Below are 288,358 nucleotides of genomic sequence, written 5' to 3' on the forward strand. Positions count from 1 at the left end.
GAAGAAGAATTGTGTGTAACCGTCACTCCTTCATAGGAGGATACTAAGTTGAGGCCTAACACAATCATCAAATCTCTTCCTAATAGATTAATTGGGCAACAGGGAGACAACAGAAAACCATGTTCAAACTTTATGGGATGTTGTTGATGTTTGTCAAACTGAGCCTCGCATTTGAGAGGTTTTGTGAAGTTTTCTTTTACAGTGGCACCACTGGCACCTTGAGAGAATATAAAGCGACCACTCATCTCAGGAGATGTGGGCAAATCTGAAGTCCTAACCACAGAATAACCTGCACCAGAGTCAACCATGAAATTAAGTTTGTGACCGTTAACACACAGTTCGAGTTGTGGCATTTTCTTAAAAGCATCACTATTGTACTTAACATAAGTACCACAAAGTTGTGTGTGATCTGGTGTGTGTGTGTGCGCGGTTAATTTAGCAAGCGTTTCTTCATTGCTGTAGCTTGTTTGTATGTGTTCGGTTAGTTTGGCAAGCGAATACTTCATTGCTTTAGTGTCTGTGTGTGTGTGTGATTCACTTTCCTTTCTTTGATCCTCGGCGGGTTGATTGGTCGTCTCCTCCCCGTCTGCCATCTCCTCCCTTTCTCTATTTCAGTCGGCAGTGAAAGTTCTTGTCTCTCCCTCCTCTCGCCGGTGGGGGCAGTTCTTCGCCCAGTGTCCTTTTTCTCTGCAGATCATACACTCATCTTTGGGAATTTGAAATTGTCGATAGAAGCCTCTCCCACGACCACGTCCACGCCCGCGCCCCCCTCTTCCTGGTTCATTGAAGTTGGCTCTGCTATCAGCGTTATCTTTGCTACTTGGCCTTGACAAGGCTGAAACAGCCTGCATCATGGTTAGCTGTGCTTTCTGGAGCTGTTGATCCTTTTTTAGTTTTTCTCTGTCTTTGGTTTCTTTGTGTTGGCGTTCAGCATGTTCAGCATGACGTCTGATTTCTGTCAAGCGAGCATCCTCAAGCCCGATGCAGGTGTTTCCTACGTTTGCCCGTAGTGGGGGGAACAGACCATTCAGGAAGGCCTGTTTCAGATGTGTTTCATAAGCCCCTGGCTCATTGCCAAGGTCGTCCGGTATGGGGATGCCGCTGTGTTGATTAAACAGGACAGTCAGACGTGTGAGGAAATCTCCTACGGTTTCGCCTGGTTGTTGTTTGCACCCCGTTATTTTGGACATGTCAATTTTATTGGGGAAGGCGGTCTTCAGGGCGTTGAGGAGTGTGTTGAGAGCGTTGACATATGCTGCATTACCCGCATCCTCCCAGTCTGGCGAAGTCAGACGGAGGTCACCTCCACAGTGCTGACGTATTTTTGCAAAGTCAGTGGGGCCTAATTTCTTCATTAGAAGTCGTCTGATTTCAGACACTGTTGCCATGAATTCACGGCAAAATGTTTCAAACTGGAGGGCAAATGCTGTGCCAGAGTTCCGTGGGTCTGGGAGGTGATTCAGTGCTTCGGTCATGTCTGCGTCAGTCCAGGGGCGGTAGACGAGGGCTGGGCCGGTTGGTCCCATGACATTTATCATAGGAGCAGTTATCACTTCTCCCTGCTGTTGACGAGTTCTATTTGCAATGGGAGAGAAGGAATCGGAGCCCAGAGATGAGGAAGAGTAGACGTTATCATTCAGTCCTCCAGCTGCCCCGTCTCCATAGACTGGCAGAGCGGTTGGTGGAGGCTGGGATGGGCCTGAGAGTTGATCGGTGGAGTCTGGTATCTGCACATCATATGGAGGGGGGTTTTGTCGTTGGGGAGGAGGGAGGCAGGCGTCGAGGAGAGGCCCTTTAAACCCTGAAAGGGGAGGATAAAGTGATGTTTATGATTTCTTTTCAACTTTCTTTTCAACATTCTCAGTTTCCTTCATGTCAACCTTAGCCATCTGTTTAAACGTTTTTTTCCTGTCCTTACACTCTGCCTCTTTTTCCCACATTTCAAGACACTTTTTATTGTCTTCAATGTCTTTCAACATTGCGACTTTGACCTTTTTCTTGCTTTTTAACTCTTCCTCTCTCTTGAGGAGTTTCTCTCTTAAAAGTTAAATTTTTTCGACACTGAATGACCCGTTATGAGGAAAACCAAAGTCTCTGGACCATACTGGAAGATATGTCACACTTTCCCATCCGTGCCTTGCAGCCATGGCAATAGGACCCTCTGGGTTTTGGGGTCCTTGACTCCCCTTGTTAGCCATCCTGTCTGGTCTATGAAATTGGCTTATCAACAATTTTCATAACCTTATTAATTAGCTGTGTGAAAATGGACTCATCAACAGTTTTCACAACACTCTAATTTAAGACGTGGACGTTTCCACGAATCCTTGTTTCTTTCTCTGGCAAAAAGGAAAAATGCCACAAGAATGATTGCCACAAAATGGGTCAGATTAACAATAATAATCCACAATAATCCAGAGACAATGACTAATACACCTGTTCCAAATAAAACCCTTAAATGTTTAATTTCTTATGTTTGATTTCGTATTTGAGAAATCACCTTAACAGTCACAAAAATCAGAATTTCAACATCTCACCAGATTTAAGATGACCAAAGAGAGGTCTTTGGATCCCTGTGAAGAAGGTCCAGAGCCCCAGTTTTTTTCGGTCCTCTCTTCTCTTCAGTGTTGGAGGTAGAGGCAGAAGATTTTCTCTCCTGGGTGATCAGCCACCGAAGACTTCTCGGGTCCAGACGATCTTTCAAGGGATCCTGTTCGTGACGCCAAAAATGTGATGGAAATTCATCTTGAGATTTGAAATAATGAAATTCTCAGACCGGAGTTGCTTTTGAGTCTTTATAATAATAAGCTCTGCAGAGTTTACACAAAGAGCACGGGTGCTCAAAATGGAACAACTGACTGTAAGTTCACAGAAGCCAGAACTTATACAAAGAGGCGTTTCATAAGACATGATATGAAAAAAAAGAAGAAATGAAAGACACGAGATCATCCTCTATCTTATCTGCTGTGTCCTTCCGTCCCCGGTACCAGTTAGATGAAAAACCTCACCCTACCGTCCCTGGTACCAATTAAAGAAAATCATCACCAAATAAGGGTTCCATCCTGTCAGGTAGACAGTATCACAGCAGTGAGATACTTAGTAAGGGGATTTCCAATACCTTAGACACTGGTCAGTGATATTTTCCATTACACTAAAAATCCCATCTAAAAGTTCTTCAACTCCAGTTAATGACATGCATGTTGCTGAATGTTCAAGTTAAATCTTGGGTTTCTTCTCAAAAACCGATCCAGTAAAGAGAATGAGAGACAGAATACAATTAAAGAGCTGTTGAGTATCTATCCAATACAGGTCAAAATTGTTTCTGGGGTAGAATCACATGTTAGAAATTGCATGAGGACTTTGGCTAGGGCAATGTTCAAAGGGAATAGATTTTTGAATAAAGACATTACATATAACATAAAAAATAAATTACACATAAGAAAACCCTTTCTTTTGCAGACAGTGTCACACTCACATTGCTTATCTAATGTAAGTGTTATAATCTTTATTAATTATAGATGAACAGGACATTTGGACAAATGAAGGAGCCTCTCTGACCTGATGTTGGTAAATTCATTATAGCTGAAAAAAATATCTAGTTGTAAATGGGTATATAATTAAAGTTAAGTTAAAGTTAAAGTAGAGGAACTGGTTGTTGTGTCACTGGAAATTAAATTTTAAACCATTACCTCAATTTCAACACAGGTTATTCTTTTCATTGATACAGAGTGCAGACTCAGGCCTCTTCCATGTTAAACTCATATTCGGGTTTATGTCAAACATCTTAATACATACTCTTTTTCTCCACTGCAATTATTGCTGTACAAAGTGTGCAACCAAAACACAACTCTCCCTGTCCCTGCAACCCAAGTAGATAATTACAGGTTTGTTCTCCAAATTAAAATCTTGAGGGACAGTGTTTAAAGAGTCGCTCCCTCGAGGATTGAAAAAGCTGACGCAGCTGCTCTGTCTGTGACCCTTGCAGCCAGTTTGATGAGATTCATACTGCAGTTTATACGAGCTACGGCTTATTTTTGATCTTCTCACCTAGTCAATCCAATACCCAGAATGCTCTGTTCTAAGTGTTGCTTTATCTTTTACAGGTATGCTCAGTAAAGGAAAGCAATTAATGTAGCAAAATAGACCAGTGGGAGTGAATCAGATGTTGTCTGACTTTTTCAGGAAAATTGACCCAGTAAAGCACCAAGATGAAAGTCTTCAGCTGTGATCAGATGCTTGTCCACTTAACGCACTTTTGGAGTTTTTAATGTGTTGGCTGGAAATAGTTTTTTGTGGTGTTATGTTGGTATACTTTACAGGGGTATTCCCATCTGTTCCAAGCATCAAAATAGTTTTGAAGGATTAATGGAGATTTTTTTATACACAATCACAGATTTTTCATCTTGCTTTTAAGCCATTAAAGACCCACAACTGGGAATTAGATTTAACAGTTGCTTTTTATACGGCAAATAAAGATGTCCATGCATGCTGGTGATGACAATGGATAAACCACTGGACTAGACACTCGATTATCATTCAAGGATATCTTGCAGAACAGCATTTCCAGTCTAGACAAAGTAATTATAAACTCCAAACCAAGGTTATCCTAAAGTCAGTGGCAAGTCATTTTTGCTCGACAATCACTGGCAGCCTTTGCAAACAAAATGTCTTATCCTGGCTTCATCTGAAAGACATGGAGATAATTATCAAGGGGGGCCTCAGCGGAATTCATTAGAAGTCCCTTGAGACAATGTGGCTATTATGTCAAAACCCCTGTCAGCTATTTTTATCATATCTGCTGCAGATCTAGTTGTCAGTGAATTCATAGGGAGGTAATTACCTCACACAAAAAAAATAAGGTGGAAACGGGCAGACAGTGGGAGGGGAGGTTTGCCACAATCCAACACCCTAGGGTGGTCTGGCAACAGGAAGAGAAACGGGAGACAAGGAAATGTATGATTACTTTGTCATCCCGAAGAGAACTGTTGTGGAAACCTAAATGTCAGCAGGAGCTATGAGTTTGATTAACCAGGTTCCCCGGAACAAAGCTGGAGGCAAACTGTGCCGCTGCATTTCAGGTTGTTACACAACTGAAATAATTCATTACCATCTCTGGTGCAGAAAGTTGAATCTAGTTGGAGTTTTTCTCTCAGTTGCCTAATTAATGGAGTGGATTTGGTTGTTTTTTCTGGTGGACTGGTGACCTGCCTGTAAAACATATTTGTATATTATTAGAGCTTATTACAAAAGCCCATGGTATATTGACTCCAATTAAAGTTTCACAAGTAGAGCTTAGTGTAAGTCTTTAACCTCTATGACCCATTCATTCTCAATCCTTTCTCCCTTTCCCCACCACTTTCAATTAGCTGACAGTGGGTGTAATCCAATTAGATTGGACCACAATCTCAATCAGCCAATCATGTTGTTGGTGTCAGACTTTAAATCTGCTCTCCTTTCTTTTATTGTTGTCTTTCACGTCGATTCGCTGAAGACCCCCTCCTATCCAATCACTTCCAGCCTGCGCAATAAATGACCTGGTCCGGCCCACCTGAGTCCAGTTATCTTATTCAGATCCTCAATAATAACCATCTCATTAAACAACCACCAGTGTCAAGACCCAGGGGGGTTTCCTCTACCATGTAGTCACACCCCCTTTCAACCTTGATGACATCACAAGGCGTCTAAGTGCCAAATGAAATATAATTTTCGTCTTATTGTTCAATGCAATAATCTTTGTTAATTTTTCCAATGACTGTCCCCCAGTTTTGTGTAATTTTCCCCATTGTACATCTCAGGCCACCTGTCTATTACCAGATTACGATGTGTCTCTCTCTCTTTCTTGCAGACCGCCTGTCTGTTCCATTGCCTGTACCTGTCTGTCTGTAAGCCCTTGTCATCTTGTGTATCCGAGTAACTTCTCGGCACCTGCCTGTACAGACTTCATCCTTCTGCCACTTACACACAACAGTGACTGACAGCAGTGCAACCTTCACTAACATCTGTGGAGTGACCGACACTTACTATAGACCTGCAGGACATTTTTCTACAGTTTGTACCACCATAGTAGTTTGAAAGACATCCTTTTGAAAGGATGTTCTTTTAAACACTGCACAGTAAAGGACTGAAGGACTGAATATAATGGCCTTTGCGTCAGTAGGGGAGCAGTCAGCACTCGTCTCTACTCATTTTCATAGCACGCAGGAGTTGGTAATTCAGGCTTTTTTCATCCCATCCCCTCCATCACTAGTCAGTTGCGACAGCCTTTTAATTAACCTTAGTGACATGGAATGATCACATTCATCATGTTGACATTCACTATTCACACAAGTGTTATTTGAAACCAAAATAAGAGAGGCTCTCATCTACTGCTGCATGTCTACATGTAGGGAAAGAATGTGCTAATGTTTACTAACTAAACATCCCCATGAAACAAGCTTCAGAGATATTCTGTATCCTGCATGGAATGATTTCCTGCACACATGATTTCATTGTCCAGGCACATCTCTATTATGAAGATGTCTATAATGATGATCACATGGTCCTCACAAGAAATTGTAATATTTACACAGGCAGCTCTGATGTGGGAGTCGGAATCTCATTCACCGAATGCTTGGAAGTAATTTATTGCACCAGAGCACAAGCGAATGGTTAATCGATAGGATCATAGTAAAATATATTTGCTTGATGCACTTTCTCATCAATATTAAGCAAAGAATTTGATGTACGTCCCGATATACCCAGTGTAATCCCTTCACTCCCAAGACAAATATGTGTGTGTCAATTTAATCAAGTGGTCACAGAATAATCTCATCATAAACAGCCTCAGCTGCTCGTCCTCTAGAGTGAAAGATGCGCTCCGATCTAATGCCCAATCACAGCATCTCGTTCTGGCTCAACGCCAGGTAAGATAGTACCCAAGCGTGCCAGACAGACAGACACCCTTGCCGGCAAAGGCCCACCCGGTGTTAATTCAGTGCAGCGACCAGCCTGGCAGGCAGACTGTTGGGTGATTGATGATGTTGCTGGGTTTTATTACTTTTATTTGTGTTTTTGGCAAGGGGATGCCTGAACAGTTTTTTTCCCTCTTAACTTGTCAGACAAAACCAATCATGGTGACAAGGATTTACAGACCTGAGTTTCATCCTGTCTCCATCTCTTAACTCCTTATCATTTGTGTATTAGGAGACGCAACAGTGAAAAGAGAGGTGCCTCGGAGAATACTGTACAGCCAGAGCGACAGTTTGAGTAACTTCGTGGTGCAGATTGGAGACACAGTTTTCCAAGCACTTAGAGTGTTGTGTTGAGAAGCCCAGGAGTTAATGGGCTCACACACACTAAAGACACCTTTCGACCTTTTGAGGAAATGCCTGCAGGGGCCTGCAGAAGGCTCTTTCTTAAGTATTCCCTTGCCTTAGTAGTAAGACTTTATTTAACCTTCCTATTCAGCTTTAATAGGCTGTATATAAACATTGAATAAATGTTTATAACAGAGTTGTAAGTAAATATTATGACTGATTAAGTGTTCTCCTGACAGGCTTATTCTCATAAAAAGCATCAATGTCTAGTGTAAGAACAACTAATGAATGGATGATAACACAATTTAACACAGCGCTAATCATATGCAATTATAAGATATATCAATAATTAAATCTTCACCAGTTTACATGAGTCTTTACCGAGCACCAATTATACGCCATCTTTATCAAAACATTAAGTGACATAAATGTATTCACATGAGTGTTGAGTGCCTTGAGCTTCTGATATATTTTTGGTGTTCATCAGTAGTGGAAGAAGTACTCACATCATTAAAGTCATATCAATGTGTAGAAATATTGTAACACTGCACATTTCATTGAAGTGGTCTTTAAATATTCACCCCCTCCCTTTGAATCTGATGCGGTGAGACATGGGTTCACTTGGGGCGAGTAATGCAACATTTCATCCAATCGATGTTCTGTTCTGTGGGTTATGACGCTCTCATCAGTTCTGTAGATAACAAGCAGAAACAAAAGGATTATGCACTCACTCACTGACAGATAAATAAGATATTGCCCGTTTCTTTGGTGTTTATTTTTAGAGCGGAGGAGTCGACAGATTGCTTACTTCACAAGAGAACCAGCGCCCCGAGGGTAGAGCGCCTCCACTCTCACATAGAAGGCACTTTAAAGCAAAAGCAGTCACTGTCAGATTCCCCCGCAGTGTGTCACTGCTCATCCAGCTGGACTGGCAGGGGACGATAGACATCCAGAACTCCAGACCTAGACATGAATTATACATTCTGATTCACTCTTAAGATGAGATGAGGATCTGCTGATTGAGTCCCACTGTCCTTTAATGAAAGAGTGACATCATGGGGCAAGGGCAGAAAAGGAAAAGGTTGCTGAATTCCCAAAAATTCAAGATTTGGTCGACAGATGTAAGTGGGTTAATATTATTTAAAAAATAGCCAGAAAGAGTTTATGGCACTGCAATGGAAATATAAATAAATATAACCTCCTTGGTGGTTAGAAAGATTTTCGCAAAAACTCTGCAAAAAATCAGGTATACTCGAAGGACTGACATCTATGAGTGTTGTATAGCACACTCTATACCGATACAACTTAAGTAGAGATGAGACAGGAGACCGTGATGGAAAAGACGTGCGTACTTTACTGTGAGTTTCACAGGACAGAAAATAACCAGCATGCAATGCAGGTAAACAGTGGGGCATTACGGATGCCCTGAGGGAACAAACTTAACTGGATATCAATACACAACATTCCTCCCCCTTTACTTTTAATTCCCCATAAGTAAAAGTAATATTCACTGTATTGATTATTCTTTTATAACAGTCCCAAACCTTAAAGAAACTATCTTTTTAATATAACAGTCCCATTTTACTTTAACAATGTTTACAAAATAACACTCAATATATAAATAGATACATTTATAAATTAATATAATAACATTTCCTGAACTAGGGAAAGAGGGTAGACTGCCTCATTTCCCAGACTTAACCCTGGGGTGTATTCTGCCCCACTGTTGGAGGTTAGTCTCTAAACTACATGTTCAACCTGTCAGGGGGTCGCCGTTCTCTTGTGGGGTAATGACGACGTACGGGTAAGTCGACAGTCCCACTGTCTCTGAGTCTGAGTGGTGATGGTGTATGCCCAGACTGGGGTGCATCAGTACCCTGAGTAGGCACACCCACTGGTTCAGGTGAGTAGGGAACACTTTCCCTGTTTTCAGGTGGCTGCAGTGGATGTTCAGATGATGGCTCAAAACCATGGAATGGCTCCAGTAGCTGTTCTGGGTTTGCCATTTGACCTGAGTCATCACTGAGGTTGGTTCCTGGCAACAGTTGATCCACGTGTCTCCTCCAGATGATGTTATCTGGTGTTAAAACTGTGTAGGACACAGGGCCTGTTTGTGCGACAACTGTTGCTTGTATCCACTTTGGACCTTTGCAGTAGTTCCGAGCAAGAACTCTCTCACCAGCTCTGAAGCTTCTGTCTTTCGCTTTGCTCCGTCTCTCCACCTGTGCTCTCTGTTGTGTCTGTACGACCTGCTTAGTCTTCAGTGGTCTCAGAAGGTCAAGTCGTGTGCGAAGCTGTCTTTTCATCATGGCTGACGCGGGGGCCACTTTGGTTGTAGCATGGGGGATGTTTCTGTAGGTCAACAGGAAGGCGCTTAGGCGCTTGTTGAGCGTTCCGTTTCCTTGTGATGATTTTAGAGCTTGCTTCATCGTCTGCACAAATCTTTCCGCTAGGCCATTTGTGGCGGGATGATAGGGAGCTGACTTGATGTGCTGAATTCCGTTTGCTTCCATGAATGACTGGAACTCTTCAGATACCAGTTGGGGGCCGTTATCGCTAACGAGTTGCATAGGTAATCCAAAGCGACTGAAGATGGACCGTAGCTCCTCGATGGTTCTATCTGATGAAGTGCTCTTCATTATGGCGACCTCTGGCCATTTGCTGTGTGCGTCAACTACGACTAAGAACATACAATCCTCCAGTGGACCTGCAAAATCTATGTGAATTCTCTGCCAAGGCTCCTCTGGGAAGTCCCATGGGTGTAGTGGCGCTAGCTGAGGCATGTTTCTCATCTTTTGACATGCAGAACATGACCTGACCCTGTCTTCGATAGCTGCGTCTTAGCCTGGCCACCAAAAGTAGCTGCGCTATCTCCTTCATTCGCACCATGCCACAGTGCCCTGAATGGAATTCCTCAAGCACCTGCTTTCTCAGTGGCGACGGAATGATAACTCGAAAACCCCATAACAAGCATCCAGCCTGCACTGTGAGCTCGTTCCTCCTCACCAGGTAAGGCTTTAGGCTGTCTGACAGCTCTCTTTCTCTCCCATGAGTGATGATGTCCATGACCTCAGACATCGCTGGGTCAGTGCGGGTGAACTTCTTCACGTGGGCTGAGGTAACTGGGGCGTTGCTCACTTCCTTGAAGTAGAAGATTTTAGCCTCGGAGTACTTCGTGTGTGAGACAGGTAAGGGAAGCCTTGAGAGGCCGTCTGCATTAGAGTGCTGCTCAGCTCTTCTGTACTTGATGTCATACTGGTGAGCAGACAATAGTAATGCCCATCGCTGCATGCGGCTGGCTGCTAGCGATGGAATTCCAGTGTGGGGACCAAAGATGGAGGTGAGTGGTCTATGGTCTGTGAGCAGCGTGAATCGTTTTCCGAACAGAAACTGATGGAATTTCTTAACTCCGAAGATTATAGAGAGTGCTTCGCGCTCTATCTGTGCATAATTGCTCTCTGCTTTGCTTAAAGTCTGTGATGCGAAAGCAATTGCCCTTTCTTCACCTGATGGCATTATGTGTGAGATCACAGCACCAACACCATAAGGCGATGCGTCACACGCTAACTGTAATGGCAAGTCGGGGTTAAAGTGTGTGAGGGCTTCTGAATGGACTAAGGCTCTTTTAGCTTCCTTAAAAGCTTCCTCACATCTGTCTGACCACTTCCACTGTGTGGTTTTGTTCAACAGTTCATGCAGTGGTTTTAACATGTTTGATAGGTTCGGCACAAACTTTGCATAGTACGTCAGTAGTCCCAAGAATGATCGCAGCTGACTCACATTTTGTGGGGATGGAGCTTCCTCGACAGCTTTTACCTTAGATGGTGCCTTGTGCAGCCCAGCACCGTCGATAATGTGGCCCAGGTACTCAACGGAAGACTGGAAAAACTCACATTTGTCCGTCCGGACCCGCAGTCCGTACTCCTCCAGTCTCTTAAGTGCAGCGTCAAGGTTTGTCAGGTGCTCCTGTTCGTCTTTACCAGTGATGAGAAGGTCATCGAGGTAGCACTGGACACCGGTGAGCCCACTCAGTATCTGGTCCATAGCTCTCTGGAACAAAGCCGGGGCTGAGGTGATCCCAAAGGGAAGCCTCCGGTACCTGAACAGTCCTTTGTGAGTCACTATTGTCAACAGTTCTTGTGATTCTTCGTCAACATGCATTTGAAGATAGGCCTGACATAAGTCTATCTTACTGAATTTCTGTCCTCCAGCTAAACCAGCAAACAGATCATCAATGAGGGGTAATGGATACTGTTCAGCTGTCAGGACAGGGTTAACAGTGACTTTGAAGTCACCACAAAGTCTGATGGATCCGTCTTTCTTCATGACTGGAACAACTGGTGTAGCCCATTCACTAACACTTACTGGGTCCAGTACTTCACTCTTGACTAGTTTGTCTAGTTCAGCTTCAACTTTTGGCTTTATGGCATATGGAACAGGCCTGGCTTTGAAGCATTTGGGCTTACTGTTTGGTTTCACTGTCAATTTAACTGTTATGTCCTTCATACTACCAAGTTCTCCTTTGAATATTTCAGCATGTTTCCTCAATATTCCTTGTAGGTTTATGTCCTCAACTTTTGCAACCATATGAATTTCCTGCCAGTTTAATTTGATCTTTTCCAGCCATGTGCGTCCTAGCAAAGCTGGCTGACTGCCCTTCACAATGTAGAGTGGTAGCTTTACCTTCTGTTTGTTGAGCTTCACTGTTACAGTCACGATTCCTCTCACTGGTACAGTCTCACCAGTGTACGTTTTCAGGGTGATCTTCGTTGGCTGTGGTGTGAGGTGATGTAGTTTCTCCTTGTATACAACCTCAGACACCAAAGATACAGCTGCTTCTGTGTCCACTTGCATTCGTACTGCTTTTCCGTCCAGTAGCGGTGTAACCCAGTATCCATGCCCATCATCTGAGAAAGACAAAACATGCACAGACTCTTCCCCTTCCGATGGGGTGTCACTTTGGTCTTCCTCTGTGTGTTCCAGTTCGTGCACTTTCTTTTTGTACTTCCTGAAGTCACTTTTCCTTTGTTCAGTATTTTTGTTTGACTGTCCATTTTTGCTTTTACACACACGCTCAATGTGACCCTTTTTGCCACAACTTCTGCAGTCTAAGTCTTTGCACCAACACTCCTCTGCTTGGTGACCTGGTTTCCCACAGCGATAGCATGGCTTGCCACCTACTGTTTTGTATCTGAAATCCGTTGACACCTTATGCACTTGGGTTGATGCACTTAGCTGCTGAGCATCTTTGTTTGCCATTTCCATTGAAGTACTCACTTCTATTGCCTTCTGCAATGTTAAGTCACTCTCAGTCAATAGACGTTTCTGGATTGTCCCACTGCGCATGCCACACACTAACCTATCACGTATAGTGTCATTTAGAGAACGTCCAAAGTCACAGTGTTCTGATAATTGTTTCAGTACAGCCACAAACTGTGAGATTGACTCCCCCTCCTCTTGATTTCTCTTGTGGAACCTGAACCGCTCAGCAATGATCAGTGGTTTAGGAGAATAATGTGCTCTTAAAGTAGCGACTATTTCATCATAACTTCTGTTACCAGGCTTTTCAGGTGTTACTAGGCTGCGCAGTAGGTTGAACGTTTTTCCTCCCATGACAGTCAAAAACGTTGGCACAATCACGTCGGCTTTGATGCTATTTGCTAACAAAAAGTACTCAAAACGTTCTGTGTATGAACTCCATTGTTCTACAGATTCATCAAATGGTCCTATATTTCCAATCAGTGCAGCCATCGTGTCACTGTTACTCACTGCCCTTATATTTCAACCTTCGCGAAGAATCTCTTTTCTCCCGTGGCGCACTTTTCCTCTCCTGCTGACGTGCCGTTAAAAGCCAATGAGCCGTTGGAGGCTTACCAGCCGTTGGAAGCTAACGGCGACGAGCCGTTGGAAACTTACGAGCCGTTGAAAGCTTCGAAGCTTCACTCTTCACCAGCTACCTCCTCGTCTTCTCCGTGTCTTCTCCGTAACTTCTCCGTATTAAACTCGTACTTTTCACCGAAAATAATAAAACAAACGTGAGAACGTTTCTTCCTCGTCGCCAGTTTTGTTGTATAGCACACTCTATACCGATACAACTTAAGTAGAGATGAGACAGGAGACCGTGATGGAAAAGACGTGCGTACTTTACTGTGAGTTTCACAGGACAGAAAATAACCAGCATGCAATGCAGGTAAACAGTGGGGCATTACGGATGCCCTGAGGGAACAAACTTAACTGGATATCAATACACAACAATGAGTATGTGCAATTTGGTGCAGCTTGATTTAATGGAGACTGTTGGCAGAGGTAAAGACTCAATTGAGTGCAATTCTAGTTTAAATAAGCTGGTGTTTTTACTGTTAAATGCTCTTAAGACAAAAGAATGAAAAAAAATTCTTGTTTTCATAATCAATGCGTTCTTTGCCTCCTTTTTTTCAAAATTCCTATATTAAAAATGGGCAATGGTTCTGATGCAAATTCAACTCGTGTCTTCTCTTGATGAGAGGTTTCACCATCAAAACCTCTCAGGAAACAACCTGATGAATGTATGCTCTAAAAAGAAAAAAAGATAAAGGTTTCCATGTGTTTCATTTCTCAGTAAACAGGATGGATGTCTTAATCATACCCTGAGTCGGCGACAGTCACTCAAGCACTTGCGACAACCACTACCCACACAAACCTTCATGCCCCCAAGCATTCTTCTTGCACACGCCAAAACACATGCGCCCACAACCCCTACATTACATACCAGTAGATAATTTGCCAACAGAATGTCTTTGAGCGAAAGGATGACTGATATATTCATCTAGTGACACTCATTATCGTTCACTAATTGCCAGGTATAGGACAAATTATATCTCCCCTGCAGTAATTGTTTGGAGTGTGTCTCAAGCGATCACAGTGTCATACAGTATTTCTCTGTCTTCTTTGTGAACGTCATCTCACAGTCTCCCACCAGTAATGAAATGCGGCAGATGAGACAATTTGCAACAGAGTTGTACTTCGAGGGCAAAGCCACAGCCACCATATTTCAACTCTTTAGTGTTTTGTACCTATAATCAAGCCACGTTTTCCTCAGCTACCTAGCTTGATGCTGCTGAGAAGCTGAAGAGCTGGGAGCTTGATTGTAAAGAATTGCAGGTCTGTTCTGGGAGTGTGCTTTTCCCCCCTCTGTTGGTGATTGCCTGGCAAAACCTAAGAGAAATGAGAAATACAAGCTGAAGTGTAGTTCTACTTGATGACTTCTGGTGCTTCAGGTTGTGCTCTTTTTAAAGAGACCAGCGCTGTCGAGCCTTAATCTCTCCCCAAAAGGAGAAATCATCATTATCTCAACTTGTTTGTCTGCTGAAACGCAAGGGCTGCTTGTTCTTCAAATGGGCCTGTGATCCAGCTATCACATCCAGCAACAAGTCTTAGTGTCTCCATGACAGGAAACTGATCATATTCCCACTGCTGAATGCAGATTGGAAGCCTTACTCCCTGCAACCCTTGCAAATCATCAGAGAGGGAGTTTGATTTACAGGGGAGGTAGCCACAAAAGCATCATGGCAGATGCTTAGACAGTATCAGCATCGCAGAGTGCCTGCAGCTACAAAACGCACAAATAAGAACCACATGGTGAGCACCAACGCCATCTAGGCACACAAGCATGAACCAATCATATCAATCAGCACAGATGGCAACATTGCTTAGTCTTGACGCATACTCCACAAAGCTGACCATCGGCACAAAATATGGGCAGGGAATATTGAGGCACAACAGCATGAAATACAGCACTGACTGCAGGAATAGAGATCTATATCCCCCCCCCCCACACACAGAACTGCCAGCAATAGCAGCATTACTTTAGTGATGAGCTGACATTCAATTTAAGTCGTGATGTCAGCTTTAAACTAGCAATTACATCATGGGATTACTTAATCCCAGGAACAGGGTTATACAACCTGTTTCATTTGGCTAAAAAGTGGCAGTACTACATTTTAACTCACATTCAAAGAGAGATTAACTTTAAATGTGTAACTTTATTTATTCAGATCAAGAACTGTAGAAGAGTTTGGCCTCAAGACCCCGTTATTTTCATTAGAGAAATAGTTGGACATTTTGGAAAATGTTCTCATTTGCTTAGTGTTAATGCCACTTTCATGTCTATCCATTGAATACTAAGCTAGCGCTAGCACAGCTCAACTCTATCCAAAGTAACAAAATTAGACTACTGCGCTCCTCGGGACCATAACCCTCCCAGTCCACCAGGTATTGAAAACCTCCAGGATGCTGGAGACAGTGAATGCTGGATGGTTGTCAATGAAAAATCTCCGTTTGGAGGGGTATAGAGCCTTACCCCTCGGCCCTACCCCACCGTCCCAACAGGTTTTGTTTGGAAGCGAATCACATAATATGAGCCAAAGACAACACAAAAAACAAATTTATGCTACGCCCTCTTCCTCCGGATCTCTCCTTGGTCAAGTGCCATACCAGCATTTTGTGAACAAGTATAATATTGACTGTAACCATCTACTTTATCCTGCGAATGGTGGCACTGACTGGATTTATCTTGCAGCAGCAATCGATTTGCCTGAAGGGACTTGTGGCTGGAAAACAACTAATGGGCCATTGACAGGACTGTGGTTAAGGACAACATGAAAAGGAGCAGAGGTAATTGGAAGGTGTCTGATGAGAGATTATCTCCCTCTGAGCTGGCAATTTTAGGCAGACAGCCTTTAGAGAATGGAACTGTTGGAAGAGCCCATGCCTGTCCTGCTGTTCTTTGAGGCAAGTTGTACCAAACAACTTGCCCACAGCCTGGGGTCAGGCTGTGGGGTTGCAGCAGTGGGGCAAACCTGCACAGGTGGGAGAGGCACAGGAGCAAAGGAATAAGTGGCAAGCATATTGCCCCCATGCATCAGAACACAAAATTCGGCCTCTTTAGTTGATGTTGTGCCATCATGTGTTGATTGGTTGACCTCAAACAACTGCAAAGCCGAGCTCTGCATTACCACACCATCACCCAGGATCAGCTGCATGATCTTGCTAGAGTCCAAGAGCACAATTATCCTATTTTATGAGGCTCTTATGGATTCAACAGTGGATTACGTTCAAAGCAAGAAAAAAACTGTTACATGCAAAAAACACATTTTTGTGAAAAAACATAATTACCACAGCACAAGGACCAACTTCTCCTTCATGGCAAGGGGGGAATGGGAGGGGCTTGAAAACATAATGGTCACATGACCACAAATGTGCCCCGTTGCCTAGATACAGTGGGTGTCTCACATTAGCCGATGTCTCACATTACCCCGCTCTCCCCTACTGATAATAAAAACATTAGCATGTCAATAGCATTTGTAAACTAGCAAATTCCAACACATGTCAGCTATAAAGTAATATGCCAAAGTAGTAAACAGTTTGGTTACACACAAGTTTATATTACTTATTGTGTAACGATAAACATGCCTTGTGTCATAAAAGGTGTAACACCCGAACACAACACAGATCTCAATCATTTGATAATATCTGTTAATGAAGTGTTATAATATAATGCATACATCATGATCTTGTATAAGGATAATAATGCTGGGCTTCAAGAAGTGTAAGGTATAGTAAACCTGAGATGATGTTTTGTTCTTTGAGGAAAACTAAATGAGCAGGGTATGGAAACCAAAGATACACAGGCAACATAAGAAAAAAAAATTCTGTGTAATAAATACATTTTTGCTTCTGAGCTCACTTCCTGACTAAATAAAATAACAATTCTGACATTTTACCTCTATGAGATCAATTAAAAAGGGTCAGAGTTCAACAGATCCAACCCACAACAACACCTGCTACATTCGGAGGAACACAACACCAGGTTAGATAGAAAAGACAGAAAGGGGTTATTTTCACCAGTTTATGGGATGTGTAGTGCCTTCACTCTAAAAAGTGATGTAGTCTTATACCTGTGCCCTTTTACTGTTTTCCTTTTTTTGTTGTTCAGAATCAAATGTGGGGCGGTGTGGCCTAGTGGTTAGAGTGATGGTTCTCCAACAAGAAGGATGCCGGTTCAAACCCCACTCTCTCCCATCTGCATACCGAAGTGTCCTTGGCAAGATACTGAACCCCTAAATGGCCCCTCATGAATGTTGAGTGTACTAATTGTAAGTTGCTTTGGACAAAAGCGTCAGCTAAATGACATGTAATGTAATATAATTATGGGGAGAGCGTGGCCTAGGGGATAGAGCGGGTGCTCTGCAACAAGAAGGTTGCCGGTTCGAATCCCACTCTGTCCCATCTGTATGCCTAAGTGTCCTTGGCAAGATACTGAACCCCTAAATGGCCCCTCAAAAATGTTGAGTGTTCTAAAAATGTAAGTCGCTTTGGATAAAAGCGTAAGCTAAATGACATGTAATGTAATAAAATGTTTTATGGTCACAGTTCATCACGTAGCTGGTCAGCCAGCATTGTTTATGAAGTTTTTCTGAAATATTAGGTATTGTCTGGGGGGGCAGTAACAAGCTTGGCTGGAATGGAACCCTTACACTGAGTCTCCCTCTGCCCAATTACCAGTGAAACCTATGAGATGCATCTTTATTCCAACCGCCTCACTCAACGTCAAATAATTTCTCCTCAGTATCAAATATATCAATTTCCATTCCAATCTTTAAATCATATGTAGTAAGGGCATTGTGCTTGCTAGTGATTTAAAAATAAAGAGCAGATCCTGCAGTTGAGTTAGTAGCATTAACTAAATCCAATATTGGATTGCAAGTCACATTCACCCATACACACATTCAAAATGCAGCGGGAAAACTCTTTAATTTGTATAATAAGGATTTGAGGTATAGCTTACAAGAACAGATTTGGGCTGAGAAATAAAACTAACCATGACCTATGCTGCTCAGTAAGTGGTGACTTCATTTTGATGAGTTATATGTAACTTGTAAATATTGCAATTTACAGTTGTGTAACTTGCCCTACACTTACAGTGTTAGTGTGTAAGTGTAACAATATTCTCAAAAGTATAAAAACATTAAGACATCATTAAGAATATTAAATAACCATGCAATTGCAAGGGAGAACTGCAGGGTGTATAAATCCCACTTGGACCTATTAAACACTCCTACACAAACATAGTTAAACAAGCTTGAGAGCAGTTACAACTTTTTTTTTCACCCAACTGATCCAAACCCAATTCTGAGGAAATAGCAGCTTGTTGAGAATATTTTTACCCAATCGAGATGCCCATTACAAGCTGATTAATTAAAAACATGCTTCTAATTCCCAGAGACTATGTTTTGATCGGTCAACAGGACTATTCACGAGTGTTTGAGGGAAGAGGTCTTAAATTGTCAACTTGTCCTTGTCCCAGCCAATGGCGGGATTAAGCAGGGGGATCAGGGAGTGTGTCTCTGCATGAATCAAAGCCTTGTTCAAATACAGACACATTGTTCTGATTTTAAATGAGACAAGAAAGGTTTAGCTACTTTGATAGTATAATAAATGTCCCTGTTTTGTAGTTTTCCAAGGACCTTGTGGAAAGAGCCACAGCTGGTGCAAATGTAATATTTTGTTTAGTTTGAAAATATGACTTCTTAGATGAACAAGAAAAATAGAAGACTGCAGCATCTAAATTAAAGATTGCTTTGATTCAGACACGTTTTGTAAGACTCGCCTTCATTACCTGAATACCTAATTCGATTTGCAATCAATAAAGTTTCATCATGCTCATTATTGTGTTCCACTTTAACTGTCTCACACGTCGAAGAATGCTCTTACACCGACAAAATGAAATACCACTGCTGCATTTAAATAAAGTGCAAATGCCAGGGTCAACTATAAATCCTTCACCACAGTATATATAAACATTTGATCATTAACTTGTAGTATGTTGGTTTGGTCATCGCGTGTGCTGTTTCTCTATTGAGTTACAGTTTCCTTACATCTATTTGAACATTCTTTAGTTTTACCCTCTGTAGTGTACCCGACTCACCCACAAGTTAAGAGCAGTTTTTGTGTGACCATTGGACTGAATAATTAAATATAGCTGGAAGTTGCTAACTGATGTTGCTGTCATCAAAATATATAATTTCTTGTGTAAGTGGTGTTTTTCGCCATCCTGTAAACACAAGTTACTGACCATGAAAACATGAAACATTAAAAGTCACGTTGCGTTCAGTGACCAATTGACTTCTAATGACCTTAATTGGTCAGCATATATTTAGTGCTGCACCGTTTGACTGTGTCACGACATGAGGTGATACAAATTTAAACTTGCATTCTTTTCTTAGGCTTTTACTTCATCCTCTAAAAGCAAATGGACTATAGCCTATTAATCAATTAACTACCACTTTCATGGGCATTACATGTAATTGCATTTAAATTGGGTTCAATTCTATTTGATGGACACCCTATCCACCTGACCCATATATAGTTAAATTAATCAAATTTAAGTAGTATGACCTAATTCGACACATTTCCTCTGTGAGTGAATCAATAACTAGCTAAATGACCTTCCTTCTGCTGTCTGGACATCCACATGCATATTTTATTTACCTGTATGGTTTTGTTGATGGTACACTTCATACAGCAGAATTGTGATTAAAACCAGAGTGTTATTACTCGTTCTGTATTGATCCTGGGCAATGTAGCCTCACTGAATAACTTAGTTAGCATTCTTAGAAAGTGTGAATCAGTAGAAAAAAGGTGTTGTGGAGAAAGGTAATCGTATAGAGACAGCAGTCTCTGCTGCTCCACCTAGGTCCTCACTTATTTATAAATTCTCTGAGGAGTAAAGGTAGAGAACTGTCATCAGTTTAGCCATTTTTTTCAATTAGTGCTGCCACCTACTAAACAACCTTCGTCTGTCTGTGATAATTGACTTGTATTGATCCCCAGGTTTGTTCCCTCACATTTGATTGCCAGTAGCCCGATATCAGTTGTGCAACCAGTTACTAGTCCTGCTCCATTGTTCTCTACATGCCAGCTCTGAAACTACATTCAGTCAGGTTCCTTAGGATGGACAGTTTTACCAGTAAAAGGCTGCTAATAAGGTTAGACTATGCATACTTCACACTGGTCTCAGAAATGTCAAATAGTAAGGTTACTTCACAGGAATAAAAAATGGGCTGAGGGGTGTTTCACCAGAGGTATAAGGAGAAAATGCAGGTCAGCACAGAAACTATAGCTGCGCAACATTTTTTTTCTTGTAAAAGATTGTCCTCTTACCAGGATTAAGCAGGTATTTAATATAGATTAAAAGATGAATGGAATCATGTGATCTTAAGTATGTTTACCAGCAGGTACTTGTTATTGTTGAGCAGTAGCAGCAGCTTTGCTAAATCACGTCACAGGATCACAATTTCCATCACGCCCTTGACTCATGACTGTTGGAGCAATGTGATGTTGTGTTGTTTGGTGTTCACAAAATGAAGTGAGCACGTATGTGTCAGGTTCTGTCAGTTTAGTTTGTGTATTTCTGTCTCTGTGTTTTCTGTTTCCTGTTTTATTTTGTAGTCTCTGTTCCTTGTGGGTGGTTTCTGTCTTCACTTCCTGTCTTGGTGATTGTGTTTCTAAGTCATGTGTTGCACCTGTGGCCAATTACCCCTGCCTTCCCTGTGTGTATTTAAGCCTCTGTCTTTCCCCTTGTCCTCTGTCGGGTTGTCTGTTTTTCAAGCCTTGTTCCATGTTGCGGTTCTTGCTGTGTTCCATGTTGCTGTTTTTCCTGAGTCTAGTAAGCTTCCTTGTGTTTTTGTCTTGTTCTAGTTCATGTCTTTTCAGTGTTTCAATTCCTTTAGTGTTTGTTTTGCGTTTTGTTAAGTTAAAGTCTCTTTTTGTATTAAATACACCTTTTGTTATATACCTCTGCTACTGGGTCCATCTCCTTTCCTCAAGTCGTGACAGTATGCTTGTTTCAGTCGCATTAATGGTATTTATGTTAGGCAACAGCTTCACCTCCAAATTATGCATCAGTGCTCTTATGTTTCTAATAAATCGTGTAGGCATTTGTAATGCTCCTTTACACAACTTGGCAAGTAATCAGAGTCATCCATGTAGAAAAACACATAGTTGTCAAACATGGACAACACAAAGGACAGACAGGAAAATAGCTTTAGTTTTATTTTGTGAAAAAACGATATCACAAAGAACTCATTATGGCGACACGGGGCATTGGAGGACCTTCTTCACTCACCCCTCTGTCTCATGCGAATTAGATAATTATCATTTCTGAGATTGATTTTAGAGAAAATGTTTGATCCTTGTAACAGTTCAGAGGTTGTAGAGCCATGTTGTTGATTGTGACACCATTGACACCCCTGATAGTTGATGTTTGGCCGCAGAGTAAAGCTTACTAAAGGGGCAGATGGGGGACGCTCAAGGTTCTGGTTCATGGCCTATTTCTACTGGGTGGACAGAAGGAAGAGACATCCTTTGGTAAAAGAAGCCCTAGTGTAAAAAAAAAAACAATGACGAACCATGATGTCAGGTCACTGACAATTTTTTTTTTTAATGCAAAATAACTGATAAACCATGTGACTAGATGTTGAGCCCAGCATCACAATGAGTAGGATACGAGCTAGATGTTTCTGTCTGGAGTTGGTTAACACAAACAGGGAATATTTTCTGATTTAAAATGATCAGGTCATTACAAACATACATTCTAATGTTGCACAATGCCTCCGAAATGTGTAGGTAGGTAACATTTTGGTAAGGCATTTATGAGATCAAATATTTACTGTTTTGTTTGTTCTAAAAAAAAAAAAAATTTAAATCAAATTATTAATAAAACTAGGTTTAATAATATGTTTTATTTGTCTACAAATGAAATTGATTGCTTTCTTTGTGATTCATATTCATCTTTTTTTATACTGGAAAATACAAATCAAGATTAATTTGTTTATTTCCTTGCAATTTTTGCAAATGTTATAATAGTAGCATTGTCTTAACTATCTCCCCAATCATAAGCAGGTCCCACAAGTAAGACAAAAAATATATTCATTTTTATTTATATTTAAGAGGACCCGACATCTTGGTCTGTCAGCTATTTTTACAAGCCTGATGGAAACCATTAAGCAGTACCTCTGCTGCAGAAAAAAATGGGACGTCTGTGTGTTTTGCATACTTACAGTAGGTAGATCTCACAAGCAGCGCCTCTGAGCAATATAGTGCTGTAAATGGCAAAGTCATTTAATGGCAGAAAGATGTTTTTGCAAACTTTAGTCTGCAAAACATAAGTATTACTGTCATGAACAAGTATCCTTGTGAGCCTTTGTCTGTCTCCAAGCAGAGGGAGATCAATGTAGAGTTACTAATTGGCTTTTATTTTTTGATGTCTTCCTCTGACATTTAGCCGTTTAGCAGAGCTGCAGTGATAGATGTATCTGTGTCACTTGTTCAGCAGTGTTGTCAGTGAACACATGGGTGAAAAAAGTATTTAAATAATTAAATAAATGAATGCTAAATATGAAAATAGGCATCTTTCCTTAGTTCCTTGGTGAGTGCTCATTTGAAGTTCTTATTCATTAAAAGAAGACTGGTTGAGCCGGCGTAGAAATCAATTACAATAATTTTGAGCCTCTGCTTTTCTTTTGTCCAAGAACAGAAATACTACTAATGAGCTGCTAGGATTCCATCTGCCTCCAGTCTAGGCTAGGTTTGCACTCTTAACTCTCAATTTCAGTTTTTTTTGCTGCCTCTCTCTTACATATGCATTCTCACACAAATGCATGCGCACAAAAGTTCAGCGCTGCCAGGACTCAAAGCCGTTTAGCAGCCAGCTCCAACGCAGTCAAACTCTAGTAATTAAAAGCAGAAGGGTCTAATCAGGGTTTTTGACTTTGGAAGTGAACACAAAGATGGTGTAAGTTATACCACATCACCCCCTCCACCTTAAAAATTATAAAATGCTGAGGGGGTCCCACTTATCTACTTTCTCATTAATTAAAACCAATCATCAAGTTTAATTTACCCTGCTTTTTCGTGAAATAGACATGCTCAGTATTCTAGGTACGCCTCCCTGCAGTAAAAGTGGGCAGAAAACGTCTCCAACCTTAGAGGACATCCTTAGTAAGGCTGTCCATTCAGTTCTGCCAAATCGATACTCTCGATATCCCCAAGCATCACAAAAAAGATGAATGTTTGGGGGGGAAATAGTTCACCTCTTCAACTATGCTGGGGGAAAATGGTTAGTATTCTATGTGATAGATTATAGGCTCTATCATCTTCCCCTTGAAAGGCAGGCACGCAGCGTGGTAGGGATGCCACAGTATTAGATAAAGGATTCTAGCTGTCTGCAGTGGGAGCTCTAATTTGAATACACTTTTACACTTAAATGTGAAAGCGAGTGAAGTCTCTGAGTTGGCCAATGAGCCGATTGGTAATGCATTTATTGCTGCTAAGGGAATATGGAACATCTAGCCCTATTGTTATGCATCAAGATTAGGGTTGCAAAGGGGCGGAAACTTTCCGGAAAATTTCCCTGGGAATATTAAGCTCAGGAATTAAAAAAAAAAAAATACAAAAATTAAACGCTGAGCAAGAAAAACATCATTCAAAACTCTATTTTAAAGATGTATGGACCAGCATACTATGGTCTATGGTCAGCAGCCAGCAAGATCATGATCCAAAATGAGCCTGATAATAATGAATTACAATTGTCCAGTCTAGATGTAAAAAAGGCATGGACTAGTTTTTCTGCATCTTTTTGCGAAAGGACATTTTTGAGATATTACGCAAGTGGGAAAAAAAGGGTCCTAGAAATTTGTTTTAAGTGACAATTAAAGGCAAAATCAGGATCGAAGATCACTTCCAAAGTCCTGACTGTTTGATTGGAAGCAAGGGCAATGTTGTCTAGCGCAGCTATATCATGAGATAATGTATCTCTAAGGTGTTTAGGGCCAAGTATTATAACCTCTGTTTTATCTGAGTTTAATAAGAAAAAAATGCGGGTCATCCAGGTTTTTATGTCCTGGAGACATGCTTGAAGTTTAGTGAATTGATTACTTTGTTCAGGTTTTATTGACAAGTATAAATGGGTGTCATCTGCATAGCAGTGGAAATTTACCGAGTGTGTCCTGATACTGTTTCCTAGTGGAAGAATATATAATAAGAATAAAATTGGGCCGAGCATAGAGCCCTGCGGAACACCATGGTTAACTTTGGTGCGCACAAATGACTCATCATTAATTTGCACGAATTGGGAGCGATCAGAAAAATAAGATTTAAACCAGTTTAGAGTGGCTCCATTAATGATAATTAACTGTTTTTGTAATAAAATTTGATGGTCACTTGTGTCGAATGCTGCACTAAGATCTAACAGAACGAGGACAAACACAAATCCCTGATCTGACGCTATTCGAAGGTTATTAGTGACTTTAGCCAAGGCTGTCTCTGTACTGTAATTGGCTCTGAACCCAGACTGAAAGTCCACATATATATTATTTTCCTGGAGAAACTCATAAAGCTGATTGACTACAAATTTTTCTAAGATTTTAGACATGAAGGAGAGATTAGATATTGGTCTGTAATTGGCTAAAACCTTTGGGTCTTGGGTGTTTTTTTTTCATCAGCCCTTTTGTTTGTTTTTGGAATGAAACTCAAATTAAGTCACTTTAAATCATTTCTATAACAATGTACGTAATGGCAACATGATACAATATGACTGAAAACATGAAAACAATGTGACCATGACACTGGTTCCCGATTATGAACCTACACTGAAATATATTTATTAAACAAGTCACTTTCCTTTGCTTCACACAGTTTTATAATGAGTATCAGCTCATCGTTTAACTGCCCAGCCCGACACTATACTGTCAGTTTGCTCTCTCTACTGACTGCTGCTGAGAACAGCAGGCAGCTGAAAAGTCTCTAAAAAGCCACCGTATACTCTCTGCCCACCACAAACATCAGACAGACACAGCTATAAACAGAGATGAGCACTTAGCAGCTAAAGAGACACATATCTCCCTCACAAGTTGATAGAGACTAGAAACAGAGCTAACAACATCAGACTTACTAATTGGTAGGCGGTCAGAAAGTACAGAGGTACTGGAGGGCAAGCAAAGAGACATGTAGCCTATTTTAAACTTAACGGCACACTGTGGCTCCGGGAAGTAGCGGGTTGTCCTCTATCCAGAAGGTCGGTGGTTTCAGTCCCAGTCCTCCCCATTCCACATGCCAAAGTCTCCTTGGGCAAGATTCTGAGACCCAAATTGCCCCCGTCGGCACTGCCATTCTGCCATTTTTACAAAATAGAATGCCAAGCTAGACATAACTAACTAGTAGAAGATATATCATGATGAATAGTCAAGCTGCTGTCTTCACATCCTTATACATCTGTCTGACCTCAAACTTTTAATAACTCATAACTGTAAATCAAAAAAAGTAAAAGAAAATTTAATTAAATGCATCCTCAGATTACAATAAACAAAACAAGGAGGAGGAGTTCCTTGGACAAATGGCTGGGATCAGTGATTGGTCGAATGCATCTTTCATGCTGCTAATTCAACTGAATCACACAGAGAACACATTTAGTCTAAAAAAAACATTGGCTGGTAGACTCTTTTTGGAGAGAACGTAACGACCATCGGGCTGATCCACAATACTTATAACTTCAATGCTTATAACCGTCACCTGACATTTAAACCAGTTGAACATGTCGTAGAGACTGGGAGAGGGCATTTGTATTTGTGTCAAATGGGGTATTGCGGATCGATTGGTACCATTTTCGAGCTTGTACGACCTTGGGAAGGGGTTGGGGTTAGGGTTAGGTTTTTGGAGTTATCTCGATGACTCCCCCCGCTTCATCCAACGACTGGGCGGTTTGGAATAGGGAGCCAAAGGCAATGCACTGGCCCACGCACGTCATCAATACTCCCCCTTCTTCACATATCCCCTTTACCGAATTGGTTTTAAACCGTAGTTTTAGTGTAATAGCTTTCTTATTCGTTTTTTAATGTAAGTTTAGGTTTGGTCTTTAGATGAAAGTGCTTTTTTAAATGCTTTTTCTAAATCTATATATTAGGTGACACATCATCAGTAGTGTACCTCAGGGTCATTGGATGTTTCGGCCATTACCACCAGACACCCTCTCCCAAGGAAGGCCCCGCTGAGGTTGATCAAACCCCAGGGTGTGTCCCACTAAGTTTATAGTAATCTAAGTCTTAGGTAATTTAGAAAGGATTATTAATTTCGTTTTTAGGGATCAACCGATTTCGGGTTAGGGTTTCTAACTGATGTTTTTTAGGGTTAGTTTTTTTAGGTCCAGAGGTTGATGGTTTAGGGTTTTAAATGGTTAGTTTAAGGGTTAGGTTTAGGGTTAAGTGGTTAGGTTTTTAGGCGTAGGATTGAACGGGTAGGGTTAGGATTAAGGTCATGTATAGGCCTAAGGTTGAACGGTTAGTTTTTAGGGTTAGGTTTAGGGCTAGGGTTAAGTGGTTAGGTTTAGGCGTAGGGTTGAGTGGTTAGGGTTAGGATTTTAGGGTCATGTCTAGGCATAGGGTTAGGTTTTCAGGTATTAGGTTAGGTTTAGGGCTAGGGTTAAGTGGTTAGGTTTAGGTGTAGGGTTGAATGGTTAGGGTTAGGATTAAATCCAGATAAGTAGAATTAAATTAGTCAAGCTTAGGTAAAAGTATCTGGTTAGGGTTAGTTGTAGAGCTTAATTAGTTTAGGGTTAGGTTTTTTAGGAAAATGACAATTTGAAGGAGTCCAATTTGTTTGTTTTTTTTTGGAGAAAAGATTCTGTTTGAGCGTGTGTAGTGCAGAAATGTATCGTTGTATGGGTGAGGCTATACCCCATAGAAGACTGGGCAAAGTTTAAGGTCTTGATGCCCTAGACCACCACACCCCACATGCTGTCCTAGAGTCGGACCTGGGGGGGGGGCCGCATACTTACCACCTGCTCAGCACAGACTATTCGTTATCACCGCAAGGTATCCCTAGTCTGGCCAGTCAGGTTCTGAGAATCGGGCTTGTCTTCCTCTGGAAGGAGGCTTGTTTAGGTTTTTAAGTTTTACAGTTTCACAAAAACAGAATACCATAGGAAGCTCCCACAAAACAACCAGAACCAGCCATGACAAGCATTGCCTTCCCAGTTATCATGAGGGTTTGGAGGAAACAAGGAATTTTTCGCCAGAGCTCTGCCTCCTTGACTCGCCATAGCTTCCATTAAGATGTCACCCTCAGAGACAACCAGAACCAGCCATGACAAGCATTGCCTTCCTAGTCACTCTGAGGGCTGAAAAAATCAAGTTTTTTGCGCCAGACCTCTGCCTACTTGACCTTTCCAGACACCCTGGATTCTATTTGAGATCTCTGTGTTCCAAATACACCGCACAACTACAGAAATCTCTGAGACATACCTGTGTTCCTATTACAACGCACAACTACAGGATATGCTCATACAAGTCAGACAATAGAACGCTATTTCTGGAAGACTCACCATAGGATATGGCCTTGCAAACAGTATTGGATTTTAAGGATTTTTTGTCAGGGAGGCCATTGTCCTGATGATCTGTTAAAGTCATGGTTTCGTTTTTGTGGAGGAATCCCCCATCAGCCCCCCCGTATTTATTTATGCAAATTAGCGAATCTTTTTAACGTTCTAAAACCCGTTTTTAATACTATAAATGAGAGTTTTGTTAGGTTCTGTAGTCAGTACCAAGTCACTGTGCTTGTTTGTAAAGTTTTTTGATACTGTTTTAACCCAGCAATTGTGTTATTATCGCGGAAACCGTTACATTCGTTTTTTTAAAAATACTTCCTGGTTGGAGTTTTTAACTTCCTGTATGAGGTTATGATCCTGAAATATGAAAAATTCAAGAAAAAAAGTGTATTTAAAGAAAAGGGGTGGCCTATTTTAAATAAATTTTTCTATATTTTTCAAAAATAAAACATGAATACTTTTTAATTTTTTTATCGTTATGTGTGTACAAACCCGCTATCTTCATTGTTGGGGTGGGTATATTTATTCTTGTAAGACAGACAATTTCCAAATGATTATGTGTATACAGATTGGGAGGTGCCCATAATAAAACACCTTTCTGAATATTACTTAAAAATTGGTAAGTTATAATTGCAATATGAAAAAATTTTCTTTCAAGGGAAGCAGGGTCAGGGAGAGAAGCCTGTCCGGGCTAAACCCTCCCCCGCCGGTCCGGGCTGTACACCCTGCCTCCCCCTACTTTCTCATCTCTATGAGAGAAGAGAGGAGAGGAAGAAGGATCAAAATCTAGTGTCCATTTTCTCTGTTTGTTTGGATCTGAAATTATTGTCTCACTTTCAATATTAAAGGATACATTTTTAAGAGTTTAAAATTAATGATATTTAAACCAAGTGTACCCAAAGAAAAGGGGTGGCCTATTTTAAATAAATGTTTTTATATTTTTCTAAAATATTTTTTTATTGTTATGTGTGTATAAACCCGCTATCTTCATTGTTGGGGTGGGTATATTTATTCTTGTAAGACAGACAATTTCCAAACGATTATTTGTATACAGATTGGGAGGTGCCCATAATAAAACACCTTTCTGAATATTACTTAAAAAATTGGTAAGTTATAATTGCAATATGAAAAAAAAATGTTTTCAAGGGAAGCAGGGTCAGGGAGAGAAGCTTGTCCGGGCTAAACTCTCCCCTGCCGGTCCGGGCTGTACACCCTGCCTCCCCCTACTTTCTCATCTCTATGAGAGGAGAGAGGAGAGGAAGAAGGATCAAAATCTAGTGTCCATTTTCTCTGTTTGTTTGGATCTGAAATTATTGTCTTACTTTCAATATTAAAGGATACTTTTTTAAGAGTTTAAAATTAATGATATTTAAACCAAGTGTACCCAAAGAAAAGGGGTGGCCTATTTTAAATAAAAAATTTTATATTTTTCTAAAATAAAAAAATGAATATATTTTTTTATTGTTATGTGTGTATAAACCCGCTATCTTCATTGTTGGGGTGGGTATATTTATTCTTGTAAGACAGACAATTTCCAAACGATTATGTGTATACAGATTTGGAGGTGCCCATAATAAAACACCTTTCTGAATATTACTTAAAAAATTGGTAAGTTATAATTGCAATATGAAAAAAAAAAATTTCAAGGGAAGCAGGGTCAGGGAGAGAAGCCTGTCCGGGCTAAACCCTCCCCCGCCGGTCCGGGCTGTACACCCTGCCTCCCCCTACTTTCTCATCTCTATGAGAAGAGAGAGGAGAGGAAGAAGGATCAAAATCTAATGTCCATTTTCTCTGTTTGTTTGGATCTGAAATTATTGTCTTTCTTTCAATATAAAAGGGTACATTTTTAAGAGTTTAAAATGAATGATATTTTAAGGGAAGTAGAATCAGGGAGAGAAGCCTGTCCGGGCCAAACCCTCCTCCACCGGTCCGGGCTGTACTTATTTTCTTTCTTTTTATGCTCTTTTTCCAAAGTAGGCACAGAGTTTGAGCCGTTGTGAGATTCTGCTGTATGGAGACTATTTGATTGTCTGTAGTATTTATCGATGGTATAAATGACAGGCCCTTTTTTAAAAAAAAAGTTGTCGTTGATACGGTGTTAGGTCCTGGTTGGTTGACAGGTTAATCACGTCTTTATCCAACTGTTCAAACACCCTCCTGTGTGACTAATATTAGCCCCTGGGTAGCAATCCACTTGGATTCTAGAGTCCTTGATTAGTGGCAGTTTTGGCCATATTAGAGTCTCCCATGATGATGGTTGGTTGGCTTGGAGTTAAGCTCCAGTTGAGTATCTTACTGCCACCGTGTTCATGCCTGTTGTAAAGATGGTTGTTGGTTTGGTCGGATTGGTCTGATGTTAGTATGGGTGGGTTTACTGCATTAGCTTGCGTCTGTTGAATCATCGGGGTTTTATCCATTTCGATGTTTTCGGTTTCAACTTGCATCTGTTGGATCACCGGGGTTGTATCTATTTCGGTGTTAGGGTTAGGGTTAGGGATAAAAGCACATTGGAGAAGGAGATATTCTTGAATAACTTTTTTTCTGAAGGTCGTAGAGACTTGGAAAGTGGTTTCTATTGAACTAATGTGGGTCCTGCGGATCGATTGCTGCCATTCCCGAGCTCCTACGACCTTGGGAAGGGGTCGAACGAGCAAATGCCCCAGAACCTGAGGAGATATTCTTGAATAACTTGTTTGTGAAGGTCGTAGAGACTTGGAAAGGGCGTCTGTCTCTACCAAACGGGGTATTGCGGATCGATTGGTACCATTTTCGAGCTTGTACGACCTTGGGAAGGGGTCGAACGCCCAAATCCCCCAAAGTGGGAGGGGCTAGTTAGGAATGAGTGATTTCTGGTGGAATTTGTGTCGATCTTACCTGCATTCTTACCTTTCAGGTTGAATGAAGAGGGGCCTGATGTGTGTCCAGACCACTGGCTGCTTGGCCCCCCTGAAGAGCTCCTGTGCCCCATACACCGCACGGCCCAAGGAGATGCTTCACTCTCATTCTTCCAAGCGACTGATTTTGGATTTCTCCATGATTTGTCTAATGAGCTGCTGTTTGATCTGTGGGGCACTTGTATTGTGTGTGAGTTCACCTTGGTTATGGTTTTTCCTGAATTTAGGGTTTTGAATTTGATGTGATAGGGTTAGGGTTAGGGATTAGGGATAAAAGCACATTGGAGAAGGAGATATTCTTGAATAACTTTTTTTCTGAAAGTCGTAGAGACTTGGAAAGTGGTTTCTATTGAACTAATGTGGGTCCTGCGGATCGATTGGTGCCATTCCCGAGCTCCTACGACCTTCGGAAGGGGTCGAACGAGCAAATGCCCCAGAACCTGAGGAGATATTCTTGAATAACTTTTTTGTGAAGGTCGTAGAGACTTGGAAAGGGCGTCTGTCTCTACCAAACGGGGTACTGCGGATCGATTGGTCGAACGCCCAAATCCCCCAAATTGGGAGGGGCTAGTTAGGAATGAGTGATTTCTGGTGGAATTTGTGTCGATCTTACCTGCATTCTTACCTTTCAGGTTGAATGAAGAGGGGCCTGATGTTTGTCCAGACCACTGGCTGCTTGGCCCCCCATGATTGGGTTAGGGTTAGGGTTTAGGTTGCTAAGCTACAGTAAGCTTCCCCTTTTAGAGGGCATAAAGGTCTGGAACTTCCCCTGTGGAGAATTGAATGGTTGACATCAGCTGTTTCTGCTGAATGAAAAAGATTAGTGCAGTGCATAGGTCTCAAGGTGCTGTACGTTTAAAATTTGACATACCGAACAAGTGGAAAGTTTGATTCGCACTCCCCCAAGTCCATCAAGGGCTGTTTACGCCTGATGCTTTTAATATATCAGCTGCGTGGAGGTGCAGTGGGAGGATTTTTGTAGGTGTAGGGGAGGTGTAGATTTATGGCTTATGCCCGCCACATTCACTTCTTTCTAGGCCTGAGATTAACCAAGTCTTAATGTAACAGCTCAGACATGACTGCATCAGTATGAAATCAATATATCATACTATCTCATAATATCTCATGTGAAATTGAGTTTTGGGAGCACAGAGGCAAGGTGTGGAAGGCTGAGGTACTGGAGACTTTACACACTGTTAATACACGGCATGGTTAGCGTGCCAATATGATAACATAATAAACCGTCCTTTTCGGTGATGCTTCCGAATGAGGCTTCTTATTTAAAGGCTTTTCAAGTTGTGACTAATAGCTTTATTAATTTAAACAAATCCTTTTTTTTGTCTATTTAATTACTTTAATCCAGCATCAATTTTGTTGTCTGTACAGCTAAACCATGTGTGCTTGAGGATGTGAGACCGCACAAGCCAATCAACAAACTAACCCTTTTGAACTGGATTTACACAAAAACTGTGTTGACTTCAAATACACGGAGAGAGCATAACAAATTAATATTTTGCACTCTACAGAACCTTTGGATAACTGACCTGTTCTGATAAGACGTTCACCCTGTATTTTCCAACAAGGCTTTGGGCAGAGTGGATCCTGGCTGTCCTCTAATCTTCCCTGGTAACACTATCTACACACTGCAAACATGTTGGAATTTGTTTCAGCTCAGGGAAGTACGTGGCAGGACTAGGATGGATCAGTGTGTTGCACAGATACACAGTGATCAGTGCTGTCTGGAGTTTATTTGCCATGTCCTTTTTTATCAGCCTTGTGACTTCTTGATGCACCCTCACAGAAAATACCTTCACCACCAATGCTCATGACTTTGCTAATTGGTCGTCTGATTGTGTTTCAACAACAAATGTGGTTTAGCAAAAGTCAATGCAGATGATTTGATTATTTGGATTATGAAACCCCAATTAGATAGAAGACTTTGAATAGAGTCCCAAAGATACAAAGATGTGACTCTTCTGTTTAGCCAAACTGGACTGTGGATAATCGGAGTGCACTATTATTGTGGTCTTTTCATTTCTTAGCTAAACCAATAAGAGGTAGCGATGTGTTCAGCATGTCAATTTTTGGAACCTTTGAGCTGTGAACTTTTCTTGTGCACCTTTTCTTGTGGCCAGACTCTTTTTCGGGGTGGTATTTTGCAGTGTTGTTTTGTGACTGACTGTATATCATCATCACCTGTTAGATTATTATATATGACCATTTGACTTGTCTGCATATAAGACATTAATACATAAATGTTGCCTAAAGATACCTAAATAACGCTACCTCCCATTTGTGTGTTTCACAAAAAATCCCTTCGTAGTCTGCCCACTCTCAACATCAATATCTACAGGCAAAAGTATGCTTTTCAACATTTTACAAATCTCAATTTGTAATAGATATTGATTTATTATAACCTCTAGGTCCTAGGCTGAATCTTGCTATGACTAAGAATCTACAGCCAGAGTTATGTGGGGCTTCAAGGTAAACGCAAGGCCTGTTCACTAAGATGCATGCTAATATATCGGCTACAGTGTTGACCATTCTCACCATCTTAGTTTAATACATTAGCAAATAATTGTGGGTCAAATGTGGTTTACCCTCCTGCACTCACTTTAGTTGAGCTTACAATGGTTTACTCACATATACAATTGCCAAGCAGATACATAACGACACATGGCTTGTTTGTTTCATTCAGCTTACTTATTTTTTTGGATCAGTTGGCACTGATTTTTATTTGTAGCATGCACATTTAGTTATCTTCTGTTCAGCCGAACTTTAGTTTGCCGTATATTCTAATTATCCTTTGTTTGAGTTACCAGTGAGGGTGCTTGTAGTGTTCTCGTGCAGTGTGTTGTAACTCTGACTTAACACCGAGTTAAACCGTAGCCAATGAAGACAGAGTCGTAGTAAGGTTGACCATTTACTGTCACAATTCCTCATTAACAGACGGTGAAAACTGCAAATAAAAGAATACAAAAATACTGAATGTACATTTGACTAAACAGCATGTTGTACATAGTTGTAAATAATAATATAAACTGTCTAACACTGTATGAAGACATTCTGATGCCAATTGCATTGATTTTAGTTTGTACACAATTGCTAACCAAAACGTTTTTAACAACACATCAAACATTATTTTTAACTAAATCCACTAATATATTATCTTAAACATGTCTTGCATTGATTAAACAAACTTACGGCATTGCCTCTTAGATGCTTTCATGTGGATTCTAGCGGATTACAATCAGAAGATGCACATGTCTGCCATTCCTTCTACAGAGGTAAGATTTTTAACAGGAAATGACGTCACAGGAAGTGACTAAACCGGAAGTGACCTAATCGCAACCCTAAAAACGGCAAAATAATATGAATTTATACATTGGCTTATTTTAACCGTAAAGTAATTATTCACATCCGTTTTTACATATACATATTTAAGAAATCAATGTAAGAATATTAAATGAGTGCCAGGAGAGACAACACACTCCCCGTCTGACCTATGTGAGGTCACTTAGAACTTGTACCGGTCTTGAACACTGTCTTTAGATCAGTCTTCAGGAAGGAGCAGAACAATCTCTGCAGTCGGCCGGAGAAAGGTTTTAACATTGCCTTGGTCAGTTGTTTTCACTTCGACCTTCCTTACATTCCCATCTTTCCCAGGGAATGTGGCATTGACTCTGGCCATAGGCCAGTTGTTGCGAGCGGCCTGCTTGTCCCTGAGCAGAACCAGATCTCCAACCTGAAGATTTCTGCGGGGCACTGTCCACTTCTGTCTGTGCTGCAAGGAAGGTAAGTATTCTCGGCTCCAGCGGGTCCAGAACTGGTTTGCGAGGGCCTGGACTTGTCTCCATTGCTTTGTGTACAGATCCTTGTCGGAAAAGTCTCCAGGAGGAGGTGTAACTCCCGACTTCTGTGTAAGGATCATGGACGGAGAAAGTATGAAAGGTTTCTCGGGATCTGTAGACACAGGTAAGAGTGGGCGTGCATTCATAATCGCCGTGACTTCCGCCATTAGTGTGCAAAGCACTTCATGGGTCAAGCAAATGTTTTGCTGTTGGAGCATTGAGTCGAGGATTCTTCTGGCAACGCCAATCATACGCTCCCAGGAACCTCCCATATGAGAGGCGTGCGGGGGGTTGAATTCCCAGCTACATCCTTGTTCGCTGAGGTACCTTTGTACTGATTTGTCCATCCCAAGCTCCTTGCTTGCTCCAACGAAATTGGTGCCGCAATCAGATCTTAGCTGTTTAGCTGGGCCTCTGAGTGCGAAGAAACGTCTGAGGGCATTTATACAACTGGATGTGTCCATAGATTTGATTACTTCGATGTGAACAGCTCTGGAACTCATACAACTGAACATGATGGCCCAACGCTTGCTCTCTGCCTGTCCTCCTCTGGTGCGTCTGATTGTAACAGACCAGGGCCCAAATACATCGAGGCCCACATATGCAAAAGGAGGGCAGATTTCAAGACGTTCTGAAGGCAGGTCTGCCATCTTTTGTTCCTCCTGCTTCCCGCGTAGCTTGCGACAGGTTACGCATTTGTGGATTACTGAGTTAATGAGCTTCTTGCCTCCCAAGAGCCACAGTCCTGCTGCCCTAATCGCTCCTTCCGTCAGGTGACGGCCTTGGTGTCTCACCTGCTCATGGTGATGCCGTGTGAGCAGTAGGGAAATGTGGCTTCCTTTGGGCAGAACTATTGGGTTCTTCTCTGCGGTAGCAAGATGAGAGTGCTTTAGTCGCCCTCCAACGCAGATGAGGTCATCCTCCAAGATTGGGTTGAGTGTCCTCAGAGGACTGTTCTTTGGTATGGTTTTGTTGGCATGGAGAATTGCCAGTTCTTTTGCCAGGACTGTTTTCTGAGCTGCTTTAAAGATAACTTTCCTTGCTTGTGCCATTTCGTCTAGAGTCTGAGGTAAGTTACATTTATGCCAGCCTTTGCACCTGCTGTCTTGGTTTGAATGTTTGCAGGATCTTGCCATGTGCACGAGGAATGCAATTCCTCTTACCAGTGAAGTAAAGGTGGAGAAGCGCTCGAAACGACCAGAGGTGAGTATCGATTCCTCCAGGTAAGTAGCTGAAGTTTGTACCTGTGGTCGGATGTCGGAGTCTTTTTCAGGGTCGATTAACCTGAATCTCTCAGCTGTCTGCGTTTTCTCCGCTGGTGGCTGACGCAGGAAAGAAGGTCCAGTGAACCAAGAGGTCTGTGCCAGGCGGGATGCGGGTAAAGACCTTGATGCGTAGTCGGCAGGGTTCTCTTCTGTACATACGTAGTGCCATTGCTCGGGCTTTGAGGACTGCCGGATTCGTTGGACTCTGTTGTGGACATATGTGTAGAATCGCTTTGTTTCGTTGCAAATATAGCCAAGCACTACTCTGCTGTCCGTGTAAAACGTAATGGCATCTAACTTCAGGTCCAGCTCATCTTTGATAAGATCTGCCATTTCTGCTGCCAAGACAGCGCCACACAGCTCAAGCCTTGGTATTGTCGGTTCTGACAGGGGTGCCAGCTTGGCCTTACCCATAACGAAACTTACTTCGGTCTTCCCATCTTTCTGCACCATCTTCAAGTAGGCCACAGCACCGATGGCTTTGATTGATGCGTCCGAGAACACACACAATTCCCTGTGGACAGCTTTCGTGAGGGAGGTTGTCGTGTATGTGCGCTGAACATGAAGCTGTTTCAGGTCTTGGAGGGAATCTTTCCAACCTGCCCATCTGCTTGATTTATCTTCTGGGAGGGGTGTATCCCAGTCAGACAGTTCGGATGTAAGCTCCCTAAGGAGGGCTCTTCCCTGGATAGTGACGGGTGCCAGTAGACCCAGGGGATCAAAAATGCTGTTGACTGTGGAGAGGACTCCACGTCGAGTGAATGGTTTATCCACGTTTGATGCTGAGTAAGTGAACGTGTCGGACGTGATCTCCCAGAGCAGACCTAAGCTCCGTTGTGTGGGTTCAGTTTCTCCACTCAAATCTAGGTCTTTGACGACTGGAGCGCAATCTTCGGGCGGAAAAGCCTCTGTGACTACTAGGCTGTTTGATACGAACTTATGTAAGCGTAGGTTTGATTCGGCGAGAGAGGCCTGTGTTCGTTGAAGAAGATTGATGGCCTCGGTTTCAGACGGTAATGATATTAGGCCATCATCCACATAGAAATGTCTTTCCACAAACTCGACAGTATCAGCTCCATGCTCTCGTGCACCCTCTCTTATGGCTCTTCGCAGCCCATAAGTGGCAACAGCAGGAGACGGTGAGTTGCCAAAGACGTGGACGTTCATCCGGTACTCAACAACTTCCTTGTTCACGTCACTGTCTTTATACCACAAAAACCGGAGGAAGTTGCGATGGTCTTCGTGCACTAAGAAACAATGAAACATCTGTTGGATGTCTGCGAGGATTGCAACTCTCTTTTTCCGGAAACGTAAAAGAACCCCAATGAGGGAGTTGTTGAGATTGGGTCCAGTGAGGAGCACGTCGTTGAGGGAGACACCGGAGTACTGGGCACTGGAGTCAAAGACAACTCTGATCTGATTGGGTTTCTGAGGGTGATAAACTCCAAACGTTGGGAGATACCAGCACTCCTCCTCTTCTCTCAGCGGTGGTGCTTCCTCGGCATGTCCATTGGCAAAGACCTTCTTCATGAATGTCACGTACTGTTCTTGCATCTCCGGTTTTCTTTTCAAGGTTCGTTGCAGGGATGCAAACCGATTGAGTGCCTGCTCTTTGTTATTTGGTAAAGGCCGTCGTACTTCTCTGAAGGGCAATGGGGCGACCCAACTGTTAGCGTCGTCTCTGTAGACGTTTGTGTCCATTATCTTCATGAAGATGGTGTCTTCCACTGATGGAGCAGGTTTGTTGTCGTTCTCAGTACGGTTGAACACTGTCTGTCCCAGCATTCTCTCGGGTGCTGTTCCAGAGCTTTGATGTGTCTCCTTGACGTGCATGAAGCTTGTACAGGGTTGAAAGATTGAGTGGCGACCGCTGTCCAGCACATTCGTCTTGAACTTGTTGACTGTTGGTTTATGTAAATTACCCAAGCACACTTCCCCTATCACTACCCAGCCCAAGTCCAGACGTTGGGCAAAGGGGGCGTTATGTGGTCCGTTGACCTGCTGCCTTACCTTGTGTGCCCTGAGAACATCTCTTCCTAGCAGCAGTAGTATTTCTGCCTCTGGGTCCAGTTCAGGGATGTGCTCTGCAATGTGGCGGAGATGAGGCTGATGAAAAACAGCGTTTGGTGTTGGAATCTCAGACCGATTATTCGGGATCTCATGACACTCAATGAGTGGTGGGAGAGAAATGAGAACTGTGCCGTACAGTGACTCGATTTCGAATCCTTCTGCCTTCTTGCCGGATGCTTCTATGATGCCAGAGCAAGTTCTGAGATGGTACAGGAATGGTTCGCTCTTCACACTGAACCGCTCAAAGAACTCTGGTCTTGCTAATGAGCGATTGCTCTGGTCATCCAGGATTACATAGGCTTTGATGGCCATGTCCTTTGAACCCTTGGGGTAAAGCTTTGCGAGACAGATTTTTGAGCATGAACGGCTCCACTGGCCTGGACCGCAAACTTCTGTGCATGTTGCTCCAACGACAGCCATGTCGGGATGATCTCCCTCCCCGCCGTACTCTTGTGACGGTGGAGGAGCCTTGACAGTTTGAGGAGGTGGGCCAGGGTGCATGGCTGTATCATGACCGGTGCTGTTGCATTCAAAGCACATCACAGGGGACCTGCAGTCTTTGGCAAGATGGGAGTTGGAGGCACAGCACTTGAAACATATTCCTTTCTCTTTGAGGAAGGCCTTTCTATCATCGAGGAGTTTGTTCCTGAATGTTCTACACCTTTTAAGGGGATGGGGTTTGTTATGTAATGGGCAGTTATTGTTAGGGTCGTTGTTGGTAGTGGAAATATTCGTTGTGTGAACCGAGATGGGTTCGTTGTTGATTGTTGAAATATCCGTTGTGTGAACTGAGATTGGTTCGTTGGTGTTCAAGTTCCGTGAAAATGGTTTGTCAGGTTTGGTGGGTGTTGTTGTGCTGCCTTGATAATTAAAGCTAGGGTCGTTGCGCTTTTTTGCCTCGTAGCTAATAAAGTTGCAAAAGTACTCGAAGGGAGGGAAGCGACGGTTGTTTCCTTCTTTGTACCGTGACCCTGCAGACACCCACTTCTCCTGAAGCCCGTAAGGAAGTTTGTCTACGATTGGTCCAATGCCGCGTGAGGTGTCCAGGTAGGACAAGCCGGCCAGATATCCATCTTCTTTAGCACCTTGGATCTCCGTAAGTAGATCTCCAAGTTCACGTAACTTCAAATGATCCTTGGCTGAAATCTTTGGAAAGTTGTCTAAGCGCTGAAACATTGACTTTTCAATGACTTCGGGGGCGGCATAGGATTCACACAACCGTTCCCATGCTTTGTCTAGAGCCAGATTGGGGTTGTTGACATGCACCGATCGTATGCGTTTAACCTGTTCGCTAGATTCTTTTCCCAGCCATTTGGTCATGAGGTCCAACTCTTGGGTTGCTGTGAGGTTAACTTCACTGGCTGCACTGGAGAAAGAGGAGTACCATGCCCGATAATTCTCTGGCTTTTACATTACATTACATTACATTACATTACATTTCATTTAGCTGACGCTTTTATCCAAAGCGACTTACAATAAGTGCATTCAAACCCGAGGGTACATACCAAGGACGACAAGAATCAAGAAAATACAATTTCTTCAAATAAGGCAAAACTACAAAGTGCTATAAGTAAGTGCCATCTAAGTGCTAGTAAAGTGTTAGTTTCAAAAAGTTGTTAGTGTTTTTTTTTTTTTTTTTTTTTATTTATTCAAGGTAAAGTCGGAAGAGGTATGTTTTTAGTTTTCGGCGGAAGATGTGTAGACTTTCTGATGTCCGGATGTCAATGGGGAGCTCATTCCACCATTTAGGAGCCAGGACGGAAAACAGTCGTGTTTTTGATGATTGTTTAGCTCGCAGTGAGGGAGCAACGAGCTGATTGGCCGAAGCAGAGCGGAGTGAACGGGGTGGGGTGTAGCGTTTGACCATGTCCTGGATGTAGACTGGACCGGATCCGTTCACAGCATGGTACGCAAGTACTAGTGTTTTGAACCGGATGCGAGCAGCCACTGGTAACCAGTGAAGGGAGCGGAGGAGAGGAGTAGTGTGAGTGAATTTAGGTTGGTTAAAAACCAGTCGAGCTGCTGCATTCTGGATGAGCTGCAAAGGTCGGATGGCAGTAGCAGGTAGACCTGCCAGGAGCGAGTTACAGTAATCTAGACGTGAGATGATCAAAGCCTGGACCAGAACCTGCACCGCCTTCTGAGTGAGAAGGGGGCGTATTCTCCTGATGTTGTACAGCATGAATCTACAGGACCGTGTTGTTGCAGAAATGTTGGCAGTAAGGGAGAGTTGGCTGTCATCGAACTGGTACAGCCCTGAAGTCACAAGGTCTCGTCGTGCCAAATACTGTGCCAAAGGCTCCCCTAAAGGGTACATGGGTGTGCCAGTTTGAGGGGAATGTAGCGGAGTATACGACGGAGCATGAGCGTGCATGGTGGGGTTAGCTCTACTAACCTTAGCCTTTGTCTCAGCTTTAGTTGGGTCATGTAAATGTGGTGGCGATGGTTGTTTACTGTCAGCATTTTCCTTGCTGACAGGTTGTGGTTGATAGTCGTCTTCCTCCGCTGGATGCCATGTCATGAAAGTGTCATGTGACTTTGCCTTAATTGAGGGAGCAACGGGTAATAGTGAGGAAGGAGAACGGTTCTTAAGGTCGATCTGGGATTGAACGTATTCACTGGTGCATTTAATTTTCATCTTTTCAGATTCAGATTTCCCGTCTTCGACAACAGACTGCATCGCCTCTGCGTCTTCCAAAACTTGAGCTGTCACCATGGCTGCGTCAGCTTCTCTATGAAGGGTTAACACTTCCAACTCTGTGTCTATTCTTGTAGTTTCCAATTTATTTTGAGCATCTCTAGTTGCTCTTTCTGCCTCTCTAGCAGCTTTTTCCATTTTTAGCTTAGCCTCCTGGCTAGCATATAAAGCTCTCACCTTTGCAGCTTCTGCTTCAGCCCGGGCGCGGGCTGCGCTTACTGATGATGCTGATGTTTTGATGCTCTTAGCACTGCCGACAGACGATCTGTTGCTTGCCATGGTGAACACTTCAAAACATCCAATGCTGCCTTTTCACTGTAGTCTTCTCGTGCAGTGTGTTGTAACTCTGACTTAACACCGAGTTAAACCGTAGCCAATGAAGACAGAGTCGTAGTAAGGTTGACCATTTACTGTCACAATTCCTCATTAACAGACGGTGAAAACTGCAAATAAAAGAATACAAAAATACTGAATGTACATTTGACTAAACAGCATGTTGTACATAGTTGTAAATAATAATATAAACTGTCTAACACTGTATGAAGACATTCTGATGCCAATTGCATTGATTTTAGTTTGTACACAATTGCTAACCAAAACGTTTTTAACAACACATCAAACATTATTTTTAACTAAATCCACTCTAATATATTATCTTAAACATGTCTTGCATTGATTAAAAAAACTTACAGCATTGCCTCTTAGATGCTTTCATGTGGATTCTAGCGGATTACAATCAGAAGATGCACATGTCTGCCATTCCTTCTACAGAGGTAAGATTTTTAACAGGAAATGACGTCACAGGAAGTGACTAAACCGGAAGTGACATAATCGCAAACCTAAAACGGCAAAATAATATGAATTTATACATTGGCTTATTTTAACCGTAAAGTAATTATTCACATCCGTTTTTACATATACATATTTAAGAAATCAATGTAAGAATATTAAATGAGTGCCAGGAGAGACAACACAGTGCTGCTCAAGCAAAAGGATGCTCTTCTTCTTCTTCTTCTTCTTCTTTTTTGGTAGACTAGATGCTGCAATGGTGTATTGCTGCCCTCTTCTGTATGTTATCAGTGCTCCTTTGATTATTCATGTGTTAATATTGTCCAGTACTGTGTAGTCAGTTTCTTTATTTTGGTCCAGTCATTCAGGTGTATTAGATTCCGCAGGGTAAAAACTGTTTATCCCGTTGCTCCCAGGTCTCTGAATAGTTTTCTCCTTTGGGCTGAATACTTCTTAGATCGGATGAGGATATATTTTGTTGTGTCTGAGTCTCTGCACTCTCATTTGCCATCTGGTTGTTTTTCAATCAGAGCCAGCTCAGTCCCCAGCCCAAGCCTCAACCGAGTTATGACCGCTAAATTCTTCCTTTTGCATGCAAAATAGTTTATCGCTTCTTTTCTTCTTCCTATGTATTCTGCCACATTTTTTTTGACGATTTCTTTAAGATTGACGAGTATTCTGATAATCTGTGTCAAAGAGTAATTTCTATTCTTTCCCTTTGAGTATTCTTTGATAACAAATCTGCTACCTCATTCCCCTCGAAACCTATGTGTGCAGGTACCCAAATACAATCCACCTCACACCCTGCTTTGTGAATTCTATATAATGTTAATAAATCTGGATGTAGAAATGTATTTGATTTATCTTATTGTAGTTAAAGCTTCTGCTAAGTCACCACAATGACTGAATTATCCGGTTTATATTCCTTTACCCGCTAGAAGGTCTGTAATCCCGAGTGCGTTTCTAATTCTTAACTCTGCTATGTTGCCTCCTAACGAAAAGAAAAAAAGCAAGAGGCACATCACTAGATGCAAGGCGAATAAAGCCTGCACACAATACCACTCCGTGCCACAGGCAGGACAACCGCTCTACCCCTGAGCCCCTGGCTAAGGATGTGGTCCAGAGAATAAGATTGATATGCTACACGCAATAGTCTCAAAATAACCTTTTATATGAATTTCATTACCCTTCATGAAGAGTTGCAAAGCCTCAGCAGCTTTGTTACTTAGTAGTTTTCAAAATAGCTATTCCCATATAAACACATAAACACACACAGCCATCAGCAAAAGCCATCCATAGATCACCAGAACATCACTTCCTCTGTGATAGATGATGACCCCCACCTCCTCCCCACTCTGTCGTTGTCCTCCTAATTCCTATTTTTAAGCATCCATTACCTCTTCTCCCCAAACAACATCCTGCATTCCTCTGAAGGCCCCTGACACTGACGATTGATCATGGATCAACCTTCCAAATACAAGGAGCATGTTGTACAGTACGGCTGTAAGACCTGTTTCCTGTATCTCCACCCTCCTTTGTGAACACAAGTGCAGGACAGGGTAGGCATTCTGTACACATGGACAACTCAAGCGTCCAATTTAAAAGGGCGGTCTGGGATTTGAGTCTGCAGCAAGAGGCCCATAATTGGCATCCTTCTTGTCTTATTAAAGGAGAAAGCACTGGGATGGATCCCCTAAGCCAGATCTTGGCCTTTATTCGAGTTGTGTGCAGGCTGAACCACACAGACCACTAAAGGCATTACTCATCACAGATCTTTTGTTCTCAAGCAGCAAATTAAAGTAATTAACTGCTGTTAATGAAACTTTAAAGGTTTCAGTGTAACTCAGGCAATGATTACACAGCTCGCAGAGAGTCTAATTGTGACGAGTGAATACCGCCTAGTAGTAAGTAAACAGAATTTCTGCCTTTTACAGAAACAAGAAAGTTTTATATTGAAAAAGATTTTTCTGCATTTATTACAGAATTATAGCTATGGCTCAAATGGTTATATTGTTTGTTTTATGGTAGAAATTCAAGCATTTTGTTTTTTTGCTCAACTACTTTCCATAAAAGCATTCTTTTCATTCAAGTTCAGCTTTGAAGCCTCCAATGCAGCAGTGTTTCATGATGCCCCTGGACAAAGACAGGGTTGACAGATTCACTGCTCCTCTGGTTCAGTAAAGCACGTTGATTTAACAAGTATGTGCCATTGGAAGCAAGAGGACTTAATCCTCTAGGGGATGCAACAAAATACAGTTAAAAAAGTGTTCTCGCTTCTTCTGACTGCTTAGTGATTCTCTTTACCTCCCTGCTTTGTTCACAGTCATGCTGGCATTGAACAGGACCAGTCAAGATCTTCCGCCCCCACTAAGCTTGCAGCTACAAGCAGTCCCACAGCCACCACAGCCCCACCTCTGCTACCAGTCTTGGCTGTGCTTGCAGCTTTTTTCCCTTCGTGAGCTCTATTTAGAATACGCTGACATCTGAACAAATCTGACAATTAGCAGTTTGCTGTTTTAGTAAGTGTGCTGCAGCATCAGTGAGTTAATATTTCCTTCACCAGCTGACTAAGAGGATGGAGACCCTGAAAAGGCTCTAGAGACCATTTGATGGAGATGGCACATGCACAATTATCATGCTATTCTGACAATTAGCTCTTAGAGTAAATAGTTGGGCTGTTAACACTTAGGTACTCTACACATCTCCCACCCTGTTATGCAGACAAATGTCTTGCACCAACACTAGTTTCATTCTAAAGCGGAAAAGTACCGCAAATTTGTCAACATGCATTTTATTCTTTTGCCCATTACCATATAGGATATTCTCTTCATCTTAGGTCACTGTGTGAAAACCATAATTTGCATAACTCTGGCATTTAGACCTGCAAATGACTACTGGCAAAGACATTCAATTATCTGGCCCAGCCGCTGAATGTGCTCAATGTGAGCTAGAAGAAGACCCTGTTCTGGTAGGGATAAAACATCCAACAATGCATCTAATGGCTGGGTGTGTTTCCTGCATGTCTCGATATGGTCTCTCTTCAGAGAAATGCTGTTTCTGACACCCTGAATATAAGAAATAATTTAGATTGTTCTTGCTCACTTGCTCAGTTTATTGCAGTATCGTGGTAAATGAAAAGTTCAGTAGCCCAGGTTTGAAAAGTGAGTATTTATGACAGACATAAGTCAGGCTAAACACATTTAATAGATGATGATGATGATGATGATGATTACTATGTATTTATTAGATCAGATGCAGTTTGTGGCAATGTTTGAGAATGTGGCACTTTTTAAAACTAAATTTGTATCGAGGGAATATTGTTTTCAATTTCTTTTCTTTTTTCCACACATAATTAAAGGCATTTTGTTTTATACAATTTCCTTTTGCACACAACACATGCACACTTGTCTGAGCACTGGTTATTGTACAAGTATGTCCTGCTACCAATATTCTATGGGATTTTGAAGTTATGAGTCTATCATGTGTTGGGACATTGTTTCTGTGCAAACCACAGGCCTCCTTCGGTCAAAGCTTTAATCAAGCACGCCGCATGTTCTGGAATGCACTCAATCCCCCAAGGTGCAACATGTTTTCTTTGTCTCGAGAAAGCCAAAGAACTCAGTCTCCCAGGATGTAACAGGTTCCAGGGGTCTGGACAACTTCTCCCAGAGGTGTGAAAAAGCCACAAATGCTCAACTCCTATTGGGTACTCTGGCCACATGACCTGTGGGTCACCGTGCCAATATAAGGGGACTTCTTCCTCTTTCTCCAATCCCTCTGAGGGCAGAAGGCTGCTCCAGCTCTTTCCAAAACTCTTCAAGGAGTGAGGCTGCCGGCTTCTCATCCTGCATCGGTGAGAGGGAGAAACCTGATTGCTCCAGCACATCTTCTCTTCCCACCAACAACCGGAGGTCAGAGGTGCAGCTTTCCAACTCATCTTCTCAAGGAAACCTCCTCTCATATCAAGCTTCTATAAACTCCTCGCAGCGACTAGCTGTCCTGCAGGTAAGGACTTCGAACCAGCATCTGAGCACACGGCTCGACAGAATCGCGAATGCAGAACTTCACGACCACAAAGCCAGGAGACGTCACAGAATTGCGAACTGGACTGCAACTTCTTTCCTTTTTCCCTCGGACTGGTAACATAATCTGGGCTTAATAATTATACTACGCTAAGCAAGACAGTTTATTATCAACTAAAGTTATGATATAATATTAATATTTTAAATATAAATGTTTATATTTTATTTTATTTATGGCAAACCATTCTATGGTATCACTTTTTAAGCACTATTGCACACCACATGCTATTAATAGTGAAATGTTGTCTTGATGCCTATTGAGATGTTGCAGTGCCAAAAAATGCCTCATGCCTTGAGAACCATTAGAAGTTGTGGTTGTAAGAAAACACGTTGAGTAAAAGTACATTCATTTGATGCAATAAATTAGGTTTATTGCAATGACCCAGTCATTAAGCCTTTCAAACACACAGTTATTTAATTAATATTGAATACATAAATCCTATTCTAATAAATTTGAATCAAACTGTATTTATAGATTATAAATATATAATTTTTTTGGTTATGTTATTATTTATGTTATTATTTATGATGAATATGTGTCCTCCAAATGGATAGAAATTTGATATGCAATTAAAATACATAAGTCTTAAATAACCCTAGGCCTAAACTTGGCCATAGATTCCTTGATCAGATATGACATGAAAAGCAATTGATTATAAACTGACAATAATGATTTCTAACTAAATTGTGGCTGGTCATTCAGCACAGGATGTAGAATGATTGCATATTCTTGCACATGGCCAATGGCTTTCTGTTTGGTTATTACAACTGCCTGGTGCAGTGACCTTTTCTCTGCTGTCAAACTAGCATATATATATATATATATATGCCGTAACTTAATAGAAATTGTTCCGTGCGTGTGTGCATATACAGTATGTGTATCCAAAAGTAAATAGGCCTAGATATATATATTCTTATAGAAATATACACATGAGGAAGGTTGCCATGACTGTTACCTGATTTCGGCATCACAGGCTGTAGCCTGGAACCATTTTCAATCGCTATTTTCACAGGTACATTACTTCGCAACTGAACATCAACTAGCAGTGAATGAATGCATCCAGCCACACTGGCTGTGTGACGTTATATAATTAAATTAAATTTGTATAGTGCCAATAATTAAAATTATCTGAAGGCATTTTTACATAGAAGGTCAAGACCTTAACAATTATAGAGAAACCCAACAGTTCACAAAACGAGCAGCACTTTGGCAACTGTGGAGAGAAAAAAACTCCCTCGTTAACTAAAAGAAATCTCCAGCAGAACCAGACTCATTTGGGGCAACATCTGCCGCGACCGGATGGGTTGAGCTGAGGACATTGGGAGAGAGAGGAGAGAGAGACCAGGAACAGAGGTCCCAAGAGAGAGAACAGGAAGAGTTTGTTTTTGTCTTTGATTTGTGGTGAGATACTGGATCATTAAAGCATTTGAGAACGTCAAAAGTAAAAAATATTTTAACAACTCAGACATTTGAAAAAAACTAAATTGCTTTTTAAGAAGCGAAACATTTCAAAACACTGGTTTAGTCTTAACAATGAGATTTAACAGCTTATCGTATGAAATCGTCATTATAACTGGAACTAAAGCTGTCAAATGAATGTACTTGAGTATAAAATACAATAATTATCTCCGAAATGTATCAGAGTGGGAATTAAGTTCACACCGGACGCGGAGGCGAGGCGTTAAGGCCTTTGTATGCTTCTCCGATTTCGTTGCGGACGGACGGACGGACGGACGGACGGACGGATCGGACAGACACTATTGGATTTATAGTTCTACGAGTCTTTTTGTTCCAAAAACAATTCACCGCCAGAACAGTAGTTGGCGCAACGGAAGTCGAGCTTAGAGAAGCCTACCTCATGAGGTATATAGAAGAAGTCCACGCTGGTTTATTTATGTCCCCCCGGTTCCTCACACACACACAGTGAACGATGACAACTAACAGAAAAAGGCTGTTGATGACGCGACAGTTTTTGCTGAAATAAAGTGACATCCAGCGGGTCAAAATGATTATGTTATCGTGTCTTAGCGCAGCGGTAGCCCGGTCTTGTTTCCAAACTGCGTTGCTAATTCAACAGCTGCAACAGCTTGAAGCTACACGGAGGCAGCTAGCCTTCCCCCCAGCTTCCACACACAGTCAGCATGGACACCCGATACTAACTACTACCAAGTGTTTGCTTCTAACCTGACGGTGTTTGAGAAACAGTGTCATGAGAGCAGTGGGATTAAAGTCAGCGGGTTTTTGCGCTGTTACCACGGAGCTAGCATGGTGGCTAGCCCGCTAGCCCCGTTATGAAAATTCGTTATAACCGAATGTGACCGTACACACATGCCGAAAGTGCTCTAACCAGCCACAGTCAGCCGGACAACGCTGCTGGCTTAACACACTTGTCACATTAATCATAGAGTCGTAGTTGTGATTTAGGTTTATTGTGATTTAGGGAATGAAACAGGAAGTTTGAGGTCCGGAAATGATGTCGTCCCGAAATGCTGGCGTTAGCGGACCAATCACAGCCAAGGGCTATCCGTTGGCTCTCCGCCATGCTGTCGTGTAGTTAGAAAAATCAGAGCTGCAGGAAAAGCTCTCCAAGGAGTTCCGGAGAGGGCGCTCCACGGCAAAGAAGGCGGTCCTATCTCTCTGTGTCCGTCAAGTGCATGAACTAGATGATATTGTCTTAACTAGGGAACAAAAATGGCTTGTTTACTTTATTGATAAGCCTGTTAATACAATAACCAGAATCTAGGGTCAAGATATTATGATATATACACGTTTGGATAAACTTGTTTTTCCATACATGATTTTTTTAAAAGCACTTAATGTATTTCCTTGGTCTAAATATTCCACTTTCTTCCTCGTATTAGTTGATTTAGATGTCCATCTTCCTGTAAATATCAAATAACATAAACATGTTCCATTTTAAATGATTTGCTAAGAAGTTACAGTTTTTCTTTTTTTCCCCCGTTGGCTGTTGGTGGTTACTCAAATAACCATAGCTCTGTTATCTTTATCTAAGTTCAGGATGGAAAGAAATTAATAAAGACCTTCTTAAAAATGTATGTAGTGTCTCTAATGATGCGTTTACACCAAACACGAAGAAAACAACTTCACACAATGACATTGCATCCAAAGTCATTGCAAGGAGAAGGGCGACGCTAACACGCAACAAAAATATTTGAAAGCAGCATAACATAATTAATTTGATATGAATGTGGATGGTACAATTTTACAACAGTAGGTTTTGCTGTGACTCCAGATCCAGTAGAACTCAAGCCGTGAAGGACAGAGGAGGGGTCATTGGGTTCATCACACCAGGATAAACTGTTCTGTATATTGTCCTGCAGCTCTCCGGGGCTATGTGGAAGAGCAGCTGCTAGCCCAGGTACTTCTAGAATTGGAATATTTTAACACAAACATTGTCATCAAAGTGCAAAGAATACTCAGTGTCTATGCTAATATGATAAACCTACTAGACTTGCTCTAATTTGCTATGATATTAAGGAAGTTGTTATTTGTAGTTGTATAGAGATTTCGACAGACATTCATCACTTTCAGGTCTTGCTTTGTTGGCATTGTTTGGCTACTTGTAGGCCGTCATCATTGACCAATTTCAATTTTTGTTAGTTTTTAATTTGTTGTATTTGGATAAACTTCACAACAGATTGTGATAGACAAAAAAATAAAAGATATCCAACATCCAAGATTTGAGAGTCAGTCTTGTTCAGCTTATTAATCAATGAAAAGAGATTCTTTTGTGTCTGAAAGATAACAAACAAAAAGGCAACATAATATCCAGTGAAATTGATGACCAGTCTCCGGCATCCTCCACAATAATACAACTTAATATGCATGAGGACTGTGAAAACCTAGGAAAAGGTTAGCAAAGTAACAAAGTTGTTTTTCAGTTCATATAGCAATATATCAATTTTACCCAACCCTCTAACTATCATTCATAGGCAGTATATAAACATGGATGTATATAAACATGGACAGTTAATGTTTTAAGTGGATATAAGAGCTTATTGATGTAATTGTCAGATACTATTCCTGTGGATACTCATAATTGGATGCTCATGTTTAAATACAACATGATTGACAATGCAATGAAGCTCAATAGCCCCATTTTCAAGCACAGATTTCCATGTCATTGGTACTTTAAAGCCACTAACTGACAAATATGGAGCGATTAAAAAATCTAATACAATTAAAATCCTCAAAAATCAATGAAGTTTTGTCATTCATTCAACTAAATGAGTGTAATTAAATCAGTCTGCACTGTTAATGAACCAACCAGCATGTGAACAATTTAGTAGTGCACATTTGGGAATTTAAATTTGTCCACCAGCTTTTTCTACAGGATGCTGGCAAGCCACATCAATGCTGCATACAGAGGGAGACGGCTGCTGCAGGAAGTGGAGATGCAACACTTGGCCCCAGATTTTGATCTAGAGGACTTGTGTCAGAAGCAGTGACATAAATGATGCATCTCCTCAGACCCATCAATAACACCCAAAGAGGGACTAATGGAGGTATAAAACCGGACAGATAGGACGTTTCTCTTGAAGCTTTCATAAATCAGCCACTCAGAATTACCTATATAAAACTGAACAGCACTGACGGGCTGCATAAATTACAAACAGACTCTTAGGAAGCATTACTGTTATTGTAATTATCATGCACCTTAAGCACATGTATTAAATGTCCTGGTAAAATGCATGAGGTTTTACTGCAGAGGGCTGATCACACAGTGAATAGTATTAGGTGGTTAATCAACTGCATTTTGTTCATTCTTTGCTGAAGTTATTTATCACCTGAGTCAACACTGTATGTGTTTGTGTCTAGTAATGTGTGTGGGTTTTTGTGCTCTTTGACCTTCAACTGGTATTAACTCTGCACCTGAGCTAAATATCAGTAGAGTTCATTCCTTTCGGGATCCTGCTGCCATTTAACACAGAGGGTGATATTAGCACCAACCTCCACAGTCTAACCAGAAAATTACCTTTCTAAGATTACCCTGCCTTTCTACTGTAAACCTCATGTTGCCTATATCGCCTCAAGTCATCAATTTTGCTCCACTTGCACTGTGTTGGCAGATAAGAAAAGAACAGGAAAGACTTCATAGCATTCAAGCATTACTCCGACATAGAATGTGATACCACCAGAGTAATGGAAATTTGAAATGTGTTATAAGGCTATATACACATAATGTATTGCGCCTTTTTAATTGTAGTATTTCAGGATTGGACTTAATTGAAATGCTTTCGACTCTTTCTTTTTGTTTATTTGTTTAAATATCTTTGATTGGATTTACAAATCAGTTATGACTAGGAAATAGAAAAAGATTGTCCTCATTATTCTGCTGGTAAAAACAGTGAAGAATTTGAAAAGTTACAAATCACCACTGGACATGAAAAACATTAGTTGAAAGTTGTCTGTGTTTCTTTTGGGCATTTGACCTACCATTGCATTTTAAGAAGTTTAAGATTTTATAAAAAGTTACAGAAAATACTAGCCTGACGTTGTCAGACTCACAATTCTAGTCAGAATGTGAGTCTGAGACCGCTCCATTGGGCTGTGATTATGGGGCGTGTTTCAACTGACCAGGAAATTAAATTACTCTTCGCTCAATTGGATAGACCTACAACCAATCAGAGCAGCAATCATTTCGGTGTTGAGTTTTTTGCACTATTTTTTGCGCTTGACGCGAGTGTATCGCACCAGGAAACACACTGAAAAACAATTTTAAACTATATTGATGACATATTTTATATGATATAAATGATCAAATCAATCTGATTGGCCCGGTCGGGCATAATTTCTCCCCAACGGAGCGACTCCAGACCGAACTTCCCGACCTCAAATGTTGTGGGCGGGGCTAAATTCGTCTGTTATCCAGGCTAAGAAAATACAGTTCTCAAATGTAAAATTGTTGGTGGTACTAGTGTGTTTGCGTTGCCTGGGCATTCAGAGTGAAATAGGTACTTCACTTCACATCTGAACATCAACCAGAGGAGAATGCGCCTGTGATGCATTAACTGCTGGCTGATGCGTGTCGGTTGCGGAACGTTTTACTTTTCACTCAGAGCCCCTGTTATCAGATTACAGAGTCCACACTGCCTTTGTGAGTGAGTGAGCAGTGCTTCTCAGTCGCGGCCGTGTTATGTTGTTGTTGTGAACGCTGTTGTGACCGTCTGAGTAGAGAATCTCCTGCTGCGTTGTTTATTTGTGAAGAACAAACTCCAGGCAGAGTCTGGACCCCCGTTGTGTTCACATATTCTGACATGAGAGAAAAAAGCTCTTACTTTTAACAATCGCTGTTGCTCTTTCATAGTATTTTCTGTTACTAAGCAGCCAACTGCAGTGTAAACAATCTGCTGTCACAAGATAAACGTTTTCAGGGGCAAATTCAAAAAGTTGCTGATGTTTCTGGGCTGAAATATTTAAATTGAATTACATCTGACACCGTCAGATACAGGTGAGTTCATGGTAGTTCAAGTTTGAAAGTCAGAGTACTCCTTTGTCTGATTATAATATTATTTTATTAAGCTACTGTATATGACATCATTAGATAACTTAAACTGAGGCTGTGTAAGCACTAAGCAGCAAGTGAAGCTTCAGTAAAATACATTACAAACAGTTTTATGTACAGGGATGTTAAATTGCGAGGGCTCATTTCTCTCTGGAGCATAGAGAACTTCAGACATTTGAAAAAACTAAGTTTCTTTTTCAGAAGCAAAATAATTTCAAAACCACTGGTTCTGTCTCTAACAATAGTTTTTAACAGCTTGTTATATCATCGATGGTTTAAAACCTTAATTTGAAAAGGAACTTAAGCTGTCAAATAAATATAATGGAGTATAAAATACAATAATTCCGTCTGTATCAGAGTAGAAGTATAAAATACTAAAGTACAAGTGCTCACATGTGAAATAAAAAACAAATATTTTTGATTTACAGTGTTTATCACATTGTCTAGTGTAAACCGTCCAGCCCTGGATATTTTACTGTGCAGCTGACGCTCGCACCTTGTTTGCTAGCCTTGAAAGATCAGTGTTTTTTACCTCTGCAGAAAAGGTGGGGCTTGTTATTGAACATGCTGGAAATACTGCATGGCCCGCAGCCACTTAGCATCACATATTCTCCATGGTCATCAGAGACACTATTGTGTTGTCACCAAAGGGCTGCTATTGTGAAGCTGCTTCAGAAAGTTACCACCACACCACCTGTTAAGTCCCTGTTGACTTTTCAGCTATGCTGGCAGGACTCTATTTGCTGAAATGCTGTTCTTCAACAAATATCTGATGGATACATTCATTTAGGTTCAGATTGGTATTGTCTCCAGAGGATGAAGAATACCAACTTTTTAATCACCTGATTACCGCCCCACACCAGGGAATATATGTATTCAGACAGAAATTAACCAAATACAATTTGAAAACAACTTATATTGAATGCTCATGGGAACTTACGGCCTACCATGTAAACTATTATTATTTAATAAATAAAATTTTTAAACAGGATTTTTTGTCCTAGGATGTTGGAGGAGCCCTGCAGCTCCCCTTATTAACCAGCTTGAGGTCAGAAGTTTCTTCAGCTATTGCTCAATCAGGATCCGGCTTTTTTTGCCATTATATCCCACTGTGGCTCATGCATCTCAGTGCAGCATTTATAGAAGCATGGCTCATTTCCCAAAGCAGCAGGTGTGAAAAAAAAACTTTACGGATGAGCACACCACCTGCAACCCTCTTCAATATATCAAGGTTTTTGAAAAAATGCTCTCTATAGAGCATGCCACCATGTATCTCTTCTATACATGGTATAGAAGAGACTATTTTGCCCTAACCTTTAAGAGGCAGGGGTGAAATACGTATGCACTCATGACAGCCTGGCTAAGAAGTTTGTCCAACTCTGTAACAAGGTCTGTCCATGCCTCAGCAATTGGAGAGGCAGCTGTTCTCAGTCAGACAGAATGCAAGCCATGGCTTTTTACACCAAGGAATTAGGAGTGATAGGCTGAGGACAGCGAAGAGAAGGAAAGGGAAAAGAGATGTAATTAGGGAGCAAGATAGAGAGGATGGGGTGACAGAGGAGGGTGAAGAAAGGAGAGATGGAAGGAGAAAAAAGCCATGAAGAAACAAAAAAGGGGGAAACAGAAGAGGAGGGAGGCCAAGAGAGACAAACAGACAGTTGGAGCTGAAAATCATTTAGCGCTAAGCTAAATGCCAACTAAGAATAGACTTTAAATCAATCAGGCCCAGCTATCTTGCTGGAGAATTAATATGCCCCCTGGAAAGCATTGTCCTCCGCTTAAAGGTTCTAGGAGTGCATATGTTTTTTGAAACCGCTCAGAAATTATTGAAAACCCGGAGAGACCATGCTCATGTAGACAGATCACTTTCATGTGATCTGTCTACAGATGAAAGTGCTCTATGATGTGTTCCAAACAACCTCTGATAAGAGAGTGATGATCAAATGAATTTAAATACCGCAGCCACCAAAAGAGCTTTTTGACAAAAGGATAGAACAGGAGAAAAGTACAAGAAAAGCCAACTTGTATCCTCATGAGTGGAGCACTTTCTTTGATGCGAGCTCTCCACCACAGGTTATCAGCCTTCTCTGGTGGTTTGACAGCTCGGTTTGGTACCTCTACATCTAAGTCTGATCTCCTGTAAGCAAACAGTGACTAAGTGAAAAATGCGGACCCTCTAGGTATCTGTGCTCGTAACAAAGACTACATTTGAGCAACAGAAGGGAAAACAGGTTATGTTTAACTTCGAGTGTAGCTGTGTTTACGCCCTGTCCTAATTCCTCTTCCTTGGCCCTACCCCTATATGAAGTACCCTTTGCAGAGAGTGTCCGCCTCCAAACCGAACCACAAGGGAGTGGGCCAATAAATCTTCCCTTAGAAATAGGGACTCCACTCACTACCTCATCAGCAGCCAACCAATGTTATAACAGTGACAAACAATATCAACTAAGAATATTTTATTAACAATGGTTATCAGCAAAAATTATAAAAGTTAAACTTCTGACAATAATAAGACACACAGGACACAATTCATCAAACTTCATGTAATGGACACAGGAGTAATGGACATTACTCGTTACTCTGCCTCTGTTCACAGTTTTCTTTGATAGTGGTTTTCCTGAAACGCTTGTCACAGCGAATAAATATTTTTCAAAAAATGTCATGGTTATTTTGGAAGATTTCATACAGACAACTGCTGCAGCACTTTACCTGCAGCAGTTGCCAGGTTGATTGCTTCACCCATTGTGAAGCATTCGGAAATTTCCGTCTACCCCCTTTGTTTTTAGGGGGTCCTAAATAGACTTGGTTTGAAGAAGTGTATGAAGGGCTATATGGCCACTAACCCTACATCACCTTGAGGAATGGGACAACGTTTCATCTCGGCCATGCACAATACGTCGGGGGAGGGCCAAGTGGTAGGGCTAAGGGGTGAATGGGGACAGGGCATCAGTTACCCCCCTGTTTTATGTGCAAAGCGATGCCAGTTGAGCTTAAAACAGCATTTTGCATAAAGGTTGTGTGATAACGAGTTAATTTACTCAGTGTCAGGATGCAGGTAAAAACATTTTCACTTAACATTTTCATGCTTTTAGGAATGTGACAAATTGCTGCCTAATTATCTAAGATATTTTTCCACCCAATGAAACATTCATCATAGAGCGAGAGGTTTTTAAAGATAATGGCCTTTGAAGGCGATATTCTTTCTGCCTGCTTCGAAGCATATACACAAGATTTCTCAAGCTGTTGTCACCATGTGCTTTGCAAAGCCCATTTGGCCATTGATGATATAATGGATGTCACATGAAACTCAGCCCTGCAAAAATCTTGTGTCCCCATTTATCACTCTTAATCATTTCCTGCCGATTTCTCAAGACCACATTTATTGAATGCATTTATCTTTCTCCTGTTGAGACAATGGACAAAGATGGATAGCCCCAGCCTCCAGATTAAGGACTTCCCAAGCCAGACTGAACACGGCTGACCAGCCTTAATCTTTCTAAAGTCTAACCCCTGCCTCATCTCAAGCACATTTTTTCGAACCATGGACTCATGTGAACATGCATAGAAACACTCCACAAGGATTGGGGTCAAGACAGGGTTATTGTTCAGAATTAAATCTTGGTAACATTTTAAAACTAAAACACTCACTTTTCCACTTGTTCAGTCATTTCTTATTCATGTATTTATTTAAAAACCTTAAAAGATTGAGGGAGAACATTAATTGTTAATGGTACAAAAGTACAGACATACACAGAATACAGACACAGCTAAAATCGAATGGCCATTCAACTAGAATACATGGCTATATACCTTTCAAAATGGTACTACTAACCACGTTGAAATTAAATGTAAAACAACATATATATAGCATAACAAATAAAATATCCTTATAATCAATTACAGTGACTCCTCCTCACTTACATGGTGTAATTACATCTAGTTCCTGAGTAAATTATATTCTGCTTTTGTACATTTTCCCTTTTATTATGTACTTGACCAAACTCCTGTGGTCTGCCTTCCTGCACTTTGTGATTTTGACTAGTTTCCCTGATGGTTAGGTCTCTGCATACCAAGGCCGGGTCAGAAATCACCCATTGATCACTATATAGTCCACAATATGATGAGGTCACGATTTTTTAGTTTTTTTGTAATTTTGAATATACTGTAATGCTTGCCACTATGCATCATGTGATAAATGCATCGTATGCATTGTGGGGTTGGAGAGACGAGAGGAGAGAGGTCAGTAGGAACATCCTAACCCGTCATACCAATGTAAATACAAGCAGAGCAGAGCACCCCAGCACAAACTGAGTTCAACAAGGTTATTTATACATTTAAACATGGGCATTTAATACGCTTTTTAGATGCATTTAAATCAGTCAACGCTGCTTCAGAGAACATTTTTATCTCCTACTGCAAATTTTTGGAAGAAAAGGAATAATGAAATGAGTCAGACTCTGTGTGCACGGTATCTGTCCAGACATCTTTTACTGGACGACATATTAAAACATATATTATGATGGGATTTGGTTTGCAGAGACCTTTAGTTCCAATATGTGCATTTAGTATGTGTGTTTATCGTTGTCCCTGGTTCGTCAAGTCAGTTCTATGAGTGGTTAAGCATTTTCAGTGTTTTTCCTTGGGCGTGTATGACCAAACTTCTTTTTGGCCTTGCCTTTTGCCTCTGTGTTTTTTAGAAACCTTTGGCTGATCTGACGCTTCAGATCTGTAATATGTAAAAATAGTACGAGTTTAGAATTGGCCACCGAGCTGTAGATTATGTCTCTTTGGACTAATGCAGCTCACTTCAATTTGGCGAACAGCAGATTAATATGTTGTTATTCAAACAGCAAATTTATCATTTCTCTACATATTGTTGGATTGCACACTCACTGCACAGTTAAGGACCAGTTTCAAGTTGTGAAGGAGGAAGTTAAATTCACAGAGTCACTCTTTGTAATAACTTTTTGGATTTGGTGTACTTGACTTTCCTTGCCAGGACCTGGTTAATCACTAAACAGGGATGAGGACAACCAGCTCTTATGACTTTGAGGTTGACCTCCACCCAAAAATAGTTATAGATTAGATTAACTAATCAATAAGTTAATCTAATCAATAACTTTCCCCCCCCCAGAAAAGTCAGGTGTCTGAGTGTGTCGTCTGCACCACAAAATCACTAACAACCTTTTATTTACAGCCCATGTTGGTGTTTGTTCTCTTTAATATATTCTGGACTTGAGTTTTGCGTTTGATACTGTGAATCACTTTCTAATGTTTTTGGTTTACTCTGTAAACTGGGTTGATATTCATGGAAACCAAGACTGGTTTAGATGCTATTTATCGAAATGGAACTTTCTCATATCTCATTAATGCCAGATTTTCTATGGCCCCTCTAATTTGAAGAGTTCCCCAGTTCTCCATCCATGCCCCCTTATTTGTCTGTATATGCTGCAACTGGTAAGTATCATAAATAAACTCCAGATCCTTAACACTTTTTTGCAGACACAAAAATGTATGATCCAATAAGAACCACTGAAGAGAGCAATTTTAAACTTCATGTATATTGTTTGTCAGAAATAAAGTGATGGATTTACCAAAACCTTCTTCAGTTAAAGCAACACTATGCAACTTGTTCTACTTTAAAATAGCAGCTTCAAAATGACCATGATGGTACCCTATATTAGAATAAAGAGGACAGTTTATCTTGTCATTCCCAGCAATTGGAACGTGTGTTCTTGCACTATGTAACTTCAGTGAGTGGATATCTCTTGAAACAATTTTTAACATGTGAATTTTTTTTTTTAACACAAATAAAAAATGCCGCAGGAGAGGTCATGTATTTTTTTTGGACAGCACATTGACACTGGCATTAGACCTTGTCACCAAAATTGTATTCTCTTTTCAAGTTGACATCGGCATTGATGTCTTCTATGTGTAAACAACAACATGTTCAGTCGCTCACCCTGATAATGTCCATACCATTTACTCAGGGGCTGGCAGAAAAACTCCAAGGGGAGTGGACAAGAGCAACTGACTCATCTCTGGATGATTCAGTAGAAAGTCCGGAGTTCAGTGCATGTCTGACAGCAGCACGATTATCAGGGCCAAGCATAATGTTGAAATGTAGATCAGGCAAATAGACTTAGAATTTATGAAAAAACTGTATTTATTTCCAATATTTAACTAGGAATCTTTAAGAATATCAGTAATTCTGTGCAGAGTTTGGTGTATATGTTACAGTGGCAGCTCTTCTAGTTGAGGAAGTCCAGGTGAATTAATCACTCATCAATCATCAGAATTAGAATCATCTTAAATCTCTCTTTCAGTGCCTGCAAATATCAAACCTGCAGCCAAAAACCTGGATGACATTGACTTTCCATTTGAAACGAGCATTGTTAAACCTTTGTTTTTAATCATTTAAGGAAGATGCATGTCTTTTCTCTCTTTGCATGATCTTTAGAGGGTCATTAATTTCTCACTTCATCTTGGTTCAATTATTTGAATTCGCTATATTCTTGTATGAGCCTAAAAACAATCTCACACTTTCAGGTATTTCCAAAATGCAACTGCATGGCAATTAATAGATTCAAGAAGAAAATGTCACATCAGTCCAATTCTAACTTCTCTCCACTAGTTACCACTCAGTTTTAGAACTCAAGATTCAAAATTTAAGTGATGACCTTTAAAGCACGCCTTATTTCAACTCCTAGTTAGAGTTGATGCTGTTCCCATATGGTTAGAGCACACTCATCCTCAGGCAGGGCTTTGCTGGCTGTGATCATTTTTTTTTTTTTAAGCTTTTCATTACCTTTAGCAGACTTATTGCCAGCACAATAAACTTTAATATTATGTTATTATCTAAATTGGGGTGGATTTTTATAATTCAAATTTATTTCAAATCTTACTACCTTAATCAACTGATTTTAATTTCCTTAAATCTAGAATGGTTACAACACTTTGTAACTTGCAATATAAATATGGTTATTATTAGTATTTGAAGTAGTAATGTGATTATGGACCAAAGATCATGCCGGTGGATGGCAAATAAGAGATCATGATTGCAGGCACCGTGATTGTTACGCCCCTAAAATAGGGGAAAAGTGCAGGAATGAAACGGACACGTTGTTCGCTGGCTTCAGGTCCATGGATAATGTATTAAGAAGTATAGACACATTGCAATTTCAGAATTTACAACAAATCTCAAACACATCAGGAAATGGGAAGATGAAATATACAAAATATAAAAATATTGTGGCATCCATACAACACACACAGTGGCGCAGGCGTTGTCTGCGTGGCCACCCAGCAAGCATGGCGCATCGGGCCAGCTCTTTCATGTTTAAACTCTCTAAAACTAACTATCAAAACCACCTGTAAAAGTCCATGGATAATGAACGAGCCAGCCCCTCTGCTGTCCAAACCCGGAACCCCAGTGTGAAAACAACCCAAAGGCCAAAGCAACAGATCGCAGACGTCACTGATAATTAAACCCCTGCAAACACTTGCAAACAATATTAGAAAATAACACATCCAGTACATGATCATGGCTGATCATGGGCTATGACTACAAGACAGCTTGATATACAAGATGCCTGCTCACATATTCTACCATTACTGACAATAACTCCATTTCAATTGCCATTGCAGCTCCCTTCATCTCTATTAGACATTGTATTATGTATAAATACTTTAAAACATCGAAATACTTTCATTATTCTAAAAACCTGTTTCTTCTAATCAGTGTTGTAAATATTGTCATTGTGCTGATGTTCTCAGCGCCATGAGGTATCTAATGTGCTTCAGTTCGCCCAGGGATAGCGATCCCTCACATGTGGCCCTCTCTGAGGTTTTTTTTACGTTTTTCCCCTCAGTGAACAGGGTTTGTTCTGGTAGTTTGTTGTTGCAGTTATTAGACAACTGACTTCAAAGTTTGGTGTCCAGGTTGGAAACCTTTTGCTCTTCAAAACAGAACCAACTGAAAACAAATGTGTTCTTTTCACATATAGTAAATGTTATATATCAAAAGTATCAAGAGACCTGGTAATATTATAAGACATCACAGTAAAATTGGACTGCAGTTTGGATAATACTGGATAAGATAATTAAAATCTTTGAAACTGGCCTCAGATATTTATACTTTTATATTTTAATTTTACATTTTAGATAATTTCTTTTCTGTTTTGTTTTTTCCTTCATATTATACAGTAACACAGGTCTTGATCCTTATCAAACAAAGTAAGAAGCGTTTTTACTTGGCACATCAGAAGTCATTGCCAAACCATCAAACTGACGACCCTCTGCGCACTATTTTTAGGATGACTAAGTGCAAAATGCGACAGAAGGTTTGCGGGTAAGACATTTTAGATGACTTAAACTGAACTATTACATAATATAACTTCTGTGGAGATCTACTTTCCTGTTTTGCCTGTAGGACCAATTCTATATGTAATCAACTAGCTCATGAAAATTGCAAAGGGGGTGAATAATTAAAGTAGCTGTGTTAAAAATTATCTGTTGTAGAGTGTCATAATGGTAGTTGTCAGAAGGGACATAGTAAATTAGAAAAAATAAATCCAGGTAAAACATTTTTTTTTGTCGCTCCTTTATAGGGTTCACATTACATATTCCTCTCTTTCCAATATTTCTTTATTGTTACTTGAAGGCATGCTTAAATAGAGATGAGGACATACCCTTGGCTTACAATGGGAACATATCTTAGCTACGGCATTATACATTTTAATCTCATGTATGCAAGTACCTAGTTCTGCACCAGGAATGAAATGCTAAATGTGGCAAGATTGACTCAAAGTACAATAAACAGCAGTTTGAGGTTAGACCATTTGGCCTTGCACGCTGTTCAAAAACTCCAGTGAAGGACATGATATTGAACTAAGCTATTCAGCCTTATGGCAGACCAGCAGTGATTTGATTTGATTAAATGCAACTGTGAAATCCAAGCTCACCAGGGTGTACTCCAGTCAAGCCCTTCATGAAAAAAACACACAATTTGAATACATATTACTTTGTCTGGGGGAGAATAAAGAAGTTATTTGTGATGATGTATTAAGTCTGGATATTGTTGTGTCACATGTTAAATGAGCGAATAATGAAGGGTGTTAAAGCAGCTTATGTAATCGGCAAAATGTGTGTGAGCAGATTTAAAAACCAGTGAAATATTCTGAAATTAAGGGTTGATTAAAGGACAATTTATTTGTATTGTGTTTGAGCAACACGGGTCAAGTTATTATAGCTTGTTTCATCTTTATACAGTCTGATGGACCTGAACTATTCTACTGAATCAAATTCCTAACCCATTAAAAGTCTCCTCCTGCCAGTGTAATAATGCTGAAGATTAGTTACTTTAATCTTGAGACACTGGTTTTTCCTTGCTGTATCTACAGTAACCGTTCCGATTGATGCAACTTCAATTACTTTCTGATACCCTGGACATTTAGCAAACGTACACTGAAAAGTTGAACTGTCACTTGAACACCTGGTTATGGCCAAACAAAGAAAAACCTTATTCATGCTCAATTAACAACACAAATTGCTTAAAATGCAACACAACTAGAACACAATTCTGCTCAATGTAACTGGTTCACTTCATTTGACCTGGTGTTGTAGTTAAATACTGTAAAATATAATGTAGCAGTATCCATAGATGCAATGGTGTTATAGATAATATTAGCAGCAGTGATAACAGCTCTGATTAATTACAATAATACTGATATTAATTATGATAATAGTTGCCCTCAAGGCTTTCGTCCCTTTCAAATTTTTCACAAAGGCACATATAGTATGTCACCTAATGCACTTTAATGACCAGATATGCTTTTCTGCAACACACTAAATATATTCAATGATTATGATTGTAATTACTAAGACTTCCTATGACAAATAACTTTGCTCTTTGTTTTAATTCCTTTCAAGTTAAAGTGTGATGCAATTTAGAACTGCTTTGTATTACCTGCACAATAAAGTAGATTTATTATGAGGAGTCATTCAGGACTGTAAATTCTGTGTCTGTCTAATTAATACATTATCCTTTCATATAATCACGTCTGTAAATAGTATATATATATATATATATATACATATATATGAGAGTGTCAATATATACTTTAAGGAAGACTATATGTAGCCAAGAACATAATGTGTCCTCATAATTAACAACTGAAATGCTTCATGAATTAAATATTGAGAAATATATAGGTCTGTCAGTTGTACATGACAGCTCACTCCACTTTAATATTTGCAGCTGATGTTAAATGAGCGTTATCATATTTGCTTGGGGTGAAATTGGTTAGAATCCCACCTGGAGAATGACTGAAGACAGCTCCACAGATAAGGTCCATGTGTCCTTCAGCAAACGTATTGCTCCAGTGAAACTGCTCAGCAGCAGCGAGCTTGAGATGCTTGGTACTTGGCAGCCTGTGTAAAAGTGTGTAACTCTGCGGAACTGATTGTGAAGCACACAATGTTTAAAGAAAGAAAAACACGCAGTCAGCAGAGAGCTCAACAAAACACAACTGAAAGACTCAGAATCAAATCATACAACAATGATATCCTCACCACTCTAAACAAGTGGTTAATAACTTTGAATGTTAACCACGTCACTGTGTCATTGAGAGGTCTGGAGGAAAAGTCTCAGCAGACAGTACACACCGCTCAGATCCAGTCTCTGAGCCAGGAGTTGTAAATGCCATCACATTAATGATGCCTCCAGGGTATAGACAGTCCCCTGCAACCCTGTGCAGCATGTTTGTGAAACACAGGGCGGTCACAACCCGGCTGTCATGTGCTCCTGACTGCCCTGGTGTCACATCCTGGCTTTTTAATAACCTCGTAGCCCCAGTATCACTTTAATTACTTTGCTGTAATGAACTCAAGGAACGACTCCTCTTTATTAATTCAGCCCCAAAGAAAACCTACTTAGACGGTGGATATTTTTCATCTTTTAACCACATCTGCCCACTGTGATTGGTTTGACTTGTATGGCTACAAGACACCTTAAATGTGTGTGACGTATTCTATTTGAACAATGGCCCTTTTGTGATGTATGACTCATTAAAAATTGTTTTTATTGAAAGACGCTTTTGAAATTGAATATGAAATGTGTATGTGTGTGGGGGGTATTTTATACAGTATTTATGTCATTATCATTTTTCACCCGAAATGATTGTAATATACAGTACTATGAACCTGAAATGAAAACATTATACATGTAAATTGGGCCCAGTTGTCTGTATTTAACATTCAAATCCATTATGTGGCGAACATCAATATGAAAGGTCTGCCAGCAATCTTCTTTTCATGATAATGCAAGTCTACAAACATTGTTCCATATTTATTCATTTTTACCCGAGGTCATTCATTTTCCCCGAAGTTTCAAACAATAACTGTTCTGTTTAATCTTTCATGCCCATTTGCCCTCTGGTGTACACACATTCATCATAATCTGTGGCTCAAAAGGGACATTTAAAGTAATGCGTGAAGTATAATGATACAAATACAACATATGTTATGTTCTAATATAAAATAAATAGAAAGAATCGATCTAATTGTGAATGTCGGCTTGAAATATTTTAATTCACAAACCCAATGTGTTTGTGTGTTTGTTGACATGTGTTTGAAATGTTGTATTTGTTACTGTTTTAAAGTGAAAAAATGAAATTGTACCTAATTTCTTGAAATTATTTCATGAACAGCATCTCCCTGTGAATGTTGAAAGCATTGAATGGCTAATGGTCTTGCTCTCTCTCTCTCTCTCTGTCTCTCTCTATATATATATGACAATGTAGTGTTAACATCCTTTTTTGAATTTAGATGCATTTCCTTTGAATGGGCACTCTCTCAGCTTCACTTCCTTCTTACTGTAACATTTGGCCAATGGCAATCACTTCCTTCCCGAGCCCTGTTCAGAGCTCTTGACTATACAAAAAGGATGCGTGGACCATGCAGCCAGTGTGCTGATATATCCCATTCTAATAGGAATGACAGATTGACTGGTTTGCTTGCTAAAGCCTTTTTATAAAACCATAGATTGCTGAGCAGAGCCGCTGCCAAAACCTCAGCTCTCCCCTATAAATCCAGGGGCCGACACAGTGTCTATTTAGTCATAAATATGCATGGTGGACTCAATTACTCAGTGTGTTATATGTACAGCCATCCTGGCCATAGTTTACATTGAGCCCCTTTCAGAAACAAGCCCGTTATTTATTTGACTCAGGTGAAGGAATCCAAGGTGTCACCAGTTTTGATTTGTATTTGTATGGCTTCAGGGCAGGAATGGCTGGCACAATTTTGGTGATTGAAAACAATTTATTGAATTTCATAGTACAACACAGAACATTGTGTACTTCAATTGTATCTTATTTTTCCCTTTTTCCCACTGTCCTCCCAGTGAGTTCACAAGGAAAGCATTTATATAGAAATCCACAGGAGCATCTGTCCCTTGGTAGAACAGATGTGTCCTAATATCCAGTCCAGCATACTTCCAGTAATTATGGGCAGTATATTGAAAACAGCTAATGTGATTAATGTTCAAGTTTTCTCAGCAGATTCCTATTTATGAATGAGCCAGGGAGTTGTCTTTGAGCTGTACCCCCCCCCCCCCCGCCCTCCACCAGACCTCCCCCAGACCACCACCCTCTATCCAAGTAGATGCAAAACATGTTTGCGGTTTCTGTGTATTTTAAAGAGGTTGTTTCCAACCCGTACATCAATTTAAAGGCCTTAATTGCCAATTACATTTAGGCAAACATCGTCATCTTCATTGTTTTCTCCCTGAACTGTCAAATCTCCAGACACAATTCATCCACCCAGCATGATTCTGAAGCGTTTTCTCGTCATTATTCAGTGATATCTCCTATAAGGGAACAGATGCTGTTAGCTGGTGAGAAGGGAGACGGACTGCTGATTAAGCATGCTCGAACTGAACTAAAAGACCACCCGCCGTCCTACAATTATTCTACGGCCTCTGCCTCAAATTACAGCTTAATTTAACTTTTCACAGTCATTGCATTGCAAACTGTTCTGCGGGTCAAAGTTGACTGGGTGGCGAGGGGAGCTGCAATTTAAAGACATCATTAGCTCGGCTCATCTCATAATTATCTTCTTAGACTGGTGGCTTTGCTCAGATGTGAGGTCAATCAGAAATATACTTATTTGCATGGAGGTGCATGTCAGTAGGTGGCGCATGTGTAATTTAGTCCTGGAGCAATAAATTTGTTACTGCCAACTGAAGTGTATACACCAAAAGATATGTTGCTACAAAAATTTACAAATTGTCATCATTATTTTTGCCAGGAGACAGAGACTCATGTTCACTGGGACAAAATTAAGATTATGTAATTTGTGAGAAAACCCACTTCTAACAGAAGAAAAGTTGAATTCACAGTCAGTATACATCCATATATATATATGTCATTACATTATTGATACACTAAAATGACATCATAATACCAACGTGACAGTGTGAAGGGAGCTGCAGTGATGAATCTCACCAATTCAAGCTAATCTTTTAACAATCTGACCTGTGACTTGACCTTTTTCATTCACTCTATACTACCTGCTCAGAACCAACCACAAGACAGACACTATCATCTACTAGCTGCTGAGCATTGTGGAGTATTTGCTAGCCCAGCTCTACAGCAGTGCAACAGCATACATTGATATTTAGAGCCCTGAGTTGAAATTTCAATAATAAATGTGCCATCACTTAATTGTAACTGGTAAGTGGGAAGTCACAGCAACCGGCAGGTCTGCAGTGTCATGTCAGGGCAGCGGTGCTTGGCTGACTTGAACCGCGGCTGGACAACTTGAGTCAATTATCGTTTGCTAATTATCCAAATATCGTTACCTGGATATTTAAAAACGGTGCACAAGGCTGAATTTAAACACAAACAGACGGCTTCTAAAACCCTCAGCTGCCATGAGCCTTCGCCTATCAAGATCCTGGAAACCAATGATAGCTCACTCCAGCAAGATGTTTCCTCAGCTCCTTGCACTCGGGAGCAATGCACGTTGAAACCCTTGTGACTAAAGATGCTAGTTTAACAAACGGATGTTGACTTCTTACCCCTAGGAGCGGTATATGGACCCCGACTCGCCCGGAAACTAGACGCCGGACGGGATGTAGTAAGCAGATCAATCACAAGCCTTGCAGGCTGCGTGAGGCTCGCGTCGCTTTGTCGTATAGTTAGAAAAATTGGCGGACGCACGCAACACGCCAGAAGGCACGAAAGGGGCGTGTTGCATGTCTTGCGTGCATGCGTGTGTGCGTACAACCCGACTATAATTAGGCCTTTAGTAGTTCAGCTAAAGTCTGAAACTCACTCCTGTATCCTTCCAGTCTTTTCAAATACAGTCTAGTTTTCAAATATAGTCGGTCAGAAAAGGGATATTAAACAAGCCAAATACATGGAAACACCAGAGGCAAACCACACTATGGTGCTGCCTATAATCATGTACATGTCAGGCCTGATTACATTATAAAGTGCAAATGCTTGTTTGACTTTGATATTTGAGATTCAAGAAACATTACATTTTCATAAAGGCAAAACGTTGGTATTACCAAAAATATACATACATTTATGTGTATTTGTATAAATCGATTGGTAAAGTAGCTGTAAATGTATAAAACATGTTACAAGCACTATTTGTTGAGGACAACAAGCACTTTCACTCTCAGTAATTATGTTCCTGAGTTTGTGAGTATTTGGGAGATAAGAACCAGATTCTTCTGGTTGGTTGAGAGCAAATAAAGAGCAAAAAGTAAGTGATTATGGCAACAAGCTTCACACAAAAAAACAAAACATCTTATCAAGTTATTTGACGGATGCATTTGCCAATTTAAACATTTAATCATTATAGATGCTTAAATGCTTAGTAGAGCTGTGACAGCGCAATGTATAGCACGTTTCTGATAATTTGACTCTGTGACATATTTCTCATGACCCATTGTTATTTTATGTTGTTAATGTAAAATTGTTTAATTAGGTCATCTTAAAAGCAACTATTCAAAGGATCTTGTAATATAATATGAAATTCTGTTTGTCAGTACCCTTGACTTACCATTTATTGCAACAGTTCCTGTTGTGGAGCATTGGTTGGACAGATTTCTTTAAACACACCAGGCTGAAGTGTATGAGTTAGAGCCTGTGTGTTCTCATGCTATGGAGGGCTTTTGTATCTTCAAGGACCTCAAGCTTAATCAAACACTGAATTTCAAATAAATATTAAGTGATGATGGCTATTTCAAATGATGTCCTCGTCTGAGGCAGCAATCGGTAAAAAAGAGTGATCAGTCTGTTCTCACAAAAGCATGGGACCTTCTGGAGTGATGTGATTTTCCACATATTCATGAATAAGTCATCTAGAGCACAACCGCTGAGATAAACAAATCAGTGCGGTGAGCTCAAACTCCAATTAGAGAATTGTAACAGATTGTTTATGTTTAGTCTACTGACTCCTGATAGAAGGCAAAGCTGCGCTTCGCTTTCCCTCTGAAGGTCGAAGGCACTTTGAACATCCAGCACAGTAGCCTGAAAATGAGATTCATTAATAATTATCGTTGCCTCGCTCCAAGCACACTGGTAATGTTCCTGAGCAGCAAATATTAATATTTCAGCCCCGGTATGCAAGCTTTTAAAGCAGTCAGTCATTTGGCCCTTAAAATAGATGAAGATGTATCTCGTACCTCCTCTTACCTGGCTTTTGAAAACTCTCCCCCTTCAGCCTCAACCCACGACCATCATTATGGTTGATGTTGATATGAGAACTCAAGGTTTTAGCAAGAAAATGCGGTGGCAGCCTTGAAAATGTGCTGCAACCACTCTGCCGTATTCTACTCGACGAAATGAATAGAAGATGAGTATAAGTAATTGGCTTCTAATTCTTTCAGAACGAAACACAATGAAGAAGTAGCAGGTGGATTCAATGTCTGCTCTAAATCTTAGAGGCAGCAGATTATATGACCACTCACCAGCGGTTTATGGAAGAAGCATTTTGCACCGGCAGGAATTTCTTGGAGATCAGAGCAGATCTGAGAAGAGTCTGAACGCTGCTGGAGAGAGCTGGCTTTGTCTGTGAAATATGCACATTTCCTACAATGAATGAAGCCATTGTGTGGTGAAACGCCTTCGTCAATAGACAGAGAAATCTTTTTTCTTTCCTTGTTATTAACTGACAATAGCACTTTCAACCAGCAGCAAGATGCCTCAGTGGACTACGAGGTAGGATTACAGGAACAAGTTGTTGTTTGGCTGAAAAAGTGCCATTGGAAGCTGGGCAGTGGGGCATACACCGCTCTCAGAAAAAGTCCAGTGTGAGGAGAATGCATATGAGCTAGTCTTTGCTGCAATCTCTATAGAGAATAAGTGAACTTGGACTCTCTGTGAAGTGTTGGGCAGGAAGATTGCTGCCCTGCTAAAGACAGTGTCAAGGTTACTGTTTGTGTCGCTGGAGATGACAAGATTACTCAGCAGCATCCAGTTTCCTTTGGGAGATCCCTCACTTCTATAACTTTGGGGTGGCATAGCCATCTTAAAATGGATTATCCAATTACTGCTTTTCAAACGCCTCGACAATACTGAGCAGGGATGTGGTCCGGCTCAGCCAATTTGGGACACTGCTTGAAATTCAATTCATGAGCTGGAAATGGAATCCTGACTAACCACTGGTCTTTTTCTGTCGGCTGTTTTTTTTTTCTTTTCTACCCTGTGAAGGATTGGCTTTGATTTAGGCTGCAGTTAGCGTCTCAGAAACTCATATTGTTATGGGTGGACGGTTTTGCAATTAATGGCAGCCTGAGACACAAACATGCCAAAAAGTGTTAGAGATAGAAGAATGCTGAACCCAGATTTTGAACCCAGTTTCATGAGCCCAAGGCAAACTGATTGCTCCTGACCCTATGTCTGCTCTCTGCTGTGAATGAATACAAATAAAGTTTATGTTACTGGGAACATATTTGTCTGGAGTAACCTTTCATTTGAGTCGAACACAGGGAAAAAGGAGGCATTCACTTAATTCCCCCTCCTCTCCTTCTACCTTGCTCTATGTTCTTGTTTTGACTTCCTTCCTCTTTTCAACTCCTGCTTGTTCATCTAAAACCCTTAAAACACAAGCTTTGCTTTTACATTTAAAGGCCTTTTTTTTCTGTCTCCACCTCTTTTGTGAGGATCCCAAATGTTTTGGCCGGAACAAAAGTCCATCACACTTTGTTCCACAACTCTTGTTGGTGTTAGTGCTGAAAAGCTTTTACTGTGCTGAGGGTTACCCTGGGACGCGAGCAAGACGGGGAGCAATGTTGTAAAAGAGATTGTCAGAGTCAATGTCATGGATGGATCGAACAACTGAAATAAAATGCGGTATAGTGGCTTTAGAGGAGGGTGTTTTTTTTTTAGATTTACCGTTTATCTTAATAACCAGACAAGCTACAGATGGTAAAATTCCTTTTTTAAAAGTCCATAAACATGTTTTTCAAGCATGCAAGTATATGTATGGGAAATAAATACCAACTGTGAGGCACAAGATGCCTCAGAGAAGGATTTAAATCATCCGCTCTTAACTGCGCTGCACTGTTCAAGGCCAAAGGGCGTGTTTTTTGGCTTCACTTTCTGGCCTCACTCACAAGAACACTTTCCTTTGATTTCTGAAGCTTTATCACCTCGGTGTGTATTTGTAGTCCACAGGGGTTCGACGAATCTGACAACTCAGGCCTGCATATTGCCGTCTGCAACATCATCAGAAAATCCATTTCTGCTATTGGCAGGGCATTGATTCCCTGTGAATGGATGGCGAGTCTAGGTGGGGACGGAGATGACATTGACACACATACACACTCGCCGGAGAATTGGTTGATAAGTGTCTGCGAGCCATGTGGGCCTTGTTCATTGCAGCGCCATTAATCCAATACAACATGTCTGCTTAATGCTGTGTGCGACGCAGAGAGGCAACACTTATCATCTTTAACGCCTCTGGTTGGACACGACTGGGGAGGATCTCTCCCCCAAAAAAGGCAAACATATTCATGCTTCACTTTAATAATGTAAATTAAAGGGTTGATTCATCCCAATCACAAACCTATTTTATCTGCAAATACTTTTGAAGTATCTACATGCAGCTGCAACAGCACAGTTTGAGGCAAGACACGGTAGATTCAAGAACTTAGTAAATCTCAGTCCAAACCAAATAGGGTTAAAATAAGGGAAAGATTAAGTTGAGGAGTTACATAAAATATGGTTATGGAAACCCAATATTTTTTTTTAAACTTCACACCTGTAAAGTTTCATTACTGTGTCTTGCGCAGCAATGACGTTATCACAGTGACAAGATCTGTCCACAGACACACATATAAACCCCAAAGTACTCAACACCACCTCTGTGCTATTACACACAACGGTCGGTTTATATACAGGACCACATTTTGTCTTGACACACTCATTACACACATTACACACTCACATGCACATGGACAGACACCCAAACACACACAACACACAGGGTGCAAACAATACCAGCCAGTGTTATGTCTGGTAACCACAGAGGGAGAATGGAAGAGGCAGAATGAGCAGCACTGGGCTGTAATCACCACTGATGGGTCATTCTCAGAATATGCCTGTCTTGAAACCAAAGTGTTTCTCCTAAACACACTTGTTTAGAATACATAATGCAACATGTGCTAGAACAGGGGTGTCTAAACTACGGCCCACGGGCCAACTGCGGCCCGCCATCCATTTTTAATTGGGCCGCATCAATCAATGCCGGTTGTACCCTCTGGGTTGATGCACTTAAGGCCGGGGCATGCTTTTGCATTTTCAGAGACATGCAAGAACCTTGCGTGCGTTGCCCAATTTTTGTAACTATATGACAAAGCTACACAAGCCTCACGCAGCCCGCAAGGCTGTGATTGGTCCGCTAACTACATCCTTTCCAGAGTCACATTTTCGGTTTCATGCCTCATAATACCGGCAGAACCACGGAAGATTTAGAAGAACGAATATGAACCAAATAGAAGAGCGTTTGGCATAAGAGGTCCGAAAGTATGACCGCTTGTATAACCCGTCATAGACGGAATACAAGGACACGCAGATGGCCTGCAATTCCTGGAAGGACAATCTCGGCTAACGTCGGTTTGCAGGTTGACGAAGGTACGAAGCTGTGGAGAAAGATCAGGGACAAATTTGTCCTCCAGAAAAAGTAATAAAGTGATAAAAACACAAAGCCTAACCCTAACCCTCTAAGGTCGTCTTCGACAAAAAACGTTACTCCACCTAGTGTTCTGGCGGTGAATTGCTTTGCAACACGCGCAACCCTTGAAGAACCATAAATTAAAACGAGTCCATCGACACCACTGCCTGAAAAGTTGCAGACGCAGTTGCAGAACCATGTGCCGGCCTTGTAAGTAAAAGTGTCAGCTAAATGAAATGTAATGTAATATAATGGACTATGGCCCACTGTATTATACTTCTCAGCACTGACTTGCCAGCTGTCCCTCAGAACACAGCTCCCTCCCTCAGAATGCCACGACGCTGCCACGCCTGAGCAACGCGGTTGAGTCGCACTGTCAACAGTCCGCTCCAGGGCAGGGGGGCGTGGCGGCGAGAGGGGCCCAGTCCTTTGGATTTTTTTCTGTATGTAACCCTCGGGACAAAAAGTTTGGACAACCCTGTGCTAGAAGGACATCACAGCGAAATTAAACATTGCTCTTGGTTGTATTTGACACTAAACATATCCCTTTACTCTTCCATCTTAATTTGTTGTCGCCTATGGATGTTTTTTCCTTGTGGTGAAATGAATCACCTCTCAAGGCACATCTGCCCATCTCATTCCCTCATGGCATCGTGCTCTGCTGTGAACTAGAAAGCAGCCAGCTGCTGTAGTAGTCTGTGACCATTTGTATATCCCTTTGTGCTGCTCAGTGCTCATCAGCAATCACCATAACCTCGGGTTTAGAGACACGGAGAGTTTCAGGGCCAATATCAAAGAGACACTCGTTCATCGCCTGAGACACTGTGAATTCTCACAGAAACATTATACAATTATTAATCATTGAAATATCCATTATTCAGTCCAGTCGGCAGGTTTTCCAGTAGCCTACAGGTGATTCTCCAGCTTGCCCCTCAGCTCAGTGAAGTAAAAGGCATCATGATATCGTTCTGTAGAGATCAATTGCAAAATGCATGCATATATAGATGTGGTAAAATCTCATGTCCCAATGTAAGCTAATGAATTCTTTATTTGCTGTTTTATAAGTCATAGAATCTTCTATCCCTGACACTGCACTTAATTGGAAACATGTTAGAGGCCCAACAGAACTGAATCCAAACGGGTTCGTCCGAGTAAAAATAATTCAGTATTATTTTCAAAATTTGGTGATTACATCTCCTTGGAGGGAGGCTGCTGATACAATCTGCCACAGGAGGAAAAACTACAAGACATAGCTTCCCAGAAAGAATGTAGCTGTGAGGGGAAACAAACGAGCAGCAGAGTAAAAATGAATTGTATTACTGACTGCTTTAATTACAAGCGACCATACGGTGGAACGTAACAAATACGGAGAAAGACAGTCGCAGTATTATCCTCCATCGCTCACTCCGGATGCTCAGCTCCTCCCCCTACGCGCGGGGCTTCATTTGATCAAATCCTTCAACTTGGACCACTTAGGCTCAGCTGCACTTTTTTACAACACTGCATTTGGGCAGCGCCACAACTCACGCAGCAGTTCCTCTTCCACAGCGCAGCAACAATTAACACACAGCGGCGAGGCAGAGAGAGGAGTGGGGGAAAAAAGGACTTCTTGCCTGCGCCGCATCTTTCTGTGCCGCCAGCCATGGAGACGGGATCCACATTTTGCCCAAAGTGGCACAGCGCGCTTTGGCTTTTGCTTTTGATGATGCTCAGCTTTTTCCACGCAGCCAAAGCTGAGATAACGTGCAGATCCTGTCAGCCTGGAAATAAGTGGCTTGCACAGGAATTACTGTTGAATATCGACACGAGTGCATCCTCGGCGGGGTTGAAGGAAGAAGTTTTGGGACGCGGAGCCGGGGCTGCGGGTGGAGAGGGTCGGCGGCCCCGTTGCGCGGCGGGGTCCGCTGACTGCGCTCCGGATGAGGCGGAGTACACGGTGCCAAGGCTGGGACGGCATACACGCAGCCTGCGCGCAAACGGTGACATTGGTGAGAGCGAGTTTGCGAAGACTAAAGTTTCATACGTGAAAATGAGTGGCCAGCGGAGATCCAGCGACGGGGTCGGTCTCACCTCAGCCGTCTCACCCACAAGGCGCACCAGAAGGAACAGTGGTAAAGATGAAGCCAGGTCCCCCCACTCAGCCCAGAGGCAGGACCCGGGAGAGGGCACCGGTTCGGCGGTGGCACGCAGAGTGACGCGCTCCGAATTGCGCAGGAGCGGAGATGAGCGGAGAGCCGCTGGTCCGAGGCAGGAGGAGCTAAAACTTAATAGTTCTACGTTCGCCTTGACCGGGGACTCATCTCACAACCAGGCAATGGTGCACTGGTCCGGCCAGAACAGCAGTGTAAGTAATTCATTATGTCCACTTTAACCATGCGCCAATCCACTGAGGCAGGGAAACGTGCGCTCATGTTGGCTGTCAGGAACACATTACTCAGGAGAGGAGCCAGATCTCTGCCTGATGCGCTGGGAAAGGTGTGTGAGAGTTTGTGTGTAGGCGTTGGTGTGTGTGTGTGTGTGTGTGAGAGAGAGAGAGCGAGAGAGATACAACCAAGAAGAGAGGAACAATCTCCCTCTTGTTTAATTGAAGTTACTTCCCAGCTCATATCGCTTCCATCTTTGTCTTCCACAAGGGTTGAAAACGGGGGTTTCAATATGATCATGAATTATAGTGGCATACTAACAGTCAGTGGGTTTACTCAACCGGTTACTATTCAATCCTCACTGTTGAGATCAGGCCTACCCCTGCACTTTTGGTTGGGTTGAGTGCTTTTCTTTGTCAAGAGCGAGAGACTGATCTCCAGTGTTGAAGAGAGAGAGAGAGAGAGAGAGAGAGAGAGAGAGAGAGAGAGAGAGAGAGAGAGAGAGAGGCTTTATCAGAGGAGCTTGCTCATGATGGGGCAGCTGCATTGATGTCAGGATAAAGCATGTTGAGCACGGAGCATTTCTGACCAGCAGGCAGGATTTTCAAGTAGCGCCGTAGGTTGTGGGAGAGGTTAAGCAATCTCAGCCCTCCTCCCTCCTTTTTGTGAGGCCACGTTTCCTGAGCCACGGGCCTAAAGCACCTGCAAAGTTTAGAGCTGAAGAGTGGCCTCTCTTTGCTCGCTGTCTTCGGATCCTTTCATGTGAAGGCAGGAATGAGCAGATCAGGGTTTTGTCCGTGTGGCGGCAGTCCTCAGGGGGAGGAAGGTATTTACAGGTGCTCCAGCCTTCAGAGCAGGCAATCAATTGTTCTATTATTCGTTTTGTATGTGAGTTTAACGGAGAACATTTCCTTTCTGAGGGACCAGCAGCTGCTTGGCTCGCCCGTGTAGCCACAGAAACTGGCCAGCACAGTAAAACCTGACATCTAATGATTTGGGATCAGTAAAAGTTTAAGAAGTAAAGAAGGACTTAATAAATAACACTCACATTTCTAAAAGAGAGATATTCTAAATGAAATTATATGCAGATAATAATATAATAATATAATGTGTAATTGTTATTTTGAATTTGATTAAATTGGCTATATTTCCTTTTAATTTATTGATTTAGCTAAATATCAATAAATAGTGGATCCAATGCTAATAATGTCTCCTATAAGCCGGCCTTTTTTGTTGAACCATATTTTAAGAATACCAAGATAATTAATTCACAATGATGTAGAACGGCACAAATCCTGACAACAAATTTCAGTATTTGTTGCATAAGACATTTCTGTTTCAGTGCTAATGTTATCGGTAACGGTACAGAAAAACAAAACTTGAGACTCCGCAGCCTCACTGTACACGCACATGGTCTAGACTCTCTTTCAATGAGCTTCAGAAGCACTCAGCACCGAGCCTTTGTCCAGGTGATGATGAAGTCAGAAGTGTCCTTCACCTGAGTTCAGCCCCTTTGAGTGAACGTCCTAAGTTGCACCACAACTTAGGGAATTTATTAAAATGTCGTTCACCTCAGTATAAATAAGAACACAACATGAGAGGAAAGAACTTTGTGTGAGTTCCGGCTTTATTCGTTAGAATGCCCATTTGTTTCAAAATTTTTTTATTTTTGTTTGTGTTGCAGCCCCTGTCTCCTTGGAGTATGAGGTGTATCAACAGGGTAGCTGGCAATGATGGTTGATGTGTCATGCTGCACAGTGTCGTCCATGGTACAACATTGTATTGCTTGTTTTACCAGCTGGCTTTTATTCTGCGGCATCTTTGTTTGTTCTTCAGAGACGACAAATTCTGGACGCAGAAGAAGAAAAAAAAGCTCTTGTCCTGTTTTGCTTCCGAGCAGAAAAACAGTACCCATACAAACACAATTTATGTATCCCCGCAGATAATGAAATCCTTTAGATTATTGCTTTAAACTTTAATTAACACTGGGAAAAGCTTAACTGAAAAAAAAAGGCTGGGGCTCAATTCAAATGGATTCATCTGCTGTGAAGACCGATGTCTCCACACCGATGTCTTCAACATTTGTCCTAAAACCAGGCTTCCACAAAACCATGTCCTGACCGCTGCACCACTGCACTGCTCAGTGTTACAACTAGTGTTGTCACGATACCAACATTATGACTTCGATACTATACCTGCCAAAATATCACGATACCCGATACTTTTTCGATACGATACCACAAATATGATACGATACTGGTTTATCTGATAGTAATAAATTAAACATCTGTAAGGTTACCTTTTTTACCAGCTTGTTCCTGCCCTGCTTTTTGGACACTTAACAAATGGCATTCCTATTAGTATTAGCCTACAGGCCCACATGAGTGAAATTATAGGTTATTTTGCATGTATAGCGGTTACTTAATTGAGTTTAATTTTGACAATGAACTGAGCTACGTTCTTGCAGCCAAATTGAAAGCTAGATCAACGTCTTAAACGAGAATACATGCAATAGGGCAAGAACACATTCAAGTGATTGGGGTGTAATGTTTCGAAGTGCGCAAAAACGAACACGTGCAACGTGAGGGAACGTCACGTTAATTTGTCAAATCAGCATCGTATCAGGCCAGCATGATAAAACCAGGAGCCGTGACAAATTAACGTTCCCTCACGTTACCATTCAACATATGAACACTGTACAGGGAGCCGCTGCAGAGGGGCTGAAGAGCCGCGGATTGCGGCCCCTGGCTCCCGAGAAAGAATGACTTTTTTTACTGCTCCGCCATTAAAGACATGTGGACGTCAAAGCATTAGTTGCGCCGCACATTCACCCTCCCGTTCGTGCGCCCCACTTGTTATGTCTCCGCCCGGTCGCGCCAGATAATTTCCAGATTTCACTCCGCGCATCTTTCTTTTCAATAAGCCGAGGACGGTCGGCAAGATCCATGTCTCCCCTGAGATCAATCGCTGTGAGTGAGGGCTGCCAGCTCTCACACATGCAGGCAGCCCTCACTCACAGCCCCTCGCAGTCTGCATGCAGAGTGACAGGGAGCGGAACAGCGAGTGCGCTCTGATTGCTGCTATTTCAATGAAGTACCGGTACTAAAAATATGCAAAACCGTATCGTTTTTAACGTAAGGGTACCGCGGTACCTTTCTAGTACCGGTACACCGTGCAACACTAGTTACAACCACACCACTTAGCCCTGTCTGTAACAAAACCAATTACAGTCAAACACATATCAGTGGCTCCCATGCCTTGCACTTCCCTTCTGCCTGAAATTCCATTCCGTGCTTCAGGTGCTGACAAACTATTGTAGTTTGTGACAAAAAGTGACCTTACAGTGGATGGCAAGAAAATAAATACACCTGGAAATGTCAAAGATTCTGGCAAGGATTTTCCATTTATCATTGTTTTTTTTTTCCTAGCTGCCATTTTGTGTCCGCCCTCAAAACAAAGCAGACCATCATCAGCGTTTATCAGCCCTGTTTGTTTTTTGCCATGTGAAAGATGCTGCTTTTGTATACACAAAACAATTTGCCCTTATTCTTTCAGTTGACGCAAAAAACTTACTCGAGACGTGCAAGGATCTGGCATTAAAAATGTAGAGTTGTTGCTATAAGTGGGAACAGACGTCCTCAGTCTTTATAATCTGAGCTGCTGCATAAATAAACACATGCGTAAACAATATGGCACGGAGCTAGTGAAAAAAGATACAGAGAAGGGCTCTGCTGCTTGCAAAAATGTAACCTTTAAGGCATTTACAAGGCTCGTCTGTTAAGCATCCCACATTACTGGAAGCCTGTATGTCAGATTTGATTGGAGGTTATAATAAGGACTCATGCAGAATTGCCGCAAGAGTCATATAAGCATTGTAGGCCAAGAGCAAATAGAGAAAAAACATGTATCATTAGTACAAATACACGTGCAGCAGTTGAATGGACTGTACTTAATTTAGTAAATGATGGAAACATGTGATTAATATAACAAAGGATGCAGGATGTTGATGTGGAGACTCAGGTCAGGTTGCACTCATTCCTTATGCTGTTTAATTGTGCCGGCATATTAATCTGGACTGAAATAATAGCTGCACTGTAAAAAATGGCTTTGTGTTGCCTCCACCCTCGAAGGTTCTGAGTTGAAACTTAATTTTGGTTTAGAGTTTTTCCATGATCTGATCATGACCTCAGTTTTGTACCACTTAAAGCACTGACCCAAAACTTAACCTTCTCTCTATACTTACCCGGGAAGAAAATGTGACCCTGTGTCTACAGTATTTCATCAAACTGTGTTATTTTTATTTATTCCAAGATATACTTGGTGATTTGGTTAGAATCTATTTTTTGGCTAATCCACTTTCTCGCAACCTTTCCTTTGTGGTCGTCTGCTGTTTCTACACTCTTACATTACGACACTGTTGTGATGGAGAGGAGTTAAAGTTATTTAAGTCATATGACAAATTTTTTCCTTTTTTTTTTTTTGACAGAAGTAATGTAATGTTTAATCCCAAATGGAACTACTCTGGTCAAATACAAACACTGTGTGTTTGGCTGGCATGTGATGGGTTTGATTAAGATATGTTGCCAATCCACAGCACTGGACATGCTGTCACTCACCTTGTCCCATTTTTCTCCGATCTACCGGTTGAGGCAGGTGGCCGACCATATTGAGTCGGGTTTTTGAGTTTTTTCCTGGAGAGGGAGTTTTTTTCTTTTCATAGTTGTCAGTGCTGCTCGATGTGGGAACTGTTTGTTTTTGTACAATTTTGCAAGGTCTCGACCTTACTATGTAACTTTCCTGTGTTTTAATTTTGTTGCTATACAAATAAAACCCAATCGAATTTTGTTTTGACTAGAAACCCACCATTAAAAATATATTTTATATAAATAACCATAGCGCCACTGTTCCTACGGTTGCCTCACAACAAGAGGGATCTGGGTTTGAATCTACCGGTCTGGACTGCTCTCTGTGGAATTTGCAGATTCTCCCTAAACATTTGCCTGTGTTGGTTAGGTCAATTAGAGACTCTTATTGCATGTGGGAATGTGATGATGGATAGTTGCAGCCCTGTGATACACTGGCAGCCCTTCCAGGGTGCACCCTGCCTCTCAAATGTTTCCCTAACCCTAACCCTGTTTTTTTCAACCTCTTTTTGGCTGTGTATTGTTGCAATGAAAGTGCTTTACAGTACAGTTTTTTGCCATTCACCTATTCACACACCCATTCATACAGTGCAACTACGGGCAGGACTTACCTACTTACTTACTCTCCACGATTTGAAATTTTGTTTACATGTGGTTTTAATCCACTGCGAAACACGACACAACAGCACATTCATCTTCATCCGATGCATAGACATCAATGTAACAGGGAAAAAAGTCACTGAACTCAGTAATTGAACCTGCAATCACTGAACTAGTTTGGAAAATAAAGGCACATCTGAGTCCTGATAAGAAGCACGGAAACATTGAATTAGTTTTACACCACTGTGTCAAAATTACACACAGAGAGTTCTTGGTGCTGGCAGAGCAGCATTAAGATGCTAGGAAAAAGGTTACAGGCAAAGAGCAGTCTCGCCGTGGGACCTGTGGCATATTGCTCAGATGGATGTACCACACGCACTGGGACAGCATTGTTTACATTATGAAATGTCAGGCATTAAGTACTTTGGCCTGTCAGTCAGATCGCTCGGCCTGACATATTGTCTGTCAGTCTGAGAAGTTTACTCTTGAGCTTCCTGAGACGTATTGTCCTGCTGCTGGAACCGGTCCAACGAAAGCAACAGAAGCAAGTGAATTTAAAATTGAAACCCTGCAGAGACAACAGCATTTTGTCTTTCACAGATGAGCGAGTGATCTATCAAAATATTTTTCTGCCAATTAATGAGTATATTGATCACAGGACACTCTTTGAAGAATTTTTGAGAAACTCACTCACTGTCCCATGACAGTCTGGCACTACCTCTCTAGGTGTTGATGGAATCTATTAATGGTTGTGTATGCACTCTCATTGCCATAGCAACAGCTAATTTACCACCAACCCAAAGATTTGTTGCAAATCTCCGTTGTGCACTGACATTTCCTCCACACCATCAAGCCGTCACAATTTGCTAATTTGGAGACATTTGACGGCCGTCAATGCCACATGTGGGGACGAGCACATTCACAACCTGCTCATCCAAGATGGCAGAAATCTTCTAATGTAATTTAGGGCAGAGTTGTGCAGCGAGGAAAAGTGGTGTGGTTAGCAGACAATTTGACTCACCTTTTTATACAGTACAGTATTATTTATTGTTAAAAAGGACAGTGATTTAAAGGTTGCATTAAAAGTTATTCATATTTTAGCTTTCCACCAGCATGTCACACCTATCCTGTGAAATTATACTGAGTTTGGTAAATTAATAATAATAAGAAATGGATTATGGTGGTCAACTGACCTTTCCTCAAGCACCAGTTCCGATTTGTGTTTTTTTCTTCCTACTTTTGTCCTCATCTAAGGTTTTAACCAGTACCACCATCAGGTACAATTTCACTGTGTCCAAACTCATTCTAATTATTTATGTATGTATATGCGGATCTATCTATCTATCTATCTATCTATCTATCTATCTATCTATCTATCTATCTATCTATCTATCTATCTATCTATCTATCTATCACTGGCTGTCCCTTCACTTCCTTATTGTTAAGCTTTTGAAACTAAACACATTTAACAGTGTAGGGAGAAAAAGATAGATTCAAAACAAAATCCCTTTTCACACTGATACACATGCAGAGAGAGAGAGAGAGAGAGAGAGAGAGAGAGAGAGAGAGAGAGAGAGAGAGAGAGAGAGAGAGAGAGAGAGAGAGAGAGAGAAAATCAAATCAATCAGTCAATCAATCAATCAGTCTATTTTGCTCTGGTTAGAACCCACCAAATGGTTAAGCAAAAAGGGGTTTCTCTTACTTTGATGGACAGATTGGGGAATACTTTATATGCCTTCGCTACACTGGATGTGTGAGCTTCATGGACCACTTTTCATTTCTGCACTCATTTGATCAGATCAGAGCGGCCAAACTGCCTGCATGAGACGTACCTGAGCCGCGCTGCTCTTCTAGACAGTTGGGGTATCGCCTATTTTCTCTAATGACTGCAGACAGTGAAAATTATCTTTTTCCATACTTTGTATGCCTCTATCTTTAAAATACATCACACACATATGTGTTTCTGTTGACAGAATACATGCATTCATTTTAACAAAGTCTTTACTGTAACTGTAGGACCGGAAGATGCATGGCCTCATACTGTCGAGTCCGGGGATTTAGTTGAGTACATGGCCCGATTTTTATTTAAGGAAATATTGTATTTACACCAATAACCCCACGTAGCAGCTCTGCAGACGTGCTACCTGTGTGAACAACAGACGCCTGTGATACGCAGCAGATCAATCCCGCAGCCAGTGTGGCCCAAGCGTAAACAGATACCTGGTTCTTTTCTTTAACACTAGTGAAAACCTTTTTTTATAACATCACAACACACATTGTTACATACATCACTGAATGTTTTACAATACACCTCCTTTACATAAATACTTTTCCCGTTACTTTACACTTCACAAAGAAGAATGAAAAAGTTGAACAAATTATCTGTGCCATTATGTTAAAGGTAAGAAATATGTATCAAATTACTGCTTTAAGTGAAGAAAAGATAAATAATGTTTTTAGATGACTTTAATGGACTAAATCATACTGTTCTCTAGTGTGTTTATTTCCATATTTCCTATACTTTCCATCTGCTCTTGTTATAGCAAACCCCTGTCCAATGGAAACCATATTTTTCTTCATACAGCTAATAATGGATGTTGAAATAAAGTGATTTTTAGTTAAACTAAGTTTTGCCTTTACCCCCTAAATCTGAATAACCAATGGCCTCAGCCATATGGGGCCATGTGATTGTTGTTGAAAAAATATCTTCATCATCCCACTCAAACCGGTCCCTCAGAACTCCTGCTCCTGTTTATTCGTCAATTTTTAGTAACATTAGACCACTTGCTCGCTCGGACCATGTGTCTTGGCCACAAATTATGCTAAAATTACAGTGTGAGCCTCCAAGTCAGATTGTGAACATTCAGTTTCGACGCCAGCTGAGTATTATCTGTGTGCTTTCAGACCCGTTACTTAGCCCATCCTGCTGAGAGTAGATTTAAAGACACATTGAAACAGCAAATATAACCGAAGCCACTGTGTGGGCTAAGCGATCCTCGGGGTATGTGCCTGGGAGTGATCAGGCAGGCGGACGCTGTCACGCTCCACTTAGCAGCATTTTACTTGCCATCAGGCTGTATATCCCAAACTGGGATTTCCATCCTGTCTTTCTTTTGCATGAGAAAAATCCCACGTGAAACACTTACAAATAAGTCATTATTTGACTCTGAAGTACTATGCTCTAAGGGCGTCTCTGGAGTAGTCAGGGTCTTCCTGTGGGCAGGCTCTCGACAAATATTATACACTTTGTGGGTAATATGTTGGGGCTCTCTCAGCCGAGCCTGTGAGGCCTCAGGAAGGCACACTTTATTTCAGTAAGTACCCTTAGGTGCTCCTGAGAGTTTCATTTCTATTGCTACCACCTTTCTGTTTCTCACTCTTCAATTTCTTTTCAGTCATTCAATGACATTGTGTCTGCTGGTGTTTTTGCAGGCCACTCGATTTTTGGCCTCTTCAATTTATAATAAGTGGGAAGACTTTGTCTTGTACTCAACGGAAATGGATTTATCCTTATTGGAGGCTGATGACTTAAGACCTGTATTTTGTCTTTTCTCCCATCTTAAGACATATACTATATTTTCTACAGGATGTGGATCCATTTATGTTGTAAAGTAGTGAATGTATTTCTGTTAAACTCATGGCGTTAGTCCTTCTACCTACGAAGGATTAGTTTCTTAATTTTGTTTCACTCTCCTTATTAGTTAAGTCATAAGATATAAAATGTAAAATTAGAATACCACCTTTTTACAACAGAGTATTAGGGTAATGTTTTTTTGATTTTGAGAACAAACTCATCATGTTACAAGAGTATTTTAAATAACTTTGTAATTTTACAATAATAAAGAATAGTACGTTTCTTACTGGATTTTTTAAATCCTGATCATTATGATAATGTGATGCTTGTGTGCCAAAAGTTTTACATAATTTCCCCCAAAATATTTTGAATTTATATGGAAAATCTACCTTTTTAGGTTCTTAGCAACGCCATAATGCTGTATTGTGCTTTTTTTCTCATTTTAGCACTTTGATTTTTCATGTCAGTCCTCCCCCTGAACCATGGAAATGATAAACTGAGAATTGATAGGATGAAGATTCCTCCTAAAATGATGTGACTAAAGGCAGCAAGTCGTGTTGAAAGGGAAGCCTCAGCATTGGTGATCAAACAGTGTTTAAGCCTGTTCCAAAACGGGAAAAAAGCCTGTTTACTTTTTTCCAAATACAACAAATGGAGATGAGGACACACTTGTTTCCGTCAGTCTCTCTTTAGAGTCCTTCTTAGTACTGCATTGGATTATTCACACACGGAGGGAATGAAAGCAGTTTTGTGAAAAATGAAAGGAGAACTCTTGAGAGAGATCTTCAAACTAACAAACGCATACTTCTCATCCCCACACCTGGCCAATTGCTTCGTGAAGTGGACATGCCTCTCAGATTGTTGCTGTTTGAAAAGTTACAAACATTGTCAGCTGCATCCATCCGAATCCAACGTTTGAGAGGTGTAGAGGAAGGGTTGGTTTCAGACGCTGTTTGACATTTGACAAACACACAAGCCTTGTGATATAAAGATTCCTTGGGCTTTACATGCCACTTGGATTTTAGGTTTCCCCTTTAGTGCTTGAGGTTCACTCATTTTCAAACTACGATCTTGTTTATCTCTGAACCTTAAATGGACATTTAATGAGATGGCAGTGTTGTGCAATAGTAGGAGTAGAATTGACGTTGGCTAATTATTAATAATCATGAAATATGATTATTAAAATAACAATTATTTCTTAAAAATAATCAAAAATGATAAAGCTATTAATTAAGAATAGTAACACATTTAATTAGAAATGATACGGTTATCCATTAATAATAGTTAAAATAATTAATGAAAACAATAAAATTATCAATTAAGAATAATACAAATCTGTAATCATTGCTTATTGTCGCGGGGCACCACCCTGGTTACAGGGACCAACAATTCAATCTTTAAAATATCAGTCTCATAATGATAAATGTCAAATCAATAATCTCAATATTTAATATTAATAATTATTTAATTAACAGTGAAGGCTTCTAAGTTCGAGCACAGGCAATCATAATCCAGCTGCAATCACATACATATGCACAAATAATCACAGACTAGAGATACTTTAATTACAAAAGCATTTATTAAAGGGGAAATAAAGTTAGACTGTTATTCAATGATTCATCATTTTAACAAGCTCCGATATTTCAAAGATAAACACAGCAGCAGCACTTATCACAATTCAGAAAATACATGTAAAACCGGCGGTCTACCTATGTATGTCCGTCTCGGTGTGTGTGCGTGTGTGTCTGTGTCAAAGTGTCTCTCTGTGTGCGTGTGTCTATGTGTGTGCATGTGAAATAAAGTTAGTGTTATTTAATGATTCATCATTTTAACAAACTCCCATATTTCAAAGATAACAACAGCAGGCGCTTATCACAATTTGGAAAAACATATGTATTCATCTATGTGTATCTGTGTGTGTATATCTGTCTGTGTCTATCAATGTGTCTCTGTGTCTGTGGAGGTGTGTGTGGGTGTGTGTGTGTGTGTGTGTGTGTGAGAGAGCGAGAGAGAGAGAGAGAGAGAAAAGAAAGGGGGCGTGGCGATGACGCAGTCACGTGGTGACGTCACATCTAAGATGGCGGCCGATCATGATTCGTGGAATCAAGGCCTAAAAACTCTCAAAATGGCGGATTGACTACAAAACAAGATGGCGGAGCCGTTATGAATTTAGAGCCAGAATGGGAGGAGAGGGAGAGAGGAGGCGTGGCAATAATAGACTCAAAATGGTGGTTTAACTTGCGTTATTCAAAATGGAGTCTATGTTAATGACACCATGTGGCCGGAGCTCACACTGGTGGTCGTCACATGAATTACACCAAGGGATTTTCAGACAAAGAGAATTCTTTGTCTCTGCTTTGGCGTTGGGCCGCATGGCTTCCAGATGTGTCCAGCCTCTCTGAATATAGATTTAACTATGTTACGTGAACTGTATTCTAAATACAGATCGGATGTGTGTATAGGTCGGTTTAGGAGGAGAGAGAGAGAGATAGAGAGCGAGCATACAAGGAGAGAGCAAAGCTCTTAAAAGCACCGTCAGAGACAAGTTACATTTACTTTACCACTCAGCACCCAAGTGGCGTTGTGTGCTGAGGTTTGACCGGTAAAGTCTCTTTAAAGTTGTTCAAACGGTCACAATGTTTCAAAAGTCCTTTTGAAAATAAAAACGTCGACTGAGATAAAAGAAAATGAAAGAAATGAAAGAAAATAACTCTGGTTGCCCCCTTTAGCAACTAAATCATCTGGAAAGACCCGGAGGGGTCTGTTGACGTCTTCAGAGCAGGGAAAATGGCAGCGATTATTGATGTCTCAGTGGTTTTATTCTACCTGAGAGGTCCTGCCTCCTTGAGGTGCTGGTCATGGGATGATGCTGGCTTTAAGCCAATTGAGTGTCAGAGGTCAAAGGAGAGTGGGAGCGGCCAGGAGCAGAGCAGGGGTTTCTGGGGAGACCCCAGGGATTAAGTTAACACCAGAAGATACACTCTCCATGCTGGATCTTAGAGGGAGACTTTAGCTGGCTTCATCTTGGCTCAAAGGCCACACTTTTACGACCCATTGTGTGTGGATCCCACCACATGGTTAGTTCTGTAGGGACTCTTGCCCAACAGCAGCTGCAATAATAAAACATAAAAACTAAGCTGATGAAAAGCTCACTCTCTGTTTCAGGTTTTCAAAATTCGACCCCACCACCTCAATGTTGTACCCACATCATGAGGAGTACATGGCAGAAAGCCAGACGCCAGAGGGAGATAAGTTTGTGAATCGGATCTAGATGTCATGAAAACCGATACTTCAGTATCAAGGCGATTCTAACATTCTAAAAATGTTATGGTACTCCTTTTTTACAGTACTGGAGGTACCAATAATACCGACCAGTCAATGATGGTTGCCGCCACTGCTTGGGGATCGGGCAGGCGTACATTACATGTCCGATATCCTTGAACCATGCTGTATTATACCACCACATGTCCTCTCATCCGCTCCCCCGCTGACCTGCGCTCACTTTGTGTCTTGGCGGTGGACACAGTCACTGGTCAGAGGTTTTTGGGACCCGTGTAATACTTGGGGTTTGCTTTGTGTTTGTTTGATTTGCTCTGGAGATTACAAGACACGTAATAAACATAACATTGTGTGTGCAGCCTCTGCTGTTTTCATACAGTCACAGAGCTACCTGATAACTGAGATCTCATAATTGTCCTACATGCCCCTGTTGTCCTTTGTAATGTTATTAGTCTTTTCTTTTTATATATTACTTGAAGGCTACATAGCTACTGTTGTTTATTATATGTTGGAATGTATTACGTAGGATTTATTGTTGGTATCGAGAATCGTGGTAATTTCATGTATGGTCATCGACTGCTAAATGTTTGGTATTGTGAGATCCCTAATAGAAACATAGCAAATATCCCTAAATATGTTCGACTTGGACTAACTCAGACTACGTCTGACTGTCTCTGACTTGATCCACCAACGGCTGCAGAGTAAAAGGATGTTGAGGAAATCCCTGTGTTTCAGTGTGTTACTTTCTTTCAGCTGAAAATTCAAACTTTAGTGTATAGTGACCATGTCAGAAGGAGATTAAAACTCATCACTTTGTGTTTGGAAATTAATAGTTCGACCTTTTTTAATATTCAGCACATTAGAAATACGAAATAAGCACAAATGAAATAAAATAACAGAAACAAAGAGAAGCCAACAGTTATACACAGACAGTGGTCATATATTAAATGAATATTCTATGTTTACACAATTGTTTACATAGACAAAATTACATGTAATATATACATATATATATATATATATATATATATATATAGTTTTAATTAATTGGTAGATATTCAGAGCTGCACCGCACCGCATCAAGTCTAACATGAGCTCAAAGAGAGGAAACTGGACTACCAAGAACTAATTACAAAATTATTCATCCAAACTGATATTATGTGCTGATTATTGCTTTTGCTAAAGGCTACTGTAGGTGAGGCAGTTGTATTTCTAAAGCACATCATACACAGAGGTAGATTCCGTACATGGACAGCAAAAACAACACAGAGACAAGGTTAAAATGAAATCATTTTAAGATAAGAAAGTCTTAAAAACACCTTTCAAGCTGAATAAAACTGAATTAAACTATTATGTTAAACCATTAAAAAGTTTTATTACTTAATTGAAACAAAAAAAACTGATAGAGTTGAGTAAAATAATACAATTTTAAAGATAAATAATAGTCTCAAACACTGATGGAATGACCATAGATTTGAGTAAATAATTAGTAAAAAGCTGGATTTAAAATCTGCAATATTGGGCATTCCTAAAACCATCAGGAATTTGGTTCAATGGAATAAACTAAACATTTGGAAATGGACACATACACGTATGTCATTCTAGATACAGTAAATGCACTTTATAGTGAAGTGGCATTATCTCTTTACAAACATCGCTGCACTGTACCTTCAGTGCTGTCAATGGTGACATGCCTGCAGCGGCCCATCTTCTCCGCGATGTGATTGACATTTTGATGTGAACGATGGCAATCAAGGGGATTGGTGTGTGGCAGGGACGAGCTCCACGCACTTTTAGCAGAGAAGTGAAGCGCAGCTTAGATGCTGAGCTGCGAGGTGGAGCGTGCTCAAATAAAGATTTTGTCTGTGTATTTTTGACAGTTACGGGTACAATGTTATTTGCAAATAAAAAACAGACAGTATTAAGGAAGAGCGCAGAGTTAAATCAGTCAGATTTGCAGGATGGACTTCATAGAGATGCAGCTGATAACCTCTGACTGTGGCTTTTAGTCTGAGGCAAAGGACTTGATTGCTGGACACAGTGTTCATACATTATCTGTTTCCTTTGAAACCTCTCCCTACCGTAGCAATACTGATTGACAAGGAAGATTCTTACAGCTATTGCAAGGTAGTCAGAGGCCTTCTTTCTGGAGGCAGAGAGTCCCATCTGTGGCCCATTTCTGTGGCTCAAATTGAATCAGTGGCAATCTGTAAACCACAGGAATGTGTCTGAAAGTGAAGATGAAAACGGTGATTTTCAAGAGCCCAGCACGTTGACTGAGGGCAGCAGATGAGAGGGTTGGCCAAGTTAATTGACCAAGCCTGATATAACACGGATACACACAGAGTGTTGGAAATAGCTGAGAAGGAACTGCGAACAATACAAAGCACAGGCGATGGATGAGTCTCTCCCACTCTGCACAAGCTGGTTGTTGTTTTAATAAAAAGTCTGAATGTGTAACAAAACAAGACTAAAAAAGAGCCCTTGTGTTACCTACTCCATCTCTTGAAATGTATATGGTACATACCAAATACTTAATGTTCAAAAGGCAAAACAACTTGTTCCTGTTTCTCTGCTTTTGAAAGCCCACACTGCTCCTGGCTTTGTACGCACAGATGACCCGACCAGTAATTCACAGATCTGGTATTGAGTCTGCACAGTATCCCATTGTTCGTCATTATGAGCGATGGTTTTTCCTGCTTCCTCAAACACGCTACGTGAAGAAATACAATACAAACGGCACTATACAGAAGTCATGCTTAAGTTCATACTTTTCTCATTTCACTCTTATCTTGCTGGGTGGTGAAGTTCATACTATGTGTTGTTTTTAAGCTGAATGGTTCTTAAAGTTTTGGTGTGTGTGTGTGTGTGTGTGTGTGTGTGCACGCTGCAGTACCACTGAGTGAATTACTATACTAACTGTGATACAACAAACAATACATAAAAAAACTTCTAAATCCCATTTTTTAAAACATATGTAATTAATGTTTCCTGTTTTGAATATTTAGAGTTTCTCATCTATTAACATAATGAGTAGTTACAAACAACTCTCTACTAATAACTCTGAGGTTGCTCATAATTAACGTCTTGGAAACATGGCTGTAACTTCATCAATCACATGTTATTAAAAAACACTTGTTTCCATGTGTGACTAATAGCTGAGTTAACGTCTCTGTTTAGTGGAAGCGCATAATGTCACAACATTAGTGCTGCAAATTAGCACAGGGACTTTGAATTGGTGATGCGAAAGTCAGAGTACGCAGCCAAATCCCAAATAGACACTTAGAGCTGCTCCTGCAATTGTAATGTTTGTTAATGGAAAGGTAATGTGGAGACAGAGAGTCTTTTTAGAGAGGCTGATCAGTCATACAGCCTAACAGAGAATCTCCAGAGACTGCAGAGACACAGCACAGATGAATGTCAGGATGCTCTCGGCTGCTGGAAGAGAATCACCTGACAGCTCTGTGTTGGACTTGGTTTACTACTGTGGCTCCATAAGCTAATGGGATGGACAGCAAGTAAATAATGTGTCATTGTTTTCACTGGTGATGGAGGAGCCACCCACAGCCGAAACAGCTCATTGTTATGGTTAATGTATAGCACTGCAGTATTGAATAAGACTGCTGAAAGGGTTTTTGGGGTGTCACGGTTTTCGTTTCAGTGTATCCGCACTGGAAAAGTGACACAATGGAAGATAATAATAACAACAACAACCACAGCAGCAACAGCAACAATAATAAAGATAATAGTGATATTAATAAACATAATTTTAATAATAATGATAAGAATAAGCATAATATTATTACTATTAATATTTTTTACATATCACTTTGTAGCATGTCATACTGCTCAGGGCACTTTACAAGAATAATACAGAAACAGAATATAATAACATAATAAAGTATTTTAAAACAATAGCGGTAGGGTGTTAACTAAAAAGAAAAGGTTGCAATTAAATAAATACAGGACCATAAAAATAAGTTTTGAGCAGTATTCTTAATATATTAACAGCAATTGCCTTTCTTATATGTTATAATAGTTTGTTCAAAGTAACGCTGCTTCATCATATACTGTTGCCAGCTGTGTGTGGCATGTTCAGTAAGCCAGCACTGAGCAACCTCACTAAGTTTGGAAGACAGTCTGTTTGTATACTCACAGCAGCCAGCATGCATGTTCAATAAGTGGCAAAAAAATGCAAAGATCATGGCAAATAAATAAAAACAACAACATACTTATGTTGTTGAAATCCATTTTCCCATGATGCATTGCCAACTGCTGCTCACAGCTGGAGAAAGTTGCACATGGTGGTAGAGCATTATAAATATCAAAAGAAAAAATGAATGAATAATTTGTTTCCTCTTTGGTCAGGTGGCAGTGACACCAGGGGTTGACCCAGATCAATCATTTCACATTAAACTAAAATATTATTTCTGTATTGTGTAGAATATTAGTTACAATTTTCTTTTACTTGAAGGGTTGACGATATGTGACAATCCCTGATTGAACAACAGAGCGGTGACAGTTGTTGTGTGGAGTCAAACTGCTGCTGCATATTGACTGAGTGGGAGCCATTTTACAAATGAGACAATACACCATCGACAGGTGTGAATTCATACATTATAAAATGTTGAAAACATATGGGCCAGTAAAACAGTCCCATATTCTTGTGGCCTTTTTGAAAGAGGTGTCCATGTGTTTTATGAAACAGTGATACAGCAAAGAATTCACTCCTCGCTTTTTGGCAGGTGCCATCTGTGTATAGAGTCATCCTCGAAAAGGCACACCGGGGACAGAAGAAGACATCTGGAGATACAGTAGCTGCCACATCTGCTAATGTCTAAACACATTTACCTCAGCCCTGTCATTAACATGTGAAATGTGAATATCCCTGGGATGAGGCTTTGATCGGCCCAGCACCTCATGTCACAGCTCTTGAAGCCAGCACCCAGCCATCACAGTCCATTAGACAGCAGCAAAGTAAGGCTGTTGACAGTGCAGCTACAGCACCAGCGCCGGATCATACTTAGAACACATCCATCTAATATTAGCGGCTCAGAAACATGCAGAGAGAAGGCACTTGCAAGATAGTGTCTGCTGCAAAATCTGAACTCATGGTCATAGGTTTTCGACCAGTCACGTGCACTCACACACAGTTAAACTTTTTAACAGATCACTGCTTTAATTTATCAACCAATTGCGCTTGCTTCTGTCGTTCTGTTGATTGATGTCAAGCTCTCGTCAATAAAACTTGATATATTGTGCAGATGCCTCACATTAAAGTCCTGTAGGAAAACAAGTGATGATAACTGAAGGCCTGCTTGAAGGCTTTTAATGTAAAACATCGTGTTTCCGTTTTTCCGACAGCAGCTTAACATCAAAAGGAAAGAACATTAAAGTCTTCAATTAAATAGGAAAACAGTGTGTCTGTAAACTGTGTGACATTATAGTTATGTATTATTATGTAAATAAAAGTCTAAGCCCAGTCACATGTAAATATTAAGTCGGATTCAGTGGATCGGTAATCACAATCATTTTCATTTTCATTTTCTTTAATCCTTCATCTCTGACAGTCCGCACAAAACAGGGATTTGTTTGTCGATGCACGTTCTAAATACGTAGCAGTGGACTACAGATGGCGGGACAGCAGACTGGATGAGCGTGTCTACACTGGGCGTCAGCTCATTAGTATTGCAGGTCCTCCTGTTGGACACCAGCCGTACAGGGATCTAATTAATTCATTCATTCTGCAGTGAGTCAGTCCAGGTGGCGGGGGGGGGGGGGGGGGGGGGCCTTATAAAGCGGGACTCTATCATACCACAAATCCCTCCCAGGGCGTGACGTGGAGTGAAATAAAATCATCCTACTCCAGGTTTACGAAGTAAAATAATGAAAAAAAAAGCGTGGTTGTCAGACCTAATTGATTACTATTGTGCATCAGATTTATCATAGATCCATCTGCTGTCGAGCTAATGCTGAACAAAGCGTGTGGGGGTCGGCCCTTCACATCCTTGACTCACCACTTGCCCGAGTGGTGCACTGTGGAGGTGTGTGATAGTAGGAGTCAGATGAGAGCGAGAGTAGGAGCACAGCAATCCAGGCGCTGCTTCTAATATCAACAAGAATCTGAAGGAGGTGCTTTGTATATCACTAATAATGAAAAGGCGTACTTGTATTGATTTGAGAAAATAAATAAAAAAAGGCGTTTGATTTTCCAAAGGAAGCGTGTAGATATCTTGAATCTGAGGCAGCAGTTATTACTGTGCCTTTTGGCTATGGAATTCAGTAGTTTGATGAGTGATAAGATAAGCTCTTCCTGTTCAAAGGTATACACTTATCTTGGTGTTACCGACCTCACACCACACACTGTCTTTGTGATAGTTGTTTTGACACAAATATTTATCTTTATTTGCGTGTGTTTCAAATGTGTTTGTGTGTCATAGTTATGTTTAGCCTCTGCTGTGTTTCATTTCGACTCACGGTTTTATCAATCAATCAATCAAATTTTATTTGTATAGCCCATATTCACAAATTACAATTCATCTCATAGGGCTTTAACAGGGTGTGACATCCTCTGTCCTTAACCCTCAGCAAGAGTAAGGAAAAACTACAAAAAACCCTTTTAACAGGGTAAAAATATGTAGAAACCTCAGAGAGAGCCACATGTGAGGGATCCACCACCCGTGCCCAATGCCAACGCGACACAGGGTCCGCCACCAGCACCACGATCAGCCCACATGACTCAGAATCCGCCACACTGGATCCAACACCGTGACCCCCGGTGCGCGATCCACAAACCGTAATCCATGGTGCGGCCACAGAGGCCCTGGATCTGCGGGTGATAAAGCAAAGGGATTCCGGGGAAGGGGGATAGGGATGGAGAAGAGGAAGGAGAAGCTGGAAAGAGAAGCTCCGTGTGTCATGTGTCATAAAATAGAACAAGTAACGTTCTGGCGCACTAATTAGCTCTAACTATAAGCTTTATCAAAAAGGAAGGTTTTGAGCCTACTTTTAAACGAACAGATGGTGACTGCCTCCCGAACTGAAAGTGGTAGATTATTCCACAGCCGAGGGGCTTGATGGCTAAAAGCTCTGGCTCCTACTCTACTTTTAGAGAATTTAGGGACGACAAGTAGGCTTGAATTCTGGGATCGGAGTGCTCTAGTGGGTTTATAAGGTATTAACAGCTCTTTAAGGTATACAGGCGCTATATTATTAAGGGCCTTGAAGGTGAGGAGGAGAATTTTAAATTCTATTCTAGATTTAACTGGAAGCCAGTGTAGCGATGCTAATATTGGAGAAATGTGCTCTCTTCTCTTTGTTCTCGTCAGGACACGTGCTGCAGCATTTTGGACAAGCTGTAGAGTCTTTAACGACTTCCTTTTGGAGCCTGATAATAATGAATTACAATAGTCCAGTCTCGATGTAACAAAGGCGTGGACTAGTTTTTCTGCATCTTTTTGTGAAAGGACATGTCTAATTTTTGAAATATTACGCAAGTGGAAAAAAGCGGTCCTAGAAATTTGTTTTAAGTGACTATTAAAGGATAAATCAGGATCGAAGATCACTCCCAAGTTCCTGACTGTTTCATTGGAAGCAAGGGCAATGTCGTCTAGCGCAGCTATATCATTAGATAATGCATCTCTAAGGTGTTTGGGGCCAAGTATTATAACCTCTGTTTTGTCTGAGTTTAATAAGAGAAAATTGCGGGTCATCCAGGTTTTTATGTCCTTGAGACATGTTCGAAGTTTAGTTAATTGATTACTTTGTTCAGGTTTTATTGACAAATATAACTGGGTGTCATCCGCATAGCAGTGGAAATTTACCGAGTGTGTCCTGATAATGTTTCCTAGTGGAAGCATATATAATGAGAATAAAATTGGGCCGAGCACAGAGCCCTGTGGAACACCATGATTAACTTTGGTGCGCACAGATGACTCATCATTAATTTGCACAAATTGGGAGCGATCAGAAAAATACGATTTAAACCAGTTAAGGGCGGTTCCATTAATGTTAATTAACTGTTTTAGTCTTTGTAATAAAATTTGATGGTCAATTGTGTCGAATGCTGCACTGAGATCTAACAGAACGAGGACAGACACAAGTCCCTGATCTGAGGCTATTAAAAGGTCATTAGTGACTTTTGCCAAGGCTGTCTCTGTACTGTGATTGGCTCTAAACCCCGATTGAAAGTCTTCATATATATTATTTTCCTGGAGAAACTCACACAGCTGATTGGCTACCACTTTTTCTAAGATTTTAGAAATGAAGGAGAGGTTAGATATTGGTCTGTAATTGGCTAAAACCTCTGGGTCTAGGGTGGGTTTTTTGAGTAGGGGTTTGATGACAGCTATTTTAAAAGACTGTGGTACATAACCTGATGATAATGACAGATTGATAATGTTAAGTAACGAACTATCAATTAGGGGCAGAATGTTTTTAAGTAAGTTGGTAGGAATGGGATCTAAGATACAGGTTGTTGGTTTAGAACCTGAGATTAATTTGGTAAACTGATCACGGGTGATCAGAGAGAAGCTGTCTAAGTAATGGGTAGGATTCTCAGCCGTTTCTGAGATCTCTGTTGTTGGGAGGGTATTAGTGCCAATTGAGGGCAGGAGATGGTTGATTTTATTTCTAATAGTTTGAATTTTATCATTAAAAAAGGTCATAAAGATATTGCTATTTAGGGATGGAGGAATACTGGGTTCGGTGGAGGTGTGACTCTCTGTCAGCCTGGCTACAGTGCAGAAGAGAAACCTGGGGTTATTTTTATTCTCTTCTATTAGTTTTGAATAGTCGGCTCTTACTTTGTGGAGAGCCTTTTTATATTCTTTAACACTATTCTTCCAGTCTATGAGGTTTTCAACATTGTTGCTGGAGCGCCACTTCCTTTCTAGTTTTCTTGATAATTGTTTTAACTCATTTGTCTGGGAATTATACCATGGAGCTAATTTACTATGTTTGACATTTTTCTTTTTTAGAGGCGCTATTGAGTCTAATGTTAATCGTAATGAGTCTGCAGAGCTATCGACGAGGTGGTCGATCTCAATGGAGCTCAGGGTTCTAAAGAATTTGTTGTTTATATCTACTGCTAATACGGGTTTAAATGTAATTGGGATTATTTCCTTAAATTTAGCTACAGCACTATCAGGTAGACATCTAGAAAATGAATTTTTTATTAGTGGCATATATTCAGTTATTGAAAAATCAAAGGTAATTAAATTATGGTCTGATAGAACTGGATTGCGCGGAAGTACTGTTAAATTTTCAATTGCGACACCGTACGATAATACAAGGTCAAGTGTGTGGTTACCACAATGAGTAGGTTTGTGCACACACTGACTGAAACCAATAGAGTCTAGTATTGAAATAAATGCTACGCTAAGGCAATCTTTATTATTATCAACATGAATATTAAAGTCACCAACAATAATAATTTTATCGGTCTTTAGGACTAAGTTTGATAAAAACTCAGGGAATTCCTTTAAAAATTCAGTATAAGCCCTGGGAGCACGGTAAACTACGGCAAATATGATTGGCTGTTGGTGGTTCCTGGATTGGCGTGGAAGACTAAGAACCAGACATTCAAATGACTTGTAGCTGAGTTTAGGTTTAGGATTAATTGATAGACTGGAGTTAAAAATAGCAGCAACTCCACCTCCTCGCCCAATTTCTCTAGGAACCTGTGAATTGATATGACTGGGGGGAGTAGATGCATTTAGACTGACATAATCATCAGGATGCAGCCACGTCTCAGTGAGGGACAATAAATCTATGTTGTAATCAGAGACTATTTCATTAACTAAAAGAGCCTTTTTTTCCAGTGATCTAATGTTTAAAAGACCACATTTAAAAGTCTGGGTTTCCTGTATTGTTTCAGAGGTTGTTTTAATTTGTATTAAATTTTTGTGTGGAGTTCTCGCTCTATTATTGTTTAATTTCAATAATTTAATCGGACGGTGAACAGACACAATCTCTATGGGGTTTTGTGACTGATCCAGAGGGAGCGCAGAGAAGTGTTTAGCACTGCAGCTCTGCTTCCTGGTCCCAACTATGGGTTGTCATGTTATAGACTTAGTAATATTCCTAGATAAGAGAGCTGCTCCATCCCAAGTGGGATGAACGCCGTCTCTCCTAACAAGACCAGGTTTTCTCAAAAAAGTTAGCCAATTATCTATAAAGCCCACGCCGTTTACAGAACACCACCTCGACAGCCAGCGGTTAAAAGACAACATGCGGCTAAACATGTCATCACCTGTTGTATTAGGGAGCGGGCCAGAGAAAACTACTGTGTCCGACATCGTTTTAGCAAAAGCACACACCGACTCAACATTCAATTTAGTGACCTCCGACATACGAAGCCGGGAGTCGTTGCTGCCGACGTGAATTACGATTTTATTGTATTTACCTTTTTTAGATTTAGCCATTAACTTAAGTTTAGATTCGATGTCGCCGGCTCTGGCCCCTGGGATACAATTAACTATGGTCGCTGGTGTCGCTAACCTGACGTTTCTCAGAACCGAGTCGCCAATAATCAGAGTTTGTTTATCAGCGGGTGCTTCGCTGAGTGGAGAGAATCTATTTGAAACGTGAGCTGGTGGCTCTTTAATCGTGGGCTTTCTAAGTCTAGCACTATGCCCCCTCTGGAACGTCACCCATCTGCCCTGGGCTCCCGGCTGCACGGGACTAGTCTGGGGACTGCTCGTTAAGGCTAAGCTACGTGCTAAGCTAGGTGGCTCCGCGGCTAGCGGGAGCCGGCTAACTACAGCTAACGGAGTTTCTAAGCTGCTGAGCCGAGCTTCTAAGTCGCTAAGCCTCGCCTCCATCGCTATCAACACACTACATTTATTACATGTACCACTACTGTTAAGGGAGGCAGAGGAGTAGGTAAACATTAGACACTCGGAGCAAGAGAGAGCAGTAGAGCAACAGGGAGAGAGAGAAGACATCGCTGCTATATAGCTACGAAGGTGAGCTCAGACAGAACACAGAATCACTAAGCACGATAGAATAAGGGTTGGTATGTGCGAGTGTTTAACTACAGACCGGTGATTTTAGCCGTAGTGCTACAGGGAAACTGTGTTACATTTTCTTTAATGAACATGTTCACTTATTTGTTGTGAATATTTCCCATACACATCACCCTGCTGTCCAAAATACTCATAACCAGATAAAACCAAAACAAGTACACAATTGTTCTTTTTTTTAACAAGAACTATTTATTTGTGACCCGTGCTTAATTTTACGGCTTTTGTCTTCAACAGGAACAAACAGGCTTGGAGCAGACATGTTCAAAATGTCAGATAGTAACCTATTGTCTGTCATTGACAATAAAATAATAATAATAATAATAATAATAAAATTGATAATCATATACAACATCATGCTGAACCCTAAATGCAGATTATTGTTGATACATTGTATTTTCTTCAACTTGAATTTTGTATTTCAAATTGAGCCATTTCTTATTTGTGGGGCATCACTGCAACGATTCACTCAATATGTGAGAATGATCCAGTTATCTGATCTTTGTGAGAGTGAGGTGCACGGGGAGCTCCTGCAGAGGTCCCCTTTGACCTTCCTTTGCTCTGTTTGGTAACGTTCCAGACAGAGGACCTCCATGGCGAGTGGAGTCCATCCAAATCAAAGTGGTTTCTTTCCTTATCTGGCAAAGTGCTGAGATGCTGCATTGCCAGCTTTACCAGGTGCCTGTGGCCTTATAGGCGCTGGACTCAGGTAGAGCTCCTCAGACCAGATGGCCCTTCCATGGGGCTGGATCACTCAGCCTTCCCCCTCAACCCTTCTGGAGACCACTGGCCAGGAAAATGAATAATTCTAGAAAAGGCAGAAATGCAATACTGTCGGAGTATAAACTACTGTATATCCCCTTCCATACAAAATTGATATATAGACCATTTTAAATGTGTTAAATCAATATCAGATGTATGGACGTTTTCTGAACATAGATCCTGTTTACAGCATATTACAGTCCGCAGAGGTCTGAAATGAAATGGCAGCAGTTCTTCACACAGTGTGGCAAATCAGGAGAGATTTAGATCCAAAATCAATCAATGCACTCCCCCGAGCCATTGGCCATGTAGAAGCTTTTTCCACAACCCCCCCCCCCCCCCCCCGTGCTTGATTGCTGTAAATCAAAAAAAAGACCAATCATTAGTGAAATGACAGACTGCACCGTAGCATAGCAGGCTGAGGGAAGTTGGGGCTCAGTGTGATCAGGTCACACATTGTCCCCCCCCATCCGCACACACAATGCAGACTCCCCCTGTGGCCCTGGACCAGGTCAAGGTTAAGAAACCGTACAAGCGTGTCTACTCACTTATTATCTGTAAGAAGCAGCTCAGTCGGTGGCTCATGTGAAACATCCCTGGGGCTGCACACGGCCGAGCTGCTGATACAGTGTTATCTGTCTGTGGATGGAGACTGCAAGCTCAATAGTTATTAATACAAATATATAAGATGTCTGATCCAAATAAGTGTTGATAGTCTCAGAATGTACTAATAGTACACAATAAGTGATTGTTTGCTTATTTTAAATGCTGTCAGACGTATTTTCCCTCCTAATGTAGTTGCAGTTTCTCACTAAATATGACATTATAGTGCAATAGCAGGAATAACAACCACAACATTGCAGGATTCACATTTCTCAGTGGCGGAGAATAAGACAGTAACACTCTTTGCTTTGTGTCGGGTTACTTCTTACGTCTCCCTCCCTCCCGCTTTCCACCGTTTCTTTTTCCATCTCACTCTTGGCTGTCAGATGTTGACTGAATCAGGTTAGAGATGGGAGGAGCAGAAACAGAAGCATCGCTGATGAAAATAAGAATATATCTATACGATGTTTGGATATTGAACTGCGTAAACTTGCCTCCATCCCCTTAAATACGTGGGCTTATGTAACCTGTAGGAGGAAAACAAGGAGGGGACCTGCGAATGTGTGGTGCAGGCGTGAAAGAGCGGTTGGAAAGAGGAATACATTTAAATAGGGTTTCAATACCTACAAGCCATGACTACTAAAATAGAATAGCTGGTAAGATTCATAATCTCCAACACTTAGAAAATCCAAGCATTTTGTAATACAAATGATTTCTGATTTATAAGCAGCACAGAGACAAAAAGCAATAAAGTGCTTTGCAGATTGTGGTGTGATGACGGAGGCGCTCAGCAGCTTTATTTGATGTGACTCTGACATTTACTGATTTGTTATTCAAACACGGTCTGACAAGAAGAGCACAGATAGACTTGACATCAAGGAGCTCCATCTGTCTGCCTGTTGTCTGTGTTGCCGGAGTCGATGTAGTTTCACCCACAACACATCCTACTACCTGTTTTTTTAACAGCAACTTATATATGGCTCAGACTTTATCACCCCCGGGAATAACATGATAATTGTGTGCACTGCAGTGCGGATAACGAGTATAACAATAGCTCACACGGTCATGTTAGATATTGGTGGAAAGCAGCTTTCTTCAAGGCTCTTGAAAATATTTGAATGGCCATGATCAGTGTGGTCATCCATTTTCATTTTAGTCAGGGTAAAGGCAGGTCATGACCACCACAGACACCACACACACAATAACATCAGGTTCCAAAACATCTTAATCTCACAACACAACATGACAAATTACATAATATAAAGAAAGAATTGTAAGAATTTAAACTGATTTAAATGAACAAATATCTGAGCACACTGGTGATTTCCCCCCTGTCCAAGGTTTTTGGGAATCATGGTGCAAACTAGTTTTCAATCATTTTATTATATTTGATCATGATATTTGAACAAGTTTGTGGCTTTGAACTTTAAAGTACCCAAGATTAACAACAGTGGCTTTTTAAGATCTCTCTTTTTTAGCCTTGTGTCATTTTTCAAATCTAGCCTCCTCAGCTGCTGAATGTGCCACCATGTCCGCCAGCTGCTCTATAACTGTTTGTTGCTGAGCAGGTAGTGAAGTATTTGAGTGATAATGCTCTTCATTACGAGGTGCAACCCTTGCCACATCATTCTCTCATTGACACATTTAATATTTACTATAAGCATCATAATCATCATAATCTTTATTGTCAAAATAAAATATACCATTATCTAGAAGGCTTGACTCCCAGTGGTGAACCTACAGGGAGTTATCACTCTCATCTCTAAGGAATGGTTAAGCATCTTTCCCTCAACTCCGCTGTCATGCATAGCCTGAGAAAAGGCTGGAGGGAATCTATGTACGTTGCAATGTTACATGTCAAAATACAAGTAAGTAAGAAAGACAACAACTAAGAGTTCTCTCATTTTCCTGTTCTTGCTCAAGAAAATATTTTATTCAGTTATTTTTGTATTTATGTAGTGGAACGTTTTTGTCAATCTACTGGAATGGTTTGCAGTAGTGAAGCCAACCACTGAGCCTATGTCCCTCCTCCAGGGTCACAGTAAAAAAATCATTGTTTAAACACAGTCATTGTTATATGAATTTAATCAGCTTAGTCAAACCAGTGTATAAATATATTTGAAACAAACACTTTTTACAGACGCAAGTGACTGATACATAAAAATCTAAAAATATCCTCATTATATAAAGTTTGAGGCCATTCGTTTTAGCTCCATAAAGTTGAAGCTGGCCTAAAAAATACTTCCAGATCCTTTTAGCAGCAGCGTGACTCAGAGAAAGGTTCTTCCCTCGGCAAGCAGCTGAACAAAGTCTAGACCTGTTTGAAGCTGTCTATTTTCATCTCAGGGACATCTTTTCCCCGTTATCTCGGGGAGGCTTTTTTTTATTTCATGTGACTTGTATGTAGGAGCCTCAATTTATCCATCTGGGAATCAAAAATATTGCTGGTTCGAGCACTTTAATTCATCTCGTGGCGGGAAATTTGCTGCTCAACCCCTTTTTTTTTTAAAGTGTCTGTTACCGTGCCACCGAGGCACATCGAGGCAAGCGGGACGTCTTTGCTTCTTCAGGTTGCTACTTTTCTTTTCATTGTCCTTAAACTTGACTGCTGGGATTCCTTAAGATCCACGTTGTGATGGGGCAGTCGTGTCGAAAAAGTATTGTGCCTAATGAGATTTCCTTCTACTTCTTCCCTTGCCGGGGGCCTTTGAGAGCCTTGTTTAGTTCAAGTGAAGGTCTTATTACCGTATTCCTCAATCGAAAGACTTCTTCAGATTCACACCTCAAGCAAATTCCAGCCTGTTTGATCCCTTTTGCACCGCGCTGATGAGTTGATCTGAGGGGCGAAAAAAATAATTTAAAAAAGGGCCTCTCTCAGATGACGAGAGATGGACACATGCTGAGTCTACCAGCACTTTGTAGGTTTTAATTGCTGGGGAAACGGGGATGAGGTCAGAATGATGCAGGCATTGTGTCATTAGATGGAATAAAGAATTTTCTGTCTTGTCAACCACAATCCATATGGAAAGCATAATTAGAGCAGCTTTAATTAGTATGCCTCTCGATGACAGATGGCAGCGTCTTTCTATGTTGACATCCAAAAGGTATGTTTTTTAAAATGTGCAACTTGTCCCTCCCAATGTTTCCCTTGTTCCGTTTGAAGCTGATGTTTGTTGCTCTCGGTGCATTTTGTTTACCTCTGGCTGTGTCTGGAAGTGGGGACATTTTCTCTGTTTCCCTGACAGTGTGCTTTTTACATATCCACACCGTATAACCCAACATAATTTGAGCCTCTGCATGAGTCGTTATGTTAATACAGCTACAGATAAAACAGATATCTCCAGCATCCACGAGGGTGTTGAGTTTGGCTAATGACATTCACTGGAGAGGAGAGTTGAGGCAGTTTGTTCATTACCATCAATCATGAAATTGTTAATTTGAGTGATTAATGTTGGCTTACTGTGAGACTCTTTTGCTATCTCTGCCTGTCTCCATGCACATATTTAGCTCATAGAGATGATTCCAGGCACAGCAATGTCACAGCAAGGAGAAATGAAGGCAGTTTTCACGTAAATGAATGTAGCCGAAATGAGTATGAAAGCATAATTAGCATTCTTCATTACCAGGGAGTGATTTAAGACTCAGTGATGAATAGAAAATAAATGTTTGTATAAATAATTGTTTATTGGGATGGGTAAGTGGTGGGATGCTCTGACTGCTAATTTGAAGTTCAAGGAGTTGCTGGCTATCTGAGTTGCTGCAGCAACGTGAGCTTGTGACAGTGTTTTTAGATTTTGGCCATGTCAAGTGGGGCTTTTGTTTTCCTCTTAGAACTCTGAGATGAAACGAAATTAAGCAGTGACTTTAGGGATTATCTCAGAGGTAGTTTTAAATGGCTAAACTAGATCTTTTATATTTTTTTATGCTGGTACTGGTGCCACCATTATAATAATTCTGAGTGTCTATTTGCACCTGGGTTAAAAATAGGCCCATTAATAGCTCTTAATATGAAACGCCCAATGGCTCCCAAAGTGCCTTGTTTATTTGCCTTCAGCAGGCAGAATATTGCTGCAGTATGATAAAATAAAGCTGAATAGGCGTCACATGCTGGGTGGTGTTCTAATCATTTGCTGGCACAGGCAACATAGATTCAGGAGACTGGAGTTTAAGTTCTGCATTAAACAATAGATGATATTAACTTAGTTACTTCTTGGTTAGGATTAGGAAACAAAACATCTTGGTTAGGTTGAAACAACTAAATATTTCATTTGGGTTAAAACTAGTTGTTTAGAGAAAAACATGGGAACAGCTGGGAACAAATATAATTTTTATTTACCTATGAATCACTATTTCATAATGGACCATTATGCCCACTGTGAATCCAACAACATCGAAACATATACACAACTTACCTTGCGTTATACCAATTATGAGGAAAAATGTACTTGTTTTGTGGCTGCCAACAGTAACACAAACTAAATGTAGAAAATGCAGTTTTTTATGCCGACCTGCTGCTACACATCTGCTCTAGGGGGGATTTGCAGAATATCGAGGAGTTGTTGCTCACTCCTTATTACCTGCAGCAGATCCTAGTGAACACCAGGTTGCTGTTAGTGTGATCAACAGCCCGGCGTTGGCATATTTAAGTGACAACATCTCATGAGTGAGAAAGGTGAAGTCAGCTGATAGAATTATGTACTAATGAATTATGCATTAAAACCCTCTTCCTGAACTTTCTGCCACCTAGTCTATGTTGTTTCGCTTTAATTACATAGTCGCAATGTAACCAAGTGTCACAACAGCCTTTCCTAGGAGCACGCTGGCACGCTGTGCAATAATGTTCGGGATTGTTTTTTTTATTATCTCTTTTAAATGGAGACTGAGAGGGTGACATAGGTTATAGTTATGATCCATCATCAAACTTGTTGAAAGAAAAACTGCGCCTCCCCACACGAGCAGATAAGTGTGTTAAGCTGCACTCTCTTTTGATTCACAATAAGACACCATGTCTGACAAATCAAGAAATTGGATGAAATTGGGAATGGACCATTTGCAGTTTAGTGCCAAATTGCACTGACATCTGTTTTCTTTCCCTCTGTATTGCCATGTTGCTGTTTTGTCCCCCCCTACCTCTGCGTGGGGGTGATAATCCAGCTCTTTGCTGTCATTTGAATAGCATGTTTGTACTGATACCTGCAGTGTGCAACTGTGTGATGCTTCTCTCTGATCTTCTCCCCAGAGGACCATAACTCTCTTCATAATGTCAGTGGCATTTTTTATCCTGACTCCAGCCTGTCAGCACCCAGTGGAGACGACAGGTTGTGTATATTCATCAGTCATTGTGTGTAGTCATTACATCCAGCAGGTCTGAAACACGAAGGAGTTTCCGCACTCTGATGTGCACCTCATTGTAATTTGTAATCCTTTTCATACCTAGTTGTTGCATTGGGTAAGATTAATAATGCTTGGTTTAGAAACTTTTGGAATCACTCTCATTGCAGAATAATGGTGATCTACGCTAGAATTAAATGGATCCCAAAAAATGATGAGTATTTGGCACATTCACCATGTCATGGTCTGATATAGTGTCCTCGAGAGGCATCAGGTTGTTGAATATTTACTGAATTGTTGTTTTATTAAAGGTCTTGATAATATCAAAGCTGTGTCAGTGCCTTCAAGCTTTGTTCTGAGGACTGTGATATACCAGAATACAACATTAGGTGACGGAATCCGGGGCAGTCAGATTTTTCCAAAGAGCCTCACGGGGTCTGTGGTGCCTTGTTTCTTTCAGTTCACACCTCATTATGACACAAAAGTTACTCATGCATGCACATCAGTTTAGGCAGTAGGTGACGACAGCTCGCACACAACCACGGAAATGTGCAGTCTCTTAACCTACATTGCTTAAAAAAAGCAAGAGACTTTGAGAGAAAAGGCTGCGTGTTTTAAAAGCCTGTGGTTTTAATTTAAAGTTCAACTAATGTGAATCAGAAGAAATACACATCACTGGAAAAAGTAATCTTTGTGTAGTTTAGTGAGCATCATCAATAGAGTTGTTATTTCAGCAATTTAATATTTAATTTCTCTCCTAAACTGACAACAGACAATAATACACACACTCATTAAGGCCATTAATGCCACCATCTAGTTCATTGCTGATGTTGTTTACACTTAAAATAAATATATTTTTTAATTGGTCCCAAGGCTTTGAGGCCCCCTGTCAGTAAAGCCATGTGAGTCTGCCAAAATGTGGGTGTGATTTTGGATGAATTAACTTCCTGAAACATTAAATATCTGATATTTCAGTCAGGCTCTGAAAAGCTGTTTCATGCACATATTTCTAATAGTCTTGATTAGTGCAACGCACCTTTTTGCTGCTTTCATGTAAGCTGTTGTCAAATATACTCAAGCTCATTCAGATTTGCTGTTTTTCCAAATCTTTTAGATTCTGATTCACAAGGTGATTCATTTTGATTTAATATTGATTCAGTTAGGGTTAATACCAATTTTGCTTCTATATGAAATACATTTTCAGAGGACTGAAACACAAGTAACCAAAACAATGAATAACTACCTGGCTCTGTGACCAAAAAAATGCTTTTGAATAATAAATATTAAAGATTTGGCGCAGGATATATGTTACCAGCTTGGTAAACGTGGAATGATTAAGATTGTATTAGTGTGTTTTCCAGAGTTTCATTTTGGAGAGTGTGTGTGTGGAAACCCAATATTTGTACTTATTGGACTTAGCGTCTCTTTCACGAGAACGGACTCTGCTCCTCTCATCCCTGCTTCACTGTGTATGTTGCTCTCTGAATGGGGGCGGGGCCCCGCACCTGTTTGTGTAAACTCCGTCTGGCTCCGACTTCTGACTCAGATATAAGAGGAGGTAGGCGACTCGCTAACTAGCTCAAATGTTGCCGCTATTCTTCTGTAAAAAGGGATCACTCATGGGAAAAGGCATTTATTCAAAGATTGATTCCTACTTTTCATGAATCGATATGGGATCTTTTGAATGAAGATCGATTTTAAGCAGACAATCAATATCTAAACCCAGCCTAATTAAGCACCTCCTCACGTTGTTGACACGCCTACTGAGTACACACCAAATAGATCCCTCAGATCATCAAGTAGAGGTCTCCTCTCTGAACCGATAATATATTGGCCCTATACTCCATGGAGCTTTAGATTAGAATCATATCTCATTAAAAAACTAAACTACTTATCTTTTCTCTCAAGCTTGAACTCAAGTTAATAACAGATATAACCTGTATTACAATTTTATTTTATTTTTTGATTTGTCCGTAAAGGTAAGGGATTTGGATGGTTGCTAATTAATTTATTAACCACCTTATGTACGCAGGGAATTATCTGACCAACCAGTGCTGGACTTATATTGACGATATGCTCACAGTATCGTACAGATTAAGACATAAATATAAGAAATAAGAGAAATATAACTGACAGAAACTGGAAAGATGGAAAAGTACGTTTTTCCTGATATTGGCCTAAAATGTTTGTAATGAGATTAAATATTTTGGACATTATGAAAACAATTGTCTATCTGATTATATTTACAGACTTCGTCCAAAGCTGTACACTCAAGCAGATAATTACATATAAATGTAGTATGTGACTGAGTTCGGGGACCTAATGTTTCTCTTTGTAAAGCTTTTTGTTGCACATTATACATTCACTGCCCACCTGTGGCCTTGTTAGAGGAAAGAAAATATGCACAGACCCATGTGGGGTTATAATGACAGCATGAGGCAGCGGCTTTAAGCTTGAAGAAGCTGCAGCACAAGCCAGATGTTTGTCAATGTTGGAGCTCTGTTGTAATATGAAACCCGTACATTGATGTATGTGCAGGCTGATTGTACAAACATTATCTCAGACTTAACCCTGAACTGAGTTCCGTCAGCTTCTCCTCTTGAATGTGGAACCAGTGTCGTTTACAGACAGGCTGAATGTCATTTTCTTTTGTTTTAGTTTTATGTGGTGTTGTGCAATAGTGCTTAAATTGTTTACCATAGAATGGAGTGCCTTTAGCATTCAAAAAATCAAAATAAAATATAACACATTAATATTTAAAATACTAATATTAAATCATAACTTTAATTGGTTAAAGTTGTCTCGGGCACCACCCTTCAAAGAAGGGAAAAGATAGCCAATTTATTGATTAAGATCAGTCTCATTTAGATCTAGTTCACTTAGAAATCTCAATATTTTACTATTAAAGATTATATAATGAACAGTGAAGGTTATGGAGTTCTTAACAGTGTAACGGTTGGCAAAATTCACTTATGCAACATTAATGACAGAACATTTGTGAAACAAAACATTTATTATGAACATAATAAAGTATAAAAACAGAAATTACTAAACAAATGTACTGACTAACAAGGATGTGTATGTGTGTGTATGTGTTTAAATTAGGGGGGTCTCAAATTGGTGGTTGACCAAAAGAGTAACAGCTTTCTGTGTGCTTTTAAGATGCCCCCTAAGATAGCAGCCCCCCCCCTTCTTCTGAAGTGGGGGAGGAGAGTTTAACTGGGTGGAGTGGTATGCGTGTCTGTGTGTATGTTAATCAGATAATGAGAGTCAAAGAGAAAGCCTGTGAAGAGCATATTTAACACTTAACTTTCAAATAACTTAAAAACACAATATCAGAAACACATGTCAACCTTATAAACACACACAGAATCGAATAATAAAAAGAATAGCGTAGTATAATTATTAAACCCAGATTATGTTACCAGTCCGAGGGAAAAGGAAAGAAGTTCCAGTCCAATTCGCAATTCTGTGTCATCGCCTGGCTTTGTGGTCGTGGAGTTTATAGAAGCTTGATTTGAGAGGAGGTTTCCTTGAAAAGATGAGTTGGAAAGCTGCACCTCTGCCCTCCGGTTGTTGGTGAGAAGAGAAGAGGTGCTGGAGCAATCAGGTTTCTCCCTCTTGCCGATGCAGGAGGAGGAGCCGGCAGCCTCACTCCTTGAAGAGTTGTAGAAAGAGGACGATTTTGGGCCCGGTGACCACCAGGTCATGTGGCCAGAGTGACCAATAGGAGTTGACCCTGGTGGCTCTTGACACCTTTGTGTGAAGTTGTCCAGACCCCTGGAACCTGTTACATCCTGGGGGACTGAGTTCTTTGGCTCTCTCGAGACAAAGAGAACATGTGGCACCTTGGGGGATTGAGTCCACTCCAGAAAATGCTGCGTGCTTATATAAAGCTTTGACCGAAAGGAGGCCTGTGGTTTGCACAAAAACCATGTCCCAACAGTGGATTTATTTATTTTTTTCTCAATGTAAGGCCTATATTAATAACAATCAGTTCAATTGATTCATATTAAAATCTGGTCTTCATAACTATTATACTCTATTCTCTCCTTAAAAAAAGGTTTCTATTGGTGTACAAGTGTATTATGTAGAATAAGTACAAGGATTCTAGTTCATCCATAACAATTGACTGAATCAATAATATTGAAAGGGGACTATCCACAAAAATATCTGCTTAAATTAAAGCTGCACTATTCAATATTCTATATTAATATGGATTAAATGATTATGTGTAATAAGTCCTAGTGACAAACTCACAGAGAATTAATATCCCACTCGGCTTAAGTATTTTAACATCTTTCCACCAATTGTTTTGGTCCATAATTAATTTACACTTTTCTGGTCTTGATGATCACTCAAAGTTATTTACATTACAGTTTTGCCATCTTCCCATTCACACTCGTGGAATGGTGGAGACGGGGATCGAATCACCAACCTTCTGGTTAGTGGACAACCCGCCCGGCTTTCTTTACCTTTGGTAGCTTGTTTCTGGTTGTATGCTTGTAGACTTTGGGCCCTTGGTTCCTGTTCTTACCTCCTTACATTACAGCTGAGCTGGTTTGATTATGAAGGTCACTATAGTTGGCTAACACTGCCCATTTATGGGCACAATACACAAAATATATATCCCAATGGTTTGGTTATGTCATTTTGTAGAATTGACAGAGCTATTCGCTAGAGACCACAAACATTTTATGCTAAATTAACTTGTGCTGTCAACTGCTGCTGCTCCTCTCTGTTGTGAAAACACCAGGCAGCTTTTACTGGGAGGTAGCTGCAGAAAAATAATGTGTACGGATTGTATCATTAACCATTATTTGCTTTTGTTTGTGAAGGACATGGATAAGTTTGGGCCCTTTTTGTGCATGCATCAGTTTTAACGATGACATGGAGGAGTCACAGTGAGGCTGTTTCATGGAAGCAGGAGATCAGATCTCACTCAGCATAGGTAATCCAGCCATGTGAAAAGCCAGTAACTGTTGCCTTGAATGCTTAATCCCATCCTTCACTGTGACAGCCCCATTCAGGAAACAAGCTTGTCAATAAAACACCTTTCTGGTCACTATACTGCAAGGAGTGCTTTATGTTACGTCAGCACCGTGTGCTTGATCTCATCTCAGACCACGAACGTAGACAAGTTGAGGGAACACAGAGTTAGTGAGAGGCAGTACGGCCATATAAGTGTGCTGTTAACTAATAGGGTGCAGCAGCGAGAAATCGTTCCACATAATGCCTGCACCACACTGTATACGTAGGCTGCCTGGGGGCATTGCGGGACGTCTTGCATTTCATTTCTAATGCACGTCTTCTGTGTGAGAGCCTCGGTGCTCTACTAGAGAGCCAGGGTCGATGTACCACACTTGGTTCACTGCAAAGAAGAAAATTACTTTTCACCAGAGTTTCAATGTCGATCCGTCACGTACGTCAAAAGATAGTGTTTTCAACACTGTTTTTACAAAGTATTGATGGTAATTTCAGGACCCAGAGATGCACGGCTTCATACTGTAGAGTCCTGGCGGTATGTTGAGTGCATAGGCTACTTTTATTTAAGTAAATACAGTAGTCGTAAGAAAAAGAAAATAATCGACCCAAGATTCTGGGTGTCTGTTGGCCAGACTGAAGACATTGGTAACCAAGTTACAACTGTTTATTTAAGTCCATTCATAAACATTTATAAAATAGTATAATATTTATCACAATATTATACTATTTATACTCTAGATACTAAAATAAGTCACCTTCTATTCTCTTATGACATTGGTTATGGAGCATTTATTTACAGTGATGTAAACTGTAACTGTCACATTGTTTTCACATTGTCATGAATGTGTCACTGTGAGGAGTTGACCACCGAGTCCTTTAAAGGACCCATCGTATGCCCATTTTACCACAGTTGATATGGTTCCTTGGGGTCTTAATGAACACAAGGGTCACTTTAAACAGCACCCTTTTTACCCTATCTAAAACAGCCCTCCTCAGATTGACCTGTTTGAGTGCATCGCCCCCCTCTCGTTTCTGACATAGAAGAACTACAACAAATCGCTGGAGTTGTTTTTTTCCAGAGTTTTTGGGACGGTAGACATGCCAGATAGGGGAGAGTGGGGTATGTGAGATATATTTTACATTTGCTCTCCTCTAGGCGAGCTAAAATTATATCAGTAAAATGTAAACATTTCCCATTAATTCAGGATGTTTCCTAGCAATGGAAATTATCAGAATGTCTTCAGGACAAAGGGCAGTGAAAATATGATTGTTTTTTAAAAACTTGAGTTGTGTCTCACTTTACCCCAGCCTAGGTGTAGGGTTAGGGTCAGTGAAATCAAGGGGGTAAAGTGATCCACTTACTTTTTCCACTTTAAAACTACCATAACAACAGTTAAAATCCTGAAAGCTAGATTGACAACCACACATTCCAAAACTAATATCGGACTAGTAACAGAATCATGGGAATAGGTCAATTAAGCATTAAGCACATTATGATTCATGTGATCTCTTGCACACCCTAGTTTACCTGCACATTGTTTGTCTGTCCAATTGGCAGGGACAGGGATATTGTTTTTCTCTGCGTATTCAAATGCCAGTTCACTGCACTTAACTGCAGCAAGGCCATGGAACTGGTCAGCTAGTTGTTTTTAAGTGTTTGGCAAGCTCCTCCTCCATCTCATCTGTGAATATTCTCTTTACCTCAGCTACTGCACCCCAGGCTACTGATTTTACTTCCCCTTTCTCTTTTTTCTTTATGAATCTTTTGAGGATTGTCTATTTCTATCCCTTCCAGCTTTTCTTAAGGACTTCTTTCCTTGCACGACCTCAGCGGCTGCACTCTCCATCTCTGCGAGGGGTGTTTGGCCCCGGGTTGTCTTCCTGGTGTATAGTTTCTTGGCATGATGGCTTTTCTACAATGTTTATGACATTGCAAATAAAACATATGTAATGTAATATAACACTAAAATATGTTTAAGACTAAACTTAACTGGTGCTTCATGTCTCACTTTACCCCACAGCATTTGTCTCACTTTACCCCACAGCCACCATTTTAGAAAAAACAGCATCTCTTAGCAATTCAGGCTAATCTTCAGCTAGCATCAATCACATGGTTTTATATGTTGGAAGTTCACCAACATGTATGATATAAGTTTTTCTATCTGATTCAATTTGTTTTGACACAACAGTTGATTAAGTTCAAAGCAAGAAAATGTACTTTTACATGCAAAATACAAATTTTTGTGAAACAACATACTTACCACAGCACCAGCACCAACTTCTCCTTCATGGCAAGGGGGGAATGGGAGGGGCTTGAAAACATAAAGGTCACATGACCACAAATGTGTTCCGTTGCCTAGATACAGGGGGTGTCTCACATTACCCGATGTCTCAAATTACCCAGCTCTCCCCCTCCAAAATTAACGTGTAGAAGCACTACACAAGTGGAATTTTCATAATATGTCCCCTTAAAGCTGGTAGGAGGCAAACTACAGTTTCCAGGTATCAAACATGAGTTTATTATACAAAAATATGGTCCTTTGTGAGACATGCAAATACAAATAAGTTCCCAGAAAATGACAAAAATAACAATTAACTCTGCTGAATTGATCAAAACACAGCTCATACCAAAGCAACAACAATTAACATTGTGTGCACTCTGAGGTTTTCAGGTTCTATCACTTCCAACCAGCAAGAGCCGGACTTGACCAAACCAATCTCGATGGCCCCTGAAAATAGGCGGGTGAAATTTATCCATTTTTATGTCATTTTACAAATACCTGCAAAGACATTTGTCCGCCTACTTATAACCAACAGCTACCCCCCCCCCATGCACACCAGATCATTGCTTGCTACCATCAATGCTGAAGTCACTGAAGGTAAAAATACAGGAAATTCTCCGCCCCTTCCTCCTTTAGAGGAAATTGCTAGGAGGAAGGAGGAAATTATAGTTAGTTGTACGGTTAGTGACAGAATGTCTCTCTTTTCAGTGCCATTGTCACAATGCAATGTGACATATAACAGACTTACCGTTCAAGCAGTGTTTAAATGAAACACTGTACAATGTAATAATGAAGACAATATTTAAAGATAATTTACAAAGTACATGACAAACCATACCCTGGCACAATATCAGGACTTTTTATTTTCAGGTGTTGAGCTCAACAACATTTGTGTGATTTCTGTCTGTTAATTCCTCCCCCGTGTACTTTTCAGAGAAAGCTAATCAAAAGCATTTTTCGTACTCTTCAGTGTGAGTTTGTTATCCTTGTTAAGCAGCAGGCCCAGACAGACAGCCCGCGCTAAACTGAAGCTGATCCTGTTTTGGGTTTGTTTTCCCCTATCAAAAGGCTGCAGAGAATAGAGCTTTATGAGTGAATTGCATTAGTCTGCATAATTACAAGACATTATGCGCCATCATTTGTCATGCCGCTCTAAAAAGCTCATCAGACCAATGTTTGGTCTCTCGGTTGTTCCTTCATTTGTAATGATATCGGATTTCTTTGCAGAGGAGCAACAAAGTCTGTCAAGTAATTTGCACAGATTCAGGTTGTGTTCATACAAACGGAATGTGAAGGTTTAAAGTTAGTCGGCTCAAACATATTCATGTTATTATATACTGCAGTTTTGTTTTAGCACATTCAACTACCACATTTCACAGATAAAATAAATAAATATACCTCTTCCTCAGGATGAATCAGGTGCTGGGAAATCTACCATTGTAACTGGGGCTCAGTCTTTTTTTAGAGCACATTCATTAAATATGATTTTGAGTGTACCATGTATGAAATTGCAGGGGTTTCTGCCAACAGTTTCTCAACATCATTTTGATATATTCATAAAGCTATCGTATTTAAAGAAACTGTTCATTATTTATGTTCCCGGGTATAAGCTGCATCGAGTCACTGCTGGAATCTGAAGCTTTTTCGGCTGTGGCTGCCTGGTAGGGACCCACATCTTTGGAATATTTTAGGTTTGCGCTCCAAACAGAGATGTCCTTGGGAAAATTAATATAAAGAAAATAACAACATAATATGTATGTGGTTTGCATCGATTGACAGGACTACACAGTCTGGAGGCCTTTTGGATTTTGCATTTCGTTCTTTACACATCCCCAATGAGTGTGGGTCCAGCTAAAATCTTCGTGAACAGAGAGCAACTCTACCACGGGCTTCTGGGCTTTCCACAGCACAGGCTACTTCATATGATTTATGTGGATTTTTTTTTCTTCGTGAGAATCCCTGTTCGCTTAAGAAATGTGAGACCAGTCTGTCAGCGGGTTGAAACAGACTGTCAGCTTCTTCTTTTTTTTTGTACACTACAGATCTATGGAGTTTGAAGTTATATGGACTTCAAACTCCATAGAAGTTATATGGACTTAGTTTGCTTTTGCTGTAAACTTGTGAAATGTATTTCTATCTTCAAGAAAGATTCAAGACACATGCAGATGTTTATGAATATGGGCAGATATTAAAAATCCAATTAAATCAAACTTGACAGCTGACCTGGAGTTGGAATTGCTTTTGTTAATAATTTATAATCTGACACTGATGTTTTGACAGTTGGTACAAAGTTAGTCACTCATGAAAATTTTTAATTCACTAGCATATTTATATATTAAATATTTGGCTGTATTTTGTATTCATGACTTAAACAATAGAATAACAATCCCCATTAAACTTTTAAAGAAAAATAGTTGTTAATCAAACGTTTGTCTCTCAGCTAATATGATATTGGTAATGCATTTGTTGGTGAGATTTAATAGAGAGGGGCAAACAACCGTCATCCGATTAAGACTCAAATATAGATTACTACACAGACGTTTGAGACATCCCCTTTTTCCAAATGATCCCTATCCACTTCAAACCCTTGAACAGAGGCAGAGAGAAAACACAAATAAATGTGTCTCTCAAGTGAGAAGCTGTTTGAATAAGAGCAACACATAAAATTAAACATTAAGGCGTCATTTCCTGTTACGGTAAGCGTGCTGCGTCATTTCCTGTTTTCTTGCCACTGGTGGTGGTCGCTCTGCGAATTAGCTCCGCTGCTAAACACAACTGTTTCCCTGTAGCACTACGGCTAAAATCACCGGTCTGTAGTTAAACACTCGCACATACCAACGCTTATTCTATCGTGCTTAGTGATTCTGTGTTCTGTCTGAGCTCACCTTCGTAGCTATATAGCAGCGATGTCTTCTCTCTCTCCCTGTTGCTCTACTGCTCTCTCTTGCTCCGAGTGTCTAATGTTTACCTACTCCTCTGCCTCCCTTAACAGTAGTGGTACATGTAATAAATGTAGTGTGTTGATAGCGATGGAGGCTCGGCTTAGCGACTTAGAAGCTCGGCTCAGCAGCTTAGAAACTCCGTTAGCTGTAGTTAGCCGGCTCCCGCTAGCCGCGGAGCCACCTAGCTTAGCACGTAGCTTAGCCTTAACGAGCAGTCCCCAGACTAGTCCCGTGCAGCCGGGAGCCCAGGGCAGATGGGTGACGTTCCAGAGGGGGCATAGTGCTAGACTTAGAAAGCCCTTGATTAAAGAGCCACCAGCTCACGTTTCAAATAGATTCTCTCCACTCAGCGAGGCACCCGCTGATAAACAAACTCTGATTATTGGCGACTCGGTTCTGAGAAACGTCAGGTTAGCGACACCAGCGACCATAGTTAATTGTATCCCAGGGGCCAGAGCCGGCGACATCGAATCTAAACTTAAGTTAATGGCTAAATCTAAAAAAGGTAAATACAATAAAATCGTAATTCACGTCGGCAGCAACGACTCCCGGCTTCGTATGTCGGAGGTCACTAAATTGAATGTTGAGTCGGTGTGTGCTTTTGCTAAAACGATGTCGGACACAGTAGTTTTCTCTGGCCCGCTCCCTAACACAACAGGTGATGACATGTTTAGCCGCATGTTGTCTTTTAACCGCTGGCTGTCGAGGTGGTGTCCTGTAAACGGCGTGGGCTTTATAGATAATTGGCTAACTTTTTTGAGAAAACCTGGTCTTGTTAGGAGAGACGGCGTTCATCCCACTTGGGATGGAGCAGCTCTCTTATCTAGGAATATTACTAAGTCTATAACATGACAACCCATAGTTGGGACCAGGAAGCAGAGCTGCAGTGCTAAACACTTCTCTGCGCTCCCTCTGGATCAGTCACAAAACCCCATAGAGATTGTGTCTGTTCACCGTCCGATTAAATTATTGAAATTAAACAATAATAGAACGAGAACTCCACACAAAAATTTAATACAAATTAAAACAACCTCTGAAACAATACAGGAAACCCAGACTTTTAAATGTGGTCTTTTAAACATTAGATCACTGGAAAAAAAGGCTCTTTTAGTTAATGAAATAGTCTCTGATTACAACATAGATTTATTGTCCCTCACTGAGACGTGGCTGCATCCTGATGATTATGTCAGTCTAAATGAATCTACTCCCCCCAGTCATATCAATTCACAGGTTCCTAGAGAAATTGGGCGAGGAGGTGGAGTTGCTGCTATTTTTAACTCCAGTCTATCAATTAATCCTAAACCTAAACTCAGCTACAAGTCATTTGAATGTCTGGTTCTTAGTCTTCCACGCCAATCAAGGAACCACCAACAGCCAATCATATTTGCCGTAGTTTACCGTGCTCCCAGGGCTTATACTGAATTTTTAAAGGAATTCCCTGAGTTTTTATCAAACTTAGTCCTAAAGACCGATAAAATTATTATTGTTGGTGACTTTAATATTCATGTTGATAATAATAAAGATTGCCTTAGCGTAGCATTTATTTCAATACTAGACTCTATTGGTTTCAGTCAGTGTGTGCACAAACCTACTCATTGTGGTAACCACACACTTGACCTTGTATTATCGTACGGTGTCGCAATTGAAAATTTAACAGTACTTCCGCGCAATCCAGTTCTATCAGACCATAATTTAATAACCTTTGATTTTTCTATAACTGAATATATGCCACTAATAAAAAATTCATTTTCTAGATGTCTACCTGATAGTGCTGTAGCTAAATTTAAGGAAATAATCCCAATTACATTTAAACCCGTATTAGCAGTAGATATAAACAACAAATTCTTTAAAACCCTGAGCTCCATTGAGATCGACCACCTCGTCGATAGCTCTGCAGACTCATTACGATTAACATTAGACTCAATAGCGCCTCTAAAAAAAGAAAAATGTCAAACATAGTAAATTAGCTCCGTGGTATAATTCCCAGACAAATGAGTTAAAACAATTATCAAGAAAACTAGAAAGGAAGTGGCGCTCCAGCAACAATGTTGAAAACCTCATAGACTGGAAGAATAGTGTTAAAGAATATAAAAAGGCTCTCCACAAAGTAAGAGCCGCCTACTATTCAAAATTAATAGAAGAGAATAAAAATAACCCCAGGTTTCTCTTCTGCACTGTAGCCAGGCTGACAGAGAGTCACACCTCCACCGAACCCAGTATTCCTCCATCCCTAAATAGCAATATCTTTATGACCTTTTTTAATGATAAAATTCAAACTATTAGAAATAAAATCAACCATCTCCTGCCCTCAATTGGCACTAATACCCTCCCAACAACAGAGATCTCAGAAACGGCTGAGAATCCTACCCATTACTTAGACAGCTTCTCTCTGATCACCCGTGATCAGTTTACCAAATTAATCTCAGGTTCTAAACCAACAACCTGTATCTTAGATCCCATTCCTACCAACTTACTTAAAGACATTCTGCCCCTAATTGATAGTTCGTTACTTAACATTATCAATCTGTCATTATCATCAGGTTATGTACCACAGTCTTTTAAAATAGCTGTCATCAAACCCCTACTCAAAAAACCCACCCTAGACCCAGAGGTTTTAGCCAATTACAGACCAATATCTAACCTCTCCTTCATTTCTAAAATCTTAGAAAAAGTGGTAGCCAATCAGCTGTGTGAGTTTCTCCAGGAAAATAATATATATGAAGACTTTCAATCGGGGTTTAGAGCCAATCACAGTACAGAGACAGCCTTGGCAAAAGTCACTAATGACCTTTTAATAGCCTCAGATCAGGGACTTGTGTCTGTCCTCGTTCTGTTAGATCTCAGTGCAGCATTCGACACAATTGACCATCAAATTTTATTACAAAGACTAAAACAGTTAATTAACATTAATGGAACCGCCCTTAACTGGTTTAAATCGTATTTTTCTGATCGCTCCCAATTTGTGCAAATTAATGATGAGTCATCTGTGCGCACCAAAGTTAATCATGGTGTTCCACAGGGCTCTGTGCTCGGCCCAATTTTATTCTCATTATATATGCTTCCACTAGGAAACATTATCAGGACACACTCGGTAAATTTCCACTGCTATGCGGATGACACCCAGTTATATTTGTCAATAAAACCTGAACAAAGTAATCAATTAACTAAACTTCGAACATGTCTCAAGGACATAAAAACCTGGATGACCCGCAATTTTCTCTTATTAAACTCAGACAAAACAGAGGTTATAATACTTGGCCCCAAACACCTTAGAGATGCATTATCTAATGATATAGCTGCGCTAGACGACATTGCCCTTGCTTCCAATGAAACAGTCAGGAACTTGGGAGTGATCTTCGATCCTGATTTATCCTTTAATAGTCACTTAAAACAAATTTCTAGGACCGCTTTTTTCCACTTGCGTAATATTTCAAAAATTAGACATGTCCTTTCACAAAAAGATGCAGAAAAACTAGTCCACGCCTTTGTTACATCGAGACTGGACTATTGTAATTCATTATTATCAGGCTCCAGCAGGAAGTCGTTAAAGACTCTACAGCTTGTCCAAAATGCTGCAGCACGTGTCCTGACGAGAACAAAGAGAAGAGAGCACATTTCTCCAATATTAGCATCGCTACACTGGCTTCCAGTTAAATCTAGAATAGAATTTAAAATTCTCCTCCTCACCTTCAAGGCCCTTAATAATATAGCGCCTTTATACCTTAAAGAGCTGTTAATACCTTATAAACCCACTAGAGCACTCCGCTCCCAGAATTCAAGCCTACTTGTCGTCCCTAAATTCTCTAAAAGTAGAGTAGGAGCCAGAGCTTTTAGCCATCAAGCCCCTCGGCTGTGGAATAATCTACCACTTTCAGTTCGGGAGGCAGTCACCATCTGTTCGTTTAAAAGTAGGCTCAAAACCTTTCTTTTTGATAAAGCTTATAGTTAGAGCTAATTAGTGCGCCAGAACGTTACTTGTTCTATTTTATGACACATGACACACGGAGCTTCTCTTTCCAGCTTCTCCTTCCTCTTCTCCATCCCTATCCCCCTTCCCCGGAATCCCTTTGCTTTATCACCCGCAGATCCAGGGCCTCTGTGGCCGCACCATGGATTGCGGTTTGTGGATCGCGCACCGGGGGTCGCGGTGTTGGATCCAGTGTGGCGGATTCTGAGTCATGTGGGCTGATCGTGGTGCTGGTGGCGGACCCTGTGTCGCGTTGGCATTGGGCACGGGCGGTGGACCAGGACCGCAGTGGTGGCTTGTGATGGGTCCTCCTGGTGGGCGGCGGTGGACGGTGACTGAGGACTGAAGTGGCGTCTGGTCTGGATGGTGGATCGTGGTCTAGATGGTTGCTGAGCATGGACTGTGCTTCATCAATGCTGCTAGAGACTTTGATTATTGATGATGTTCTCCTGCACGTGGCATCTATTGCACTTCTGTCCGTCCTGGGAGAGGGATCCCTCACATGTGGCTCTCTCTGAGGTTTCTACATATTTTTACCCTGTTAAAAGGGTTTTTTGTAGTTTTTCCTTACTCTTGCTGAGGGTTAAGGACAGAGGATGTCACACCCTGTTAAAGCCCTATGAGATGAATTGTAATTTGTGAATATGGGCTATACAAATAAAATTTGATTGATTGATTGAAGTACCCTACACAAAGAACAAGATCCAATAAGAAGCCAACAATTATAATAAGATAAGTAGAACTAGAGTTTGCCTGTTGACATATCTTGTTATATTCTCGATAGTTTTCATCATGATTCAAAAATACTCTATAAGAAGGTCAGGGGCTCAGACCCCTGGCCCTCAAGCCGAAGTGTCCTTTGGCAAGATACTGATCATTAAATGACCATCGAATCAAATCATATCAGAATGTCTATATAAATAATGTGTTAAAAATTATACATAAAGTCATGCTCAATTACGGACCAATTCTTAGATCCACTTTGATCCAGTGTGTAATGAAAGATTGTTTAAGATAACAAACTGTATGAACATCTGAACAGTGCCAGTGAAAGTTCACTAATGACATACCAGCAGACAAGGGACGGCTGTGGCTGAGGGGTAGAGTGGTCGTCCTCCAATCTGAATGTCGGCGGTTCGATCCTCAGTCTGACCCATCTGCATGCCGAAGTGTCCTTGGGCAAGATGCTGAACCCCGAATGGCCCTCCATAGAATAACAATGTGCTGCGAATAGAAGCACTGTATGAATGTGTGTGTGAATGTCATCTTGTCATCAAGACTAGAAAAGCACTATACCAAACCAAGAAACTGTTGTTAAACTTTATCTGGTAAGAGACCTAAAACAAAGGTTTAAAAAGTTCTTTTGTATATTTTTCAGTTTACACACACACACCGACATATACAGTATATATGTGTATGCATATATGGAATGCGTAGTTTGTGATATAGGTCCATAGCCTCATTCCTATTGGCTGTGGATGCAGAATATTTAGCTCCAGATGAATTACATCCAGATCCCCCGGCGTTCTATCAATCAATCAAATTTTATTTGTATAGCCCATATTCACAAATTACAATTCATCTCATAGGGCTTTAACAGGGTGTGACATCCTCTGTCCTTAACCCTCAGCAAGAGTAAGGAAAAACTACAAAAAAAACCTTTTAACAGGGTAAAAATATGTAGAAACCTCAGAGAGAGCCACATGTGAGGGATCCCTCTCCCAGGACGGACAGAAGTGCAATAGTTGCCACGTGCAGGAGAACATCATCAATAATCAAAGTCTCTAGCAGCATTGATGAAGCACAGTCCATGCTCAGCAACCATCTAGACCACGATCCACCATCCAGACCAGACGCCACTCCAGTCCTCAGTCACCGTCCACTGCCGCCCACCAGGAGGACCCATCACAAGCCACCACCGCGGTCCTGGTCCACCGCCCGTGCCCAATGCCAACGCGACACAGGGTCCGCCACCAGCACCACGATCAGCCCACATGACTCAGAATCCGCCACACTGGATCCAACACCGCGACCCCCGGTGCGCGATCCACAAACCATAATCCATGGTGCGGCCACAGAGGCCCTGGATCTGCGGGTGATAAAGCAAAGGGATTCCGGGGAAGTGGGATAGGGATGGAGAAGAGGAAGGAGAAGCTGGAAAGAGAAGCTCCGTGTGTCATGTGTCATAAAATAGAACAAGAAACGTTCTGGCGCACTAATTAGCTCCAACTATAAGCTTTATCAAAAAGGAAGGTTTTGAGCCTACTTTTAAACAAACAGATGGTGACTGCCTCCCGAACTGAAAGTGGTAGATTATTCCACAGCCGAGGGGCTTGATGGCTAAAAGCTCTGGCTCCTACTCTACTTTTAGAGAATTTAGGGACGACAAGTAGGCTTGAATTCTGGGAGCGGAGTGCTCTAGTGGGTTTATAAGGTATTAACAGCTCTTTAAGGTATAAAGGCGCTATATTATTAAGGGCCTTGAAGGTGAGGAGGAGAATTTTAAATTCTATTCTAGATTTAACTGGAAGCCAGTGTAGCGATGCTAATATTGGAGAAATGTGCTCTCTTCTCTTTGTTCTCGTCAGGACACGTGCTGCGGCATTTTGGACAAGCTGTAGAGTCTTTAACGACTTCCTGCTGGAGCCTGATAATAATGAATTACAATAGTCCAGTCTCGATGTAACAAAGGCGTGGACTAGTTTTTCTGCATCTTTTTGTGAAAGGACATGTCTAATTTTTGAAATATTACGCAAGTGGAAAAAAGTGGTCCTAGAAATTTGTTTTAAGTGACTATTAAAGGATAAATCAGGATCGAAGATCACTCCCAAGTTCCTGACTGTTTCATTGGAAGCAAGGGCAATGTCGTCTAGCACAGCTATATCATTAGATAATGCATCTCTAAGATGTTTGGGGCCAAGTATTATAACCTCTGTTTTGTCTGAGTTTAATAAGAGAAAATTGCGGGTCATCCAGGTTTTTATGTCCTTGAGACATGTTCGAAGTTTAGTTAATTGATTACTTTGTTCAGGTTTTATTGACAAATAGAACTGGGTGTCATCCGCATAGCAGTGGAAATTTACCGAGTGTGTCCTGATAATGTTTCCTAGTGGAAGCATATATAATGAGAATAAAATTGGGCCGAGCACAGAGCCCTGTGGAACACCATGATTAACTTTGGTGCGCACAGATGACTCATCATTAATTTGCACAAATTGGGAGCGATCAGAAAAATATGATTTAAACCAGTTAAGGGCTGTTCCATTAATGTTAATTAACTGTTTTAGTCTTTGTAATAAAATTTGATGGTCAATTGTGTCGAATGCTGCACTGAGATCTAACAGAACGAGGACAGACACAAGTCCCTGATCTGAGGCTATTAAAAGGTCATTAGTGACTTTTGCCAAGGCTGTCTCTGTACTGTGATTGGCTCTAAACCCCGATTGAAAGTCTTCATATATATTATTTTCCTGGAGAAACTCACACAGCTGATTGGCTACCACTTTTTTCAAGATTTTAGAAATGAAGGGGAGGTTAGATATTGCTCTGTAATTGGCTAAAAACTCTGGGTCTAGGGTGGGTTTTTTGAGTAGGGGTTTGATGACAGCTATTTTAAAAGACTGTGGTACATAACCTGATGATAATGACAGATTGATAATGTTAAGTAACGAACTATCAATTAGGGGCAGAATTTCTTTAAGTAATTTGGTAGGAATGGGATCTAAGATACAGGTTGTTGGTTTAGAACCTGAGATTAATTTGGTAAACTGATCACGGGTGATCAGAGAGAAGCTGTCTAAGTAATGGGTAGGATTCTCAGCCGTTTCTGAGATCTCTGTTGTTGGGAGGGTATTAGTGCCAATTGAGGGCAGGAGATGGTTGATTTTATTTCTAATAGTTTGAATTTTATCATTAAAAAAGGTCATAAAGATATTGCTATTTAGGGATCGAGGAATACTGGGTTCGGTGGAGGTGTGACTCTCTGTCAGCCTGGCTACAATGCTGAAGAGAAACCTGGGGTTGTTTTTATTCTCTTCTATTAGTTTTGAATAGTAGGCGGCTCTTGCTTTGTGGAGAGCCTTTTTATATTCTTTAACACTATTCTTCCAGTCTATGAGGTTTTCAACATTGTTGCTGGAGCGCCACTTCCTTTCTAGTTTTCTTGATAATTGTTTTAACTCATTTGTCTGGGAATTATACCATGGAGCTAATTTACTATGTTTGACATTTTTCTTTTTTAGAGGCGCTATTGAGTCTAATGTTAATCGTAATGAGTCTGCAGAGCTATCGACGAGGTGGTCGATCTCAATGGAGCTCAGGGTTTTAAAGAATTTGTTGTTTATATCTACTGCTAATACGGGTTTATATGTAATTGGGATTATTTCCTTAAATTTAGCTACAGCACTATCAGGTAGACATCTAGAAAATTAATTTTTTATTAGTGGCATATATTCAGTTATTGAAAAATCAAAGGTTATTAAATTATGGTCTGATAGAACTGGATTGCGCGGAAGTACTGTTAAATTTTCAATTGCGACACCGTACGATAATACAAGGTCAAGTGTGTGGTTACCACAATGAGTAGGTTTGTGCACACACTGACTGAAACCAATAGAGTCTAGTATTGAAATAAATGCTACGCTAAGGCAATCTTTATTATTATCAACATGAATATTAAAGTCACCAACAATAATAATTTTATCGGCCTTTAGGACTAAGTTTGATAAAAACTCAGGGAATTCCTTTAAAAATTCAGTATAAGCCCTGGGAGCACGGTAAACTACGGCAAATATGATTGGCTGTTGGTGGTTCCTGGATTGGCGTGGAAGACTAAGAACCAGACATTCAAATGACTTGTAGCTGAGTTTAGGTTTAGGATTAATTCATAGACTGGAGTTAAAAATAGCAGCAACTCCACCTCCTCGCCCAATTTCTCTAGGAACCTGTGAATTGATATGACTGGGGGGAGTAGATTCATTTAGACTGACATAATCATCAGGATGCAGCCACGTCTCAGTGAGGGACAATAAATCTATGTTGTAATCAGAGACTATTTCATTAACTTAAAGAGCCTTTTTTTCCAGTGATCTAATGTTTAAAAGACCACATTTAAAAGTCTGGGTTTCCTGTATTGTTTCAGAGGTTGTTTTAATTTGTATTAAATTTTTGTGTGGAGTTCTCGCTCTATTATTGTTTAATTTCAGTAATTCGGACGGTGAACAGACACAATCTCTATGGGGTTTTGTGACTGATCCAGAGGGAGCGCAGAGAAGTGTTTAGCACTGCAGCTCTGCTTCCTGGTCCCAACTATGGGTTGTTATGTTATAGACTTAGTAATATTCCTAGATAAGAGAGCTGCTCCATCCCAAGTGGGATGAACGCTGTCTCTCCTAACAAGACCAGGTTTTCTCAAAAAAGTTAGCCAATTATCTATAAAGCCCACGCCGTTTACAGGACACCACCTCGACAGCCAGCGATCCCTCGGATCCCCCGGCGTTCTATTTGTCAGCTCTAATGACCACAGTTCCCTCCCTCTCGCTCAGCTGTTGTTTTACCTGTAATAACGGATTGATTTGTGACTGTGAGGCAAAGCAGCTGTGAGGGAGTGAGAGAAAGTTTGCATTAAACTCATTAAAGTTCATATTATCCAGTGTTTGGCACACTGATTATAGCAAAAGGAGCCATCTGCTTGGGGGATCAGGGCTCCCATCACTAGTCCTGTGTAATTTACCAAACAAAGTTTGTGTCTCCCTTCAAAAATCTGCAGTCCTCAGGGGTAGACCAGAGGTCTGTGTCACTGTGATCTGAAGACTATAGATGTGTCTCGGGTGAATGAAAATTATGTAGATGATGTTTCCACAGGGTCCTCCTAGGTGCTCTCTGTGTCAGTCAATTAATGGAGCTGGTTATTAATCTGTTCTTCAAAATTGGATTGACTTACTGAGGAATGAGTTTGGCTTGTTCCTCATTAAAGGGCAATATTATAGGGCTTTCCTGGAGGTCCTTCTTCTGGACCACATTAGCATCTCTTCTGCCCTGTAATCTTGATGGTTACTCAAATGTCAATGTGCTCTTTAGGGTTGTAATGAGTAAACGACGTCCGTACGTGTATTTTCATTTTAAAATGAAAATGAAATCTTTCCAGACAATGTTACACTCATTATCAGAAGCATTTTCTGTCCATGAGACACTTGAAAACACAAATCACATGACTATTTTTGGACACTGGACATGTGCGTGCTGGTGTAAAAAGGAAGCAGAGGGTCTACTCTTTGCTTAGTGAAAAAGGATGCTAATGAATAAAAGCAACAGTGTCGAAAATCAAGACGAGGGATTTCTCTTCTTAGACGGACAAATAGTTGGAAGCGTCACTGACAGTAACAGTTGGTAGCACTTTGCATGCACCACTGGGGGTCGAGTCGTGACTGATAAGAACCAATCAGGAAGCGAGTGTGGGGGCGTCCATGTCATTTTTAAGTTTATGTCCATAAACTAAACAAAACTGAAGTTTTCAAACTGAAACAAGGCCAATAGCATTTCCAAAGCTCCAGAGTGGTGCGGATGTCAGGGGTAAAAGTGATGTGATGTATTATATTATGCCTGCTGCACAGTAGAAGATGATAAACCAGACTTTAAGTTTGTTTAATGTTTACTACCAATTCCAGGGGAAGATACTGATTTGAGGCTGATCTGAACAGATGATCTGGCCAAATTATGCTGTAGTGTTTGTGTGTGTATGTGTGTGTGTGTGTAATAATATGAAAGGAAGAGCGATTTGGTGAATGAGCCAAAACTAGCAATAGCCGATGAGAGTGAGCTGACCTGATCACAAACCTGGTGTTGCGTACTTGTGTTGAACCGAACCCCGGCTGCCTACAGCGTAGATATACGACTTTTGTCTCCTGCACCAGGTGGACAGTAGGAAAGGACAAACCTGTTTAAAAGTATGAGTATAAGTGCATATTTAAAGAGCCCCGTCGTTTGAGCAAAGCATCACACAAACTAGCAGAGCCAGCTGACAGTACTGACAGTCTTTATCCATGTCTGTTTGGATTCTAAAGTTACGTTTGATGTTTGTGTGAGTTCCTTAGTCTCTGGAATCACCACTCAGAGATTGTTTGTCAATACCAAGTGTGTGGTCCTGTGTCACAACAAGATAAACCAGTGTGTGTGTTCTCATTGTGTTCTCATATTAAAGATCGGTTCCATCTGTCGTCATGTCTGTGGTCTCGCCTGTTCTCAAAATCAGTTTAGATTTGAAGAGCCTCTAGTTCTCAGGAGGCGTTAGTGTTGATGTAGCCTTATACTTACAATTAGGGCTTTGAAATGATTACAATTTTTAATCAAATTAATAACAGGTTTCTATGGATTAATCATGATTAATCACATTACCGATTTCTCGGTACATTTTTGTGAAAACAAACAATTTATATATATATATATATTTAACATGTTTTCTTTTAATAATCATAAGTAAACAAAACAATAGTGCTGCAACTCAGCAGTTCTTAAGCAGTTATCTTTGCTATTCCATATGGAACATTAATATAATCTTCATCCTAAGCAGAATTCGCGCTTCTTAGCCATTGTATGGTTGAATAAAACTTTTTTATTTTCTTTTTAAATCAAACAGAAATTATTTGAGCTTCTTAGCCATTCTTTTTATAGGATGGTTAAAATTTTTTATATTTTTTGTCAAACAACCATTAACCGGACCATGACACAATCTAATGCCTCTCAAGGTCATCTTAGGTAGTCGTTCTTTAGCCAGTTGGTGAGGCAAACTAACTTGTTCACATTCTCTGACAGTAAAGCTGATACTTTAGGCTGGTATTACTACTGTGAAACGATAACGTCTTCCCACAGAGTGTACCTATCACCTTGGTTTTATTGAATGTTCGATCTTTGTTTTTTTGGAACACGATCTTCCCTTCCAGAAGGTTCTCTGGTTCATCAGTTCGTCAGAGCAGCTGCAGTCTGACTGCATTAGAGCGGAGTCTAGTGCAGAGTGGGTGGAATTGTGGGTATATTGGAAGGTCCTTGTGCGCATGCGTTAAAAAAAAAAAATAATAATCCTGTAATTTAATCATAACGCGTTAACACGTTATTTTTCACAGCTCTACTTACAATACATTACATTACATGCCGTTTGGCAGACACTTTTATCCAAAGGGACTTACATTTAGTGCATCAAAATCTATGATGGCCATTTAGGGGTTCAGCATCTTGCCCAAGGACACTTTGGCATGCAGATGGGGAAGCCTGAGGATTGAACCTCCAACCTTACCTCTCTCCCCACCAAATTCACTTTGGTTGTTTGTTCAAGTTCTTAATATTACAAGCAACCTTTTGAGGCTGTATAAATAATGGCAATTGTTTTTCAATTGAATTCATCTTAATTTGTATAGCTCCAAATCGATCAGCATACATTATTTCAAGGTATTATACAGGGTGATGGCCTTTTTTATGTAGGTCATTTCCACATTTTTAGAACCTGTATCCAGGGAATGCAATCATTCACATAAGTATGTATAAATCGTTGTTAAGAATTGTGCAAGTTGACATCATCCTTCTTTTCCCGATGTGCAGGTTTTTTTATCGCGACAATCTATCCACTGAATCACATCCCGTTTAATGTGAATAGTAAGGCATGTTGGTCTCTATTTTCATGCCATTTGTTCCAGTAGTTGTTAATGGGCCAAAGCCTTAAGGTCGAAACATTACAACATTATAGAGAAAATACAACAGTTCCTATTAAACACTGCTGCAAGATCTCTGTTCTGTCAACTAAACCAAACAGAGATAACAATGAGATAACAGAACTTTGTGAATTTTGCCAGTGTCCAGTGTCTCAGTAGAAACCTGCCTCCAGGCTGAGGCCATAATTAAAGACCCCATTAAAACCATGTCAAAAATAATGATACTACGAGGAGTTTTTTGTAAACTAGAGATTGTTATTATTGATTATTGTACAAAGGGCAAAATGACTGTAAAAAACTCAAATTAACTTTAAGTGTAACACTGTTTTGGGGGTTTCTGCCTAAAATCTTAACCATCACCCTTTAGCTGCTTTGTAATATTGTAGTGGACATAGTAGCAATCCGTTGCCTACTTACATAGCCATCTGATATGGAGCATCAGTTGGCCTCATGTTTTTTCATAGCCAATACGTTTTATAGGTTGTAGCTCTGCCTTGGTCTCTAATGAATTCTTATGTAAATATCTGTGTGTTCAGCTGCCAAAGGCTCTGCCATGGTCCTCTGCTGCTTTCTGGGCAGGTAGTGAACAGAAGCTTTATCAGAGCTCATTTGCTAAATACTGCGGTTTTACTAATGAGGATGATTAAAGTGGAGAGACTGAACCAATACAGTAAATCTGTGGGACAAAGCAATAAAGTGATGCAGAGCTTCTTGGAGTTTTCTACTAAGAGAAAGTTAAGGTACTGAAGGACCCCTCGTATGCCCATTTTACCACTAGCTTGCAGCGTTAGCTAGCGTGGAGTACGCCATCTAGCTGACATAGAGGAATCACAACAAATCGCGGGAGTTTTTTTTTTTTGCAGGAGTTTTTGGGACGGTAGACATGCCAGATACCCAAATTAACATGTCAAAGCACTACAAAAGTGGAGATATATCTATTATATTTATTTTATTTCATTTTTATGTTTGTCATGTGGCACGTCTTTTCATTTGGAGATTCTCCAGTTTTCAAAAGGGGGATTGCTGGAGAAACTCCAGAGAACGTCCGGAGCCTCTGTCGTCTGGATTTCAGTGCATGTCTTGCATATTATGTTTTACATTCATGAGTGTGCCAGTTGAACGCAGTCTGATGGACAGCAAACTGGCTGCAAGTCAGGGGTGAGGGGTCAGTCGCATTAGAAACTGGATTTATGTTAAATTAGAGCTCCATTTTTAAAACGTCAGTCTGAAGCCACTGGCGCTCTTAGATCATCTCTGTCTTTAAGGAGTAAGAGGTTTGACAACGTAAAGATCACATCTACATTGTTTCCTCGCACATCTGGATTTTCCAAGTGGACTAAAGCGACCTCTCTTGTATTTCCAGCCACTTTAATTTATTTAGAAGTCAATTTTAGTGTCTGATTTAAGTACCTGCTCCATTTGTTTCAGCTAATATAGCCAGCAGCTTCATAGGGATAAAAAATGTTCATTACCTTTCAAAGTTCACTGGGTTTTTATCTGTCCCACTAAGAGGGTTTTAAGTGTCTTGTAAAGTTGCCCATTAATTCAGGCCATATTGATTTCACTTGGCCGCTGGAGGGCTGGCCAAATATAATATTTTTGAAAACTTCCTCTTGACTCTGAAAAATGCTTACATGCTAATTATTTTAGAAATGTTGACCGTTCAACACCCCTCCTAACCATAAGTGATCAATAGTGTTTGATATTTCTCTGCATGTGATCATTATTTGTGTCACCGCTGCAATTACTGCATGGTGGGTATTGATGCAAAGCTTTTGCTTGTCTCCAGGGTGTTTTTTGCACTGTGTTAGTTAAACTTGTGGCAGAAGATTTAGCCCTGATCCCCGACTAAATGCACAACTTTACACCAGCTTACCTTGATTCCTGCTCTCTTCCTTCGCGGATCTTCCAGTCAATAGTTTGCTCTGGCAGGATTGAATGTTGAAGTTCAGTGATTTCCTGTCTTTCAGGCATCCTTTCACCAGTTCACTGATGTCCACCCACAGTGGGATAACAAGCCAACTGACTTCAGTGTGAGCAACGTGTGCAAGACAAAACTTTTCCCCCCCCTCACCGATGACAAGCCAGAATAGATCAACACAGACACAAATAGTTTCACCAATAGTTTCTTCCCTTTTCCATCACAAACAGGTCTGAGACGTTGTTACAAATGCTGCAACTTTTTCTCCATTCCCCCTTTCTCATTCTCACAGATGAAAGTCTCACTTTTCCTCTTCTTCCCCCTCTCCTCCCTGTTTGCTGTCACATCATTGGCCTGCCATAAATATAGACACAGCTTGGGTACTTTCTCATGCTATTTACACTCACACACACACCGTCTCTGTCCTCTCACTTGCCTGTTGGGCAATGTAGTCAGGTGTAGGTGTATCAGCAAGCAGCAAACGCTCCATATCTTTCACACCCAGTAATACAAAGGCAAATGTAGAAACAGGTTAACAATCACAATATCAGCTTGAGTTCCTCAATAGAGTGGCTGTGGCTCTGGAGGTAGAATGAGTCATCCACCAACCAGAAGGTGGGTGGTTCGATCCCTGTCTCTCCCATCATGCATGAAGAAGTGTCCTTGGGCAAGACAATGAGCCCCAAATTCCCCCCTGATGGTTGTATGGAGATGTGTTACAGAAAATGCTGCATATATGCACTGTATGAGTGCTCTATAAATTCAGAACATTCACCATTTACTCTACTACATGTGTGAAACAATTGTGGGTATATTGTCATAATATTAAAGTTATATATCTTTTAACACAACTCCACATAGATAGCAAATTAACTGTAGAGTTTCTTTACGGTCAGCTTGGTTTTGTGTTGCATCATAACCTGCTGTTTGAGGTTATTGATTAGTTAAATTTATCGATATTAAAATAAATAAATGACGTAAGTCCATTATCTCGTTCAATAGGTGTACTGATGTTTCAGGCTTAAATAAATCTGAAATCTTGCAGCACATCCAAGATCTGGGTAAAAAGGGCACATGTCACCCTGCTGTTCATCGCCTTCAACAGGTTAACCATCAACATCAAATTCAAGTCTCTAAAGCTTCCCTACAGGCCAACTTGTGGCCCGAAATCCATCTACTGGAACCCAATCAAATGGGCCTATGCTCCTCCTCAGCTACTGCATTCCTCTAAGGAACGACGTCTGGCATTGCCATCCCCGCACACAAGTCAATCACAAGCCAGACTATTCTCGTCTGTTGTTCCCAGATGGTGGAACAGGGTCCTCTACACTATCAGAGCAGGGGTGTCCCTCTCTATCTTTGAGATCCTCTTGAAGACTCATGTTTTGAGAGCACCTCCTCTCCTAACACCTCCATCATCCTATCAGGTCCAACTGGAACTTTCAATGCACCTCTTCAGCTGATCTCCTCCTCTTTACATTGTATTAAACAAATTGAGCCCATGCGTTCATCAAGTGTACTGAAGCTTGAGTGTTGTCCCCCAGCTTGAGGCTGATGTGGATAAAATGAGTATATGTAATTGATATTAAATTACAACATTATATATTATTATATTATCTATTAAGACCATTGATTGTATCAGATGAAGACCGTAAAACGGGTCAAAATGTCCATGTGAAGGAGACTCAAGAACCAGAACAGTTGTGCAACAGCTATATTAAATGCACAGACTGGGTTTTATAGTGATAATAATAATAGCAATACCCAGGTGTAATAATAACTGGGGATTATTACACCTGGGTGTAATAATACCCTATAAAATTCTAACAAGATTCTCAATTTCGGATGATACATAAAAGCAGACAACATATTTAAGAACAATAATAACGCAGTAGAAATGTTAATCCCACTTTGGTCGAATAACTATTTGCAATTACGCTCAAAAGTTTGTTGATCATTGACTATTCTATCTGTGAAGGGTGAAATATCAGCCTGAGGACAATTGACAGAGTGAGGGGATGAAGACAAGTGATGTGTCAAGGAGAAATGTTTGCTGTCAATGCATCAAGGAGACTAAGCAGATGAGCTGTACAGACGTTAACAAGGTAACAGCCAATATCAATTCTGAGCCATCTTTGACAAAGTTTTACTATATACTCGTTAGATTATATGTGGAGTTTCTATATTGGACAAACGCATCTAAACCAGGGCTTATCTCACCAAACCACTGTTGTGTCTTCTCTATCGGTAGAATAAAGAGTGCCTTCTCACAAAGGGTTTTTATACCTTCCTGAAGTTGATATTTAATAATTTAACTTTGAGTCTACCCATACTGCAAAAGAGAAAAGGGAATTTAAGATTAGAACATAAGTATGTGGTGTTTGAATAATCTTTCCTCTGAATTCAAGATGTATTCTTACTCTCTCACCCTAGGAAGGAGATCACTACAAAATCAGGAAAATGCATATCAATGCATACTTAGTGAAAGAGAATGTAGCTGAGTTAAAAATACAAATTTGATTAGTCATACACATCTCCATAACATTGGGAGTTGAAACAGACAAGTTAATTATGCCCGAGGCAGGGGAAATAGGATTTAAAAAATGAACCATGTCCCAGATTACAGCATTTTCACATAACGTAAACGTCAAATATATATATATATATATATATATATATATATAGATAAATATGAATATAGATATATTGACACATATGTAATTGAGGAGAGGCGGTGGTCTAGTGGCAGAAACTTGGACTATGGGCAGAGAAGGTCTCTGGTTCGTCTCTGGTTCGACTCCACGGAGAGACAACAAAAGACGAACCTGGATTGATCTGTCCAAAAATCCAAGAGTCTCCCTACCCTGTCTAGTGCCCCTGAGCAAGGCACCTTACTCCCCCAACATCTGCTCCCCGAGCGCCGTACATGGTCGTGCACTGCTCTGTGTGTCCTGCACCAGATGGGTAAAAAGCAGAGATTAAATTTCCCTACCTGCATGAGTGTGCCTGTGCATGTGTTTGGGATGAATAAATGGATCTTAATCTTAATTGTTCGCTAACAGATATGAGATTTTAGAAAGTACGGAATTTAATTTTGCTAACATGTCCAAAGTCAGCTCATCTCATCGTGATTAATCCAGGGTCAATGGGGCAGTGGCCAGGCAGCCATGCATGGCTCCTGCATGGAGCTCCTTCCTCACTTCACAGGGATAGACCTCTGCTCTCTGTCACCACTGAGAAGAACAATGGCCTGTCTGAAGTGACTGATCTCCCTGAACTGGCAGCTAGACGACATATTTACATATTTTTCCCCCTCCTCCAGCCCAATATGCCAGGAGACTTGTGAAGGTCAGGCTGGCCAGGCATCATTCACAAGTGACTATCATGACTATTCAACACACAAACCTCAGCAACATTTTATTTTTGCTGTTGTTAACCAACAGATGTGTGTGTATTCAAACTGTGTCGCATTAAATTGAGCCAAAATAAAATTAACTCAAGTGGTAAAGTTTTGTGCACGACCAGTAGCACCAGTAGCACAGTAGCTTTTAGTGTCTTGAATGAAGGAGGATTGTGTTAGCCGACTTGCACCATTTACTGAAATCTATTTATATAAGAGGACCCACTAATGACATTTGTTCAGGGTTTCTAAATGAATTTTCTGCTGACATCCTGTGTTAATGAATTAGGATAACATTAAATTGACTAATAACTATTAACTATTATTTTACCAGACCCTATGAGAGAAATTGTGATTTTTGAATATGGGCTATATAAAAAATAAAAAAATGAACTATGCTTAACCAGTTCGAGGTTTATATTTAACATCAAGTTGACACTATTGACTGTTTGTCAGAATAACTAAAAACACGTTTATATTGAGAAAAGATTAAAACAGAACAGTAAAACAACTCCCAGGTGAGTTTGCCCTGGGGTTTCCCTCGCTGTTCATCCACAGGCTGCTCATTGGGCCTGTGGAATGGTTTATTTTCGATGTGAAATAATCTGTGCATGAATGTTCATCGTCTACTTAAAATTGGGCTTTTGGGAAAAAAATATAGAATAAAATCATATATATATATATATATATATATATATATATATACAGAGAGAGAGAGACAGCAGCTGCACATTCTGGCAAAATAATATATATATATATAGATATCTATATCTATATATCTATAGATATCTATATCTATAGATATATATATATCCTTTTGCCAGAATGTGCAGCTGCTGTCTCTAGACCTATGAGCTTCTTAAAGTGGAAAATGACGTTGATGCATGAGCTTTCCTTGGTGGAAATGATTGATACCAACAATTGGAAGGACTAGATTGCCACAATTTGTTTAGATCCTTGGCAAAGGATATTTGTTCCCATTAATAAACATTATCAATCATTAGCATGAAACTGTGTGTTGCTCCCATTTAGACCAAGATGCAAGATGTGCCTCTCATAAATGCCGAGGCACGTATGTCTGGAGATTTGGATGAGCCAAATAAAACGTGTTAGTGTGTTTGAGGCTCAGTAGTTCTCATGTTTGTGCTGATGACATTGGACTGTATTTCTCCTTAGCTATGATTACACTGTTAAGTAGTGAGGGTTCTGTGTGACTAAGATTTTATAGAAAAGTTAAAAGAATAATAAATAAGTGACAGGATGTTTGACCTCCTTCTGTTCAGGGCTCCCAAGTTTTTAACTTTCTCTGTCTGTTCCTTAAGACAGACGAAAAAAGACAGCATCATAAATAAACCTGAGGCAGAATATACCCCACCAAAATTAAAATAACTGAAAGTCAAGTGAAAAACCATGCCATTCTTTTTGTTCAATCCGCCACTCCATTTCTGCTGTTCTATAAATATTGAGGGCTAGGATTGGGTGAAACTTCACAAAATAATTAGTCTCTGTAGGGATGAGGGTAAAAAAAGGAAATGTAAACCAAGAGGTGGATGGGAATGAAGAGCGAGGCAGAGACAGCACTCTTTTTGTCATTGCAGGGCTTATGTGCCAAGCCTTTTTTCTTCGATCCCAGAGAACACAGACATCACTTTGTTTCTTCTACCTTTGATTATTGGCTCCGTTTGCTCTGATTTTAGCAGTTTTAATTGTTTTAACAACCTCCGAGTTTGAGGGGGCACAGGGGAAGCTGAGATTCTCTCTGTTTCCCTCCTCTAAAATCTTTCCTGGGCACAACAATTTCTCTGAATCGTGAAAAATTACACTAAAACAATGTATTGGAAATATTCTTTAAAGCGACTGCTGCTCTCTCACTGAACAAACGCACAATTTTAATGTAAAGTATATACTTACTTCCCTGGAGATGGGAGGGAAACTATTCAGCTGTAAAAAACATCTGCAAAATTTAAAACAATCATCCCCACACTTAACCCCTTGTGGACGAATGTTGTGAATTTGCCTAAAACCCCATTCCGGTCTTAATGCCGCCGAGGTGACGATTGTGCCTCATGGTGCAAATACTACACATACCAAGGAAGGCATTGGACGCACTCTGCCGCCATCTAGTGGTCGGAGTGGAAAATACCTACTAGCCCCTTGGGACTTTGCAGCAAAGTTATTTTGAGGTATTAAGCTGTATTTTAAATACTGTGATGATGGAACAGCAATGATGTACAGAAATATATGTTGTTATTCAATTTCAAGCAAAAGCAGCATCAATCTACATACCAGAGACTGGAAAATTTGTTAAATTAAGGTTATGCCCCATTATGCCTAATGTCTCTAATTTGCCTGATACCTTAATTTATTCTACTGTATATGCTATATTGAAATTAACAATCTACAATTAATTTTGCATCTGTATGACCAAAAACACAAATACTAATTTGTTTATATAACTGGAAATTAATTCAGGCATTAAGGGGTTAAATATTAACAGGATCCCAGCTATAAAATAAATACTAGTGAAAGGATGACGCTGATATCCACTAGCTTGTCCAACTTGCTGTCTTCATAGAAATCTGCATTCTTCTCCTGTCACGCTCCAGCCAACTTGCAGAACGCTGCTGTCTGCGACTTGGCACTCTCTCCGGTTCTGATTCTTCCCACATGCAAATTAAATAGACAGTATGACATTTAAGTAAGTGCCATGCCTTTGCCTTTGACTTTACTCTGCCCAAGTCTCTCACGCTGTCTTATCTTGGAAACTGATGCAAGCAGCCCCTCACTATGAGGGCTTTGGCAGTGGATCCCGCAGAGAAACACTCTGTATCAGTTACTTATGCTGAGACACCAGTGTCAGAATAGGCTGCAATCGCGCCCAGTGTTCAGAGGCATTTGTGAAGGGATGCTTCTTGTGGTAAATCGCGAGGCCTCCTGATGTATCCTGCTCAGCACAATGTATGGTCAGCTCACAGAGGAGGGAACGACATTCTGGAAAAAGATGACACTTATTTGTTCACCTTGAATGGGAAGTTAGTTACCTTTCTGGATCCTTGCTTTGCTTAAGCTCTTTCAAGAAGTCGCCACATTAAAGCGGAGATCAGGAACTGTTAATTTTTTGGACGTTTCACCACAGCATATGAACAATTTACAAGCCCCTACAGTGTAATGCAGCCTCACGTGGAGCGACCCATGGTCCTATCAGCTCTTGCGAGGCCACTCTCATTGGAGCACGACTGACGGCTTCCAAACAAACCAGGGCCTCCATCCACTTCACTGTAGTTAAGATAAGGCCTGGGTGGAGATGGAGAGAGAGGAGGGGAGAGAGAGTTCCGACGGAACCCTTTCTTTTGTTATCAACCATGCCTTAGCCTCTATGAGATTTCCCATGAGGCTCCGAGTGCAAACAAACCTTGTGGTGAAGTGAGTGAATGGACCTTCTGCAGAACTAGAGGTGCGGCTGCACTCTGTATCATGGGACTTCAAACAAAACCCTGTCTGGAAGTTCCTGGGCCAATCAGCCCCTCAGAGGGCTAAATTCAGTCAACACATGCAGAACATCGTGCTTTTTACAGCTCTATACTCTAGCGCTCAGAGTGAAAGATTTACATTTGTGAAACTTTTCCCTTTAGACCTCATCATTGCTTTAAATTAAAATTCCCCCGACAAACCCTATGTTGAAGTGTATGTACTGATGAGTTTAATGACACTATGTTGTTTCCAAATTGAATCTATGAGCCACAGCTTGTGATTCGAGAGGTCCTTGACATATTGGTGAGGCCCTTAAGACGCAGGCTACAGTTAAGACCTTGTCAGCAGTAAAGGATTCCTTTTAATCTATTTTATCTCATTAAAATGCTATATAGCATGCACTCATGTTCCACCCTGCTGTATTGTGTGTATGCAGCTTTGGGGTGAAGGGGTTAACCTCAATGGAAAAGGGAATGCTGGGAAAAAAATTAAATCATTTTGAACTGTTTGTTTATCTGTCAACTATATATCTATTTTATTGTTGGGTGAATTGTTGGGCCAAGGGGCGGATCTGCAGCAGTAGCGCCACCATGTGGTCACTTCTGATCTCTCCATCATCATACATTGCCAACATGTTAACCAAAAGGAAAAAGAATGTGAGGGGCATCAAAAAATGCTGTTTGGCAAATGTTTCCAGCAGCTATTTTTTCTCAGTGGAATAGAAAGAAACTGTCATCAGTATCATTTAGCCTACTCTGTTAGTTTTCCTTTGCATGCTGCCAAAACAGCTTTGCCCTTCCAAGTGATAGACTCTACGGCACCTGTGAATGTTCTCTGTAGTATCAGCTAGGCAGAGCACCGCTAACAACCTGCTGTGGTGTCTCCCTGGTCAAACCACTGTCTGTTACTCACCATTAGAGATGGGGACAACCTCAGTGACGCTCCAACCTTTCACCAACAACTATTAACTCCACAGCTGCTCAGGTCTTTGCACCAACTCCCACTTCCAACATGAGAATCTACTGTTCACTCAGTGTGTAATATATCCCAGACCTTGACAGGCGCTTTTGTTCCAGAATAATAAATCTGTTAGAGGTCATAATGTTTTGGCTCATTGGTTGTACACTGATGAGTGGCCTTAGTTCTGCCCTGGGGGAAATCATGAGTGAGGATAGGAAGTACCTTTAAGAGAGTATTCTAATCAAAAAGTCATTCAGGTAAGTTGCAGAGACAGCAGCTCGGTGCCAGTCAGGAGAGAGTGACTTTGGTGCCTGGCAGAAGTCCCCACTTCCCCCAGCGGGACAGGACAGAATTTACATAACTAACATCTTGATTTGCTGTAAAGTGAAATTAGGGCCTGCATTATGTTCAATTAACTCTGCGAAGCTTCTTGTAATTAAAACTCAGCGGTCCCCCACTGTTCAATAACTCTGTGCCAGGACAGAAAGGGAGGGAGAGAGATAGAGCAGGAGAGAGAGAGAGAGAGAGAGAGAGAGAGAGAGAGAGAGAGAGAGAGAGAGAGAGAGAGAGAGAGAGAGAGGGTGTGGGGGAACTGTGGGGGAAAAGTGGGGAGGGAGATCATGGGAGAAGTAGAGAGCCAGAGAGGGACAGAAAGAGAGAAAGACGTGGAAAGATAAACTGCTGCTTCATCATGTTTTCATCAGATATGACCTTGGCAGTTATAATGGTGGGGCTGGAGATATCACTGGAGAAGAGACACACTATCCATAAGTTGAAAGTTAATGTGAGGAGCATCAGCCACGGTGGCCTCTTTATAGCGCCCTTGCCAGCTGTTGTATGGCGAGCGGGGGCTGCGTTACTGCCCCCTAATGAGATGTTTTCCTTAAATTGATTACACAGGGGACGGATTATGTTCTGCTGTAAAATGCTGCGTAATTTAGCTTTTAGGTTAATTATTTACTATTCCATCACAAGTCTCTTTGGTATTTGCGCTACAACATTTAAGAGGAAATAGGATATTTGTTGTTGCTTCTCGTCCCTCTGGAAGGAATACACGAAAAACCAAGACGACATATTCCTCAATAAGCACATCTTTGATTCCTGTTTTTTTAAGGGGAGTCATGATGCATTAAGCTTTAATCGGAAATGCTGCAGTGCAGTGTCATGGCTAAACCGCAATTTAGGTTCCACCGATAATGGCACTGGTGTCATTATGATCTGTTGTGAGTCTAAAACTTGTATTTTAGCTTTCGTGCTTTTCTTTTATGCAAGCCATTAATCTTTGTTATGCATTTACCTGGAGATTGCAAAGTGACAGACAGGCAGTGTCTGTGTCGCCCTGCCTCTGCCCGTACCGAGCATCTAAAGTGGCTGCTTAATGGGATCGGTTAGAGAATTTTAACTAAGCCATAATCCCTAAATTGATAAAATTTCCTCCAAATGCATTGCAATGTTTAATTCATGAGCAAAAATATGCAAGTTATAGATCTGAATATAGGAATTAAGGACCAAAACTTCAGCAACACAACCCCACCAGATTTTTAAGAATCTTTCAGTTATTTCTGAGATGGTGTTTGCTGATTATTTTCCATTCTTCAAAAAGAAATAGTATGCACTTTATGACCTATATTAAATATATATTTAATTACATTGCCAGGAAACTTGATATACAAGGCCAAGTGAGGATGAAAATAAAAAGCTGTGCATTGTGCATATAAATTAATTTGTTTCATTTCTTTCATTCGCTTTATTTTCCTTTAAGTTCATGGGCTTATTGAATAAAATGCAGGACGCCTTTGGCTGATTAGCATGGAGCTTAAACCAGCTTGGCCATGTTCATTTTGTGTATTTTCTGCTTATTCCTGCAATTTCTGTTCCAAGCCATCACCTAAAAATCCCAGGCCTACAATAAAAAGGGCTGCATAAGTAGCCTATATATTAGATGCTTGGTCCTTTCTCTGCAACTGCACTCCCTCTGTGGAATCATGGGAGCTTGGATTCTATCCATAAAATAGCAGCTCAGCTGCCTGGTATGGACTGTTAGTGCACTAACTAATTCTCATCTTAAATTCCATGTCCAGAGCAGCCTACAGTTGTTTTTTACTTGTGAACTCAGACATCTGTGTAAAATATAGGTTCAGGCTCTTAACAGCCTTTCAAGTACAATGCAGTCTCTTTCAAAGTATTGAAAGCATCAGCTCCTGTGTTGGAAGCATCTGTCCATTCAGGACTGTCAGTAGAAGTGGAGGCCTGCAGCAAAGCACTGGTCGTGGATGTCATAGATTTGCTGACAGTAATGGTGGAAGCGGGCGGTTGTTGGGGCTGCGGAGAAGCTAGATACCGCCTAATGGCCGCATTGAGTCATTTCGCTCTAAAACAGTTTTTTCCCCCACTTAATCACATAAAAAAAGCTAATCCTCAATCAATGAAAATGTAAAGCAGCGGCTTTCTGTTCTATGTGTGCTGATAGCAGCTTAAGGGATCGCTAGTGAGGGGCTCAGAACGCATTTGCAAGTGCCTGGCACGCTCCAGAGTCATGTCTCACCGGGTGCACACAAAGAGGAAAAAGACTCCTTTTTCATTCTGGACGTCCCCTGAAATGCTGGGGAGGTGCATTTATTAAGGCTGTGCATTACAATACGGGAACGATCTTTTTTTCTTCTTTCGCCTGGTACAGTGATGGAACTTGGATCCTTGCGTTTTGTGTGGCCTTATTATTGAGTGGAAAGCAAAAAATAATAATATCATCATAGACTAATGAATGAAATTCCAAAGGATTGTGCACCATACCCTGCTTTTTTAGTATTTTTTCCTCAGATCAGGGGGGTGCGTGTTGTTTTTGTAATATTTACTTTTGCTGACACTTCTGCGAAGTCATGAAAATGCACCGCAGCTTGTTATGGTAATACTTTGTCAGCGAGTGTGTCGGACCCCCGATAAGGAAAGTCGGGACACTAAGCAGCTCCATTTACACGTTCCCTAAGAAAAGGTTGCATCAAAGGGAATAAGGTTGTTTGAGAATAGGCAACATTAAAGCTGTATTTATGCATGCTGTGATTTTCATTGAGCGCTGACGATATACTGCAGCTTAAACCGGTATGTTTTGAACATGTAAACCCAACAGATCAGTGTCAAAGTAGTTATTAACCCTGCTTTGTGCTGCGTCTTATTTGAGTGCATGAAGAAACACTGAAAAGGATCCAAATATAGTTTTAAATAAAATCGGAACTTCTACTTTTTAATGTTTTAAAGCAGACACGTTTACATTCTGTACCGGTATTTGCCTACATGATGGCCAGGCATTTTACTGATGCTGGATCAGTGGATTCATTTGTATCACACTCCTAATCAGAATCGCCACCTGTTTGTCCCGCTGCAGGGAAATTTTTCACCTCAGAGACACACAATCATGTGTCATCTGATGATACTTTGGTGACAACATTATGGAAATTGCTTGAAGGGCTTTCAGGATTCACATTAGATTTGGGTTGGTTACCATGTGTGCTTGTGTATCACTGTATGCATGTTCAGAAAATAATTCACTTCATTTAGATTAAAAAAGAAAAGAATACAAAAATGTCCGGTTATGTTGCTTGTGTAGCTGCAAGCTGGACCCAGTTAACCCTCTGATGGCCTTTTCTAAAGATGTCTTCTTGAAATATTGTTTGCACTTATCTCAACCTGATTGAGGTTTAGAGGTTGAAGTGTGTTGGAGGCAGTTCTGCTTGTAAAACCAAACTTTTGCAGATTACTTTCTCTTTGGATGAAGCCCCTTAAATCATGGTACACATGGCATGTGCACAGAAAATTCAATAATGTTACCTAAAACTAAGTGTGAAAGAATTAGATTTTATAGATATATATGTGACGTTATACAAGTGAGATACATCCAACCAAATGATACCTCCAGGCACCTGATGTTTGTTAAGTTGACCGTATCTTTTTTAACAATATAAACAAAGGTTAATTTCCTGTAGAACTAACCTTTGATTTTTTAAATACATGCTTTTGGTCGAGATGTCTGTGGCCTCTCATGACATAGAAAAGGAAAAGAAATTAAAAAAAATGGACACTTGAGCTTTCGAGATGTAGGATCTGTGTCCTGAGCATGACAGTGAGTGCATGGCATCGGTGAGGAAAGACAGGCAAGCTATAAATTGCTTTGGAAAAGCAGCCTGTGAAATGCTTTGTCAGTGCCAGAGCTCGGTGAAAATTGAAGCAGAGTGAATGTGTCTGAACTTAGACAGATGAGATATCAAATTGGCGGGCAGGAGTGTGATAATCAGGGAATTGGAGAGGGAAAAATTGCGTCAGAAGGGAATCATAAGCCTGGCCAGAAGTGAGGATTTGCTGATCCCTGACCTTCTGTTTCAGAGCAGAGGATTTTAGTTAATGAGATCTATGCAGTGAAACAACTATCCGATCAGAACGCCCGACTTCGACTCACTGGGAGGAGAGCGTCTGCCACCGTACAGCGCACAGCCAATGGATTTAACACATGTTTAGACCTGTGTTGCGGGCACACTGAAAGACACTCGGGTTACGATGGAATAGGGAAAAGAGGAATGACATTTTGTCCTAATAAATAGACCTTGATTGAAGGTCAAAAGCACTGAAGAGCTTTCATGGTGACAGTGAATATGTTCGCCTTCTGTTACGGGAATAAGCTGCTTGAAAATTTTTAATAAGCCAATGTGTTTATCAATGAAGCCGTATATGCACTAATAGTTGTGTGTTTCTTTTACCTCTGTCAGTATACATTATCCAATGATCATTATTTCTCCACTGAATCACAGAGTACCTGCAAGGTTGCAATCGCTGCACAACCAGTATAATCAGAAGGTTGTGTTGGTGGTAAAAAACAATCTAAGGTTTCCTGTGAAGGCAGAGCTCCTCGTTCCTTCATGCTCGGATTCTGTCTTGTTTCCCGCACGTGAAAGGTCCATTGTGTAAGATTTAGGTCAGAGGGATTTATTGACAGAAATTTCATGTAAAATAATCCTGGTAAAGTTTTCACAAGTGTGTTACATCTAAATTATACGAATTGTTGTTTTATTTATCCTAGACTGGGCCCTTTATATTGCAATAATTTATATTTACATTGGAAGCGTGTCCTCTCTATGGAGGCTGTCATGTTTTTTACAGTAGCCCAGACTGGACAAACTAAACACCCTTTGAGTTTTTATGACAACTGACTTACCACAGGTTCTCCCACTTTATGTTACTAAATTCTACAAACAGCAACCTTAAAAGGAGTTTTGTAATAAAAGACACAATCAAATAAGATCCCTAACTGTAACCATGCAGTCTCTCCTTCTAACAGTTTCTTACATGTTTGGCTTGAATTAATCCCAAATAAAAAAATCAAGTGTTTGTCAAAGGCACCGTGTTAAAGGTCGTCTCATTAATTCTGCCTTAAACGCTCTATTGATTACATCATGTCTGAACAATGTTTAGAGAAAGTTAAATGTATTGAGATGTAGAATTATATTTTCTCTGCAGTCTAGAGAAAGTCAGTGAAATCATTTTAATTCAGGTCATTAGTCTGAATAATTACCATAATTGGACTAATTTGGTTCATTATCTCTCTCTCACAGATTGTTTGTTGCTGGGCGGCATAATGTTTAACCACATCTCTAATTGCTAAAAGGTTCCTATAAACAATTTTTCGATAACAAAATCATTTCAACCAGTAAAATGTGACAATTGTATTCAAACAATTTATTTGATTATTTGTTATATCCAGCAATTATTTAGTTCACATCCCATCATAATAATATATTATTTGTATTGTTACATTTGCATTGGATTGTTAAAATACAATATTATATAAAATGTATTTATGTTTTAGAGACAATAGGGTTAATAATCACTGACCCTGTGTTATATTTCAAAGTTATTACAGTTACTGTGATAGCAAGATAATGAAATGGCCTATTTACACATTCATTACACATGATCTTTTCTTTGTAGTCATATCTGAAAAATGTCACTCTAATTTTCTGCTTTTCCTTCTGAGAAATGTGTTTCGCTCTTTCACTGCTGAATGCTCTACTATGCTCAGCACTGCTATGTTCTTGGTGCTGGATTGGTAACATATCCCAGGCTGGAAATGGGACTGATGCAAACATGTTCAGAAAAGAGAATAATTACTTATAAAAGAAGCTCCAAAAGCTCCAAGGAGCCTCTGGTAACACTACAGGCAACCCCTCTCACATGAGAAATTATCACTTCATCCAGGTTTAATGTGAAACATTTTGAAAGAGCAGCTTTGAAGACCAAGTATCTCATTTATTGTATGAAAGCATCTCCTGTGACGGAGCCTGGCATAGCATGAAGCACCAATTAAACAAAGGGACAAAGCAATGTCTACTGTTGAAGAAACAGTTGAAAGAGCAAGCGTTACAAGACACATGGATTACTTTAGGCTATCATTTGGCCCCATCACATGTCACCACCATGAGGACTAGTGCTTGAGATCCTTAGAACAATTATTCTGTGCTCTGTTGATGTGCAGTGCTCTGCTTGCTCCAGTACATTTTGCCTGCAGTTCACGACAGAAGTCTTACTCCAAGCATCAATGGCCTGGCCCACCACTGTATCTCTGCTTTAAAAAGATGGAGATGATTGGAAGGCTGAAAACAGTACAAAGAAAAGAAACCTGGCCAAAAAACTGCTGCTGCCTTAAATGGAACAGGATGGAGGGAGAGTGGGCCCCAGCTCACAAGAAGCACACACGACTGACTCAAGATTGAAGAGCACAGATGTAGATGGGTTAAGACGAGCTAATTGTGTGAACAAAGCTGAAAAAAACTATAGACTTTCTCTTCACTCTCCACTTCCCCCAAGCCTGAGCTACAGCTCACCATCCAGGGATGCACTGACACGTTCATACCAGACGTGTCCAATCTGCTTTAAAGAACCGGGCCGGCCAAACTTTAAATCTCTCTTACAAAAAGTCTCCAAAAAATTGAAGGGCTAAACACACTTAAACACACGACAAAACTCTCTCACTGAAGCACACAACATTTTGTTCGCCCTTGATATAGATGTTTTTGGATTAACAGCTACTTTAAGAACAGTTCTTATGTCATACCATCTGCCCCTCTACTATTATACTGTTGAAACATAGATTGGATGGATGAGTTTATGCAAGCCTGAAGGGGCTGTACACACTACATTCTGCTCGCTTCCTGAATGTTTGACATGAGTCTGATTCATTGGGCACTTGTCTGTCCCTTGCTAATCACAATATCTCCTGGATACACAGCAGTGATAATATCTCACTGAAAACGCTGATTGGGCAGATTTACAGCAGATTGTTGACGCCCACAGATCACTCTGCTCATAACTATTTGACAAATTAGGCAATCTAATTTACTGACGTCCATGTTAATGCCTCAGACAACCCGATGACCACAAATATGGTGACACTAACTCACTGCAGTCTAACTAATTGATTTCTGGGAGGTCACTCAAAGACAAAAAGGACTCAAAACACAAAACTACTTTCAATATCTTCAATCTCAAGCTGTGGACTTCCAGTAAACTGGACAACAGAAGCCAGGTTTTGTGAATATGCAAATGTGAATGTTAAGCTTTTGCAGTGTCCCAGCGATGTAATTCGTCTTTTCTTTTTTTACACAAAAACACAGAGAAGACTGCTTATATTTAACAGTTACGTTACTCTCACAGCTAGTGAGAAAAATATGTATTTCTTCTACATTTACTTCTTCTACTTGCCTCATTGTGAGCTGATACAGAAGTCATGATGGGAGTTTTTGGTCATGACTGTTAGCTTGAAACAACCAACCGTTTACTCAATCTCCACACCTTTCAAAGTGCAAAAAAAATTCAGATTATCCTCATCTATTTTTCTCGGTAACAACATTTCTATTTGGACTGCTTTGGCAGGATTTGGGATTGGTCATTATTTATGGAACGGTTTACTTTTGGGTGAGTAAAAGTACAGAAGATGTTCAGGCCCACATTGTTCTTGGTCATTCAACTTGGTTTGCTGTGGGACACTGTATGTGTACGATGTCAGTTTTTGTGACGACTTTCAGTTTTCTGGGCTTCATGAATTCAGGATGTTCCTAAAGAATGTGAAGCCATCCGGAAATAAATTCTGAAATTCATACTCTCTTTCATGTCCTCCTTAGCAATATAGTCATACTCATGAGTGACAATTACCTCCTACAGCGCTAAGCCAATTTTTAATTATAAAAGGTAAATTTGCAGACAGTGAAACTGATTGAATGTAAGTGCTGATAAGGCAAATTTGGAAAGAAAAGGACAAGAATTGCCGTCCTTTAGGCACTTGTCCAACATTTGCAAATCACCATCTCTCCTGGATACACAACAGTAATTACATTTTACTATATACACAGAACCTGAAGTATAATAAAGCCTCTCCATTCATATTTCTCCAACCACAGAGAACATTTGAAAAATGTCATTCACTGAGCGGAAATGTGCTGATTTAGTGGGGATTGTTGAGGCTTACAAATCCGTCTGCTTATGACAATCTGACAAATTAGACAATGACCTTTTCACAAATTTGCTTTTTGACTTGAACGTAGTCCAGCTAAGTTTCATTTCATCAAGTCTGACAGCTCTACTCCTACAGATCCAATACACTAGTCAGGCAAAGGCACATTGTCTCATCTAGAGTCATTAACTGGCGAGTCTAAATCAGACACATTTGGAAAATATCCAGCTCCACTAAACTCACAGTTCATCAGTTCATCCATCTACTTTGATAGTCTGAGTTAGATGATTTTTACAAGGTCAACTCTCAGTGTTTTCTTATGGGCTTTAGACTTGTCAGTAAGTCATCAATAATAAAAACATGATGCTGTTGCTTTCTGATGCATTTGACTGACCACACAGATCCACTGGTTCACTCTTCTCTCTTCTGGTGAGGAGACATGAGCTTTTGTTTCAGCAAGCCATAAATATACTAGCAAATAACAGAGTGGAAACTTTACCAGCCAACTCTGCTGTTTATTGCTTCCTATGGCAGAGCTGTATTTAGAGTTTGCTTCCGTGCCCTATGCTCTGCAAAAGACTCCACATCCCCCCTCCCTGTAAGCCCCTTATTAATTTATGCATTAACTTGGATCAGATCCAGTTGGAAATTTCCAATGGCATCCAGTCGTTGGTGCAGGCTCAAATGATACCTCAGTAAGTAATTGGATGGTGTTAGGGATACCATCAAAAACTATAAGCCGCCTGGCAGAAGCAGATCGACAATAAATCACTCTCACTTCTCAGCCAATAGGAATGTCTTTGTTTCTGCGCAGACCATATATTATATTTGTTGACTCCATGTAAGATAGAATAGCCACACGAACCCAGAAGGTCAGCATTAGGGGTGGGTGCAATATCATTAGTTCAACCTTTCAAACTCAATCTACATAGTTTTGATTAAACTCCACACAACTTCTTCTTGCATGTAGGGTTGATAAGTTGTTTCCGAAAAAAACTTACTTGTTGAAATCCTCCTTAAGAAATGAAATCCTCCATTAAGAAAACAAGTTAACTATACAAAACACGTACGGTAGCGAATCATTTCATTCAGTCCGAATTAAATGATTTTTTCCTTCGCTTGCATATTGTAGTCTGCTCTTGATAGTTTTTCCAAGCAAACCCACACTATCTTTAAAATGTTGAATACGAGGACAGAACAGTTACACTTTTCTCCAAATAGAGAAAAAAACTGTTGCAAAATCATTTGAAAGGTCAATAACTAATATTGCCCCACTAAGGATTACTGACAAGTTTTCCAAATGACTATATATAAATTGCTACTTCAAAATATTTTCTTCTCTGGAAAAACGACAGCATAGGTAAACTGATGAGATATCAACTTGTGCTAAAAATATTTGCGACAACACTAAGCTAAAGCATGTATATCATTTGCGTTTAAATAATGTGTGTAAAAAGTGAGCAGAATAGCCTTGTGATTAAAATGTTAAATTATTATCTTTAATATCGTGGGTTTGGTTGTTCTGGTTATTACTGCTGGAAACGACGTAGCAAACGGCCCCATAGTTCCATTAAAAATTATACATGTATCAGCTCCTGTGGAGAGCTACTCTGTCTAACGCAGAAAAAGAAGAGCATCTTGTCCATATGTTTGCAGCAGATCAAGAGTCTTTGGCTAAGTTCCATCTTTGTCAGATCTTCACCTAATCCTTGTCACATCTTTTTAATTTTGTGTCACATTTTCATCGACTCTTGTTGTCATGTCTTCATCATGTCTTTGTTAAATCACGTCAATTAATAGACTTACTAAAATTGTCTATGCCTGTGTTAGATGATCTCTGCTACATGTATGCATCAGCATTTGTCTTCTACATCATGTGTATATGCATCATCTTTCATTTGTTCCTTCTGCAAGAAAACACAATTTGAATGGTTTAAATGTTAACCTCAAATGTAGTAAGTCATTATGAAATGGAAATGATGTTCACCTAATTCCTCTGGTTCAATATTGATAAACAAGAACATGTAATCAAAAATACAATTTCATATGATTAATATCGTAAGCGTTATAACTTTTTAAATTTTAAGGTGAAGGAAATACTATATACTATATCCTGCACCAACGTAATCTCAGCAGTGTGAGATACCTTTGAGCTCCATTGAAGTGAGAGTAAACGTTAGTCAGTTACGGCATGCTGACAGACCCCAGATAAGCATTGATCATGTTTACTCATGTCCTCGATGTTAACCTGCAGGTAATGACACACATTCTGATCAATGGCATAGACTGCTACAAATGGATGCACCGCAAATTGATTCTGTGGTTAGAAGCCGCTTAACTCAGATGATGCCTAAAGAGAGAAATTACTCCTTTCCTCTGGTTCACTCACTTTCATCTTACTTGCAGTCCTGCCAAGAGCTCTCATTTTGCCCTTGGATTATTTCCTGTTATTGTGGGGACCCTGTACCTTCTGCCTCAGCTTGCAAAGGCACACTTCAGCCCAGGCCAAGACTGGCTCGACATCCCAGCCTTGAGTGACTGCAATGTGGGCTGGTGACATGAAAAGATAGATAAAATGCAACAGTAACTCCAACTGAGTATAGCCGGTTTGAATTTGACCTTCCTGACTCTAGGATTACCTATTTAACTTTCCGATTTAAGAGCAAGGGGAAGAGCTGGCTGAATTCATACTCCAAACAAATCGAGGGCCGCATATAACCATAATGCTGGTTTGTCCAACCCCAAAAAAAGAGGAAATGCACTGGGTCAAATGCCAGAGAGCTTATATTGATATGCTGGTGTTGCATCACATCCATTTTTTAACCCTCACTCATATGTTGAGCTAACATTACCTTGATTAACTCAGCGTAGGGCAGTTGTTGACGTGTTGCCAGACCTGTCTGGATAGGGGGATAACACTCTGCACATAGGTTTACTTTGTAGTCTGATCATGAAACTGACAGGATGCTTTCTTCAGTCATTTTCCACAGCAGATATTTTCCAAGTCAGTGTAGGAAAATATCTTATGTAAAATGAAAAGAATTATGACTGAATTGCACTAAGCTGCTTCAGTTTCAGGGTCTTGGCACGCTGCCACACAATCACTTGAACTGAACAGAGCCACCATTAATGATCGTCCTACTTTGACGTCAAAATGTGTGCTGTGCAAAAGACCTATTGTTAGACTGATGATGACGATTTCTCACCCAGTCTGTCCAGTCAGAGAGACTGATGGTGTTAAGAGTAGAGGACGAACCACCAAAGGTCAATGAACGTTGGAAAAGGAAAGCAGCTATTGCAGACGCATCAGTCGCTGAGCTTGAGGAAGCTGTGGAGGAATATGGCCAAGAGAGAACAATGACTGCATCACATTGCTACAGCCTGCACATACCATTTCCTTTCCTGAGCATAGATGCCAAAGGGACTCACTTTCGCTTCTTGAGGTACAACGTGGTATTGCAAGACTGGACAGCCGGAGGTGGCTGATAAGCAAAGTAACTTCAGAGATCTCTGCAGCACAGAACACAGACATACACAATTACATTACACAAACTAACTCAATAACCTACTGCTCCTTAGATTTGGTTAATTAACATTTCATTTAGCTGACGCTTTTATCCAAAGCCTTCAACCATGAGGGTATTTGCATCAAAAAAGCTAAACTACAAAGTTTTTCATGTAAGTGCTATTCAAGTGTTATTTATTTTTTAAGTAGTTGGAAGAGATGTTTCTTTAGTCTGTGGATGATGTATAGACTTTCTGCTGTCCAACTGTTAATAGGGAGTAGTGATGGGAAGTTCGGATCCTTTTACCGTATCGGTTCTTTGAATCTCGTCCACGTCCACCCTGACATGAACGGGAATCTACGGAGCTGCTGATCCCCACGCTGCCAGCACATCCAGCTGGCCCGCCGCATCCGCGGACACAGAGCTTAAACTGCTGCTGATCCACTGACTATAACAACGCCGCATTCCTACACTTATACAATGCAATTCAATGTGGAAGTAATCCAAGTATTCAGAATACGTTACTCAGATTAGTTAATGTAACGGAATAAGTTACAGATTAAATTTTTGGGCATGTATTCTGCCTTCTGTAACAGAATACGTTTTGAAAGTATCCTTACCAACACTGGAAATGTTAGACTTGAGAGTAGTAAGACACCTATATTTAAAAAAAAAAATTCTCAAGATGGTAAATTTGCACACAGGTTTTAAAAAGTGCATGCCTTGTGTTTATACTTACAATGACTTTGATTAAAAAGTCGCAATTAGTTAATTTTCCCCAAATCGTTCAGCCCTATTCACAAGTCATAATGACTGGTTTTGGTTTTTTCACTTTACATTTACACTTATAGTTTAGTGCAGTGTAATGATTTCCCGTGATAATTAAATGCCAATGTGACAATAAATGACAATTTAAAACCATACAAACTGTCATGTTTTACTGTATATAATAGAGGAGGTTTTCTTAAAAAAAATATGATCTGCCACACAAAAGCTGTCAGTCATGGCTGCTTTTTAACACGCGAAAGGGAATGAGGTAACTGTTTCCTCTTCTGAGCCTATGGAGGTCACGTGGAAAAGGATCTAAAGACTCGTACCCGGCAGATGAACGAATCGTTCACCTCCCGACTGTGTCTTCAGATCAGTGTTTCGTTCTTCTGCCAACAGAGTCTTCGGATCAGTGATTCGTTCATCTGCCGGATATGAGTCTTTGGATCCTTTTTCACGTGACCTGCATCAGCCTATGCAACAGTCCCGATGCGCGGCCACGAGAAAATGAACGAATCTCTCTTTGAGAGGACTCGTTACTCCTGAGTCCCTGTAAGGATTCGTTCAAAACTAACGAATCGTTCACGACCGACACATCACTAATAGGGAGCTTGTTTCCACCATCTAGAAGCCAGGACAGCAAACAGACATGATTTTGTTGAGTGGCTAGGTGTCCCTCGCAGTAAGGCAGCAACAACTCGATCCGTTCACAGCACGTTACACAAGTACAAGTGTCTTGAAGCAAATGTGGGCAGCCACTGGTAACCAGTGAAAGGAGTGGAGGAGCGGAGTAGTGGGAGTGAACTTAGGTTGGTTAAATACCAGTCGAGCTGCTGCATTGTGGATGAGCTGTAGAAGTCGGATGGCACTAGTAGGCAGAACAGCCAGGAGGGAGTTACAGTAGTCTAAGCGTAAGATGACCAGAGCCTGGACCAGAACCTGCACCGCCTTCTGAGTGAGAAGGGGACATATTCTCCTGATGTTGTACAGCATCTACACAATCTGGTTGGGTTAGATTGCGGCACTGTTGGTGGTAAGGGAGAGTTGACCATTGTGTGTCAAAACAAGGTTCCTAGCAGTCTGGGTGGGGGATACCACACTGTTTTCAAAGGTAATAGACAGATCATGGGGGGGAGAGCCTGTCCCTGGAAGGAAAAGTGGTTCGGTCTGCTCAAGGGGGTTTTTCAGGTGGTGTGCAGACATCGACAGAGAGATGTCAGTCATTGGGGAAAAGAAAGGATTGGTTGAGTGCATCTACGTAGCTGTGGTAGGAAAAGCCATGTGAGTGAATGACAGAGCCAAGCGAGTTGGTGTATATATAGAAAAGGGGAGGACCCAGGACGGAACATTGAGGGACCCCAGTAGTGAGAGTACAAGTTACCTGATAGGTACGGTCTTTGAGGCAAGATGAGAGCAGGGAAAGAGCAGAGCCTGAGACACCGAGATCCTATAGGGACGAAATAGGTATCTGGTGGTTCACCATGTCAAACACAGCAGAAAGATCTAGAAGGATGAGGACAAAGGAGAGAGGCTGCTCTAGCTGTGTGAAGTTGCTCAGAGACAGCAGTTAACTGACTAATCTCTTGTAACCAACAGCTGCAGCAGACACATTAGGTGATCTGTAGATTACTTTGTGAGCAGCATACAGTAAATCATCCGATCATGCTCCGAACAGCTGTTGGCAGTCATACATCTGTGTATGAACAACTGGGGAAAAAAGGCTCCTTCCCGGATCCCAGGGGGACGGTACTTGATTATCTCGTTACTATGGCGTTGAGACAAGGTCATGTCCAGCGTGATTACAATGTACAGTCCTGTGTAACGCCTTCAGACATGAAACCGCTGTTTGTCTTTTGTCTTATCATCTATCAAACTCAATATTTTCACTTAGTCTTTCCTAGTGCAGATTTTTTACACAACTGAATTACATGTATATTGTGCAAAGTGATTGATGGTAGAGAAAATGAAAAAGGCAGACAACAGGTCAGTCTCAGCTCTCTATTGTTGTCTGTGTTGATAAAATGGTAGCCGAGGTAAGGCGAACAGTTCCAAAGACATCCTTCTTTTTTTTCCTTCTCGTCTAATCACCTTTAATCAAATGCAAATGATGAGGATGGGGAATCTTTAATTCAGAATAATAGGAACAAAGTGAGAGATAGGAGGAAACTTAAGAGCTTGTTAGTTACCACCATGGGTTTGCTCTCCAGGATAGGTCCTTAGGGGTCTTCTTTTAATCTTGCAACACTTTAGGCAACAGATGGGGGGAAGGGGGCTAACCCGATCCCCGAGCTTCTGAACTGGATGAAATGAGGCTAAATCAATCAGGGTAATTATTTTTTAAGACAGTTGACAAATTATTTATTCCCACTGCTACCAAAGCATATTGCCTGGGGATGACGTTATTGTAAATGCATTCACAGGCCTATTAAAAAGTTATACATCCAGTTGTACTACTGGCAATGGCAATTTGAATAATTAATCTGCATTGGCAGCAAGATTCCTCTTGTTCAGTTCATAATCCATTTACGTGTGGAGATTTCATGACAGAGATCTGCATGTTTTTTTATATAATATTTTCCAGGTCCCAGCTGCCTCCCCACATTAAACCCCCTGATTCTACTTCATCACACAGTTTGGGGGACAACTGCATCTGTCTGCAGGGTGCGGATGAGCCTTCGGCAGGTCTCACAACCTTCAGAAAAGTTGATGGCACATATATCCTGGTTAGTGTTTGTTACTCCACATGGATAAGAAACCAGGGTATCATCAAAACTGATACATCTGATTCAAACTCATGTATTCAGTTTGCTTGTTCAGAAAATTTGAATAAAATCTGATATTTCTGTCAAACATTATTTACTATTCATCGGTGAGTAACCCAGTTTTAAAGTTAAGCAAGGTTTTAGCTCAGCTTTACATTCAGCGCAGCGAGTGCATTATGCACTTGGAGTGATGTTCTGTCTGTTATCAGCAGGATGCGTGTCCGTGAATTTTCTTTTCAATAATTGTGCCAGATTTTATCTCCCCCTCATGACAAAGTTCCAAACAATGATTTATTACCTAAATATACCTAGGTATCTCACTACCTTAGGAAGTTTTTAACGAGCTACACTTTACATGTAGAACATGGCCAAACACAACATGACAGGCCATGTTAATCACATTTCCTTCATATATTTTTTATTTCATATCTATATATTTTCAATCTCATATACATATATCTCCATTCTAATGAAAATGTACAGTCACTTTCAGGTATACAGACTTAACAGTATAGAGCATATATTATAGTAAAATGATATTGGGTATATTAGTAAATACAATATATGTGTTAGAAGTTCATCCTGTTTTTTTTTTTCAACACCGAGCATTACATGAATACAGGGAAATGAAATGTTCCTCATGGAACACAGTGCCACACAGACCAGTCATTAAGGGAGCCTAACAATGAAAAGGGGCCAAATACAAATGACACATGAAGCCATCACGGAGGGGAGCTAACACACCCTGAGCAGCTCCTCTGTCGTAAAAGAAAAACAAGAGAAGCAACTTTTATACGTTTATCTGTTCACTGCAGAAACAGAAATCAAGGTGAGTGTATGAGTGGATAGTAGAAAATATAGACACATCATTTGTTCTTATTAGAACAAATGCAGTTTTAGTGTATGTGTGAGAATGGACGTATGCCCTGTGTACACAGAAACACATTTCACATGGAAGTACACATATACATACATATTTAAACATATCAATGTACATCCCCACACATATTTTTGTGAAGTACATCATTCATAGCAACACACAAGAACGATACACAACATGTCTAACCCCAAAAACCCTTTGATACCAAGAACATTTAATAATGTCTCTGCCTACTTTTAATGCTCATTACCAGGAAGTATCCTTTTAACTTCTTCCCTGAGTCTTTCATTTCTCGAAATGCATTAGTAGCTCCACACTTGAAAGATTGGCTTCTTAATTGCAATCATTTTCATACATAAAATCCACCAATGACACTGTGGAAGGAAATCTATAAGGAGCAAAGTGGGTTAACAACCAGTTAAGAACAGCAAAAGACTTCAGATCAAGGAGAATGCTCCCTTTGAATCCTAAGACTGCATCATCATCAAATGAACACATCACAACAAACGTGACAGGTCTGCATGGAGCAAACAACTGAAGTGAAACAGGTAGTCACACAAGCTCCAGAGCATTGACGCAAACATCATATATCTAAATCTACGCTTTGCATTATCGCTTGAAAAAAAAAAAAGGGGAGAAATTAGATTTTAATCATTGACACATTCTAAGTTGCCGGTGCATTCAAAATACAAATCATGCATATTCTAACGAACAAATCAATGCAAATGAGGCCACAGAAGACTGATTATCTGCTGACTAATAAGCCGCCAAGATTGCTATGCGAGGACATATATAACCTCCCGGGGCCATGCACCTGACAGACCTTGATTTATTCCGATCCATATGAAGATATATTATTTTTAGCTACGTGACAAGTAGCTGTACAGCGAGCATCCCAGCTATGTTTCACTTTTGTATTAGTGATAGGCACAAGTGGTGGATCTTCCAAAGGAAGATGTGACAGGCTAATCCACAGAGAGGAGCGTTGCTGGCTCAGTGATCCTCCATGAGCTCCCTGACAGTGACAGAGGTGTTTGGAAATGTTGGCAGGTAAAACTTGTTTACATCATTACATGTGTGTATTGTACTGTGTCTCCCCCTCTGACTTTTCATTACAGAATTAATTCCTTGATTAAATAGGAACTGCAAAACAGTTTCATTAAATACATCTTGGGCAAGCAGCTCCTTTTTTTTTTTTCTTACTCTGAATATGCATCATCGTCTGTGCTCAGATTGCGCTCTCTTTTTTTTCTCCAGTAATGAAACACAGCAAAAAAAGATCTGTCCCCTAGATAATTCTGGTCTCACGTGATTACAAAAATGAGATGTGAGAAAAACAAATAGTTCATGATGCCCTGCAGAACATTAACCCAGCACTTTTTCCCGGTTTTGGGAGCTTCAAAATGTTTGGTAATAATCTGCATTTCTCATTTGTTTATTCTGGCTTCTCGTGCCTCCGGGGAATGGTAATTGTTGTTTGTCTATGCACGTTTGGGAAGTTTGATCCATGATGATATTTTCTCTCCACCTTCCAGGAAAATTACCAAACAGTACAGGAGATAACAGTATTTGCTGGCAGCAAAGGCATACTTTTGATTGAAGAAAAATAATGCAGATATATATAAAAAAAAAACTAAAGCTTTGCACAAGGGCACTTGTTCTTGATCCTAACCTGGAGCTGAGGCTTCCCTTTGCAAGACTAATAACACTGACTGTTTGCTTCATGCATTTAGAAACCTTCAACAACAACCACATGAGACACATCTTTGTTTTTTTCTTTGAGCTGTTCTGCTGTGAAACTGACTCAAGTGAGTGAAACTGTAGGTTTTACTCTCGTAAAGATGAGTTTGATTGTGGTGGTATTATTTCAGACGGAAAAGGAAAGAGAAAACAGGGACAGAAATCCTGAGGACAGCACGCACAGACTTAATGTCACCAGACAGACTTTTTTTATTCTTGTAACAAGTCATAACACGTTGGAGAGTCTGAGAAGGAAGTAAAAAAAATATTCTGGTGATCAATTCTTTTAAATATCTGATCTGAATTCTTGTCTGATCTGTTAATTTTACCAGAGAAACAGGTTGAAAAAAGCCTTTGGCAGCTGAAAGGAACTTCTATTATAATCATTTCATGTCGCAAGATCTAGCTTCATGATCGTTTTTGTAATGTTAAACATTCTAACGCTTAACTAATATTGAACAGCATATGAAGAAAATGTTTCAGAAGAAGTTAGGGAAAAAAATAAGGTATATTATTATTTGTACCATTTTAAAACAGTATTTGTGTGGGTGTTTGAATATGGCATATCAATACATACATCATTACTCACCCAATATTATGTTTATCATAAACACATTAACTTCCTGGTTATGTGCCTCTTGAACGCATTATGTCAAGAACACCCTTAAGGAATATTTTCAAAATTGGTCCAAACCTTCAGTTGGACTTAAAGATGAACTGATAAGAGTATTGTGCCTGGAGGTCAAAGGTCTGATAAGGAGGTCAAAAGTCAAGGTCAGTGTGACCCCTAAAAACAAATGTTTTTCCTTGTGAATGTAATATATCTGGAACACCTCAAGGGAATTGTTTCACATTTGACACTCGTGTTTCCTTTGGACTCGCTGACTTACTGATGGTTTTGGTGGTCAACACGTTTTGGCCTCTTGAATGTGACATCTTAGGGAATTTCTTCAACTTTTGATAGTTGTCACTTGGACTCAAAGAATAAATGATTACATTCCAGTGGTAAAAGGTGAAGGTCACAGTGACTTTAGATGTATATGAGTCATAAAATAATGATGTAGCTATTTTGTTGGCGGAGGCATACAACCACAGTGCGGTAATTATTAAGCTACTTGCTCCCAAGACAACAATGTTCCTCCTGTTTGTTTGTCTCATTACCTTGACTTGAGTAGGCAGCAGAGATGACTGGTGATCCTGAAGCTGCTGTTCCTGGTTGTGCTGTAGGACTCTGTCTCCTGACACCGTGGCAGCTGCTGTTTCATCAGCTCATGCACTCTCTGTCTGCAGACCTCTGCTCACAGTCTGATGCACACACTGAAAATCTCCGATGCTATCTCTTTTAGTTAATGCACCCTGCATTACAAACACAATTAACATTTTGACTCACTATTTTAATGGGTGTTGTCCTGCACTGTACAGTATAATCTGTTATGGACCTTATCGCTGGTGTTGTCTAATGTGAATCACTGCATCTCTCTTGTCAAAGTGTAACACAAATCCACCAGCTCTGTCCTGTCTCGTTCACGCTCCCCTGCACATCTCCCAACTGTTACAAATGAGTGCGTGTCTGTCCAGAGGTCGTCTCTGCTGGGCCTGGTGGAGAGGAACCTGGCTTCACCACAGTATTTACAGTAGGAGAAGCCCGCCGGTCTAATTGGCATGGTCAGGGATGGAGCATATGCACTTTCCAGTGGGAGCCCATCTGACAGTGCCACTCGCTTATGACTGCCCACATAGGCTCCATATGTGGCAGACAGAAGGGCCTGAGCGCACACTGCCCTTCAACTAATGAAGCCAAGTCACCCGGATTATACCTCAGCCTTTTAAAGGACTTTCTCCATTACTGGAGCCAAAGCACCAGCTCTCACAGTGTGTGCACCCACACATGCATACACACTAACATACTGTATACATACAAGCACGAGGGGCATTTAAGAGTTGTGTATGCACTACTGCTCCCGTTTTCTAGTCAGAAAGTGACTAGAAAACAGAAACCCCTTCAATGTTGAAATGAATTGTAAACAACAGTCCTTTATTAAATCCTATTCTAATGGTGTTCAGTGTTCAGCTCTGTCAGGACAGTGGCAGAATGGCGTCTGTCAGTGTAGGTCTTGTATGTTGTGTTAGACAGTAAGTGTATAGATTGTAAACGACCATTTAAATAATTATTGATCTTAATTCTATGCACTGCATTATACTGAATAATCCATGGATGTTGCAAATAGAGGACATTTACTCATCTTGGTTATATTTTAAGTGGATAAGCGTGATATGGTCATATTAGATAAGTTGTGTGTTTAACATGAACGTGTTTAATGCACCAAAGCAAACAACGCTGTTTGTGGTGTTTTTAGCTGCAGAGGTTCTCTCCTGTCAGAAACGACACACTTGCTCTTTCTCACCCTGCATGTTATCTGATCTCTTACGGTAATAGTGTTTAAGTGCATAGCTAGAGTCAGTCCAGCACTGTTGGTGGTGTGTTCAGGGTTTTGCTGCTTTGGTGTACAATCACCAGAGAGATAAATCAGATAGAGGAATTTACAGTGCAGGCATTTGAAGACAAGACATTAACAGATATTTAGAAGATTTCATTGTGTGAAAAATGTATCGTTTAACTGTCTCTTCTTTTTTTGTAAACACTTTTTTTCATGTTTTATAAGCTTTTAATCAATGATATAGCTCTCAGCTTAGTCATGATAAATAATGGTTGTGATTAAGGAAATAAACACATACCACAGAGGGATTCAGAAAGGTAAAATCCTAATGGCGCCTTAATTCTCACCTTCACCCCTCTGTCGCCTCTACTCAGGTGCACACATGTAGACTCATAGCAGAAAATGGTGTTGAGATGTGACGGCGAAGGGAAATGAGCAGCGGGATAAAAAGAATGTGAGGAAATACGGAGAAAGAGAGAAACTGTGTGGTGCGAGAGTGATTTCAGCCTCCAGCTGGGCAGCTAAATGGACTTGGTCTGTCATTAGCATGCAAAGGTCTAGCCCGGACATTTAAGGTTATTCATTCCCCAGGCTAACTCTCCCCACGCTCAAAACGCTCAGATACTTCCTGAATCAATGCCTTTTTACCAGTTGTTGTGCTGCTGGTTATTTTGCTGCAACACATAATCAACAACACCCCAAAACCCTGCCAGCCACAGCTCAGCCGAGTGCACCACACGTTACCAGTGTTCTGGGGCCTGCAGATGTTAACGCATACTTAGTTAGTCTGATCACAGGAGCCCCAACCTCACAATTTGATTCCACAACCCGAGGTGCATCTGTTCTTCTTGTACTCACAGGAACCCCATGCTGGTTGAACCATTTCACACAGGTCATACAGTGGCTCGGCCGCTGCATCAATAACTTTGGGTGTGTCAGTGGCAGCAGGGTCATCGGGGAACAGTCGGATATTGGCTTGACTTGACATTGTTTAGACTGAGGTTGTTTATTTTACTCCATGCACTGGAACATATCTGTGTGCATTGCCTAGCTTGTAAGTATAGCCGTTTTCCCGATAGCAAAGTTAGAGATAAGGAGGCGCCAGGACATCACAGGAAAAACATAATGTGAATAGACATTTCTACATTGGCAGCATCTCCCCTTCACACTCACACCATATCACCTGACCATTGTGCTGCAGGGTTGCAAAGGAGTCATCAGATACTGTAACTGTCAAAGCACCACAAAATATCCCTGGATTTTGAATGCACCGGCAACTTAGAATGTGTCAATGATTTTCACTAGGCATTATCAAAATGAAACACAACTCATGAGCGAGAGAACTCAAGGCACCAAGTGTGAGACTATAACAGTTGAGACTATATTGAAATGAAACTGCAGCATTCCCTCTGAAGAAAGAAGAGGCAAGAAAATATTCAGAATTTTATCCATTTCAAATACACCTCCAGTCACAAAGTAAATAGATTGTGAGTTTCCGTGCTGCTTTACTTATTTTATGCTCGGAGCAAAATGTGATGTTTCTGCCTCTGTTTTTCCCCAAAGACTTCGGCTAACCCACTTTCCCTCATCCCGTGCACCTTGAGGGTGTTAACGGAACATGGAATATTTACAGTGGTGTGTTTAGAATGAAACTGATATGATTAAGTAATGAGCCTGGAATAATTAGAGGGGATTCATTAAGCAATGCAGTGTATGTTCATAAGCGTAGAAGAAGAAACCTTGTTAGAGCCTTCATAGGTTCAAAGTGTGGTGTGGGTGTATAGATCTCTGGTGTTGGAATGAACTGAGTTTCATTCTGGTAGAGATGCATCTCCATTTTAATACAATAATAACTCTTATTCAGTGATCGTTGTGGCAAAATGAAAACCATGATTGCTAAATTGTAGCTCTGCAACCACAGCACAAAAACTATATAAAGTGTTTTACGTGAGGGGAGTGGCTAATTGGTCATCCCAAATCACATGGGTTTGGATCCATTTAATTTTTTGTATAAAGCCTTTTGCACCACCGGAGGGAGCTGTGTGGAATCAGATAAGTTACCTCAAGTGATGTAAGTTGAAGTTTGTCTTGTTCTGCTTCTTTTTTAGTCTTTTAGGAATTTGTATAACTTCCATTTTATATAGACATAGATGGTTTTGTATAAGAATTATATTTGATCTTCAGCAATGGACAAAGGGTATTATCCTGTATTAACGTCACTATCCCTTTCATTACGTTAAGGAGATGCATAGCAAATTTTTGTTTGCAATGTACAATAAAAAACAAAGGCATTACTTTCAAATCTATTCTACCAAGGGATAATTAGAAAAATAACAAAAAAAATGGCACATGGAAAATATACTTTTATTCTGCTAGCACACCATGGAAGCAAAGCTGATACCAAGTCCACTGAACTTTGTACGCATGTTTTTTGTATTTCAAATAGGAAACACATTTTTTACCAACATGGATAAAATAAAAAATAAACAAATTTCAAAAAACAAAGATGTCAGGCTTAACTGAGTGAAAACAAATTATCCAATTAGACCTGGAGCACGTGGACCCATGACGACTTATAGTTTCATGCTGACACATCATTCCTAAATTCATCAGACGTTTTTGTCAGACACTCAAAATGTAGGATTTGAAGAAACCAACCAAATTCGTGTTTTGTCTTACGATGACCACAAACAAACATTTGTCTCATGACCATTCAGTCAATTTATCAATGATACTGCTTAACCGTCTCACCAGGCATATGATCAATGGGCCTCTGTATTGATTGCAATGCTTGTTTTCTTTCTGCAGGTGATTCTGATGCTGACCAAACTATTTGACTTCAACCTCAACAGTGTGACTGAGAGTTCATTATGGAGGTAAGCTTATCACACAACACAAGCTCATGACATTTCCTGAAAAGCCTCGAGCAGCAATGAGCATGTCAAAATAAATTGGTCAGATGGGATTGCTGGATTTAGTTCAATATATTCTGGTGTTTTTAATCCTGTGGTCTGAACTGCTCCCAGCTCTGCTCTTAGGTATAAAGAATACCCACACGCACAAGGATCTCATAATATGACTTAATGAAACGTTCAGGGCTTTAAAAAGAGGCAGCAGTCAAAGAAAGATCTCTCAAATGACACGGCTGAACTGCCCTCGTTTGGTTTAATGTCTGTGGGCACCAAAATCCCTCACATGAAAGTAACCAATCAACACCACTGGAGCTGGCAGTGTTATCCAGCAAATTACCTTGACCAGCCTTGAACAGAGCGTGGCCGTGTCAGACTCCGTTCAGATGTCATTTTGGTGGATGCCTGCTAGGGACAAATGTGGCGGCCTTAATGTCTCAGAAAAAAACGGAGGGACATCTTAACCAGAGAAAATCTTTGAAAGTAATTATCATTATGAAATATATTTTTCATTATTATTGCTGCCAATGAAATGTAGCACCACGGGCATGAACAGCTCTGTTGCGGAAAAGAGCTCAAATGGAGGAACAAGGATAAAAAAAGAGAAAAAAAATTAAGAATAGGGGTGAATAGTTTATTGTCAAAGTGAGAAAAATAGCTATTTTCTGAGAGATTTTCCAAACATTTAATTTCACCTTTTTATCATTTAGCACAATCAGATGTCATCACTAAATAAATAATTTGTTCCAACCCAATAAATCTTTTTGAGCTCATCAGAGTTGCAGCTCGGATTTTTCAAATGGAAATATGTGGTCATGAAAAAAGATCCTGATTAACAATAAAGTTAGAATGTGAACTGCAAAACCCAAATTGTGAAATGAATAAAATATTCACCTTTCGAATTCCATTAGAGGCTAAATGTGTGTTCAAGGCTCTTCTGTTTTGCCAGTTTGATTATAAAAGCTTTTTTTTTTTTCATTCTAGCAACAATTTCAAAATTTGCAAAGATACCAGATGTGTCAAGTCGAATTATGTGGGAGACATGTATAAAATAATGCACAATACATCAAGATGATTTCCAGTTGTAGATTTTCATCATCTTGGGTTTGAATGTTTCTCTTGTTACAAGCTCCATGAAGTGTTGAAACGGAGTAATACTTGTGCTGCACATGATAAACTGAGTGTCAATGTGTCACTTTGCAGAGAGTTTATAATTTAAAGAGGGATGAGGGGTAATATAAAGTTCAAATCATTAATACCAGTTGGCATGTATATTTATATCACACTCAAATACCCACTTCAGTGCAGTGTCAATTGCCTTTATCCTGCAGTTTACATTGTCTTAATACATGTTGTGAGTCTTTTTGTCACCAACCATATTATTCCAAATTATGTCCATAGATAGAGCCATGACTCTTTACTGAGTAAGCTTAATTTTCAGAATGTTTTATTTAACCTGTAGAACCATTGGCACATTTGCTCATGTTCTACCTGCTTGACATCTTAATTTTCGTAGCTGTAAGGAGGGATGAAAAAGTAAAAAAGTAAATTGTGTGTTTGCCCTGCTGTTCAGTGTTCAAGTGTATGTGACCGAAAGGACACAGGTCAATTCACAACTGGAAGTGAGGCAACCAAAGATGTGGTAACATTATCTGCTTGAGGACATGTCTTCAAATTTGGTAAAAAATTTCACTTGAACTAAAAAATGTACTAATTAGATTTTGTTGAATGGAGGTCAAAGGTCAAGGTCACAATACAGGTAAAGGTTACAGTGACTTTTATATGACCCTTATATGAAATAAATTATGGAGAAATATGTACAAATAAACTGCCCTGGTTGGCAGAGGCAGACAACCGCGGTTCGGTAATTTGAGTTATGTAATGGCATGAATACATTAGGCTTAAAATCAGGAAGTGATTTAAGAATATCCGAACCATTCATCAGCTGCATATGTAGGACTAACTATATAGTAAAACAGAGCTATTTGCATAACCTTTTATCATAATGATTATTGATATCCTGTCGACAAGTGGTTTGCTAAGGCTTCACCATCACAAATCAACCTATGCACTTAAACACTCCTATTAAACAAAGTTTTTCTGTTGGTGTATTTTCTTATCATTGTCCTGAAAGCTATCTTGGACATTGCCTTGTATTGAGGAAATTGTTTCCTGTGCTTTTTTGCCTCAGTCCCTTATGGAGCCAGAAGGCAGCAAGGTCACGCAGCAAACAACACACGGTGGAACACAGAGGCTGCCTCAAGGCTCGAGCTCTCACCCATAGCTGTGGCAATGTACTGACTTTATTTACCTCATAGAGGATCGAGTGAGGCTATTGCTCTGTGTCTCTGACGATGGTACCACATTACCCTTCTAATGGTGCAACTACAACTGACATTTCACTCGTGTATTATAAATCCTGATGCCTTGACAAAACCGAGCTGGATGGGTGATTATGTGGTTAAGTGAGGTGCATGTGGGTACCCACAAAGACTGACAGAAAGACAGATGAGTGAACCGATCAGAAGCATTTTGAGAGAGCAGAGGGGATAATGAGAGCGCAGGACATTAGTGGGCAATATACAGCCAGGAAGCTGGACGGAGCATCAAAGCAACAGATGACTGCATTTAAGATAGCCAGAGAGCCAGCACTCCTCAGGGAGGGTTTGAGGGTAACCTGGGCATCGCTGCCCGCTGCGGCTCAGAATATCAGCACAAGGTAACAACTGTTATACCTTCCTTTCATATGTGATGTGGTTTCCTCGCCTGAGTCAGTCTGCACTATGCTGATGGAGGGGTGGGTGAAGTGATTGAACAAAACCCTTTAGGAGTCTCAGGGGTAAACAGTGTTGCAGCAAAATGACCCCTACTTCAGACGTAATAAAACAACAGAAAAAAAAAACACAACATGCCTCCATACTGCTCATTTTGTGTCATCCAACCTTATTTTAATGAAACCAACTCTTGTAGAATGGAAGCAGTGGAAGTTTGCTACCAAATCTGATAGGCAGGAACATAATTGAATGAGTTTGTGGATGTGGAAAGGCGGGGGGGGGGGGGGGGGGCTATAGTGTGCTACTCACAAGATAAACTATTGGAGCACGCTGATGGTTTCATAATTTCATTGTGGAAGTGGAACCCTCTGCTGCCGTTGATCCAGTGTGTCCAGCGGTGCTGCTGGATCCATCTGCCTGTTAACTATCGCAACATGCATGCAGCTCCCATCCTCCGAACCGTGGTTAATCAAACTCCCCAGTGATAATGTTATGGCGTCAAAGTAGCTACGCTTACCAATATATAGTAGACCATAGACCTTATAATTGAAATTATAACCAACATTTGAGCGTCTACATTCTTCTTATCCATTTCAGAAAAAGCGAAAAACGGGATTGAAAAAAATTTGTTTTACGCTTTAGTCTGGGTATCTTTGTGGGTGTATGTGAGTGAAAGAGTGTGTTTCAGCTCAGCTCCTCTGAACAAATCCACAATCTATTTTCCTCTGTGAGCCATATCAATGTAATGTGAGTGATGCGATTCTTGTGTGCTACAATGTTTCACTCATACCTTTCTTTAATCCAACATGTGGACAATGTGAAGTATTGGCTCACCTACAGCCCCTGTGGAGAGAACATCCACAAAACGGATGAAATCACAGCCGTGTGGTCCAAGCTGCGTTTTACACCCACACATAATCACTGAACAGCCTTTCAACACGCACTATTCTTCCTTTCACATTCTTAGTCCTTGAAAATCCATCATTTCCATTTATGTTACATTCACGATCTGCTGGGGTTGGGCCATTTCACAGATTCATGCTGAAAGTTGCTTGTTGCACTAGAAATAAGTCATTGACCTTTTAATCAAAGGATTCTGTGAAGGGGGCCAATCAATAGCGTCATGTCATTGTCCAATGGTCCTGTGTGATGATGGTTTCTGATGAATGATGCTGGACTCATCCAAGGATGGTTTGCCCAGGGGAAACGTTTTTGCTCCCCATTAAAACCAAACTGTCATAAACAAACAATTAAAAAAATGTATAGTCCATATTCACAAATTACAATTTATCTCATAGTGTTTTATAAGGAGTGATATCAACTGTCCTTAATCCAGGAAAAATGACCAAAAAACAAAACTTTAACAGGGAAAACAAATAATAGAATCCTCAGAGAGAGCCACATGTGAGGGATCCCTCTCCCAGAGCAGACAGAAGTGTAATTGATCTTGAAGAGGCAATACATGAGAAATTAAAGGGATATTTCAATGTAAAAATAAAATTCACTCATCATCTCACCACTATGTCGATAGAGGGGTGGGTGAAGTGTTTGAGTCCACAAAACACTTCACCCACCCCCTCCATTGGCACTTTGGTGAGTAGATAGATGAATTATCCTTTTTCAGTGATCTATCCCTTTAATTCTGTTAATATTTGTTTATCTTTATTCCTGTATCTGTAATCGAAACGTCGAGCTCTTGGAAAAACTTTCCAATCGTCTACACCATTCTGGATTTTAACAGCCACATGGATATAAAAAACAAAAACAAAAACAAAGGTTGATTAGAGTGATGGCTTCATTTGAAGTCACTCAAGACATTCTGCAGTGTCTTTCCTCCATCTTTAAGATGGCTTTTTCCTCTTTCTTCATGTGAAATTGTAATAGCTCCTTGATTGAGCCCCAGGCCGTTCAAGGTAAACTCCATCTGACAGTGCAGATAAGTTGTTCAATCTTCTGGCGACAGCCTAAAATGTTAAATTTCAGCGGAACACAAATATTGCATTAGAACTTTAACCAACATTTGAATATTTCAGCAGTCAGTCTAAGATGGCTTTAAATTTAGCAGTTTAGAGTTGCTCTGTCATTTGCCTTTATTTAACTTAAGTTTATACACGAGAAATATGAAGCATGTCTCCTTGCCGGCCTTGTCAGACAACCAGAGGGCGCTCTGAAGTGGACGTGAAAATGTCATTATAGCAAATGGTCATGTTAATTGCCAATAAAAGATGCAGCGTTTGAGAAAGAACCGACATGGGGCAGAGACATAGAGAAATGTGATTATTTTTTGGCAAGATTGAAGTGTTCTATAATGATTTACCCATTGATTAAATTAAAGACTGTCCGACTGTTAATCAATTAATAATTTCACAGTGCTTTGGAACAAAGGTGTGCAGTTCCTGTAAGAACACACTGTCTCCATCAGATTAATCATAAATACATTACTCTTCAATTTCCCAGCCTCTTCAGCAATGCTGCATGCACAGTTTTGCATAATAAGATGTTTTATTATACACATTTATATTGAAATATGAAATGATACAGCGGGTAGATATACACGTTTAGCCACAAGGAGCATTAAACCAATCAATTCTTTAATTTATCTTTTAAAGGACAGTCCGATGAAAGCAGTCCTCACTTCAGCATCATCCATGAGCATATTGTCTTTCACTTGTCCATCTTCCACTTGTTGCCTCAGTGCTCCCTTCAATGTTTCTCTACAAAGGGGTTAAGCCAAATATAGAACCTTGGGTCCCTCTTCATCATGTTATTCAGGTTGTTCACATCTCTGCTTGAATACCACCAATACTCCCTGTGAAGTCTATTTGTAATCTCTATGTGGCAAATAAGGAGTTTATTTCATTCTAATAAATGTCACACTGATGATGATTGTGAGAGCCTAATACACATGTCAGGAGAAACTAGAATGATCACACTGGGGTTGTATACATCTGCCAACCACTGCAGTTTCTGTGTGCATCATTTATTTCCTAGAGGGTTAGGTTATGGTCACTGTGAGCTTGACCTATGACTACCTAAATCGAATCAGTTATCCAATGTGAGCCAAATTTGAATGAAATCCCTTGATATGTTCCTGAGATATTACAGTCACAAGGCAATTGTGGGTTTTTGCCTCATGTAATGAAATAAATGTTGGGCATTACTGATATACCATGTTTAAACAACACACAGTTCTGTGACATTGACCTTTTTACCTTTGAGCATCAAAATATGATCACTTAATCTATGAATGTTTATACCAAAGCTGGAGATACTCCCTCAAGCTGATCTGAAGATATTACTTTCATGGAAAACATACTGTTGGAGGCCTACATGACCTTGATCTTTGACCTTAAGTTCCAAAATCAAATCAATGAATTCTTGACTCAAAGTGAATTTGTGTGCCAATGTGAAAGGATTCCATGATGGTGATACAGAGAGATCACCCTCACAAGGAAACAAAAGGTTATGTGACCTTTGACCACCAAAATCGAATCAGTTCATTCTTGAGTCCGAGTGAATATCTGTACCAAATTTAAGGGAATTCCCTCGAGACATTCTTGAGGTTTCGTGTTCACGAGAACAGGACGGACAGACAACCTGAAAACTTGAAGCTTCCAGCCACTGGCTGTCGGTGGTGTGAAGTATATATATGAACACTTGCATCCAAGTATTGATGTGTGCTGTATTTAGACAGAAGCTACAGATGAACTTTATCCACAGCCAATGTGTGCTTGTGTATGTTAAACAGTGCATGAAGCAGCGGAAGCATCATACTGGCTATGAGGTCGTGGCTGCTGTGCACCCGCTGATTTTCATGTCAATCCATTAAGCACAAAAAGACATAATTACTGAACAGCGGTGCTCTTTCCCCTTTGCATCCTGAATTCTTGAGGGAGGACTTTTAATTGCAACAAACAATTCACCAAGCATTCATCAATCTTTCTGATTTCCTTCCAGGTCAACCGACTATGGAGCAACGTACCAGAAGCTGAATGACAAAGTCGGAGCAAAGACAATACTCAGTTACCTTTATGTGAGCCCGAACAACAAGAGAAAGGTAGAATTGTTTTTCTTATTTCGTTTGAAACTGATTGTTGTCTTGAATGTGTGATTTGTGCGAGGTGCTCTTGTTTCTGCTGGTCCCATACATAGTGTGCAAAGTCAAATACAGGCAGACATACTGATGGTGTCTGACTCATCGTTCTCTGTTTGATCCCTGTCTCTCCCTTTTTTTTTCTTTCTTTCTTTACAAAACTAAATCAAACAGCTGAAAAAGAGCAAAAGAAAAGAGTGGTCTCATACCTCAAGCTGTTCCTTCAGGTGGTCTCCCTGCAATTCATTTGACGTTTTTAACTATCTGTCTGTTTTCACTCCACGACTTCGCCTCGTTCCTTTCACACCCTCATCAGGAAGGGTCAATTTCTCCCAGTCAATTATTGTAACGAATCCGAGACGCCCACTGGATCGAGTTAGTTGCTGTATTAGTGACGGGGACATCCCATAGGTCAGTGAAAGGTGTGACAACAGCGGATGAGATGGAGCTGCTGAGCAGGATGTGATAATACAGACACAACGACTCCAAAGTGAGGATGGAGGGTTCCTCATTATGAAATACAGTGTTATTGTAATGGTCATATATGTTTACGATTACTTACTTGTTGTGAGCAAGATCTCATTTCTGGCTGACAACGGTTCTGCTGCATTTAGTTTGGGACTTTAGCTGCATCAAAACAAGCATTGCTATTTTCTCCCTCAACAAATGACAAAGGGCCACACAATGCAGAAAAGCAGAAATCAGCCAGTGAAAATAAAGCAAGTGAGAGAGAAACGGTAGCTTCTTTGACAGGATAGATCTTCAAGTTCTTTATATTGTCATCTCAGAAAAAAAGGATTGTGTCCTGAATGAGAACTCTGAAGAAGAGTGTTCCTGAACTGAACCTGGAAATGGATGTTTTGATTGTAATGATTAAGAGCCAGTAATCCTTTAATCAGAGGCTTTCTCTGCAGGTTTGGGGCCGGATGAAGCGCCAGAGTCACTGCTCTCCACACATGCTTAAAAGAAATTAGAAGCAGCACATCAGCAAATGGATAATGTTGACATTGTTTTTCTGCCCTCAGGTACATTTGGATCAATTTATTCAGGTTCCATTATGACTCTAGTCCATTAGGGGTTTGAGATGTGTTTTTTTGATTAGTCTTTTGTCCATGTCCCTTTTGCGATTATGTATGACTGTCAATGTCCCAGTATGTCTGCCCGACCCTTGTCAGGACCACACAACATCATGGGGACCAAACGCTGGTCCTAATGAGATTAAATGTCATTTCTGATGTCCTGGATAAGGTTTGAGGTAAGACATGTAGGTTGTAAGGTTGAGGTTATAGGCATAAATTGGTTGTGGCTAAGGTTGGAGATAAGGTTTTGGTTTGGCTGTCTACAATGAATGAAAACCAATGGAAGGTCCTGATAAGGATAGCTGCCCAAACGTTTGTGTATATATATATGTGTTTGTGTGTGTTGGTGGGGTGGGTCCACCTCCAGCTGATTACTGTGAGAATGTACTATGGAGCCTCCATGACATTCCAACAAGTAGCACCCACTGAAGTGATTGTAATTGAAAGGGTTGGAGACTGAGGTACATAAAAACTACTTTTCCATTGCTTGATTGGATTAACACTGCAACTTGTGCGACACTTTGAGCCAATTGAGATGTTTTCAATATTTTCCAATGAGGCCACTCTTAGGCCAGGACAGTAGAAAAAGGGCATGAGCCTTTGAGTCTGGGAAAAGTGGTTTGCCAAACAACACAAACCCTACATTCGAACACACAGAGGGGCAAAAAGAGCTGCCTAATGGATTGTAAATGTCTTTTCACACACACTCTACCTGACACACAAAGATCCACAACGGAAATACACACTCACACACACACACATCCATCCATCAGGCTCTCACATACACACACACATCGTGTCTGTCGACTTTCCTCTCGTCTATTTCCTATCATTTACATTCCCGTTCAGGCTCCCATGCTAATTATCTCTCTCTCACACATGTTCAAACATCCTCTCTGGGTCCTATTTCTCGCTCAGATTCATTTTATCCCCATGGTGCCAACGCATGACATTTGTGATGATTTAAAAAATTTAAAAGAAGAAGAAGTTTACATCTACTCTAGCAACCCCAGAGGCTGTCTTCATTTTATCCAAATAAATTAAACTGTCTCGCAGATGGAAAAAGCAACAAAAATTGCTGTTCTCAGGTGATTACCAAAGACTGAAAAAGTAACAATGGCCTCACAGGCATGATTTGTCAGGCACATTTTTAACTCGTCAGATGTTTGTTGTACTGAGCCTGAAAAGCTGAGCCTAAATATGGCATGTTCAAGTCATGTTAGACTTATTGTGATTACTAGTTTCAAACTTCTAAATACTGGGCTCTCTTTTTATGCATCAGCATAGATCTCAAGTGCTGTTAAATAATGCAGTGGTGTCTGAAAACCAACTAAAGTTTTCTTCCCTTTCTGCACTTTTTATAGTGTTGATGTGGATGCAATACATACATCTGCCAATCAAGTCTTTAAAATATTAACTCAATAACCAACAATAACAAGTGAAAACATGGCATATTACATTTCTGCAAATCAATTTAACAACAAAAACTGAAACATCTATTTCAAGTGAGAGAAATTCAGCGAATAAGATAATGTGTTTGTGAAACTCTTTCAGCAAATCAGCCCAGCTTGTCATCAGTATTCATGTAGACAAAATATTAGAACACTTATATTTACGCTATAGTTTTTCTAAGGCGTTGTTTTATTATTTTTCAAGTGGCAATAATCTTGACATAAATTACACAATACTCTGTTGAATTGAAAGGGTCATCGATAGAGAAGATTGATACATGCAGATGAACTGACTCTCATGGAATCTGTGTGTTGAGAATAAATATTTTAATAGTGAAGTAAAATAGTTGGGAATAGAAATAAAGAAGCAATTTTCCAAGAAAAATTGCTGTAGTCAGCGCACACAAGTCCATAGATTTTTTCTCTTTTATAAAAATGTCACAGAAGGGGTTTTATTCATAAGCGTTATTAATATTGAATGCACCTTGTGTCCTGATCAGAAAACACTACTGCCTTGGCCCATTTACAATAAACACGCCGAGCTGATAAGATGAATAGTTTTTGGAAATATGCGCAACATATACTGACAGAGATTTCTGGAATTAGTTAGATGAAAGGATTACATCATTTTCAGCAAGATATCATGTTCATGTATACTAATTACCTTGCAGGTGTTAATATGTGCACATATGCTAACATATTCTACTGTTAATACATAAGTTATGTTATTCGTTTTTTTTATTATATTAGCATGTTGTATACCATGCTATGGTGGCTTTAATCTCTGGTCAACCTTGCTGATATTAATTTGGGGATCAGTTTTTTGGGAAAAACACTTTTAAGTGTAGTGCCACATGAGAGTTAGGAGATCACAAGTATTTACGGTGTACGAATTTGTGCAACAGATTTAATGCCAATCATGGAGTCGCTGTTTTTTCTGCCATTTTTTTCTCTCTCTCTCTCTCTCTCTCTCTCTCGTTCTCACTCACTCAACATCTGCTCTTCTCTCCCACATGCAGTTATTTCCAAGTTCACACATGCATTATTGTGAGGGGGGATAACAGAGACTGCAGGTTCTCCACTGTCTCCCCCGGCACGGCGCCCTGTGACCGCTGCTGGTGGCAGACAAAGCCCCTCTCTTCACACGGTAGTGGAAGCAGATCAGGCTTCTGTGGCTGTGGGGAGAGAGAGGGAGTAAAGATGGAGAGGGAGAGAGAGAGAGAGAAAAAAAAGAGGAATTGTGCAGGGGATGGGGGGGGGGGTAGAGTAGTGGAGAGGGGAGGAAAGTAGCAAAAGAATGACACAGTAAAAAAACTGAGAGATGGCTCAGGGGTCACCCATGGAGAAAACAGCAATTACATCAATTTTCATATTGTGGCTTCACACTGAGCCTGTTCATGAGAGAACACATCTCAAGCACACATTAGGGGAAATTACTTTAGGCTTTGGCTCGGGATTGTATGTGTGAGAGCACATTATTACAGTAAATGGCACAAACCCTTACAGATAGTTGTCGTATACAAATCGTTATGGTCTTCAATGGGTTGAAAACCAAGAGGAATTTTCCTGGCGAAATGTTGTGAACCATGGACTCGTATGCCGCTTTATTGCTTTTTGTCTTTGAATTGTCTTTAAGGATTAAGTAACTGATATCTCTCATGAATGTATCGACCTAAGCAACAATCAGGGGACTCAAGGGTTTTCACAATGACCGTCTCTATTGTAAAAGTGTGTGTCTCTGTTTGTCCTTGTGTGTGTATACACGTTTTTCATGTACAGTGTTCAACAACAATCTCTGCCCCATGCGGACCGCATCAAAAGGCAGGTGGGTGGAATATGATTCCACATCAGGTGAGACCACTGATGATGAGAATTTTGGTATTTATTGTCTCACTTTTTTATATAAGCTCAAACTTAAAAGATAGCCATGTAACATATCCTCAAAGTGTCCTCAAAATGGCAATGACAATAGAAAAACAAAAATAATCCATATACTCACAGATAAAAAGCAGGATCTCCAAAGACTTACAGCATGATGAAAGTTTGAGGACTTTAACGACTAAATACTTAAACATCATATAACTTTTTGTCTTTTCTGCAGTAGCAGTGAGGGTCACCTTATAGGGAAACTCAAGATGTAATCATGGAGAGGGTTGATATTATAATAAAGCATCTCTCTCCCAATTCATGATGTTTTAATTAAATAGTTTTACTAGTTTTTAAATATTTGCTTAATTTGGATCTCAGTTCTGAGATTTATACAAATACTAAAGATCATGTCATTGACATGCCCCCTTTGCAGCTTGAAAGGTCACCAGGTTCATGGGCGAGAAAGTTATAGGAAGTGTAGTCAAACGTTTTTTTATTGTTCGTTCAATGTGAAGACAAGATAATGACAGCCGGATCGAGTCTTGAGCACACTGATTTGGCTGATGAGCATTTTAGAATTAAATTTAAGATTTTTATCAAAATTAGAAAGGGATTGGACAGGTGCTGGAAACAGTAATAATAATCCAAAGTTGTAAAATAGGAGGTTTTCCATCATGACACAAGGAACCTTGATCCGAGTGTGAGCTGTAAAAGGCAGAGGTAGTTATCCACATAACAGGAGGAAACCAGAGAAGATGGAGCTGTGTTGGAAGCTGGTGCCTGCAGCCTGTCGCCTGCAGCTCTTCGTAACAGCTCACTGGGGCTGCCCCTTCTTACTGCATTTCTTCCTGCAATTTTAAAACTGCTTCACTGTCAAAAAATGTCAGAAACGGGACTTCCGGTGGCCCGGCAACTAGAATGGCAGCATAGAAAGGAGCTCCTGCATCGACATAAATAATACCCCGTAATTCAAATTCTTAACAAGGCTAAAGTGAGTTAAACTCAAAGAATGATGGGTGGGGGTGAAAATAAAAAGGAGGGAGCCAGGTATCAGAGTCAAACCGACCGAGAAACCCAAAACAACGGCAATGCTAGCAATAGCGAAACTCGCAGTGAAAATGGCGACGACACGGAGGATGAGACTGCACCTGCCACACTCTCCCTGAGGAGAGTGGTGAGTGAGGTGGTAGCCGCCGGAATGCGGGATCTTAAATCAGAAATGAAAAAAGAACTGTCGCAAGTAGGGTTAGGGTTAGCCCCCGCGCTCTACAGTGCTACGGTTCCTACAGTTTAATATTAAGGAGAAAATCCTCCATGCTGCGTGGAAGAAACCCATCTGTGTTCAAGAAAAGCGAGTGTACTTTGACCACGATTATGCCGAGAATGTACAGCAGAGGAGGAAAGAGTACACTCCCATCAAAAAAGCGCTCAAAGGTAAAAGGATCCGCTTCCAAACTCCGCTGACGAGGATGCGCGTGGATTCACAGTGGGTCCGCTATCGTTAAGAAGATCCAAAGACATCACCGTGGAGTCCATCAACAAACTTCTACAATGGAGTACAGCAGGGACTCAGCGAGCAGGGAACGCGCATAACTGTCAGGAGAGCCCACGCGAGAAGTTGAAGGTGTTTCAGAGGCCAGCCAGCCAGGATGCCATAATAATGGATGAGTAATTTTCTCCGCCCCTCCCTCATAGAGATATGTTAATCTATCTCCACCTGTAAGTGAATGGTTCTTAAGCAATCGATACCTTAATTTAATGTTACAATAAGCTAAAGAAGCTATAAACATAAAGCCACAGTAAAGACTCATGTGGAACCTGTGACCTCCCTTAAATATAAGTTAGTATAGCAATGGTTCGATGCAGCTGACCTTCATAATAGGCCACCACTTTTTTTCAGTGTTTCTATTTTCTCATATTTTATTTCCTAAGTACTGCTGAGGGGCCCCACTTAGTGGCATTCCACCCTCAACCTAAAGAGGTTTCAAGAGAACCTCCGAACTGGAAGACCTGTTCTGTAAGTTTATCACATGTTCAGTGAATGTTATATCTTGTGTTGTTTGTGTTGTGAGGGCTTTGACTGAATTCTTAAAGGTACAAGAAAACATATTTATGGTGACTAATGTGAATGCAGTATTATAATATACAGTCTTGGAATGTGAATGGTCTAAACAATCCCATCAAAAGGAGCAAAATAGTTGCAAAGGTGAAACGAGAAAAAATTAATATAGTTTTTCTGCAGGAAACGCATCTCTCTGCTATAGAACATGAGAAATTTAAGAAAATTGGATTTAGAAATACCCTTTTCTCCTCACACAGAACAGGAAAGAAAAGGGGAGTAGCCATTCTTATTCCAAATTCTGTTTGTTTTAAATTGATCGCAGAACATAAAGACAAAGAGGGTAGATTTGTCCTAGTCAAGGGAAAAATAGAGCAGGAAGAAGTTACTTTGTGTAACGTGTATGCACCCCCTGGTAGCAACATCTCTTTCTTCAGGGAGGTATTTAACCTCATTGCTGCAGAAACATGTGGCACATGTCTATGTGCAGGGGACTTTAATTTACTTCTTAATCCTAAATTAGACACAACAAATCGAGTGAGAAGAAAGAATCTCTTAGAAAAACAAATAAATAAAATTCTTCAAGACCTTGGACTAATTGATATTTGGAGATATTTACACAAACACGATAGTGATTTTACCTTTTACTCTGCAAGGCATAATATATACTCTAGAATCGATTATATCTTCATGTTTGGCAGAGATTTCCATAAGGTGAAATATTGCACAATTGGACAGAGAGATATTTCTGATCACTCAGGCTTAACTTTCGAAATTTACTTTAGATAGAAATCCTAAAACTACTTTATGGAGGCTGAATACTGGTTTATTAAATAGTAATTCATTTAAAACTGAAATGGCCAAGGAAGTAGAAACGTATTTAGAACATAATGATAATGGAGAAGTCAGTCCTGCAATTCTATGGGATGCAGCAAAAGCATTTCTTAGAGGAAAAATCATAGCTAAGTGTGCTAGGCTAAAAAAGATCAGAGATAAAAAGCTGTCAGACTTGGAGAAGCAATTAAAAAATCTTGAGCTACTTCATACTACTAACAACGACCCCTCTTTACGTGAGCAAATGAGGCCTGTTAAGCAGGAGATAGACAAAATTCTTAGTGAGGAAATTAAAAAAAAAATGAAATTCCTAAGACAGCGATATTATGAGGCAGGGCCTAAAGCGTCTAAAATACTTGCATGGAGAATTAGAAAACAGCAAGCAGAAAACTCAATTCACAAAATTAGGGATCCTATCACAAATAAGGTAACTACTAAATTAGAGGAAATTCAGAGTGCATTTGAAAAATATTACAGATTACTATATACACAGCCAGACAAATCAGACAGACTTACAATTCAAACATTTCTCTCTTCTTTAGATCTCCCCTCAATAGGTTAAAATCAAAACGAGGAGTTAATTCGTGAAATCTCAACCGAGGAAATAGATAATGGAATCTCAAATCTTAGAGCCAATAAAGTGCATGAAAGAATTCTTGGTTCCTTTATTGAAGGCTTCCTTCAACTACACTCTCAGGGGTGGGGCTCTCCCGCCATCATGGAGTGAGGCATTTATTTCAGTAATACAAAGGAGGGAAAAGACTAAATGGACTGCAAAGGGTATAGACCAATAAGTGTCTTAAACATAGACTATAAACTGTATGCAGCTATATTGGCTAAAAGATTAAACACAATAATGCCTTCCTTGATAGATGAGGACCAAACAGGTTTTATAAGTAATAGGCAAACACACGATAATATTAGAAGAGCCATAAACATTATTAATCAAATTTCAAAAGGAACATCAAGCACAGTCCTTCTCAGCCTAGACGCCGAGAAGGCATTTGATTCGGTAGGATGGGATTTCTTATTTCAAGTTATGGAAAGATATGGTTTTAGTGATTCATTTATACAATGCATAAGAATGCTGTACTCCTCCCCAACAGCGAGGATACAAATTAATGGGAGCCTTTCAAATCAAATAATGCTACAACGAGGATGTAGGCAAGGTTGCCCATTAAGTCCACTACTTTTTAATTTTTTTATCGAGCCCCTTGCCCAGGTTATCAGAGAGGAGACCGCTCTGGTGGGTATAGATGTGGGAAGTGTAGAGAACAAAATGTTTTTATATGCGGACGACGTCCTTGTCACAATTAAAAATCCTGAATCTGGTATCCCATTGCTTATGAACATCCTGGGAACGTATGGGCAATACTCTGGTTATACACTGAACGTACAAAAAACCCAAGTCTTGACCTTCCGTTTTACGCCCTCAAAGCAATTGATGGGCAGGCACCAATTTAATTGGCACCAATCACAACTTAAATATCTTGGTGTCTCATTGACAAAAGACCTTTCACAACTATATGATGTTAATTATAAACAGATAAATAAGAAAATATATGATGATCTGGGCAGGTGGAGCTTGCTCCCCCTCGACCTCGGCAGTAAAATTCGGACAATAAAAATGAATATTCTCCCAAGATTATTATACTTATTTTCAGCACTTCCAATAGAGGTTCCTGCAAAACAGTTCAGAGAGTGGGATAAACATTTTTCAAGATTTATTTGGAACAACAAACGACCAAGAGTGAGATACTCAACTTTACAACAGCCGGGGGAGAGGGGTGGCATGGCCCTGCCTTGTCTTAAAGATTACTATCTGTCAACTCAGCTGAGGTATCTTGTATGTTGGTGTAACCCATCAAAAAAAAAAAAAAAAAAGTCAGAAACGACAATGAACATTCTCGATTAGCGCTAGCTGTCATCACAACTGTATCGCCCGTGGCTTCTTCACAGTAAAAGCCCTATCGTGGCCTCACCAGTTGATTTCTTCTTATCTAAACCGGTATAGGAAATGTTGGGTTTGCATTAATGATAACAGAATATAGTTCCACTATTGTGGGCCATTTTATGTGAATACCTCATTTGTGAGAGCATATGAATCCAGCTGAGGGATGTTGGACTGAAAACTACAATAATAAAACTACTTAAAAAAAAACTACTTCAAACTGAAGAAGTTTCAAATGTTTTTAATAGTGCACTGGGACTTTGCTGAAAGGGAGATTTATAAAGAATTATGACTTTCATTATCAATTCATTAAGTCTAGATTCTGACAAGCAATTATAAAGTAAGAAGTGGAAAATCATTCACACATCTCAGGCTTCACAATAACATACCCAAACCTGCTTTGTTCTGTGAAAAACACTGTATTTTAAGACATGCCTCTGCATGACTGCGCCCATACAGAGAAAATGTCTCCATCACATCAGCTAATGGGTTGACTTGATTTATTTATTTGGGGACAGCGTGAAGCTGAAAAGGAAAATTACATTCAGCAAGATGGACTTATTTTCCATGAAACATTGCATAAACTAGCCAGCAGCAAGTTATTGCTCCAGGAAAAATCTGGAAATTTGTCCTGATTAAATAGGTCAAGTGTCATTACGACACATGCTTGCTTTTAGCAGATACCTGCAGCAATACCACCTGGTGGAGGAATGGCAAACTGATACCAACACGTCCTTAAACTGCATGATGCATAGTGATGAAGTGGGCGAAAAGGGCGGTGAAGGGTGTTTTTGTCCACTGGCTTTTTGAGGACACGTTGCAAAGCCAAATGAATCTCATCGAATCAGCCACGGTATGCTGGCTGGAACGCCACGCGCACACCGGCGGAAACACAATCTAACGGATGATGGTTTCGTTTGAGGTGGTGAGGTGGGGGTTGGTGGATGCTAGGAGGGGAGGCAACATCTGTCTGCCCTGAGGCACAGACTCCAAATGGCTCCAACGAGCGGAGAGGCGAAGCGCACTGGAACCAGTGAGAATATACAGCGACAGAGGAGGAGAGACAGGCCTGAGAGACACAAATAGAGAGGGACAGAGAGATGGAGGGAGGTGGAGACAGATTGACAGAGTGTGAGACAGGGACAGGAGAAGGAGTGAGCTGGAGTTGTAAAGAAGATGGGATTGGTAAATCTCTGTGAGCTTTAGGATTTCATCAGCATTCCTTTCCATGCTTGTATGGGGAATTGGGCCATTTTCTCAACATGGGAGTGAAAGCTATACAAGTCAATGTGCCCGATGCTGCAGGGATCAAAGACGTGAGTCCTTCTACAAAAGCAATCAACTCATGCTCACGCAAAGTGTTCTGAATAAAAGCATACCCCACATGGCATATGTTTTTTATGTTATTTATTAACGATCATTATGAAGAATTCAATAGTCCAGTAGCTTAAGATGGATGAAGATGTCTGAACTGGGAAGGCTGCTGGTTAATTATCTAAACTTATCCTGTTTGTCTTGCCTGTGTTCATTCATACCTAATGAATCTGTAGCTCTCTGTTTCCACAGACAGCTTGTACACCATCCAACTTATGTACTGCCATGAGGGGCAGCTAACCCGCTATATCCAAGATGGAAAGCCAATTATACTGAAAGGCAAAGGAAACTGACATGTTAGTATTTGTCAGGCCTGGCAGGGGCCGGGGTTGAGCTAAAATGTCAGGCAGTGTTCAATTAGTCCAAGCGTAAATGCCTCAGATCAAGAGGCGGGAGCTCGGCTTAATAAGTCGGATCAAACAGTTGAAAGCACCTGGTCGATGCAGTGGACGAGGCAGCAGCAGGAGTGGATAAGTAATAATTATGAATGTGTGTATCTGCTCGTTTTGCTTTCAAGTCCTGCACTTAAAGCCACATTTCATACATACCGATGGCGTTTGATACCTCTCGTCGATCATGAATATTCATGTCTAGAAGTAGCATGAGTGATGTGATTTTCTTCGAGCTGTCAATGCAAAAAGTCTGCTGAGTGAACACGGTTCCACATGAATACACTGAGGCCCATCCAGGACTTGATGGGTACAGTTAAATCGTTAGCAATATTGCCAATCTCCCCTTGTGTCTGTTAGCATTAGCTTTGTAATTGTGAGTCAATCTATTCAGTGGCAACTGACAGTGACTGACAGTGGCATGGCTAATGGCTGGTATTTACAGGTGTCTCGGCTGGCATAAACAGACATGCCATGCAAGCATTAACATATAATGCAATTCGTACGATGTTCAAGTCACAGTAACAGTTTAGAATACAAATGTTCTTTCTTTGGTATCTTTAAATAAAAGACAGACGTGAATCAGAGATCGTAATGGCAGCTGATGTTCTATCCTGAAGGTGGCAGTGGATCATGATGATTGATTGCGGACTATGGTGGCATCCGGTCTTGATGGTGGATCATGATCGTGGTGGCTGCTGACCATAGACTATGATTACAACAAGAATACTTGATATACAACTGTTTCTTCTAATCAATGCTTTAAATATCTTTATCTTTCTGATGTTCTCCATTACACGTGGCATCTATTGCACGTCTGTCCGTCCTGGGAGAGTGATCCCTCACATGTGGCTCTCTCAATCTTTCGACTCCACGGAGAAACAACAAAAAGACGAACGTGGATTGATCTGTCCAAAAATCCAAGAGGATTCTGCCTACCCTGTCTAGTGCCCCTGAGCAAGGCACCTTACTCCCCCAACATCTGCTCCCCGTGCGCCATACATAGTCGCTCACTGCTCTGTGTGTCCTGCACCAGATGGGTTAAAAGCAGTAGTTACATTTCCCTACCTGCATGAGTGTGCCTGTGCATGTCTGTGCATGTGTTTGGGACTAATAAATGCATTTTAATCTTAATCTTAATCTCTGAGGTTTCTACGTATTTTTACCCTGTTAAAAGGGTTTTCGTAGTTTTTCCTTACTATAGTTGAGGGTTAAGGCGAAAAGGCCACACCTTGTTAAAGCCCTATGAGACAAATTGTGATTTGGGAATATGGGCTATACAAATAAAATGTAATTGATGATTGATTGATGAAGTCAATTTAAAACTCTTCAGGATGAATAATGTATCGTCCATTTACTCTTTTCTAAAACTGATAGATCAGTATGAGTCATTAATCACAAATATCATACATAAGTAAATAAGTCACATTTGCCCATGTGTCACCATAGAAAACGCTTTGAGTGGTCATCAAAACTAGAAAAGTGCTACATAAATACAGATCATTTATATATCAAAACTATCTGGATATCAAACAGTGGTTTTAGGTAGTCTTCAGAAACACTCTTCACAGAATCAAAGAATAAAATTGCCATACTTGTCTATCACTTTAAACTCTATAACCACTAGTTAAAACCTGCTCTCCAACCTTTGTTTAAAGTTATTAAATAGAAAACAAATTGAAATTAAATTTTTGCCAAAGTATTCTGCCATCAGCCTGAACAAAGAAGTGTAGGATACTGAAGTATTCAGAACCTTTCCTGTGATTGAACTGCATTCGGAAAAATTATTCAATTCATAAACTAGAAAGGTGTAGAACTGGGTAAATAAGGTCCTACAGAGCTTCAGAAGTCTTCTGCAGTGGTGGAAGAATTTGACGAATAACATTTGAAGGACTAAAATCACTATTTGGTCTGTTTTAGCAATCTACGCACACAGCGTAAATTAATTTAGGGCATGTCTAAACACACATTTTGCTGCAGCAGGCTCTCGGTTCAAATGAGTTATACTTAGAAGAAAAGGCTGTGAGTAGACCATCTGTGTGTGAAACAAACACAGTGTATAAATGGTTTTGCACTAGCCTACGTCCGTTCATTTTACTTGTTACATATGTTGCACCTTACTTTGGAATAAGGTTTTTGTATGTCGAAATTACAAGTGATTTCCGCTGATTCAAGATGTGATAACATAAAACCTGACCACACTGAATTTTGAGAACAACACACCCATGGGTTCTCAGATAGGCACAAGTGCATTTACTATTTAAACAACATGGGCACATGAAGGGAAAATGTGTCCGGTAATCACCAGGTACTACTCAGGGTCCAATTCCATCCCTACAGTGAAGCATAGTGGTGGTGGCCTCATGCTACGGGGGTACTTCTCAACATCAGGGACACAGACACTGGTCAAACATACAAAACAGATGAAGACATACTATGAATAGATGTACAATAATACAGACGTAACAAAAGTAGATTATAAACTATAAACTGTCTAATTAAGGGTTTTAATCCTTTTTGAAAATCAGGGATTAAAGTTTTCAAAACTTTCAATAATCATGTTTTCAGTTTATAAATCATGGTTTACTTAGTTAATTATATCAATTTACAATGAAATATACAAAACAATGAATTTAACTAAATGTAAAGGTGTCTAAATGATCAAATCTACATTGTGTGTATTGACTGTATGTGATAAGTGTGACATTTACAATGTTAAAAGTGTCCCCTACGTTCCCTGACTGTATTGCTTAGATTAGAAAGATAGATAGATAGATAGATAGATAGATAGATAGATAGATAGATAGATAGATAGATAGATAGATGGATAGATAGATGGATAGATAGATGGATAGAAAGATATTTTCTTCATCCCGCGGATAAATTGAAATATATAAAACAAAGAGACACAGATAGTGTAGAAGGGTGGCTGTGGCAAGAGGTAGTGCAGGCCGTCCTTTAACCAGAAGGTTGTAAAAATGTAATTGCAGTTAATGTGGGGAATATGACTTAAATGGCCACATCAACTGTGGCCCCTTGGTGCTTTGAGCAGGGGAAATCTGTCACCGTTCCATGAATCAAAACCTGCAGGACTGCTTTTAAACCCTTGCATCACATGTAAATGTAAATGATGGTTGAATGTTGGGAAAGAAGAACCAAACATGTAAGTGGAAGGTGTGTGGACCAAACTAAAATCTTGAAGTACACGTAAAAATATTGTTTTCAAAGATTATGCCATGTAAGGTTGATGTAAGGTCCTCTCATCTCAAATGTGCAAGAAGGCAGCGTTCATATTTTGGATGTTAAGGTGTCATCCAGCTTTATATAGCTACAGTCTATAATTATGACAATCCTGGTACACTTTCAAATAATGTAATAGCTGTAATCTAGCACAACGCGTGCCCATGCATTTGTGTTCAGCGCTCTCCTCATCAAAATCTTTGTTCTCCAATCTCTCACACTTTTCCTTCTCACCTTTTTAGATTTATAATTGTTTGGGATAAACTTTAATTTTCCACATGAGATGAAACATATTCAGCCTGCTCTAGTATACAAATGTGGCTAATCACTTCCTCCATAATTGTGCTGCTTAATTATGCATACTGTTTGAGTGGTTTCTTTGGTCCTGAAGCAAAATTTATACGGCTGCTTTTGTCACACTGTAGGTGTGTTTGACTTTGTCGGAGAGATCAGACAGTTGATTGATTCACTAATCACTTACCTTCAGCTACGATAATATTTTTAATTTTATGGGCTGTTTTCCATCTTTGTTACAAGGCTTGGGCTCACTCTTGTATTAAATGCAGAGACAGGTGGCGATTGAGTTTTTTCACTCATCCTCATATTGAGACAGGTGTGTAAACCTCAACACATTAAAATGTGCTAGACACCATAAGGGATAAGTGATTATTAACAGTTGCAACAGCTGAACTGATATTGAAGTAGGTAAATTGACCCCCCCACACACACTTTGTGCCCCTGGTCCACACCCGTCTCAAGTCACAGATCACAGTTTCTGTCACTCTCGTCCACTCTAAGAAATTAGCAGTAACTAGAGACAGTCTTGCCAGGGGACAACACAATTCACAATGTATGGCTCCTGAACACTCAGCGCTCAGGACAGCAACATGTTGACAGGCATCACAGCTGATTGTGATCATTTGTCAAGTTGCCCCAAAGATTTCAACTTTCTTTTCTTTCTATGTTGGCGAACTTATAATTATAGTGTTCTCTCAATTCTTGCCTCATTACAATTTTTGGTCTGAGGCACAACGAGGGACATCAGCCGCTGTTTAGATCCATATATGGTCCATCCAGTTTAAGACTCTTGACTGGTGAAAAATGTTTGGAAATATATTCTTCACATGAGTTCTCATGCAGACAGCAGCTGTGACAAACATGAAGAAAGTGCTTCTCACTTAATATGTAGCCTTGACCCCTCACTGTCCCAGCTTAGCTGTGCTCTGTCATGTAAAATTGATTTCAAATACAAGATAGCGTCTGGCTCCCGGGTGCCTGCTGGCTCTGTCAATCCCAGTTAACCTCAGGTGGATAATTCTTTGTTTACGAGTTGTTGTTTTTCTCAAAAATCAAAACAAACATGAATCGGGTGAAGCCAATCTATTAACTTGTATTAAATCATTTCGAGTTAAGTTGCTGTCACTGTAGAGCCGGAGCCTTGACTTGCCTCAGAGAGAATAAATCATAAGCTATTTTCTTTGTTCCTTTTTTTGAACACTTTTCCAATATGTACCCGCTTTATGTCTGACAGTAACAAAAAATCTATTTGTTTCAGAGAACTTTGGGAAATTAGGCATAGATTTATAGAGAGGAATCACAATCCAATTACTGGGTGACGGTGTGAAATGGAAAATATGAAGCTAATTTCATTAATACCCTATCTCTGAGTATTTATGGTACTAAAGCGGCAAAATGAATTCCATTCACATATCTTAAATGTCCTCCAGCCGGCACATACACGCCTCATTAACCTTTGTCATCTTCAACCTTTTTGGCCTAATAATTTACAGTCTCTCTCTCTCTCTCTCTTTCTCTTTCTCTCTCTCTCTCTCTCTCTCTCTCTCTCTCTCTCTCTCTCTCTCTCTCTCTCTCTCTCTTTCTCTCTCTCTCTCTCTCTCTAACACACACACACAAACACACACATACACACAATGACTACTGTTCCATAAAGTAGGCAAAGAGAATGTGGATTATTTACTAATCAACTTACCTAGTTGGTCAGTTCTTCAGGATACTGGCCTGGCTTTTCAATTTATTCAAAAGGGTGTGATTTTACATTTTTTCCCCTTTGGTCACAAATCACAATGATTAATTTAATTCTGAAACAGGTTGTTTAGATTTCACGTGCGGATTCAAGCTAACTGGTAGACTATTGGGCAGAACACATGAGTGGAGACAGGTTTTCAAAGATTTAATGTAATCCAAAATGTTGTATGTGAGCAAAGTATAGGAACGTGATCCTCCACAGGTCAAAGCACATTCTGGTAAGTATTCAGGTGCACAGTCAGATACATAACTTTCAAAGAGGTCTTTCAGAAAGGCAGGAGTAGGATAAACATTTGTACCACGATAGAGAACAACAATCGGTCTGGGTTTTGATGAATGAACTGCTCATTATGAACAGCAGGAGAAGAGGGCTTTGGTTAGGTGATGAGGTAGAAAGCTGCATGGATGAGTTGGAGTGGGAGGACGTAACCGTAAGCCACGTGCACACAAGAACACAAACTATCAACCATCAAAATCATTAGTTAGAAAACTAATCATTGGGTTAAAGTACAATCGAAATTGATTATACTTTCTTGCTTATTGTTGCTCTGGGTTTGTATCCTCGGGGTTGAATGCACTTATTGTAAGTCGCTTTGGATAAAAGTGTCAGCTAAATTAAATTTGACCGGGAGTGTGGTGTATAGGGTTCGAAAGGGCTCATGATATCCCTTCACTTTTTCGCTTTGCCCTGTGAGCCCTTCTGTAAAAGGAGCGGATCAAGGAAACGAAAAGTGGACAATGACTGGAAAGTGTTTAACACTGAGTGGACAACAAAATACTTTGTCACTGAAATCCAATCGAAGGCTGTATGCCTGATATGCTGAGAAACTGTCACAGTTTTCAAGGAGTACAACATTTGCTGTCACTTAGCTACGAAGCATGCTAACTACGCTAGCAAGCAGGCAACGCAAGAACGGGCGGCTACGGCTTTTTCACCGACAAACTGCAATTCTGCCACCAAAGCCTTTCTCCGGAGGGGGGTTTTGTAAAATTGCCTTGCAAATAAATGCTTTGCTACTTGTTAAAGGCCAAATGTCATTTATATTAGTTCACAAAAAAACTCAATCCATCTGGTCCTAGCCCGGCCCCTCTGTCAAATTTTAGAACCCATTGTGGTCCGTGAGTCAAAAAGTTTGCCCACCCTGAACTATAGTTTACTGAGTATTATTTTTGCAGGGGCTGCGTAATGTGGCATAGTGCTAAATCATCCCATTGAAAAGATGAAGCAGAAAGCAGTAATGCATCAACTGCACTTTAAAGCATCTCTAATGAAAAAAAACAATAGCAAAACAAGACATGTATTGGACCCAAATCTTTACGCAACAGCGAGTCAATAGCTTTCTACATTTATTTGAATCATGTCAGTGGCAGTGGATGGAGCAGACAATTTTAAACATAAAAAAGGAATTGTGAAGATAACTACCAGACAAAAACGCTTTGGTCCAAGTTATTCCAAGATACTTAATACAATAATACAATAAAGAGACCAATACAATAATCTATTGACCTTCAGTTATGCTTCAAAATGTTAATTTTAATCAATGCTGCTAAAACCCTTATCTTGATGATGTTTTCCTTTACACTTGACATCTATTGCATTTCTGTCCGTTCTGGGAGAGGGATCCCTCACATGTGGCTCTCTCTGAGGCTTCTACCTTATTTTAACTTGTAATTAGACTTAACAGTGCTAACCAAATACAGAGGTACTGGCGTATTGCTTCAATTGTTCTTCTAAATGAACACCTTGGATACACAGAAACCCTAGTTTTTGAAATTCTGCACTTTGGAAGGCATATCTGAAAAAGCTGTTTTCATGTGGATGATAAGTAAAATAAACTGCAAAACAAGCTGTGAAAGGTTTATGACTAATATATTAGCAAACAACGTACAGATCCAGCATTGAGTACACATAGCATTCATTTCAAGTCACATGTCTGTTCCACAGGAATCTCAGTCCAAAGTTAGGGCAGGCAGGCGGTGGGGTGTTTGTCTGGTCTGGCGTAGTGTGGAAGGTGAATGCATTTGTGGCGCTGCGAGCTGAATGGCGAGGCTACAGAACTGGCACTCTTGTGAGAGCCAAAGAAATAGCACTAGGGAATCGCTCAACACTGGGAAACTATTGAGCGGCTGGGAGAGTGGATACCTCAGAGCAAGCAATCTGGTGGTGAGAGGGAGGGGAGTTAGGGTTGCAGACAGCTGTAGAGACGATTGTGTAGCAAGGTAAGCTGTGTCCATGACACACAAACACACAACTCACAAACTCAGGAAAAAAGGGAAACATTAGTACACATTAGTAATCACGATATGGAAAAAAGGGAAACATTAGTACACATTAGTAATCCCGATATGGAGCGATGGTTTCGAGGTCCGCCAATAAACACGCCCCCATATTAATCTCGGCAATCAATTATGACGTCTAATCCAGTTTTTATAGCATCAGATAACTAATGGAAAAAAACAAATTTACCGAAACAAAAACACAACATATATATGCGATAACAACTAAAGTAACAGGAACCATCTTTTGGAAAGATTAATTTGACGTGACGTGTATTGTGGTCCATGTTCAGTCTGCTAGCATGGATGAGATAGATGGGGAATAATTCATGGATCTTGAAAAGCATGGCTTGATTGAATTTAAGGGGACTGAATGCAGGGAAGCTGCATAGAGTGACGGCAGGGATAGAGTACAAACAAGGCAAAGCTCCCATATATTCACATTTTTCAATTTAATATGCTGAATCTGTTTTGATTCAGGAGATGTCTTCTGGACTTTTCTCATATTTGTTGATAACCAAAGGTTTTTTTTTTTAAATCTCCATGATCTTTAATCTCAATATAGGATTTACACAAATCACCAGGGTGTATTGATTTCCATATCCTGATGTGTAGAAGCGTGTACAAGTGTGTACAATTTGTGAGGTGTACACTTTTGTGTAAGATTTCTGAATTACATAACTAAATCCCCCACTTACTAGAAAGACATCAGGCAATTATAAAGTTGTCTAGTATTCCAGCTTTGCTGCAGTGTCAGGGCATGAACAAAGTGTTAATTGGTATTTGTAGTTCAGACAGCGTTTGAGTGCTTTTGATTGGATTGGTCAGCATGTGGCTCACGTATGTGGCATTAAACCTGCCTACAGTGATTGATGAACTGGTGTTAGTGGGTCTGCCCACCACGGCTGCAGTTACCCAAGTGAGTGCTGACAAATGACTCACTAACATGAGGGAGTAGAAACCCTTTGCAATACGGTGGCATACTGATAAGGATATTGACAATGAGAGCAGTATGTATTCTCATTCATTCATGTGCATTATGTCTGCCGACATAATGCACATACAACGATTGTCATGCCAAAGGGCATCTCTGAACCAGATGTAAGTCACTGTGTGTGTGTGTATGTGTTGCAGGCACAGTACTGCCTCTGCACTTGCATAAGAACTTTTATCGACCTGTTGGCAACAGAGGCATCACGGAAAAAACTGGACTCAGGCACATATTAGTGTCCTGTAATTTCTAAACTGGCAAATTAGAAAATGTTTCATAAAATCTGCCATTTTCATAATTACTTCATGCAATGAATATGTGGTCATGAGCTTTAGGAAGTGACGAGAAAGAATGATATTGTGCAAACTAGCTGCTGAAACTAACTTACTCCACAGGGTGGCTGCGCTTAGCCTCAGCGATATGGTGAGGAGTTTGGACATCCACAGGGAGTTTGGAACAGAGCCACTGCTCCCATGTTGAAAGGAGCAGTGATCAGGATGCCCGCTGGTTGCCTTACATTGGAGGTTTTCCGGGGCACCCTCACCAAGGAGGAGCCCCCCTGGTAGACCCCGTACTCATTGGAGAAATTATATTTTCAATCTGGCCAGGGAACATCAGGATCCCCCCCGAGTAGCTAAGTAGCCTTTCTGGAGAGAGGGTATCTGGAACAGGACGGATGGAGAGATGGATTACTATAATAAGCCTATTTCAAAGCCACAAGATCTAAACAATTTAAAACAATCAATAACTTTGTTTTTGTTTATGTCTCTATATACACTCAAAGATAAACACTGTTTTAAGTAACTGTACCTGATAAATATCAAACGTGTCTCAGAGGAAATTATGTGCAACATGCAACACCATCTAATGTTATGCTTGATTTGTGAAAAATAACATTTCTTTTGCTGAAAAAAAACAACCTTTGAAAGGAAATTTAGGACAGTTAGGTGAACAAAAAGAGAGTTATTGTATGGAGACAGATAGTGATAACATAGGTAAGTAAAATGTAAAAAATTATCTGAAGTGTAATTATTAACACATTTCCAGTGGAGGGCTTATGGGCAAAAGGTTGAATGGCTTTGATCACCTCCTCTATCTGTGTTATATCTGCCATGATACTGACAATTGCACACAGTTTATGTTCTCTTAACATATTAATGCTATTTTGGGCTAGATTTTGTGAGACGGACTCTTATTTTAGGGTCAAACACCTTCACTGGCTGTGATGACATGGATGGCTGTTGAGTGCAATTATTTGTCGTTGCTGGGGCTGTTGTGTTCGACAGAAATCACACACAATAACGTTTTTTGTAAAGTTTTGTGCATGAGCGAAAATTCCTCATGTTATACCGTGATGTATTTTACATTTTAATGTTATACAGATTTGTTTTTTCTCTTTCTGCTGCGACATCAATATTATTTTGTAAAAACCAGGCGAATTATGGATACTGTCAATTACTTAATGTTTGTGACTTTATCACAGTGTCATTATCAGTGATATTTTTTAAAGTTAACTTGTCACATTTTCTTGGGATTCTCTGATGGCCTGTGATTTGAAGCTGTCCCTTTGTTTTGTATGTTCTGCTTCACTCATGTAGCATCTTAGAAGTGTGAATAGGTCAAGTTGTGGGCAAATAAAGTCTTTAATGATGTTACGGCCCCTCCTGGTCGCTCTGGTCTGGTAGATGCTCAGTGTTGGTGAGGCTCTTCCTGTGGTGTTATGTGCTGCTCTTACCACCTGCTGTCGAGCCCTGCGGCGCTGCACTGTGCAGCTGCCAAGGCAGACTGTGATGCAGCCTGTTAAGACTAGGGTTTGGATACAGTTGAGATTTGAAACCATACTGCTCCTGATGCCTGGAATCTCATACCCAAGAGCACCGTTTAAGCATTACATATCTCTCTCTGTTGGTGTAACACTTACGTTGTCCACTGTGGGGCTTGCTGGGCGGGTGTAGTTATTATCCCCCTGTAAATATCATCCAATGCACATGCCATTGGTTTGAGACTAAGTTTTAGGACAAAAAAAAGTCAAATTTTATTGCTTGAGGCAACAAGTGGCCAATGCGTAATTAATTCTGTTAATGTCAACCAGACACGGAAACATGCAAATCTCCAAAATAAACTTATTCCAATGAGCTAATTAATTACCTGACGATGTTGATGAAGGGTCAGTTAAGGTCTCATAGTCCCTGGAGAGTTGATCCTCTCCAGTACTGGTGTTAGCTGCTACTCCTGCATTAGATCACACACTCATCAGTGTTTCAACGTATTCAATGATTGAGTGGGTGTTTCTTCGCCTCCCCAACATGTTGCCTTTGACAGCTTTTTATTTCTTATCACAAACACTGTGTCTAGCCTTGACTTTTGAAGACATAGCCACACTGATGTCATTACTGGGAATTGCTATGTTGTCACCTTAATCTTTTCTAACTCTTCTTCTGTTTGGGTTTATTGGAGGTTTGCAAATTGCCACCACTCCCTGATCTCACATCAGTTTTGCTCTCTTTCTCTCTACACTCTTATTACTTCCTCAGCCAGACTTGCCCTTGAGTATCTAAATCCGGCATTATTTGTATCTGGCCATTACCCTCACAATTTCTGAGTTCCATACTCAGAAAACTCTCCACTGTGCATCTCTAGAGGAATTTGATTGGCATGCCAAATTCCCTCTGCCTTCTCAAGAAATACAGACACTGCTGAGGTTTCCATAATACTCGTGTGGTTATAAGTCTGGGTGAGATCCTTCGGGATGTGAACACTCAGGACAAATACTGACCAGGGATGTTAGCGGACCACTAAAGACCTGTACGTTGGAATTCAAGTTGTTCGACAATGCATCTTTAACAAATGTTATATCAGGGGGGTATCTGCCAGGTATCACTTATAGACATACAAAATCATAAGCTCTTGTGTAATCCAGTATCACTTACAGGCTCACACTGATACTTGCAGTCGATTCATACAACCATAAATGTGTTACAGTAGCACAAGTTACTCTCTGCTACTGTACATTCTTCTAATGATGAGAGAGCCTGTCTTGAAGTCCACTTATTTAATTATGTTTGCATCTGATATTATCCGGGGATATCTTTGTGATTTTTATTTCTGGGGACCGTGCCAGAATTTGGCAAAAATGTTTAGACGTGTAAGAAAAGAAAGAACCTCATGGGAAATTATTGCTTTCCAGGCCTGACTGAGCATGGGAAGCGAGAGTGGAGACAGAGGCAGACTGCAGAAATGGAATTGACGGGACACACACAGCCATGGTGCTTAAGCCAAACAAAGAAATACACACATTTTAGCTGCAAGTGTTTTTACCCGCTAATCTGCAGCCACAGCAATAATGCACTTCATATCACACATATGGTAATCAGGCTTGATTGATCTCTCTCTCTCTCTCTCACACACACACACACACAGACGTGGGTGAGGTGCATACATGTGAGAAATAATAGACAGCACCCTCTACCTTGTGTTTGTCACTGTTTCCCTGTGTTTTTATTTTTTTGTTAAGCTCATTTACTGTTTGAAACATGCTAACTCTAACCCGTATCTGTCCCCCTGCTGTCACCAGATCATGCTGCTAACCGATCCGGAAGTGGAGAGCAGTCTCCTGATCAGCTCCGATGAAGGAGCAACCTACCAGAAGTACCGTCTCAACTTTTACATCCTCAGCCTGCTCTTCCATCCTGATCAGGAGGACTGGATTCTTGCCTACAGCCACGACCAAAAGGTTAGAGAACCAGCAAGTCGAGTTGAGCGCTGGGTTGTTTAAGGTTTCAAATAAGCTGAGTGTTGAGTCGGATATGCAACAACAATCGGGGGATGCATTGCCCCTGAGCGACTTGGATAAATGTGAGATCCTATTACACAAGAATTTGGCTCAAAGCACACAGTCAGAGTTCATGAAGTTCATTCGAGAGAAAGGTGGATAAGCAAGGTTATATAATTCAGGTAGTTCCAAATCCACTGATTCAGAACTCTGTGATCACCAAATAGAGCAAAAGAGATGAAAGGTTTGGATTTTCACGAGTCAAAGTCGGCACTTCCAGATTAAAAAATGTGACTTTCTCTATCACAATTCTTTATCAGTTAAGAAATAATACATTTTAAGTGAAATTTATTTCAAGATTATGACAAAGTTGATCTGTGTTTTTTACTTACATATGTATATCATAATTCTGACCTCCTAACACTAATTGTTATATGGTACAATTTTCTAAAAGTTAATTTGCATGGTGGAGTTATGAACTATGTCCATCCACTGGTTGGATCTCACTTCCAATCATCTCATTTCCTAAGACCCAATGATGCTATCTTTAGCCCGTCTGACATCACCGATGACTTAATATAAAGATTGACGGCATTTCAGCTCACTTGATTTCCCCCCTGTTGGCAGGCTTCAAGGTGGGGCATTGGGCAAACTAGAAAGGTACAAGTCAATAACAATTTTTTCCAACATGGTTTCTGACGGGTAGCTATGCCTGAAAAATGGGAGAACCGTCCTGATTGACAGTTCAGATTGAGTTCAGATTGTTGTATTTGAGGGACTCAGATATTGTGGCTTCTCTCCAATATCACTACTGCATAACATACATTTCAAGATGGCAGCACATAAATCCTGGATAATTTGGCCTCTTTTTTGTTGAGTAGTAGAAAGTGGAGTGTGTGTATCTATGTTTGAGACAGAAGGAGTGAAGCAAAGAGAGGGACTCAGTACGCTGGGCAAAGCTAACATTTTTGGACCAGATCACCTCTTAATGTGGTCTCACCGATCAGATCCTGAATACGTCCTCAATACATCTTGGGTACTTTCACACTTACTGATGTCCACTTGTGATTGGATGACTCGGTGTTAATAGCAGGACCTTTAATCTGATGAGCTCAGCAGGGAGGTTCCAGACCTGCAGAGCCAGGTCTCATAGACAATGAACAAAAGCTGCTGTCCCAGGCTTATGAATCTGCATGTGTGAATGGCACGTTACACTTGAAATGAAGCTTATATAATATCTATATATAATAAATCAAATTACATGTGAACATTTAATTGCTTTGTTCAGACATTTAACATTTGAGAATTAAGGTGAAATATATATTTTTTTATAGGAAAACCTGTTTATATTTAGGTATCAATAGATATACAAATTTTTTATTGTCTTATTGTAAACTACACCTTCAGAATTATCCTGCCAGAGCTAAGAGACAGTGCAAGTGGTTATTGAATAAATAATCATCTAATATAAGAGGCAGCGTGTGGGTGGAGAGAGTTTTATGTGAGAACTAGTGAGACAGAGAGAAAGACGAGAGAGGTGCAATTTATAGGCATTTTAAAAAGGCTGTTTGCATTAATAAATGCTTTTTCTTTCAGCTCAGCCCATTTGGGTCTAATGTTTCAGTTGTGATGAATAATGAAGGCATACTTCTTTGTTGAGGAGACGTGTAGATATGTGGTGGTACAGAGTGTGTTTGTGTGTGTGTTACTGAAGTTATCATCAGGATATTATGTATTAAAAGATTTGTGGAAATGGCTTATATTTTATATTGAGACCAATCCTTAGGAGTACAATTATCTTTTCTACCTATCCCTTCTTCCCAGTCCAGTTCATATTGGTTCTACACTGGCATGTGGTGCCCTCATAATGTATAGCCACATATTTGCACTGACAGTCCGGCATCAACAAAGGCCCACATGGCTTTCATATCTTACCAAACTAACAGGCAGCCACTACATTGACAAACGTACTTGAGTTACCGTGTGGCAAAGATACACCTGCTTTAAGCAGTGCTGGTGGCTGACTCGTTTTCCACCTCTGGGTTCACAGAGCTGTATTTGCACATGCTCAGTAACACAAAGCCTTTTTCTAACTCCACTGGCTCGGGTTCACTGAGGGATCACAACACTCAAACTTCTGAGCTATTTTGAAACGAGATCAGGGTAAATTATAAGTTAACAAAACATGATATGCACGATGCCGTTTTTTTTTTCTTTTGAATGATGAAAGTAAAAACCTGAATGTACAAAATCTCCAGCTTCTTTAGATTAAGCATTCATTCATTATCATAGATTATAAATATCATGACGATTCAATTTTTCAATAAAATATGTGAATAGAGTTGAGTGCATTCAGCTGTCAAGGCCCAACAGCCCACCTTAACTTCAAACAATGTTCACACACTTATTTAGTTTTTCATCAAGATCCATTAATTATTTTTTGGGAAATTGATTAGAATGTCAGAAAACACAGAGTTGAAGTAAGGAAGATAATATTCCTGGAAAATGTAATGGGTTCTATCTTGACCCACATTCCACCCTTGCATCTAACCCTAACCCCAAATCAAGCAAACTAACCAACAAACAATCACAAACTTTCAGGGGTGAAATCACAGCCAACTTGCCTGGGGTCAATACTTGTTCCCTTGTGACTCCTAAAATGAAGGATTGTCCGTGTATGCACAGTTCTAAGGGGCCCTAATCCCGCACACGTCCGCGTCCGCATGATGCAATGTAACATATTAGTTAGGACTATATCAAACCACAGTTCTTTGTTCTTTGGTCACTCACTCTGTGCACTCCTATGTGGCATGTGCCGCCTTGCTCACTCCACTCCCCTCCTCACCCACACCCTCCCCTCACCCGTGTCCAGCCTCACATGCGTCGTCTCTGCCACAAAACTGCTTCTCTTTCAATTTCCTGGCCTCCTTATGGCAGTGCTGCTGCATTTGTTGATTGAGAGACCTTTGGAGGTTGTGGAGGCTGCTCCGACCCACCCCACCCCCTTCTGCTGCCCTCCAACCCTACACTGTCACATGCTTGGCTACAAACTAACTTGCGGTGGGAGGATAATTAGTCAAAGTGATTTCCTGCAACCCTCCTCCCCCTCCCCTCGCCCCTATACCTCCCGGGCTAACACCCTCCAGCTTGCATCTGCTTAGCACAGCTTGGCATGGGAGTCATGGAATTCTCATCACCTGTGCGGGTGTTCATTCTCTGCTTGACACGAGAATACACACAAACCAGATGCAATAGTCACAGTGAATAGATGAATAGCGCGTGAATGCCAGTTGTGTAACAATCGAATTAAGCGAACCCGTCAAATGAAAATATATTTGCTACGCCTCACGTCAGGACTGCAATAAAGTAACACTTCACTGTTTTTTACTGTCATCCTCGAAGGTGTGGGGAAATGTTAAATCATTAATTGATTTGTGCTTAGGCAATAATGGGCAGTCTAATACAGAAAATCTGTAATTCTTGTCTTGTGAGCCCATGACTTCTGGTTGTTGATAACATGAAATATCAATGCAAAAAAAAACTATTGTGATGATATAAAAACAAACAAAAGCCTCTTCATTGCAATGCGTTTCCCAAAGTAGTTCAGCCATGTGCATTGCGAAGGTTTGATAAATTTAATAGATTTACTAATATGATTCCTCATGGCTGCATACCATAATTGATTTTAAATAACAGTTTTCCATCATCTATTAGCGAACTTAAAACGGCAGCAGCCCCGCGCCACAATCCTGAAACAGTGCTGTTTGTGATTCTAACACTCAAAACAGGGGATTTATTAATTTGATACCAGTGACAATCTGTCTTAGGTGTGATCTCATGAGCTGCTTTTAAATGCAGGCCAACACTTTGCCCTTCAGAAGAGAGTAACTAAATACAATTAGAAAAATAAATTAATATAAACAAACAGTGTCTAATTTTTCTTATCTGCTGTTAAATGCTTGTTGACACACTTTGCATGGCTGCTCATGCCTTAAATGGAAAAAGTCCAGCACGAAACAACTGAAGAAGTGCTACGCTTTTTTAAATTCCAGCTGTAAGCTACACAGTAAACAGATTAGTCAGAGAATGCAGGTGTGTTTGGAGACAAAGAAGTTTCAATAAGCGCTTCCCTCAGTCAATGGGGTTCATCTACACAGCAGCGGAATATATGAGGGGACATACAGTTTGACTTGATGCAGCACTTTAAGAGTTCCTACATGGGAAATTATAAAAATGTCATATTTTTCCAGTTAGTTTTAACTAATTCTACTAGAAATTATTTCTCGTTGAAAGTAAACTCAGCTCTTTGATATGCCGACGACAGTCAAGGGTCAACCCTGCACCTCTCCCAATGTCAGCGGCCCCTCTACCTTCAAATGATAAGCAGTATAGATGATGGAAAGATAATATAAGAGGCATTTTATTTGTTGAATGAATGAAGCGGTATATTTAATTGCAATGGGGTCAGAGCGAACAAATGAAGTGTACTAACAAAACCACTTTTGTCAAAGGGCAGCAAAAAAAAAGGGATGTTAGTGAAAAGTGTTTAGAGAATACAGTGTAAAGCAGTTACTTGTTAAAGAAAATATACTGTCCAATTCCGTTACTGTCTTATTTGCAAGCTGTGTGGTCTTTAGTTATTGGGTCTCCCCTTTTTTATCCTGAAACTTTTTTTTTCTTTTCTTTACAGTTTTGCGTGTGTAGTGTGTCGGAAGTTCCAGAGTTTCTCTATATACTCTCAGCGCATGTCTGAAAGCAGTTTTATACTCTGGAAGAGGTATAAAGCTCAGATACTTGACTTGATTCATTCTTTTAGTTACAGATTTGAATTTAAATCAGCTGAAATGAGGACCTGCGGAATCTCAATGGAACAATTGTGGGAACAAATTAAGACACATGCAGGTTCTTATGTGTGCAGACAATAACTGTAGTTCCATCACACAGATATGTCACATGCTGCCACTGCCCTTTCTGTGCACTGAGGTAGAATCTGAGCAATCCAGTGATTTACTGACGAGTGAACAATGGCTGTATTGAGACCACCTGCAACGCTGTGGATCCTCTCTCCCTCTCCCCCTCCCATTCACAGGCTTGTTATAGCCGCAGCCACATTTCTTTAGTTCAGGGAACCCTGCATCCTGCACACATTTCTTTACAGTTCCATTATCAACCTGTTCCATTATTAAATTGTATATGCCCCTGTGGGCATATACAATAAAAAAAGTGTTGTGCATGAAGTGTCGTGCATGCCACGTTATTTGTCTGTGTTTGAATCTGACGTAAATTCTAATCCAATTTAGGATCCAATTTTAAATATAGAACCTGTAAGTATGTGTGTGTGTGCAACGGGTGTGGGCTATGGGTACACATTTCAGACTACAGGCAACTGGGGACAAAGCTGTATCGCCAGTTGTTGATGTTTGGATTACTGGATGAGGTTAGGTTTTTTGTCGGCAGCTGGGAATACGTTACCCCAGTAATTTATATCAACCATCAGACTACTAATATTGTGCTTTATTATTTTTTGGTTGATGTAACAGGTGAACGAGTTGTACATATGGCTGCTCTGTTCATCTGGGGGGGATCTCAGTTTTTCAGGTTACAAACTACAAATATGCTTACCAACAAATATATATTATTATTCGATATGAAAAAAAATAAAGAACTTTAATTATAAAAAATATAATATGTTATTACAGTAGAAAATGGAAAATGTGCTCTCTTTCCCTCTCAGCCCTTTAATTATCAATGGATGCTGATTATTAATAAATTATTATTTGCTGTTATTCGCTGTTATTCATATTAATAATAATAATGATAATAAATGATTATTATAGGCTATTATTGGCGAAAATGATCGAAGGAAAACTCAGTGGAAAAATACAGGGTTGGCAGCAGCAGCAGTGTGAAAGCCGCCATGCACATATGAGCTGTTGAAAGAAGTCTTCCAACTCCTGCTTGTTATATCACCACTGGTCCAGTTTACTGCTGAAGATTCAGGTCAGAAGCAGCCTCAGGTCACCTGGTGCTCTCGGCTAGCTGCTTGCCCCTGGATAAAGGTTCAGGGAAGGGGCAGCCAAGGGGTTATGGCCAGAGGAGTAGGGTCCAGGACGTATCTAGGATATTAATGCAACTCCATATCACCAAAACTGCCCTTTGACAAAGCATGTGGGGACATTTTGGCCAGCCCTCGCCTTATTCAGTGGACTGTTTGAGTGATAAGACTGGGCTCGAAGGTTCAGTTTAGAATTAGGTATCATTTGTGTTTGAGTTCCATTGATACGGTTGAGGTGAGGGTATGACTCTATTGTTTGTAAAAATGAGGTAGTACAACCGTTTGTGTGTTTGTGCCTGTGAGACCCTGTGAGAGAGCTGATTTCCCTCTCATTGTTCCTCTGCAGCTGTGTAAAGGATGATTGAGATACTGAGTCAATGTGTGAATGCAACCCCAAGTGCCTTTTAGAAGGCAAACAGAGCATTTGATAGTAAGGCAGCTTGTGTTGCACAGAATTGTAAATTTGATAGGCTGTTAAGATGCTATGTGAATAAAAACTCAGTGATGCCTGCTTGTCTTTCTGCAGCTCTACAGCTCAGTGGAGTTTGGGAGGAGGTGGCAACTGGTGCATGAGAGAGTGGCTCCGAATCGCTTCTACTGGTGAGTACACAGGTCTGGACATGGTTACATTGTGAAGTAGCACACACAAATTGTACTTCAAGTGTGTATTGGTGGCTTGCCCAATAACATTTTTCCTTCGATTAAAATTTTATAAAATTATGCAATAATGTTGTGCTGCCTGTTTTTTGTTGTAGTGGTTGTTTTTTTGAATAAACAAGCCCTTGTAAAAAAGTTTGTCATTAACTTGAACTATTTAGCTCCCACTTAGTCAGATGGTTACATCAGCCATATGCATAACATTGCTAAATATTTAAACTGTGTTTGAATATCTAAACTGTGTTTTTTCCATTGAGAATTATGTGTGTATTGTTGAGCCCTGCAAAAGTCGCATTACGACTGACAATAAAGTATATCTATCCATCCATCCATCCATCCATCCATCCATCCATCCATCTATCTATCTATCTATCTATCTATCTATCTATCTATCTATCTATCTATCTATCTATCTATCTATCTATCTATCTATCTATCTATCTATCTATCTATCTATCTATCTATCTATCTATCTATCTATCTATCTATCTATCTATCTATCTATCTATCTATCTATCTATTCATCCATCCATCTATTCACCCATCCATCTATTCACCCATCCATCTATCTGTCCTTCTTTATCTCTTCTGGTTTAGCTTTCTGCAGGTAACACTATCGTAGTCCTGAGGTTCCCGAACAAAACCAACAGACTAAATTTTACCTAAAGACACAAGTGCCTCCCAATGTCTCAACATAAACCAAGTCAAACTCGATCATCTATAACTATGGCTCCATAGCTTTTGAACTGGTTGATATTTGACCTATGTTGAATGACTATAGTTTCGACTCAATAGCAAGGGTATATTCTTGAGAGAACTCACTTCTCTCTCGGTCTTCTTGAACCATCAAATCTACAGATGCCATTCTCCAGACACAGAAATGATATTGGCATTCATTATAATTTACCCCTTTATACAGAGAGCATATTGACAAGACAGCAGTCTAGAAAATGTATTGGAATAGCAGACACATTACAAATGGTGCTAATGAATCTTCAATATAAAACAGATTAATTTGTCAGTCATATTGTACTGATGTATTTTCGGGATTTGGAGCTTTATGAGAACATAAAGCTCCAATGTGTATATTTGTCATCAACACTGTATTTCATGCAATTGATGCACTTTTGATTTGTTGCTAAGAAGAAAAAACAATAACTGCCTGGAAACTATAGCTAAAGCTAATGTTGAATAAAAATCCAAGTGAAGAGCAGCTCTGACGATGTGTATGTCCTGGACAGACTAAGTCATTCTGATGAGCCAGAGAGCTTTTTAAGATTTTCATTATTCATGTGTCTGACATGCCTGATCTTCCTCTGTGGCAGACAGTTACTTTATATTACTGACAGTGTTCAGCTATAGAGGGAAGCTTCAAAATGAGTCTTCAGTTAAGTCTTAGTATTGGTCCTCTTTTTTACATGGTGTAAAATAATCTGTTCCACCTCAGCAAAGCCTTTAAACCCAAATGATGACATACCGCTCTCTTTATTTCTTGTCATTCCTATTCTTTCAGATGCATGCATATCTTAAGCTATTACATTAACACTCACTCTGACCTGGTCTTCCATACTTTCCCCAGCTAAACAGTTTCAACACCACACAGTTGCTTTCTTACCCAGTGGTGTCTGCCCCCTACATTGTTTCTAACATAAGACAAAAAGCTTTTGCCTCAGCAAACTGCGGAGGAACTGTCAGGGTAGTAACAGGCTGGGCAGCCAGGAGTGAAGGGAGCCTGGAGGGCTGATGCTGCAGAAGCTGTCAGAGATCTATTTCAGGACGCACAGTGTGCGGTAGGTGTGGTGGAAGCCCTGATAATGAGGCTGCAGAGAGAGCTTACGTCTGTTGCACATGTGGCCACCAAACGTGTAAGGAAGATGAAGAGTGTAAGTGTATTATTTGGTCGACCTGAGCAGTGCTCAGCCACACAGCACCGGTCGGTGTGAATTGGAACAAACGGTGCTCAACATTTCCCCGCAATCAGCTAATCAGTTTGTGAGCTTATTGTGTGCAGCCATAAAATGTTCTGCTTAACATGTGACAATACGTATCCCTTTAAAAAACCGGTGCAGCTGCCTGTGTGTGATATTGCACAAGGCATCATCTCCATCTCACTTCCAAGTGCTGTTGTTTCTCCACCTGTTCCCATGCCGTGTCTCCACAGAGACCACACAGCTGCCCAAACCAGTGTCACACATAGACACCACTGGAGGCACAGCTACTTAAAAGCTGAAGTTTGCCTCCCAAGCTTAAACAAACCGTACAGCTCAGCTAACTCAAAGACTTTGTCTCTGTCTGCCTCACACTGCTCTTAGGTACCTGAATGGATTATTCAGGAAACAATTGGGAAATGTAAATTTAGATAAGTAGGCCATCATATTCACAGTTGTGTTTCATCTGGGAAATCACCAATACTACCGAAATGTATAATGATTAGAGGTCATGGTGGTCTCTATCTCTCACTGTGTCTGCTCCTCATTACTCTCACACAGCACAGACCCCTTTTATTTCTCTCCCCATTTATGTGCTACCTGTCCACACATTCTCTCTCTCTCCACCCCCCCCCGTGTGTTCTGCCTTTGCTTCTCCTCTGATCCCCCAGTCTTTTTAATACATATTTAATGCCGTAATGATTATATGCTATCCAACTGCAGGCATCCCGACTGTAGCGAGAAAATCAATGGCTTTTCCTCTTCTAATGAAGTCAGGAAACATTCTCCTCCATCTTTCTATGGGGGAAAACGTCCTTCTGGGGCCTCTGAACATTTAGATTACTCTGTAAACATGAGGTCTTTCTTCTCCTTGCACTTTAAACTGCCAATGATATTGAAGAAATGGACGTGGTCATTTATGCTGCCAATTGCTTGCTGATGTTTACTAGAGCAGTCTTAGCACTTGTCCTACCCACGCAGTAGCTATACATTTGTCTGACTTTGCAGCATGCAATCGCTGAAGTGACACAGCATCCATGGTAGGTAGCACCTGCCCAACAGCAAAAGACCAGCAGTGATGTTCCTGAAACACATTTGTCCTCCTTTCAGGTCAAAAATGGGTTTGGACAAAGAGCCGGGCTTAATTCACCTGGAAACCAGCATCTCTGAAGGACGTGAGTAATTGAAATCCGAGTTCATCTCTCCATTTTCTGCTGTATTTGTACTGTACCCTGAGCATTGTCCTAAAGTAGAGAGGGACCAGGAGTTGTCTGGACAATTCTGCTGAAGGGTAATGCAAAGGGACAACGCAAATGGCCAAGTCTGGGGACACAATGACAATGGAGAGAAAAGTAATGCATATATTAGAATGCTTTTAAAAGCAAAAGATTTTGCTCAGTGGCCAAGAAATGTCACTTATTCTCCTGAATGACAATGAACACTGGGGTATTGTAGGTTTATATATAGAATTTGACTTAATTTCCTTATGACATCTGATGTCAGAATCTTTCAAAAAAAGTATATTTTTTTTGTCCCTATCATTTCTCCAATTTATTATTACGATTATTCTGTCCAAGCCATTTAAGATTTAGACTTTTAAGTAATGGTATAAACAAATCATATATTTGCAATATATTTAATACACTTTTAAAATCATGTTTTTAAGGGGATATCCATCTTTTTAAACAGTTTATAGTCTTGGAAGAGTGACTATAAAAGCACTTCACTAACATAGTGTATATTTTATAGTATAATGTATAATGTGATTTCTTCAGGGGAAGATGATGTCATTAGGTGGTAATTTTGACCTGGGTTTTGATCACGTTCATTATGAGAAATAAGAGTCAACAGTTATGAAGTTTGACCGAAAAGATCCTGCTGCAGCGGTTTAAGTTCAGTAATTTTTCAAAAAGCTCTCAAAGTATCGTTGCCATCTTTCTGTGCGAATAACCTCTTTGAGGCCAACACAATTGACAGACACAGCTGTGCAAACACACACAGCAAACATTAGTTGTGTCAGATGTTACAGTTGCATAGCCAGAGACTATCACTATTGATCATGTGCACATGGAGGAAGCCAACCCTTTTTTGGCACAGGCTAACATGTGGGGACAGCTCTCTCCCAGCGCTGCGATTGAAGGCAAAGAAAGCAATTGGCCTCTGTGGTCATCTGTCTTCCCCTCTGCCCGGCTCCTCCCTTACTGGGACCACTTTATTGACACGAGTAATGTAGGAAGCCTAAGGAGGCCGCTTGGCTCTGGGTGAAGGCTGCCTTTCTTCATTGGCTAATAACATTGCAGAAGCCATGGCTTGACATGTGTGCTTGTGTGTGTCTTTGTGTGTGTGTGTTTGTGTGGGAACAGAGGCACTGTATGTCACCTGCAAGCTGCAGAACTGCACAGATGCCAACAAGGGCAAACCATTCCCAGGCTACATTGACCCCAATTCCCTGGTGGTACAAGATGAGTATGTGTTTGTCCAGGTGGGTAATTGGCCAGTTTACTCAGTGAAAACATTTGTTACAGTGTATGAGCTACGAAGTGTGAGGATTTTTTGCAAGACATTTGTCAAGGTCACTGTTAGACAGGTGCAGTGAGTGTAGCTTTATGTGTCCCTGTGGTGACTTTATTCATACCCGTCTCTCCAAATGTTTGCACTCGACGCCTTCATCACCGTAAGGTATCAACTGCGGGGAGGCCAATCTACTATGTGTCTGCTAAAAGAGACGTCTTCAACCCGATGAAGCTGCCCAAGTACACCCTACCCAAGGTAAGTAACATATCTGCACCTTAACATTACATCAAAATGAACGGATTGGAGTATAATTAACTGATATTTGGTCAGAGTCCATATCTCATCATCTGTCACCAAGGATCCATGAGTGGAATGTAAAGCTGCAGCCTGTGGACGTCCTCTGCATGTGAGGCACGCATCAGTTCGCTCCACGCTCTGTTCGTTTACGTGGACTAAAGTTGCAGTAAAGAGCTGCCACTGTGTGACTCTCCGTTTTGTTATTTATGTGCAAATCAAGACCAAAAGCAACTCTCAACAGTGTTCCAAGAGTTGTTATTCCGTGCTGCTCTGCGTCGAACACAGCCTTGCCTGTCACGTCCTCCATTGACAATTAAACATGTTTTATTCAATCAAGCCCCGGGCCCCCTCCCCGGTTGATGTGTGCTCACTGCAAGGTGCTATTGGCACAGTGAGAGGCAGATGAAGAATAGAACTGAACAGCATGGCCTCAGCTGCATAATCTCTGCCCGATAAGCCTGGCGCAGTGTTAATGACTGCCGTATCCTCCGAGTTAAAATATGGGAATGCAGAAGATGTAACATATCTGATTGTTGCATATGATTAAACCCAGCAGGTGTCTAAGAACAGTATACAATATAAAAGTTCCATATTCCTCATTGGCATGCACGGCATCACGAGAGGTGATGTTAATAACAAATGAGGGTGTATTCAGATCAAATGTATTTGTATTGTATTAATTTCAGATCCATGTAATTTATAATCTTAGTACTTACACAGTGTGCTTAGGAGAGTTTGCTGCATCTATATAACAATGTACTGCAGATTTGAATGCACTAATATGTTGGCACTTAATGCTGCCACAAAATTAACATAACGTCCTGCAGTTTATGTTTAGAACAAGATGTTTAGTTTTAATGAAACCCTTTGCACATTTTAACATGATGTATTTTATTTTATAATGACAAATTATGAACTTTTATTGAAAGAACAAATCAATTGGCATATTATAAATTGGTTAACAAACTAGGCAATCATTCCTTGTAGTGACCTGATAAGTTGGTATCATGTATCAAAGGTTTTAACAGGACCACAGCATGTTCCCTGTGTAGTGCTTCTGTCATGACAACAAATATGTACTTAGTTTCTCACCATACTGACAAGATCATATTAATGCTGGAACATTTTCTTTTCATGTTATTATGACATATTTTATTGAGAACAATCATATACCATGGCACAGAATTAATCTAAAAACAAATATCCAAATGAAAGGTGCACATCAAACAAAACAGAATGACAAGGGAATGATAAAGAATAATATACAACACTGTGGTTATCTAGCGTGCCATTGTTATCTAATACATTCCTCTCTCTCTTCCAGGACCTGCATGTGATCAGCACGGATGAGAACCGTGTGGTGGCAGCTGTGCAGGAGTGGAACCAAAACGAAACCTACAATCTGTATGTGTCCGACACGTCGGGGGTCTACTACACGCTGGCCCTGGAGAACGTGGTCAGCAGCATGGGCCACGAGGGCAACGTCATGGTCGATCTATATGAAGTAAGGACACAGCCCATTTGGTTGCAAACGGTATGATATCAAATTTCTACTGTACCATGCTGGGAATGAACTTTGGTCTTTAGTGTTGGATTTGTATACTGCACATGAGGCCTATTTTCTATCTGCAGGTCTGCAGCATCAAACAAAGGGCCTGCTTGATGAGTGCCTAGCCTGCAAGTTATTATGAACAGTGATCAGTATTTTAGAGCTTGGCGACAGAGATCATCAAACGTGCTTCTTTTGTCATTGTGGAAAAAACCTGCTGCGGTAGGCCTACAGTCTTCAGAGCACATTGTGTGAATACGAAGCAGCTTCAAAGTGCTGACATCAACAAAGGCCATAGGGAATTGTGCCAGGGATATGGATTTTTGGGAGGCTAGAGATTATTTCTTTCTTTGATGAATAACTGCAGATATTACTTCACAAAATGCATCTAATCCAAAAAGGGGGTGAAATTAAGTCAGTTAAAGAGCTAATTCTGAAGCTGTGGGTACAGTATGGCAGTAAGGTATTTTAAAGACATATCAGCAGTACGAGTAGAATGGAAAGATCTACCCGACTCCGAAGATGAAGCTGTTAGTGATGCCGCTCATGCCTTCCTGTGGCCTCTGTGGTAGAATCAAATCCACCCTCTTGATTGGGGTCACCACCCAAAATGTAGAATATGCTAATTCTCTCCTCCAAGGGAGATTGAAGTATGTGACAATTACCAAAGTAGAGTTACTTTGCCTGATGTGACTGTCACTGATTCAATTCTGCATCCCTTGACTTATTCCTGTGAGCCACAAGCGAGGAGTCAGATTCATTTAGGACACACATTGATTACTCACAAGCTCCCAGACAGTCGATCATTTTCCACTCAGTGCATGTGACTTCATGTGGCTTTGTTGCCACATAAAGTACAGACGATACGGATGAGGCTAGCACACCTGGCTGGGTTGTCCCGGAGCTGTGAGTTGCTTTTTTTTTTTATTTCCCAGGTAGCGGGAATAAAAGGGATGTTCCTGGCCAACAAGAAGACTGATAACCAAGTAAAGACGCACATCACCTACAACAGAGGCAGAGACTGGAGGCTGCTGCAGGCCCCGAGCAAAGACCTGAGGGGCAACAGCATTCACTGTGTGCTAGTGAGTGTCTACCTGCGAGTTCATGCAATGTTTTTTTATAAGTGTGCACTTCCATCAAAGAGGGGCCTTGACAGAAGTTGACTGATCCCAGCAGCAATGAGAGGCCAAGCTCAAAAAAGAGCAGCGCCCGTCAAAGCTGAGTGCTCCGAGGCTGCTGAGCAGAAAGGTCAGCCATTTTGATCCAGTCCAATAAGCTGACCTCCCATTTAAGTAGCAAAGAGAGAAAGAGGTGTCAGGCAAAGAAGACAATGCTGACTTTTTTTCTTTTTTTTTTTTAACTGTCTTACAATCTCTAAGTTGGCTGCTTCTCGTAGTCTATCTGAGTCGAGGTCCGGCATTTTGAATACACAATCTAACAGTTTATCGCTCTATACTAATATTTGTTAAAGAGTTATATACAGACTCAGAAAATAACATAGATCGGTTGTATCTTCATCAAACATGTTGGCCATTCTGTCAAACTGTTGTCCAAAATCCAATGTATTGAGCATTTATTATTGTAAATATCAGATCTTTCCTAAAATCTTTTTTTTGTATTGAAACCCAGAATAATATTTGAGATAGCATTATCCCTAATGCATAGAAATAATGTAATATATCGAGAACTTTGATTCTGGAGTTTTTTGTTTTAAAACTAACACGCATAATTGTACCCTACATTTACACCACATTATTGAAAGACTGTTTTAATCAATGGGATGAGATGAGTTTTAGCCATACCAATATTCTTGACATGGCTCTCTCATGGCTTCATGGTGAGAAGCTGTGGCCTACCATTTTGAAATAGATTTAGTCACAAGTCTGGATTTCAGTGGGAAACTATAGGTTGTGCTTGAATGCAGTAGCTCAGCAGATGTATCTGACAATCTTCAACTGATCCAATTATAACAATAATAATAATCTTATTTGAAAAGCTCTTATCTAAACAAGGTTGCAAAGTGCTTCACGGGTTAAATGGCAAATGAATGAATACAAATAACAATGGGCAGCACTTTGGCGACTATAGAGAGAAAAAATTCCCTCATTACTGGACGAAACCTGTAGAACCAGACTCAATGTGGGTAATTCATCAAAGAATGTATAAACTGGAAGAGTAAAGGCTAAATGTGTTCATTGATGATCCTTGTAAAAAAAAAATATATATATATTGTCCAAACATCCACATTGTCAGATGTTTGATTATGGTAGAAAATCAATGTGTTTGTGCACATTGTCTATTCTCTGTGCTCTCCTTTACATCCACTCTATCATACAGCTCTGCAGGGAAGCGTAATCGGACATCCAAATACTGCTCTGTGTTGACATTTACCATCAGATGTGTGTCTGCTGTATGTGTTGACTGCATATGTGCAGCTGACATTTTGTGCTACTACCAAGTCATTACTGTCAATATAAATATAAATTGTATATTTTCAGTTATCAACAGATATGACAATCAAGATAAAATACAATGAATCTTATCAATTACACTTGGAAAAATTAAATATGAAATATATTATCATGGATTTAGCTGTGAAAACAAGAGCAGAGAAATGAAAGCTAAATTGAAATAAGACAATGTTACCATCCAATTATTATTATTATGTTTTGACAAATGTGTGTGTGTGTGTGTGTGTGTGTGTGTGTGTGTGTGTGTGTGGGGGGGGGTAATAAAATCCATATGAAAATACAATAAGATAATTAACTGTAACTGAAATTCACATGTATTAAAAGTTTAGGGAAAAGACACTTGTATTCAAAGATGTTTGCAGAACTGATATGAGCTAATTCGGTAGAATTGCGCATATAGGAAAGTCATCAACCTCCTTTGATTAACCAATTAGTGATTCTGTGGCATGCCTCGCTTTCCATCCATATTACACAGTCATTTGTCAGGAAATGTCAGAGTTTTAATAAACCTCTAAACAGCCCATCACAACATGGCCTGCACCACTGGCATTTTGCTGGGTCGTAATGAGAATTGTGTCGGTAAAGGTTAACCCAATCAAAATTAATGGTGAGCCCAGCCAATGGGGAAATGGTGTTTGTGATAAAACTCATGACTCGGGAGTCGATGCCGCAGCCGCTCTATTCAGAAATGTATTTTTATTGATACTGTTTAGACTTGGTTTGATAGCTCTGATGATTGAGTTCCATGATTTTTCTCCTGCAGCCATACTGTTCGCTGCATCTCCATCTCCAAGTTTCTGCAAATCCCTACACATCTGGAAACATAGCCAGCAGGGAGTCTGCGCCGGGGATCATTGTCGCATCAGGTGGGTGAAAGGGAATCTCTTCTGACTGACATGTCGTCTCCATCGTCTTTCTTCTTGCACTTCTGAGGATTCCTCTCTTTTCTCTTTAGTTTCTCCTGTTAAAACCACTTCTGACCTTTTTTGTTTATCTCTCACACAGTTATTAACAAATACATTCTTTGTCATTCTTAGTGGTAAGCACATGACTCCTCTCAGGTGCCCACATATATTTTTATGAAGCTACTGGATTAAAGCATTTTAAGATTAAAAAAGAGTTACACTTTGCAGACAGCAAGTGCTCCTGAAAGGAATGTTAAGTGAATGCATATAGTTGAGATGATCAAATGGATTCTGTATTGTTCGGTTTGTTTAAACTTCAAAAACCCATCTCCAATTCTATTGTTCATTTTTTATATTTTCTTTTATTGGCACTGGTGTTCACAATCGACTTGTGTATTTCCTTTTGTTAGTCTTTCTTCTTTCCATTCATGGATGCATAACATAATGTTATGCTAACTCAAAGAGACAAAGACCATAAAAATCACTTAGGCCGACAAAGAAGAAAAGAAATCTGCCTCTTTGAATTAGCTGGAAATCTTGGCACTCAACGCTTCTGTGCAGTAATGTTTCCGCTGCAGCTCTTCAACGCTGACGTCTTTTATGCAGCTGAATTCGATCGTTTGCACTTTTTCAACTCTTGCCCTCAGATGTTTGTCCCTGTTCAGCATCAGTCTGCGACTCCCACAGGAATCGGACAACATGCGTGTGTCATCCTCAGCTTCAAACAGGGGCGATTGACAGGACAACAGAACACTACACATTCTCATTGGCTCAGTAGTCAGTGCATCACACTGTCCCTCAGAACACAGGAGACAAAGCAAGGTCTCCCAGCGAATCACTGTGGGGGAAAATAAAGAAATGAAGATCAGCTGCCCCCTCAGCTGAATTCACACCTCAGTGATATTAACTCTTGGGTGAACCGACACTGTCACAAACACAGAGACAGTCCGCTCCAGTCTCGGGAGAAAGCCAAGCTCATGCTTAAAATTTGGGTGCTGGGACATTGGTGATATATTGTGATTTGTGAATGCAATTGACTGATATGGTTTTGTAACTTGTCGTTCTTTAAATAACAAAATGTCAAAGGAAATATTCATCATTAGCCATATGTCCAAAGTTGTGGAATAGTGGATGTACCTGCCACTTAATATTGAAAGTTTTGGTCATCATTACTCTGATGATAGCGCTTCACTTGTCCCGTGAAATCTCTGCATATGGTGACATCAAAAGTGCAACAGTATAAATATCACAAAACTGTGTAATCTGTTGTCAATGTCAAGTTGATTGTAAAGACCTAGTTCTAAGTTCAGCTTTTGACGCAATGGACTCACTAACTAATGAGTGATTATTCACTCTTGATTAAGAAAATAAACCAAAGTTGTGTAATAATTAGAGCTGTGAATGGCAGCTTCCATTCAATCAAATAAACAACATGGATAATTCTGATGAACCTGAGAACCTTCTGGACGGGAAGATCGTGTTCCAAAAAAACAAAGATGGAACATTCAATAAAACCAAGGTGATAGGTACACTCTGTGGGAAGACGTTATCGTTTCACAGTAGTAATACCAGCCTAAAGTACCACCGCAACTCGAAGCATGTGTTGGTCGGCGAGGGGTGTTCAAGTGGAATGCGCCAAACCAGACTCACTCGCAGGACACATTGTGCAAAAGAAGCGGTCGGCTTTACTGTCAGAGAATGTGAAGAAGTTAGTTTGCCTCACCAACTGGCTAAAGAACGACTAGCTAAGAGGACCTTTAGAGGCATTAGATTGTGTCATGGTGTGGTTAATGGTTGTTTGACAAAAAATATTTAAAAAAATTTGACCATCCTATAAAAAGAATGGCTAAGAAGCTCAAATAATTTCTGTTTGATTTAAAAAGAAAAGAAAAAAGTTTTATTCAACCATACAATGGCTAAGATGCCCGAATTCTTTTTAGGATGAAGATTATATTAATGTTCCATATGGAATAGCAAAGAGAACTGCTAAAGAACTGCTGAGTTGCAGCACCATTGTTTTGTTTATTTATGATTATTAAAAGAAAACATGTTAAATATTTACATCCGTCTTTTGTCATAAATTGTTTGTTTTTACAAAAATAGCCCGAGAAATCGGTAATGTGATTAATCATGATTAATCCATTGAAACCTGTGATTAATTTGATTAAAAACTGCAATCATTTCACATCCCTAGTAATAATGCGTTAAAAGTGATACCATAAAATAGTGTGCCTTTCGGCATTCAATAAATTTTGTTAAAAAAATTAAATATAAAACATTAATATTTAAAATATTAATATTAAATCATAAATTGAGTTGGTTAAAGTTACCTCTGGTCACCATCCTTCAAAGGAAGGGAAAAAATAGTCAATTTATTGGATAAGATCAGTCTGATTTAGATCTAGATCAATTAGAAATCTCAATATTTACTATTGAAGATTTTAAAATGAACAGTGAAGGTTATGGAGTTCTTGACAGTGTAGAGGTCCGCTTATGCAACACTAATGAAAGAACATTTGTGAAAGAAAAAAATTTGTTATGAATATAATAAAGTATAAAAACACAAATTACTCACAGACATACTAACTAAACAAAGTTGTGTGTGTGAGTATGAGTCATTTAAGTCAGTGTGCTTCACAAGATAGTGGCTTAATTAAAAGTTCACACCTTCTTTAGCATGCTTACAATATGCCCCCCCCCCCCCCCCCCCCCATTTTCTTCTGAGGTGTCTGTGTAAATGTTTAGTCAGACAATGAACGACGAACTACGAAGAGAAGATGTGCTTGAGCAGCCAGGCTCCCCCTCGGCGATGCAGGAGAAGATAGGCCGGCAGCCTTCCTCCAGGAAAGGTTGATGAAAAGAGAAAGAATTGGGGGGGGACCTTGGCTTATATCAGCCCGGTGACCTCACAGGTCATGGGGCCAGAGTGACCAATATGAGTTGACCCTTGTAGTTTTTCACACCTCTGTGTGAATTTTTGGAATCCTGGGAGAGTGAGTTCCCTGTGCTCTGGCTTTTTCCAGAACAATGGAACCTATTGCACCCTGTGAGACTGAGACCTTGGCTTCCAAATAGATCTGCAGTACAAAGGGACCATGCTTGTTTTCAGGCTTTGACTACACATATAGGCCGAAGAGTAGGCCTTTAGTTTCACAGAAACACTGTCCCATCACAACTAATATAATGATTTTATTATAACTCTCAGCTTTGAATCCTGAGTTTGAAACTCATCCATGCATGCAATTTATAATTCAGGGTTATGGTGAGGGTTTCTACTCTGTGGTTCATTACTTAAGTTAAAGGTTTCACCGTTGACCTTTTATCACCAACAGGTCAACGGTGAGAATATGGGAGGGGCTTCAATAAGTAAAATGTCAGTTGCTGCTGCTGTTTTTTAAGACAAGACTCCATATGCAGGCTGGCCTCTTGTGGTATCCGTGACCTCTGACCTCAGAATTTTCTGAAGGCTTGCGTGACTGAAGTTCAGTGTTCACTATTGTTTTCAGAAATGGTGTCAAACAGAAAAATCTCAGAGAGGTTGGTTCAAAAAATTTGTTTAACACCAGTAAAAGTAACATAACCTGTGATAAAAACACAAATTCTCCGGAAGAGAAAAATGTTCCTTTCAAAAGTAAATTGACTGAAATCTTCTTTTGGTTGAGTTCGTTAATGTACAGTCAATGAATTACACTATCAGTGTTTTTTATTTCCAATCTGTCATGTTCCTCTCAGCAGTTGTTCAGTTGTAGCAGACAATCAAGTAGCTCAGTGAAGGTGGAAGATTCCACAGGACTGGATTTACTGTCACTGCTTTCAGTTTCTGTTGTGAAAAAGACACACATGAAATCCCAGGCAACATAAGCAGGCCAAGAAATTTGGACAAGACTGTCTAGTGGGGCGGCTGTGGCTTAAGAGGTAACGCCACTAGTGGAGATTCTGTGGTTTCGAACCCTGATTCCCAAAGTACTTGGCCAAGATACTGAGCTGCAGTTTGAGCATTTGTTTGTCAAAACGATGTTTGTGTGGTGTACCGCGACAAAGGGACCTACAGCCGGTTTGTAAGGGTTTAAAGATATTTTGGAATATATAAATTGGGCTGTGTGATAACTGTGTTAAGTTGCTCTTTACTTCTAATTTGGCTGTTTTCTAACTGTGGTAAGTTGCTCTTTACTGAGTATCTTAATAGGAAATTCCTGTATTTGTCAACTAGGACCTTTGGCCACCTACAATGTAATATTATGGGGCAACTCTAACAGTTGTTTAAATGTCAACAATTAAATGTATGAAATTGTTTTTCTGTGCCTTTCTAAGACTTGCTTAAATATCTCTCGCTCAAGGAAAAGATTCACTATTAACTGCTCGCTGTTTCTCCTCTGCTTGCTGCCTCTGTCCTTCTCATTATTTGATCCTTCACTTGGGGGGAAATGGAAGTGGACACCTCAGTCAGAGAGAGAGTTGGAGAGAGGAGTCTGGATTTCACTGAGACAAACTATTATGTCTGAATCTTTTTTTGATGTGGACAATATCGATGCAGCATCCGACTTCGATGGTTGTCCCTGTTTGTTTTAGCTTGAGCATAAGAGTTAAAAATTAAACGAATGCAGAGTGAGGAAGAGAGACACAACAATCTAAAGACCTACTGCGGGGTTGAGACTCAGACTTGTTGAGTGAAACATGTGCAAGGTTGACGGACTGCAGCAAAGACCCTGAATAACAATATTACCCTTTTACTGGTGGACTACATTGTAGCCACTGTCTCTGCCAGCGGAGGTTATCTGCTGGACCGCTACCAAAAGTTTTTACAATTACCATTCATTACCATATCTACATTTATAAACATAATGGCAAAATGTGGCTTTACTGAACTCCAACTATTCACCTAGGTGAGAAAATCCATCAAAGGAAGTCAAGAAAATGTGGATTTTCCACTGTCAGCTTTTCTCTCTATATGTTTGGGATTGTAAAGCACATTGTCACTCAGTTAGGTTTTACACTTATAGGTAACCATACCTCTGAAACACCGACCGTAGCTTCCAGCCTTGTGTTTAACCGCCTGCCACCAATTACAGGCTAAATTAAAATAAGTGCAGCAGTCTGTAAAGGAGTATGTACAGCATTCATAGAGCTTGTCTTAAAGCGGTCAGAAGTGCTGAAAGATGAATACAGTAATCTGGATTTATTGGTTAATTTAGGAGTATGGGCTAATGTCGCACTGCACTGTAGATCTTGTGGAGCAGTGTAATTACAGCCTCCTCTGCAGCTGCAGCCTGGAGCCCCCTGCTGTATCACTACTGTCAGTCTAAAGGCTCTTTCTAAATACTGCGGCTCATTTGCTCTCGCACGGAGTTCATTTCCTGTGCCTTGCATTATGCAATTTGCCTTTCCTCCAAAAAACTTACTCTGGTTTATTGTCTATCTGTTCTGTGATCTCTTCAGGGTCATTTGGCTCGGAGCTGACCACCAGCAACGTCAGTGTTTACATCACCTCAGATGCAGGAAACACATGGAGACAGGTGAGCAAACTTTTTATAACTGCAGCAATGTCCTACTGTCTTTGAAAATGCTTTATCCACCCTATAGCTTAGATCATTGGTTCTCAAACTTTTTACAAAATGTACCACCTCAGAAAATATAAGGCTCTCCAGGTACCTCTTTCATGACCAACACTAAAATACAGTAACTTGGGCAACCTATTTAGCTACAGACAGTTAACACAAGAGGACGGTTTATTCCTAACTAGAAAATTATTTATTGTTGAATATTGTCAGCCACAGCGACGCTGTGCAATGGTCAAGAACTAGAACTAGCACTAAACACTTCGACAAACACTGGTGTATAGATACAAGTTAAAGCTTTTGCAAACACAGTCCTGCGATCTCTCGGTCAATGGAGGTCACGACTTCTGAATGGTTCCCGTTTGGAGCCACGATTGTAGTCCCCCCCAAGTGCGATGTTCCTCCTACCTCCTACTATTTCCACTCTTTCACGTGGAAGGGGCACCTCCCGTCAGGCCCCGCATGAGCTGCCCGGGTTATGCATGCTTCAGGCTCTGATGCAAGGAGATGAGCCTCGTGCAAGGGCTCTGTCGCCAGGGGGGACCAGAAGTGAGACAGCTACCCTTAGCCACGCCCGCTGTGAACTACAAAGTGCAGCGGTTGCAAAAAAGATTGCGCCCCCCCTTCAACTAAGACCTCCGATTGGACGAGACAACCAGCTGGATTTAAGCATATTACGCGGCGGAGGAAAATAAACCAGCCAGGATTCTCTCAGTAGCGGCGAGCGAAGAGGGGCCATAGACTTTATAGAAAAAGCGTGTGACATATGGCGTACCGAAGACTGCTGGCCCGGTGTCGAGCAGGGGATCCAGTCTTCTCGGAGTCACAACCGAGTTTTTTCTAACCGTCTATTTTATAATAATATTATTGTATTGAGATTCTTCCACATACCACTAGAGAGAGCTTGAGTACCACTGTTAATACCCATACCATAGTTTCAGGTTGGCTTAGATGAATGGGTTCTTATGGCAGCAGTTTACTATGGTGGTGGCGAGTTAGAATCCATGCTGTCAACTTCTGTGATGCCCTTCTGACTGGAAAATATCATACTTTATATCCAAAAAACATATATTAGCTTCCCTAATCCTTGGGTCTTGCAAAGGGGGAGGTTAAATGATAAACCCTGGACAGATTGCCATGCTATCACAGGGTTGTAATATCTGTTCACACCTGGCATTAACATACTTCTGCTCATGCTTACCGAATGATCACTGTTGAACAGATCTCGCTTCCCTGCATAAAATGCAAATAAATATAATTTCTGTTTGCAAGGACAGAACAGTGTCGTTTGTATCTGGTCTGAAGCTGTGAAGCACAACCTTGGCTTAGTGATATTTGAGGCAATCATATTTGATTACCACTTCTTCAAATGTACTTTATTGTACCTTTATTGTACCTTGTACCTCTTGAACAAATTTCACCTTTGGCATGTGAATAATACTTCAACTTATACAGAGGACATCAGTTAAGTATGAAGTATATTAGTGTGGCCCAGGACACACTTGAGCACACACTGTCCACCTGCAGCCAAGACCAACTGGTAAGTAGATCGATATGCATCTTCTTACGTCTGCTTACAGCTGTCCATTTGTGATCCAATCACCTCGTAGCAGGATCATAAACCCAGCGTTTAAATGTATTTTGGGTGATTGGATTTCAATCAGTTGGATTGCTTGAACACATGAAAGATCATCCACCGATTAGCTAAATTATTCTTTGAGGGTCACAGCCATGTCAGCCAATGCCAGATGACATTGGGCGAGAGGTTGATACAACCTGGACAGGTCCCCAATCCATCACATCCTGACATATAGAGACAACCACATTCACATTTAGAGTCCACAGCATGTGTTTGGACTGTGGGTGGGAAGCATTGCAGACACAGGGAGAACAAGTAAACTCCCCTATATGAAGGTATAATTGTCAATAATAATTATAACTTTATTTGTATAGCACTTATCAACTCAAACAACAAAGTGCTTTACAGCAGGCAATAAATCAACACAACTCAAAAGCATGTAGTAAAAATGCATCCGAGGTGCATTGAGGACTCTCCCTCATTTTATCATTCAGGCGTTTAATCCACATACACAAGCCATTGTTTTGTTTATGTTGATGATCAAATCAAATATTAAGAGTAATTTGCTTCAGTGCCTGCACACAGCGCAGGTAGTTGGCCCTCACCATTTTCAATTTATGGAGCTTGTTTCTAATTAAACATGACAATGAAAAGTAATTATTTTGAAGCTGATGTAGCAAGGTCTAACTGTGATGTCTACTGTGTGCACGTGTAGCTTGAGGCATGCGGCGTTGCCGTGTGAAGACATGTGTTAGACATGCTCACGGGTTACAAGCTGCCACTGAGCGTTGTCTCTGGATTGTTTTTTTGTGCTTGCAGATCTTTGATGAGGAATATGCAGTGCTCTATCTTGACCAAGGAGGCGCCTTGGTTGCAATAAGACACACTCCACTTCCCATCCGACACCTATGGTGAGTCATTAAGACAGAGACGGCATTTGTCACAGCATGACTAATTCCCTCTGAGGAAGCTTCAAGACTCAAGTTAGTCAGACTAAAGCAAATGAGTTTGCCTCGCACTGGGGGTAAATATTATTCTACATAGAAAACCCAAGAGCCACGGAAAACTCTGCTCCGACAATTGCCATCCTGTTTCACCTTTCTGTGTCTGAAGCCATAATGAGTCTAGCTTCCACTGATCAGTGTTCACTGAGCAGGGCCCCTCAGCTCTGCGCTGAATATGAAATACAGTTGGTAGACGACTCTCAGGGTCATTAGCTTGTGCACACTGTCGGGGGATTACCACTGGTCCCCTGTGCAATGGCTGTTTGTGTTTCCAGGTTGAGCTTTGATGAAGGACGGCAGTGGAACAAGTACAGCTTCACTAACATGCCTCTGTTTGTGGATGGGGTGCTGGGAGAGCCCGGGGAAGAGACTCTCATCATGACGTGAGTTAAAGAGATTTGTCAAAATGGAAATATATCAGCCACAGTGAAAAATCAAAGGAACATTTGCCTTTATGGATGTGCAAGTAATTTAACCCCCTGCCTGTGTTACTTTCATCTAGTTCTAATCCTGCACAATTCAGCCTTTCTGATTGTCTGTTTTCCTTCTCATGTATAAAAAAAAAGGTTCCTATCAAGGTTCACCCAACATCAAAACTGGGTGGATCACGATCACAGGAGATCAATGCTCTGGCAACCGGCGACAACGTTACTGTTCATTTGAAGAACTTGAAGGAAAATGATCAAAATGATCACAAAAAAGGCTGAGAAAATAGATGTGAAACTTTGTTTTTAAAAAAGTTTTAACAGCTTGAAGAAAGTGAAGAGAGCAGCGAGCTGTGGCATGTCCTCAGAAATCAGATTTCGGAAGATTCCCTTTTTCTTTCACACTTATTTTTAGAAAAGCCCCAAAGCTGAAGTCTGTGCATAAGGGTATGACGCAGCACTACTCCCTTATTGCAGACAAGATTTAGGACCGTGGGATGTGTTACCAAAGGGTTTCCAGAGCCATAACATCAATGTTTCATGACACTTGGCATAAATGACAGACTGACAGTCGGCTCTGTAGTCAGCTCTACATGAGAGTGATAGGGCACAGCTGGAGAGGCAGAGAGGGACAGAGAGAATAGGAAAAACGCACAGCAACCGCCTCAACGAGAAGAGAAGGAGTCGGAAAGACAACGCTGGCATTGTGAACACTGAGAATAGGTTTTAGAGCACGCAGCGTCTCAGCTGGCATACACGCCATTAGTTTTCATAAGACCATCATGCACTTATTTCTTATCAATTTGTACTCATTTTTACAATAAGTGCCTGTCATGGTCGGGCGCCTCGAGAGCTAATTGACAGATTGATTGTGATAAATTTGTTGCGTTATGGATGGTGGTGGTGGTGGTGGTGGTGGTGGTGGTGGTGGTGTGTGTGTGTGTGTGTGTGTGTGTGTGTGTGTGTGTGTGTGTGTGTGTGTGTGTGTGTGTGTGTGTGTGTGTGTGTGTGTGTGTGTGTGTGTGTGTGTGTGTGTGTGTGTGTGTGTGTGTGTGTGTGTGTGTGTGTGTGTTGGGGGAGGGGGGGCAGTACAGAGAAACACACCCACTCAATTTGGCTGGGGATGTAATATTTATCTGTGTTGTCTCATAACCTTGGATCCTATCTTGATTTTGACCATTGCAAGAAATATTGATATTGATTCTGATTAGCTTGAGCACTTAGAAGACATACGTTTTTTAATAACAGCACATCAGCTCAGGTTAATGACATCACATTGTTGAACAAAAAAATTTAAGTTAAATGTAAAAATAGTGTATGAAATGAGCTGTATATTTCAGGTTATATCTTTATGCCCCTCTCTTTACTAATATTTCCCGATTCTCTTCACTGACTCCTGATTAAACCATGCTAGAAAAACAAAGACAAGGTTAAGGTACCTGTGAAAATGCCATTCAAATTCCTTGGCAGTTGGTCCAACAATAACAAAACAGAAAAAAAAGCCATCCTCAATGCATCTTTCAGACGCATCCGACGATCTTTTCTCTGCAAAACCGACTTCTTCATGGAGCAGTGATTGGCCAGCTGTCTGGAGGAGAATGAGCAGGTGTTGAGTTTCTCTCTGTAGCTTTCACTTTTTTTTGCTACACAACTATTCTGTTACTTTTCTAGTGCACAAATAAACAAATGCAGAGGGAAGTGCTTTCCATCTTTAAATGCCTATCTAACCTCCTTCCGGATGGCCAGCTTTACCCCCTATCCTCAGGTGCCCAGGCCATTCAAACAACTATCTACATATTTGTCTTCCATCACGTCATACAAACCATATGTACATTTGTATATGATGTTACCTCCCCTGTTTTCTAACTAACTGCCCCCCCGCTGATTGCCAGTGGTACTTCTCTATCTCTTTTGTATCCATAACCTGCGGACACAGTGAATGCAGAATAAAGACACAAAGCTCTGTCTGTTCATGTAAATACATATCTAACGTTTAGCATTAATGAGGCTGAGTGAATCGCTTAGAAGAGAGTGCCGTGTTGACCATAACGTATGTTGCGTCAGCGGTTCATGAGAAACTCTCAGAAATCTCTTATTTTTGTTAAATGACATGAAGAAAAAGACGGAATTGCACAAAGGCAGTGGGTCTCTAGGAAAGGCGGGTCTCAACTGCGATGGCACTTTCCATGCTGATACTATTGGAGCGGAGCGGCCGACTCCAGCAGTAACGAACGAGACCGACTGACCATGTAGGCAGCAGCCTGGAAATAACGCAGGCCAAGCAATCAGCCCCTACTGACAGACACACAGACACATTGTGAACAGGCACTGCACTAGTGGGATTCCATGTTCTTCATAATGATGGCACATGTCATCCATTGCGACAGTGAGGCTCACTGCTGTGTTTTTAATCATTTCTGGACAAAAATGGAGCTCTGTGGCAGAGAGGAATGAGAAATATCCGAGACTGGATACACACCACACACAACACATGGGGACACTCACTTTGTTTCTGTTCTTTTGTAGGTTTTTCTGACAATAACAAAACAACAGAAACACTGCGCATCTCCATTCCGGTGTGATCATTATACGAAGCATGTTTCATGTGTAACAAGCAGCAGCGTGTGTGACTATTTTCCAGAATATTTGGCCACGTCAGTCATCGCTCTGAGTGGCAGCTGGTGAAAATCGACTTCAGGTCAATCTTCAACAGGAGATGTACAGAGGCGGATTATCAGACGTGGCACCTCCACAACCAGGTACAGACGATGCCACCACAGAAAAAAAATGTTAATCACACCTCATCAAAAAAAAATATTTTCAAATTTTCACTCTGTAAAAAAGGCACATCTAGAACCCCAAAACAAGAGGATGATCTAACTATCTTTTATTTTAGAGGCCTAAAAAATCTATCTGCTTTCAAAGTAGCAATGCAATTATGGATCAAATTACCAGTAAGCAAGAGAGACATTGTTTTATTGTATGAATATTATTGTAGGTAATTTTAGCTTTGTTTATTTACAGATTTAAATCAGATTATATAGGAAAAATTTGGCACCACTGAAAATAGCCCATTGGTTTTCCACACCTCTTGGAAGCACCCTCATTCCGCTTCATAAACAATTTCAATGTAATGAGCTGTTATTCTAAAGTGAGATATGAATCACTCCATGGAAAATTAAATAATCAGAAGTCTGGAGCTCCTTCCCTCCACAGTGCTGCCTTTTAAAGTTTGGCTGATGCAGAGGTTAGCCTGCTCGGGGCCCCCTTGATCAAACGCCAGGCTTCATCGGCGGGGGCCGACGCGTCTCTTTGCTCTCAGCCTGGCAGCGCAGCAAGTGGACTGAGGCTGGACGCTCTCATCGCTCGGAGCACTTGTGCATATTCATTTCTAATTCCTGCTGATGCTCTGAGTGAACCCCCCCCCCCCCACCACCCTGCACATATTAAACCTGGACGAAAACCCCTCAACCTGGCCAGGCCTAAAGCCGAGCCAGAGACTTAAAGCGTCCCTTTATTCAAGGCCGAGCCCTGTAATTGGTTTAGACGGCCATATGCTCTGAGCAGGATAATGATCAAAACATATAGCATGGAGGACAACAAGATTCCGGGCCAATTACAGGGCTAACCTGCGTAAATGTTGAGATGCTTGTTAGCTGCAAAAAGAAACTGAACATCACCTAAAAACAGAGGACAGCGATTGTGTTTTAAGGCCACTGGGAAAATGAAGGGTATTTGCGGGAGCTGGAAGTGTATTTTTTGATACAGCCAGATTTTTTTAAGCATCTCACTACTGACACCTAATGCACAAAGACAGAATGTCCCTATAATAAAAGCAGAGCAGCAGTGTAGGCTGGAGGAGGCAGTGAAACAGGATGGTGTTATCCATCTCATCTTTTTTTTTCCTCCAACTGATTTCGTATTCACTTCCTGCATAGATACATGGCTAAAAATGGATTGGGTGCAGGCAGCTTTTGCAACTGAAGCTCCATGTTAATCATTCATCGCAATATTACTGAAAATGAATCCAAAAAAAATACAACTTAAGCCAAACATTTTCCAGTGTGACACTTGCGATGAACAGTTGTCGAGTTTAGCTCACCACACTGTACGAAGCCATAAATATTCTCTGAACAGGAATGCGGAACGAGCTGAAGCAAAACTAGGCAGCGTTGCTTTTCACACAGAGGGATGCACACATGGTTGGTTGCATTGTGTAAATTATTTATGGTGGCAAGTGTAACAAAAGCATTTACATTTTTTTTCCTCTCTCTGTATGACTTTCCTCTCTTTTATTTTTTAAAACGGGGCCCACAGGGTGAGCCGTGCCTCATGGGAGTGAAAAGAATCTACCGGAAACTAAAGCCCACGTCCAGGTGTGTTATGGGAAAGATGTACTCGGTGTCAATGACGTCGGGACTCTGCGAATGCACAGAGGCTGACTTTGAGTGGTGAGTGTACTTTTGTTTCATTCTCATTTGCATGACCTCTCTGTGGCTGCTAATGGAACATTCCATACAATTTTACAGAAGAAAGTCCTGGTTTGAGTGCTGCTCTTAATCTTTTTTTTTTTTTGCCATTTAAAAAAAATGTTATAGAGGTTATTTCTGCTTGGCTGTTCACACTGCAAACTTATAAAACAAAAGTCTTTGACAAACCGGTGAATGGGTTTTGAAATATGACGGTGTCAACAAGATGAATTTTGCTGGGAAATTGGGCAATCCAGGGTTAGGTTTATTTTTATTACAAACGTGGGGCGGCACCATTATCATTCGGCCAAAGGCTTGTTTGTATTTTTTTTTTTATTCACATTTGGGGGGAGGGATAAGACCAGGATGCAGTGATGGTGCTTTTGCAACATAGTCTTTGGGGGTAAATTGTTTTGGTGGAACATTTTCTCGTGGGGAGGTGAGCCCTGGCATGAGTCCTTTTCAAAGCTTTTTTTTTGGTGTCGGTTGCTTAGAGGTTGTTTCACATAGTGAAGAAGGTTTTGAAAACGGTAACAGGCTGGAAGTGGAGAGGGTGCGGGCACAGGACCATGGGCGGAGTCTATATCCACTAAGCCTATAGGAGTTATGAGGAAACTTTGCACACACAGCTGTTTGCTGATGGTGCACTTAGACTCTGCTGTTCCTGCACAGGGGAGGTCAGGTACACTGGATTTAACTGGTGCATAGATTTAACACAGTGTCAAAGAAAGACAAAGAATGTTATGTTGCGTAAAAAGTGTCAAAATCTGAGAAGTGCATTCATTATGGAAACACACCCATCCACATGCTATAAACAAATTGTTTATATCTGGCCTATTAAGGTGAATTATTTTATGTCCCTACAGTGACAATACGATTGTCAGACATCATTATCCATCATAGACTTGTTTTACATGGACACCAACATTATTGAACGTATTCTGAGTAACACATATTTCAATTATGATGTTTACATGAGTATCATAATAGACTTTGATCATGTCTATGCCATTACATCTAATTACAACCTGAGATAGTGTCATGTACAATACTACAAAATACAATTTTGGGGGTTTTCTATCCAATTAGGCCAAAGGTACAACTCCCTTTCATTTGTTCATCTTGTTTACACCCAGGTCACTCTGTAACTGCCATACACGTGTCGATGCTATGAAAACGCCAATAGGCTGTAGTAATGTGATTAAGATTATTAAATGTCTACATAATACCGCTCAGATCGGAATATTCCACGTCTTATTCAATTATTGATTGTTCCGAGTAAGACTCGAAGATACTGTTTACATGGCAGTGTCATATTCAGACTATTGCCTTAATCAGATAAATAAATTCAATATCGGTGTCCATATCGGTGTCCATGTGATGTGTGTCCATAGTTTTGTAAAAGAAAAATAACAAAAATAAAATGAAAGAAGACATGAATGACACGTTAATAAGTGATGTTATGAAATAAAAACAACCAATCAGTTGTGCTGTGTGTGTGTGTGTGTGTGTCTGTGTGTTTAACAGGTTCTAAATCTCCATATCCACCACGGATAATATCCTCCACATTATAACTACAGTGCAGCTTCGGCAGAATCTCTTGGAGGCTGTGCTGCAGCTGCTGAATGTAAAACCAGTCAAACGCTAAAACACGTAACCTTGTGTGTGTGTGTGTGTGCACGTGTGTATGTGCACGTGTGTGTGTTTATTTAACTCAACATTTTCAGTCACCTAATGTGTGTCACTGTTCGCAGTTTGAAAGAAGAGTATTCTAAAGCACAAATGTTATTCCACAGCTTTGTATTTTGTTCTGATGAATCTTTTTATTACAGAGATGTTTGTTCCACATCCTTCTCTTTGAAATATCCAGAGTATTACTATTTCTTCTCTTTTTTCTCTCATACTTTTGTCCCAAGTCTTCAGGTCTCTTGAGTGAGGCAGCTCCTGGAATAAACATCATCGAAACCATAAATCACCAGGCCTAATAGCTTTCATTTACAATCACAACACTTTTGCATCTGTGTGCATGTCGCACTAATTGGGGCAATTTATCCCGATCATTTTGAGGACATAGCGCTGCTCTGCCATTTAATTTGAAGGACAAACAACTTGTAGTTTCAAAAGCACCGAAGAGGCGCAGAGCAGTTGCTGTAAAACCACATTTAGCTTATGTAAAATTATGTATTAGAATTTGAACACAACATTTGTTGAATCCCCTCTGGATATGGTATTTTCCTGATCGATTTTCCAGCATCAGCTGCTTTATAAGTATTCGCCACACTTAGAGAAGATTGTGTCTCACTTTAGAACTGAACTTTTCCAAGCAGAGCCTCAGGGATGTTTGCATCAGGGTCCTCTCTGCATTTGTTTTCTGGTTCCTGATTGAAAGCCGCGTCTGTTTTTTTGTGTGCTCGGATCATTACAGTGATTATGGCTACGAGAGACGGTCCAACGGAAATTGCAGCCCAGCCTTTTGGTTCCATCCATCATCGATGTCCAGGAGTTGCACAACGGGGATGACTTTCCTTAACAGCACTGGGTAAACACAGGCCCGGACCAGAGCAGACTACAATCAGCACTCAGTCTAGGGACTTTCAGGCACTTGGTGCAATGAATAGTGCATTCATGTTTTATAGGTCAGGGTATAAACCACCAGGAGTGATGTGATCTGCTGTGGGAGGAATAGTGTGTTCAAGTCATAGTTTTGAATTGCAAGAAATCCAGTCCAATGGAAACTGTGCGGTTCATTACTCAGGCATCCCTTTCCCCACCTTGTCCGGACATCAATCTACGAATGAGCTTGCAGACATTTACTCGAAAATGTTGTTCAATTTAGGTTTAATCTGTGCAGCGTATCAGCTGATGACTCCACTTCAGTTGAAAGCCCCATTAATAAAGAATAGAATAATATCAGAAATAGCTTGAACTGAAGCTATATTTTGGAGAACCTACACACGTGAGAGAAATGTAGCTTGGTCAGGTTTGGCCTATGTTAAAGCCTCTGGAACATTGACAGTCTCTCCACATTTCAGATTTGTTGTCAAAGAACAACCTGTTTGTATTGCTGTTCACACCCCCCCACAGACAAACCGCATCCATCAGAGTGTTGTTTTTTTCTTACCTTCGTGGTCTCGATATTCATTTTTCTAAATGAATCTATCACTGGTCCAGGAACAAAAGTCACTTAGTCGGGTAACAAATGACAATAATTTATCTCTTTTAATTTGTTTAATTACGAATGTAGAATTTGGACAAACAAACAGTCCAAAGCATCTTTATCATCATAAAGAGACAATCATTTATTACAGTGAACATTATATTGTTTGCCAATCTCACTCATGTAATTATTTCCCAGAATACACCTCAATCTTCTTTTGATTTAAATTATCCTGAGTTTTATGCTTTTGTTTTTGAGTTTTAATGACCTTTTGATTTGATCCTGGATTGTGAATTACTTTTTGAAGTTTTTTCTTTTTAATGTCATCTCTCTAGATACATCATTGCTCATGCTCGTGAGGTTTAATGGTGTTGTTTGACATATTACTTTGATTACGCTATGTGGTATGTTCAGCATGTGTGAAGAGTCCGTGTTACAGGTGCTATAAATAGCCACAGCCGTGCTTAAAGCTTTCATGTGAGAGCATTTCCGCGGTCCTGTATGGATGATTGCTACAGAGGAAATAAATCTCTTGCACCATTTATAAAACAGAATCAGGTGCGTAATGCTGATAGTGTTTCCAACAGGGCACGGCATAGCCATTTTTTATCCCAAACAAGTTTGAATGAATACGAGCACTTAATGTGCTCCTGTCAGACATCGAGCAGTAAACATGCGTTTGTGCCTCCTGCATGCTTCTCAAAAATTATCCATTGGTGTTTTCCCACCCTCAGCTACAGGAAAGTGGTGTCTAATAACTGCACAGCTGGAGTCAGTGTGGAGTACACGGCCAGGAGGCGGCAGTGTCCCATCCAAGCTCCCAAAGGTCTCCACCTGGTCACCAGTGAGGGCACACTGACAGCCACGCTGGGCACCAATGTCACCTTCCTCGTCTTTCTGGAGGAGGTAAGATGTATATCTCCTGTAACTCTTTTTTGACGGCAAACATGGGTAATGTCAGAATTATTTGTATTATCTATGTGACTCACTCCCATGATTTTTTTTCTTTTTAGAATTCAGTTTTGCCTTTAATCAGACTTTGCCAGCAGAAGTAGCTCTGACACTAGACCCTCAGTCACTTCCCCTTGTAGATCCCCTGCTAAGTGAAAATCCAGTCATATAAGAGACGTATATGTATGTGTGCCTGGTGTAGGCAGCTATGCCTGCTGCTTCATCACACTTAAGAAAATGTCAGGTGTACTTTGGCTTGAGTCCTCTGCAGCAGGTTGGAATCTCGCTATGTGACTTCCTCTCTCTCTCTCCCCTTTCATGCTTTAGTCTGTTCTATCAGTACCTAAAATTATACTTTTTTTAAATGTCTGGATGCTTTTGGGGAGACTAAACAATCGTGCTGAGCCCTGACCATGTGATATTCATTCAAGGCATTTATACTATACGTTTGTATATTAAGATTACACGTGACTAATTACTTTCAGGTACAAAAAAGATCCAGGATAAATTGTAATAGTTGAACAATTGCCTTTAGGTGTTTTCTGGTCTTTACAGTCAATAGCAGAACTATATCTTTTAATTTATAATAGCAACTATATTTATTGAGAGCTAATTTAAAAAAAAGTTGTCATTACAAAGTTCAGTCTTCATGTTGAATCTTTTTGTTTATCACTTAAATTGAATAAGGAAATAATTAAAATGAAAAACGTATATTTATAGCAAACTGTGACTGAACACATTAATACATTTTAAATTACATTTATTTGTTGACATTTACAGAAATTTTGCTTTCAAACTCTCATCTGTGCATAACTTCATGACCTGCAGGAACAACCAAAGACTTTATCCCTGCAGTGAAAGTGTTGTGTGTCCTGCAGCTGGTTTGGGCAAAAGTCTTAACTTCCAACCTGAAACTGATTGTCTGCACAGGGTGACGGAGCGAGGACAAGCATCAACCTGGACTTCGGAGACGGCCACGCTCTGACGTACTCCAACGTGAGCTCCATCGAGGATGGCATCAAACACATCTACAGGGCTGTGGGAATCTACCGGGTGATCGCCACCGGGGAGAACAATCTGGGTTCGGAGACCGCCATGCTGTACTTACATGTAACATGTGAGAGGAGTTTTGTATTATTTATTTCGGTTGTATATTTGTTGAGAAAAGACATCTTTCAGTTTTCTTGCGCTCCTGGTTCCAGGTCATTATGTTTTCCACTTTCTACTACATTTAAAAGTACTGCAGCTGGCACCTTGTACACAGTGTGTACCGCGTTCTGTACTTTATCTCTCAGCAGTACACGCTCCCCTACCATAACCAAACAAACAAGTGAGGTAGAACAAATCCCATTACACTTCCACTCAAGTCAACTTACGCTTCACAGCCACTCAGCGCACTGAAGCCTAAGCAGCCCCGTATGTAACCGGGCTGACCACCCCTGGTGAATTCACCATGTGACAGATGCAACAGAGCTGACTTATTGATCAGGGAGCACTGCTGCCCCCACCAATCTGTCAATCCTATGTGCCAACCGTGCAAATAGAGCCACCACAGGCTCAGGAGTGCCGCAAATGAAAAATAACACACAGATGGCAGCCAGTGGTCCCAGTGCAGGGGCGAATGCTGAACAAACTCTCCAACCCCTCTCTCCCTACTCTGCACCAACCTATAAACCCACTCTCACTTCTCTTTCCTCGTGCGAAATGCTAATGTTGTTTTCCCCATTTTTTCAGTTCTTTTTGTACATTGTGCCGCAGTTTGTTGATGTCAGTGCGTGATGTATACTGTGTGTGTGCCTGAGTAGGTCAGCTGGAGTATATCCATCTCTCAGCTCCCTTTGTGGCGGTGAGGAATAAGGAGGTGAACCTGACTGCTGTTCTCTGGCCCAGCCAAGTGGGAACGGTCACCTACATCTGGTGGATCGGAAATAACACAGAGGTAATGTATACTACTGCTTCTCTGCCGCCAGTTAGCTATTAAGTAGGTTGCTGACTCTTTTTGATGAGCTACATTTGTGCGTCCAGGTTGCAAAACTATGTGGTTTCATTTATCAGCTGCAATTACTGACTGCACAGCTTTTTCACATAATAAGCTACACCAACAGGCTTAAGGGATAGAAAAATGAAAACACGTTTGGAGTTTCAGGGGTAAATAGTGTTGCAGCTAAATCCAATACAACTGATTTGGGGAGAGCGTGGCCTAGGGGATAGAGCGGGTGCTCTGCAACAAGAAGGTTGCCGGTTCGAATCCCACTCTATCCCATCTGCATGCCTAAGTGTCCTTGGCAAGATACTGAACCCCTAGATGGCCCCTCATAAAATGATGAGTGTTCAAAAAAAAAGTAAGTCGCTTTGGATAAAAGCGTCAGCTAAATGACATGTAATGATTTTTTGTATTAAACGGTGTCATTTCCACCAAGCCTTAAAGTTCGCTACCGGAAGTGCAAATGCTAGCAGATGTAAATGGTAAATGTTAAACGGTTTTGTATTTATATAGGGCTTTTCTAGTTTTGATGACCACTTTGCATCACGTCCGAACACACCTTCAGTTGGCTGCATCAACAACTCCAAAGCTGCCTCAGCTACACTTCACAACTCAGTGCGGTTTAATGAGCAGCTGGTACTTACCAACAACAGCTTAGTGCCTGTGATGCAGCATCCAAAACCCAGGTGGTTCCTGAGGTTTCCCTCTGCTGCCCTAATGTTCTTGTTATGCTGTTAGCTTTTAATATAGTCATTTCAGCTAAGATTTAATGTTCATGCTCATTAGTTCTCTTGTTACTGCTTGGGTTGTGTGAGAGCACCTTCAAAAAGTTGAGCCTCTACCCTCCAAATGTAATATAGCTCTATAACCATATCCTCTAAATGGGCAATTACTTGTTCTAAATGAAAGTACTGTGCATCAACTGTAATGTAATGAGCGAATCATGAACTGTAATCTGTGACTATAAACAGTACTTCTGAGTTCCAAAAACTCGAACATACTAGCAGAGTGTTAAGACGGAGAAACTCAGCCTCCATCTCTCTGGACCTACAGATGCTCTCTACACTGGAACTGCTCCACTTGCTCTCTGTCCTCCTATTTGCAGTTGTGTAAATGTGTTTGTTTAGCACCAACAGGGGCCTTCCACTAGGACAGCCAGTTATGTCAGCTGGTAATAAACCACAGCAGTATTAGCATTTCATAGCTATCTGAAGAACACATGGAGACTTGAGAAGTGACTGGAAATAGCTGCTGGTGTCACACAGGGTACTCTCTGCGGGCTGTGATACTGTGTGCTGCATGGTGCGTATTGCTGCATAGTTCCCTGTGTATGCTTGTGCATGCATGTGTGTTTGTGAGTGTGCCAGCAGGCTGACACCTCTGTAGTGTATATAATAGCAGTGGTAGTGGTAGTGGTAGCCACTGATAAGGGTCTCTCTCGGGAAGCCCCTGACTCTGACTCTCTCCCTCTCCATCTCCCTCTCCATCTCCCTCTCCCTCTCCCTCTCCCTCTCCCTCTCCCTCTCCCTCTCCCTCTCCCTCTCCCTCTCCCTCTCCCTCTCCCTCTCCCTCTCCCCTGCCTTCTCTCCCCGTCTGTCTCTCTCCCCAGCAGCCAGTAATCACCCTAGAGGGAAGTGTAGCTTGCATGTTCTCCAGGGAAGGCATCAACACAGTCACCGTGCAGGTGTCTGCAGGGAATTCTATTCTGCAGGACAGAAAAACCATCGCTGTCCACGGTGAGCCCACGCTCTGACTCCATCTCCATGGGGATTCTGTAGCTATGTAAACACCCTGACGAGATGTGTCACCACAGTCTATACAGTTAGAAACACATATGTTTTTCTCATCATTCGTAAAAGACCATTCTGCTTGATTTCGATGAGGTCTTGAATTTGTTGATATTCAACATAACACCATGCTCCCCATTAAGTGATTCTTTACAAAGGGTTGTTCTTATGGATACGGGTTATTAATAGATAATCAATGAAGTAGATGATCAGACAGGTTAAAACCAAACCACATTACACACACTCATTTGGAAGAGGAAAGTGAGAGGGATGAGTTCTGACCTATCTGTTAACTGTCTAGTTTTACTACTGTTTGCTTTACTTTGAAAACCCTTGCCATCACTTTTAGAGCTGGGCTTGTTGAGCACCAACCTTCACTTGGCTCCCCAACCGCTCTCTGAAGACCTGTGATCAGGGCCTTTTGGTTCTTCCTCGCTCCAGGTTCAGAACTAAAGCCGAATATGCTTTTAGAATTGGGCCACCCAACTTTGGAACTCACTCCTTTTGGGTCCTGTGAACTTTTATTGTTATTTATTGTATTATTTATTACTATTAAAACTACAACAGTCTGATTCAGTGGCTTTTATATTGAGCTCATTAAGCAGATCAAGTATCAGCCTGATGTTTATGATTAAAATTAAAATCACTTATTCATCAGCCATTATACAATCCATCGGTTCCATACTCAGCTCCTCAGTCACCAACTGAATTGTTAGTTCTCCAACAATCCCTTGCATACTGGCTAAGTTACTGGATAGCTGAGTTTAGCTTTCAGGTACTTAGAACCCGTCTGATGGTTTGAGCTCTTGTTGGACTACATCTTACCAAGGTTGCTTTATCCCCCAATCTTAACATTTACTTTAATGAATTCTGAAATCATGGCAAAAAAAGTCTGAAGACCAAAGTTTTAACAAACTGACCTAGAGTTATCCTTTAAACAGATGGTAATAGATTTTGAAACGAGAGATTGAACCCTGCATTTCATGCCAGATGAAAACTAAAAAGCATCTCACACACATTTACCTCTCTGCAGAATACTTCCGATCTCATCTGCTCGCCTTTTCATCAAACCTTGACGACCACAACCCTGATGTCGCAGAATGGAGGCTGGACGTGAGCCGAGTCATCAAGAACTCTCTGATCCAGGTAAAGCTCTCTCGAGTCCTTTCATGGAAACCTTTGCTTTACTCTGGTAAATACTGTCACTGCCTGACTGGACCTCTGACGGTGTATGAGTGCAGCGTGACCTCCCTGAGGCTTCTACACATAAATCTGACTTTTATGATGATAAATGACAAAGCATGAGGGAGTAGAGGGGGTAAAAATAGAGTTCAAGAGCATGCTGATTGCAGTGGCTTGCACAAAGTCTGTGGGTTCAGGGCCATACAGTAACGACGCTGAAGTGTACGGAGGAATAAATGTCAGTATGTGTCTAATGTGTGTGTGAGGCTCTCCTGAAGGGAAACTTGGAGCCGAGTGCTTCGTGACCTGCAATGTGAGGCACATGATTCAAACCTATACATGACACGTCAGGCACAGATTTTTCCCCATTAACTTCATGTTGTTTTACAACATCCTGAGAACGTCAATATATTTTCCGATTCCGAGGGTGAAGCACTCTGAACCTGGCATCATATTTTCACACGTTTTGATCCTGCAAAATCAAAACTGATGCCAAAAATACACCGGCTCCTCAGTCTTCAGTGAGCTTGTCTGTTTTGTTATTTGTTATTGACATCGATTTACTCATGACAACCCCCGTCTGGAAGGCAGAACATAAAAATAAAATTAAAAAAAAAAGATGGAAAAATAAAACTTTCAGATGAAAATATGACCTGATACCTTAAAACATTCACATTCACAGGCTTTACTGCAGCACAACCACGCACAAGCTGGAGGAAGAACCAGGGGCTCCTTTAGTAGTCCATGGAAATATTTAGTTAATTAAGATCACTGTGTATCATACTATCAAACAGGGAGAGTTGAACATATGCATTTAATGATAAACACATGATGCCATAGAATGTGTATCATAAAATATAGAATATCATAAAATGTGATAATATACATGGGCATATTGTGGTATGATGGGCCATAAAATAAGTCAGTACAGGTTCTGCTTTCCAAACACATTTAAATAGAATTGCAAGTTCATATTTTGGAGTAGTGCAGCCAATCTACTGTCCATTCTGACATGGATGCTGATATTCTTGTAAGACGGGGCTGTAGCCAGTCAAAAATATAGGAAAGGTATTTTTACGTATTGACTCACCTGGAACATATTTTAATAACTCACATTAATGTGCTAAAATGTGTCCGTTAGTGCAGTACTTACATCCACCAGCGTAAAACAAGTCTTTCAGGTGTTTTTCAGGCTCAACAAGCCCCCTTATAAAATAGGGCAGCCTGCATGATACCCCTGCTGCTAAAACTTTTTGTTTTTGTCAGTGTCTGCTAATAACTGAGGGCACTTAAAATGAGAACATTTCATCCACTCAGAGCGTTGTCTGGAAATGTTTGGTAATCGAGAAATATGTTATCAGAGATATTCAATTGTGTAAATCAAACTGAAGCCATTAAGGTGTATGGGGGCAAAATTTTGAGCTATATTATTATTATTATTATTATTATTATTATATTGTTGTTATTATGATATTATTTTGATGTTATTATTGTTATTTTTGTATTGTGATAATTATTCATTTAAAGGAATAGCTTGTTATTTGGGGGAATAAGCCTCCTGTACTCTCTGCCTGTGACTCTCTCCCATCTGAGAAACAGTCCAGAGGATTTTGGTTATTTTACAAACCAGGATCAAACAGTAAATGCTATCTGAACAAAAGCAGCAAGTCTGTCCAAATGAATTAAAATGAAATTAAACACCTGCTAGATTCTGATTTAAATCAGAAACTGGTCACAGACAAATGTAAAGAGGATTCTGAATCTGAGCGAGCAGTCACTTTCAGCTTTTTGGTGCATGTTTTATAATACTGCCTACTGACACATTTCTGTCTGTACCAGAAACATGTTGAGGTTCTGTACCCAGCCGAGCGTGAACCTGGGGGACACCCATTGTCAAGCTCTTTTAACATTCCTCTCCCTCATGTTCCCCTCCAGGCCACAGCCATGAGAGAGGACAAGCTGCTGGTCGCCGTCCTCCCAGGTTTACCAACCGCAGCAGAGTTTTTCCTCCTGCCTGACAAACTGTTAACTGAGGGGAAGCCGGAGAAGACTGCTGCTCATTTAGATCAGGTACAAACAAACGGCTGCAGCTGCTTTGTCTGCTAACATGTGTAAAAAGAGGCATACCTTTTCCCTGCCCTGGACATTATTTGTGTAGATGAATGGATTTCACCTTTTTAAACCGTAGCTTCCTACACAAGTTTGAAGCATTGTTTCCTATTTTTCGACTTCATGAATCAGGAGCGAAAACCTTTTTTACAGCAGTTCGTCCAATATTTGCCACATAAAAAGTTCAAGTTCCCCCTTCCTCCAGCAGATGTCAGCATTGATCCATTGAAGCATGGGGAGTTTTTTTTTTTCTTTTTTTCTATGGGGCTAATTCTAGAAGACGCCCGAGGAATCTCTGCAATAGACTCATCAATAAGCCTGACAAGTATTAACAAGTTATCAGGGGTGGGACTTTTATAAACTCTCCCAAGTCGCATCCCTTGTGGAGCCTTGATGTGGGGGTGGGGAGGTGGGGCTGCAGGGGGTAGCTTGGGCCTTTAAGGGGCCTTTAAAGCCAGACAAAGAAAATTGCCACGAGTGATCAGTCCACTAAATTACAGCCATATCAAGATTTACTGCATCAGCTCTGAGCCTCATGTAACAGATAATGTCTGATAATAATGTTGGAGATGCTGCCGGTGGGGAGAAACCCACGGGCGGGAAGCAAATCAGGGTTGATCGGCTGGAACAATCATCTGCCCTACAAGGCAGGGATAAATCTTTATTCAAGGTTGGCATCTTAGAAGTGTAAAGCAAGCTCTAATTGTTTGAATGCATAATAGATTTACTGACCCTGGTATACATTGGGCAAAAGTAATTTGTGTGGTCTAAAGTTAAATTGTTTAGAATTATATAGGAGGGAATGGAGGACTTAGCATCATGCTTTGCCACAACAGAAATTACACAAATCATTATTAATATGAAAAATTGGGCAGATAAGATATATGAAGCCTCTTTCAAGCAAATAAAGAAGGCTCTGAAAACTGAGGATTTATTTTTGTTTGACTCTGTCTTCACTATGCAGCTCCATATCTGCTTTGTTTCATGCGTGCATATTAAATACAGACAAAAATGCTTTATGATATTGGACAAACACGAGAGATTTATAATTGGGCGAATTGAAGCATCGATGTGGGGGAATAGACTGAGAGTGCATGAGATTGGATTCTGGATTTCTATAGTTTACCTTCGGGTCAGGGTAATCTGTCTGATTTGTATCAAAGTTGGATGTTCTCTGTGCAGAGAGTGACCTTCCAGTCTGGAAAGCAGAGATCAAGTGAGGCTGCATTGTATGCATTATGCATCACAGTGGAAAGGTCCCACAGACAAAGACTCTTACATAAATAAGGAAGCTCAGATGGGGTTGGCTGCAAGGTTTTCTTGGGTCATGTGTGCCTACAAATAATGAAATTCAATAAACAGCCCATAAACAAACAATATCTCTTTAAGGTAATTGTAAAAAATGCATCACAGTGGTGTCACTTCAATTCAATGGTTATTTTGATGTATTTATAATATTCCACAGTGTTGATCGATGTCATCTCTACAAGTGACAACAACTTGAAGCTGGACTCATCAATAAATCATATTATATATTATACATATATATTACATGTTAAACAGTGACAAACCAAGAAATAATGTCACTAACATAGGGAAAAGCATCTTGATTTTTTTAAGTATCCATTGCAAGGGCTCATCATTTTAATTCAGGGATTGACTAGAGAAGGTTTAGATGCATCAGAGAGTTATATAATTAGATTGTTTGTGTCATATTGTACACCATTGCAAGGCAGGGCCGGCCCTGGCAATGTTGGAGCCCTAGGGTAAGATTTCAGATTGGCTCCACCCCCTCTTTGAATGAGTGACAGAAATGCCTCGCCCCTCACCCAAAGGCTACCTGATAATACCACAGGTATTATCACTGTAGCCTGTGTTACACCAGCCTTGGTTCTATCCTGCAGGGTTGTCTGTGGGAGTGAAGGATCCATTAGACTTGGGCTTTTGTAATTTAGAACAAAATTTACACTCACAAAAAAAAAAAGTATGACAAACCCAAAACGCATAATATGAGTACTTTTTAAAAAATTAGAAACCATGTTTGGGGAATGAGCATTTCACGTGTCCTTTTGTTTTTTGGTTAGGTCCATGCCCCATCTGCTAACATGGATAAGAGACGCCAATCAATGTTCAGATTTCACTTTTTTGGAGCTGTCTTGTAGTCATCTATCTAAGCAGTTTCTGAATGGATGCTATTGAGATTTCAGCCCCTGTTCATCTGTCCTATCTTAGTAATCATTTCTTTACCCCTCTTACAACTGATAAGAGATGTTCCAGCTCCCAGACTGTGAACCATCGCTGAAGTTTCTTCGGTGCCCTTTATTTACCTTGTTCACTTTTATCAAATGATGTACCTATATTGTTGTCCACTCTCTGTATTTCGGCAGTCATTCACAAAGTGACAAAGCAGACATGTAGAGCGGTACACCTTCAGCGGTTCTGCCAAGGGCAGGTGATGTTTGGGCTCGATTCTTTTTCTGTCTGACAAATTGGATGAACGTGTAGAGAGATTGATCAGGACTCTGAAATGTCAGTTAACAAATGACGACTCAGAGGCAAAGATAGATGAGACTGTCTGGGCGGTTGGATGATCTTGGAAGTGACCTTTCTCAACAGTTACGTTTGGTTTTGTTCCCTCTGTGTCCCAACAGCTCGCAGAGGTTTTGCTGAGCGCCTTGAACCAGAACCTGGTCCAGTTCACGCTGCGGCCGGGGGTCCAAGTCACTGTGTACGCAGCACACCTATCAGCAGGTTTGTTTACTTCTGCCAAAGAGGGCTTTGTACTTCCTTTAGAAAGTGGCACAGAAAACAAAGCATGTAGGAGACCTAGATAAACTCAATAGTCAGATTGATTATTATTAGTTCTGCCCCCATCAACTAACAACACCAACCCTGTGTCCCAACATGTAGCTACAGAGAGACATTCAGAGAGTGAGCCCCGTTACAAGTATGTGTGCCTCTTCCTAGTGGGGATGCTGCTACTGTCCTAAAGGGGCTTATAAGATAAAGAGTAAGAGAAGTCCATACTACTGAACATTAAAATGATTCGTCGTTACATAGGTGTCAATTATCCTGCTCACTGCTTATTGCATGATTCAGCAGGTTGTGTTATCGCTGCTGTGTTGTTGAGACTCTGCGGCTCTTGTCTCGTCCTGTCTCTGCAGCACCCCTAGTGGACACCAGTGAGAACCACAGCGGCTCCGCCATGCTAATGCTGCTCTCCGTGGTGGTTGTGGGTTTAGCCGTGTTTGTCATCTACAAATTCAAGAGGTAAAGTGTTCATGTGTGAAGTTGTCACACTGTACGTGATAGGGAGCTGCCGAAAGGTGTCAAGGCCTTCTGAAGGCTCGGTAAACAAACGGCTGCAGGGGAGGGCTGATAGCTGCCTGTCAAATGTCTACGCAGGCATATCAAGCGCTCCCCAGTGGAGGATTGGATAAGCCCCCCCCATCACATACACAGACACAGGTCATTCTTTTGCAAAAAAAATGTCAGTCAGCCTTCAGCTGCTATCAATATTAAGCCCTTTGAACGTCGGCGCTTGACCTTTCTGAAATGTTAAATTATTTCTCCTCGCCAAGGTGCAGTTTCAGGGGAAAAGGGCACAAAGGGTTGTGAAGATTTACTGACAAGTCGAGCAAGAATGAAACTTTGGATTCACAAACCTTTGTCACTTATGCCGTTTGTGTAAATGATGATTTACATGCAAATGTACTTGATCATATCGAGGGAAGGCAAAAGGTTTTACAACTTTGTGTGGTTGCAGATGGTCACACTTGCATGATACTAGTAAGCTGCTGGTTGAGCTCTTACTCTATTTTAGTCAGGCTGCCGTCTTTATCCCTTTCTGTGTCTCACTGTTAATCTTTTCTCAAGGAAGATCCCAGGCCTCAACGTCTATGCGCAGATGCAGAATGAAAAAGAACAAGAAATGAAGAGTCCAGCCAATCCAACAGAGGCCACGGCCGGCTCACAGCGGGACTTGGTGCATTCTTTGGAGATTCTGGACACAGAGTTAAACTCACGGCCCATCGGTAAAACATCCCCTCTGGTTCATCGTGCTCTTGTGACTGTGGCAGGCGCTTTAGATTTATTTTCATCATTTCCCAATTGCATATTCCATATCAACTGGTTCATAAGACTCATCCTGTGCTTTTGGTTTGTGTTTCTCAGAAGGGATATGGTCTCGTGTTGGGCAGAACCAGAGCTAAACAAAAATGAGCATGACGGAAAGTATGGTTGCCTCTAAGCAGCACAGTTAACACAACGTTCTGCTCGGTACTGTCGCACTTTAATTCTAATAAAAATGAGGGACTTTTAATATCAAACAAAAAATCATTAGTTGCCTTTCTTTAAATCCCCATACCACTTCAATGATCTGACATAATGTACATTGTTACCCGCAAGTGCTTTGGTTCTGTGGAATATTACCTTTTTCAGTATCAGGTCTGCTGTTAGCAAATACTCATATTAAGTCTACATTTTCTTGAAAGTGAGACTAGCGCGAAAAACAAAAAGAAAAGAGAGTCACACATTCTCCCTCTTCTCATAAACAATAAAACAAGTCGCGCTTGTTGCCAGTACTGAGCCGAACACCGTGGTGAGCTGTGACTCGAAGTTTATTTCGGCTAAAATTAGCAACATATTCTTAACTTTGTTGTGTTACTGACATTCCGACGTCCTTTTACTGACTTTGCGCCTGTTACTCGTTCACTGTTTCCACTCTTTAAAGCTGCTTTACATTCTTCATCACCATCCATCATCCATTTGATCCAGGTTATTTTGAATGTCTGATGCATCTACTAAAACTTAAACACGGCTGTTGGATGAAAAACTTGACTCTTTGACTCTTTTACACTTAATAGCTGCTCACTTCAGAGACAGATATTTCTATGTAGGAGCTTGGGGAACCCAAAACAGAGCTACAAGGAGGATTAAAAGACATGAAAGTTCATAGTGCTTCCTGTCTGCTGGATGTGTAAATAGGTCAAGTTGATGATGCTAATGTTTTTAGCTTTTTAAAAAATCATCCAAACAACTTTTCTTAGACTCAAGTACGAGATATCCTCAGATAATGACATCTTCCTGTGCTCTGTCTTCCCTCAGGATGTATGAAACCTCATGTACATGTGAAATTCTCCACAGAGCTCCCCACATACATCGTCTGAACTCTGAACTGGACGACCACTCCAGCTGCATCATGGATCTTTTTAATTTTTATTTGCCATTTGGGACACAATGGTTTTGAGCTTTATACATACCTGTTCATCTCGGACCCTGCTGACACATACTGTGCCCTGTTCCAACCAGATGAAACTCTGTACAGGTTTTTATTTTTATTTATGTATTTCCTTCAAAAATACATGAACGTTTTGAAAAATGCCATTCATTTATACAAGTCGGATACATAATCCAGAGAGAGTGGCAGCATGAACCAGTGAGGGGGAAATAAAATAAGCAACAATGTTTTTACTTTGCTTATCAAAAATTGGTTCACTGTTCTATGAAGCTAACAGCATTAGTGTATTATTTATTCATACAAATATACTTTTGTGAAATAGGTTATTAGAAGTGAACAAAACATTTATTTTGTAAATCATGAATGTCTATGTTAGAAATGTGTGTATTTTAATAACAAATGTCATACTTAACATAAATACTGTTATAAAATATGAATAGGGTACTTCAAAGCTATTGGTCCATTTTCTCTTGGAAAGGTGATTTATGGCACAATCCACATTTTCTACTGAAATAACTCTTTTTTTCAGATTTTACGTTCAAAACAGAAATATAGGGTTTGGTTTTCTGGATAATTTAAACTTTGCTGTTTATCTAATGCTCCTTATACTATTTATGATAAATGCCAGTTTGTAAAATGTTTTCGTGCTTCGGAATAAGATAAAACTTCATGGAAATGGCGCTGAACTGCATCTTCCATCCACAGTTGATCCCCTTATACCACCAGACTGTAACCTTTAGGAATAGAAGAAGAAAAGTGGCAGGAGCGAATGTCCCCCAAAGAAAACTATTCCAAAGTTTCAGTCAGCTGCACCTCGACCGCGGCCACCATCCCTACAGGAGGCAGAGTCCAATTTATCAAGGCAAAGATCTGAGGTGGCAGTTGGAATGAGATACAGCTGCTTTGTGAGCGAATCCAAAGACCACAGCAAAGACAGAGAGAAACAGAGACAGAGGTTAACGGAGATGGAAGAGTGCTTTTTGGAGATGTGACGCATTAAGAATGTTGTATCAGACAGAATAAGAAGATGGTCGACTTGTTGAATACTTAATGTGGCCAGTCAAGCTCAAGGCCGGCTAAGGTTGGTTACACATTTAGGCTAATGTCTTGACCCCCCCCCCCCTCGAGCTGCAGCCGTCTTCATCCCAGCTCATTATTTGGTGCTGCAGGAGCAGGAGAAGTAGAGCGCAGATGCTACCAGGCCACACAGATGGTTAGCTTGTTCAGGGGACTGTCACGCCCTGCGGTACTTTGTGTGGGAAATCTGACAGATGTAAAAAGCCTGATTGATGCCTTTCAAATCTTATGAGGCTGCATCTACGGATTTGTTTTATTTCTCTCGTTCTCTCTCTGTTTCCTACGAGGACATATGGAAATACCGAGCAAGTGTTGTTTGTGTCAATTTACGATGAGATTCTCTACAATCGTTGAGTCGTGGCTGTGCAGAGATCGCCCAAGTATATACACCTACAAAAGAGAAGAGAATGTAAATCTGGACCATGCAGAAGAGCGATCATTAGAGACACAGCGGCTGCCTTGCACTTTACCTCTGCTCAACAGGAACAGGGAAATGAGGATGACATTTTCTCTTGGCTTTTGAAGAGATCTGCCAAAAGAGGGTTCTGTCTTATGCTATTGTGGGTTGATTGGTGACATTTACTAATATGGAGAAAGCTATATTCTGTGTTAGAGCGTTGGCAGTGACAGTTGAGAACACAGATGAAGAGGAACTTTCACTTTATCCGGGTGGGACTTCACCAAAGCGGACGTGCTGTGGAGACAGAAGAAGCCGTATAGATGGTGGAATGTGCCAATTTCAGAACCGAATACGATGAAAAATGCTGCTTTGTTGCTTCACTGTTGATGCAAATTGACTCAGTGAGATAGTGTGGAGAGGTATCCTGACTGCCTTCACACACAGATACAAAAAAGGCTTGAAGCTCGCAGGCATCTTTGTGTTAAACATTGTTAACTCCCATATTGAGCTGTAGCTAGGCCTTTATTTTACTGTCATTACACCAGCATATGACAAAGCAGGTTGTTTCTTTGGACTTCAAACAACAACGTGTTTCACAAAATGGAAAAAAAGTTATCGGAACAAGTGCGACTGGTCGTCGGCAAGTTGTTGTCTCCTCAAAAACAGAAGTTTTGCCGAAACTTTGTCTTAACTTCCCCTGGGTGAGTTACTGTTTCCCTCCTGAGTTTTGGACAGCGGTGGGTGGTGAGCATCCAGAGGTCGAGGGTGCACCGGTGTGTGGGCTTTCATAGAACAGAGTAGGCTCTTGTGTTTTGTACAGTACATGATTTGCTGGTACGTGTTGCCCTGAAAGAATAAGATTTACCTGGACTATGTTGTGCTACAGCGATTAATATCCTGCAGACGAGCTGTGGTGAATGTGATTAAAAAAGGAAAGTGTTTATATTTCAAAGCTGCATGCTGACATGATTTTCGGTAACGATCCAGCTTCCATCTTTACAATAATTATAGCTTTGTGCATCCATCTGAAGCTGCAGGACTTAATTTGTGCTCAGGTATGAGGTGGTTTTTCTCATCCCATTGCATGGTATATAAGGGTGATTTAACCTGCCAGTGGTTTGATTTTTGTTGATCAGCAAATCAGTTATGTGTCTCTGAAATGTAGCAATATGATTGGATCCCAACACTTTTTTTAGTTTTACAAAGTGAAGGAAGTAAAGTTGAATAATGGCAGGATTTAGTTTATGTTTCAGATGCTCTGTCTGGCTCTGGTTTTAACAGCTTGATGGGAGACATGCAGCACAGTAGTGTGTAACCAGAGACCCGCATAGCAAAGCAGCTGAGTGCTAATCCTAACCCCAACCCCAGGGAGCAGGAAATGACCCCAGCAACATGGGATCAGGAGGACGGTCATAATAAAAGCATCTCCGGCCTTGGAGTTTCACTGGGAGGAGGACAGATCGAACAGGCAGGAAGTCCTGTGACATGAGGCATCCCTGGCTTCCTGGCTCGGATGAGCTGCGATGTGACAGAACCCTAGGCTGTGGGAAACAGCATCAAGTTGTAGACCTGCTTTGAGCCAAGCTCTCTTCCTCTCTCTTTCCCTCCTCTATCCCATCCATGACGCAGGATTAGCAAGATTATTATTTTTATAGAGAAATATTAATAATAATAACGAAAAAAGAGTTTTATTACTGTACAGCTTTTGTATGAGAACAGACGGTAAGGTGTTACAGTGTTTTTGTTTGACCTCAACTGTGCTGTGTGTAATTGTTTTATGCATTTACAATCATATTTATTAAATGGAAAGACGTTTATTAACTGTGTTCTCATTTTCTTACAATATTTGTAAAGAAATACTATGTATTTGCGTAAGTAATATTCAACCTATAAAGAAAAGAAAACAACTGTGTTGGTATTTTCTTTTACACACACAACTATGTATTTACAAATGCTTTCAAACTAAAATTGTACCATGAAGACATTTCTGTGAGATCTGGGAGTATGATACCGACTCAGGTTTATCATGATGCTTTGCACTTGAAAGACACTGCATTGATACTGACAATGTCCATCTGACATCACTGTGAAGTCAACAACATCAATAAGGGTGAATTAAAACAACCAAATACATAGTTGAAGATGCATCAACTTCATAAACAGATTCAGAGACAATCAAGACATGTAAATTATATATATGTATTTTTTAATAGAACCAACTCACATGATATAACACATGCACATACATCATAAAGTGGGGGCTTGACAATATGAAGCTATTATTTCATCCAAAAGTGCAGGAACTATTAGAAGTATTTTGAAAGAAGTGCCTGTATGTCCACTGATCGGGGTGGGATAAAGGAAATTATCATAACCATCAGTTGCTGACATATGAGCAACCGATGGCTACAACATGCTGTTCCACTCCAGTCCACTAGGTGATGGTAATGCACAAGAAAACAATAATAACGTAACATGTAAATCCGGCAACACTACAACAACAGAAAAAACTGGAGGCGAAACAAATTGTGCAGATGCTGAGCTGTAAAAGAGATTTAGCATTTAGCATTATCGAAACACCTGAAATGCTAAACATAATAATGATACAGAGCTGGATTGCCCCACTGAAATAAAACTTTGGAGTACTCAAACAATCAGGCATGTTTATAATAATAATAACAGTATCTGGAATGTTTGTGACGTCGAGCCTAACTCACCGGGAACAAAAAGACAAAAAGGCAAAGGAGTCAATTTTTTGACTTTTTATAGCAGGTGAAAAGGTATTTTTATATCCATTAATATTGTTATGAAAGAGACACCTTTTTGTAAGTATATGGTTTCCCAAAAAATACAATAAGTTGTGTGCTGGGATGGCATCAGCTGTATGTATCCGTTGAGCATTGCTTTGACCCCCACTAATGTTTCATTATTCAGTGTTTTGAGCGAGTGGTTGTTCAGGAATATCTCTCCTCTAAGAGCTGCTCTCACCACTGATGGATGTGCAGCCAGGGCTGAAGAGGGCTATTTCACAGTGTAAAACATTAACATATTAAGTGAGGGAACTGTTAAACTAAGAGTGAACAGTGTGAACTATTCTGCTGCCACTTACAGCTAGTGGTAAGTTAACACCATCACAGTACTGGGCAGCTCCTTCAGCGACAGACTGATCCACCGTAAGTGTCTGAAGGAGACGTATCCCAGGTCGTTCCTTCCTGCAGCAGTAATATTGTATAACCAGCTCTGCTCCCAGTCGACCACTCGCACCCTTTATGGCTGCACCTTAACTCAGGTTAGCTCTCTTAACTGTGTATTTCTGCATGTAGAATGTAACAGCTTAATTGTAATCAATTTCACTACATATGCTCAAATTGTATCTGTTTACATTGTATATATTAGTTTTATTGCATTTATAGTTTTTCATATTTCCTTATATTCATAAGTATTGCATATTTACTATATTACTAAGTTATTTGCTAGTGTAGAGATGATCATGACTCACTGAATGGTGAGTTATGGGAAAAATCTCACCAGATCTGAACACACATTTTAGAGTTAGCCTTTGAAGCAGCCCAACATCATGAAAATGCATAGAAATCTTAATATTGACTTGTCCCTTTGTCAACTAACTGTTTCTCAAATATTCCATTACTCCTGGTGAATAAATCCTATTGTTTCTCTTGTACCACAATTCGGCAAAAATTTCAGCTTGGACACAAAAGAAATGCGGCTGAGGGAGTAGAGAGGGTCCTCCACTAAACAGAAAGGTGGGGAGGGGGCCTCAGCTCCTCCAGTCTGTGTCATTAGCCAGGATACTGAACCCGAAATTACCCCCGAAGATTGTACCTTCACTGTATAAATGGTGTAACAGAAAAAACTATAGAGGGAAAGAAGCTCTGTATCAATGTGTGCGTGGGTGAATTTGACTACTGCTTATAATCAACACTTTCTATTTCTTTCCACTACTTTCTATAAGTCCATAAAGTTTCTCATAGGTCACCCTCATTTCAAATTTCTGTTTTAAATAGATATGTCATAATCTGAGGAGCAACTGATTTATTGATGCTCCAGGGTGGATAAACACTCTTGATATTAACGAGCATATGACCTGTGTTTATGTAGTGAACGTTGCACTTTGGTCCACACAAACCTTGGACTGCTAAATATAAATCAGTGTGTCCAGATGAGACGGTGCCAAAACGATTAACACAAATTACTGTGGAACTGTGGAAAACACAATCTCAGGAGGAGAAGCGTGAACGTTCACACAAAGTACTTGAAGACTTTTAATGAACTATTTGGGTATTTTCCCTCAAGCATTTTATTTTTCTTACCCTCAACTTACTAAGAAAAAACTTTAAAGGAATCCGTGAGGAATTAAAAAAAAAAGTGGTGTGCTCCTCTTCCTCATGCTGGGGGAAGTTTAGGCCAGTTTGTCAGGCAGAGAGGCTCCTCTCATAAATAGGGATGAGGAACTCAGACATATTCATTAAAGATGAAGATGTTAATTTCAGGATGGATATCAATCAATCAAATCAATCAAATTTTATTTGTATAGCCCATATTCACAAATTACAATTCATCTCATAGGGCTTTAACAGGGTGTGACATCCTCTGTCCTTAACCCTCAGCAAGAGTAAGAAAAAACTACAAAAAACCCTTTTAACAGGGTAAAAATATGTAGAAACCTCAGAGAGAGCCACATGTGAGGGATCCCTCTCCCAGGACGGACAGAAGTGCAATAGATGCCACGTGCAGGAGAAAATCATCAATAATCAAAGTCTCTAGCAGCATTTGATGAGGGTAGACATCCCGAAGGACAACCCCAACATGACATGCCAAGCAGTCCCGCTGCAAGCACAGTCAATGCTCAGCAACCATCTAGACCACGATCCACCATCCAGACCAGACGCCACTCTAGTCCTCAGTCACCGTCCACCAGGACCCATCACAAGCCACCACCGCGGTCCTGGTCCACCGCCCGTGCCCAATGCCAACGCGACACAGGGTCCGCCACCAGCACCACGATCAGCCCACATGATTCAGAATCCGCCACACTGGATCCAACACCGCGACCCCCGGTGCGCGATCCACAAACCGCAATCCATGGTGCGGCCACAGAGGCCCTGGATCTGCGGGTGATAAAGCAAAGGGATTCCGGGGAAGGGGGATAGGGATGGAGAAGAGGAAGGAGAAGCTGGAAAGAGAAGCTCCGTGTGTCATATGTCATAAAATAGAACAAGTAACATTCTGGCGCACTAATTAACTCTAACTATAAGCTTTATCAAAAAGGAAGGTATCGATGCGGGCCGGTGTACAGTACTTATTTCAGCAGGGGCATTCAGAGAACATATATCATCCGAGCAACAATGAGGATTACTCAGAGGAAGGAGTCATCTCAGCTCTTATGACGCACATTTCTAAAGGCTACCGGAGTCCTTAACAAAAGAGGAGAGACAGGCCACGGGCAGTGTCACCGCTGATGTGTGCTGATGCTGCTGCTGCTACTCACGGGAGTCAAAGGGGCCCCGGACGGAGAGGTGGGGAGGGGGAGGTGGTTGATGGAGTCTTTAATCGTTCTCAGCCAGAAGATGCTCGGGGGCCTGGGGCGGGTGGGGAGGGGAGGGGAGCGAAAGATTACCAAGAGATCAATTCCAAAACAGGGCTGACTCTGCTGACATCTCAAGGAGGCGATGCACTGTTACTCCCATGGGACCCGACTGCCAATACAGGCTGGTATTACTGCGGATTTAGTGTGAAGGAGACTCCGAGAGGGACATGAGAGCCTTTTGGTGGAAGTAAACAGCAAGAGGGTTACATCAAATGTTACGGTGTTAACAAGGGTGGGACTCGTATTGGGGACTGTTACAGCTGCACCTGGCACTTTTACATTGCCGATAAAATAATCACAGTATAAAGTACTCTCAGTACACATGAAGGAGGTGAAACTGAAGAAAATCTAATAAAAACATGCTTTATCAACATTTTTCCACAACAGAAAATGTGAAAAACAATCTGGGACAATGTCTATTTAAAAAATGATATTATCAAAGATCAATCATTCACCCGTTTTTTTCTATGTAAATTGCAGTAAAGAAAATGTGTGAATCAACGTTCACTTTTTTCAAGTTCAATTTGGTTGAAACACCTGAAACCACTAAGGTTACGACTGAGCCAACAATCCTGCAGAAAACATGAAATATGGTCGAAAGCTTGGAAAAGCTAATTGGATCTTAAATAAAATTTGTGAAATTATCAAGATCAAAAAAATGTGTTCTGATATAACGAATTATTCTATTTAATTGATTTTTTTAAGGTTAATAACAGATCATTAACAGACAAATAACTCAAAATAACATAATTTTCTCCAGAGGTTAGAGGTCCTGTTCAGACTTCACCATCACTATGGATGATTTAAACCTAAAATCATTTTTAATTAAGCCCCTGTCTGCTTCATAGCAGCAGGCCAAGCCATAAGCCTGAAAAGGTCTAAACCTTGAAACACATATGTCATTAATTATTAATTTAATAGTTTGTGTTTGGGCTCTAAAATATGTGCACATTAATGCCATTTTAAAAGGCTGTTGAGATACTTAATTCGTTAAATTTGGGTTAATGGATTCTAATTTATTAATATAATGTAGAATACAATCCATAAATCTATAGATCTTAAAATTTTTTGCTGCATGAATTAAGGAGTTTTAGCAAATTTAAATGTGTAACCTAGGGGTACATTAATAGTTCAAATAATGTGCATAGTAAAGCTTCAATATTATTAGCTACATTTTTAGACATCACATCCAAATACATTAAAAAACATTCACAATTGATAATGTTGTTTTCAATTTAATTCAAAATTATTATTATATTATATGAGTATTATTATGTATTAAGTTTTGCTGTAATTTGAAAACAGTTTCCTCTCCCTGGAAGTCTGGGGAATCACAGTAAAGTGTTGCTGCTCCTATAGATTTCACATGAAGAGTGGGCTGTGGGGAACTTTGGATTGGGATTCTGTCTTTACCTCAGGGAGAAGAGACTTTTCAAGCCACCACTGCAGAGTGCAGCCTGGAGCAGATCCAGCAATCAGCAGAAGGACGTCTGAACGTGTGAACCTGACCAGCGGGGAGTCGCCAGTCTTCTGCTGGAAAGTTGGAGCTCGGTGCTGCAGGACGACTGCAACACCAGGAAGACAGAGAACAAGGAAAAGTTGCAGCTTGTGATAAATGGGCTCGACACATAGAAGTGGATTGGATAGCACTCGGTTACCATAGAGACAGATGATATATCTGTCCTGAGGAATAGGAAGTAACTTTACAAAACCTATACCATCAAGGCAATGTATCTGTTCTGTAAACAAATATTAGTAAATCATGTTGCTTAATAAAATAAAAAGGATAAAGGAAAATATTATTGTTGTAAAATTGCAACACAAATATAAGTTTAATATCTCAAAATAAAAACATTAAAACATTAAAAAGACAAGAACTTTTACTAAATACTATACACACAGTCAGATTAGGTGTCAGTCCATTTCTTCTCATGAATTTCACAGAAATAACAACATTTTATTCACAAGATAAAAGCTTATGAATGATTAGATCACTGACCTAAGTATTCCAACGTTTTCAATGAGGCTGCAGAGATTAAGGCAGAATGAATAAAATAAAAATAAAGTCTCATCTCATCATCTCATTTTCGTCCGCTTATCCGGGGTCGGGTCGCGGGGGGAGCAGCTCAAGCAAGGGGCCCAAGACTTCCCTTTCCCGGGCCACATTGACCAACTCTGATGGGGGGATCCCGAGGCATTCCCAGGCCAGTGTTGCTGAAACACCTCCCAAGGAAGGCGCCCAGTGGGCATCCTTACCAGATGCCCGAACCACCTCAGCTGACTCCTTTCTAAGTAAAGGAGCAGCGGCTCTAATCCGAGTTCCTCACGGATGGCTGAGCTTCTCACCCTATCCCTAAGGGAGACGCCAGCCACCCTTCTGAGAAAACTCATCTCGGCCGCTTGTACCCGCGATCTCGTCCTTTCGGTCATCACCCAGCCCTCATGACCATAGGTGAGGATAGGAACGAAGATCGACCGGTAGATCGAGAGCTTTGCCTTGCGGCTCAGCTCTCTTTTCGTTACAACGGTGCGGTAAAGCGAACGCAATACCGCCCCCGCTGCTCCGATTCTCCGGCCAATCTCACGCTCCATAGTACCCTCACTCGCGAACAAGACCCCAAGGTACTTGAACTCCTTCACTTGGGCTAAGGACTCATTTCCTACCCGGAGTATGCAATCCATCGGTTTCCTGCTAAGAGTCATGGCCTCAGATTTAGCGGTGCTGATCCTCATCCCAGCCGCTTCACACTCGGCCGCCAGCCGATCCAGTGAGTGCTGAAGGTCACAGGCCGATGATCCAATGAGGACCACGTCATCTGCAAAAAGCAGTGACGAGATCCTCAGACCACCGAACTGCAACCCCTCCCCACCACGACTACGCCTCGATATCCTGTCCATGTATATCACAAACAGGATTGTTAACAAGGCGCAGCCCTGGCGGAGACCAGCATCCACTGAGAACGAAACTGACTGGCTGCCGAGGACGCGAACACAGCTCTCGCTTTGGGAGTACAGGGATTGGATGGCCCTTAGGATAGACCCCCTTACCCCATTCTCCCGCAGCACCTCCCACAGTTTCTCCCGGGGGACCCGGTCATACGCCTTCTCCAGATCCACAAAACACATGTAGACCGGATGGGCATACTCCCAGGCCCCCTCCAGGATCCTTGCGAGAGTGAAGAGCTGGTCGGTAGTTCCACGTCCGGGGCGAAAACCGCATTGTTCCTCTTCAATCTGAGGTTCGACGATCGGCCGAACCCTCCTTTCCAGCACCTTGGAGTAGACTTTACCAGGAAGGCTGAGAAGTGTGATCACTCACTCACTCACTCATCGTCATCCGCTTATCCGGGGTCGGGTCGCGGCGGGAGCAGCTCAAGCAGGGGGCCCCAGACTTCCCTTTCCCGGGCCACATTGACCAGCTCTGACGGGGGGATCCCGAGGCGTTCCCAGGCCAGTGTTGAGATATAATCTCTCCACCTAGTCCTGGGTCTTCCCCAAGGTCTCCTCCCCACTGGACGTGCCTGAAAAACCTCCCAAGGGGGGCGCCCAGTGGGCATCCTTACCAGATGCCCGAACCACCTCAGCTGACTCCTTTCTAAGTAAAGAAGCAGCGGCTCTAATCCGAGTTCCTCACGGATGACTGAGCTTCTCACCCTATCCCTAAGGGAGACGCCAGCCACCCTTCTGAGAAAACTCATCTCGGCCGCTTGTACCCGCGATCTCGTCCTTTCGGTCAGTGTGATGCCCCGGTAATTGGCACACACTCTCTGGTCCCCCTTTTTGAACAGGGGAACCACCACCCCGGTTTGCCACTCCTTTGGCACTGTACCCGACTCCCACGCGATGTTGAATAGGCGTGTCAACCATGACAGCCCCTCAACACCCAGAGCCTTTAGCATTTCTGGCTGGATCTCATCAATCCCTGGGGCCTTGCCACTGCGGAGATGTTTGACCACCTCAGTGACCTCCACCAGGGAAATTGACGACGAAACACCATCAACCTCGAGCTCTTCCTCCAACATAGAGGGCGTGTTAGTCGGATTCAGGAGTTCCTCAAAGTGTTCCTTCCAACGTCCAACGACCTCCTCAGTTGAGGTCAACAGAGTCCCATCCTTACTGTACACAGCTTGGATGGTTCCCTGTTTCCCCCTCCTGAGGTGCCGGATAGTCTTCCAGAAACACTTGGTGTTTCGGGCCTGTCGGTACCCTGCAACCGAGTCAGGAGTCTTCCAGGATATCATATCCCGGAAGGCCTCCTTCTTCAATCGGACGGCTTCCCTGACCACTGGTGTCCACCACGGTGTCCGAGGGTTACGCCCCTTGAGGAGCCTAAGACCCTGAGGCCACAGCTAGCCGCCGCAGCTTCAGCAATGGAGGCTTTGAACACCGCCCACTCCGGCTCAATGCCCCCAACCTCCACAGGAATGCCAGAAAAACTCTGCCGGAGGTGTGAGTTGAAGATACCTAGGACGGGGGCCTCCTCCAGACGTTCCCAGTTCACCCGCACTACTCGTTTGGGCTTACCAGGTCTATCCGGAAATTTCCCCCATTCCCTGATCCAACTCACAACCAGATGGTGGTCGGTTGACAGTTCCGCCCCTCTCTTTACCCGAGTGTCCAAAACATGCAGCCTCAGATCAGATGACACGATCACAAAATCGATCATTGATCTTCGGCCTAGGGTACTCTGGTACCAGGTACACTTATGAGCACCCTTATGTTCGAACATGGTGTTTGTTATGGATAATCCATGACTAGCACAGAAGTCCAATAACAAACGAACGCTCGGGTTCAGATCAGGGAGGCCGTTCCTCCCCACCACGCCTCTCCAGGTGTCTCCATCGTTGCCCACGTGGGCGTTGAAGTCATCCAGCAGAACTACGGAGTCCCCTACTGGAGCCCCATACAGGACTCCATTCAGGGTCTCCAAGAAGGCCGAGTACTCTGAGCTGCTGTTTGGTGCATAAGCACAAACAACAGTCAGAGTTTTCCCCCCTACAACCCTTAGGCGCAGGGAGGCGACCCTCTCGTCTACCGGGGTAAACTCCAACACCGCGGCGCTCAGCCGGGGATTTATGAGTATCCCCACACCCGCCCGGCGCCTCACGCCCTTGGCAACTCCGGAGAAGAATAGAGTCCAACCCTTATCCAGGAGTACGGTACCAGAGCTGAGACTGTGCATGGAGGTAAGCCCCACCAGATCTAACTGATAGCGCTCCACCTCCCTCACAAGCTCCGGTTCCTTTCCCCACAGCGAGGTGACGTTCCACGTCCCCAGAGCCAGCTTCTGCCGCCCGGGTCTGGTCCGTCGAGACCCCTAACCTTCGCTGCCACCCATGTGGCTGCGCACCCGACCCCAACGGGTCTTCCCACAGGTGGTGGGCCCATGAGATAAAGAGAGGGGGGGTGCCACGTAGTTTGTTCGGGCTATGCCCGACCGGGCTCCGTGGCAAACCCGGCCACCAGGCGCTCGCCATCGAGCCCTCCGTCTGGGCTGACGCCACTCCAGTCCTCAGTCACCATCCATCGCCGCCCACCAGGAGGACCCATCACAAGCCACCACCGCGGTCCTGGTCCACCGCCCGTGCCCAATGCCAACGCGACACAGGGTCCGCCACCAGCACCACGATCAGCCCACATGACTCAGAATCCGCCACACTGGATCCAACACCGCGACCCCCGGTGCACGATCAACAAACCGTAATCCATGGTGCGGCCACAGAGGCCCTGGATCTGCGGGTGATAAAGCAAAGGGATTCCGGGGAAGGGGGATAGGGATGGAGAAGAGGAAGGAGAAGCTGGAAAGAGAAGCTCCGTGTGTCATGTGTCACAAAATAGAACAAGTAACGTTCTGGCGCACTAATTAGCTCTAACTATAAGCTTTATCAAAAAGGAAGGTTTTGAGCCTACTTTTAAACGAACAGATGGTGACTGCCTCCCGAACTGAAAGTGGTAGATTATTCCACAGCCGAGGGGCTTGATGGCTAAAAGCTCTGGCTCCTACTCTACTTTTAGAGAATTTAGGGACGACAAGTAGGCTTGAATTCTGGGAGCGGAGTGCTCTAGTGGGTTTATAAGGTATTAACAGCTCTTTAAGGTATAAAGGCGCTATATTATTAAGGGCCTTGAAGGTGAGGAGGAGAATTTTAAATTCTATTCTAGATTTAACTGGAAGCCAGTGTAGCGATGCTTATATTGGAGAAATGTGCTCTCTTCTCTTTGTTCTCGTCAGGACACGTGCTGCGGCATTTTGGACAAGCTGTAGAGTCTTCCTGCTGGAGCCTGATAATAATGAATTACAATAGTCCAGTCTCGATGTAACAAAGGCGTGGACTAGTTTTTCTGCATCTTTTTGTGAAAGGACATGTCTAATTTTTGAAATATTACGCAAGTGGAAAAAAGCGGTCCTAGAAATTTGTTTTAAGTGACTATTAAAGGATAAATCAGGATCGAAGATCACTCCCAAGTTCCTGACTGTTTCGTTGGAAGCAAGGGCAATGTCGTCTAGCGCAGCTATATCATTAGATAATGCATCTCTAAGGTGTTTGGGGCCAAGTATTATAACCTCTGTTTTGTCTGAGTTTAATAAGAGAAAATTGCGGGTCATCCAGGTTTTTATGTCCTTCAGACATGTTCGAAGTTTAGTTAATTGATTACTTTGTTCAGGTTTTATTGACAAATATAACTGGGTGTCATCCGCATAGCAGTGGAAGTTTACCGAGTGTGTCCTGATAATGTTTCGTGGGAGCATATATAATGAGAATAAAATTGGGCCGAGCACAGAGCCCTGTGGAACACCATAATTAACTTTGGTGCGCACAGATGACGACCCTCTCGTCTACCGGGGTAAATCATTAATTTGCACAAATTGGGAGCGATCAGAAAAATACGATTTAAACCAGTTAAGGGCGGTTCCATTAATGTTAATTAACTGTTTTAGTCTTTGTAATAAAATTTGATGGTCAATTGTGTTGAATGCTGCACTGAGATCTAACAGAACCAGGACAGACACAAGTCCCTGATCTGAGGCTATTAAAAGGTCATTAGTGACTTTTGCCAAGGCTGTCTCTGTACTGTGATTGGCTCTAAACCCCGATTGAAAGTCTTCATATATATTATTTTCCTGGAGAAACTCACACAGCTGATTGGCTACCACTTTTTCTAAGATTTTAGAAATGAAGGGGAGGTTAGATATTGGTCTGTAATTGGCTAAAACCTCTGGGTCTAGGGTGGGTTTTTTGAGTAGGGGTTTGATGACAGCTATTTTAAAAGACTGTGGTACATAACCTGATGATAATGACAGATTGATAATGTTAAGTATTGAACTATCAATTAGGGGCAGAATTTCTTTAAGTAATTTGGTAGGAATGGGATCTAAGATACAGGTTGTTGGTTTAGAACCTGAGATTAATTTGGTAAACTGATCACGGGTGATCAGAGAGAAGCTGTCTAAGTAATGGGTAGGATTCTCAGCCGTGTCTGAGATCTCTGTTGTTGGGAGGGTATTAGTGCCAATTGAGGGCAGGAGATGGTTGATTTTATTTCTAATAGTTTGAATCATTAAAAAAGGTCATAAAGATATTGCTATTTAGGGATCGAGGAATACTGGGTTCTGTGGAGGTGTGACTCTCTGTCAGCCTGGCTACAGTGCTGAAGAGAAACCTGGGGTTGTTTTTATTCTCTTCTATTAGTTTTGAATAGTAGGCGGCTCTTGCTTTGTGGAGAGCCTTTTTATATTCATTAAAACTATTCTTCCAGTCTATGAGGTTTTCAACATTGTTGCTGGAGCGCCACTTCCTTTCTAGTTTTCTTGATAATTGTTTTAACTCATTTGTCTGGGAATTATACCACGGAGCTAATTTACTATGTTTGACATTTTTCTTTTTTAGAGGCGTTATTGAGTCTAATGTTAATCGTAATGAGTCTGCAGAGCTATCGACGAGGTGGTCGATCTCAATGGAGCTCAGGGTTTTAAAGAATTTGTTGTTTATATCTACTGCTAATACGGGTTTAAATGTAATTGGGATTATTTCCTTCAATTTAGCTACAGCACTATCAGGTAGACATCTAGAAAATGAATTTTTTATTAGTGGCATATATTCAGTTATTGAAAAATCAAAGGTTATTAAATTATGGTCTGATAGAACTGGATTGCGCGGAAGTACTGTTAAATTTTCAATTGCGACACCGTACGATAATACAAGGTCAAGTGTGTGGTTACCACAATGAGTAGGTTTGTGCACACACTGACTGAAACCAATAGAGTCTAGTATTGAAATAAATGCTACGCTAAGGCAATCTTTATTATTATCAACATGAATATTAAAGTCACCAACAATAATAATTTTATCGGTCTTTAGGACTAAGTTTGATAAAAACTCAGGGAATTCCTTTAAAAATTCAGTATAAGCCCTGGGAGCACGGTAAACTACGGCAAATATGATTGGCTGTTGGTGGTTCCTGGATTGGCGTGGAAGACTAAGAACCAGACATTCAAATGACTTGTAGCTGAGTTTAGGTTTAGGATTAATTGATAGACTGGAGTTAAAAATAGCAGCAACTCCACCTCCTCGCCCAATTTCTCTAGGAACCTGTGAATTGATATGACTGGGGGAAGTAGATTCATTTAGACTGACATAATCATCAGGATGCAGCCACGTCTCAGTGAGGGAAAATAAATCTATGTTGTAATCTGAGACTAGTTCATTAACTAAAAGAGCCTTTTTTTCCAGTGATCTAATGTTTAAAAGACCACATTTAAAAGTCTGGGTTTCCTGTATTGTTTCAGAGGTTGTTTTAATTTGTATTAAATTTTTGTGTGGAGTTCTCGCTCTGTTATTGTTTAATTTCAATAATTTAATCGGACGGTGAACAGACACAATCTCTATGGGGTTTTGTGACTGATCCAGAGGGAGCGCAGAGAAGTGTTTAGCACTGCAGCTCTGCTTCCTGGTCCCGACTATGGGTTGTCATGTTATAGACTTAGTAATATTCCTAGATAAGAGAGCTGCTCCATCCCAAGTGGGATGAACGCCGTCTCTCCTAACAAGACCAGGTTTTCTCAAAAAAGTTAGCCAATTATCTATAAAGCCCACGCCGTTTACAGGACACCACCTCGACAGCCAGCGGTTAAAAGACAACATGCAGCTAAACATGTCGTCACCTGTTGTATTAGGGAGCGGGCCAGAGAAAACTACTGTGTCCGACATCGTTTTAGCAAAAGCACACACCGACTCAACATTCAATTTAGTGACCTCCGACATACGAAGCCGGGAGTCGTTGCTGCCGACGTGAATTACGATTTTATTGTATTTACCTTTTTTAGTTTTAGCCATTAACTTAAGTTTAGATTCGATGTCGCCGGCTCTGGCCCCTGGGATACAATTAACTATGGTCGCTGGTGTCGCTAACCTGACGTTTCTCAGAACCGAGTCGCCAATAATCAGAGTTTGTTTATCAGCGGGTGCCTCGCTGAGTGGAGAGAATCTATTTGAAACGTGAGCTGGTGGCTCTTTAATCGTGGGCTTTCTAAGTCTAGCACTATGCCCCCTCTGGAACGTCACTCATCTGCCCTGGGCTCCCGGCTGCACGGGACTAGTCTGGGGACTGCTCGTTAAGGCTAAGCTACGTGCTAAGCTAGGTGGCTCCGCGGCTAGCGGGAGGTGGCTAACTATAGCTAATGGAGTTTCTAAGCTGCTGAGCCGAGCTTCTAAGTCATTAAGCCGAGCCTCCATCGCTATCAACACACTACATTTATTACATGTACCACTACTGTTAAGGGAGGCAGAGGAGTAGGTAAACATTAGACACTCGGAGCAAGAGAGAGCAGTAGAGCAACAGGGAGAGAGAGAAGACATCGCTGCTCGTATAGAGCTACGAGGGTGAGCTCAGACAGAACACAGAAACACTAAGCACGATAGAATAAGGGTTGGTATGTGCGAGTGTTTAACTACAGACCGGTGATTTTAGCCGTAGTGCTACAGAGAAACAGTTGTGTTTAGCAGCGGAGCTAATTCGCAGAGCGACCACCACCAGTGGCAAGAAAACAGGAAATGACGCAGCACGCTTACCGTAATGACAATTCAATCACAGACTGAAAATATATCTGTTCAGATGCTATTAACTGAACTGGATATATGCATTAAACTCCACTCCTTTAAACTTACTTTACTTAGAACTTTGATTCTGATTGATTGTGCTAGTATCCTTCAGCTTATAAGAATACTGAGTTGGTTTCATTTCCTAATGCAATGCTTAGGCCACCTCTAGTAATGTCAGACTCAATGGCCCATGACGTCATGTTCAATTAGAAGCTGAGCTTAATGACGAGGACCCGAGCACTGCAGGAAATAGACCTAATTGCTCGAAGAGGGAAAACTCCCCAATGGAAGGGCAGGGGGAGGACAGACTGTTACTTTAGCTCAGAGTAGTGGGAGTGTGTGTAATGCGTGTGGGCGGGTTTGGAGACAAGCTGACAGCCTGTTACTTTGGCTCAAGGAAGTCTATGTGTGTGGTTGTGTGCCCGCGTAGTTGTATGTGTGTGTATGTGTAGTTGAATGTGCTTCTCATAAACTACTCATTTGGAGGCAAATCTTCATTTCAACACTATTTCTACTGGACTTAGTTACAGCAGGTATAGACAGAATCCAACAGGTGTACCCAGTCTATTTCTCTGCCGATGCATTTGGCATATTACCACATGGAAAAAAGCTTTAGTTCTTCACTGAGGTTCAGCTTGAGGTCAGGACAAAAAGGGTATGGCAGGACAAAAATCAGTGCTGACCCTGAACAATGCGAAGGCTTGTCCCAGGGGGGGTTCCAGTCATCAGTCCATGATTTGAAGCTTAAGTGCAGCTGGGTTAAGCCACAAGATAATGATGCGAAGAATAAGAGCAAGTCCCCCTCTGTATGGCTCAAAGTAAAGTAAAATGAAGGTCACAGTCCTGACATGTACCACAGTGAGATATGGCTGACATAAAGCAGCTTTAGCAAAGAGGAGAGTGCCCCTCTCTAGTCCACCGATCTCTGGAATGTTTTGTTGTAGCTATTCTTGCTAAATGTGGTACAGATAAAGATAGAAATACATGATGGTTAACTTGCTTCAGTCGTTTAAATGTGGGATTAAAATGATATGTTGTCTTTACTCAGGTTGCCAGCGAGGTATACAAAATGAAAGTTACTGCAAAGGAATCCTGTTGGGATAACTTATCAACAGTTCCTGGCAGCATATCACCGCAACCCTCATCCATCTTCACTGGCTCCGAGTCAAATCTCAGATCACCACAAACTCCTCCTCGCTCCTCTATACATATCTGACCTGTACTTCGACCTCACACCCCCTCCAGGAATCTGAGATACTCCGACCAGAGGCTGCTCACACGTCCCAACACCAGATTGCAGACATTTTGGGACAAAGGTTTCAGCGTGGCCGCTCTCACCTTCTGGAAGGATCTGCTAACTGAGATTTGCAATGCCTCAGCCATCTGGACATTCAAGAAATGAATGCAATCTGTCCAAAATCAATCCCACATCTTTTCTCCACCTTGTCTTTGTCTTTGTTTTTGTCTCCGTAAATAGGAACTTGTCACTTCATGGCACTATTGTGTGAAGTTATATATTCAGAATTGTTTTCAAATTGGTGTTAAACCTGATCAAATTAAACTGTGATCTGTGCATCTGTTCAGGCGAGGACTGTTTCCGACATAACCCTACATTTCTGAGCACCCTCGCTGAAATTTCACCAACTTAATAGCAACAGTAAAATAATTAATAAATGTTTAATTATATCAAATATATTATTTAAGTAGTCAATAATCAGCATCACTACCAACTACAGAGTAAAGTGTAATCAAGTAACCCTGTTAACTGATGGTAGCAGAACAAGCTGGGCACACTGATCCATGACCACTTGATCAATCACAAAGTTACATCAGCAAGTCCAATGTACACCTTCCTTCTAGCTCTGTTTCACTCTCCACATAAACCTGAGAGAAATGGATGAGGCTCCATTACGTTAAACAGCTAGTCGCTGACTGTGCTACTTGCTGGTAACATGCAGTGAAGTTATCAGAGGATTTTTTTCACCATGAAGAGCAGGAGTGAGAGAAAAGCAGAGCGAGTGAAGTGAAACAGTGAACAACAAAGCTGCGGTGTTGAGGGGAGCTGAGGAGTTTGGAGATTTTTATAGGGACTTGTTCACATGAGCCACTTACATGTGGTCCATCGTTATGTTAACGTAATACTGAGAGAAGCTTTAACCATGATACACATGTAAATGATAATGAGAAGTTATTTCACCAGAGTGAGTTTGCTGCACCGCCTGCTTTACACAGAGTCAGTATGGGTATATTTAAATAGGACAGCTGTGTGCTCCAGGGGGTGAAGTGAGTCGTTCACTTAGAACATGGTTGGCAGTTTGATCCTGAGTTCATCCTGTCCATGGACAGACTTGACCACTAAATTGCTCCCAGTGGGCTTGGTGGCATGCACGGTGACTCGCTGCTGTATGTCGGTGAATGAGCGTTGATTAAGAGAGACTTTAGATAAAAGTGTCTTTTGCCACTCACCATGTATGGCAAACATAACCAATAGAAGTTTTACATGTTCCATTGGCCTACACCACCCAAAGCAGATTTGCACAGGTTTATCATATTCAAAAAAAGGCGACCCAAATCATATATAAAAAAGAGTTTAAACAGTAAAGTGAGTCACACAGAAAATGTCTACGGAGCCCTTTTAGCAGTACAGAGCAGCGAGGGCGCGCAGGGGCCATCATGTCTTTATTTATGGTAAAAGCAGAATTACAGAGAAAGGCCACAGCTAACAAGTCAAACCTTTACTCTCACAGTCCCCTGAGGGAAGGGGGAACAGGGAGCAGTGATCAGCCGGAGCCGGAGCCGGGGCTTACGTCGAGGGGATGTCATTTTGCTCTGTTGGGCAATTTGCATGCTCTAATATTAATTGCTATTGGTAATGCTTGATTTGATTAAGGGTTGTGTCCCTGGGGGGCACTGCTCTTGCACTGCAGATGAAGAGAAGGGAGTGGCACCTTTGCTCATAACCTTGTTTTGTTGAAAGGCAAATGGTTCTGAGTCGATAATTTACACAGCACAGACCCGTGCAGCCTCTGGAGTTTGTTTACACATTTCTACATGTGCTTTCTTTCTCGCAGATCAGTGACACAATCGTTGCCGTATCAACGAAAGATCTATAGAAAAGCCTCTGCAGAAAATAAACACACGTGCACTAATGCTAATGCACAAACACTGCAGTTGACACATGTTAAATAAATGATGAATTCACCCACTGGACTACATTGGAATTTTAAGAGAATAAAATGGCAGATATGCCATAGAGATGTACACACTGAAACACACCATATGACGCATCTAGAAAAAGTTAAAATTGATCACAGCATTTGATGTGGAAATGCAGTGTTGGCACACTGTATCCTCGCTGTATTTGCATTTTCCTCATCACTTCTTGATTCATAGCAGAAGCTTTAAGTACATGTTTTCCTTTTGGTATCCACCAGGCGACTCAAAGGGCCCTTTTGTTTTGACTGCAAAGGGAGCATTTGTCTCTCGGCCTCAGCATAAATCGGCGCTGACAATAAAACATAGCCTTCAGCTGAATTTAACATTGGCTGCGAAGGAAAAACACTGGCATTGTATCACCACGTGGTTTATATGACCGTGCAACTGTAGAAAAATGTATGTGCAGTAATGTATGTGCAGAAATGTATGTGCCTAGTTGTGACTTGAGGTTGTCGTGGTACAGATGAAGCAATGTGTGTAATTGTAACGTAAAAATTAGACAGTCAATTTGACTTCAGACCCTGGAAAAAGAAAAGTTAAACTTACGTACATGCATTATGCAGACGTCCCCTTTGTGTCTCTGAGGTTTTGACCTCTGGCCAAGAACATTAGCATACAGCACCCTGGTAAGCAGCCGGCTTAACTTAATGTTCCTCCTCACATGATAAATTTGATTGACATGAAGCTAACAGCCACGGAGTCAAAGCACAAGCTCGCTGGACTTACTGGGCAGACTAAGGGGTTGCACCAAATCCCAACTTGTGATTCCCCAGAGGCTTCCACCATGAATTCCTATTACAACGGCAGAACACAAGCAGACGCAGTCTTTCATTTGAAATACTTTCATCAGCCAGCGTCTGTTTTCTCTCTGTGGACGTGACTGGTGATGCAAACAATGCAAATAGTTAATTTGAGACTGTGATTCATTAATATCCCCATCAGAGGCGGAGACAGTCTTATCTGGATTTGTGAATGAGCCGTGGAGGAGGACAATATCATCTCCGATTCATATTGGTGAGGGGCACTGTTTGTATAGCATAGTATTAGAGTTTTGGAACTCTCCCAGCTGACGTGTTGCTAATTTCTCTCTGAGGTTGTTTCCTCCTTAATATCATCACACTTTGCTATAATTGTTCCGTCATTTGCATTTGAAATAGTTGCATTTATTGTAATTCTATCAGACAACTCACGTTTGATCATGTAATATATTTATTACAACAGATTTAGTGTTTGGCGTCTAGGCTCCAACTTAATCACTCCCCCATATGATTACACAGGAATGATGGGAGTGATGAGCAAATACTTGTAACCCCCCCGTTGGAGCCTACAGGTGGATGCTGGGCCTACGGCCAGATGCTGGGGTGGTGGAGGGACTGAAGCAACAAGTAGCAATACTGCAGCAGCAGTGCAAGCAAGAGGGGTTGATGGGAAATGTCTCTCTGGTTAAATAGACCACCTGATAAGGTGGGTGTGAATTATAGATGGTTGTGGAGATTGAGGTATGTCACATGATGCATGTCACGTGATTGGCGCAGCGCAGCTCGAGTTGCCTGCCAGAACTAGCTCGCAGGCGTCGCCATATTTCTGTCAGACAACTCACGTTTGATCATGTAATATATTTATTACAACAGATTTAGTGTTTGGCGTCTAGGCTCCAACTTAATCAGTCCCCCATATGATTACACAGGAATGATGGGAGTGATGAGCAAATACTTGTAACCCCCCAAAACTGCACATAGTCGGAGCCTGACGTACGGATCGGTATGTGCTATGTGTGCGCCATTCACTGCCGCGGTGTGGCCATTCTCCGTAGGGGCATTAGCCTGCAGGAGAATATGCTACCTAGTGAACTGTTGTGTGCCATTCACCGCCGTGGTGTGGTCATTCGCTGTAGCCAAATTGTCTGCGGGGGAATATACTACCTGGTGAGGTTCCCTATACAGGAATATAGTGATCTTAGCACATGGCAACATATGCACCGGAATTTCACCTTTAATCCCAGCAAACCACCTGAAATGCAATAAAATAATCAGTCTGCAAAGCACATAAAAATTATTCACTCACATGTTTTGTTTGTATCGCCAATATTCAAAACATGATTCGTTTCATCTGGCTTAACAAATGCGACATCCTGTCCTTAACCCTCGACAAGAGTAAGGAAAAACTACCAAAAAACCCCCATAAACAGGGGAAAATGTAGAAACCTCAGAGAGAGCCACATGTGAGGGATCCCTCTCCCAGGATGGACAGGAACAGATGTATGCCACAGCAAGGGTGCAATGAATCCCTTGGCATCGTTCGCATTGTATCGTCACCATTTGAGGGGATGAAGGCGCGCCGAAACATGCCTGTGACTACCCCAGACGCGGAGTTGTGATGGATCCCGAGATCTGACATGCAACAAAGGATTTATGCAGCGGAGATTACGTATTAAAACATCAAGGCTGCAGATGATGTTTGAGAGTCAATATTCCTTCTTGTGGTGTCCAACATAGCATGAGTAGCATTGATGATGGAGTGTTGCAGTCATAGCGGTGCAACATCTTAGTGAGTGCGGGGACAGCATCCAGGTTTTAGGCCTCAGCTCTGGCAGGGATGGCGAAGCTTTTAGGAGATCTCGTCATGCATTTTCAACCATTGTTGGTAGGCAAGGGTGTCGTCAGATGGGTTGAAGAGGGATGCAAGCGTTTGATCATAGAGGAGAAAGAACAGAAAGCAGTATTATTCTTAGCAATGATAATTCCGAAGTCTCTACAAGATCTATCAGATTTGTTGTGAACATGTGTTCTTCTAAGACTAGAGAGGATAAGGTCACGTAGAGGATTAAATAAGCGTCCTTGTCAGATTTCCTATTAGACTGCTTCCGTTATCGTATACTCTGACTCACCTTGACAACAATTCAGTAATAAGGAAATATAAAGCCAAGGTAAATGTTAGGTAAGACTGTCATCATTGAGGATTCATAGCTTTTCTATTGTAGCAGCATTGACACATGATAAGGTTATTGGTTCTTGATATATTCACTACTCTGTAGGAATTGGATGAATACCCTGGGGTCAAGACGCTCGGGTATGGTTGGACAGATGGGATTTCCCTCTGCTTAAATAGACCGCCTAATGCGGTGGATGAGTGCTGTGGCTGATTGTGGCAAGTGAAGTATGTCACCTGATATATGTCATGAAAGGAAATGAACTTGGGCCAAGGGAAAAGAGAAAATGACCCAACAAGTAAACGCCCACAATTTCCTGATGTCTACTCTCATCGGGCTAATGGTGAGATACTGACAATGTTGTAACTGTTTTACTTCCAGTTCTTTCATTTTGATCCATAACACATGTACTTCAGTCTTGTGGAGACCAGTATGATAACACTTCCGATGTGGGTTGTATTCATTGACTGAGGGTCATAAAAATGTCATCTCTCCCCATGGGGAATAGCCAAACAAACATGAAGGTATTATAAGACATTTGCCCGATCATATCATATTGAATAACAAAAGCTGCAAAGGTAACATTCTCTCTCCTTTTCGATTTCTTCTTATTTAATTTCTTGTTCTGCCAAGGTTACACCCCCTCCCACCATGAGTCCAACTGACTTGAAGTTTGTCAGGAGACAGGAGCTTCAAACCCATGGCTGGAGATTGGACTACAACTCCCATAATCCTGCTGGAGTGACGTACCAGGAAGTACTATAGCACGAGCGGTACCGTAGTTTTTGTTTACATCACGTGCAGGGAAGATGGCGTGTGATTCGAGACTGAATTGTTTCATTCATAACGTTCAGTGCAGACTTCATTCAGCAGAGGAGACAGGATGAAAGCCCCAGCGGATCCAGGCGCGCTTCCTCTGCCTCCGAGGGACAACATCCCGCGGTGAGGGAGAAGTTGGTAGAGCAGAGATGTCCCGGGAAGAATCCGTCAGCGAAGCTGCAGTCAGTGACGCTGCCACCAGCGTTTGTTCGGCCTCGCGGAGCCGCCTTCAGTCAAGAAGTAGTTGAAACTAACTCGTGGTTCAGACCGGATGAATTAAACGCTTCGGGTGCGCAGCTCCTCCAGGATGTGGTGGGCGCTGAGAGGCCCGCGGGATTCATGGCGCAGACACTTGACGTCCGATTCACACGTAGTGAATCTTGAAGGACCGAGCCGAAATTTCGGAAATAAAGCGAACTTTTTCGGAGGAGGAATCACTCGGAGTGAGAGAGACAACGACCCACGGGGGAACAACGGTCACTTGGTCAACGGCTGAGACGCTGAAGCAACAGGTAGCAATACTGCAGCAGCAGTGCGAGCAAGAGGGGTGGATGGGAAATGTCTCTCTGGTTAAATAGACCACCTGATAAGGTGGGTGTGTATTATAGATGGTTGTGGAGATGAGGTATGTCACATGATGCATGTCACGTGATTTGCGCAGCGCAGCTCGAGTTGCCTGCCAGAACTAGCTCGCAGGCGTCGCCATATCTATGAAACTGATTTTCATGAAAGGAAATGAACTTGGGCCAAGGGAAAAGAGAAAATGACCCAACAAGTAAACGCCCACAATTTCCTGATGTCTTCTCTCATCGGGCTAATGGTGATATACTGACAATGTTGTAACTGTTTTACTTCCAGTTCTTTCATTTTGATCCATAACACATGTACTTCAGTCTTGTGGAGACCAGTATGATAACACTTCCGATGTGGGTTGTATTCATTGACTGAGGGTCATAAAAATGTCATCTCTCCCCATGGGGAAAAGCCAAACAAACATGAAGGTATGATAAGACATTTGCCCGATCATATCATATTGAATAACAAAAGCTGTAAAGGTAACATTCTCTCTCCTTTTCGATTTCTTCTTATTTAATTTTTTGTTCTGCCAAGGTTACACCCCCTCCCACCATGAGTCCAACTGACTTGAAGTTTGACTCACAAGTTCAGCTCCATGTGCTCGACTAAAAGCCTCCAAGACCATACAACTTAATAGATATTTCTGCAAGGATCTCTAGAAAAAAATTCATCAAGCCTGTTGATAACTTAATAATTTTCAAGATACTGACCAATGAACTTCACAATATTTCAGATTTCATAACTCATGAATGGTTTGTCTGATAACCATACATCTGGGTACATGTTTGGTCTGTAAATGCACGTTGAGAACAAACTCCTGGCAGATTAGGTGTTCATGCTACATTTTATCCATCCTCACTGGACAAGTCCCCCACTATCACTGGAACTCATACATTACAATGAACAGAGGTGAAACGTTGGGACAATGAGTGTCCCCTTATTGAAATGCTGCAGGTTCTGTGATGATGAAACAAGTGAGTGACTGTTGTGTGATGTTTTCTTTAAACAGAAATCAACTGGCTGCAGTGTTTGTGCTCGGGCTTTGTGAAGCCTGAAGCACCCTCAGTTCTGCCCACAGCTTGGATTTTGCCTCAGTGACCTGCTTCTTCCTGCCGAGCGCAAAAGAGAGCTTGATCCCGGAACCATCGCTTGCAGCTTTATCATCTCCTTACGGTCTCATATAAATTTGGGAACCTTGGGGTTTGTTTACATCCTTTGATCACATCACTGCTGATGTGTGTTGCCTGGTCTGACTCGATTTTAGTGATGTTGATAAAAGGACCATGGTCTGCTTCCAAATCTTAGAAGATGACTGTAACAGCGTATTAGCTGCAGTTACACTTGAAGTGCAATGATTACAAATCTAAAGAAGTGATGCAAAATGATGCTGTACTGTTTTCTTATCGTGATATACTTCAGTTAACTGCTGTTTTAGTAGAGTGAGTTTTGTAGCAAATTAAAACTTTTACTTGTAAGATTAAAAATGAGACATTTATTTCTTACATGTCACATATGCATCCAACTAGACATTGATCTTCAAGTATTGGTTTCTATCTTCACACTGTATCTGTTCACTGAGTCACTATTTTAGCCTGTCTACATTGTTGTCTTTTAAAAGTCAGAATGTTATCATTAACTTTAGTCAGGACATCCATGTCAAGATGCACTTAAGCTATGGTCATATATTATTCACACCAAATGGCCACGTGACTGTGTGTCTGCCGTTTCAGCAGCCTCAGCTCAAACTAGAGGCATCACATGAAGCGATTTGACAGCAGTATACTTTTCCCTCAACAGGGGGAGATGTGGCTCTGCCATGTCAGTCTCGGTCCTGTGTGAGTGAAAGGTGCACCCTGTGCCTCCCAGGCAGCGATAACCCGCCACACAACCCCGCAGCCTGCTGATCTGGCTGCAACTTGCTGTTTTTATGTTATTTAATAGGATTTTCATAGCAATGTGGCACTGCCCCGCAGACAGTTACTTCCACTGACGGAGCGCATTCGTATGCTGGGAGCTGGTGAGGAGTTCATCGTGGCAGTCCAAACAGGGCTAAACCTGACTCTGTGTGACTCCTCAAAGTCCAAGCTGTGTACATCACAGATATGTTAGGTGGCCAGCATCAGCCAGAGAGCTCCAGGAGAAATTGCACAAGATTTAAATAAATCAAAGTCCAAGGCATGCTGGGTAGAAGATCTAAAGAGATTACATAGCTATTACCGTCTGTCTTAACATTCTATCTGACTGTGTTTATATTGACCATACAAAGTCACATATTTCTGTGACTACATTTCATATATTCTGCTTCTTCTTCTTCTTTTTCTTTTTATTATTTCATCTATCTGTATCAGTCTTATTGTTATTATTATAAAAAACAGTTTTACTGAGCTTAAATATGATGGTTACACAACCGTTCCCCATCTTTCCCTGCTCACTCCAACCGGTCTGGTTCTAGAGGTTTCTTCCTGTTAAAAGGAGTTTCTTTCTCCACGGTCGTGCTGTTCATTGAGGGAATTGTTGGGTTTCTCTATAATATTGTAAGACCTACCTCCAGATAATGTATGTTGTGATTTGGCGCTATACAAATTTAATGGAATTGATTTAACTGCCTCTGACATAATTACAAATGGAGCAAATGGACAAATAGCAACATCTAAGATAAATAACATTCTCACTGGGGTGGCTGTGGCTAAGGGGTAGAGCGGTTGTCCTTCAACCAGAAGGTGTGCGGTTTGATCTCAGTGTTTCCCATCTGCATGCCTAAGTGGCCTTAATCTGGCCGAATTGCCCCTCATAGAAAAAGTGCTGCCCACAGATGCACTGTGTTAATGGAAAACTGTACTGTAAAGAACTTAGAGTGGTCATCAAGACCAGAAAAGCATTATTTAGATACAGACCAATCACCATGTTACTGCAGTAAACAAACACAGAAATGTTCCTCAGTGCTCATGTTTGAGCTAACATCAATTATCAGCTTTGGTTTTTGAATCGCGTAGTTAGCTGTTAGCATGGGATTAAGTCGACAAAATTGTATTTCCAGGACTGTGATGGATGATGAGGAACCACCCACTGTAAAAAAAAAACAGCCTCCACGCTCCCCCACAATATTTTCCTTTCAAAGCGGACTAAATATAATAAATTGCCATCTTGCACACGGTTCCTCTCTCTATCCTCTGTGGCTTCACTCTCCACATTTCTGCATTTCCTCTCCATCCCGCTCTCCTCTCAGCCCGCTGGCCCTCGAAGATTAAAGCGAATAGACTGATCTTAAATAGTTTAATTTGGGTTATGGAGGGATTCTTACCCAGAGGCAGGTCCTTCTGTTTTCAATTTTAGGGTTTCCCAAACTTTAAACCCTTGACCATCAAAATGTCACTGCTAGATTTTGTGACCCCCACCATCACCGTAGGTGGTTGAAACACAGAGGATATATTCTAGCTAGTCAAGAGTTCTCAGTGGCCATGGTGTAAAAACTATATTGACATAGTGGTGTGTTAATACCAGCAGTGACATTTTGAACATGAAAATAATAACATTAGCTGCTGGGCATCAGTTTCTATCCATCAAACAACAGTGACATTAGCTGTGACAAGAGTGCTTGACCATATTGAGAACCTCAACTGCAATATAGTATTAGAACATTTTACAATTTTGTCATTATTGATGTTTATCACTGTGTATCATTATATAAACGACCTAAAGATAAAATTGTGGTCTCGATAGCAGTGACCCTTGCTCTGCTTCATGCCCTGTAGCATGTGTTCTACATATTGGGAGCACGCCAGCGTTGGCCCTGCAAACCAGAAGCCAACGCGATAAGGCAGAGGCCGTGTTGTCTGCCTGTGCATCTACACACGCAGCTTCATAAAGTTGATAACCACATTAGAGCTGCGGAACACTGGCAGAGACACATTAGCCAGCAAGCGGAGCACAATTTATTGCCGTGTGTGTAGTTTATACTGGTCTATGATAAACTGCTTAACACTACCACAGACGCTCTCTTATGGGGTTTACAAGGAAATGGTTACACCGGGAGGAAAGTGCGGAGGAGAAAGGAAGACAAGGAATTTCACTTCACTGATGTCGGCAGCTTTCATGTCTTCTGTGTAGAAAGCAGGCAAGAGAACTGATGAGCGGGTCAGAGAGGGAGCATCCCCTCCATCGCTCGTCTCTCTGTCTCGCTCTCTGTGTCTTTCCCTTTTCCATTCATGCTAAATTTACCCCTGCAAGGTGTCACACTGAAGATGGTTAGCTGCTTGTCATTGATGTGGAACAATAAAAAAAAAAGACAGTGTTGCTTGTAAGTCAGACACTAATTTTTTGTTATTAAAATGTAGCTGGATGACAAAGAGAGATCGACGACATCTGTGCGAATGAAATCCGCACAGTTTTTTTACCTGTCGTTTTGGTTCAGCCCTGGAGGCTCAGGCAGTGATGAGAACATCATTTACATTTATCAAGAGGTAACAAAATGTGGATGCTCTGAAATCTCCTAAAAGTATAATAGCAATGATTTAAAAAGAAACTGCAATGAGAAAAATAATCTTTGATGCTCTTTGATTGTGTTTCAAAAATGTCTCATTGTGACACCCTCTGTGCTTGTATGTGTGTGTGCTGAGCGTCGTGTCGCTCTGTACATGTGTGTTTTTATTTGTGTTTTTTTCATTTCACAATCCTACACTCATTTCCACATGTCTTCCGCTGCAGAGGTGTAACAGTTTGTTGCACTAGATGGCACTGTGCACATGGTTGTGGCGAACCCACCCTGAATATTGTGATGGGATCAAAGCGGACAAGCATCTTTTGTGATCAGTTATTGACACTGTATTTTGTATTTAGCCTCCAGCCCCATCAGTTCGCCTGCGTTGCCGTGGGAACAGGTCCGAAAATTGCCGTCACAAATCCACAGGGTGCAATTTATTCCCCCATCCAGTGTCTCTGAGATTGGTCACTGGGAGGCATACAGCAGCTGAGTTGAGTCAGCAAAGGTCACTGAAGATGACACTACACCGTGAGAGTGAATTAGCAAGGGTCCCTGCCAGGGCCAGGTGCTGAGCTGTTAGGCCTCGTTGGCTCGCAGCCGGGCAATCATAGTCAAGTCCTGGACACTGATGTCCTGGAAAAAGCCACGTCTTACTGGGACACTGTGCTGGTCAGGTAACCCAGCAGTCGAATGAAACGTCAGCCTTGCTGGACATGCTTTAGCAGACATGTTTGAAAATTAGGTAAAGCTGTTTTGTCATAAACAGCACCCACTTCATTACTAGTTTAAAAACAAATACTTTTTCTTTAGCTATTGCCATATCTAGCCAACACTGCTATAATATTCCTCACCTGCAAGCATGTGATATGACTACAGTTCATCCTTCTGGATGAAATATGCCCAAATCAATGAAGAGTATATGTGTGAGAATGTTTAACAATGACGCACAGTAAGTTTCCCTCAATGCTGAAACTTAAAAGCTTTTTCAGTGAAAACATTTTTTAAGCAAATGGAATTAATCGAATTCCATCATTCATTCTTTAGTAAGTAATTACAGTGAAAAACACTGCCAAATGCGATGCCATTATAATTGGAAGTTTTTACAATCGACCACTGACAGCACCAAGTATAGCTCAGCAGGAACTTGATTCAAAGATACTTCATCCGTTAATGGAGTTTCCCATGAATCTGAGTGTCCAGTTTAATTTGTTTTTGGTATTTTGAAACTAACAGGGGATTAGCCTGCATACTTAATATTTGGCCAAATCTGTTTTTAACAGCCATTTGTGCAGCATTCATGCTGAAGTAGTGGTAAGCAGCAGGAACACATTTTTTTTTTAAAGATATATAGTTTTTGGGCATTTTGCCTTCATTGACAGATGAGTAAGTGCGAAACGGGGAAGCCATGCAGCAAATGGCTGGTTCACAACCAAACCTGCAGCCACTGGAGGAGGCCTCAAGCCTCTGTGTCCAATCTGCAATGCTACCAGATGAGCTAGCAAAGGAAGTATTCCCGGTCAAAACAGGCTTCACTCTGTACCTATATCTATAGGTACAGAGACTATAGAATTGTTTTCAAATTTAAAGTACCAATAAAAGATCTTGTTCTGAACATGAAAAGCATGTTGTGAACAAGTTACAATATTAACTTATCTATTCATGTTTGAAAAGACATGTGATTAAGCGATTCAGAAACAATATTTGCAATATGCATGTTCAGGGACAAGTTATCACTTTTAAAAATAATTCCTATAATATTGACACTGATGCCATTTGCAGACTCTGTCATTACTTAGGGAAATTATAGATGGATAAGTCATCATCCAATGGTGCACCTCTTGTTTACTTAATAGAAATTTCATGAAAATGACTTATGCACAGGTTGCTCCTCATTGTACTTTAGAAACAAGTTCTGTCAAGTAGCAGCTCCACACTCATGAATAAAGATGGAAAATCATTTCTGCATTCAGCAGCTTTCTCCACTCAAGGAGGTAAAAGAAGAACAAAGTATACATTTCAAGGATTTAAAATAGGTGGCATGAGTTCAATGATGCCATTGAACTCTTGTCTTGGTAATAATAAAGCAGTGCCTTCATTTTTAATACATCCCTCTAGAGCACATATAATCAAAATAAAGGTTCACACACACACACACACACACACACACACACTCACACCACACTGGAATTTGTTGATAATCAAGATCAGAATAGTATTTATTTTAAGCAATATTTAATAGGAATATGAAGGTAAAAGTACACACATGTCCAGATGCCAGATATAATCAATATCTGATGATATCATTATTATTAATACCACTAGATTATTATAACTTCATTTAGACAAATAAAAAGGGTAGGTTTTCAAGCAGCAGGTTTTCATGTGCTGCTCCACAGAGTCTTCCGATAATGCATTTCATGAAATTCTTATTTTATGAAGCAAAATAAGACTACATTCTCTGAACATGACAGTTTTCATGACAGTTCTGTCAGAAAAGAGGAATCAACAGAGACAGCAAATCTCATAGTTCTACAAAAACGCGATAAACTTTAATTTTAAACAAAGTGTGGGGGAGAAACAGCCAACCACATAGACATGAACTTCTGAGTGGTGATACAGGTGGACACAGGGCAGACGTCCACACGTAGAGCTCTAAATGTCAGAAGAAGAACTGAATCCTGAAGCCAGTGTAAAAACATCAAGGACAGGTGCGATGTGATTGGTCTGGGCATAACTTACTGACCTCAGACAAAGATATTAATACAGCTGAGGCTTGTTATCTTTTATCAAGAAGAAACATTGTTATGAAAGATTTAATATAACCAGGAAAAGCTTCATAAGAAATCACATAAAGGATCATATTATCACGCTGAAAATATAATGTCTCACATTTCTGACTGCTTCCCTCTGTTGGAAGTTCATTCGCTATAAATGAACCAGATCCTTTGAGTGAAACAGTAAAATCAAGGCATCAAAAGGAGATGGAGTTCAGAGCTTTTTTGATTAAAGTTCAGAGACTTATTTAAATTTCATCTACAAAAAGCAACCAAATATCGATTCAGCCCCCTGTTGTCACTGTAAAGGCTGTCAGGGGTTATGTGCTGAATATGCATTTGAACTCCTCCATATGGTGTTTACTCTGTGTGTGTGTGTGTGTGTGTGTGTGTGTGTGTGTGTTTAAATCAACATGTTTACAAAGTACAAAATCCACATAACACAAACACAAAAGATCATTTTAGATCAAGTCACAGTTATAGTCCTCCAGCCATGAGCCAATATATGTCAATATATCACAGAAAAAAGCGTTTATTAACATTTTTAATGCAACGTAGGTATATACAAGATGAACAAAAATGTGAATGGATAGTTTACACAAATGTGAACTGAAAGACGTTTTCACACACTCCTGCACATAAATACCACTCCCCTCCCTCTGCTCTCTCTCATCACAGCATTGTCACTTAACTGGTAGTGGGACATTTTGCTCCTATTTTCAAGAGAAGTGGGTAATAGGGCCTGACGTCATTTGCATCTATTTTGCAGTTTTAAGGCACAGTCGCCCGGCTGCTTTGATAGAGAGCTTAATGAAAAGACATGCTGCCACAGAGACTGGGACTAACAGGCTGTTGCAAATTTCCTACACTGTGCAACTGTGAGTAATTATTTTTCTCTTCGGGCAATCAATTCCATATCATGGAGGGTTCCCACTAACTCGCTCCCCTTGTTGAAGCAGAGCATGGTAGTCGTCCGTCTACAACAAATGGGACTGTCCTACCCTGAAGTCGTCCTTGACTCCCGCAAACCTCTGTGTTGGTGACAGATGGGCTGTAACGAGACTTAGATCTGCAGTCATGCTAGTAGTTTTGTGAGGCGGCACTTAAATGTGGTGACGCCTTGAGCTTTAGCGCTATCATCGGTGTCCTTAACTCTCCTGATAATTATGCTAATATGCTAATTTTAGACCTGCAGTGCTTCTGTGGTCACTTGGTGGCAAGTTGTGAACCCATCCTTGGCATCTCATTGTATTAAGGTGCTAATGTTTACATGAGTAACATTAGAAACCCATATCTGCACCAACTCTGTTATTCATTCACAGTTGTCTTTGGCTATCTGGTGAATGCAGGTCCAATATTTACTATCTTGTAGCTCAGATGTTGGTCTCTTCCAACATCTGAGGGAAATATCTGTGTCTTTAGCTGCTAAATGATCCACTGTTGTCACCATCTAGTTGCTAATTGTGTCTAAATGATGCTGCTAGTGTGGCTCAAAACATCTTATACACACAGACAGAAAGTGTTACTAATAAGCCAAAATATTAGTAAGACAGTGTTATATTAGATTAGACATGTGAAGGCATCATATCTAGATTTTTCTTCTAATTTATTTGATTAAATAAAACATAGAAAGTGTTAATGCATCAGATATAGCACAACACAGATGTTCTTCTATTGTTCCCTGGCATATATAGAATGCACACAATACTAATAAACATGCCTGAAGGACATAGCAGTGAGTATACGTTCAGATGCATTATCACAACTTAAAGTCAACATGACTGACTATCTTTCATTCTATTTTAACATTCGTTTTAAAATGATCAAAATTTATACAGCAATATATATATGGATATAAATCCACTGTTTTATTGGTGTAACTGAAACAGTTCAAGCTAATTCCACCAAGCAATGTCAAATATAACATTCTTTCATTGTTAATGATTTTGTCTAATTTTATCTATATTTGACTTCAAAGATTATGCAGACTGACAGGTATTTCCTGTTGCGTGTTGAATGCTATTTATACAGCATCATCTGTGCAAGTAATTGAGATTCATGTGAGTCAATAATGTATGTCCAGTCAGCCTTGTTAGGCAGTCGGATGAGAAGCTCCAAATTGAAGCTGCATTCATGTTTCCAATTTCCCACCATATATTAAAAAGCAGCCACAGGTGACAGGAGATGGTAGTGGAGATTTGTAAACGACTTCAGATGGTAATAGATCAGGAGCTGGACTCCAAATGAAGATGCAGAGGCTTCCTTACCTCCAGGCCTCCCATCAGCACATGTCGTGTTTTGGATTATGTAAACAACCACAACCACACCCATCACATGTTGGTCAGATCATTCCATGGTACCGTTTTAAGTTTTTACTCCTCGAGTTTGAAAACAAAAACACCTTCACATTTCCATTCTCCCACAACTGTTCATCCTTTCTGGCTATAAGTGAAATATCTAGACAACTACATAGCTGTGAATGCTCCATGTTTGTTCAAGAAATGGCTCTGCCTCTTGACAAGTGACCCTGGGGTGGTGCTGCACCTGAAGCCTACATTTCAACCTATAATCTGCTTTGAGTCCTGCACAATGCCAATATTACTGAAGTACACAGTTTCCACTTTCCTCAGGCCAGTGAAACAGGATAGAGTGGGTAGAGCACAGGTTCTGCTGCATGAACATGGCAGTGGTTACTTAATGTATTGCCAGAAAACACATAATTATTGAAACACTGCTGGGCTGTACGCAGAAGGACACTGCTTTTCATACCATGCCCCCACAACCCCATTTATTTACTATATCATCAATATGCAGAGTTTCTCCCCTTAGATATCCTAGGTTGCATATTTCATCTTCAACTTTGTGTGATGGAAGAACTGAGCATTTAAGCAGAATTGTTAGATTACAAGAAAACCTCAGATAGAATGGTAGAAGTGTATTTGCACAGCTACCAATCTTGTTAATGTTCATTAGAGTTTTACGTTTACATCCCACAGCAGCAGCCTTGCCAAAGACACAACATTTAACGTTTTCAGAATCAGAATCAGAATTCTTTTTATTGCCAAGTATGATTGCACATACAGGAAATTGACTTGGTGTTGTTCGCTGGTGCACTGAACATAAAACAACAATATAAAAAAAGAGATTGGTGATTGTGCCAATAATATATCAAGTATAAATTATGTTGCTACTGAGAACAATTCAGCATCAGCTCTACATATATCTGGCTCTTTTTTTTTGCCCCTGTCTGGTTCTTCGACATGAATTTTTCCAATGGTTTGGTCTATCATTACATTTGACTCAATAAAGTGATATCTATCTATTAATATAGTGTAGTTAAGCTTTTATGTGTCAACACTTAGAGATCTGTTTCTGAAATGTACACCTCCACCTCAGTGTAGTGCAGGTGAACAGTGCTTTATTTTGAGAAAAGGGAGTTGAAGGTGAGTTATAATGGTTACTTTGTTTTAAACTCTTGCCTCTTGAACCATTGATTACCCACAATTAACATTTACAACTACTTTAGTTAATATGTTTGTGAAAATTATATTTGCCCTCATAATCCCTATTATTGTTTTATTACCTCTGTTTTATTCTATTGTGTCGTGCATGCTTTAAACTTTACAAATACAATGAAACTGTAAGTTCTGTAACAATTACGGAAAAGACTAAATTGTCCAAGAGTGTTTTGCTGCTTTTCATTCTCAACGTGTCACCAGTCTCTCATTAATCAACTAATCACACACAAGATAAAGCATGGCGAGCGCAAACAAATGGTTATGTGGATTGACGGTCGCTCTAGCGAACACAAAACTCATGTGTTGCTTCATTTTGTTTCCCAGCTCCTCATTATTGCTGCCGCTCAAGCCTGCTACACAAACTGAATATAGGTCACTTGCTGGTTAGTGAGGAAACACTCCCATTATTTTTCCTAAATACATGAAAAACAAGGGCTCATACAACAAAGGCTGTGATGCATTACCATTGTTGTTGAAGAGAAAAACATATTTTCTCATCTGATGCCTCGCATGCCCATCAGCCACATTGTTGAAACCAGTTACCGATTTTAACATTGTGTCTTCTTTGTATATTCGGTGTCATGGACAAAGCATTGAGATGTTTTTTTTTTTTCTCCTTAGATATTCATCATCAAAGAAAAAGATAAACTGTCATCTTGCCTCCTGTATAGCCAATAAAACAGTTTTTTATCACCTCAAGAATGAGCTTTCACATGTTTACTGCCACTTTAAGTGCAACTCCCTCCAAGAGGAGAAAAAGATAAATGCCGAAGATCTCTACGATGATATATGAATCGATGGGTGGTACATAAGTACCTGCTGCTGCCGCATATGATAGTAGTATGAAATAAAAAAGGACCCTGAATGTTGTTGATAGTATGTTGTATGTTAATGTGTGGGTGTTTCAATTGTGTTTCTTACTTTATGAGAACGGTTTGCAGAACAGTTTGTGTAATAATAGTTTGAACTTCACGACAAGTCTTCCTGACTGAACTTATCAACAGTGACTTTTGTTCTAACACTCACAGGAGATTGTAATTATCTCTGCAGCGCACCAAATTACCTGAAACAAGACTCGTCGGTGCTGCAAGTTAGTAATTACTGACAATATATGACATAAATCAGCAGGTGCGCAGTAACACACCATACCTCAGTGAGCAGACTGGCTTTTGCTCTGGCTAACACCTTGTTCGTTTAACTCCATCAGAAGGCGGTACCTGTGGAGGTAACACTGATGATGATTACATATCAGGATTAATTTGTGATGAGAACCATAAAACCAAAATGAGAACATGTTGTACAAGTTAGAAAATGGCCACCGTGCGACCATTACTTTTTATGTTGAGAACAGTCGGTGATTCTCTGCAGTGACACGATCAACAGAAATCACTGTTGACATTTGCTCCGATCCATTCCAAATACAGATCCTCTCAACTTCTCCAGATCTTGTCTCATAATCATCAGATTCCTTATTGGTCGTTTCTCCAAGTGGTTGTTGGTTGTAAAGCCTGAGGAGGAACCGCCTGGAGCTAAATTATCAAGACCCTTTATGATAATGAGACAAAAAGGCTGAAGGCTAAAAGCACAGTAGTGCATTAAGCTTCATGTGCAACACTCAGTCAGTCATTCATTGATGCTCATCATCAATAAGTTCTCATCAGTTTTCATCAATTAAACTTTGCAGCCTTTGTGTTGGCACAGAAGATTTGTTCCAGACATTTTGTCAGTCATAGAGGAAGATTGCATTCAGAAATGGTCCAAGATAGGAGAAGCGGTGAACTAGTGGCAGAAGCTTTGACCATGGCCAGAAAAGGTCTCTGGTTCTCTGGTTCGACTCCACGGAGAAACAATAAAAAGACGAACCTGGAATGATCTGCCCAAAAATCTGTCTAGAGCCCCTGAGCAAGGCACCTTACTCCCACAACATCTGCTCCCCGGGCGCTGTACATGGCTGCCCACTGCTCTGTGTGTCCTTCACCAGATGGGTTATAAGCAGAGGTTAAATTTCCCTACCTGCATGAGTGTGCCTGTGCATGTCTGTGCATGTGTTTGGGATAAATAAATGTATCTTAATCTTAATCTTAAAGTCAGATGTGTTTAAGGTGAGGAGTGGTGCTGCATGCAAGAGGCAGGACCTTACATATTCACTCCACTGTTTAGATCACACCTTTACATCACATTGACACTGGAATCCTCCTGTATCACCACAAGCTCTCGAATCATGTTGTCTTCTAATTGTTTGGCTCCTTCAAGCCCCTTGGATCATCCTCACCTGGTCCGTGCCTTACCTTCTTGCCTCTCCCTGCTGTTCTTGCAAGTTCGACCTGTTTAGATACTACACCTGCTCCCCTTTGTCCTCTGCCAGATTGTCCTTCCAGATTTTTTTTCCATTGTTCTCCCTGTGTTGCTCCCAAGGTTTGTGACTATGATCTGTAATCAGTTTTTTTTTTCTTCCCTGCTCCCTGCATACTTTTGATCGTCTGTCTCCGATCACGGACACCATTTTCATGCAAAGCACCAAACTGCTGATTTTGTTGGTTAACCCTGTTTGTTGATGTAATGGTTACCAGACTAGTAAACAAGTAGGCAGCGCAGTAACTCACTGCCCTCTGCCATCTTTTAATTGATGTCATCTTTGTTAAGTGCCATAAGAATATCCTTCTCTGTTGCCACAGCCAAAACAGTGAAAATAGGATATTTCAATAACTCTCCCTGGTTTAAAAAGGTGGCAGAGAGGACTGTAGAAGTTACTTTGGGCTGCAGTTATCATTTAACTCATATAGTTTGCAATGATCTATGGATACAGATCCTCTCTCTACTGCTCGGGCCTCTTGGCTTCAACCTGTCCAAACAAAAACATGATGTATGTTAAGTTATTTTGGTCAGACTGACCACGTGTCCAAACATGGACCCCTTTCTCTGGACCAATCAATTGACTGAACAACAGCCTGCATGGAAAAAAAATAAAGCCAATCAAATATTTTCTACTTTAACCCTTCAGTGTTTAGTGGCTGCACTTATTGAGCGGTTCAGATCCATTTCCAGCACAGGACAGTCACACATGGAGGGGAGAAACGGAAACTGACTGACACAAAGAGACGGACACGGCGAGAGCCAAATGAGCTGAGCGGTGCTGCCACCAGGTTAATGTTGCAGAGCGATTTATGCTTAATAGAGAAAACTTATGTTCAGTGTTAAAAGATTGTGACATATTCAACAGAGAGACATTGAGAGTGGTGAAATATAATGTTCTCTGTATATTTTTCTGTCAACCGCATGCGAGACTCTGTGAAAACAGGCACAGCCTCCAGTAGAGCAGCATCTGAGACACGCAAGATACACAGGCAGTGTGGCTGCTCAAAACTAAGAACATGGGCACAGACAAAAGCAAGCGTTCTGCCCTCCACACGCAGCCGGTATCATCCGAGCGTAGGTGCAGAGTGGAAAAGATTGATGTTATATTGGATTTATAGTTAAAAGCTGAGCTGCATTTTGAACAGTTTTGAGAAACAGCTCAAAAGAGTTTAATTTAGACAGGTAGAAAGACCTCATATTAATCTAAATGAGAAAAGCATGAGCAATCATCTTCATGTCAACATTGGTCACCTCAGATTTTGATTAAGCAATGTCCCTCAACTGGGAAAAAAATATGTACCCATAAACGTGATGATGATCAAATGACCGATTGGTCAAAGACGACACCATATATCGCTATGATGTAGGGCTGTACTGTGCAAACTATATGTCACATGTCCTACAAAATAAACTGTGTGATAAACACATTTACTGCTGAAGTACCTGTATGACACAGTTTTATGTATGACACGTGTGTGTGTGTGTGTGGACTGTGATAAGAGGGTTTGTGTACTTACATGTGTGTATGGTCAATTAATGATGAGATGTATTTCTACCTTGTTGTTCCAGTCTGTCCAAACATAAAACACAAAATCCCCAAATTCCTATCAAACAATCCTTTTTTTATCAGGACATTGGGCCAGCTAGCACATAGAGAGATGCTATAACTTGATACATTTACTTAAATGAAAGAATATTAAGCTGTTTTGTCCAGTAGTAAATCGAACCCCGAAACCCAACAGCCCTCTAAGAGAAAAACAACCTTGTGGATACGCAAACTCACAAAGCCACATATTCACAGAGCTCCCCCTATTAATATGTTGTCGTCTTTTAACTGATTTACATACTTTTTTAAATCAAATATAAAATATATGTAGATTAATGATGAAATGAGTTTAAAGATAATTGAATTGATGACTTGAAAATATTGATGTTTTAATACAGTTGTAATGTAACTGTATCAAAGACAATGTGTATCTGACAACATTTGTCAGGTTTGGTATTTTTGTTGTAATGAATCATTTCCTTTTTAATCAAAACTACCAACCTCAGTAACACCAGGGCTATCTGTGAATAAGTTAACAAACATCCCTGCAATGGTTCATCTTTAGAATGTATATGCCACATAAAACCCATTTAGGAATGAGCAGGAATCACCTCTTTCGTCTTATGCGGGGCTCCAATCCACTTCTAGGCTGGATACAATCTCAAACCACAAACACCTAATGTATCTGTTTCCCTCTTGGCTTCCTGGCAGTTCACCTTTGTGATTTGAAATGCTAATATGAGAATGAAACTTCCTCAGCATCTCTGGGTGCCAACTCGATCCATCTCCGATTTGCAGAAGTTACAGGTAATCATTAAAGGTGTCATCCAAACTCTGTGATTAAAAGACCCATCTTCATATTCTTGAGGGTCAGTTGTCATTGAATCATGGCAACAGCCCAGCACTTATTCAGAGTTATTCAGTCCATGGCATGAGCACTCCTCTCAGATACATTAATTTAAAGCAGGGCCATCATTTCATTTTAATAGTACCCTACTAATAATATCATATTTTATAGGGACATCATAATCAAATGATCATATATCAAACTAAAATAGAATGCAACTATTTTTTGTAATAATGGTTATAGTGGCTATAGGAATGATTTTGTTATCGCAACATTAGCATTAACCACTGTGAACTCACCAATCTAGCACATGCAGCATCAAACCTTTTCCTTCCACTCACTTTTTCCTTCCTTTCCTTCTCTCTCAACCAATGCAAAGAAACATCAATGTTACATCTCAATACGCTAACATGCATGTTATCCAGCCAGCCCCTGTGTGGCTGATCTTTCTCATCACCTGCCCAGAGCCTCCAGTCTGTACTACGACCTCTTAAATTGCAAAAGCCACAATAGCTGGAGCACTTGGAGATCGGCCAACACACAAACACCTGCTCCTGGCCAGCAACCACGGCCAGCAGCAGAGAAAACTTAAAGATAAGCTAGTGATACGAGTAGCCTACACTTAATGAAAAGGGGAATTTGCTCTGGAACAAATAAAGGTCCATATCATTTTGAAAAGATTAATTTGTGTTTGATAGAATGAGCCATGACAGCAGGGCTGCTCATGGTGTGTGCTTGTGTCGTAATGGCTAAATGTGTTCCTGGAGACAACTGTAACAGACACTTCCAGGGATGCATTTTTTACAACTTTGGCAGGTGTGGAGAGACTAAGGCAAAAAAATGTCGTAAAATGGTCTAAAGTAATTGACACTATTCATTTTAAATGTGCAATATGTTTTCAGAGTGCTGTTCTGGTTCAGATTTCACATTTACAGCTCTAGCCTCTCAGTGCATCTATATATTGACTCACTTTTTGTTACAATTCCAAACGATATATATTTTTTCACTTTTTATGATATTGCGGTGATTTTTATGGGTCCCTTATTCTCAGCAATTAATTTTTTGGTGAATAGAATATCCTTTAAATGGTGGTCATGACCAAGGCATATATTAAATAAAAGATTTTCCTGGTAAGAGTCAACATTAAGCTAAAACAAATTAGCAACATTAGCTGACCGAACCGACCCTGAAGTCCATGTCCCGGATAAGCTGCAGTCCATCATAGTTAGTCCTGGTAGAAAGTTGTGTTGTGACTGGGTTTCAGGGCATTTCATTACCACATAAATTTATCATTTTTGGTCTTCCATAGAAGGTGTCCTCATGTTTTCCATATATCTACACTCCTCTCTGCCATCTGGTAGGCTAAAATTATAAATGACAAGCTGTCACTATGATGGTATGTTCTCTATATGATGGTATGTTCTCTATATGCTTCCCTGATAAGCTAAGTCTTTATTAAGACTCTTCCTGCGTATTTCATCAGAACTCTTACTCAGTGGAACTTTCACATCCTCCAGTTTTTCTGCAGCAAATAAACTAACCTGACTAACATGAAAAAGCCAGATTATTGAAAATGATATACCAAATGAAGGTGAGAGTACCCTTTGTGGAAACTATGTGAAAGTTGTTATAAAGCAACATATAAAAACAGACTCCCTGCTTGGCCTTCTGTAACTGAGTGCCAGAATGTCAATCAGGGACTGAATTAACAGACATTTTGCTCAGTGTGGTGTCTGTGCTGCCGGATCTGAGGCGTATAGTTATCCATCACTTAAGGTTTATTTTCAGGGAATGGTGCAGATGGTGCATACAAGTTTATAAGTTAAAAATGACACAGTTGGTTGGTCGGTGTTGATCAAGTAGGCTGCTTCCACACACACAGATCCAGAGCGTGTGCAGTCTGTCCCTACTGTAGTGTGAGCAGATAATGCAGAGTGATATGCAGGCTATATATTAGTGATATACAGTGGGGTCCAAAAGTTTGAAAACATATTCTAAATCTGATTGCTGTCTGAATTTTAGACTGTCTTGTTTTTCTTTTGAATTTTCCCCCGGGTGATTAGTAGCACTGTTGGAGCTGCTGTTAGAAAGAATGGGTCACAACATGGACACTGCATCAGCCTAGCAACCATCAAAGCAAGAAACCATTGTAACGTCCCAGCTTGAGCTAGAAACTCTGATCTCAGTGCAATGATTAAGGCAGAGGCATAGACCTGATTGTATTAACTAATGCAGGACCTCTTCTAATCATACCTGTGTGAAATGAGCCGTTTGCCTGGTCTGTGGTTAAGCAGTGGTTATAGCTTTCTCTCTGAAATTGTAAAGGTGGTGCAGCAAGTAAAGAGCGGCAGACTCAGTCCACAAGCCCCTGAAGCCACGACTACACTGCTGCACAAAGAGCTGTTCACCTGTTTATTCAAAGTTCAGTGAAGCTTGTCTCAGTGCCCTGAACCTGAACTGGAGAATCAGTTGTCTTTGCCGCTGTTGTGAATGAGCCCTTTGTTGTGAATGCAGTGTCATTATCAACAAGGTCCCTTTCGTGAATTAATCCCAGCTGCTACTGCCACAGAGCCCTGCTCGTCCCTTTGTTCAGCGTTTCAACAATACACATGCCACACTTGTGCAGGCATGAATGGTCTTCGAAGATATCTGAGCTACAGACAGAAAACAGCTCCTGGAATTTGAAATATACAAGAAGGTAAGTTCTGTTACTTAATGATCTTGGGGGGGCACCTTTTGGTTTTGAACCTTATCAAACCCTGCACTGCTGGACCATCCAATAATTTATTGGAACTCTCAGTGTCATTAGCAGTCCTCTTGGTGCACCTGCCAGTCAGAGTTGTAACCACAATCTCTTTAGTAAGCAACTATTATAAAAAAAAATTGTGAAGTAGTCAAGGTCGAATTGTGGTTTTAATTTTGCACACTGTACTGGACGAAGTGGTGTGTATTTGTTTGTAGCTATTGACTGAGAACTGGAACAGCGTTAATTGGAAATGTGTTATCAACTTCCATGGTGCTCCTCTGACCACAGTGTCGTAGTGGAAGTACATCCTAACAACAAGCCATTCAAGTTGCTGTTTCATGTCTTTTTTCAGCAAGCCAACTCATTCTGTATTAACAGTGATTTCAGCCACATCATTACAACATCTAACAGATTGTGTTCATATCTAGAAGTGGAAACTAGGAAGCTGTACAGTCTATGGTTTGATTGATCTATATAATGCATCATAAAATGAGGGGTAATATTGATTTTCTTTTTTTATCAGTCTATATGTCCTGAAGTTATATGACCATCAAGCCACATTAACAAGTTGCATTTTAACTTAAAAAATCCACCAGTTACCCAGTAAGTTGAATCACTGGCAGTGACAAACTACCATACACACTGATGTCACATCAATCAAATGATAAAAGTATTTATATTCTCCATCAGAACTACAAATTCTCCAAGATTTTGAATTAAATTCAAATGGCATATTTTAAGTAATTACACTAGTGACTCCATGATTCATATCAAAAGCTACCTGTACCAAAAAGGTGCGTTTGACATAGGAAACAGCTTGGCAGTGACTTATTACCCCTTAAAGACACATTTGGTTACAGCTTATGAATGCTTTGTAAATTTTGATGCATACAAATGTTGTTCAAAGCTTTTTGAAAAAGTTTAATATAATGTTACATTATTTTTCATGTCAAAATTGTCTGAGCCTATTTTTCAACAGTGATAAAAAAGCCACATTACGTTACTGAAGATTGATTTATGGCTAGTAATAGATAAAATGCCTTCTGATAAGCCACATACATATTAAGCAACAACCTTTTTGTTGAAATTTGACAGTGGATCATCTTTTCATTGTTATTATGAGGCGGGGGCGGGGGGGGGGACACGTGCTTGTGCTGTGAGAACAAAAGAAAGGAGTGAAATTAAAGATTTGGAGTTCCATCCTCCAATGTGTTGATGATGAATGGGAGCTAGGTAGCTAAAGCTGAGGTCATCCATCATGAGCTGTGGTGTTAATTAATGTTGTAGGAGGCGAGCCAACGAGGCCTGTTCCACATCAGCAAAAAAGAAAAGCTACTGTTGTTTTCTTAAGCTCTGCAGAAACACGGCAGACTAAACATGAGGTTCTTTGCAACAAGAGTCAGTCAGATCAACATACATGAGAAGCATGGAACAGACGGACTGACAGAAACACACGCTCACAGCTCTCTCTCTCATACTAACACATTCCAATGAATTCCTTGTCACTGTGGCTGAAAGCAAAGGTATGGCGTGCCATGTAATAGCTTCACCCATAAACCCCACTCTATCAGCCTGAGTTGTGTCTGGGTTTCATAATGACTTCTCATTACACTATAATATGATTTATGTGCGTGGTCATTTTGAAGTGTCTGCCACTGTAACTCATCATCCCAAAGGAAAACTCTGCAAAAACACCGCCATGTCATGATCGTAAGCATAAAGTGATTTTAATTCATTGCTAGCGGCCTGCAGGAGAACGTCCGTCTAATGGCGGGAGCACTGGGCCATTTCCCCATCACCTGAGGGTTGTATTGGCTGGTGCCGTAAACAGTCAACTTGCTATTCTATTGACAATTTGGGTTATTGGGTATATTGATAGTGTCTGCTTTGACTATGCACAGTCTCCACTTTCACCTGTAATAACATATAATTGCTATAATGGTAAAAAAAAAATCATACACATATTGGTCATAATTCTTTTCATATCTTTTTGTCTGTCACATTTTTTAAGATTGTGCAACCTGGATCCTCCCACAGTAAAATGTTGGCAAAATTAACTAGTCTGATACCTATTACATCAACAAGCAGGATAAGTCACTAAATTAACAGTTAGATTGTTGGATCCTGGCCTGACTTATTGTTACCATTTAATGACAACCATTATAAAATAGTTTTAGTTTCATGTGCATGACGAAGCAGTGAGATCTCAACTATTTGTATTTATTTGCTGTGTTCGGGAACACAGAGGGAAGGCTTGTAAGAAAAAGCTATTATTAGTGGGATGGTGCAACCTTCAGCTTAGGCTGTGGAGCTGTGTTGCATTTTTGTTTTCGAAATCTTACTGAGTCACTGTCCCTATAAATTATTCTGGCTGCTTGATATTACATTAAAAGAAATGGAGATTGTGGGGGTATGCTTATTTACTTTCTTGCCAAGAGTTATATGAATGATGCCACTTTCATTATTGTACATTCACTAGCTGGAGCCAGCTCTGCAGTCAGCTGAGCATTGTATTGTAAGAATAAGCTAGCTCTGCACAAAAATAACTAAACTCTCTATGTTTATATATCTAAAAGGCCTTTTATTCACACATTGTGTTATTTGTTTAAGTTGTGCAAAAAACAAAATAACAGTTGTTTCTCTTCTGGGGCTTGTGTGATGGACTACAGTTAGTCAGTAAGCTGGGATATCCTCCTGATCGTTGCTGTATATCCTTATATAATGTCAGACATTGGAATCTTATAATCTTACTCCTTTAAAACAATCAATCAATCAATCAAATTTTATTTGTATAGCCCATATTCACAAATTACAATTCATCTCATAGGGCTTTAACAGGGTGTGACATCCTCTGTCCTTAACCCTCAGCAAGAGTAAGGAAAAACTACAAAAAACCCTTTTAACAGGGTAAAAATATGTAGAAACCTCAGAGAGAGCCACATGTGAGGGATCCCTCTCCCAGGACGGACAGAAGTGCAATAGATGCCACGTGCAGGAGAACATCATCAATAATCAAAGTCTCTAGCAGCATTGATGAAGCACAGTCCATGCTCAGCAACCATCTAGACCACGATCCACCATCCAGACCAGACGCCACTTCAGTCCTCAGTCACCGTCCACCGCCGCCCACCAGGAGGACCCATCACAAGCCACCACTGCGGTCCTGGTCCACCGCCCGTGCCCAATGCCAACGCGACACAGGGTCCGCCACCAGCACCACGATCAGCCCACATGACTCAGAATCCGCCACACTGGATCCAACACCGCGACCCCCGGTGCGCGATCCACAAACCGTAATCCATGGTGCGGCCACAGAGGCCCTGGATCTGCGGGTGATAAAGCAAAGGGATTCCGGGGAAGGGGGATAGGGATGGAGAAGAGGAAGGAGAAGCTGGAAAGAGAAGCTCCGTGTGTCATGTGTTAGAGCGCACTAATTAGCTCTAACTATAAGCTTTATCAAAAAGAAAGGTTTTGAGCCTACTTTTAAACGAACAGATGGTGACTGCCTCCCGAACTGAAAGTGGTAGATTATTCCACAGCCGAGGGGCTTGATGGCTAAAAGCTCTGGCTCCTACTCTACTTTTGGAGAATTTAGGGACGACAAGTAGGCTTGAATTCTGGGAGCGGAGTGCTCTAGTGGGTTTATAAGGTATTAACAGCTCTTTAAGGTATAAAGGCGCTATATTATTAAGGGCCTTGAAGGTGAGGAGGAGAATTTTAAATTCTATTCTAGATTTAACTGGAAGCCAGTGTAGCGATGCTAATATTGGAGAAATGTGCTCTCTTCTCTTTGTTCTCGTCAGGACACGTGCTGCAGCATTTTGGACAAGCTGTAGAGTCTTTAACGACTTCCTGCTGGAGCCTGATAATAATGAATTACAATAGTCCAGTCTCGATGTAACAAAGGCGTGGACTAGTTTTTCTGCATCTTTTTGTGAAAGGACATGTCTAATTTTTGAAATATTACGCAAGTGGAAAAAAGCGGTCCTAGAAATTTGTTTTAAGTGACTATTAAAGGATAAATCAGGATCGAAGATCACTCCCAAGTTCCTGACAAGTTCCTAAAACAAGTATTTCCACAAGTTTTACATTCACATCATTATATTATTGCTACAATAAAATGTCAACCAGACTGTCTAACATAAAACGTATCTAACACTAGAATGTTATTTGAAATATAAACAAGATATTATGAGCATTATTAATCTATTTTCTTAATTTGTACTTAGAGTAGAAAGTCATTGACATTTTCCTACTACTTGAAAACAGAATTTTGTTGACAAACTGTTAGTCAACACCTCCCCAAAGTAAGATGAGTTGGATGTCTGATTAGCTTAGCTTAGTTTTGTCACGGATATGGTGAGGACCCAAAAGCAGCACAGGCAGACTAGCTGGTAGACAGGTCCAGTGGGGGGCTGTGGAGCCACAGAGCCGAGCAGGAGCGTAACCAGAAGGGAAAAGGTGAAACTCGTGGTCGAAGGCAGAAGGCTGAGGTAATGTCCAGGGCAGAGACGAGGTAGGCAGGTCAGGGATCGACAGGGTCGGCAACAGGTGATCAGTCCGGGGAAAATACGCTGGAAAGTCAGGCATGACACAAGAACAATCTGGCACTGAAGCAGAGACAGGAGCAGGCTTAAATGCAGCCAGGGCTGACACAGGTGTGGAGAGTTGCCCTGATGAGGAGGTGTGGCTTACTGGCAGAGTGGAGCAGAGACAGGTGAGTGGAGAAATACCAGCAGACAGGGGATGAGCAGACTGTGACAGAACCCCCCCCCTCAAGGGACGGCTCAAGACGAATGGACCAAACCGGGTGGGAGGCGGGGGCCCGGAGGAGGGCTAATACTCGTCCGAGAGTCCAGCATCCATCTCTACCTCCATGGTCCCGGGGAGAGTGTCGTCGTCCTCCTCAGAGTAGGGGGGCCCTGCCCCGTCCTCGGCGTCGTCGCTGTCGTTCGGGGACTCCGTCGGAGGATGTGGTCTGGAAGGTGGCCTGGTTCTGGACGTCTGGGTGAGGTTGCGTCGATGGAAGTCCCTGATGAGGGTGTGGTCCACGATGTTCCTCCCGGGGACCCAGGACCTTTCTTCAGGACCGTAACCCTCCCAGTCCACCAAGTACTGGAATCCCCTCCCACGCCGGCGAGACTGCAGGATGCGACGGACAGTGTAGGCGGGACCTCCATCGATGAGGCGAGGAGGCGGTGGAGGCGGCGCGGCAGGGACCAGGGCGCTTTCTCGGACCGGTTTGACTTTGGAAACATGAAACGTGGGATGAACCCGCATGGATCTTGGGAGTTTGAGCCTCACTGCCACCGGGTTGATGATCTCCTGGATCTCGAACAGGCCGATGAAGCGAGGAGGCAGCTTCTTGGATTCCACCCGGAGGGGAATGTCACGGGTGGAGAGCCAAACCTTCTGACCCGGCTGGTAGTCCGGGGCCTTGGAGCGGTGGCGATTGGATGCCGCAGTGTAGCGGTCAGCGGCCCGGAGTAGAGCTGCCCTGGCTCGGGTCCAAGTCCTGCGACAACGGCGGATGAAGCTCTGGACAGAGGGGCAGGATGCTTCTTTCTCCAGTGCAGGAAAAAGTGGTGGCTGGAACCCATAGGTGCACTCAAAGTGGGAGAGACCGGTGGCGGAGCTGGTCAAAGTGTTGTGGGCATATTCTACCCACAGAAGTTGTTCGGACCAGCGAGTAGGGTCTTGAGACGTCATGCAGCGGAGTGCAGTTTCCATCTCCTGATTCTTGCGTTCAGTCTGGCCGTTGGACTGGGGGTGGTACCCTGAGGACAGGCTGACGGTGGCTCCCAGGAGCGAGCAGAACTCCCTCCAGAACACTGAGGCGAACTGGGGACCCCGATCAGAGACCACATCCACCGGGATGCCATGGAGACGGATGACGTGGAGAAGGATTAGTTTCGCCGTCTCCTTGGCAGATGGAAGTTTGGGCAGGGGCACGAAATGTGCCATCTTGCTGAACCGATCTACCACCGTCAGGATAGTAGTGTTGCCGCTGGATGGTGGTAGACCGGTGACAAAGTCCAAAGAAATGTGCGACCAGGGACGATGAGGCACAGGCAGAGGATGTAGAAGACCGGCAGGGGCATGGTGAGCCGGCTTGTGCTCTTGGCAGGTGGGACAGGCATTGATGAACCCCCGAATGTCCTCATCCAGTGACGTCCACCAGAACCGGCGCTGCACGACGTCCTTGGTCCGTTGGATCCCTGGATGACAGGTAAATTGAGTGCTGTGGGCCCATTGTAGGACCTCGGACCGGAGGTCCGGCGGGACGAACAGACGGTCGGGAGGGCAAGCACTGGGTCCAGCCTGGTCTTGGGCGGCGGCCCTGACCCTCTCCTCTATCTCCCATGTGAGTGTGGCCACCAGACGGGAAGAAGGCAGGATAGTGTCTGGGTCGGTCCTGTCCCCCTCCTCTTCCAAGAACCGACGGGACAGGGCGTCGGGCTTGACATTGCGGGACCCCGGTCGATAGGACAGGGAAAAGTTGAAGCGGGTCAGGAAGAGTGCCCATCGAGCCTGGCGGGAGTTCAGTCTTTTAGCAGAACGGAGGTACTCCAGGTTTTTATGGTCTGTCCATACCAGAAACCGCAATTTAGTCCCCTCGAGCCAGTGTCACCACTCCTCCAAAGCCAACTTGACTGCGAGGAGTTCTCGGTTCCCAATGTCGTAATTCCTCTCTGCCGGGGTCAAACGTCGGGAATAGAAGGCGCAGGGGTGCAACTTCTGGTCAGAGGCTGCTCTCTGGGACAAGATGGCCCCCACTCCTAAGTCAGAAGCGTCCACCACGACCACGAACTGCCGTTCAGGGTCCGGCATTCAGAGGATGGGGGCCGAGGTGAATCGTGTTTTCAAGGCCTGAAAAGAGTCATTGGCGGCCGTTGACCAGAGAAAAGGCACCTTGGAGGAGGTAAGAGCAGTGAGGGGGGCCGCCACCGAACTGTAGCCCCTGATGAACCTCCGGTAGAAGTTGGCGAAGCCCAGGAAACGTTGAAGCTGCTTGCGGGAATCAGGGGTGGGCCAAGTGGTGACGGCAGAAACCTTAGCTGAGTCCATCTCCACGGTCCCTCTCCCTACGACGTACCCCAGGAAGGAAACAGACGAGGCGTGAAACACACACTTCTCGGCCTTGACGAACAGGGAGTTTTCCAGGAGGCGTTGGAGGACCTTCTGGACGTGATGCAGATGTTCCTCTCTGGAGCGGGAGAAGATCAGAATGTCATCAAGGTACACAAAGACAAACCTGTTCAGCATGTCCCTGAGCACGTCATTCACCAGAGCCTGGAATACAGCAGGGGCGTTGGTGAGGCCGAAAGGCATCACCAGGTACTCGTAGTGACCGGTGGGAGTATTGAACGCTGTCTTCCACTCGTCCCCCTCGTGGATCCGGACCAGGTGATAGGCGTTGCGCAGGTCAAGCTTGGTGAATATGTTGGCTCCCTCTAGGAGCTCGAAAGCTGAGGAGATGAGAGGCAGGGGATATCGGTTCTTGATTGTCATGTCATTTAATCCACGATAATCAATGCAGGGGCGGAGTGTCTTGTCTTTCTTCTCAACGAAAAAGAAACCGGCTCCAGCCGAAGACGAGGAAGGGCGGATGATGCCCGCCGCTAGACCGTCATTGATGTAAGTCTCCATCTCCCCCCTCTCAGGAACGGACAGGGAATACAGGCGTCCTCTGGGCGGCGTGGCCCCGGGCTGGAGGTTGATGGCGCAGTCATAGGGCCGATGAGGGGGAAGGGAGGTTGCCTTGGCCTTACTGAAGACCTCCCTGAAGTCCAGATACTCAGGCGGGACTCCCAGCACATCGGTTGAAGAACTGGTCCCGACAGAAGATCGTGGTGCGGCGGCTTGCTTGAGGCAGACCTGGTGACAGGAAGAACTCCACCCCAGGATCGCCCCTGTGGTCCAATCAATGTGTGGATTGTGACGTCGGAGCCATGGGAACCCCAGAAGGAGAGGATGACGAGGAGAGTGCAGGATGTGAAACTGGAGTGTTTCATGGTGGTTCCCGGAGATTAACATCCGTATAGGCGCTGTCCGGTGGGTAACAGTTCCCAGAAGTCGGCCATCCAGCGCGTTGGTGGAGACTGGAGCTGGCAGGGGAATCTGACCGACACCCAACTGCAGAGCTAGGTTAGAATCCATAATGTTGGCATCAGAGCCGGAGTCAATGAGGGTGGCGAGGGTCTGGGATCCCTCCGGCAGTAGCAGGCGGACCTGGCACAGAGATCGTGGGTTGGAGGAGGAGTTAGATGTATGACTCACCAGGAACTCCTTCCTTCCTGGTGAGCCCGACCTTTTAGCGGACAACCGGAGATAAAGTGTCCCGCTTGGCCACAATACAGGCAGAGGTTCCCCTCGCGGCGTCTCCTCCTCTCTTCTGGAGTTAGACTGGCCCGACCCACCTGCATGGGTTCAGGCTCCCCTGAAGACCGGCTGCCAGAAGGCATCGATACCCCGGAAGCCGCTGGTGACGGGGCGGGCTGGGGTCGTCCCGCGAGCCCCTGATGTCTCTCCCGCTGTCTCACTTGAATGCGACGGTCGATGCGGGACGCCAGCTCGATGACGCCGTCGAGAGTGGAGGGGAGTTCGTATGAAATCAGTTCGTCCTTAATGTAGTCAGCGAGCCCCATCAGGAATGCGTCGCACTGGGCAGCCTGGTTCCACTCGCTGGAGCTAGCCTGGGTGCGGAAGTGGATGGAGTAATCAGCCACTGAACGAGACCCTTGGTTCAGGCCCAGAAGCCCTCCTGAAGCGTCCGGACCTCGGGAAGCTTCTCCGAACACTTTGCGGAGCTCAGCGGCGAAGGCTTGGAAAGAGGAGCACGCTGGAGTGCGACGCTCCCACTCGGCTGTTCCCCACAGCCGAGCGCGCCCCGTCAGATGATTCACGGTGAACGCCACCCGGGCGTCCTCAGAAGCGAAGGTGTGGGGCTGGAGGGCGAACAGGATGGAACAGTTCGTGAGGAACGGGCAGCAGCCCTCCGCGTCCCCGGCGTAGCGTTCAGGAACCCCCACACGAGGCTCCGAGACGAAAGCAGAGGCAGAGGCAGAGGGGGCTGGTGGAGGCTGGACTGGTTCTGGAGGCAGAGACACAGCTTGCGCAAAAGCTGAGGTGAGCTGTTGGACCTGCGAGGCTAGCGAGGTAAACGCCTGCTCCTGTTTAGCCACCGCTTGTTGAACCTCTGCTGAGTTAGAAAGCAACAGCGTCCCGTGGTGCTGGAGCATCGCCTCTACCTTCTCCAGGCGATCCATCGCCGTGTGTGCTGGGTCCATATCTGGTGCCAGATTGTACTGTCACGGATATGGTGAGGACCCAAAAGCAGCACAGGCAGACTAGCTGGTAGACAGGTCCAGTGGGGGGCTGTGGAGCCACAGAGCCGAGCAGGAGCGTAACCAGAAGGGAAAAGGCGAAACTCGTGGTCGAAGGCAGAAGGCTGAGGTAATGTCCAGGGCAGAGACGAGGTAGGCAGGTCAGGGATCGACAGGGTCGGCAACAGGTGATCAGTCCGGGGAAAATACGCTGGAAAGTCAGGCATGACACAAGAACAATCTGGCACTGAAGCAGAGACAGGAGCAGGCTTAAATGCAGCCAGGGCTGACACAGGTGTGGAGAGTTGCCCTGATGAGGAGGTGTGGCTGACTGGCAGAGTGGAGCAGAGACAGGTGAGTGGAAAAATACCAGCAGACAGGGGATGAGCAGACTGTGACAAGTTTGGCATAATAACTCAAACCAGGGCAGAAAAGCTAGCCTGGCCTTATCAAAGGGAAGAAATTCCACCAACCCAAAGCTAATTAAGAAATATCTTGTTTTTGCAATGACCAAAGTGTAAAAACAACAATTTATGGTTCATGTTATTTTTCTATTATTACCTGACAAAGGTCCATGACTGATATAACTTTGCAGGCTGTAAGTAGTATTCAGATTTGTCTCTACGTCAGTTGCTCTAGCTTCATATCT

General features: G+C 41.1%; 3 protein-coding genes across 8 annotated transcripts; 1 reads left to right on the top strand and 2 right to left on the bottom strand.

Annotated features, from left to right (window-relative positions):
* Nucleotides 1-8,626: 8,626 nt before the first annotated feature.
* Nucleotides 8,627-12,551, bottom strand: LOC133953361 (uncharacterized protein K02A2.6-like). Its single transcript, XM_062387260.1, is given in 2 exon segments — nt 8,627-10,160; nt 10,162-12,551. Coding segments are annotated over 2 exon segments (3,513 nt in total). The 3' UTR covers nt 8,627-9,037.
* Nucleotides 12,552-72,581: 60,030 nt separating this feature from the next.
* On the top strand, nt 72,582-238,750 carry LOC133954338 (VPS10 domain-containing receptor SorCS1). 6 transcript variants are annotated; one of them, XR_009920769.1, is made up of 27 exons: nt 72,582-73,419; nt 159,276-159,343; nt 166,108-166,207; nt 189,378-189,536; nt 196,157-196,230; nt 199,326-199,390; nt 200,579-200,697; nt 200,895-200,984; nt 202,351-202,530; nt 203,511-203,657; nt 205,810-205,912; nt 211,388-211,464; nt 213,905-213,996; nt 214,365-214,472; nt 217,156-217,273; nt 218,832-218,965; nt 221,409-221,522; nt 222,875-223,046; nt 224,022-224,208; nt 224,897-225,030; nt 226,688-226,811; nt 227,896-228,008; nt 229,980-230,114; nt 232,805-232,904; nt 233,318-233,423; nt 234,034-234,187; nt 234,327-238,750. XR_009920769.1 is itself a non-coding variant. In XM_062388711.1 (27 exons), the coding sequence occupies exons 1-27, from the start codon at nt 72,718-72,720 to the stop codon at nt 234,362-234,364; spliced, it is 3,717 nt and encodes a 1,238-aa protein (XP_062244695.1). In that variant the 5' UTR covers nt 72,582-72,717; the 3' UTR covers nt 234,365-238,750. The 6 variants fall into 6 exon arrangements, 3 of the variants coding, with proteins under 3 accessions (XP_062244695.1, XP_062244694.1, XP_062244696.1); XR_009920768.1 differs by having other exon boundaries at nt 235,260-238,750; XR_009920770.1 differs by having other exon boundaries at nt 235,299-238,750.
* Nucleotides 238,751-283,219: 44,469 nt separating this feature from the next.
* LOC133953362 (chromobox protein homolog 2-like) lies at nt 283,220-283,663 on the bottom strand. Its single transcript, XM_062387261.1, has one exon. The coding sequence runs from the start codon at nt 283,661-283,663 to the stop codon at nt 283,220-283,222; it is 444 nt and encodes a 147-aa protein (XP_062243245.1).
* Nucleotides 283,664-288,358: the final 4,695 nt, after the last annotated feature.

The sequence above is a fragment of the Platichthys flesus genome, chromosome 5 (assembly GCF_949316205.1).
Source record: "Platichthys flesus chromosome 5, fPlaFle2.1, whole genome shotgun sequence".
Taxonomy (NCBI): Eukaryota; Metazoa; Chordata; class Actinopteri; order Pleuronectiformes; family Pleuronectidae; genus Platichthys; species Platichthys flesus.

Excerpts from the sequence above, each read along its gene's own strand:
- LOC133954338 (XM_062388710.1), top strand. The coding sequence starts at position 72,718 with ATGGAGACGGGATCCACATTTTGCCCAAAGTGGCACAGCGCGCTTTGG. Across the intron at positions 230,115-232,804 it reads CTGCTGCTCATTTAGATCAG|CTCGCAGAGGTTTTGCTGAG; the intron begins GTACAAACAAAC and ends GTGTCCCAACAG. Across the intron at positions 233,424-234,029 it reads GTCATCTACAAATTCAAGAG|GAAGATCCCAGGCCTCAACG; the intron begins GTAAAGTGTTCA and ends TCTTTTCTCAAG.
- LOC133953362 (XM_062387261.1), bottom strand. The coding sequence starts at position 283,663 with ATGCGGGTTCATCCCACGTTTCATGTTTCCAAAGTCAAACCGGTCCGA.